The sequence below is a fragment of the Pimephales promelas genome, chromosome 10 (assembly GCF_988280905.1).
Source record: "Pimephales promelas chromosome 10, fPimPro1.hap1.1, whole genome shotgun sequence".
In the NCBI taxonomy this organism is placed as follows: domain Eukaryota; kingdom Metazoa; phylum Chordata; class Actinopteri; order Cypriniformes; family Leuciscidae; genus Pimephales; species Pimephales promelas.
Genome location: NC_142778.1, coordinates 2,714,372 through 3,002,729, shown reverse-complemented (window position 1 = coordinate 3,002,729; position 288,358 = coordinate 2,714,372). Strand labels below are relative to the sequence as shown.

Genomic DNA, 288,358 nt, shown 5'->3' with positions numbered 1-288,358 from the left:
ATTAAGCAATAGGCTATCACACGAGCTCGCGTTATGGAAAGGCCACGAAAGCTGTAGGAAAGACCACAGGCTGTGTACAATATCAGCACGATTGCGAGTGTACTATGTGATATTTCTTTTATACAACAGTTCAATGAAAAGTTAAAATTGTGCAACTTACATGTTGGCTTTTGGACGTTTGCTTTTCCGCGTCGATGACGAACCGAAAGAGCCGTTGCGTTTCTCTCAGCTAGACAGAATCATTAAGACTTGCCGCCATTTACTGGCGACTCGACAAATTAGCATTCAAAAACACATTTCAACTGAAAATAAAAAGGTAGGCCTAATCGTAACTTTTTATCTAAAAAAATCTGCCTTTTTTCCTCACGACCAGGTCCGTGTACTTTCCCTCATCCTCATATTTGCGAATTCTGAGTTGACACAATCCTGAGAAAAATTGGCAAAAATGCGCTATTGCGAAAAAATAATAATAAAAAAAAAGAAGAATTGCAAGACAAAAAGTCGCAATTATCATTTATTTTTGGTTTTTCAATTTTCGCCACATTTGAAAAAAATCATGCTTCTGAAAATCATAAATATTATGTTAATTCTTATGAAATGTAAAGTACAAAAAAGTAAAAAAAAAAAAAAAAAAAAAAAAGATATAGGCCTACAAAGTCGTAATTATCACACAAAAAGTTGAAATTATGATATTTAATGTTTGTTGAGATGAAAAAAAATGAGATTAAAAGTGGAATTATGTCTGTCATTAGTCGAAAATGTGACTTAATGACTTATGACGCCATAATTATGAGATGACAAGTTCTAATTATGACAAAAAGTAAACATTTCGACTTCATCCCATAATTTTGATTGTTTTTAAGATTTACTAAAGGTTATGTTTAGGATTATGGTTGGACTAAATGTTCTAAAATCAAAACCAAAAAGGTATCTGGCTGAATATTTCAAATGCTATGCTTGCGGATCAATTATATGATTTGCATTATAGAGTGAAATCAGTGTAGCTAATTGAAAAGACGAGCCTTTTAATGTTCTTTCTGAGCGTACTTCTCTCTTCAAGTATTTCCTAAGTAGCTCCTGCAAGACACATCTTGAACCTCTCAGCTCATTTAGCAGCGGTCAGATTCAGTTTCCAATATTCTAGTGCCGTCTGCCACATGCTAAGTGGGAACGCACTGCACGGCATACGTGTGGGACTTCACAATTGTCTTTGGGAAAGTCAGCCTTTAATGTCCCTCTAATTAAGGCATAAATCAAAGTCCCTCAATCAGCAGAGCCTAGGACCCGGCCTTCCCCTCAGCCTGGACAACAGCTGTCATGTAATTTGCCCCGCTCTCACCCCAAGAAATCGCTTCAGACGCCATCCATCTGAATACCATTAAGGCCTGTATGCAGACCGCTGCCGTGCGCTCAGTCTTTGACTTAATTACTTTGACCGCAGTAGTTTCAGTCAGAGCCGCGAGCCCATCATCTTGTCATTGATCCAAACACTTATTCTCCACCAGGGACTACTCGGACAAGCTTTGGCCCGCTAAGATGGAGGGGTTTGGGTATCAAGGAGAGCAGGACAATGGCAACAACTGCATGTCTAAATTAGCCCTTGTTTACCGTCAGGCTGTAACAGGAGCCGCGGGGACAATGTCAGCGAGCACAATGGGACGATGGTCAGGGAGCTATTGTTTTTCAGTCTAATTGGGCATCTGAGGTGCGGTCTGGGAAGCACAGGACTGCTAAAAGAGGAGTCCGATACTGTGAAAGAAAACCCTACAAGTCCATGGCATTCAGGAGCCATCCCATCGGACTTCTGACCGCAAGCGAGAGGCGAGAGCGTGGAGCCGGCCGGCAGTTGTTTGTGCTGTCAGAGAGCTTTCAGAGATGGTCCAACTAATCTTTATTGTTATTGCCAGTTTAGCTTGCCCAGCGTATGACATGGACAGGCTGGACGAACAGAGCCTTGGCCTTTCACAAAGGCATTTAGCCTGCATAAACAGGGGCTTTTAACTGTTGTATTTTTGAACAAAAGATTTTCACTAATGATAACATCATGTCCAATTCAGAGTCATCATCAAAAACTATTGAGGTTAATTGGTAACACTTTATTTTGATGGTCCCTTTTGAACATTCCAGTTACTTTGCAACTGCATGTCAACTAACAGTTTTAGTAGACTGTCTGGGCATTAATTACTGCGTAATTAAAGCGATTTTACAGCGTAAACTTCGATAATTATAGTAACGTACTTGCAAGTATAAGGGAACAATATTTTAAGTTTGGGGAATAAATGTGTAACAACCAGGAGAGTTAAAATATAATTTATACTGTAAGTATTATAGAACTGTGGGTACTTATTCTACTATTATGATATTTGGGAGTAATTTAGCGATAACATACCTTTTTGTAATAATGGTGAACCAGTACATACTGTATAGGCTTTTAAAAAATGATCTATGCATTTATAAAGTAATCTTTTTAACAAAAGTGTACTGAAAATGAAAACAACTTTTGCTTAAATATTGGGGAAAGATACTCTTGTTCCATGTAGTTACAGGGTAAGTACAATAAAACTGCATACACGATCTTATATCACCGACTCAGAAAACCTTTATTTAATAGCCTATACAAGCACCACTTACCCTGTAACCACATGAAACAAGATATATTTCCCAGTATATTTAAAAAAAATGCATTAGTCTTAGCCCAAACATAAACATCTGCACTTTTGCTATAAAATGTGCTGATAATTTACTCACCCCCATGTCATTCTTTCTTCAGTCGAAAAGAAATTAAGGTTTTTGATGAAAACATTCCAGGATTTTTCTCCATATAATGGACTTCAATGGGAACCAAACGGTTCAAGGTCCAAGTTGACTCGGGAAAAGATTTGTTCATTTTGATGAACCCTAACAGAGTACGGCGAGCATTTGAGCTTATAAAACTTAAACTTTGTTATTATTATTATTATTTTTTTTTTTTTAATAAGTGATCGTTTCGCTTGATAAGACTCTTATTCATCGTCTGGAACCATTTAAAGCCCTTTGAACAGTTTGCACTGAAACTGTCCTTTGGACCTTGAACCGTTTGGTTCCCATTGAAGTCCATTAAATGGAGAAAATCCTGGAATGTTTTAATCAAAAACCTTAATTTCTTTTCAACTGAAGAAAGAATGACATGAACATCTTGGATGACATGGGGGCGAGCAAAATTATTTTTTAAAAGTGAACTACTCCTTTAAGTGAAACTACTAAAATCATATATTGCAATTAAACATTAAAAAGACAGGACATCAATCAATCACTTTCTGGTAATACGTGGAGCTTCCAGGCTGTTGATTGATATTTTCAACACATGTAACAGCCCTGTGTGGCAGAGAAAGCAAAAGTTACATTCAAGTCGTTATGGAAACAAGCTCTAAGCTCTTGGCATTAACTCTTGAACTCTGACAGGTGGGGTGGCTGTCTCTCGAGTGCGAGGGTCTCTCTGCTCTGGGGGAAATATTATGGTTTGTGGAGGGAGAGTTTTGGAGGGGATTGATGCGGCAGCCTGTGGGGTCAGTGCAACATGTGCCAGGGTGTGAAGGCCGTGCGTCTCCTTTCTTCAACCTCCCAGACAGAGAGACGATCCACCGGGACAAATAACTAAGCAGCTGTCATTCTCTTACAGCAGTGACAAGCTTATACAAAAATCACAATTCAGTTTTAAAATATCTGAAAAAAATTAAAAGTCTAGCAGGAGGAACCACAGAAAAACAATGCAAATATATCAAAATATTTGATGACACAGAGGAACAGAGGACCGAAACATGAGGATCATGTTAATTTTGATAATTTACTCACCTTCATGTCATCCAAGATGTCCATGTCTTTCTTTCTACAGTCGAAAAGAAATTAAGGTTTTTGATGAAAACATTCCAGGATTTTCTCCATAATGGACTTCAATGGCAACCAAACTGTTCAAAGGGCTTTAAACGATTCCAGACGATGAATAAGGGTTTTATCAAGCGAAACGATCGCTCATTTAATAAATAAATAAGAAAGTTTAAGTTTTATAAGCTGAAATGGTCGCCTCGTTCTGTTCTGTGACGAATCTTTTTCGTCAATTTGAACGTCAAATGAACGTCATTTCGTTCATGAACGTGCGTCACAGAACAGAGCAAGGCGACCATTTGAGCTTATAAAACTTTTTTTTTTTTTTTTTTTTTTAATGAGCGATCGTTTCGCTTGATACGACCTTTATTCATCGTCTGGAATCCATTATATGGAGAAAAATGCTGGAATTTTTCATCCAAAACCATAAAGAACTTAATAATACCTTAACCTTCTTTTCGACTGAAGAAAGAAAGACATGGACATCTTGGATGACATGGGGGTGAGTAAATTATCAGCAAAGTTTTTTTTTTTTTTTAAAAAGTGAACTACTACTTTCTTTAAGGGATAATATGCTACTATCTCAGCATAAAGCTACAAATACTTTCACTGGGGTGCAGCAAAAAAATGCAGCATTCCCATTAAATTATGAAAATGTTACTTCAAAATATCAGTTTTGTTTGTTTTTTTTTGTTGGTTATTCGACCATTAAGGAAACATTCCAAGGGTGCGTACACATGAGTATCTAAACTGTACTTTTAAAACAGCTTTTGTACCTTGTTATGAGCGTGTATGGGTACTGGCCCATATCCGGGTATAATCTCAAAGTCTAATATGTCTGTAATCTAATTTATTTGTATTTTTGTTTGTGAACGTTAACACACACTGGCCACTGACATTTTCAAACAGGCCGAATACGGCTGGCGGATTGAATAGGTCTGTATTGTTCGCATGCCAAAAAGATAAACGCACAAGCCGCATATATGACATTTCAGATGTTATTTTGATCATGTAAATCTACGGTGAGACTGTACGCAAATGGCCCCGCGGGACCCCCCAACCCCTGACGTGGATCTGATGGTGAGGAGGTCAAACCCAGTTCTTGGGTTCTCAATCACAGCATCCCCCGTGCGAGCTGCTATCCCCAGAATGCGACTGTGTGGCGTCTGCAGGGTTCCTCTCTCTCATCTGATCTCAGCACAGAAGCTATAAAGTGGGAGGAGACCGAAGTGAAGTGACCAAATGCTGCTCGCTTACTTGGCAGTGGTCCATCTCTCTACAAATGGGGGAACAGACGAGTTCAAAAGGGCAATTTCGGCTTGTGAACCTTGCGAACATGAACAGAGATGTCATGGCTCTCCGCTTATCCTGTGAATGGTTTAGAGTCAGACATCAGGTTTGTGACTTGAGCTTTTCAAGGCTCAAGCAAGAGCACATCATCAATTAATTGAATTGGCATGATGTACATTCCACTGAAATTGTTTATATGTTTTAAAAATACAGTTACTATTAATCAGAATCATGAGCAAGAGTGATGTTCATTTGTGTGATTACTTATGGCCGATTCACAGACCATCAATATGGACAAGAAATGAAAATTAAAGGGATAGTTCACATACAAATGGAAATTTTTGTCATTTCTCATGTTGTTCAATCACGGTAATGTGTACCGGCGTTGGGTTACCAACACTCTTTAAAAATATCTTTTGTGTTCAACAGAAGAAAGAAAATCATACCGGTTTTGAACAACTTAGGTTAATGATGATGACAACATTTTTTATTTTGGGTAAACTATTCCTTTAAGTAAGTTATATTTAAGTACAAAAATGCCAATTGGTGAAAGTTACAGTAATGTACAGACAGTACCTCCCTTACTGTATGTTCAGTATACAAATATTAATAAAAAAAATGCAGTAATTCCCCATAAGTATTTTTCCTGTTTCAAAGGGTGTAGTGCTTTCCTAGTGACCTGAATGACTTGAATTGAAATTTTGACAACACCCCCCATACCGTACATGCAATTATCAAATGTTTATTTTAAAAATTACTGTAATTTCCCTAAATCATTCTTTTCATGTTTCAAAGGCTGTAGTACTTTTCTAGTGACCAGACTGAGAATTTCGGAGAGGGCACACAAATGTAAAATTACACCTTGAAAAAACATCAAAGCTCCGCCCACGCAACTTGATTGACATTTCTTATTTGCATTTGAATTATCATTTGCCATTTGATTTGCCATTTGCGTTGTTGGTTTGAGCATTTGATTTATACTTTGTCCATTTCATTTATGATTTGAGTATTGACTTAGTAGATTTAAATATGATAGATTTATAGTGAGTTGATAGTGAAAATTAAAACTTGATTTTTGATGCAGTTCATGCTTCCACGAATGAGGAAATAAAATTGCATTTGAGCATTTGATTTATCATTTGTGCAGCCATTTTAAGAGTTTGACTTATTATTTAATAATTTGACCATTTGATTTATCATTTGAGCAGTTGTTTTGAGACTTTGATTTATTATTTGATTTTTTAAGCATTTTTAAATTTCATCTGAATTAAGTTAGGAAAAAAATGTCCATAATTTGCTATTGTCTATATTATTTGACGAAAATAGTTCCAAACAAATCCACAGCAGAATTAAAGGTCACGCATCTCCAAGCAACACAGGTGTCTCGTTCCTGAGGAAATTTGATGTACTTGAACGGTTGAGTCAGTAATTCAATGACTCACTTAAAAAGCCATAGCCTGGCTAACATGAGAGATTGAACATGTGGGAGATTGAACGTGTGAGATTTTTGAACGTGTGAGAAACCACGCCTCTCATATTTGAGGCGTGGTTTACGAATGCCCAGAGCCTTATTATTGGGTGCTACGAATGTCTATCAAATGCGCCTATGCTCCCTCCCCGTTCTGTGATTGGTTCCCTAAATCAGGGGAAAATTTGGGTCACGGTGTCCAGACTGCCTAGCGTGAATAAAATCGCGCTGCGACAAGGCAGAATGGGGAAACCCAGGCTAAAAAAGGCAGTGGCTGCGTCTTAATTAAAATCAAGTATGAATGTGTGTAGTATGGATTTAATTTGAAGGTACTACGAATGGAATACAGACAATACATACGATATACGACATACGAAGCTTCACTGCCATTCACAGATGATAGTAGAGATGAATCTCGCTGTAAGTAGGAGGTCATCCGGGTACTTCTTTTGTCACAGTTTTTACATACTTTAGTACACACATTAAGGCAAGTATACCATTTCGGATGCAGCCACACTCTTGTTTCGTTCCTAGGTGAATCGTTTGAAATTCGTTGATAAAATGTTTTTTTGAATCAGCCTAATAACATTTACGTGTCGCCACCTACTGGGGTAATTGTGTAACCTGCGGAAAGAGTTACAATCCCACAACCAATACACTCTGACTGACTGATAATCTGAGTGATACAAACAATTAGTCCTATAGTGCTAGTGCACTGTATATCAGCACTCTTGGAAGCTTTGTGAAAAAGAAGCATACGTATGTATGTAAAAGTAGTAGCCTACTTATACCTGCTGTCAGGTATGGAGCTAGATATTTTTGATAGTAAATTATTTAGGGGATGAACATTTACTTATGCTGCATTGAAACTGCTAAAAGCGAACGAAATTTCGTTCTGTATACACTTGTTGTATTATGAATGACAATAAAGTCTGTCAAGTCAAGAAGTCAATAATGGAAAATAAAGTAAAGAGTATTTAGTATGGAAATAACACTTAAAAATATATACTTAACAGTAAGTGCAAACTGCAAACAGAATGTAATATTTTCAGACACTTAATTGCATGTCATTTGGAATTAAATGAAAACAGTTTAAGTTTATATGAAATGCAATTAATTGTTTTTTGTTGTTTTATCTTTAATTTCATAATTACTTATTGAAAATGGTTAAAGTATACTGCCAAATGTACAAACAGTTAATTTTAAATAGGCTATGCTTTAATGTCATTTCTATTGAAACTAGTATTTAATATAATGATTAAGTAGCAATTTAGAAATTAATTTCCTGAAAAAATGTGTGTAATATTAACTTGCAATTTCTGTATGTAATAAAGTTACATTATACTCGAGTGCTTTACATGTGCTTCGGTCAACACATCTCAATACGTGTCATTCTTTAATGAATTGAAACTTTTTTGTCATTATTACAAAGTGCACTTTTTTTAAAAAAGTGTTCAAGTGTGTTAAGATACTTTCATGAAATTGTAGGCTCTCTGTGTACGCTTTCATATTTTAAGTAGGCCTACACTAAGGTCATATTCAATACATAAGCACTTTTCGTTTTCACTAGGCTACGCAGCTCTGCAAATTACGTTTTATAATACGCATATTACTCTTTGAACCACATAATTCTTTGGAAATTCTAAATGAAATCATTAGACTTGAGATGAATGTGAGTAATTTTGAGTTCTGAGTGAACTATTTCTTTATTTCATACAGTAAAACAAAATGCTTTACAACGTACTGTTAACTTTCTCGAGACCTTCACAATACATTCCCTCTGCTATTCTATAGCAAACGGTCCCATGATGCCATCTACTGGACGCATGTCCTCATAACACACACATGCTCATCCACAGCACGGACACTGGAGTGGTTTTGGAGAGAAGGCCTCCTGAAACTTGCTCACTAGAAACCGATACCTCAAGCTGTTTTTAATAGGATTAAAGTCTGCGCCGATGGACCCATTTGTCATCGCGACACACAGGCTGTGCCATTTGGCCTCTCTCTTTCATTCACGTCTGGCCTGTTCACTGGAGTGTGTCCTCTGTTATGGAAAAAGACTAATTGGCCTACTTATGGCCCACAGAGTAAGTCTGTCATTCAGTGGCCATTGGGAAGGAGAGTCTCACTCGCCATCTTCAGCTGCTCAGAGAGAGAGAGAGGGGGAGAGAGAGGGAGGACAGACTCTTGGGCTTTCTTCAGGACGGCAGAGAAGATCAGCTTCTTCTTTCTTTTCTTTTTGTGTGTGTGTGTCTAAATCAAATCTGCGTAGTTCTCTGTTCACTGTACACAGAAATTGAATCATTAACTAAATAATGAATTAATTAAATAAATTAATATAATACATACATAACATTTGGGCCTATATACACTACCAGTCAGAATGTTGGAAAATTTAAGATTTATTATAATGTTTTTTTTTAAGGTTTTGATCATAAATTATGATGGGCAATGAAAAAGTATGGCAAATGTGTATGAATTCCAGTACCATTAATTACCGTAAAGTGACATCTCAAACATTTGGTAGAGGGCCATATTTAAAAAATTATTGGACGCGTTGAAAAAAACATTGAGTGTGGTTTCTGAAGAAATGCAAAAAAATAAAAATAAATAAATAAATAAATAAAAATTCCATCACTTTTTTCTTGGTGCAGACTTCAAAAGTTATGAAGTATATTATGCGCATTTTTTTGTGAAATAAAGTAAAAAGAGTATTATTGTGAAATATTACTATTTGAAATGACTATATATATATATATATATATATATATATATATATATATATATATATATATATATATATATATTATATATATTTGTTTTAGATTTGACTCATGTGATCAAAGCTGAATTTTCGGCATCAATTGTTCCAGTCCTCAGTCACATGATCTTCTGAATCATTCTAATATGATGATTTGTAACTCAACTAATTATTAATTATGGTTCTTATTATTTTCGTGCGTTTTTGTTGCTTAAAGGCCCACTGAAATGCCTTGGAACGTGCAGCGTTGTATGTTGTGGGCGTAATTTCCCAATAATGTCTTCTCCCCCTTTTTCAAATAGCCAATAGCGTTTAGTTTACCTCACAGACTGGAAGTCATACTTAGAAATAAATTCTAGACATTTAATTCTTAACCAACGTACAGTTGTAAAACAGAATAAAACTCAAGCGTTTGAGCAACCGAACACACGTCTCCCAAGACCCCAACCCATACGTGAACGGTCGCTTTGGCCAGGTGGTTTTTATAGTATAGGAGGCGGAGCTTTAGATTCCAGCGAGCATTTGATTGGACAGACGATGTCACGAGGTGGTGATGTCATAAAAATCAGTGATCCATTTTAGCGGAAATGAGCGACTGTAGTTTTGAACACTTATATCTCAAATGCAGATTTTGTCATTGTTTTGGAACACACCAGCTTATTCATAACCTTAAAGCTAACACATTCATAATAAAAGCTAAAAAAACTTAAGATTTCAGGTAGGGCTGCACAATTAATCGCAATGAAGCCGCATCTGAACTGCATCTGGAGGAACACAGACACACCAAATATGACCAGCGGAAGTACAGTAACACTGTAAAATAATAAACTTGATAACGAAAAAAATAAACTTGAAACGCTTTGATTGATTAAACATGACTAATAAACACACGACTGCTTTATTTTGTATGAGAAGCCACATCAACTCACAGAGGGATGAGCTCAACTGTCGTTATGAAGTGAGTTTGGAGTAAAAGTATGTTATTAGTAAATGTTGTCTTTTGTTGGATAAGAGGTTCATAAATGCAAACGTACGCCAAGTCGTAAGTGCGATGGCTATTGTGATTTCATCCAAATTTATGAAAGTCCAAAACAGCGTTTAATGGAAATAAGAATAATTTGTATTATATTAAATGTCTTTACTGTTACTTTTGATCAATTTAATGCATCATTGCTGAGTAAAGATATTAATTATTAGTAGTATTTAGTTGTAACAAATATCAGTAGCAGCACATCAGTTTTCAACATTGATAATAATAAGAAATGATTTTCTAAAATCTAAAACCACCCCTGCCATCCCACCTCCCGTCTTCCATTGTTTGACAAACAGTCCTGTCTAACCTCACGCCACTGGCTGAACGAAAGTTTCAGTGTTTACAATCTCTGAAAAATCAATATGTCTCCTTACAGTTGTCTCTGCTTTACACTGGAGTCACAGACAGTATTTTAACAAGGGAGCAATTCATAATATATTTCTTACAGAAGGAAAAAACCTTAAACAAAACCACAAATATATTGAAAGCAATATTTAAGTACATATACTATTCTATTTTTCTTGCTTCAACCCCTGTGAATTGTTTTGAGAGTAGAGCATCCACCGAAAAGCATAAACAAGGTTTCTTTGAGGAATAAAGCTCGCGTGGAGCAAATGAATTTGGTCATGAAGACGTGTTCATTAGTGTATCATATAATACGGCTGTAATCTCATCTGTGCACTCTTCAGTGAACACATATAATTACTATCAACAGATGTGCTGCATTTGCACCTGAGTAGCTTAATTAGAAATGTACACCGCCTGCACTGGCAAATACACTATTATGGTTTAATATATTTATATTTCCTTGCTCCAATGCATTCATTTAAACCCCAGAGCATAAATGCAATTACGGTATTGTAGGAACTTTGTAAACAAAATGTTAACTTTTATCCATGTATAATAAGAACAAATACACTTTTTAGAACAACCTCACTCTTAAAAAAGGTTCCATATAGAACCTTTTTTTTAAGAGTGAAACAGTGTTATTTCTGTTGTCACTGCCAAAATTACTTTTTCGCCTAAAATGAGTGCATCTTTTATTATTGTTATTATTGCACTTATGTTGTTAATATGATATTTACATCAAAATATTGTCATAATTTGGAAATAAAAGGCATTTTACCTACCCTGATTTGAACAATGCTTGAAGGGTCGTGTCAGTGCATATGAAATAAGTAACACGTGGAACCCTCTCGAATACGTTTTTACTTTTCGAGATGAACGAATCATGAAAAGTGTTGATTATCGCATTATATATAGATCTATCCCCCTCACATGAAAGGTTGCAGTAAGGAACGCTGAGCAGATGACAGACTGTTAATCGCGTGAATGCAGTGATCTCATCATGCACTCTCACTAATATAATTTAATCACAATTTTAAAAAACAGATTATTTTCCTGCTACTAAAGAGAAACAATGTGAATTTGATCGTGGCTTGATTTACTGATACATAAACAGTATTAAATGATTTTGAGACAAATAAACTCTGTCTGAACTTGAATAATTAAACATCAGAAATGACTGATCACAGATCAGGAATTAGAATAAACATGGTTACTTACATGTTTGTGGCGTTGCTGATGAAGCCACATCTTAAAAGTCTGTTCTGCAAAGCCTGCACCAAAATTGTCACCGAATTACCAAATAGTCCACAGTGAAATGCACCGAATACAAACAAATAATGCACTGCTGAGACTATCAAATAATTGAAAAAAGGTCATGTTATTGATTCTGTTGTCAATCTTTTCTCGTTATCATGTCACATAAATGTCATGAGAAACATAAATCACGTGAGTCAGCTCACCCTACGCTCACGACCAATTCGTACGAATTTATAGGAATGATAAAAAAGTGGCTAATTCGTACTGATACATACAGTACAACCTCACTTTTACGAATTCGTACGATTTGTCTAAACCCACGTGATGGGTAGGTTTAGGGGCGGGGTCAGGGGTAGGCCATTCGAACGAATTCATACGAATTGGCCAATTCGTAAAAAATGTATGATTTAGCAAAAATCGTACTAATTCGTACGAGTGAGGTCATACGAATTGTTACGAATTAGCCACCTCGTAAAATTTGGTCAAATTGTCTAAACCCACGTGATGGGTAGGTTTAGGGGCCCGGTTCAGGGGTAGGTCATTTGAACGAATTCATACAAATTGGCCAACTCGTAAAATATGTATGATATATTAAAAATCGTATGAATGAGGTCGTACGAATTGTTATGAATTAGCCACCTCGTAAAATTCATACAAAATGTCTAAACCCACGTCCCACGTGATGGGTAGATTTAGGGGCGGGGTCAGGGGTAGGTCATTCATACGAATTTGTTAACTCGCAAAATATGTACGAATTAGCAAAAAACGTACAAATTTGTACAAGTGAGGCCTATGAATTTGTACGAATTAGCCACCTCGTAAAATTTGTATGAATCGCTGTGAGATCGGGTTGGCTCACCACACATAATGACATCCGATGATTAAGAAAAAGACAACTTTTTAATTATACAGTATTTCAACTTAAACATACAGTAGCTACAGCTAGACAGGTAATGAACAATCTAGCCAACATTTATAGTAATGAATTTACTGCTGAAATGTTGCACACATGTAAGCATGTATCATAATATACCTTAAACAACACAAAGACAAATTAATGTCAGAAAAAAATATAAGTACTCCTGCCTAGTAGTGACGTTGTACAACGAGAAGGTTGTCATGTCACCATCAGTGTGTGATGAGTCAGAACTGTCCAGCTGATTAAGACGAACTCATATTTCTACCTTATCATAACTAAAACATGCAGGGAAACTTCTGTAGAATCTAATGGTGCTTCATGATGCAACACAAGAGTAACTTCTTGCCCATTATATTCAACTTAACGCTCAAAAAAAAAAAAAAAAAATCCTGGTACAATAAGACAAAATTGTCAAAATTAAATTGGGGTTGCAGATATTTTTCAGAGATTTCTACTTGTGAAATATAGCTTTATGTCATTTATTACACTGATTCTTCCTAACAAATTCCAAATCCTTTGTGTCTTGATATATGAGGAGATGAAAAACATTTTGTCTCGACTTTTACTGTATTTCTTGTTTGTATTTATTTTGTTTTGTTTTAATAAAATAGTCTCTGCATTTGGATTCTCTCTGTCATTTCTGAAATGCCTCTTAACAGCAGGTTTGTTTAACAGGGCTCTTTTGGAGAATCGTGGCAGATTTTTCTTCAGCACAGACACTAAAGCAGTAGCAGTGTTGTTGGGTTCAGTAAGACTTCACAAGGGTGAAGAACTGCAGAACTGCAGCGAGCACAAAATGAGTTTCTTTCCACTTCTGTGTTTTTTTTTTTTTGGAGTTGTTCTTTTTTTGTGGTTATGAGGAATACAAAGCACTGCCAGTAATAACCATCCCTCACTTTACAGATTTCTTCTCAAATTTCCCAGGAAGATGTTGTCTATTTTAAACCAGCAGGCCTTGAAGTGAATCTTGGAATAGTTTACCCCCCCCAAAAAAACTCATTTTTAAGAACTAAGAACTATTATTAGAATTTCTGCTTAATATCTGCCAACTCTTTATTGTGATGCTCAAAACAAATATTATACTGACTAAGTAACTTTGCAACTACACTCACGTAAAGGATTAAGAACACCATACTAATTCTGTGTTTGACCCCCTTTCGCCTTCAGAACTGCCTTAATTCTACGTGGCATTGATTCAACAAGGTGCTGAAAGCATTCTTTAGAAATGTTGGCCCATATTGATAGGATAGCATCTTGCAGTTGATGGAGATTTGTGGGATGCACATCCAGGGCACGAAGCTCCCGTTCCACCACATCCCAAAGATGCTCTATTGGGTTGAGATCTGGTGACTGTGGGGGCCATTTTAGTACAGTCAACTCATTGTCATGTTCAAGAAACCAATTTGAAGTGATTCAAGCTTTGTGACATGGTGCATTATCCTGCTGGAAGTAGCCATCAGAGGATGGGGACATGGTGGCCATAAAGGGATGGATATGGTCAGAAACAATGCTCAGGTAGGCCGTGGCATTTAAACGATGCCCAATTGGCACTAAGGGGCCTAAAGTGTGCCAAGAAAACATCCCCCACACCATTACACCACCACCACCAGCCTGCACAGTGGTAACAAGGCATGATGGATCCATGTTCTCATTCTGTTTACGCCAAATTCTGAAATCGAGACTCATCAGACCAGGCAACATTTTTCCAGTCTTCAACTGTCCAATTTTGGTGAGCTCTTGCAAATTGTCGCCTGTAGTGGAGATGAGTGGTACCCGGTGGGGTCTTCTGCTGTTGTAGCCCATCCGCCTCAAGGTTGTGTGTGTTGTGGCTTCACAAATGCTTTGCTGCATACCTCGGTTGTAACGAGTGGTTATTTCAGTCAAAGTTGCTCTTCTATCAGCTTGAATCAGTCGGCCCATTCTCCTCTGACCTCGGCCATCAACGAGGCATTATCGCCCACAGGACTGCCGCGTACTGGATGTTTTTTTCCTTTTCACGCCATTCTTTGTAAACCCTAGAAATGGTTGTGTGTGAAAATCCCAGTAATCAACAACCATGCCACGCTCAAAATTGCTTAAATCACCTTTCTTTCCCATTCTGACATTCAGTTTGGAGTTCAGGAGATTGTCTTGGCCAGGACCACACCCCTAAATGCATTGAAGCAACTGCCATGTGATTGGTTGATTAGATAATTGGAGTAATGAGAATTTGAACAGGTGTTCCTAATAATCTTTTAGGTGAGCGTACATGTCAACTTATTCTAACCCTACGCTTTCCAGTCTAATACTATGAGAGTAAAAACATTGGAATGGATGAAAACTATGTCCACTTATACAGATGTTGGCCACAATTGTTAAAAATAAATAATTGAAAGGGATACAGTTTTAGCGACAGACAAGATAAAGTGTTAAACTAATGTGAAACATGTTAAAATGACACATGTCATAGCTACTAATATTGATGGCTTTTGTTCATTAACGAGATGAGTGAGTGTTTATACCGTGTTAGCATAATCTTGCTTTATTAACTTGTCTCAATGAACAAATGGCTGCTATTTACCGGTTTGCTCAGTTTAGGCATTCCATTAATTGCTTCAGATTTATTTAAATTAAAAAGAATAGCAAACATCAAATGCAGGAACACAGCTGTTCCCTACGAGGCAGTGTAATTACAAACCGCATCACATATCCCAAGGTCCCAGAAGACAACAGTGTAGTTAAAAAAATAGAAATAAAGAGACCAGCGCAGTTATTTCCGTCGCCAGCAGATGACACTAGAAGAACATGAGCGCGCCTGGGTTTCATTAGGTCCATATTCAGTCTTCTGACAGGAGCTTACTGGTTCACCGCGGACAAGAATCAGGTACAGAATGAGATGACGGAGGAAGAGAGACATGTAAAACTAACGAGATGTATCAGTCATCTGCGAGGTTATTTACTCAAAGATTCGTCAATTTTCTTGTCACACTCTTGAATGGTTCATCAATGCTGAGCACTTAGCAAACAAATATCTCATTTTCACATGAAATTACGTCTTTCTCATAAATCACTGCGGAGATTAATTTGCATAAGACTCTAAAGTGCTGCGTGTACATTGGCATTGTTGGATTTATAAGCGATTAAAGCGGCGGCAAAGATGAATTTGTTTGTCTTGGTCTTAAGATGAAGGAAGTGCTTTGTTTGTAGAAAGTTGTTTATTCAATCCAAGAGCCTCTTTCACGGTAAAAGACAGAATAGGAGAGAGTGAAAAGGGATAGGAAACAGGCAGGAGGAGGAAAGGAATGCTTAAATCATTTCTGAGTAGATCCGTGTTTAACGCGACAGGCCTTGGTAGTTATTTGCCGGGAAACAAGGCATGTTTTGTTTAGTGGTTCCTGCGTGTCTTATTGGATGTGTGCCGTGGATGTACAATGAGCTGCAGCCTTCACATTCAGATTGAAAGGAATTCTTTTCTGCACTTTTCAATTACTGTGCTTGCAGCGCTGAGGCAGAGCCGAACGCCACCGTCGTCCTCCCTCCTCTCGCCCGCCTGCCGAGTCTCGCGTCGCAGAACGGAATAAAGGAATCCGTCCTACAGAGGCTGAATGAGACATGTCACGCTAAATATTCTCCCAGACATCACGCTAATGAGGACAAGGGATTGATATGTTGGGTCCGTACTGTGTAGGTGTTTTTCAAATGGAGCCTTTGTTGTACAGCTCTCTGGAATACTTGCTTCTGATTGGTCAATATACATTCGTATATTGTCCATGAATATGTGTAGCCTATAATGGTAGATCTATTCTAACAAGCCTGAATATGAATATGCATACTTTCCTACTAGATAGTACAGGATAAGCTGTGTAAACTTAGCATCTACTGGGAATGTTCTCAGAATTTTGTCTAACGTTGTGGCAGTTATGGAAGCTTGTTTCTGCCACTGAATAATAAAAAATATATAATAATTGATACTTTCTATCTCACAATTGCGAGACATGAAGTCAGAATTCTGAGAAATAAAGTCAGAATTGAGAGATATAAGGTCGCAATTACGAGATATAAAGTTGTAATTGCGATGTATAAAGTCAGAATTGCGAGATATAAAGTCAAAATTGCGATATATAAAGTCAGAATTGCGAGATATAAAGTCAGAATTGCGTGATATATAGTCAGAATTGCGTGATATAAAGTCAGAATTGCGAGATATAAAGTCAAAATTGCGATATATAAAGTCAGAATTGCGAGATATAAAGTCAGAATTGCGTGATATAAAGTCAGAATTGCGAGATATAAAGTCAGAATTGCGAGATATAAAGTCAGAATTGCGTGATATAAAGTCAGAATTGCGAGATAAAAATCAAAATTGCGATATATAAAGTCAGAATTACAAGATATAAAGTCAGAATTGTGTGATATAAAGTCAGAATTGCAAGATATAAAGTCAGAATTGGGAGATATAAAGTCAGAATTGCGAGATATAAAGTCAGAATTGCGAGATGTAAAGTCAGAATTGCGAGATAAAAATCAAAATTGCGATATATAAAGTCAGAATTGCGATATACAAAGTCAGAATTGCGATATATATAAAGCCAGAATTGCGAGATATAAAGTCAGAATTGCAAGAAAGTCAGAATTGCGTGATATAAAGTCGCAATTCTGAGAAAAAAGACAATTCTGACTTTTTTTCTGACAATTGCGAATTTACATCTCGCAATTCTGACTTTATAACACATAATTGCGAGTGTATGTGTCAAAATTCTAACATCTTTTCTCAGAATTCAGAATCTTTTCTCTAAATCTCGCAATTCTTACTTTATATCTCGTAATTCTGACTTTATAACACTCAATTGCGACTTTATATCACGTAATTCTGACTTTATATCACGCAATTGTGACTATATCACACAATTCTGACTTATATCTCGCATTTCTGAGAAATAAAGTCAGAATTGCAAGATAAAAAGTCGCAATTACCTTTTTTTTATTTTTCATTCTGTGGCGGAAACAAGCTTCCATAGTTATAGGTTCTGTCAAAGTTATGAACAAACATTTACATTTATCTGACGCTTTATCCAAAGCGGCTTACAATTGCTATATGTCAGAGGTCGCATGCCTCTGGAGCATCTAGGGGTGTCTTGCTCATTTGCTCATTGGTGTCTGACAGTGGATTCGAACCTGGGTCTCTCACACCAAAGGCATGTGTCTTATCCACTACGCCATCACCACCCCATACTAAAGTCCAAATCACACCGCACCAACAAACGTGGATAATCACCAGATGACAGTTCATCACTTCTAAGACATTCCATGACCAAACAAGTGAAGATTCAGTGAAATCAAGCTCAGACAGACACCGACAGGGGAAACACACTGATCTGTCAAAACCCGACAAAGTGTCTCTCAGTGCACTGTCATTTGGCTTTAATAAGATGTTTGTTTAGAGCTATCTGGTCTTTTATGAAATGTTTCAGTTGAGGCCATTGAAGATGAGTTGTGAATGCCAGTTACAAAACTGACGCTGGTAGGCTGATTGTTTTGTATGGACTGTTTTTTAGCATTAAGCATTTTTTTGGTACATCTATGAGCTTTATTTGGTATAGCTGTGAAATACGTTGGGTAATAGGGTCAATGTTTGCTACAATGTAACCTTATGTAACTTGATAAGGTGAAATTGATATTGATGAGAATGTTCTCGCTGAGATGGTGTTCATTCTCCTGCTCCAGTCGCAATTGTTTGATAGAGGAACAGGCGGACCCCAGAAGAAAAAATGGGCTTCTCCCTGTACAATAACACAGTCGAGGCTTAGCTGATTGGTCAATAGTTGTACGAATAAAAGTGATTTCAAACCCCAGATGGAAGCCCCTCACGTAAATGCGTCTCTATAGCACGCATTGTGTATTATCGTGCAATTTATATGCAAAAATGAGTTTTTACGTGCATATGATATGCAGTTTTCGTGTGCATTTGATACGCAGTGTAATACACACGCACTAATTCTACCCAAACGTATAATACACATGCAGCCCACACCACTACTAAACCTACCCTAACCAACCCATGCGTATACACATATAAATTGCATGGTAAACACACTGCATGCCATAGAGACGCATTTAGTGTGATCGGGTTGCCTCACCAGTATCACTAACGGCAAACTGCCATTTCCCACAGATTGTGTGTGATTATGCATGTGTCTTGCTGTCTCTACTTCATGGCAGCTCCTCACGAATGGCAACACTTCCATCTACAGGGAATGAGTTTTCAGCTTTAACCTGTTCCAGTAAGTTTCTCCGACGTTTGGACCCCAATATTAATTTGAGAAATGAATAAATAAATTATAAATTTAATACATCAACCAAGAAATTGGATAGAAATAGATAGACTATATTAATTCACAATCTGACGATCAAAAACAATCAGTTAATAGGGCAGTTAAATAAGCAAATTGGATTTGGAGCAGTAGACAAATTAAAAAATGCATCTGTACTTTTTTTTTTTTGTACCAATGTTTCCATTAATTTTCCAAAAGATTTGAAGCCACAGACCTTGTATACTTTGTTCATCCTACAAAGTGCTGACTGAAAACAGTCCTTAATTCTGGAATCAGTTCAACACTTTCTCATCCCAAGACGTCATATAACTAACACTTTGGACGATACGCCAACATCCAACTTTTTAGGGTACCCTTTAACGTCAGTTAGATGACAATCCTAGGGCACTTTACCTTCAGCGGCAGTTAGATGACGCAGGTAGGTTTAGGTCTGGGGTAGGGTTAGGATTAGATAGCGTTAAAGGGTACCCTAAAACGTCGGATGTTGACGTATGGTCAGTTATATGACGTCTTGGGATGAGAACGGTCTGCCAGATCAAGAAAGTGCTGTACGCAATATTTACGCGTCCTCTGAACCTGACATTTGAGGCAGGGAGAAAAAAGTAGAAGAGAAAAACTCAGAAAGCGTGAAGTTCCTCAAAGGAAATAAAAATTATGCTGCTAATAAACTCCCAAAAGCACTGCTGTGACTTTTGGTCCTGACATGGCTTAACTTTGCTTTTTAGCTTTCTCTCCTGCGATATTGCACCAGTTCTTCAAGATGCCTTTAGCGACAGAGGATGTTCTGCTGGTGCGCTTCCTTTTATAGTCCTCTCTCTCCAAGACCATAATACTGTAATTTAATGCTCTCCAGTGAAGTGGTACACATCGCTCTGGATTTCAGCCATTTGGATGGAGGATTGTACGTGAGCCTCTAAATGCACACATTTATAGATTTCAATTTATGCTACAGTCCTTCAAGAGTCAAAGGTGCATCCATAAGCCTTTAAATCAGGGATGGGCGAAGAAGATGGGAGCAGCTGTAGACGTCTAATGCTGCTCGGAGGGGACGTTCGGTGACAGACTCCAGACTGCTCTCACTCCGCTGAGCTTCGGACTCCGAGATATAATTATGACAATCTGCCATCTGCTTTGAGCCAGGCTGAAGCCTGCCTGAGACAGCACAGTATGACACAGAGGAATAGGGTCTCCGAGTGAAGGACCGTTTAGCACTCCATCAAAGGAAGGTGTCAGTGGTTTAACTGAGAGATCAGGCAACATGGGTGAACAAACAGTGGAAGTCTCACTATAGAGGCCAGAGCACTGTGTTGAAGATGATGAGGAAGTCTGTTGTTGAAAGGTTTGTGTCAGCTGTGGCTTCTCAAATAACTGGCAAAGTTTGATACGACAAGAAACATTCAGTGAGAATGGATACATGTATTGGACGAGAGTTGATTTTATCCATCCTGGGTGGTTGATTGGATGGGAGGGGAAAATGAATGAAATGTAAAAGCAGCTGCAAGTTATTCCATTGTTATAAAAAAGATTACGAAGAGAAATTTGGAATAATGTGCACCAATTAATATTTCACAATAAGACCAGCAATGTGCATTAGAAAAATCTCGAGTCGTGGACTTTAAATTTAGCACTGTACAGAGCTTCTGTCCAAATGGAAGAAGTGAATTTAAACTTGATTCAATAAAAGTTGGAAAGAGTTTTCCCAACATGGAAATACAATGTGGATTCAACTCAGTCCTAATAAAAGTGTCAAAGTGTTACATTTGAGCAAGGACGAAGAGAGGCAAAAATCCACTCGAAGCAAAGTTTATTAAAAACAAAAGTCAAATTTCAGTCTTTAATTAAAACACCAGGGAACACCTCAAAGTGTGCAAAAGCCAGGAGAGAGTGCTGGCAAAAGTAGAAGGCAAATTAAATGTGTCGTTTGTGGTGGCCATGTTAGATGTTTTAATTATTTATTATTTTATTTTTATTTTCATAATTACTTTGTTCATTGTAATGTCAGAGTCACCACACTGTTATGAACATGGTGAAAGTACAAAAATATTCTACTTAATGGTAATTTTTACTCTGCCTTATAGGCCTACTAGTCTCTTTTAAAAAAGGCACTGTTAAATAAATGATCGTCTGTTTATAAAAGCAACCAGGAAAAAGTCAAACAAACAAACAAACAAAAAAAAACAATTTACAATATTGGTTCTTAAATGGCTTGCAAATTGCAAAAAAAAACCCCCAAAAACTAAGAGCGCCAGGTAAACTTTGCGAATGGCACGACAGAAAGCTTATCAAGTTCTTCACATCTCCAATAGCATAAAGGAAGCCACTCGCAAAGAATTTTAGGGCAATGCAAACATTTTGTGCTGTTGTTGAAGCCCGACATCGAATCGAACATTAATGTGTATTTCAAACAAAATAACAACGTATAAACGACACACTCACGACGGTCGTTTCACGAGAAAAAAATAAATGAATCTCAGAAATTAGGCTAGGCTACACTATCGCGCTGCGCTACAGGACTTCCCGTATCTGCCACAATCTAATCATGCTAACATGAAATAAGCCTGCTCGCGAGCAGTTTCAAGCTGACGGACCTGTTGCTATGACAGCAAGTCCAGGATAAGCATCGAAGAACCAAACAATCCAAGATCACGGCAAATCGCCAACAATCAAATCCAGCTAACTGAGTTAGCGACGTACGAAGAACGGGCCCCTGAACCAGGAGCATGAACATGAAAACGAACATGAAACATGATTCAAAAATCAGGAACATTACAGCTTTACAAATACACAAAGACAACATCCAACAAACCAAGACTGAAACACAGGGGTAAATATACACAGGATAACAAGAGGCTAATGAGGAACACCTGAGACTGGTTAATCACTAAGGAAACAATCAAGGTATCTACAGAAGCAAAGGCAAACAGGAAAGGGGAAGCATTACAACAAAGTGAACATATACTGTATACATACGCCCTATTCACGGCAGCGCCATCTTTGAATTTTGAATGAGAATGAAAGCGAGGCTGTGAGGGACAGACTTGCATGTGTTTTCAGATTGTTCTGCTCATGAAACACTGGGAAAATATCTTTCTAAGAAATGTCAGTTGACAAAAAACTCCCGACAATGTAAGCTGTGGAAAATTGTAAGTAATCTAGCCGCTTTATTCAGCTTTTTACAGCGGATGCCATTGGAAACACGGTAAGTCTATCCCTCACAGCCTCACTTTCATACCTGTCATGGCGCTGCTCTGAATAAGGTCTATAGCCTAAATATATAGACAACACATTCTCATCCTGGGGTGTCACCTAATTGACGCTTTTGACAATGCGTCTAAATCCGTCCCTTTAGCGTCAATATAACACGCTTCGGTTATGGGTAGGTTTAGGTGTGGGGTAGTGTTAGGGTTAGACCACTAGGAGGCCCATATATATCTGCGTCTCTAAAGGGTGCCATGTGTGTCGAATGTATATGCATTGTCAAAAGCGTCACTATATGACGCCTTGGGATGAGAACGGGCTGATATCAGAATACCAGAAAACTTGATTATCTGGTTCAGACACCAGTTACAGGAATACACTATTTCTCTTTGCAGCCTGCGCCTCCTTCCCCTTTTCACTCTCCTTCAAAACTCCTGCTTTGTTGTTTTTCTTCTTCATCATCTTCAAATGCTGTAGGGTAATGAGGTATGCAGGGTAATTAGTAGCAACAGCAGTCACAACTGCTATACTCTTGTGTTCTTCTTTCACATATTTATTATTCATGCGGTCCAAGAGAGGGCACTGGTGACCCACACAGAAACCATCAACCCTCCACAAAGCACAAGATGAGCTTAGCCAACGCACACAGAGATGACGGGAGGTGGGGGGTAGATGGGTTCTGATGCTGATTGACTGACATGTAGAGGGAGATGAGGGGGTGCTATTGTTGTGCACTAGATAAAACATGTTAGTAGAGATGGAAAATACCAGTTGATAAGAACATGATGAAATCTGCCGTAATCTGGGCTATGGAAAAAAAGGGGTTGACTCCCCTCATTGACACATAAAAAACAGAGATTTTTTCTTAACCCTGCGAGTAAATGCCAAATATTAAAACCTGTAAACCAATCAAACATGCTTGTAATGGCCCATATTCCAAGAAACATATCGCCTGCAAAAATATTAGATTTTCAATTTTCTATCATGTGGGTTCAGATGTCTTTCCAGGGAAGTGTGTCGGAATGGATGTCAGAGAACTCAAGAGTGTTGTGTCTGTCCCTCAATCCTCTCAGCCTTGTGCAACCGAGAAAGTCTCTACTTAAATTGGCTAACCACACAGAAGGGGGATTTGCCTTTTACACCTGCATCCGTGCTGCCGATCCGTTCTGTGGAGTCCGCTTCAGATCGACTTCATTTCTGTAAACTGGTTCTATGAAAAGTTTGTTGGGCCAGTTAAAAAAAAAATAAAAAAAAAATAAAAAAATTCAGTGGATTTGTGTACACTCAATATTGTAATTTGTGGGAATTATTATATATTTTTGTATTAATATACACTCTAAAAAATGCTGGGTTGTTTTAACCCAATTTTGGGTAAAATGTGGACAAACCCAGCCATTGGGTAAAAAATTTAATTTAAAAATGTAACCCAATGGCTGGGTTTGTCCATATTTTACCCAAAATTGGGTTAAAACAACCCAGCATTTTTTAGAGTGTAATTATATGTATTACTGTTTATTGTAATTTTGTGGATCAATGACAAATTAGAATTTCTATTGTATTCAATCCTTATGAGATTTAAAGAGTGTGTATATTTAATTATCTTTAATCTGTCATGTTAGTAAGTGACAGAACTTTGTTCAGTGCACTCTAAAAATGCTGGGTTGTTTTAACCCAATTTTTTGGGTCAAATATGGACTCAAACATTGGATTAAAATGTAACCCAATGGCTGGGTTTTTCCATATTTGACCCAAAATTGGGTTAAAACAACACAGCATTTTTTAGAGTGTGAGTTGCTAATTTGACAACCGATAATCTTAATCTGATTCATGAATAAATCCAGTTAAAATGATTCATTGAAAATGAATTCCACAAACATTAATGATAATACAAATATCTATACACTCTAAAAAATGCTGGGTTGTTTCAACCCAAATTTGCGTCAAATATGGACAAACCCACATGTTGGGTTAAAATTTGAAATTACATTTTTAATCCAGCATTTGGGTTTGTCCATATTTTACCCAAATGTGGGTTCAAACAACCCAGTGTTGTTTAGAGTGTAATAGAGAACCTTAGTGATCCGTGATCAAATCAAACATCACTTCTTTAGTACGCTACCATTGAAAAGTGTGGATTAATTATGAATTATTATTTAAAAAAAAGACTTTACCAATGCATTTATTTCATCAGCATATTAGAATGATTTCTGAAGGATCATGTGACTCTGAAGACTAAAGTAATGGTGTTGAAAATTCAGCTTTGATAAGTTTAACATTTAGAGTTCTTTAAAAATGTAGTAATATTTTATAATATTACTCTCTATACTGAAGTTTTGATCAAATATATGCAGTCTTGATGAGCAGAAGAGGCTTTTCCACGAATCTAATTCTTGTGCTTTGATTTAGTGCTTGAAGAGCAACTTTTCTTAAACCCAATCCTGACAGGCTCAACCCAACCACTTTTTACTTTGCTAGTCACCGAGTAAATGACCTATATGGAATTGTGTGAACACGAACAGCAAAGCTTGTATTTACACCCAACCAGACACTTTCAAATCCTGTCTGATATCCCAGCAGACACCGACTCGTTCTGCCGCCTCATAAAGGCCAGCGAGTGGATCATCTCCGTGGGCCGGTGACTGACCACTTTAAATCTTCATGCTCATTGGCAGATGAGTCTTCATCTCTCTGTAACAGACCTTTGCATTGTAGCACCTTACTCTGTCGTAGGGCTTAAATCACGCTTTGCTGTTTCTCACGCAGATTTTTCAGATGCCACATGTCACTCTGTCAGCATATCCCATGATTCATTACTCACAGGAAATGAGGCCTGTTCTTTCTATGGTGTGATCAGCATGATGATGCGTTTGGAGTGTGGGGTTGTCACACAATCAAATCCACTTCAAGTCAGTCGTGGCATTGAGGTCGTGCTGAGTTTGAAGCGCAAAGCATTGAACCTTTTCATAACGCCACAGAATAAAGTCACCTTATGTGTACTTTCTGAAAATGGAGATAGACTGTAGGAAAAATCCATTTTGTGGATGCAGATGGAAAATGTCTATAAGCTCTGTTCCAGAAACTAGTGAGCTTCCCATGTAGGGGGCGTTTTTTGTCATCATGATGCTCTAAAAGGGACTGCCTTCAAAGATACCTTGTTTTGCTGAGTTTTTTAAGACAGCATTGCATTTATCATCTGTGATCAAAGCAATTCCTGAATGCATTCTGACATTTTTCATCCAAGATGGCAGATTATTGCCTTCTTTCAAAGTGTATTTATATTTCATTCAACCAATATAGAATGAATCATTCAGTATTTGTTTGAATTAAATATAAATATAATTTTAAATGTACTTTTTTATGTGTGCTGCTTTTTAGAGTGTTATAGAATACATGCAGATTTTTAAATAAATTAAAATAAATTGAGTCAAGTTTCCATGTGAGCTTCTCCAAATAAATACCTCTACCCTGTAAAGAAAGATATGTAAAATAATGGTCAGAAAAATCTTAAAATTTAATAAAAAAAGAAGTAAACTGAGTGAACACGAAGACAGACGATCAGGATCAGGAGTCTGACATAAGCAGTGTATACTGCAACCATAGATTTCCATATTAAAGGTTATGTCTCGTCCACGCTGTCGACGCCTGCACCTGGCGGCCATCTTGTGACAGGCTCGCTCACTCGTAACATTGTGTTTTAATGGTGCATGTACTTTTTAAATAACCATAACTTGCAGTTGGTTTGCTATAAACGTCAGAGATGTAGTTACTGTGTGAATAATAAGGGTAAAAATAAATAATCATCCAAATTTATAGCCACGTTAATAACGTTTGTATTGCGCATATAATATAAATGCATTCTCATCCTAGGGCATCATATACGTGACACTTTTGACATTGCGTCTAAATCTGATGCACATGGCATCCTTTAGTGTCAATATAACACACTTCGGTTTTGGGTAGGTTTAGGTCTGGGGTAGGGTTAGGGTTAGACCACTAGGAGGCGCCTTCTGCCCCATATATATCTGCGTCTCATATTGACGCTAAAGGGTGTCGGATGTAGACGCAAAAGCAAAATAATTAGAAGAATAATTAGGGGTTTATCAAACCCCATTTATATGACCAAAAAGTAAGATAAAATTCCGATATATTTTAAATCAATGAAATCTTAGCAGACTACTTATACAAAATGCATGAGTTGTCAAATAACTACCAAACATACGTCTTAGTAAGATGATATTTAAATGCTTATTTTCATGATCAAAGATCTGTAGTTTTTTTAGTGCGGCCGGGTGAAAAACAAAGCAATGCAAATGCAAAGCAATACATTGATGATTAAGAGATAAATTAAGAAGGCTGATGGATCATGTTTGAAACTTACATTTTAACATGATTTTTTGCTGCATGCATAATCAACTAAACGTAAGTATCTTAATGTGAAAGTTATTTTCATGTTTACTTTATACAAATCAGTAAAGATATCACAGCAAAAGACACATGAGCCACAACCAACCCGATCTCACGGGAATTCGTATGAATTTTACGAGGTGGCTAATTCGTAACCTCACTCGTACGAATTAGTGCGATTTTGCTAAATCGTACATATTTTACGATTTAGCCAATTCGTATGAATTCGTACGAGTGACCCCGCCCCTAAACGTAACCGTCACGTGGGTTTAGACAAATCGTACGAATTCGTACGAGTGAGGTCGTATGAATTAGTACGAATTAGCCACTTTTGAATCACTCGTACGAATTCGTATGAATTGGTCGTGAGATAGCGTAGCTAAGTGTAGAATTTTTTTTACAATTATACTAAACGCCGCAAATCAAAGGCATGTAGACAATAAGTTTTTCAGAGAAGTTGAAACTCAAATACAGTTGTTTACAGCACATGTGTAAAGTTAGGAATTATTTATGAAGCCAGCAGAGTCGAAAGAGAAAGAAGTGAGGAATATGATTTCAACATCAGAAGCTGTAGCCTCCTGTAGGTCTGAACTGATAACTAACACTCTTTCATTCTGACAGAGCTTAGATGATCGCTGACAGTTTCAAGTGTTTCATGCGCTGAACAGGGCTAATGGAGCTTTTTAATATTTATTATTCATGAGTGGCAGTTTCATCATTGACTATTTCTTTTTTATGAAGTGTCTAAATAAGAGAGAAGTAGTTTCATTACAACAAAAACACTTCAAGGAGTTTTATGACTGATAACATGTACATATCTCACAAACATTAAATGTAAGAATAAAGCATTCTCTTCTGTCCAGACACACATATGTACAATATATTAGGTATTCCATTTCTGAAACAAACAAAACGCCAAACATAAGGTCCTTTATCATTTTGATGTTATTGCTCATATATTTATCTTAAACAGTAATGACAGTGAAAAACAGAAAGCACCTCAGGAGAGGTCTAAAGAGATGCACTCTCATTTTCTCTCTCTCGCAAATAATGATCTTGTCCTCCCTACTTGTGACCATAGATCTCTGGCTGTTTCTATTTATGATGGCCAGCACTCATCTTAAGAACACACACTCCTACAGAAATGTCAGAGGGCCATTGAGCATCTAAATAAAGTGTGATCCAAAGAGAATAAGCATTAATTATTCCCTTCTCAGCAAGAACTTAGCTAGATCTCCATCTCCTTAAAACAAAGTGTATTAAATACAAAGTCTATTTCTTTTTTGCTGTTGCAATTTGATTACCAGACAATGCACGAATTAACTGATAAATGCAATGTAAATCACAAGTGTCTGCTGAATATGCAGGTGTAATGTCTGGAAAACACTACTTGTATGTTTTGATATTTTTTTTTCATGTAACCTGGTTCGAAGGGGGCCTCTACCAGCCTTTCGAGAACCACTGCCAAGTCCCATGTGGGAACTCCAGGTCTCATCCTCCAAACCTCACGGAGGAAACGTGTGACCAGCAGGGCCGGATTAACATAAGGGCAGGGCTGTGATTGGCTGGAGAAAATGAGATTTGTGTATAATAAAATAACAAGAAGTTATTGGAAAATGTGCCTGACTGACATAATTCACCGCCCGATCAAAATAACTCTACAATTTGCGCCAGAAAGGGATGCAAAATCTGAGTAACGATGAATAGTAAACATCTTGAACTTGAATTAGTGCAACCCCCCATCATGCTTGGTAATTATGAAATAGCGGCTGTAGAACTTTAGTATAAAGTACCATTAAAACATCCTGCAAGTTTCATAGCTTAAAACATCCTCCTCATTATATAAAAAAAGCCATTTATTTAAACAAGCGTGAAAAACAGCTTGTTTGGCTATGGAGGGATTTGTGACATCACATAGGCAAATACATATGCACACTGTAAAAAGTGAACAGTTGGATCAACTTAAAAAAATTACTTCAATTGGTAACACCTAAAAAAATTAAGTTCTCTCAACTTAAATTATCACATTTTCTCAACTTAATTTTACTAGGTCAATCACACTTAAATTATTTGAGTTCACTCAATCCTATTATTTACATTAGTCTGACTTAATTTCACTGCATTCCAACTTAAATTTATTAATTTTTCCTACAGTTGGATCAACTTAAAAAAATTACTTCAATTGGTAACACCTAAAAAAAATAAGTTCTCTCAACTTAAATTATTTTATTTTCTCAACTTAATTTCAGGTCAATCACAGAAGACTCAAATTGCTGGAGAAATATTTATTAACATTAATTCATTTTATACACCATCGGTATTTTTCATATTACAAACTTTGAGAATTTTTTTTACAAACATTTGTTGTGCCAATGAAATTCCATTTACTGACACACTTGTTCCATTAACAGTTTTTTTGCAAAGTTGCCTTTGCACTGAATTATGCTCAAAACTGCATAAGCCAACATATGTATAAAAATAAATATAAAAACATAGTGGTTATGCCCTTAAAGGGTTAGTTCACCCAAAAATGAAGTCATTAATTACTCACCCCCATGCTGTACCAACCCCGTAAGACCTTTGTTCATCTTCGGAGCACAAATGAAGATATTTTTGATTAAATTTGAGAGCTGTATCACTACCACATAGACTGCCGGGACTGGCTCTTGACGGCCCAGAAAGTCAATGAAGAAAATTTTTAAATATTCCATGTGACTACAGTGGCTCAACTATAAGTTTATCAAGCGACGAGAATACTTTTTGTGTGAAAAAACAAACAAAAATAACGACTTTATTCTACTATTCCTTTTCTTCCTTGTTGGCCAGAAATGACACTTCAATGCGATTTCCACGACGCATGCGCGTGAACTGAACTGAAGTAGTTGAAGGAGATCGCAATTCTCGCGCATGCGTCGTGGAAATCGTATTGATTGGTAGTTATACAGCTCTCAAATTTAATCAAAAATATCTTCATTTGTGTTCCGAAGACGAACGAAGGTCTTACAGGGTTGGTACAGCATGGGGGTGAGTAATTAATGACTTAATTTTCATTTTTGGGTGAACTAACCCTTTAAATGAGCTACCTAAAAACAATTAAATGGATAGTTCACCCAAAAATGGTTCAAGTTGCTCCAAACCTGCATGAGTTAGTTTCTTCTGCTGGACACAAAAGAAGATGTTTTGAAGAATGTTGGTAACCAGACAGTTGACTTCTGAATTGTTTGACTGTTGACTTCCAAAGATACAGGAAGTCAATGGGTGCCTTCAATTGCCAGGTCACCAACATTCTTCAACAAATCTTCTTTTGTGTCCAGCAGAAGAAACTAACTCATGCAGGTTTGGAACAACTTGAACCATTTTTGGGTGAACTTTCCCTTTAATCTTTCAAATAGAACCATACTGTATGAGAAGAGCTTTACAGGTAATGCCCTAAATTTAAAGTGAATCAATCAGATTCAAACAAACAACTACACATTCATACTAGACGTATGAATGAACAAATGGATAGTCTACAAACATAAGAAAACAAATTAAACATCCAACATTCTTTCAAACACAGACTAGACATATGCACATTCAAACATTACTGCAAGTTCACTGTTGTCTACTGAAAAGACTTTGAACTTTTAGTGACATCTTTTGCTGTTCAAGCTGCAAGAGAACTTTCTGGAATACCTCGAAAGTAAAACGAAGCGGTTTTGGGTAAGCCAGATTGATGATGTATATCATCCCGAGAAGCAAGGCACAAGCTGATGTGAACGAAGGCAGTTCATTCAAAACTTTAACACCCTCGATGACGACACCTATGTCAGCCGGTGGTTCGTGATGTTCTCCCCCCTCCTTCCGAATAACATACACCGCCATGGTGAACTGCTCCAGCTCACCCTCCCAATCATCTCGCTGCTTATCCTAAAGAAATGTACATAAAAAAAAAAAATAAATAAACATTTTGCAGTCATAACTACAAAACACAAATTTAAACTTTCTGAAAAATCTAAATAGAACATGCAGAATTTCAACTCACAAGGTACTCCTTGATAAGGTCTTGAGGATTTTCGTTAACACTTTAAAATAATGGTCCGTAGTTAACAAGTAGCTATGCAGGAAGTAATAAGTAGTACTGCATTAAAGGGTTAGTTCACCCAAAAATGAAAATTCTGTCAGTATTTACTCAACCTCATGTTGTTCCAACCCCGCAAGACCTTCGTTCATCTTCGGAACACAAATTAAGATATTTAAGATATTAAAATCGCTCCTGCATACAGTCCATAGGCTTCTTGAGGGACTGGCTCTTGCTGTCCCCGAAAAGTCATTAAAGACATCGTAAAAATAGTCCAAGTGACTACAGGGGCTCAATCTTAAGTTTATCAAACGACGAGAACACTTTTGTGCGCAAAAAAACAACAAAAATAACGACTTTATTTCAACTATTCACTTCCTTCTCCATGAGCCTGTAAGTCAGTTAGCGTAGTGTGATTGCGTAGAGCTACGTCACACGTAGGCTCACTATTGGCCGACGCTGGTCATGTGTGTGTGATGCGTGTGACGTACAATGACAGAAACTTACGCTATTAAACTAGTAACCTGACTCGCGCAGAGGGAGAAATAAACGAATAGTTGAAATAAAGTCGTTATTTTTGTTGTTTTTTTGCGCACAAAAGTGTTCTCGTCGTTTGATAAACTTAAGATTGAGCCCCTGTAGTCACTTGGACTATTTTAACGATGTCTTTAATGACTTCGAGGACAGCAAGAGCCAGTCCCTCAAGAAGCCTACGGACTGTATGCAGGAGCGATCTTAATATCTTAAATATCTTAATTTGTGTTCCGATGATGAACGAAGGTCTTACGGGGTTGGAACAACATAAGGGAGAGTAAATACTGACAGAATTTTCATTTTTGGGTGAACTAACCCTTTAACACCGAAGTTAATACTATTAACTAATATGGAAGCAATATTAACTAAGCAGTAAGTAATAGGTAATTTAGTACAAAGGTAGTTCCTTGGTAGGTATTTGATCGTTACTAAAGAAATATATCCTCATTGAGAACTACTTGCGAACTAAGAATTAATAATCAATTAATTACTAAATCACAAAAGTAACATATCTAAAAAGTGAACAATTGTGGGGGTTTTATACTCTTAACATGATCATAACATTTCAGAAGCATGTGCCTCAAATGGGTTCTTTGTGGAAACCAGTTTATGAAGTTTATATATCCCCCCAAATACATTAGCTAGGTTGAGATTGTGACTACTACTCTTGCCAGGATGGACGCATGTTCTCTGTTTATTTAAAACTTAAACATAAAATAATACTAATAAAGACAGTTTTAAAAAAAATAAACCTTAAATAACTAGGAAGTGATGCTGACACTCTCATGATTGGATCAGTCCACTATTATAACTATGTTACAGTAGCTGCCTAAGGAGGACTTCTTTTTAGGACATGAATATAAACATTGATGTTCACTTGTCAAAAACAATTTGTATCTTTAATGAAGAAATTGGCTGCATTTATGTTACAATAAGCGCAAAACCACATCTTCCAGATTACAGTGTTTGTTTGATTATTAGTGCCTCACAGAACCTGTACAGTATGTGTCAAATATAAAATTAAATAACTTGTGTAAACATTGTGGGATGACAAGGTAACGCTTGTAGTTAGTTAGGAGTTAACATGTTTTTCACAAATGATACAAGTTATTTAATTTTATATTTGACACATACTGTACAGGTTCTGTGAGGCACTAATATTCTAACAAACACTGTAATCTGGAAGATGTGGTTTCGCGCTTATCGTAACATAAATGCAGCCAATTTCTTCATTAAAGATGCAAATTGTTTTTGACAAGTGAACATCATGTTTATATTCATGTCCTAAAGAGAAGTCCTCCTCAGGCAGCTACTGTAACATAAAGTTATAGGTCTTTGGAGTCTGAGATATATGTGACTGACATTCAATAGAGCTCATAATAGTGAACTAATCCAATCATGAGAGTGTCAGCATCACTTCCTAATTATTTAAGGTTTATTTTTAAAAACTGTCTTTATTAGTATTATTTTATGTTTAAGTTTTAAATAAACAGAGAACATGCGTCCATCCTGGCAAGAGTAGTAGTTCTCAATGAGGATATATTTCTTTAGTAATAATCAAATACCTACCAAGGAACTACCTTTGTACTAAATTACCTATTACTTAATGCTTAGTTAATATTGCTTCCAAATTAGTTAATAGTATTAAGTTCGGTGTTAATGCAGTGCTACCTATTACTTCCTGCATAGCTACTTGTTAACTACGGACCATTATTTTAAAGTGTTACCGGATTTTCCCCCAGGAAAACGATGAGGGCCTTCAGGACACTCTTCTTTCCGTGTGAATGTTTTCAGTCTGTGAAAAAGCATTTGTGATTATTTTTCTTATTTTTAAAATTCGGAGTAATCTGTAATGGAGAATCAGATTTCCCCAAGGATAGCAAAGGACAAGAAAATATAAACAAAACTTAATTTACAAAACTATAAAAGGTTGTATTAATGACTGGACAAAGTATATACATCACAGAAGTATAAAAAAAAATCATTATTCAGATATAAACACTGATGTCTACGTTACCGTTCAAAACAGAATTTTTTTTTAGGTTCACCTCAAAGAACATACACAGAGAAGTCAAAAATTAAAGATGATTGAATGACTCATAAATGTAAGTACACATTGATGGCCTAAGAAACGAAACAAGCGGTTTGTGTGAGAAAACGAACAGTATTTATATCGTTTTTACCTCGTGTAACACAGCCATGACAAAATGAACTGACGGCATGGGCGCTTCGGTCTGCGCACGCGCCGGAAGTGATCGCTTGCAAGTCAACGTCACTCATTGTTTACACAGAGATTTCAGAAGTTTTACCTTTCACTAAACATATTTAGATATATCGAAATAATCTTCCATTGCATTGCATGCTCTTTGAGGTGGTGACCATAGACCTGCATTATATGACTGATAGACAACGGTTTGACCGAAAAATATCAAAATTGAAAATACTGTGGAAACAAAGACATCTTGGATGCCCTGCCTTGAGGTAAGCTAAAACACACCAAAAATTAATTTCAAAGTGAACTATTCCCTTTAAATCAGCCAGTACTTGTGCACCTTTTACATGCACAATACATGTCACATCATAATCATTTTGAGCTTCAAAATTGGTTTACACTGTATAAACTAAAAAAAGATATTTCTGAGAATCAAAAAAGGGACATGCATTCGGGATGTCATAAGGGTGAGTTGATGCCGATTTTAGTTCTTAATTCTTTTAGTTTTAGTTCAAAATTCTTATTTAGGATAAATTGCAAGTCAATAGCATTAGACAACATTAGATGGAATTTACTCAAACATGTCCAACATTAGTAATTCATATTATCTATTATCAATAGAAGAAATTAGAAATTACTTAAATTAATAGAAAATACTTACCATGTAATGTTATAGCAAAGTGTCGTCCTCAATCGTCAAACTTGAAAAAGCTTTCGGTCATAAGGAGAGAAAAATGTTGTATCATTAGTATTTAACTTAAGTGGTAAAAAATAGTTTGCTACAGGTCAAGTAATTAATTAGTTGTGAAATACTACTATTTTCTACAAAAAAAATCATAATTTTAAAGAAAACCCCGATTTGTTTTCCTGCATGAAACACCTCGAGCTAGGCAAATTAAGCTAGCGTTAAGCACAGGCCACAGATCAGGGAATCAGGTAACGTTAACGTTAATAATGGGCTGACTCCCTGATCAGTGCCCTGGTTAACTTAATGAACTGATTGAGATGCACCCAATGGCGTTTATCACAGACTTTCAGCATCATTTTGGGCGAAAAAAGTCGATGAATAAGTCAGAGCTAACGTTTCAAAGACAAATAAAAGAACAGACAAAAAATAAAACTCAAATATTGTACTGCAGGAATTCAAATTCGAGCATTTTGTCCCGCTCCCCGACCACTTCCCGCCCAAAGCATTTCCAATTTCTCACGCGGCACAGACGGTTATCCTTTTTTAAACTATTTAATAACTGTTACACAAGTCCCAAGATCCAAACTGAACACATTTTTATAAAACAAACGAGTTAAGTTAAAGATAACATCATGTTTAACGTTAACTTGCATAGAACTATAATTCAGTAATGCTAGTTTGCAAACGTACGTTTAAAAATGTGGTTAATTGCGATTTTGTTAGTATTCATGTTCACAAACAACATTCATTAACTCATAAACAACTAAAACAAACGTCCAAAAGTTGCATATTTGAGTATATTAATTAAAAAACAAAACTTCCAACCTACCTTATTCATCCGAGTGCGAAAAAGAAAATGGCGGTCGAGCAGAAAGTTCCAGACAGGCTCGTGCGTCATGACGTCAGCAAAAAAACGTCTGACGCGAGGGTCCTTAAAGGGAAATTACACTTTGGGTGAAAGCGAGATATCTGAGTGTCTGTGAATTTCTATGCGTTCAAGTTGAATGAGTGTACAATAATCAATTACGATTAGGAAAGCAGAAATACGAAGTAAATAGACTCAAATAGTTCTAGTAATCCAACTTACACCCATATTCACTTTTTACAGTGCATGTGACTAAATCCAGAGCAAGACATTGACGTATACACTGTAAAAAATATTTTCAAGATTTGTTATCACAACATATTTTCTTTTGTCAAATCAACTTAATAATTTATTTGGTTGAGATAACTTATTATTTTGAGTTTCTGATGGTTAAATTAATCTCCTTCATTGTATTAACTCACTCGATCAACTTAAAATTTTAATGCAACCCAGGTTACTTACTTTTTTTAAGTTAATCCCTTAAGTGTCACCCCCCCTTTTTTGAATATAGATGAAAATGCACATTTCGAACTTAAATGGTTGTAATTCAAGAATGCTCTGGAATATAGACGTAAAAATGGTCTCGTTTTAAAGAAGACATTTGGCAGATTTTTGTAGAAGTGAAATGAATTAAGAATGTGAAACAGAAGAAAAGTTATAGAAGTTTGAGTTTATGAAAATGTACAATATAAAAAATTTAATTATTCATATTTTATATAAAATATATATTTTCAAAACCTGGCAACTCTAAAACTGCTAAAAAAATCAAAGCCAAAAATCTGAATAAGTTGTGTTTCAAATTTTAGGTTGATATCTCAAAAAATGAGCTTTCAGTGAGATTTTGTTTGGGCGCAGTACCAAACTTTTTCACTAGGGCACAACCAGACTCCATTATGAAATAATGGATAATACACAACATTTTTTTTTTGTCAAATCAACTTAAATAATTTATTTAGTTCAGATAACATATAATTTTGGAGTTTCTGATGGTTAAATTAATCTCCTTCATTGTATTAACTCACTTTTTCCTGTTCAATCAACTTAAAATTTTAAGGCAACCCAGGTTACTTACTTTTTTAAGTTAAACCATCAATAATTTTTTACAGTGTAGTTACACATACGCATCACTGGCCCCGCCTACTGCCATTCAGTTGCTTGAAGCTTCATTCACAATGACATGACCCCATTCATTTCAACAGAGAGCTGTCTCAGGCCTCGGGTAAGCATGTTTTGCCAAGAAATGTACTCACACAATGAGGTACCAGACTTGTGTCATGTCCTGCCAAACACATTGCAAAATCAGAAGAAATTTCACTGACTGACTGACTTCAGAGACCACTATGCTGCCCTAAAGTGCATTGCGAATTGACAGGGCTCAATGCATTTAACATAGGCTTGTGTGATGTTTTGGGTCACTGGATATCATGGGATATGTGGTCAATCAATCTTACAGAGCAGGACAAGCTCACATGGTGATGTAGAGTGAGGGAGTTTCAAGCGCTACAGGCGAGATCCGTTTGACAGACTGCTTACAAGACATGTCAGTGGCCAGGGAAAGTGTTTGGCCAACATTCATATTTCATCTCCAGCTCACATCGATGTCAAATGTTGATTGCATTCTGCTTCTAATTCAGTTTAAAATCTATAACAATGTTTCCTAACCAGCCGCGATAAGATTCCAGCGACAAAGATTCCACACTAGACACGACGCAACTGCAAGATGAGTAAAAATCAATGAAAACCCACAGCCAATCAGAACAGCCAGTGGATGGGCTCTCGCGGCAAATGCACGGCACCAGAGAACAATAAAGTAGGCTTACATAATCAAATTCACAAATATTACACCATTTAAACATTATTCAAATACATTGGCTACTGAGTTACTAAAACAATCTTTGTCTAATAATACACTTCTTGTTTCAATTTGTTTAATTTCAAGATCTGAGGTGAAATATCCATTGTTGCTTTTACCGCTACAACGCTGGGAGCACTAAATGATATTCAAAGTCACAAATACACGCATTTAACGTTAAATAAAGCTCATAAACCACCTGCGATTATCATTGCCACACTTTGTTGGTTGTTCCAGCGCAACGTTGCAGAAAATAATAAATCGTTTCAAAAATAGAATCATTGCATTTCTTGTGCAGCATGACACACTTTGAATTGATGTTAACTCTACAGGAAGTTGAGTTGGTCTGAATGTAAATGTCATTTTGGCTGTACAGGGGCTTTGTTAATGTGTGTGCCGGTGTACGAGTGTGTTTTGTGCAATCTTTCTTGGAGGGTACTTAACGGTAGTCTGCTCATCAACATACCAATTATTCTAATCACCCTCCTGGGGAACATAGTGTGGGGTTTAAGCCTGATTTTCCACAGCAGGTCAAAGTGCCACTTCATAGTCATGGATACAGAAATAGTAAACTTTTACACATTACCACAGCTGTACAGTTGTGGTCAGAATTAAATCTGAGGCACGTTCAAGTTCAAAACGGTGCGCAACAATTTGCTAGGGTTTGCGACTTGAAAGTCATGTTTCCTGGAAACGGCATGCACTGGTGTGTGTGTGTCAGAACTGCAGTCCAATCAGCAGCAACATGTATATAAAGCACACGGTATTAACCCTCTGATGGTCTTCCTTTATGAGTCACGTCCTGGGCCTTCCCGGTCAGAAGTGACCAGAGGCCTAAAAATGAAACTTCTTCCATCCCAGTAAAACCAATGCAATTTATTTTTGTTCTATAATATTTATTCTTTTTAATTTTAGTATTTTGATACAATTTGATTGAATTTATTAATATTTATGCAATATTTATGGTCTATATTGTCAATGGAAATGTATGTATATATATATATACTGTATATATAACACGTATAACACGTATGTGCAGTCTTTTGGGTCACAAAAAAATAAGGATCTCGGGTGAGAAGCTAATATGTTTCGTTTCAAGTCTTCTATTGCATTTTTTCCCTTTTTTTTGAGACTTTATTTTTGTCTGAAATTGAAAAAAAAAAGGTGAACTAGGTCAACCCGGTCTCATCCCAAATCGTCATATAACTGACGTTTTGGGACGTCTTTTGACCATACGTCAATATTCGCCTTTTTAGGGCCCCCTTAAACGTCGGTAGATGAGGTTATGGGATCCTAACTCTACCCCATACCTAAACTTAACCCTAAACCTAACCCGTCACCTAACTGACGTTAAAGGTAAAGCGTCACTTGTATGACGGCCCGGGATCGCCATCTACCGACGTTTAAGGGGGCCCTAAAAAGGCGGATATTGACGTATGGTCAAAATACGTCCCAAAACGTCAGTTATATGACGATTTGGGATGAGACTGTGTTAACTAGGTCACAAAGGACTGAAAAGATGTGCTGTGCTATGGAGGGAGAAGTGCAAGCTTCAGGTTGAGGCGCGGGCAAATTCACTTTGTCTCGCATAGAATGAGAAAGGGGCATTTTTTCCACATAAGACGAAAAGTATTTTTGCTCTCTTGTTTTCTCTTAATGCACAGGGCAAATAAGGGGAAAACAATAATCAAAACACTAGAAGAGGGAATAGGTGTGTTTGTCTTCATGCAACGCTGTGCTGACCGAATGACATGATGGGATATATACTCGTGCATTTTTACATCTTTTATATATAATCAAAATTAATAAATACACAGTGCCAACATATTTACCATAGCAATGTATTACTACTAACGGTTTCTCAGTTAATATTAGTAGTAGAAGTCATCAGAGTCGGATATACATATTGATTGTGTGAGGTACAGAAGTGAAACTCTCATTTTTTGGCTAACAGCTGCATCACTCATTAACCACACGTGGTGATATATGAGGCCGAGTTATTAACTTTGTAATTAGTCATAATTTTCCTTTTATTTTCAAGTTGCACACCGCATGGACTGAAGAATTTTCCTCTGTGGTCGAGGAAGGTGTTAAAATTCAAATGTCTTTTTTTAATATTTCTCTGAAATCATTTTAATTTTGCATGCACATTTCATTTTTCATGGAACAGGGTGCTTAAAAGTATGTTAAAATGAAGAACGTTCAACCTAAGCCTATTTAGGCTAACAACCTTGTGAAAAAGAAGTGCACTTGATAGTATTCAGTTGCACACTTGTATTGTACTTCAAATAAGTGTAGTCTTTTAAAGTATATTGTTTATGAAATAAGTACCGGTACTCTTTTTTAAAGCTGTGATAAAGTGTATTTCTTTTTCACAAGGGAATTTACAGTGTAAATGTTTCAGGCATGTTGGTATCTTCACCCCAAAAATGGTTTTCAAGCCATTCTTTTTCTGTGTCAGTAAATGTCAGCTTTGTATGCACAAGGAGTCTGACAACAGCCCATATGATCCACACAGATCTGCTGATCTCACCATTGAGTCTGTCTGGGATAACATGAAGAAACAGAAAATACTGAGACAAAATGGTAATGGAAAAAGGAATCTTGTGAGATATCGTGCCAACGTGCGTCAACATGCCTTCAGCCGTGACTTATTAACAATACAGCACAGCCTCTCGTACCTTATTGCTTTTATAAAACGGTAACCACACAATACATATATTAAAGCCAAAAAATATGTTTCAATGCAACTTAAGCTTTCCTTCCATTGGGAAAAATAGACCCTGACCGTGAACAGCAACAGAAGTTACAGTACTTCGCATTTAGATTGCAGCAAAGACTGTCTTATGAGTCAGTCAGTCAGTAGAGTAAAGACTTTTATATTGAAAGGCTGAAACTTGTTGTGAACACGGAGAAGCACAACACAACTGACTATTGACTAACTTGTCAGGACACGGATAACCCCTTAATTGTTAAAAGGACAAGATGCAGTGGACATTCAAGGAAAATGCTATATCTACTGTAAATGCTGGTACACACCTAATCTCTCACAATTCTCTACTCTATAAGATTCAATGAACAATATCAATAAGTGCAAACAGTTTACGCTGCTATCAGAGTCAAGGACTGGTCTGCAACTAACCGTTTTATAAACACTGTATAGGGTTAATTGGAAAAAAGTGGAAAAATCTTAATGGAAACAAAGTGTCCATGATGTATTTGTTCACGCTATCCCCTACACATTTAACCTGGAAGCTGTGTAAACATCAACAAAGACTGGAATATAAATGTTTTTAGTCTTAGAAACCAATGAATTTGCCTCCTCATTTCAGAAGCCCACACAAAACTGCTTGCAATGCATATATATATATATATATATATATATATATATATAAAACACTATATTTCAACTTTAAGCAACTGTTCGGTTTTTCATTACCAATTGGAGTTCAGAATGTGACATATTGCATTGATTTTACTCATTTTACTCATAAAAATATATTAAGCATACCACTGTATGGTTTCACATCCCAAAATATGCATGCACAAACATTCAAAGACAATTCCATGGTCATGACATTTCTCTTCTTATTATTGTTGCTGCACAAAGTAACAGCTCAAGGCAACTGTCAGGCATCCCACATAAATACAAAAATCACAGAATGATAAAACAAATGTTTCAGGTCACGGCATTTTTACTGGTACATTACTGTACCCTTCAGGAATCCAACGCTTTAAAAAAATACACCATTTACAAGTATTCCATGATATAAGAGTGGTAGCATAGTGATAGAAATTGTGAATATACACTGTAAAAAGTAAACCGTAAATTTTACGGTAAAAAAAACGGCAGCTGAGGTTGCCAGAACTTTACCGTTAAAAATACGTTAAGAACGTTAATGGTTTTACAGACTTAACTTAAAATTTACAGTAATAAACCGTATTTTATTTTCTGATAAAATGTTGATTTACCAACTTATCGATATCTGTTTTAGACCATTGTAATACACTGACAACCATCAATCATCACAGCAGTGATGAGAATTACTTGAACAAGCTCATCATAAGTGATTACTTATTTAAGTAATACATATATAAAGAAGCTGCACAGTGTCATTCACACAAACATTAAACACCATCATGGTAACACACATGAAATTAAAAAATGCAATAAACATTAATTTAACAACATTAAATGTAACATAAAACCCTAATGTACATAACTGATTAGAAAAAACAAAACAATAAAACTATGAGGAACAATAGTTATTTCAACAAAAATACATCAAATGTGAAGTGTAACACAGGGAATTGTGGGAATGTCAATTTACGGTTTTTCACTGTAAATTATACAACAATTTGTTCTTTTTCACTTTCAAAAACTGTAAATTTAACGGTATTTTACTGTAAAATTATATCACAGTTATTTACCGTATAAAGTACGGAAACTTTCTGTTAACCAATTAAGAGTTTTGCACTGTAGCATTTTTACAGTCTTTTACTGTTAAAATCACGGATATTTTTTACAGTGTACAGGTGTCACTTTAAACACTTTAGAGTTTCCCTGGTGCTTCTGTTGACTTTGAGATTGACAGCTAGTGTTGACTTATACACACTTCTGGGAAATTAAAATTGGCTAAGCCAAAAAGGGCAAAATATTTAGTGGTCTTAACCATATCTGACCAGATTTTCTGGAGTATCACCATGCAACTCGTGTTTCCACACCGCTCTGCTGAACCTCTGAATCAAACTTCCCATGTTCTGCCCCAAACTTAATTCTGTCTTTGATGTTTTTTTCTGAGACAGCAATGGATTTTTAACTAGTGAATTTGTTTAATTTTACCACTTTTATTCCACAGTAAATAACTTCTGGCTTGTGTGTCCTTGTGAGAGAGTGAGGCAGATCAACTCCTCTTCTCAGGTATCGATTACCCTCCTCTAACCTACAGTAAGACACACTGACCTTGCAAAGTAGATTCTACCGAGAGACAACATTTTTTTATTCATTGGGTGAAGTTGAGGAAAAGGGAGTGCGAGACTCAGATGACCTTAACACCTAAGATTATTGTAACTCCATAGGATATATAATATTGAAGTGCTTTTATAACAAACGCAGCAGTGAGCGCATAGCAAGTTCACATGGCAACCATATACATTGTACATTTGTACTGAAAAGGTAGCTAGAAGAAAGAAATTAATAGCTTAAATTGTACTAATGTTAGGGCATTATCAGATTTCAGCATCCGTTCTCGGCCATTAGCAGAGACATTACTTCCTGTACTAGCACATTTAATGGTCATTGCGATTGAAAGGAATACAGTATACAGTAACCACAAAGCCATGATTTTCTTGATACTTCTGATTAATGATTAGGGGTGGATTGGATCAGAATCAGCTTTGGTAAAAATGGTGGATGTTGAAAACAAGAAATAAATTGATAGGGAGAAGACGGTTGGATCAGGAAACAACATTAGCCACACTCAATTAAATACTATGCAATGGATCCAACAGCATCCCAGCAAGATAGATAGAGAAATAAGGAATGCAATGTGTGTGTGAAAAACATAAAGTGTCAGAAGAAGGACTTATCTTTCGAGGGAACTCACAATGCGTCAATGACGCTTTGGGAACGCCCCTGCATGATTGCGTATGAAGCACTTTTGTCAACTAGTCCAACGGCGAGGGTGATTGGTTGATTAGAAAATTGCATTAATGAGAAATTGAGCTGGTGCTCCTAATAATCCAGCTCGTTCTCATCCTTTAACGTCATATAGAACGCTATATGACAAAACGGCGCTATACTACGCACATGGCACCCGTTATCGTTAATATTCACGCGAACCCAAGACGTTATAAATCCTTTAGCGTGAATATGACACGCACACCCTACCCCACACCTAAACTTAGCCCTCACAGCGCGTGTTATATTAACGATAACGTGTGCCATGTGCGTAGTATAGCGCCGTTTTGTCATATAGCGTTCTATATGACGTTAAAGGATGAGAACGCGTTGAATAATCCTATGTATTTGATTTTTTCGAAGCTAGCGCGGTTCTAAACCGGATGTGCTTTTATCCTTTCCTGGTTATGATGTTACCCGGCCTAGTTGACCTAAGTGCTTCAGACGCAACCACGCAGAGGGGCATTCCCAAAGCGTCATCGACGCATCGTCTCGTTCCCTATTACAGTCGTAACCTAAGATGTTTTCTGCTGGCAAATGACTCATGCTTGATAGAATGGAGATATTTATCTCATGTTCTGTAAAAAGCCAAACAGCCAGTCTGATCTTTTTTAGAGAGAAACTCTCAAGTGGGCATGGAAACTTGAGGGAAATGTCAACAAATGATCACTCTTCAGCTGAAACAAGCTAACGGTCTCGGTCTGAGACGGCACACTTAGAGACACCCACGGTATGTTTACTGACCGTCTAATGCATATTGCAGGCAAAATTCAGCAGTTCCAGTATGACTAGCTGGCTTTATGCAATTCCAATTATCTCACGACCAATTCGTACGTATTTTACGATAGGGGTTGGTTTAGGTGCGGGTCATTCATTCAATATGAATTTACACGAATTGGGCAACTCATAAAATATATATGGTTTAGCAAATATACTTATGAATTGCCGTGAGATCGGATTGGCAATTCTTGAGAATTATTATTATTTTTTATTTTTTTGCCATAGGGATTCTTAAAAAGACTTTGTTAAAGTGCCATGAACCAAGCCAACCAGCTATGAGGTGAATCACACCATTACAAACTTTATAGAAGCAAAAAAGAAAGAAAAACACCACACAGCAGTCATTGCATAATGCCTGATTGAGGCACAATGTCAGCCTCGACAAAGTGCAGGCACACACATAGTCTGAACCCTATTTCAGAACCTCTCCCTCTTTTACTCGATCTCGTTTGCTTTCTCCTCATTCACTTTCTCTCAGGAGATCAGAGAGTCCTTTTGCTGTATTGAATTTTTGGAGCTCTCTCCTCACCTTTCAGCATTGGCTTCAGTTCATTCTGGACTGAATGAGTCACAAGGTTAGACTTTGATGGTGTCTCTTGTGGGATATTGGATTTTCTCCCAAGAAAACTACATTTTGTCATTGTACAAAAGTACAATAAAACCTGATCAACTTTAGATTTTGTGTGAGTTTGCTATTTGAGAGCAAGTAACTCTTGATAAGAAGCTGAATGGTAAGCTCTTTCAAAGGTATACTCAGAGTAATTTTTTGTGCAGGTTGCGCTAGCTGATATGGCCGCCATTTCCCACACTTAAAAAAAATGGTGCAGTATTTACTCTTGAAACGATTATCACTTAGAAAATGCTTGTAAATAACAAATAACACATTTAATTAAAATGCTTTAGATAATTTGCAGTCTGCCATCAGTAATTTCCTCATGGGTTACTGAGATTTTAAATCCACATGACTGTATTCAGTCAAAATGTACTTGTTTGTATACAATTCAATTTACAGGCTGAATATCAAGAGATGGATATTACTGAGTATTGACTGAACTCCAGTATAAATTTCACCATTTTTACCTCTGTTCTCTGTAAACGGGGAAAAAAAATTGACGCTCAAGTAGAATGTGAGCAGCCCCCGCTTTAGTCGGTGCAGCGCTATTGATGAGATTTTAGGTCAGGCTGACAAATCCATTTCACCAAAGGTCAAAATGGCAAATATAGTTCAGACATGGGCAACATGGAAGGCGCACTTTTATTCCCTCACATCAATCTTGAGTCTGGTTTGGTTACTGCCTCAATGCAGCAAAATGAAATCATTTTAGAAAGTTTAAATGAAGATGCGAGATGTTAGAAACAATGGCTACGCTCACAGTAGCAGAATTCTGTTTTAGAGTGATAAATGTGTTTGTTTATACTGTTTGGTTAAATACAAGACTGAAAACCGCATTTTACAACCAAACTGACATGACATTTGCATGCTAGAGATAACAGAACAATCTGAGAGCCCCATTTGTTGGTGAATAGAGTTGCAAAAGACTGTAACGAACATTTTGTGGACATAGAAATGAGAAGTTGTCCTTTTCTTTAGACAAATGGAATGAGGTATTGGGTTTTTACACCCAGTGGTCAACCTTTCATTACTTTGTGAGTTCTGCCACATGCAATGGTGCGTATACTAATGAAATTCTCTCAAGCTTCAGTTTTTGGCGGATTAAAAAAAGGTTGTCTTGCAGCAAGCAATTTCCCTGTATTTTGTATTCTTCCAGGCTTCCTTTTATTTTAAGAATACTGTCGGTCCCTGCTGATGAAAAGAAGATCCTCAGCATGGTGCTTCAACGCTGCCCCAAACTTCCCTGCAGCAATACTTCATTAGGTATGATTTTAGATTGCTCACATATCACTTTGAAATTTTGTTTAAAAGCTCCATTCCGGTCTTAAATGACCACAAAAATCTTCTCCCGCAACTGACTTCCAAGCATTTTCGGAAACTCAGACATGTTTTTAATAGTTGTTTCTGAGTAATGGCCTCATTTGTGTCACCCTTCCATGTGACTTCACTCAAGTCTTCTTCTTAGTGTGCACAGAAGGTTTTGAGGGATGATCTTGACTAGTCGATCTGGGTGGTTTGATGTAGCTTACACTTCCTGGTAATTTGAACCAATATTGTGCAGAGGGATATCCAAAAGTTTGGTTTTCTTTTTCTTTTCCTTCATTAAAGGGCCCATTTTATGTTTATTTTTTTTTTTTTTTAATATTCTCTTTCATGCAGCTGTTTGTGAATGTAAATGTTCTACAAAGTTGTAAAGTCAAAAGTGCATGATAAAGAAAACGATTGTCTCCCAGAGAGAATGGACTATGAACCGACTTTACAAGTCATCTGTGTTTATAATCTCACTCTGTTATGGTTTTAGACCAATTTGCATAATGTCCGCCTATGTTGTAGGTTGTCCACTAGACCCGCTCACAAACACGTGGGATTCGCAAAACACTTGCTCTAGAAAGTTGGGTAAGAACCCAGTTTATTTGGACCAGCTTGCTTCTCAGAATCACAACCTGTAAGTATGAATAATTATTGATGTATATTGATTAGGCATGCGCATATAACCGCCATCTTTGGCTTTACGAGTTTGCCCTGTATAGTTGTATTGAGGATTTAGGAAGTGTCATGTCTCTATATAAATTGTCTCTGGTTCAATTCACTGACTTTGTGTGCTGGCAGTGGATCTCGAGTCAAATGTTTACATGAAGGCGAAAATTATCAGTGAATAATGATTACAATTTCAGTCTATTCCTAACACTTTCTGGTGCTTTTTGGTGTGTTTGTGTGTTTTTTCCTCATGTCTTCATACTATGGTGTGTCAAATGCATGGAGATGGTATTCCTTTTAAGAAATAGCATATTTTATTTGCATCTTATTTAATTTTTTTTTTTTTTTGTGAACTGTGCCTTTAAACATGCATCCTATTGATTATGGATGCATGTTTTCCAAGTTTATATCATGCAATTCTGAGAAAATAAAACTGTGAGAAGAAAAGTAAGAGATGCAATTCCAGTTTTTTTTTTATTCTGTGGTGGAAACAAGCTTGCCATAGTTCACTAAAAATGTAAATAATAATAAAAAAAGCTTATATCTCCTTAAAGTATCTGAAGTCTCCATAAATTAGTTTATATCATAACAGTACTGGCCACAGGAGGGCAATGATGACCCATAATAAGCTTTTACCTCAAGGCCAAGAACAACATCAAGTATATATATATATATATATATATATATATATATATATATATATATATATATATATATATATATATATATTATACGTTTGTGTGATATGGTATTAAGAGTGTCTGTCTCTGTGTGTCACTGGCCTCTCAAGCAAGAGTTTTAGCACTGCTGTGAAAGGCTGCTCCACACATCAGTCACATTTAGGGCTCCTACAGTCACTGAACCTTGAAAGCAGCAGGACTAAAACACACTGCAGAGAGAGAGAGACGCTGATATTTCAAGAGCCACAGAGGTGGTGAGCAGCATCCACTGTTAAGTAATGACAATTCTCAACTGTGCACCAGCTTCAGGCCTGTTGTTGATGAACTGAACAAAGAGTTGTTTACAATCCATTTGAATTGAGATGAAATGTTTGGACTTCTTTTCACACTTCATTTGAACTATTCATGACCTATCAATGCATATAATCCTAAATGTGGACCATATGTTGTCACACTATTTGGGTGAGTGTTGTAGTTGAAATCAGTTCATTCGAGTCTAGGCTCTTGACTAGAATTTAAGTTTCAACTTGGACTTTACAGTTACATTAAATCATTTTGCAGACGCTTTAATCCAAATCCACTTACAAATGAAGAGAGCAAAAGAAGCAATCAATTTTAGGGTTGAGTTAGGCAGGTCATTCCACCAGCTTGGAACAGTCAAGATAAAGGTATGGCATGTTGGTCTGAAGAATAAAGATATAAGAGTCAAGATTTAGGGATGTAAAGCCAGTGGTTGTTCTGTAAGCAAACATCAGTGCCTTGAATTTGATGCGAGCGGCATTTGACAACCAGCGCAATTTTTTGATGTGAGGTGTGATGTACACTCTTTTCAGTTCATTAAAGACCACTCTTGCTGCAGCATCTGGATCAGTTGCAAAGGTTTGACAGTTGATGCTGGCAGGCCTGCCAAGGGAGCATTACAATCGTCCAGTCTGGATAGAACAAACGCTTGAACAAGGAGTTGTGTAGCATACTCCAGTAGAGGGGTGTGCTATCTGTAGGTCTGTGAAGTCTGTAAAGTGAAGTCCTAGATTCCTGGCTGTCCTGAATGGAGTTATGGTTGATGAACCCAGCTGAATGGAGAAGTTGTGATGAAGTGCTGGGCTGGTCGAGACCACAATCAGCTCTGGCTATTTAAGGTTGAGTTGAAGGTGGTGGTCCTTCATCCAGCAATAAATGTCTATCAAGCAAGCCAAGATGTGAGTATCTACCGTTAAATCGTCTGGATGGAATGAGAGGTCGAGTTGTATGTCATCAGCAGCAATGATAGAAAAAAAAAAAACACGTTTCTGAATGACAGATTCTAGTGATGATGTGTGGATGGAGAAGAGAAGAGGCCCAAGCACCGAGCCTTGAGGCACCCCCATAGTTAGACGTAGACACCTCAACCCTCCATAATACCCTGAATGACCGATCTGGGAGGTAAGACTTGAACCATTGGAGTGCTGTTCTTGAGATGCCTTTTATCTTGAGGGTTGACAGGAGGATCTGGTGGTTAACTGTGTCAAAAGAAGCAGACTTATCCTGCAAGATGAGTACTGAGGATTTATAATATATGTACAATATGGTCTGGTCTTGAATACAACAACTCTGCTATGGGGTAAATTGTCACATTGGGAATGTTTTCAGTGAAATTTAAATTACAACTTTAGGGCAACTTTAGGTCTATGTGAATTGGGGGGGAAAACATGTGATTCAGGTTTTTTTTTTTGTGCAAAAACATTTTGATTTACTTAAAATCACATTTTAAAATCCGATCTGAAAAAAAAAAAAAATCAGTGTGCCATGCCTATTTGTAGGTAAACTTATATATCAAAATGACTATAAAATTACAATACTAATAATAAGCCATATTGCAATTTCAGGTTTATTTTTCGATTTAGCATGTATTTTCACAAAAGTCACAAAACTATTCATGACAAAAATAGAGGTACTTAATTGTGCTTCCTCATTTATTTTTTACAGTACATTTAGATTACCTTTGACCTCACCCAAAACTCACTTATTCTTTAGAAACAGTAATTAATAATTTAATTAAACACCATTAAATGTAATCTTAAGCAAATCACAAAATCTGAATTTTTCAGATATTTTTCACACCATAAATAAAAATGCCTTAATTCACTTGTAGTATTTCAAGCAACTGAGTTATGTTTTTATGATTTTATTTATTGTTTTATTTTATTTTATTTATTTAGACACAAAAGTATGGTATCGCACCACTGATTGTTTGTCCATTATCACCATAATTTGTATCCCCAACCTTTGCCTAGAAACATAGTTAACCTCTATCATTATATTTCTGAGTCCGAATTGTGGTTTGTTTGCATCATCAATGTGAGTACCACTTTAAGCACTAACTATGCGAAAGTAAATGAGTTTTCACCACTAAGTACACAAAACCAACAAAATGAATGAAATGCCTGTCCTCAGCTGCTGTAGAAAACCTCCCAGTCCCTCTGGGAGCAGCTGTTCATGTCCCACAGTATTAGCGTTTGATGCTGTGGTGTTGATATCTTTTGAGCATCTACACATGCTGATGTTGAGCAGGTTCGCCGTTAAAGGTTATTCTGTTTGTCAGCTTTGACTCATGCATTCTGGACTCATGCTGTCCTGTCCACTGACTCAGCCACACCTCTCCAGCCTCAGCGTCGATAAGTCGATAGCATCGTTCCGGGGCACAATTAAGACATTATTAAACTGTTCATCGGCACCTTGTGAACTCCAGACTCACCCCGCGGCCTCACAGCGGTCTTCCCTTCCTCCATCTTCAGTGAAATCCCCGTCTGTCTGTGAAACCTCGGCTGTGCTCCGTGCATCTGTGACCTTCTGTGACCCTGCACGTCTCCTGTCGTCAGGCTGTGCCCGTCGGGTGTGGAAGTGCCAGGATGAGACAGCTGTAGTTGAGAAGTCATGTGGGCAGGCAGACCTCATCTGCCACCACTGTGGGGTGAAAACGTGGCATAGTGTGTGTTTGTGTGTGTGTGTGCAGAAACCCTTGAGAGTATCTATAAAGAGCACTCAATCGAACACCTTTGGCTTCATGCCTGAACTCATATTATTTTTTAGTAATGATGATGATTTTAATGATCGGAAATGTTCACTGCACTGGCCTCTGTGAGAGGAGATGGACATTAGGCATGTGATGTCATAATCTGTCTTGTTTGGACTGATGCTGATTTCACTAAACTATACTATACTATATACTATACTATACTATACTATACTCACCTAAAGGATTATTTGGAACACCATACTAATACTGTGTTTGGCCCCCTTTCGCCTTCAGAACTGCCTTAATTTATGTGGCATTGATTCAACAAGGTATTGGCCCATATTGATAGGATAGCATCTTGCAGTTGATGGAGATTTGTGGGATGCATATCCAGGGCACGAAGCTCCCGTTCCACCACATCCCAAAGATGCTCTATTGGGTTGAGATCTGGTGACTGTGGGGGCCATTTTAGTACAGTGAACTCGTTGTCATGTTCAAGAAACCAATTTGACATGATTCGAGCTTTGTGACATGGTGCATTATCCTGCTGGAAGTAGCCATCAGAGGATGGGGACATGGTGGCCATAAAGGGATGGACATGGTCTGACCAATGCTCAGGTAGGCCGTGGCATTTAAACAATGCCCAATTGGCACTAAGAGGCCTAAAGTTTGCCAAGAAAACATCCCCCACACCATTACACCACCACCACCAGCCTGCACAGTGGTAACAAGGCATGATGGATCCATGTTCTCATTCTGTTTACGCCAAATTCTGACTCTACCATCTGAATGTCTCAACAGAAATCGAGACTCATCAGACCAGGAAACATTTTTCCAGTCTTCAACTGTCCAATTTTGGTGAGCTCTTGCAAATTGTCGCCTGTAGTGGAGATGAGTGGTACCCGGTGGGGTTGTGTGGGGTTACTCAAGGTTGTGTGTGTTGTGTCTTCTTCACAAATGCTTTGCTGAATACCTCGGTTGTAACGAGTGGTTATTTCAGTCAAAGTTGCTCTTCTATCAGCTTGAATCAGTCGGCCCATTCTCCTCTGACCTCGAGCATCAACAAGGCATTGTCGCCCACAGGACTGCCGCATACTGTACGTTTTTCCCTTTTCACACCATTCTTTGTAAACCCTAGAAATGGTTGTTTGTGAAAATCCCAGTAACTGAGCAGATTGTGAAATACTCAGACCTGCCCGCCTGGCACCAACAACCATGCCACGCTCAAAATTGCTCAAATCACCTTTGCTTCCCATTCGAACATTCAGTTTGGAGTTCAGGAGATTTTCTTGAGCAGGACCACACCCCTAAATGCATTGAAGCAACTGCCATGTGATTGGTTGATTAGATAATTGCATTAATGAGAAATTGAACAGGTGTTCCTAATAATTCTTTAGGTCAGTGTATCCTATCCTATCTTATCCTGTAAGGTTTTACAGTATGTATTAATGTTACTCAATATTAAAATCATCATTTACTCATGCATTATTAAAATCAAATGTTGTATTTGTTAGCATTAGTTAATGCACTGTGAATATGAAACAATGAACAGCTGTATTTGTATTAACTAACATTAACAAAGAGTAATAAAAACTGCAACAAATTTGCCCATTGTTAGTTCATGTTAGTTAATACATTAACGAATGTTAACTAATGAACCTTATTGTGAAGTGTTATCTACTATCTATCAGTTTCAGCTTTAGTTATATATAATTACCCTGCTCTAAACGCCTCGAAACTATACGTGGCAATACAAGTATTAAGGACTGGATTGGTGTAAATCAATCCTTTTTCTTTCTTACTCCGAAAATAAATAAATATTAAAGAGACACTGATACAAACATGCAGTGTTTTCACCTCATTTGAGCTCATTGCATTCTCACAGGTCACGCCTGAATAGAAATGAACAATTCTGCGACTGTGCAATTTTTATAGATCGATTATAGTCCCGACTTAGTGTAAGTTGTGTAACCGTGAAACCGTGCAAACATCAAATGAAACTGCAAAATGAGTTTACATTGGACTAAGCAGAAAGCATGGCACTGTTGTCTCTGCATCTGTACATATCCTTACTTATTTACTCATACACTCACACAAAAACTCTTCCAGCAACCAATATAAACTTCAATCAAGGCGTCATGGAGCTGTTGTGTGAATGTCACGCTGTGATAAGCACATATACGCTACAATAACTTTTTATTTGTTTTCTTGCAGCATCTCAGACAAGAGACTTTCAATCATAGGGGTGTTCAGAGAAGGTGATTATGAGAAAGGGAGGTACGATTTCTTCCACATCACAAAGGTGCTAAAAGGAGGGGTAATTTAGTCTTTGTCTCAGATTTGATGTGTTCAGAAAACATGAGAAGACCTTCCAGCTCAGATCCAAGACTATGTTGTTATTTATTTCACAAAGAACTTGTTGAATCGCACTTCAGTGTTGCAGTTGAGAGAATCAAAAGGCCTGTTTTGATCACCTCTGCTTCTATCCTGCTGATCCATTCATCACCATTCTCTTTGTGGTGATCATTGAGTTTAAGCGTTCCTGAACCGCATCACTTCTGGACCCGCTCAAAGGATCTTCTCTTCTTCAGAAATTTCATTTCACTCTTCAAATGAAAAAGCAATTTAGAGAAGCCAACATTCTGAAAGAAGCTTTCTTAGTTGAATTGCAAACGCAACCTTAATTAGCAAATGATAATTGTATGCGGCACACTTTACTTTGCAATCTGGAACTCTTCCTCGTGGAAATTGCAAACGTCCTCCCCAATTCACTCGCCACCGACATTTAGGAAATGTCAATACATTCACAAATGCTAAATTACAAGCAAATCCAGTTGAAGAGCTGTTTGTTACGTCAATAGTTGCAGTTCATTACAATATTTCTGCTTCCGTGAGACCGCAGGGTAAAACTTTTAAAAGAGATATTTTAACTTGGTTTCACAGATTGTTTCTCAACACACTTTCTGTATTATTTTCCCGGTTGTTCTGTATGACTCTAACTCCGTTACTTTTACATTAGCATTGCAATGTTGTTAATTTAGTTGACTCTTGATTCATTCCTCGTAAGTTTTCCTCGTTTTAAGTCGGTTGTAAATGTAAGCAATATAAAAGCCATATTAATATTACATATTTTTATTTTTATTTTTCAGTTCAGCAACGTCTTAAAGTCTGATTTGAGTTTTATAGGTTTAGTCATTTGTTATTTTTATTAGTTTTTGGGGGTAACTGTATGAATATGTTCTCAACTTCATCACAAATAATATAAAAATACAACGTTTTTTAAGAAAATAGATACATAGAAAAGTTAGCAACAATAGAAAAACAAAGTCTTCTGCATACAGTGGTTAAAATAAGTGATTATATTAAAAAATATATATTTTGTAAACACTGAAATAGCTGAAAATCAGTTAAAAAACCAACAGTATCTCACGACCAATTCGTATGAATTCAACGAATGATTAAAAAGTGGCTAATTCGTTCGACCTCACTCGTACGAATTTGTACGATTTGTCTAAACCCACGTGATGGTTAGGTTTAGGGGCGGGGTAAGGGGTAGGTGATTCGTATGAATTCATACGAGTTGGCCAATTCGTAAAATATTTACGATTTAGCAAAATCGTACTAATTCGTACGAGTGATAATCATTCGTCGAATTCGTACGACTTGCTCTCTCAAAATTTTATTTGGCCTTAATAAATATAAAAGTAATAATAATAAATTATTTCAAAATAGTTCATGTGTAAGTACATTATTTTTTTCTGATAGTGTTTTTTTTTTTTTTTTTTTTTTACAAATAATGGACAACGTTTAAGGGTAAGAATTAAAAAAATTATTTAAACCAAATAATTGTATTGTATCTTGTCAAGTCACTTTTTTTCTGGTCTGAAAATGTCAACAACAACAACAAAAAAATAGAAAAACAATTCGACTTTATTTCACATTCTAATTTCAGTTGTCAAAGACAATATTTTAATATTCTTGAAAATGTGTCAATGTGTCTCGTGAATCAATTTGGAAGTAAATCACCAACAGAATTGGATCAGTTCAAAACGGTCCCCTTCAAAACTCAACAAAACAACTACAATCATAATGTTTCATAAGTTAAATGGAGGATTATTGCAGAAGGAATTTAAGGTTCATGAGAGTTCACATCTCTCCTTTCCTGCATCACCTCTCTAAATTAGACAAACACGAGTATTTTATTAACAGTCTAATATTGGAAGCTCATGTTTGATCAATCACACTGTCTATAGTGTGAGTTTAGTCAACATTACCGAAGCAAACAAGAGAAAACCTTAAACTAAAGAAAGGTCATCAGATCAATAATCCATTTAAGATGCTCTGTTGGATTCTGACGGCCGACTGCCAGCAATCAAGAGGGAGGGATTTATCTGTGCCCAACGTTTAATCCTCAGTCCTGAGGACGCTAGTGACCAAGACATTCGATTTTCAGTACACCCTTTAAAACCCAAGACCCATTGTAGGAAAACGTGATTTAGAAATCATGTTCGGTTTCACAATGTGTAAAAGATGGAAAACAAGTTGAATTTCTAAATGGGGGAAAAAAAACCCTGCTGATTATTTTGCAAGCAGTTAAAAATGGAGACACTAAATGATCTCTTTTGTGTGCAGTTTTCCTGGGAGGAGCTCTAATGTAAAATTCATATATTACCAAGACGTTTATCACCCTCACACTGTAAAAAAAATTGGAGTAGGATTTACTTGAAAAAACCTCGCTAAAAGATCTCACTCAGAAAATGCTAGTAAATTTACAAAGATTTGCCAAGTAAAAACCTAAACATATGTATCAGTAGCTTTAATTAGAAATCTTTAAGTTAAATTTACTTGGAATGTGGAATTAAGTAAACTTTACAGAAAATACGTAATTTTAACTCGGCTTGTAAAAGGTTTATTAATACCGATTTCCTTTGCCTTTGTATTACACTTCACTAAAACAATTATCTTGAATTTTATTAGTCATTTATAGTGTGTTCTTTACTTAGATCATCTAAGAAATTTATATATACATCATGTCAGACTTTAAGCCTTGTGTGAATGCAAACACATCAATACGTAGACAATACACAATGGTGGTAACATTTGATGGATCGTTTTTGTGTTTGAATGTGTCGTTTTAAGCAAAAAAATTACTCGAAATGTCACAAAATGGCTATTTACTAATACTGACAACAAAAATCAATGATAAAACAGTGTAAATACAGCTGGAAACCAGTGAAAAATGAACCTCATTAATTATTCAAGGTCCAGTGCATGATGGGAACCCCAGTATCAGAAAAGTTGAGTAATATTGCACTTTCATTTATACTCGCTTGAAATAAGTACTGATATGGAATTTACTTAGTTTTTTAAATTCTTGTCTGAACTAACTTTTTCAAGTAAATTACATTGGGTTTTTTCACTAGTATTTACTTAACCAAAAAATCATTTTTTTACAGTGCACGCTTTTGTTGAAACAGCTGTGTTTGAATAAATGACATCGAATGGGAGGGTTTTATGGCTGTTTGCTTCAGTACCATGCTCTTAGTGAGATCTTAGTGAGATCTTATTTCTCTTTCAGCATAATGTGAATCATCCCAAGGGGTCATATAGGTGATGCTTTTAAAATTGTGTATACATCCGACACACATGGCACCCTTTAGCGTCAATATGAGACTCAGATATATATGGGCCAGAAGGCGCCTCCTAGTTGTCTAACGCTAACCCTACCCCAGACATAAACCTACCCATAACTGAACCATGTTATATTGATGCTAAATGTGTGCCATGTGCATTGGATCTATACCCATTGTCAAAAGCGTCATTAGATGACACCCTAGGGTGAGAATGTGTTGCGTGAACAGATAACTGCATCTTTAATAGGTTGATTTTGTCGAAGTAGAAACACTTTGGTGCCGTAGCGCTATTAAAATGTTACGCAACATCGGCTCAACTAATGGTTGACTCTCTGTCCGGGAGACTTTTTCGAAAACAGTCAATACATTTGCAGTTATGGCACTAGTGCGCTGACACACACACACACTTTAAAGGGTCATGAAACCCACTGTTTTAGCACCAATCAGTTCTCACCACAGTTTTGAAAGAAAGAAAAAAAAAGAAATGCTACAAAAGTGCACATGTAACGTGCAGTTCGATGTTGTTTCAGTGTCATTGTGTTTTGGTAAACGCATTCTCACATTTTCTCTTTATAGGTGACGCTTTTGACATTTCGTCTAAATCCGACGCACATGGCACTCTTTTGCGTCAATATAACACGCTTCGGTTATGGGTAGGTTTAGGTCGGGGGTAGTGTTAGGGTTAGACCACTAGGAGGCGCCTTCTGGCCCATATATATCTGCGTCTCATATTGACGCTAAAGGGTGCCATGTGCGTTGGATGCAGACGCAATGTCAAAAGCGTCAGTATATGATGCCTTGTGGATGAGACCGGGCTGGTTTTGGTTCTGTCTTCCCTGTTCTGGTTTGCCTGTGTTCTCTGTGTTCATTAGTTCCTAATTTACGCACCTGCTCTTTTTTCTGTTGATTACTAATGTGTATTTAAGCCTTAAGTTCATTCAGTTATTTGTTCATTCAGGTCTTGCTAACGTTTATGTGTTTTTGTTAGATCGTCTATACGTTTGCCATGTAGTTTCCTGGGTATTTGTGATTAAATAGTGTTCTTTGAATTCTCCATCATCATGCTCTTATTGCAGCCCACACAGCGCTGTGACAGCGAGGTAAGCCTGACGGGAGACTGACAACACAACAACGGCTATTGATTCAGAGTTTTATTTCGTTCTCATTGAGATAAAAGCATCAAAAGATTCCCACAAATGCACACTGCAATTTACCTTTACCCAACATACACATGGTTTTGTAAGCTCACTTTATATTACACAAATGCAAACCTGTGACAGCTATAATTTAATACACACACACAGACAAATCATTCATACTGTGCATGCAGTCCTTTGGCTGAAACACAAAATAGATAATCCTAAGATAACTTATTGTTAGCAAATGAAAAGTGATTAAAATGATGCAGCAACACAAACAATCAACGTTTGATTTGGAAATCATATTTTTCTAATGGTATGTCATAGTTCTACAGTCTCAGACTTCTGTCACATTTCAAATTTGGTTAAATTTGAAATCCAATTATCAGACAAAGTCATTTAAAGGGTGGGTGAAAGATACTTGCATTTCCTCATTTAGATACTGAAAGTTTTCACATAACTAAAACTGAGCTGAACTGAAGATGCGTGGTCCTAAAAGTGAGCTCAGATCTCATTTTGAACTATTTTAGTTGTAAATGTCACAGCATATTCATTTCACACTATTGATTTTTGGAATCTGGATTACTACAATACTTTATGTATTTATTATATATTTATTCTGTGTTTGTTTGTTATGGATATACTGTTATGAATAGAAATTATGTAAAATGTTTATATGCTTATTTTAAATTCATTCATATATGCATGTGTAAATATTTGTTTTATGCAACTTATAAAACATTTATACTATATATATATATATATATATATAATTTTATTTGGATTTTTATTTTAATGCCCGGGCAACTTCTGAATGTTTTTAGTGATCCAATTCCAAAGCCTCTTGAGTGCAGTTTGGATTGTAATATACTGTGGTCTGATCCAGAGTAATGGGATCCCCTATGAGTTTAGGTATTGTTTTTTTTTTTTCCCCCCAAATGAAAGAACAGAAAATAAACACAATGTAGTCTACATTACAAACCATTTTACCTGAGATTACATCTCCTGGGGTTTCCAAAAATGACTTCTTTAGTGATTGGCACAATTTGCATTTTCTCCATATTGCAAGAAAGTGGTGATGTCATTCAGGTTTATTAAAAGTCTCATGCAATTTCAGATGTTGCAGAAGAGGTGGGTGCACTTCACTTCAAATAAATAAATCTATCTCCATCTGGTCTTGCCATACCAAGTAATCGTTTTCTCAAAACAAATTAATAATGTTTCATAAAAAAAAAAACAGGTTAATTTGTCCATATGTCCAACTACTAACAAGGCTACACAACTGAATCGCCAAAATGCTAACATTGACGATGATGCAGAGATAACTCTAAAAAAAAAAACGATTCGTTGGCTGAACAACCAAAATTAAGTATTCATAACTTTTCAACCATTGAATGTACTAGAGTAGTGCAGTAAGCAGACCAATAGCTGAAGTAAACAAATTTAGATATATCGAAATCGTCTTCCATTGCGATTCCCCGTATATCTACATATGTTAAGTGAAAGGTAAAACGCCCGAAATCTCCGTGTAAACAATGCGTGACGTAGACGCGCGAGAGATCACTTCCGGCGTAACTTTGGAGACGGTTCAGTTCGGTTCAGTTGAACATCTGATTCAGATCAGTTCACATAGCTGTTAACAAGAAGTTAAAACTATATAAATACTGTTCGTTTTCTCACACAAACCGCTCGTTTCGTATCTTAGGCCATCAGTGTGTACTTACATTTACGAGCATTAAATCATGTTTAATTTGGACTTCTCTGTGCATGCTCTTTGAGGTGGTGACCATAGACCTGCATTATATGACTGACAGACAAGAACGGTTTGACCTAAAAACATCAAAATTGAAAATACTGTGGAAATAAAGACACCTACATCGTGGATGCCTTTGAGGTAAGCTAAAACATATCAAAAAATAATTTCAAAGTGAACTATCCCTTTAATATCCAAACAAAATAAATGTGTGCAGCACTGAAATGCACTTTCATTAAAATGGGATGGGAAGTTTCACTTGTTAAATATAGATTTGAGATAATCCATTTGATTTTGATTTAGACTTTCTTTGATTTATATAGACTTTGATCAACGCCCCCCCCCCCCCCCCACCACCACCACACACACACACAGACAAAAACACACATAGACGTTTCAATAAAGACATCAAGCACAAATCTTTTTGAAAGGATTTTCAATTTTCTTTCAGAAATATACAGAGCCAAAGCATCATAAGATCACAGACCATTACAGGTAAAGTACATCTTTTTAATGCTTTTACTGATAGAGAGAGTCACTGCAAGAAAATAGTGGTTAACCTTCTTTTATAACTCCAGTACATTACAGTATAATAACTTCAGAACTGCTGGATTGATTTGCTCGACCTCTGAGTACACACCATCTTTGTTACGGCAGTAGCATGTCACTTAAAGACTAACTAGATATTGTCTTGTGGAAATACAATTTGAAATAAAAAAAATCAGATGTAGAAAGTGCTTAAGACATGTACAAAAAAAAAAGAAAACACAGCTGACACAAACCATTCAGAGAGAGCTGCCCGTCACCGAACACAATCCGCTCTCTTACGTGCTGTACATTTTACAAATCATCGTTGCAATGCCTCCGCAGTGCTTTCACAATAATATGCCTAGGCAACGTATACTGTGAGCATCCTCAAACAAACCGCTCTGGGATCGTCATAATAGAGAGGCCTATATAAAACAGTATTGGGGAATTCATAACATTCCATCAGCCAGTAGCCCGCCTGGCTGTGCTGAAATGTCAGGGGAGAAATGTAAAACCCATAAATGTGGTCTGCTCTCTGAAACTGGCAATGACCCTGTCCTATCATTCAGAGCGATATTTGTTCATCTGTTTGGTTCGGTTGTAAGTGCATGACCATCCGGTGCCTGAATCAGGCAAGACTTGCGGTCCAGTGGGAGAGGGGATTGAAACTCACCAGGGCTGGGTGATAAGAAAAGTACACAGGCTACAAAAGAGTACTGAGAGCTACTCAAACAGAACAACAGCCATAATCCAATATTTGCTCACAGGCGCCATGTTCATTTTAGCACGTGCTAGCAGCTTCTTTACATGAATGGAGTCCTGGACCTGTTTTTGTGGCTCTTTTCCCATTGTTTTAAGACTGAATCAACTAGTCCATGTGGTATAAATTGTTAACACAAATGCTAATGTCAAATAATTAATACCCATATGGCTCATTGTAAAGTGGAAGTTAATGCAGTGGCAAAAGGGATGCTACCCATGATTCAAAGTATGTCTTGGATAAGGGATGGCAATTTTTCGTCATTATTTAGCATTAATTAAATGCATTAATATTAAGTTGTAGTTTCTTTGCATGCAGAGTTGCTAAACAGAATTGCAAAATGATGGTTTACTAACAGGTTTCTTCTCTCTCTCATCTGTACTGGTAGTCACACCCCAAACTAATGCCATGGTTAGAGAAAGTAATTTTACATGGACAAATTACACACTTCATCTCCTTTTAAAGTCTGTATTTAATAGTATGAAATGAGAATCATAATATGTGTTTGGAGTTTTTCATATTTTCCGGGTTCCCACAAATGCTGAACCTATTATTGTTTTGCTCAGCTTTAAAGTATTTCATTTCACTCACAAAGTGCAGTTTCTGGCCAATGTCCAAAAAAAAAAAAAGATTTCTCCAAAACGGTCAATAGGTGTAAAAACCCTGGATTTAAATTCAGTGCACGTTGCAAGTTTGATTCTTGTGTGTTGGAAGATTTCTATAGGTCTGTATTATTATTTTTTTTTTCATTTCTCCTTGTGGGAAATTTGTGCCGAGTTATCAAAAGAGAAAGATAGGCCAAGTAAAGTAACATAGATATTATGCTGTGGGTATAGCACTGGCGTCACCATCAGCTGAGAGGAAATTTCAAAATGAAAGATTGATTGTTTGTACAGTATCAATTGACTGAAGAACAAAGCAAAATAACTGCAAATGTACATACAGAGAGCATGAAGGTTTTATATACAGTGTAGGGAAGACTGAGCTGTACTATCAGCACTGAAACAGGCCTTTTCCAGTTTAAGCCCCACAATGGGCACCAATCCATTTGTAAAATTAGACTCATCCAACAGCACTCATGTATGAAACCCATTGAAATGCCACAAACATAATAATACGTAAAGTGCTTACAGCACCGACTGACTCAGCGGCGTCACGCCTTGCAGTGTTTCTTCAATTCGGGTTGTCAGGTTGGTGCAAATCAAAATGGTTCCTTTGGGTCAAAATCAGGATCTTTGTATTTTCAAGAGCGAGAACCACAGTTCCACCTCCTCGTTTATATGAGAAATCGCCTCTGGCCATATATATCTTTATGAGCGAGGGGGGAATGGGAGATAACTTGACGAGGAGATAAAAGAGTGGAGTGTCAGAAGCTTTGATAAGCAAAACACACTGATATCTGTTATGCCCGATCTGTTTGTGCAGTCATAGGGCTTGGAAAGGTTATTCAACTAAATGTAGATTCAGAGTGCCACAACCCAGGAAAACTTTGGCAGGAAGAGAGTTGTTGGTATCAGTGGATGTAAGCACAGTTGGCGCCCAAACTGGGATGAGCCTCAACCTTGTTAAAAGGGGTCAGTGGCAATTTCATACAATTATGCCACTTGATGTAACACCACATAGATAATGGCTGTGCTCTTGTCTAGTACTAGAAAAACATGCTGCCATCATTTTGATGTTTTAATTTTTTTGGTAGTCTGGATATTTCTCCCCAGTATAGCAATAACCAAAATGCTGAATGAATTGAGAAATAGAGCAGATAATGAAAGCAATTATATCCATTTCTAATGAATTGTGGTAGAATACTTATGTGAAGAGCACTGGGCCAGAAATATGTCTGTTTGGAGATTCTTGCCTGTGGTTTAGTCACTATACAGTAATTGGGCAAATGCCTCTAGTTTTCAGCTTGCCATATACCACAGCATTGGCTTCTGTTTGCGTCTCTCTGCTATGTAGCATGCGATCCTAGCCCAATTGCTGTATTTCAGTACCTTGATTCGGGGCTAAAGGTGATATTACCTTGAGTGAAGTGCTTGAGTTATCAGTAGTGCCATAGGTTGCAAATTCAGTTCTGTAGACAAAAAACAACAACAGCAACAACACATATTTACATTAAGTATGAAATCCCACATTCCATTAAAAAAAAAAAAAAAAACATGAACACAAATTGCTCACTTATAACAGTGAGAGTACTCAATGCTGTACAGTCCAATGGCAGAGCAGACAGAAGATTCAACCTGGAGCAACATGTAAAGGACTTGGATCTTGATTTGTAAACTAAATTTGTGGTGTGCAAGAAACAAGCAATTTGAAAATATATCTAGCACATGTGTAACAAGCTCAGGCGGGTTTTTTTTTAAGAATCAAAGGAAAATTTTTAAGCGTTATAATTTGACTTCACAACAGGACACAGGACATAGTGCATCTTTTAAAAATCCAAACACCCAACCAGATCAACCCTTTTCAGAAAGAATAGTATTTTTGAAAAAACGAAAACAGTTTAGGTTCAAATGGTCCTTAAATAGTCCTACTGAATGCTCCCAAGTAGGTGAGATTACACAATCCACTTAGTTCCCAGTGCAAGTCCAATGAAATTTGAAATCAAGTTGTTAAAACACTGAAATTAAAGAATGTTCAGAAAGAAAGAACAACTAAGTACACAAACATCTTATCTCTGAATGGTAAACCGACAGCTCATGGCCATTTTCGATCTGAGGTTTTCACATTTTTATGCCAGGTAAACTTTTGTCACAAGGGCCAGAATCCAAAGATACTGACTGACAATAGTTGTTTTAATTCAGTTCATACATTTTTTTTGTCCTTTTATATTTTTTCTTTTGTTTAGCTAGCTGTGGTAGAGGCGTTGAGAAATCTTACATACAACTTTGACAGTTGTGCTTGAATGTACAGGAGTAACAAAGCATTGTTCTCTGATGGTGCCGAGGAGTGGTAGCCTTCATCCTCATCTCATCTCAACAATGTTGTTACGCATTCTCCGAGGAGGTCATTCACTCAGAGCTGTTTCAAAGTTACTGGAACTACAGCAAGGACACTGGTTTTGTTTCGTGTGTCTTTCTGTGTTGGCAAGTGACGTCACTGTGGCACACGGTTGTTTGGGGAAAGTTTTGGCCCATACTGTACATTAGGGGCTTAGTCCATGAGCTCACGACAAGGATCTGAAAACGGTAAGGCTTTTCAGAGCTGTAAATAAGATTTGGACAAATGTGGAATATCATCAAAGAATGTTCAAAGCAAAACAAGTGAAGGATAAAATGAAACCGGCGTGCTAGATGTGCTTGAAATGCTTCCTGGTTTTCGTCTGGGGGGGGTCGGGGGTCAATCCCCTTTGGCCAAACCCATCACTGGATTCCTCTGTCTTCTGTCCATCTCCTGCAGTCAGACATGGGTCTGCATGCGTTTCTGCAGGGGCCGCGTGAGGTCTGAGTTCTGGGACGATGATTGAGAGTAATGGGACGAGGAGGAGGCCGAGGCCTTGCTGTCCTTGTCGAACTGCACGTAGCCGTCCTGCTTGCTGTAACTGCTGACGCTGCTGTCGCACTGTGTGTCCAGGAAAGAGCTGGAGTCGCTCATCGATCCTCGCTGGAATTCTCTCTCGCAAAGCTCGATGGAACTGCTGCCCATGCCCAGCACAAACCGCTGGCTGTAGTCGTACAGGCGGTTGGGTCCAGCGCCCAAGGTGGAGTAGATGTTGGTGAAAGACATTCCTGTGGGAACCCGCTGTTTGCCGGTGGTGGCTGTGGCAGGGTCTCGCCGGAGCTCTGTGGTCTGGTTTCCCGCCAGCGTGGTTGGGGTGCCATGATGCTCCTTAAAGGTGTTCACACTGTAGTATCCATTGGTGGGATCCTTTGAGGAACAATGCATTGACAAACATGTCATTGGATGAAAGGAGTTAAACGAAACGACTCTAAAATCATGACTAGGCAACAGTAAAAAAATAGTTGTAAAGAGCTTTTGCACTAGCAGCGAAACCATTCATTTTCAAGAGTTGCCATTATCTGAACAATTGACACTGAGCTCAACTTAATGCTGATCAAAGCAATACTGTCTTGTATTTGGATGGTCCGTTTAACGCATTCAGTTGACTATAAGGTCTATTAACTATCACTAGAGAGTTAGTAGGGTATTAGTAGACTGGTAGGGTTAGGGATAGAATAAGTTGACGCAATTGCAAAGTTACTTATAGTCAGTAGAATGTCCTTTGCAGGAGCATCACAATAAAGAGTTGGCAGATATTAAGCAGACAGTCTACTAATACCCTAATGAGAGTTAGTTGACATGTAGTTACTTTGAATGTTCACAAGAGACCATCAAAATAAAGTGCTACTGGAATGACTACTAGAAACCAAATGCACTTAGAGTTGGTAATCTCAGGCAATTCAATCACTGTCAGTGTGAACGCCCCTTAAGTATGTCAAAAAAATGATCTTATACTCAAACATTTTGCACAATATCAGAAATTTTTGAAGACCTATACTTGCACCATAGTCAAACTTTCGAAAAATCAAGAGTAGCGCTCGTTCTGGGAGGTCACGTCAGTCAAGCTCACATCAGCTGACACATCTAGGAATACGACGCCTATCACAGAATTCCTTTATAAAGGTCCAATCAGCTTTATTGTGTTGCTCAGGAGCTAGTTACCCTCCAACATCCCCACCTCATCCTCTCGTCCAGTCAGAAAGGAACTGCTAATCATCTTCATTCAAGTCTAAATACTATTATACCGTGTAAATATACTGTAGCCATATTCAGTTAAGGCCAATTTATACTTCTATGTAGGGTGTGCGCAGTAGGTACAGCGTAGCATACGCACAGATACGTACCATACCGCGTACTCTTCGCCGTAGCCTGACGAGCACCTCCTCAAAAATGTAACTACATGTTGCGGCGACGCGGACCGCAAGATCTGCGATTGGTCGGCTTGGTAGCATCGCATTTCCACACGTACCATCTCAGGCATTTCCGCACATACCATCTCCTCCGACGTCTTCTCTTGTTTATGCCTTTTAGTTTTAGTAATTTCACTAAAATTAACTGTTTTCCACCTCAATAAGGTCCAACTCCAACATGATCCGCTCTCTTTCAGTCGCCATTGCTTGTAGTAACCTCGCCGCGAGGAATCTAAACACAGTGGAACATTAAAACCCTCCGCCGCCAACTAGCTTTTCGGAGCAGTACTGCAGAGCAACTAAGACCTGCTGAAGAAGTATAAATGCTAACGACGGCGTCGCCTACACTACAGCGTAGTATAAATTGGCCTTTAACCGTGAGGAGGTTAGCTTAATTTGTGTTTCAAATATGAATTTTGAGTTACACTTTATTTTGATAATCCAATTTAAATATTCGTAACTTTACAACTAAATGTCAACATTGACATGTAGTTTGCAATTGAATGGGAGTTAGTTGACGTAGACTTGCAAAGTTACTTATAGTCAGTTGGGGAGCATCAAAATAAAGAGTTAGCAGATATTAAACAGACAGTCTACTAATACTCTATAATTATTGCTATTTGACGTAGTTGCAAACTTATAGTTAGTAGAATGTCTAAAGTGGACCATCAAAATTAAGAGTTACTGTATTTTGTGATTTTATCTCATTCAAATTGGACACGTCTGTGTTTTTTCTCATGCAACCTTGGCAACCATATTGCAGTACATTATCTATTATTTTTATACTAACTCTTCTTTGACTAATTTAATCCTGTCAAAATAGGAATGCGTTTGATCGCAGGGTAATGTTTGTTACTACTGTAAATGCTTCTCCTTTATTTTGACCATCATCTAGCACTGTAAGTCAAAGCTACATTTCTTGACAATTTCTTGTGTGATGCACATATTCTCTTTCTTTCTTTAGTGCCCTTCTGTTTCAGAGCATTTAAAAAGGCTAGAAATACATCAAACATCAAACAGTGGTAATAAATCACTTGGATCAGTCACCCGAGTAAAGCGACCATCTTAAGCAGTAACCTATAAATATCATTACAGGCTAATTAGACAAAACCTTGATACACAAACTGGTTGTTAGTCTGTACTTTTCAGCTTTAATTGGACTTCAGAATCAGGACTTTTAAATCTGTAATGGAAATCAAAGCGAATGAACTTGATACCATGGCTGCTGTCGTTGTCGTGGTGCTATATCAGCACGGTTGCTAAGAAGCAAAACAGATGACAAAAGTGGACGTGGATGCCATTTTGAGCGGGAGCGCAGGGGAGAGACGATTATCACCTGTAGGTGACTTCTCTATGACAACACGAGAAAGGCGTCGTCAGGCACGGTTTTATCAGGCAACAGGGATTGTGTGCGCTCCATATCTGCTCATTTTACACACTCATCTACATGTAGGGAGGGAATCCCACTGGGAGCAGGTAGAGCGGGTCATGAAACGGTTTAGGAACTTGAAAATAAGTACAAACGAGAGAACAAAAGCTATGCTACTTTTGTCAGGAACTGCTGTCTGCTTAACGGTGGGATCATATGTTAACCGAACTGTAATTACAATAGTTGTTCGTTGTGCTCACACTAAATTTAGCTAAATTAGTATCTTACTTAACATACTCGATGATCAGTGCAAATGCTTAAAGGGCAAGTATAATTGCGTATAAGACTTTAATTTGTTTTTCTCCTTAAATATTGGTTTTGGCTGAACACAATTTTAAATATCAATCTTCTAAGCAATTTCCTGGCGTAAATGACGAACACTCATTATGAACGCAGTTGTCGCATTACTTTAGTTTCACATTAAAACTGCTTATTTTGTTACTTCTTAAGTGTGCTCCCACACAACAGACCCCTAGCAGAGCTCTTGTTTGAGAAAATGATGGAGGAAGACCTTGGCTGATTTATTTATAAATCAAATGAAGATAACTGTGTAGAGAAAAGTAATTACATTTGCAGCTCAACAAGTATGGAATATTGTTTATGAGTAAGAACCATTATTTGAAAATGAATATGTACCCTATCTGGTAAAACTTTATGGCACGCTATTAATCATTTGTTGAGCATAGTTAGTTCGTCATTTATAAAGCATTAATAAGCAGTTATAAATAGGCTATAAATGCTTTTTTTCTTGATTTATAAGCATATCAATAATGCGTTTAATAATTCTATCAATCTTCTAAACATTAAAATGTAACACACACAACACAGTGATACAGAACATAGAAATATTTAACAGCCTTTAAATCTCCTTTATAAATGCTTTACAAAGCATGAACAGTCCTCACTTTAGATGTGCTCACAAACATAGTCAACTGACCACTACTAAATGCTTTATAACTACCCAAATTAACCCTGAATTACAGCATAACTACATGTTAATAAAGCATTTATTAACACACTAAGCAACATCACTATATGTCTGAATAATATGTAAGAATGTACATTGAAATAGTTTATAAATTATTTACTAAGTAAAGTCTGGTTTATAAAAAATGCAATTCTTCATTTAAAAGGATAAAAAAAATTAAACAAATTAAATTAAACAAAGAAAGCTTTTATAGCTGTTTTTATAAAACGCTTATCAATGTCTATTAATGCTTTATGAATGATGAATAAACTGTTTACTCATGTTTAACTAATGATTATTAGCACATAGTTATTAAAGTGTTACCGATTATCTTTTTTATTTATTTCTATTTATGCAAATACATATATTTGAATATATTTTTTTTATTTTTTTAAGAGTATAGTACTGTAACTGCAGCACTTATACGCTCATATTATTTTCTGTAAAAAAATACGGCATACTGCATGAATCGCTATTAAATATTTGAACAGACTGCGAGCCCTACAACATGTGCATTGAGGATATTTGAGAGGGGTGGCATATATCAAACAATTCCTCTCTTTCTTATATCACTTCCTTCAAATCCCATGGAGACATACCTTGATGTGCTGATACTCTTTCTCCTCTTCCTGAAGAACCTCAAGTTGCTTCAGAACGGACTCCTGCTGAAACTCTCCCCGTTCAATCTGCAGCAAACAACAGACCCATCCCCACGTTAATATCTAGGTTGCTCTCTCCCTTCAAATCGCTGAGCAGCTTTGGTACTCCAAAACACTTCCAAACTCCAAAAGGAAAGCTACTTCAACTGGGGCAATTTCCTGTGAATATTTTGTATGTCATTAGCCAACACAATCTTTGGGGGGTGTCCAAATTCCTCGTCTTGCTTTGTCAAAAGTTTTGCATACTTAACTCAAATCTAGCTCTGATTCTAGGCCTTTGAGGCGTGTTGTGGCAATGAGTGAAATTTCCAAAGAAGGGGGCGGCATGTTTTTTTTTTTTTTTTTTGACAAACACTTGATCACTGGCATCTCTATGGTTACATCTATACCCATGTCTTCCCAGGAAATGCAGGCTAGGGGCTAAATATAGGCATCCAGGCCAGCAGGGTTCTCCCACTTATGCTGCATTATTCATGGGTTTGACGTTAGCCGTGGCGAGGGAGATAGGCGCTATTAGTGTTGGGGTGGGGATGATTAGCATTCATTAGCTAAGGACGTGACAGGGACTAGTATAATGAGCTAGCTTGTTGATTTGGGGGTGCTGATGGGGTAATGGCAAGCGGGATGTTTACTTCAGAAAGTGACTCACCATGAGTTGCTTCATGGCGGCGTGTTCCTCGTTTTCTCGGGCGGCGTTGTGATCTTTGTGCACAATTTCCACTCGGATGTCGTTCTTGGCTGACACGACACCTTTGAGGTCTGAGAGGAAAGTTACATATGTTACTCCGGTCGTGCCATTTTGTGTAATGTACTGATGTGAAATATGATCTATCTCCATGCCACTTCACATTTGCCTTCATAAGAATCCCTAAAACGCATGTTGCCTTCAAGTCATGTTTACGAACTAAGATGAATCCCAACTTTCTGACATGGGGCATGTAATGATATTTAAGAATTTATAGTTTTGAGAATTAGCCTATATTATATTTTAATAAATGTGGGGTTTTTTTAATGTAATAATTGATTAATATCATAATTCATGGTTTAGGGTCCAATTCTCACTATTAACTAGTTGCTTATTAGCATGCACATTACTAAGATATTGGCTGTATATTATTACTTATAAAGCACATATCTTCTGCATGACCATATTCTTATTATATTAACCATATTAAGCAGAGTTTATTGAGGGCAAAAGTTGTAGTTAATACTCACTATTACACTGTAAAAAATATTTTTTGGTGAAGTAAATACTACTGAAAAAAAAGTTAGTTCAGACAAGAATTAAAAAAAGTAAATTCCATATCAGTACTTAATTCAAGCAAGTAGAAATGAAAGTGTAAATATCAACTCAATAAAATTAAGTAAAAATTACTCAGTTTTTCTGATACTGGGGTTCCCATCATGCACTGGACCTTGAATAATTAATGGGGTTAATTTTTTACTGGTTTCCAGCTGTATTTACACTTTTATCATTGATTTTTTTTGTCAATATAGTAGTAACTTGCCATTTTGTGACATTTCGAGTAATTTTTTTGCTCAAAATGACACATTCAAATACAAAAACGACCCACTAAATGTTACTGCCATTGTGTATTGTCTACCAAGTATTGAGGTGTTTGCATTCACATGAGTTTCACATCTGACATGAGGTAATACAAATTACTTAGATGATCTAAGTAAAGCACAAACTATATATGACAAATAAAATTCAATATTATTGTTTTAGTGAAATGCAATGCAAAGGCAAGGGAAATTTCAACTAAATCGACTTACTAGCCAAGTTGAAATTACGTATTTTTTGTAAAGTTTACTTAATTCCATATTCAAAGTAAATTAAACTTAAAGATTTCTAATTAAAGCTACTGATAAATATGTTTAGGTTTTTACTTGGCAAATCTTTGTAAATTTACTAACATTTTCTGAGTGAAAAAAGTTACCTAGCTTTTTTCAAGTAAATCCTACTCCAGTTTTTTCATATATATATATATATGTCCATGAAATAAAACGAACAAATACAATTTTTGATTTAATAATGTATTCGTAAATATTAAAAAAATAACATTAACAAAAATACTTTATAATATGTTTCCATTCTTAGTTCATGTTACCTAATGCAGTTAACCAATGCAACCCTGTGTAACTGAAATATTAAATTGCCCATTTTTTTTTTTCATGTTTACAACATCCTCAATCTTCAGTAGGAAGGACTTGAAGGCAACATAACACTACAGAACTAAGATAAGAGGAACCCTAGAGGAACCATTATACATCACATTAGAATCACACAGCTCATCTTGACGCATTGAAGAACAATGTTTATAGATAATTGGTGACGGTCAGGTAACAGGTCTTACTTTCTGTCTTAATTTTGCTTGCAAGTTCTCTCTGCTGAGCACAGATGGAGGTGGGCAGTGTAGGCATAACCAGGTGAGCGTCTTCTGTGGCATACAACAACAACATGCTCAACTCTAGAAATGCCACCAACAATGGTAAACTGCAAGCTCATTTTCGGCTGTCTGACGCTAACCTGTACATGGATGAGCTGTTTTCTCTTTTGATCATGAGAGAGAATGGATGCGGTAAAAGGAAAACAAATAAGAAACAGAGCTAAGGGTGGGCGGTATGACAAAAGCCTCTAAGAGATTTCTAAGAAAAAAAGCCTTTTACTGCCACATAAAAAAGAAAATATGAATGTAAGATTTGGAGAATCATGATTCACATAGTGACATTTTATTACAAGAGTAGTTATAGCATTACGAATAACATTTTTCAGTATATATTACACCATTTAATCTCTGAATTTTACAATGTCAAAATCATGCACTAAAATGCACACGTAAATAACAAAAAACTCAGTAATACATAATACGTATCAGCCTCGCATGTGTTGGTATAACACCCATTCAGTTAAATTTTTAACTTAATGTAAATCAAGTTGCAATGTTTCTAGATCCCTGTAAGTAACCAACAATTAAACCTTACAAATGACACCAAAAACACATGGCGTACCAACAGTGGAAAAATACTACTTTTCGGCAACACTTTACTTGAAGGGTTGTTCATAAGACTGACATGACACCTTCATAACCATGACATGACATATGTCTTGAATATGAAGTAGGATTTATACATGTTTATGACAACTGTCATTAAGTGTCTTTTGCTCAATAATGACATTTTGAATGCAAATATGGCATTGCAACACTATCTCACGACCAATTCGTACGAATTCGACGCATGATTAAAAAGTGTCTAATTCGTACGACCTCACACGTACTAATTCGTACGATTTGTCTAAACCCACGTGATGGTTAGGTTTAGGGGCGGGGTAAGGGGTAGGTCGTTCGTACGAATTCATACGAATTGGCCAATTCGTAAAATATGTACGATTTAGCAAAATCGTATTAATTCGTACGAGTGAGGTCGTATGAATTGTTACGAATTAGCCACTTTTTAATCATTCGTCGAATTCGTACGACTTGGTCGTGAGATTGGGTTGGACATTGTTTAAGATGTCTTTGTTATGACATATTGACATACAATTAAGTTTAACTGTTATGTGGTTGGCTTTGACATTGGCTGTCATGAGGCATTATAACTGTGTCATGAATATTTTTCTACAGTGGTTAAAAAGTTATAATGTCTTCATGACAGCCAATGTCGAAACCAACCACCTGACAGTTTAATTTATTGTTAACCATGTCATAACCATGTTGCTATGTCATGTTTATAACAGGTTGTGTTGTCTTAGTAATGTCAAGTTGTCATGACAAAGACACTGACAGGTTATGATGTATTGGTTTATGTCAAGGTGTCATAACATTCTGTTTTTAACCACGGTTTTATGAGCATTACATAATTTTTACCGGCTGATGCATTTCTGGTCTATACCGTCATACCACCCAACCCTACACAAACACTCAACTAAAAGGAATATAGAAATAAAGGCTTGGTTTCTGTGAAGTGACATGAACACCTTAACAGCCTGCTCTTTGTCTGACTGAGGAGCACTTGTTCTGGTGATGGACATGCAGGAAGCCAATTGGTTGAGAGGTACATACTTCTCTGAGAGCGCGTACAGCAGAACGCTCCGATGGTTCCCATGAGGACGATGAATGCAACGAAAGCGCCAACTGCCACACCGATGATCACAGCAACAGGGAGAGATTCTGTCGGGAAACAAAACAGAGCCTTCTACAATAACACAGCATGGCCAAGACTGGTGGATCCAGCAACCTCTCACTCCTGAACATATTTCAAGACCCGCACCGGCACGGAACAAATGAGAATCAAATGTTGTGTTAAAGAGACATTTGCACCTTCAAGGCATTTATTCAAAGGCAATTAACAGTGCCATCACCTTCTGGAGAAAGCAAAGGTATGCTCAGTTGACATGAAAACCAGGCGTAACAATTTGCAGAGATGCCAATTATCGCATATGTTTAGCACACGACACGCACTTAACATGTCTTGAACGCGAACTCCGCGTCGGATTTTATCATTCACCTTGGATCATTTACATACTGTGATTGTACGTGGGTGTAATGTGAATTCCAACAGTCCCATGAGTGTTTAATAAGCTGTGCTTTGGCTAATTAAAGCCAAATCAACTGTTTTATTTGTACTTTTGTTGGTATATTTATACCGAATGATGACCAGATTTTATGGCCAAATGATAATGAGAGTCAGACAATAAGCTGTACGATGCCAATTACTGTCTTCTGGTAAATTAAGCATTATGACTCCTGCGTACAAACATATTTGCATATTTAATGTCTGCATTACTGCATGCATTTTCACTCTCAGGAAAAAAAAAGGTACAAAAGCTGTCACTGGGGCTGTACCTTTTCAAAAGGTACACTTTTGTCCATTTTAGGTGCTAATATGTACATTTCTAACACAGTCTCATCCCAAGACGTCATATAACTGACGTTTTGGGACGTCTTTTGACCATACGTCAATATTCGCCTTTTTAGGGCCCCCTTAAACGTCGGTAGATGGCGATCCCGGGCCGTCATACATCTGACGCTTTACCTTTAACGTCAGTTAGGTGACGGGTTAGGTTTAGGGTTAGGTTTAGGTCTGGGGTAGAGTTAGGATCCCATAACCTCATCTACCGACGTTTAAGGGGGCCCTAAAAAGGCGAATATTGACGTATGGTCAAAAGACGTCCCAAAACGTCAGTTATATGACGTCTTGGGATGAGACCGGGTTGACATTTCAGGTGCTAATATGGACATTTTATGTGCTAATATGTACATTTTAGGTGCTAATATGTACATTTCAGATGCTAAAATGTACATTTTATGTGCTAATATGTACATTTTAGGTGTTAATATGTACATTTTAGGTGCTAATAAGTACATTTTAGGTGTTAATATGTACATTTTAGGTGTTAATATGTACATTTAGGTGTTAATATGTGTATTTTAGGTGCTAATATGTAAATTTTTTGTGTTAATATGTACATTTTTGTACCTTTTTTTCTGAGAGTGTTTCATACAAAAGGAATAGTTTACCCAAAAATGGTTGTTACACAAAGATAGCTATTGTATGCCTTTAGAAGACTTTGGAAGAGTTGTATACCATTATTTTTTATGTTTGTAACCATTAATTGTAATTTCAAGGAAAAGAGCAACCAGCACATTTCGTAAAATGTCTTCTACATACAAAATTCATAAGGGTTTGAAATGAGTAAACGATGGCCAAATTCTCATTTTGTGGTGGAAACTAGTTTATTAAAATTTAAATTATGTTATTTTAAAGGTTTCTTATTTACTTTCTATAGTCTACTACAATAGGTTTGCATGCCGACTTTAGTTTTCCCATAATAAACATTGCACATCACCTCATTTCTCAATGAGCCTGAAAATGGTTCATACGAAGATTCAATCTCTTCTTTCTGAGAGCCTTCTCTGCTCTGATTGGTCGGATGGCTCAGTCTGTTGTGATTGATCAACGTGTTGGAAACTAAACACTCATTACCATATCTGAATTTCAGCTCCGGAGGTTTCCTTAGCTCTGATAGTGGTATGAACACTAACAATCGTGACAATTTCTGCATTAATTAAAACGCAAGTCTCATTCTTCTGAAGTGCATGGAAAGTGGATATCGTGTGCATGTCGACAACTCACGCTACAACTAAATGTTTGAGAGAGGGGAAAAGCAGACTTTGTTCACGGACAGCCAATAAAGAGCGTAGGAGCATTATGCAAATTAGTTTCATTGTTACGATTACTGATGACTCGCTTCGGTGGAATCGATTCTTCCATTTAGGACACAATAACTTTATTGTGCACTTTGATATTTAAAACTTTGCAGACCTTTTTACATTCACAAACAGCTATAGTACACACTGCATGAAAAAAAAAAGATCAAGTAAGACAAACTATGTCTAAAATGTATTACATGTAAATAAATCCAAACCATGAAATCGCAATTGTAAGAAATGCACAAGAGAGAAATAATTAACTGTAGCAAGGCTGCAAATTAAATAGTGCTAAGTGTTGTTAATAGATTTACAAGATTTATTAAAGTTGCAGTTAAAAGCAATTACTTTTGCTGTTGCAATGAAATACTCATTTGCCGATTGCCAAATGAAAAGTAATCTAAAACTGGTAAATTAAGAAAAAAGAGATTAATATGATGTTGATGTGACTTGCAAATCTCATATAAAGTGATACATAATGTATAAAGTGATAAATGTTTTTTGTCTATTCCAGTGTTTTCAGAAAACATGGTTATGAAACACTGCATCACTATTCTACCGCAGACATGTTTTAAAGAAAAGAAGGTGGAACCTGTCGGACCTTGGATCCCACCTTGTTCCTTGAGGCGAATGATCTCTGTATCCGAGCCGAAGCTGTTCCAGGCGGTGCAGTTGTAGATGGTCTGAAAGTCGGCAGGTACGATGTTACTCATGGTGAGTGTGGACAGCACTCCGTCCTCTGTGCTTACGGTCTCCACCGTGTAGCGACCGGACGTCCCCGACTCCAGGACAGTTTCCTTCCAGGACCAGGCCTGATGAAGAACAAAAGAAACCATATTGAAAAGACCAACATACGCATGTTGTTCTTGATGCTGGTCTTGATGCAAAGGCATACAACTAATATATTTTATTGAGGTTTCTGCTTAACTCTTTCCCACCATTTACATATTGTTGTGGCAATCCATGTTATTACTGTTATATGGTATAGGGGGCGCTATTACACATCTTTAGATTAAAGAATCTCAAACGCATTCTCATCATGGGGCGTCATATAGTGATGGTTTTGACAATACGGATACATCCAACGCACATGGCACTCTTTAGCGTCAATATAACACGCTTCGGTTGGGTAGGTTTAGGTCTGGGGTAGTGTTAGGGTTAGACCTCTAGGAGGCGCCTTCTGGCCCATATATGTCTGCGTCTCATATTGACGCTAAAGGGTGCCATGTGTGTCGAATGTCGACGCATTGTCAAAAGTGTCAGTATGTGACGCCGTGGGATGAGAATGGGCTGGAATCTCTGAATCAAACAAGCAATATAAGCATTGCTTACTCAACATTATATAAATCAAAAACGAAAATTGTTACAGAATGAAATGTCGACCCAGGATGAATAACAGGTTTTGGAATCATTGTCATCATGGTCATTGATGGTCTCAATATACTCCATGTTTGTTTTGGTCATCGTTCTGAATCTAATCCAGCTGTAGTTTTTGAAATGAAAAATTTAGCTTTTTTTTAACGAAACACATTCACGCATTGATAAAAAAAAAAAGAGTGCATGAAGCTTAAATAAAAGAATAAAATGTTTTTTTCTCTCTCTCTTTCTGTAAAAACAAGTCAATGTTTAATGTAGCACTTATTATCTATTAACTATGCATTTTTTGCGGCATTTATCAACCTTCATTAATGTTAAAATTATTTTAAAAATGCCCATGCTTATTTTAGTTCACAGCGCATTAACAGATGCAACATTAACTAAGATTAATAAATGCTGTAGAAATATTGATCATTGCTAGTTAATATTAATGTTAATCTTGTTGCAAAGTGGTACAATTTGAAAGATGCAAGACCATTTTTCTTTCTTCGGGTAAATAGCATGACTCTACCAGTTATACCAGCACTAAGCAACATTAACCAGCCTGAATCAGCCTACTGGTGCAAGCTGGTCTTTTCAGTTTGCAAACAGAGACTTGCCTTAGCTTTCATCTGCTTTATGGGCGTTATTACACTTCTAAAGTTATTACTGGTTGTTCCAGACCACAGGAGCAGTATTTCCCATTCAACTGACATTTAGAAATAGCATGGCAATAAAAGCAAAGCCACACAGAGAGTAAACATCGTACAGAGATTACCTATGCACTTCCATGCACACGGCCACAAACACACACACTCCACAGAGTGAGTAATGAATCAAAAATTGGCCCGGAGAGGAGACAGTTCATCTAAGAGTGGTAAATCCTAATTGGATCTGTGGTAACAGGGCATAAGCATGCATTAAATGAGAAATTAAGGCTGTAAGACTGCCATGTCTAATACCCGTTCACTCATATAGAGGAAACAAATGATTTGAGATGCAATTTCATTTATTAAACAGATCGTAACTCATGAGTGCGTCATGTATTATTGGACTGTGTTTGCTGAGTCTAATGGAGTCACACAAGCCATGTGACAACAGCAAGCGCCCACTCAACAGCTGTAGTCCTGTCTGAGCCGAGTCACGGGAAGGAGAGCAACTCACAATGCGGTCTGGGGGTGGCGTGCTGCGGATGAAACACTTGATCTGTCCCTTTTCCCCGTGTGGAGCCTGATGTGTCTGAGTGCTGGAGATGGTCGGAGGTCCTGAGGAGAGAAAAGACGCTCACAGTCACTCGTCACATATGCGAGAGAGTCCTTGGAGTCCTTTCAAGACTGGAAGACACTACAACATAGAAGCTTGTTTCCGCCACTGAATAAAAATAATAACAATAGTAATTGCGACTTTTTATCTCACAATTGCGAGATATGTAGTCAGAATTGTGAGAAATAAAGTCGCAATTGCCAGATATGTAGTCAGAATTGTGTGATATAAAGTCGCAATTGCGTCTTATAAAGTCAGAATTGCGATTCTGAGAAAAAAAAAACAGAATTGCGAATTTTTATCTCACAATTTTCACTTTTTTCTCACAATTGCGAGTTTACATCACAGTTCTGACTTTGTAACACATAATTGCGAGTTTATATCTTGACATTCTGACATCTTTTTTTCAGAATTGTGAGATATAAACTCGCAATTGCGAGTTATTAGGCCAATTCTTCCCCCCTCAGAATAGTTTTTATTTCACAATTCTGACTTTATATCATGCATTTCTGACTTTATAACACAATTGCGACATCATATCTCGCAATTCTGACTTTATATCTCACAATTCTGACTTAATATCTCGCAATTCTGACTTTATATCACACAATTCTGACTTTATACCTCGCAATTCTGACTTTATATCTCGCAATTCTGACTTTATATCTCACAATTCTGACTTTATATCACACAATTCTGACTTTATACCTCGCAATTCTGACTTTATATCTCGCAATTTTGACTCTATCTCCCAATTGCGAATTTATAACACACAATTACAACTTTATATCTAGCAATTGCGACTATATATCTCGCAATTCTGACTTTAACACGCAATTCTGACTTTATATCTCGCAATTGCGACTTTATATCTCGCAATTCTGACGTTATAACACGCAATTGCGACTTAATTTCTCGCAATTCTGACTTTATATCTCGCAATTCTGACTTTATATCTCGCAATTCTGACTTCATATCTCGAAATTCAGAGAAATAAAGTCATAATTGTGAGATGTAAACTTTTTTATTTTTCATTCTGTGGCAGAAACAAGCTTCCATACTACAGAGAAGACACAAGTGTGTCTAAGTTAAAAAAGATGCATAGCTTTTAACAATTTGCTAATAATTTATGGCAACAATCTATTCTATTTATCAATTTATATGTATTTTATTGCATATATTTTATGTATAACCTGTTCCTAAAGTACAAGATTAAAGCATAATATATCTACCCCTACAGTTATAGATATTATAAATACCATATGCATCATATACTGGCGCTTTTGACAATGCGTCTACATCTGACGCACATGGCACCCTTTAGCGTCAATATGAGACGCAGATATATATGGGCAAGAAGGCGCCTCCTAGTGGTCTAACCCTAACCCTACCCCAGACCTAAACCTAAAATAACTGAAATGTTATATTGACGCTAAAGGGTGCCATGTGCTTTGGATGTATATGTCAGTATTTGACGCCTTAGGATGAGAATGCGTTGAAATACCCGTAGGTTACTTGGAAGTGGAAGATGCATCAGAAAACATCCATTTGGCATGTTTTACTGCGACTCAAGTATTACTACAGACACTTGAACTGGCTCTTTAAAATGCTAAAAGTGCACTTGAATACACTCTGAGTCTGGATGTTTGCCAAGTTCTAACATTCTTCATTCACTAGAAAATGTACACAGACCTCACTTTTAAATTAAATTCTGTTTACCACCCACTTTTTGTGCGCAGCAATCGCACATCTTCACTTGCTTCGGTCAAGCAGTCTTGACATTTGTGAATCTGGTGCATTGTATAATGACCCTCATTTGTGCAGTTGGACTGCAGCTGGGATGTGAAAAAGACACAGAAACTGTTGAATTTTCCCCTGGAGATTTACAGAAGCACGCACCAAGGCTGACATACACATTACCAGTTCCACGATCGACAAATTCTGCTGGCCCACGCTTCGAGAGAGGTGTGAAACTTTAACCCAGGAGGCTGAAGATCTCATCTGTAGGATCTGCCAATCAAGTGTGCAATACAGAGGCCTTGCGGTGGCCCGCTATAAATTTGCCATTAAAAGGAAAGAGCAGCATTGTATTGGGTTTGAATGGGCAGAATCTTAAAGGAGTCTCCTGTGGCCTGGTCTATTTAAGAGTTGTGTTAAGGGGTGAGGCAGTGAGTGTCTGGTCTTCATTTTCAATCTTGAAAAGAACTGATTTATGGCAGGCCTCATGTCTCCCGAGGAGATAAGACTCGGCGTGCCAACTGCTAGTCTATTTCTATAGGCGGCAATCGAAAGAGTGCCAATGGTGGGAAAATGCTATTTCGAAGAGATAACGGCCCCCAGAGCGTCTCTTCGTGTTCAGTTTTAACCCTGGGGCCTCGAACTTTGAACTCTGGCTTATGCTACAGCTCACCGTCTTTTCCCAAAATTGCACAAAACAAGCAAGCTACTGATGTAAAGGGTAAACTATGTTTCTCTAGGATAGATTTGGAGTAACTTCCCTGCTTAATGGATTACCGACCCTGCCAAAAACTGCACTTGCGTATACACAGGCACACCAATCCACCAATCAAGCATCTGCCAATCATCCGCGGCGGTGTCTCTCGACTGATTCGTAATTGCAGTTTATTAACTGGCTCTTATTAGAATAAATTAGCATCTAGATGAGCATGAGGCAGATGGAGTGCTGTAGTGAGGGGAATATCAGGCTGCTGGAGAGGAATGTTACACTTCACACCCCTTCATTAGACACCAGTCCTGCAGCGGCACCTTCCCGCTTGTAATGGACGCATCCGACTACAAAATCATAACCCACCCGATAGGATGCGTTAAAGTGTATTTGTAGTTGCAGGCGTAAGGTAAATCCATTCAGATCGTTCCCTGCTGACAGAGGTAAGGCCAACGCTCGGTGGCTCAGAAGAATCAGCCCATGGATCAGGCTGTAAATGAGGAATATAATTAGATAGCTTATCACTTATCCTCAGAATGCTGGCTTTAAGGAACTCTGTGGGGAGTGGGAAAGCTGGAGGCTGGGCGAGAGAGACGGAGAGAGAGAGAGAGGATTGGATTGCAGGGAATATGCTTGTGACAGTAGGAGGCAGGGCCTGAAGTTAATTTTTTCGGCCACCGGCCACTGTGGCAGGTGGATTTAAAAATTCACCCGCCACAGAGACTTTTTACCAGCCTTTTTTTTTTTTTTTTTTGCCTCATAAACGTAAAAAAAATAAAATAAAAAACAAACCCGGGAATTTCACAATATTGTTCTTTAACTTGTAAGAACACACATTTTAGTGCTGTCAAGTAATAATAACTCTAATAACATACATTTAAAAAAAATTCTTTTTATTCATTGATTTTGACAGACACACACACAACATAGTATATACTCAACAGATAGACCTACCGCAGCTCGTAAACAAATCACACGCGGCTGTGTTGATGGCGGATTTAGTCACGTACAGGTCTTACTCTTAACAGCTTTTAGTTACAGCGTTCAGGAACGGTTAAATATGAACTAAATTAATAATGTTATTACTGATAAAATTACCGGGTACCGGACATTTTCTCACCGGTTCCCAACTCCCAACATGCACAGTTGCACACGCACACACATCTGTGCAACTGTCATTGTACTTTAACCTACAACAGCGACGCGTTACATTATCTCATCCCATCTCATCAACAGTTTCATACTCGCACACGTAGTCAGAAAAAGAGCCTCATCTTCTTTCTGATCGCATGAACGTTACGAAACAACAGTCGCTGTCATAAATCAGCCGCTCACGAACCTTGCCATTGCCGCCGATTGTTCACTTTGTATTAAAATGTCTTCTTTACTTTTCTTTTTCTCATCCTCATCTTTTTGTTGGCTGTTTGTTTTGTTTCAGCTGGCCTCTTTACCCCAGTAATGTGCCGCCACATTTTAGCTAAAGTCCACCGCAATAGCGGACTTCGTTGAAATGTAAAAATCCTAATGAATCACTCAATTCTCATTGGCTACCCGCCAATGTGGCAGGTAGATTGACAGTGTTACCCGCCAATAGCAAAATTCACCCGCATTTGGCAGGTGGTCGGGTGTTAATTTCAGGCCCTGGTAGGAGGCGTTCAAGGGTCATAATGTACGCATCATCATGGGGTGGTGTTGTGTAAAGTGGCGTCACCCCGCAGAATCCAATCCCAAAACTATTCAAAAACAGGTTTGTGGGAGTAGTTTATTCAATACATAATGATAAATATAAAAACAGTTTGGATTTTGTATACAGAGCCGTCGCAAGGGCTGTGCGAACTTTGCAACCGCGCAGGGCCTCGCGCCACTAGGGGGCCTCGCACTCCAGCCGGGTTCCAATTCTGATTGGTCGATTTTTTTTGACGTTTTAAAATCATCAGACGGAAAGCACTAATTGCTAATGGGGGTGTTTTCAGAGCACAAATCCTGCATTTGATGAACTCGTTCATCAAAATGAACAAATCTTTTTTCAGAGTCAATTGGTTAATTCGAATTGACTCGGAAAAAGATTCGTTCATTTTGATGAACGAGTTCGAACAGGAGAGTCACGAACGTGCATTGGCAAGACGAGCATTTGAGCTTATAAAACTTAAACTTTGTTATTTGTTTTTTTAAATGAGCGATCGTTTCGCTTGATAAGACCCTTATTCAATTGCAGTGAAACGGTCTTTTGGACCTTGAACTGTTTGGTTCCCATTGAAGATTATATGGAGAAAAATCCTGGAATGTTTTCATCAAAAACCTTAATTTCTTTTCGACTGAAGAAATAATGTCATGGATATCTTGGATGACATGGGGGTGAGTAAATTATCAGCAAATTTTTTTTTTGTTTTTTTTGTTGTTGTTTTTTAAAGTGAACTACTCCTTTTTAGCTTAAGACAACTCTTTCAGTCTTTATTTTAAAATCAAATCTCCCATTTTGACACTTATTAGAAAGCCGTTTTTTTTTTTAGACAACTTTTGGCTATTTTAACTAAAAATCATTATCCTGGGGTATGAATAAAACAAATGGAAAGGACATCATTTCAGCTTTCTTCATTGTTTTTTTTTTCTTTTACTGTATGTGTGCAAACACACTTGTGCACACACATACACTTAGACAAGTATATATATTTCCCTGTGTTTTTTTTTTTTTTGGTCCTCAAATGTGCACCAGTGCACTCATGCACACAAACCAGAAGTAGCAACCTTCCACAGAGACGCATATGTCCCATTTCTAAGCCGAGTTAATGTATTTTTTCCCGGAGACATAATGTACTCTTCCTGACATACATACATGAACGCTTTCATGCACAAATATGTTCCATTAACCCAATAATGAGTTTGCATGCCATCGAAAACACACATAAACAATGTGATTAAAAAAAAAAAACATCATTCCATCAATTATTATACTTTCAGATTGCAGCTAACTGCAAGTGCTTGCTGAAAGAGTGCATGAACCTGTGTGCTGTAAGAGGTGATTCGCAGATTGTAGCCTGTGAAAGGGTTGGACCTGGTTTGTTTCGCCTCATTTCCACTGCCATATATTTTCATTACGGTACTCCAAGAGGGCTGAACCCAGCTCCATGAATAGTGCACGCTCCGTGGGTCCTCTTGCCCGCAGATCCAGCGAATAAACGCAGGACCTGGACTCCTCTTGACCTTGGGCACACAACGCCCTATTTTTAAATGTCTTCCCTGAACTCACAGAAGTGCCTAGAAACTACTTCCCCCTTATTCCTTTCAACCTCATTTTTGTAAATGTTCCCTAAAGCACTTCACCTCCACTCCATTGTGCCTTCACCCCATGGCAAAGCACATCATTTTCAACCATCCATCTATTAAAGAGTCTTCACACTTTCACAGACTCCACAGTTGGTGCCATTATCTGAGCGAGTCAGTGGAGCTTGTGTGATCTGTCTCTGGAGTGTGGTCATGCCTAAAATAGGAAAGGTTAATGATCTCACTGTATAGGATTTGTATCTGTTCACATACAAAGATACAATTACGTATAGACAACTGTGTCAGAAATTGTCGCATCGATACTGGTTTGTATATTACAAACATTTTCCCCTGCATGTTGTTAACATTCATAGTCTGTTCTCATCCCAAGGCGTCATCGAATTGGTCACGCTTTTGACATTGCGTCTACATCCACCCTTTAGCGTCAACATGAGACGCAGATGGGCCAGAAGGCGCCTCCTAGTGGTCTAACCCTAACCCTACCCCAGACCTACACCTACCCATAACCGAAGCGTGTTATATTGACGCTAAAGTGTGTCATGTGCATCGGATGCTGACGCATGGTCAAAACATCAGTCAGATGACGCCCTAGAATGAGAATGTGTTGACATTCAGCAGCAAGAAAACAGATGCCTTGTAAAAATAAAACAATTTCTAATTTCTACTTGCAATATGTCAAGTACACTACACTACTGACTGAGCACAACAGTTTATAAGCCTAAGCCAAGGGTACATTTATTTATTAAAAAATAAAATAAATAAATGAATAAAATAAAACTTTGACAAGTGTTTCTAGAGCATTAAACCAGCATAATACAATAATTTCTGAAGGATCATGTGACACTGCATACTGGAGAAATGATGCAGGAAAAATATCTATATTTTAAAAAATAATATTATCTTTTTGTTTGTAATATTTCACAATATACTGTTTTTTTTAACTTTTTTTTTAAATGCAGCCTTGATGAGCAGAAAAAAAAATCATTTATTTGAACAGTAATGTACATATAACAAAACAAACAAATTGAATCCGCAAGCCATATCCACAAGCAACATCACAAATAAATGAACATAAGGACACATTCAGATATTAAATCCCATTAAGGCTCAACATACACATGGAGAAATGAGATCTGAGGATCTAGGCAACAAAAATCAGAAAGCAATGTGCGACCATTAGCGTGTTTTCTGCAAACGGTGTCCCCTGCTAGCTATTTGATTATAATTAAATCACATTGGCCCTGAGAGAACGCTGGAACTCTCTTGTCTATATTCCGAGTCTCAGTATGAGCTCTGGTTTCCAGTGACGGCAACTGGGAGGAAACATTTATTGACAAATTCCAAACAAGTGCATTTTTGTTAGCATAAATTAGTTTTTATGTGACTCAGTGAGCATCAAGCTAGCATAGGTCAATTATTTCTTATTCGGGCTCTAGTTCCCCTCTTCATAATTCTCACTTGCGTTCTCCCTTTCATTTTTATTTTTTGAAAGACAAAGCTCTGGTCATCAATCATTCTTCACGTCAATGCTTTTGAATTTCACTCAGGAGCACGTGTTGACGAGGAAGATGTGAAATGATCGGCTTCATCTCCCAAATGCACCGTAACTTGAAACAATCAGCTCCATGCAACAAGAGAGTCTGCGCCACATGTTGCCACATCAAAGCTGCGCTATAGGTGCTCGAATCTAACATCCAACTCTCGTGTTCACTTCCAGAAATGAGTCTGAACACAGCTTGCAGTCCTCTTGAGGCTTTTAGAGCAAAAGGGCTCGCTTATTGAAAAGAATAATAAAAAAAAAAAAATCTTGCTGTTTGAAATCTAAAAGACAGATCCATGATCCAGATCCACGTAAAATGAGGCAATAATGATAATAAACAAGGTAAATGGGTAATTAGTGAAATAGCAATCCAGAGGAGGTAATCTTAGATACTCCATATGCACGGTATCAACAAACAAATTAATGTATTTTTTTTTTCTGCAGATGCTTCTTAAGAATTATTGCATAATTATTAACACATTCTCGTAGAATATGAAACCACATTTGCTTTACTTCACTTTCAGTAAGCGGATCAGAATTTGATTTTAACTATTGAGAATTGGCCGGATTGTAAAAAGTGATATACTAATTTAATATCAGACCATTGGTGTGAATCTTCAGGTCGAGTGTGATTCGATTTACTCAATTCTATTTTGATTCAAAAGTGATGTCTGAAAATTCAACTGAATTCAATGCACAATTCTATGGACAGTCATTTGATTAAGTATTCTTATTTTATTTAAAGGTTAAACAAAGTATATTGCCACAGCCTGTTCTCACGTAAATGCGTCTCTATAACACGCATTGTGTATTTTTGATTGATTGATTGATTGATTGATTGATTGATTGATTGATTGGCCTTTATTGTCTCCTAATGGAGAAATTCATCTTAGGCATTTGAGATAGCAGATGCAACACAACATACATAACACATAACATAATTACCTACACATAAAAAAAACTAACCCACACACCCTATTTGCTGTTATTCAATATTTTTATAGAGAATGTTACAAATGAATATTTAAACATATTCAGTCTACAGTTTGGTAACCTGTACCTTTTACCTGAGGGCATCATCTCATACTCACTGTAGAGAACATGATTCGGATCGTTAGTAGTTATTGTCGTGCAATTTCAATGCAAAAATGAGTTTTCGCGTGCATTTGATACGCAGTTCATTTGCGCACCCCACACCACTACTAAACCTACCCTAACCAACCCATGCGTCTCCCATTTACGTAAAAACCTACCCTATCTCACGACCAATTCGTACGAATTCGTACGAGTGATTAAAAAGTGGCTAATTCGCACGAACTCACTCGTACGAATTCATACGATTTGTCTAAACCCACGTGATGGTTAGGTTTAGGGGCGGGGTCAGGTCATTCTTACGAATTATACGAATTGGCCAATTCGTAAATATGTACGATTTAGCAAAATCGTACTAATTTGTACGAGTGAGGTCGTATTAATTGTTACGAATTAGCCACCTCGTAAAATTCGTACGAATTCCCGTGAGATTGGGTTGGTAAAAACTTCTATTAGAGTATAAATACAATACGATAAACACACTGCGTGCTATAAAGGCTCTTGCTAAGGTTCCTTACTTCTATACCTGTTGTTTTAGACGCTATAAATCAACCCCAAAAAATATTCACAGATGGCAAAAGAGTAGCAGAGCCTTCGGCAACTTTAGTTGCCTGTGGGCTTAAAGGTGTTAATGCTGAGAAACATGATGGGAAAGTGTTTGATCTTTTCATAAACCTCAAGATATTTTTTCTACAACCAGAAAAAGCAAAAACCATAACCACATTTATGAAGGACCCAGGCAATCCTGAACTCTCCAGGAGTCAAGAGCGAATGCAAAGCAGAGGTACTCTTCACTGTCCCCTTAAAGAACAGAATGCACTTGATGAAAGTGGATGTCATCTGTAATTTCTATAATTCCCGTGTTCTCTATAGGGCTAGAATGAATGTCTGACTTTGCATATTAACACTATCAGTCATAACAGTTCTTTATTGATTTTCTTTCATTTCACAGCACCAAACTGCATTAGTGATTCGAAACTTGCAGAGGAATCATTCAGCGCAAACACAATTGTCACTTTGGCTGAACTTCTCTTATTTTCCACTCACGTCAAAGCCGTAGCCCATGGCAAATAGCTTCGGAGAGAAAGGAGCTTTTAAAAGACGTGTTGGATTTTGCGAATGAAAGCTGTTGCGCGGCTAATGCATGCCGCCTGAATTTCAAGCGGCCGTAATGAAGTCATTTATCTGAGAGTAGCCAGTCTCCCGCTATTCTCCTGTGTTCATTAGCCTGTCACAGCCTAAGAAACAGCTCCTCATGCAATTCTTACTGAATATAATCAGCATTAGCCCAGAGAAACAGCAGACCGAAGAGTAAACATCAAACTTCTGTCAGAGTCAACGTGAATGCCAAAATAGGTCTAAATCATAGCTGTCGCCTGGATCGCTCGCACCTTATTTACTTACACGTGCTCCAAACGGGGATGTTTGCAACCGTCAAACGTAAAGTGACACACCTCAAACTCATTAGCCGTACACCTTTTAGAAGAGTGTCAAACTCACCGTTTACGGTGAGGGAGACTTCCTTCTCAGCCGCTCCGACGCGAGGCACCACCGCACGGCACACGTACTTCCCGGCATCCTCTTGCCGGACCGATTTCAGTGTCAGGATGTTCTCATTGCTCAGCACCTGTGGTCAAAAGTCAAAGAAGTTAAAAAGGAGTGCAAAAGGAGCTGGCCAGAGTTAAAACGAATCAGGACGGATGGGCAGCTAAGCTTGGGAAAAGGGCCTTCTTCTCAATTATTAAAATCCAATTTGGGTCAGATGAGGAGGACCGTGTGAACATGGGAGATGGTAGGTGACAGTCAACCGGGACAGAAATAAGACTGGTCGGTTTCCCCCAATGTCTGTGCCAGCGTACTGTACGGACGTGCCCCAAACAGAGGCACTATCCGTCTGCGAGGAATAGGATTGCAGGGAATCTTAAAAATCCTAATGTTTGCCATTGAAGTACAGCTCTGACCGTACCATCATGTCCAAAATAAAAGTCTGTGTTTACATTATATATTTGTGTGTGCTGTATATAATTATTTTGTATATATATAAATACACACACATGCATGTATATATTTAAGAAAATGTGTTATTCATATATAAAATATTTATATTTATATAATATAGATTATGTATTTATATATATATATATATATATATATATACAGAATTTAAGCGCAAATAATTTTTAAATATATACATGCATGCATAGGTATTTATATATACAAAATAATTATATACAGCACACACAAATATATTATGTAAACAGAGACTTTTATTTTGGATGCGATTAATCGCAATTAACTTTTGCACAGCCCTAAAAAAATACAATTTTTTTTTTTCTATTCGGTTCCTGAGCTGTTCAGGAATAAAAGGCATTAAGGTATTAATAGATCAAAGGTTTTATATGTAGAATATCATATTGAATATTGTAAATGAATGGAAAATCCAATAACAAGATAACCAATAACTCTTCTTCTTTACAAAAATGAGATGTTTGTACATTAATGCACTATTATTGTAGCTAAAATTAAAAAAAAAAAAAAAGTGATGGTTGCTGTAAGAGAACTGTATGTTTACTTAAAGGGCAATGTCCAACAACAATTTCTAGCAACTTACCACCCCAGAGCCCCTTTTCATCCATACAATCGTTAAAGAGGGATTTCCTGTCCAGGCACAATTAAACACAGCATCTGATGCTAGGTCAACCTGTAAAGACTGGGGCTCTGCAGCCATCCGAGGTCCAACTGGAGAAAAACAGACCAGGTTAGAAGTTCTACTCAGAGAGCTGGTCACATTTGTAAGCTTGATTTAATATGAGATTGAAGGAAGCTGAGAATTATGTCTCTCTTAATAATGCTCCTGATATTTGTGGAGATACACTCTAAAAAATCCTGGGTTGTTCCAATGTTTTCCAAAAAATCCAACGTTTGGGTTTGTCCATATTTGACCCAAAGTTGGGTTAAAACAACCCAGCATTTTTAGGGAGTACCTTCAAAAACTATGAACCAGAGGTGTCCAAGCCTGCTCACAGTGGGTCTAAATCCTGCAGAGTTTTGATCTAACGCTAATTTAACACACCTGGACCTGCTAATCAATGTGTTTAGGGTCATATATATATATATATATATATATATATATATATATATATATATATATATATATACACACACACACTAGATCACTAGATGTCGCCTTGGCAGTTCTTTGGAACGAATGGGTCAATAGAGCCACCATTATGGATCAGGGGAGCCCCTCCTCTTTAATGCATATACTCAAAAAAATGCTGGGTTGTTTAACCCAATTTTGGCTCAAATATGGACAAACCCAAATGTTGGGTTAAAACTGTTTTAAAATTTTAACCCAACCCAAAAACTGTAAATTTAACCCAACGGCTGGGTTTGTCCATGTTTGACCCAAAGTTGGGTTAAAACAACCCAGCATTTTTAGAGTGTATGTGTCAATGTAGGCAAAGGTCTAACGGAAATATAATCATCATAAATCGTCATGAATGTGGTTTTCTAGTTTTTTTGGTTTGTTCCAGTGGTCAGACATGTATTTATCATTGATTCCAGAGAAAAAAAAAACATTCTAGTTCAGATTTCATTTATGTGACCATCCATTTTAAGCACAAAAGTCAGAAAATCCATGAATTCGAAGTACAGGCGGAGATAGCAGCGTTACCTATAGCTAATTCCTATGACAAGATGCCTGTTCCAAGATGGTGGCGGTTTTGACGCATGCTTAGAACCCCAAGGCGACTTCTAGGGTCTATGGTTTAGGATTACCAGAAGTGTGCATGTATGTTGGAGAAAGTGATAGCTCTGCAAGAACGTGGTCCTCCAGGATGGTTTGGACACCTCTGTTATGAACAAACAGAAAGAACTCACAGTAGACATCCACGTTCCGACTAATGTTGGTGCTCCCGAGGGGGTTCGTGACCTCACAGGAAACTGGCTCAGTGAAGAACGAGTGGTCCACTACGACTTCATAAGTGTCTCCTGAAACCTCCTTTATCACGCTTCCTCCTTTTGCCCACCTACAAGCAGTGGAAAGTGATTATTACAAATATTAGTACTAAAAGTTAATGATGAAGCACATTTAAAAGCCAGCGTACTTGATGGTTTTCATATATTTCATTTAGCATCGAAAGACAAAATGTTGCAGGATTTCATTGATCTGTACACTCAAAAAAGTGAAAAAATGTTATTAGGGGTACAACAGCTTGTCACTCAATCACTTATCTGGAAACACTTCAGAAGTTTCAAAGCGCATTCTGATTGGTTGAATTCTACATAGTGTCTGGGATTAATTTTAATTTAAATTTCATTGTTGCTATTTTATTATAATAAATAAGATATCAACCACACACTTTATATTTATTTTGTCACATGCTAGCGTTCTGTTTAGGATTTTAGATACCTTTTTTTTAACACAATGTGTCTAGCCACGGATAGCACATCATGTGCTAATGATACACATCTAATGTTATAATATAATGTTTTACACATCTTTAGGTCCCACTTTATATTAAGTGGCTTTAAGTACTATGTACTTACATCGAAAAATAAGTACAATGTACTTATTTTGTTCAGATTGTATTGTAAAACACTTTTGTTGCTATTGAGGTGTGATACGGGTAAGGTTAGGGTTAGGTGTGGTTGTATAGGTCGGTTTAAGGGTGGGTTAAGGTGTAAGGGAAGGGTCAACTGTGTAATAACAAATGTAATTACATTTATTAATTACAGCTGTAATTACATGCAGGTATTTTCAAAATATAAGTACAATGTAAAAACATGTATGTACACAATAAGTCCATTGTATCAAAGTATTAATTTCAATGTAAGTACATAGTACTTAAAGCCACTTAATATAAAGTGGGACCCATCTTTATTGCATTTCGAGTGTTAAAATCATTAAAACAGGAACTCACCCATGAATGTGTAAAAATGTCATTAAAATGTTAATGTAAATAATTCAATGGTTGTGTAAGGCGATTTTTTTAAGGCGATCTTTGAATATGTCGTGATTTGGTTAAACCATTTTAACGGATTTGAGTCATTACATCAAACTTCAGTCTTATACATTTAACCCACATTTTATAAATTCTTGCTATCTACGATGATTTAATATAACTCAATTGTAAAAGTAGTATTTGATTTGTAACCCCATTTAAGCCTAACTTTTTCTTTTAATGGAACAGAAAGCCTATCATTACAAGTCCCTGGCAGATGTCACAGGAAAAGAGAAACCCGATGCAGAGGTTACCATGGCAATAACAGGAAAACCTGGTGTCTAATATATTTGCTTCAATCATAGTCATCAATGAGACATGATAGCTGTCTGTCTGTAGTTGAGACCGAGAGAAAGAAAAACAACCACCTTGTGTTGGAGCCGATGTATCCTAGTTGTGTTTGAGGAAATTACAATACTGTTATATGACAAATCATAAAAAGTGAGATTTCTCTTGCCTCGGCATGTTTTTTGTATGGATACCATGTTAACAACACTGAATGGAGCCAGACTGGCAAAAACAAATCCTGATCCTCTCTCCACACAAACCCCATATACTGTGCCAATTGGCACTTTTCCACTGCTGGTACGGCTCGACACGGCACAGCTCGGTTCGCTTTAGCTCAATTACTTTTCCACTGCAGTTAGTACCGCTTTAAAGTGGGTGGGATTAGTTTAAAAGCAGTCGCCACAGCGGTGGCTGTTACTGGCTATTTAAATCTAGCGGGTTTGGTTTCTTGCGTCGCAAATACAGGTTACACTTTATTTCGATAATCACTTTAGACATTCTACTAACTATAAGTAACTTTTCAACTACATGTCAACTAAGTGTCATTAAAGTATTAGTAGACTGTCAGTAGACTGTTAGGTTAGGTGTTAGAGTTCAGGTTAGGAGAACAAGTTGACTTGTAGTTGCTAAGTTACTTACAGTCAGTTGAATGTCTGTTGAGGGGCCAACAAAATAAAGTGTTAGCAGATATTAAGCTGACAGTCTACTAATACTCTAATGATAGTTAGTTGACATGTAGCGGCAAAGTTACTTATAGTTAGTTGAATGTCTAAAGTGGACTATCAAAATAAAGTGTTACCCAAATACAATGTATTTGACGATTAGTGACGATTCTGTCTGACCAATCAGTGATCTACAGTGTTATACATCACATTTTAGTACCGGTACGGTACGATTGGAATCTCAACAGACCAGGTACCATTTAAAGTGAGCTGTACCGTACTGTACCATGCAGTGGAAAAGCACTATTTGAACGCATTATCATCCTAGGGCATCATATAGTGACACTTTTGAAATTTCGTCTAAATCCAACGCACATGGCACCCTTTAGCGTCAATATAACACGCTTCAGTTATGGGTAGGTTTAGGTCTGGGGTAGGGTTAGGGTTAGACCACTAGGAGGCTGTTATGTCTTCATGACAAGAAGCACAAGCTAGTAGAATTCTCTCAATAAACTTTTTAATAACTGATGTACAAGCAGAATAACATGCAAGCACATGTAAGCACAAGCACAGTGTTCACTCTCCTTCTTCACTCTTTTACTACAGCACATATCTCTCAGCTAAGGCGCTTGAGTGCCACCTAGTGGATTATTAACGTAAGGATATCACATTTTCCCTTCTTAGTTAAATGAATTCTTCCTGTAGCCAACAATTGACATGAAATATAAACAAAGAAAATCCAACCCGTAATGTATCAACAATTTCACAAGTATAAGAATACACTAAGCAACACATTACATGAATACAAAGGTGCATTTAAACAATGTGAACAAAACTACTCAACTGCAATTCAGTCCTTGATTATTTATGCGTGTGTAATGTGTGCAAAAGTCCATGTCAATTTCTGAGACTAATAAACATAGTCCTTTAGCCAACCTGGCTCACGTCTTTGACGTGTCCCACGTGAACAAGCATCAGAAGACACTGAGTTTCCAGACAGTGGAACTTGAGAAGGAATCAGGTTTCCTGCATTTGTGGTCAGTCTATTATCTGTTGCATTAGTCGGCACAGATGCAAGACACGATGCATGCCACTTCTTTCCATCATCCAAGAGGTAGGTGTAAGGACCAACTTTTTCTCTAACCTCAACTGGAGGAGTGAATCGTGGGTGTCCTTTTGGTACATGCACTGACTTTTTTATACGCACTTTATCCCCTTTTCGGAAAGAAGAATGATGCACTCGATGCTTGTTATCGAAACGAGATTTCATGACATCCTGACGTGCTGAAACACGTTTCTGCAGCTCTTTAGATTCACGGCCAGAAGGTGAGGGTTTCAGAACATTGAGGCGAGTACGCATTTTCCTCCCATGAAGCAATTCAAAGGGGGAAACACCTGTCACAGCATGAGGTGTAGCACGATAGATTTGCAGGAAGTCAGTTACTGTTTCTTTCCATGGTGCTGATTGTAGGATTGCTGATTGAATTGTACTTTTCAGAACTCTGTGGAAGCGTTCAATAGCTCCATTCGCAGCCGGATGATACACTGATGTGCGAATGTGCTTAATATCTCTGTTTTTCAGAAAAGCAGCGAACTCTGGCGAAGTAAACTGAGGCCCATTATCACTCACCAGAGTGGTCGGGTTCCCATGTCTGCTGAAGACGGAGGTAAGAAAAGCAGTCACCTGTTTTGTTGCAATAGATGCAGTAAAGGCTACCTCAGGCCATTTACTATAGTAGTCAGTGAGTGTCAGAGCGTATCGACAGTCCCAGACAGCAGTCTCGAAAGGACCCACAATGTCTATTCCCAGCTTTTCCCAAGGTGCAGATGGTAACGGAACAGGCTGGAGGGGCACAGCAGAGGTTTTCGCAGTTTTGTCCAGGGAAAGACATAACTGACAAGCGGTAATCTTTTGTTCCACAAGTGTGTCCATTCTGGGCCACCAATACATGTCACGCAGGCGTTGCTTTGTTCTTACAATCCCCTGGTGGCCTTCATGTGCAATGCGAATCAGTGACTCACGAAGTTCTCCAGGTACCACCAGTCTAGACCCTCTAAACACAAAATCAGCTTGCACACTGAACTCATGTCTCAGTTTGTAATATGGGCGTAGAACAGGATCCAGAGCAGCAGAAGATGGAGGCCATCCACGGGTAATTTGTGTGCGAAGTGCAGAGAGTTCCGAACAACTAGCAGAGGCAGCAGCAAATTCATCCTGAGATATGGCAGTCGGACCAGTGGACAGGAAAGCAACAAATTCGGGCTCTGTATCTGGCTCAGCATCCGAAGTCAGAGGCAGGGGCAGGCGGGACAAACAGTCTGCAGTGTAATTTTGAGATCCAGCACGATACTCAACAGTGTAATTAAAACAGAGCAACCGAGCAGCCCACCGAGCTATGCGCATGCCAGCTCTATCAGTCCCTTTTGTGGTCAGTAACGTCGTCAAGGCTTGATGGTCAGTCCGCAGAGTAAATTTGCGACCCCACAGGTATGTCCGCCACTTCTCCACTGCCCAAACGCATGCCAGAGCCTCCTTTTCGACAGTGGAGTATTTTTGTTCAGCTGGGGTGAGTGTTCTGGATGCAAAAGCGACAGTACGTTCTTGACCATCAGTGCTTATTTGTGCAAAGACACCACCTAGTCCGTAGGCAGACGCATCAGTAGAAATGACCACTGGCAGCCCCGGGTCAAACAGTGAAAGAGCAGGACTGTTTACAAGTAGCTTTTTTACTTCAGCTAAGCTTTGTTGAGCTTCATCGGACCAATGAAATCCACTCTCATCTCTCAGGCAAGCACGCAGAGGCATCACTACGGAAGCGAAATTAGGAATGAACTTGTTGTACCATGAGAGAAGACCCAGCAGGGAACGTAACTGAACAGCATCTGATGGCGCAGGTGCATTGATTATTGCAGAGAGATGTTCCTGATCCAGCTGAATACCCTGTGATGTCACCATATGTCCTAAAAACTTCAAGCTCTTTTTTCTGAATTGACATTTAGACTCATTCAACACCAACCCAGCATCTTTGAGACGTTGCAGCACATTCTCTAGTGCTTGATCATGCTCCTGTAGTGAGCGTCCCCACACGATGATGTCATCTAGATAGTTCGCAACGTTCTGGAGTCCTTTTAGAATGACAACCATCATCTTTTGGAATGCAGATGGAGCGGATGCCAAACCATAAGGTACCCTGCGGAACCTGAAGAGGCCCTCGTGCGTAATGAATGCGGTTAGGTCCCGGCTGTCGTCATGAAGAGGTACCTGATGATATGCACTTTCTAAGTCGATAGTTGAAAATACAGTTGCACCTTGCAGTAATGTCATCATCTCCTCCATGTGTGGCAATGGGTAGCTGTCTACTATAACTGCCTTGTTGGGCCCTCGCAGATCCACACACATGCGGATGCCCCCTGTTTTCTTTTGGACCACAACAATTGGTGAAACCCATGGAGAGGAGTCAATTCTTTCAATTACACCAGCATGCAAGAGTCGTTCCAGTTCGGCGGAAACAGCATCTCTGACAGAAAAAGGTAAGCGACGCAATTTGTGTCTGACAGGAGGAACAGAGTCAGAAATGTTTACCTTGTGTGTAAAGTTTTTTACACAGCCCAATGCAGTACGCTGTGACGGAGGAGTGGAGAGGGCACAAACTGAAGCGGATTGTGGTGGCGGCAGCACAGTGTTTCCGTCAAATCGAAGCTGGAGTCCCTTAATCAGGTCCATGCCTAACAAGGCTGTGCCATTGTCAACAATGAAGAAATGTGCAGGGCAGGTAATGCCATATTTAGACACTGTTGCAGGTAAACATCCAAGCACTGAAATTGGTTCTTGCAAGTAAGTGACTAAACGGGCAGATGGTGCTTGTAATGGCACAGTGCGAAAGTGCTGCTCATACAATTGTTTCGGCAGAATGGACACTGATGAACCAGAGTCGACTGTGAGTTGAAGAGACACAGGTGTAACAGCACACATAGCATTTATAGTTACATCACACATCAAGCGATCAGATGTTCCAGGTAGATGGAGAACACAAACCTCTGGTAATTCAACTGAATGCACTGAACGAGTAGGAGCAGAACGGCAGACACGTGCAAAATGTCCAGTCTTATTACAATTTTTACATTTAGCAGATGCAGCAGGGCAGTTCTGTGCGTTTGCAAGATGTCCAGTGGACCCACAGCGAAAGCATGTCCGAGCTGAAGAAGCAGTATGAGGTTTTGATGAGGTACGTGTTTTGAATTTGGCCTTTGAATGCTGTCGTTCCGACACAGAGGTTGCATGTATGGCTTGTACTGGAGCAGAAGTATTTGTAGTCATCGATTTTGCCTGTGCATCAGCGGCCTCTAGCTGCGTGGAAATTGTAATTGCAGTCTCTAGTGTCAATTTAGATTCCATTAATAATCTTTCCCGAATGCGAGGGTTAGCAATATTCTCTACCAGCTGGTCACGCAGCATATCATCAAGACTGTCATCAAATTCACATGTAGTTGCCAAATCTCTCAATGCAGCAATATATTGCAGTACCGTTTCATCTGTCCTCTGCACTCGTTTCCTGAAGGCATGTCTTTCCACGACCACATTTCGTTTTGGAATGAAATGCTCCTTCAAAGCTTTAACAGCAGATGCAAGATTGTCACCGGTATCAGGCAATGTATAAAATAGTCTCTGACCTTCAGTTCCGAGGCAATGAAGAAGTAAAGCCCGTTTTCTGGCTTCTGGCCAGGAGTCTCCAGTAGCATTGATGACTAGCATGTAATTCTCAAACATCCTCAGCCATGTTACAAGTGGTATAGCAGGCTCACCGGGACAAGGCAAAAATGGACTGGGAAACGGTGCACTAACTGATGCCATCCTCAGGAAATCTTGTGAGAATAAATCGTCCTCGTCGCCAATTTTGTTATGTCTTCATGACAAGAAGCACAAGCTAGTAGAATTCTCTCAATAAACTTTTTAATAACTGATGTACAAGCAGAATAACATGCAAGCACATGTAAGCACAAGCACAGTGTTCACTCTCCTTCTTCACTCTTTTACTACAGCACATATCTCTCAGCTAAGGCGCTTGAGTGCCACCTAGTGGATTATTAACGTAAGGATATCACAGAGGCGTCCTCTGGCCCATATATATCTGCGTCTCATATTGGGTGCCATGAGCGTTGGATGTAGACGAAATGTCAACAAACTGAGCCGTACCGTACCATACCATGCAGTGGAAAAGCGCCAAAGCATGCCGTACCGAACCGTACCGTACCATGCAGTGGAAATGCGCCATAAGTGAGCCGAGCCGAACCGATCCGTACCAAGCAGTGGAAAAGCACCAAAGCATGCTGTACTGAACCAAAGTGGAAAAGCGCCAAATGATACTAGATGTTATGAAACTGTAGGCGCTCTGCATGAGGAAATGTTCGTTTACCGGTATGTTAGATGAATGCAACTTCCGGCAGGACTTAGTTTCTCCTTAGTTCACTTGCTTAGTGTAGTTTGTCATTCCCTGTTGGTGACTAAGATGGGAATCATCTATACAAGCCAAAGCCAATTGAGAATGGGTGTCACCCCCTGACACTAGGGTACATATTTCAATAAACGAATATATTTAATGCCAGTTAACTCCTCGCTGTTGAGAAGTATCGCTTTACAAAGCCAGTTTGTCAGTACACTGAAAGCAGCCGGCACTGGTTGAACAGTGCCAAAACTTCACTATTCACCTGCACTGTGGGAGTGAGAGCACAATTCATTACCTCTGCAACTAACTCATGCCATCTGTGGGCCCGATAGAGTGTCGTTTAAATCATAACAGTCTCCCTCTTGACTAAATTAAAGTAAGGAGGGAGAGCAGTTGTAATTGGCCTAACTAGTGTGCTTGAGAAGCAGTGTGCCATGTTGTTAACATAAGCTTAGGACACAGTCTGCTAAATCTGCACAGGCACACCTGTGCCTCCAAAAATATTCAAATCAGTGCAGACGGCTGTGCATATCGTCTCCGTCCTCGACAGAAGTGTATATGCATCACTCTGAAACTTCATATTCATGGGCAATTACAGAAGCAGTCACCTGCTATACGTCTACCAGAGATTTTTTTCTTTCTTGCAGTAACATATAAATTACACAGAGCTTTTGAAGCTGCTACTTTGTAATTAGATGAGATGATTGACTATGCCATAATTTAATTCAGCTTTAAATAGCCTGTTTATTACAAGAGCCTAAGAGGATTATTATCATCTTTTTAAGTAACTAGCTTATATGTGTGCATTAGCTGCGTGCGTCTTTCATTATTCACTTGTATCAATACAATTATTTTTCTGTTTATTCAGTCTTGGCTGTGGTCCCTTATGACAACTGCACATCTTTCCTATTCATTTAACTATCAGTCAGTAAAATGGGATAGCAACTATTGTGACAGACAATATTTATGAAGCGCTGCTCATACAAGCCTCAAGTTACCAGAACTTTGTTTACATGTGCACTTCTTCTAAAAATATCTACAGACCCAGCAATAACTTCTAAATTCACTTTTTTTTTTGTAATGTCTATTTAATGATTTCTCCATCTTTCACAAAGTATTTGAATCATTGGGAAAACCAAATGCATATTGCACATTTTTTTTCATTGACAGCTCAACCAATAATTCAAACTAGTATTCTGAAAGCACAAAACTATGGCAAGGGTTGCATGTTGGTTTTAAGCCTATGGGATGGCAGACTGGGAGGTTTGGCCGGTGGAGAAGGCAAATGGTGGGCTAGTTTTGCCAGCGCCGAAGGATTCAGCGCCGCACACTGAAAGAGCCAAAACATCCGTGAGCACAGCGGCTCCACTGGGCTTCAGCCAGGGTCTTCAAAACAGAACAAACATGACCCAACTGAGTGCCTGTGTAAACTTTTGTAAACCTGAAGACTCCTTTTATTATTCTGCAGTGGAAGGGTACGGTATCAGGGGGGATCGAATGTTTGGCATTCCTATAAGTCACTGCTCTAAGTGAATCTTTGCTGTAGGTTCAGACATCACTTTCAAAAAAATAAATAAAACTAACAGCAACAAAAATACAACTTTTTTTATTGGTAGGAGAGGCATACCTTTGGGGAAAAAAGTACAAGAAAAAAGTACTTATTATGGAAATACTGACACTTTTGACAATGCGTATACATCCAACACATGGCACCCTTTAGCATCAATATGAGACACAGATATATATGGGGCAGAAGGCGCCTCCTAGTGGTCTAACCCTAACCCTACCCCAGACCTAAACCTACCCATAAGCGAAGCTTTAGACGCAATGTCAAAAGCGTCACCTATATGATGCCCTAGGATGAGAATGCGTTGGTTTTTTACATGTACATTCAGTACAGCACACTTTTTGTCTAAAGGATAGAATAATTGTGTGGTAAACAGCAACACAGATTGGATTTGATAGATATAATGTTTCATTTTTCGTACTGGGGAAAATTAGGTTTCAATATTCATCTGCATGCTGACAGGTGCCGGAGATGATGAGGCTGTCTTCTCCATCCTTCTCCCCCAGTCTGGGATAACGCCACACACACTTTCTAGGTTGCAGTTCACTCCATTATGATACCATCACGACATGGACTCATATTGGCCAATCTAGCAGCCAGCAGGACAGATGCCCGGTGTTTAATTTTCTGTTTTGAGATATCGGCTGCATCTGTTGCTGTTGGTTAGTTTTCCATGTGCTGTTCCCTGGTTGATGAATCATGTCTGGCTGCTTCTGAGAGTCGCTGGGGAGCGCGGCCATGGAAAACAAACAACGGAACCGCCCGTATCTGTGTGCGCACATCAAACGCTGGATAAGCAGAGCAAGCAGCTCACCATGAAAACCTCTTCATCAGCTATATCAAAGACATCACTGCAGAGACGCACAACATGGCTTAACTATCCCCGAAACAGACAACTAACAAGCGCAACGCGCAAAACATAATAGCTATTGTGATAATTGGGGAGTAAATCTGTTTGTTTGTTTGTTACGTCAATCAAAGGGCATGTTTACTCTTTTCCTTTTTTTTGTCAACCATATTGCAAGGGATAGTAAATCTATGGCAGATAGAAGAAACTAAAAACGTATATATCACAACATGGTTTCAATACAAAGCACCCTTTTACAAGTAGAAATTCGATAAGAATATATATTTTATAGAGCATATGATTGTTCTTGCATTGTTTGTGCATAGTAAACAAATTACATGGTGAACGTTTGAAGAAATCAGACCAATCATAAAGGCAATCACAATCATTTATACCTGGCTACATAAAAAATAAAGTAACTTTCTTTTCGGGAGCTTCCTCTTTTTCTTTGACTGAAAATATCTGTAGCCTACTGGGAGTCGAGAGAGTGGTAAAGTTACTTATTTACAGGACATATTTATAGAAAGAAGTCCTGTAACTAAGTTAACAAATAAACAGAAGCAGACGCGACTGAAGAAGTGTGTTCTTGTGTGAAACCTAACAGTAATTTATTTCTGTGTGACTAATGTGACGAATAAAGAAGGCATAAATACTAATTACTAGTGCAGTCAAACGATTAAAATATTTAATCACGATTAATCGCATTAATGTCATAGTTGACTCACGATTAATCGCACATTTTAATCTGTTCTAAATGTCTTTCTTTTTGTCCCATTATTTTTTCCTCAATTTAATGCTCTAATCAACATGGAAAAGTGGATCGGCTTGTTTTGTGCAAATGTTGCGCATATACTGTGTTCAATTTCACACTAACATTCTCACTTGGAGCAAATAATCTCTCACAAAATGTAACACTGTCCATCAATAAAAGGGTGAAAGAAATACTTACGAGGTCCTGATATTGACGAGGGGGCGGAGAAGTTACAGTACATCAGCTGTGCGTGTGTCTGTGTGTGTGTTTCAGACTGGACGTGATCACTTTGGTCTTGTCAATGGAATCTGGCAACTATTAAAAGTAAAATTTCCATTCAGAATCTTATTGGCATCCATTTCTGGATCTCGCGCTCGTCATCCACTCAAAACGTAACGTTAACCTATTATTTGGCTGTCTCGCAAGCCTAAACAAGTGTGTGCGGCGTGTCTGTTGTTTTGTTTACGGTCTAGCTACTGTAGATCCGCTTGCGCTTTGGTCGACGAAGCAACAAAACGTCGACGCAAGCCATTGAAATGAATAGGTTTCATAGCGCTGCGCCACGCATGCCGCGTCCTGTTGCAAAAGCATATGAAAAACCCCACAAAGTTTGCTAGGACAAAAACACCGTTAATCGCGCAATAAAAAAAAAAATTGACGCCGTTAAAATGGGATTGCGTTAACGCCGGTAATAACGCGTTTAACTGACTGCCCTACTAATTACAATAGTTCATGTTTTTCACTGTGTCAAGTTGCAGTTTGTTTGAAATTACAAACCTGTTCAACTGAAGGAAAACTCGACAAAGCTTTTTGGTACATAACGGCCACCGTAAATACAACATGCATTTGAAAAAGCGAGGCGCTGGAAAGCACAATTTGTTTGAATGCAAAATACAAGTTCAAAAATCTCACACAGACACTTCTGGGGCAAATGAAGTCCACACTTTTCCTGACTCCCATATCATAAAATGAACCAGAGTGGTAATGATCCATCTCAGTGCACATGACTCTTACCGCACCATTATGTCGACACCACAATAATAGCATTTCTAGTTCTTTAGTCCCTTAATCAATGGCCGACAAAATTACCCCACGTTAATGTCAGGGACATTTCAATGCAGCATGGCACATGAATCCTTCTTGGAAGGCTATCATTAATTCTAACACTCTCTGGCTCTGATATTTTTATTGCTCTCCCACAGTGAAAGTCATCAAAGCGAGCGTCAATCAAGGCATTTATTAAATTCACAACTGAGATGCCACTAAATTCCCTCAGATCAATGTCAGCACTTGGTGCGGGGCGCGTAGACACGGACATGAGAAAGAGGAACTCGGTGCACCGTCCTGAGACGGATAGCGTCATATAATTAGAAAGAACATTTCACAAATTCTGATACGATTCTCAATAATACGACGTGGTGAATTCATGGGCCGTTAACATGTGATGCTAATGATGCTTTCAGAAACCCAGGAATGAAAGAAAACACTGTCGCTCCGACTCCTTGCTTAAGGCAAAATCATTCCTCGCTCCGCACAGCTCACAGACTCGAAATATTTGCAAATATTGCAATAATGAAGAATATTTGCATGTACTGTCAGTGCTGTTTCACCACCCGATTCTCCAAATTAACTGTGCAAATTCTGTGAAATCTATTTATCTGTAAAAAAATATGTTGTAAATGCAATTTGCACAATGCAGCTATGAAAGATGCAGCGGACTACAGCAAACTGGCTTGGTGTATTGAGACTGTACAGCGTTACTCCACGACGGCAACCCAGACACATGAAACAAAGATTTTTTGGAGTATTTTTTCCATGAAAATATTTTACCAGTCTTTCTGCTTAACAATTTCATGTTTAATTCAATGTGTTACTTGCCATTTTTTTAATCATATGTCAAATTTTATTGTAAAACTATTTTTTTTTTTTTTTTACAAAATATTTGTAAGGAAACATCCTAACAATGTTTACTGAAAGTCAACTGTGTGAAAATATGTATTGCAAAACTCACATAAAACCTGATGCTATTATAACCTACTGAAGAAAAATAAATAAATAAAATGGCTAAATAAAATATGTGCTCTGCCTGGTGGTTTTGTGTTGTACAGCTGTGCAGTCCCTTTCCATCTCTCTTCCCTCTCCTTTACTCTGTCCCTCATCCACTAGCTATCTTTTGTTTCCTCGAGCTGAATTGAGAGTGAATATTACTCCTACAGATATTGTACGTCAACACCCAATGTCACGGACCTCACAGGAATAAAGGAACAAAGAAATCTATCAGATAAAGAAAAATACAAAATGTCCATGGACAACTGCATGACTAGAAATAGTTACACACCGGCTAAAGCTAGAGTTTAAAGGTTCTGGAAAAACATTTTCAGTACTTGAAAGATATGTAAAGAGCAATAAAACCTATACTAAATGAAGTACACTTCATCACAGCCCGTTTTCATCCCAAGGCCTCACATACTGACGCTTTTGCCAATGCGTAGACATCCGACACACATGGCACCCTTTAGCGTCAATATGAGAAGGCGCCTCCTAGTGGTCTAACCCTAACACTACCCCAGGCCTAAACCTACCCAATAAAGGGTGCCATGTGCGTCGGATGTTGACGCATGGTCAAAAGCGTCAGTTAGATGACGCCCTAGGATGAGAATGTGTTGATATTATCAGTCCTGTTTTTAGCAGCAATATGTGCTAATGCTTATCCACGAAGAGACGCACGTACAACAGCGTAGGTGGATATACGAAGGTACAATGGCAAGGTAACTTGACGTGCTGAAGTCAATACAGACTTTAAATATTTGTGGCTTGAATTGTTACCCTCCGCCGTACAATTATGACCTTGTGGCGAGCAGGACGAGGCCGAGAGTTGAGGTGCCGCTCATCATTAACCTAGCGTCGTTTTCACACAGCCTAGACATTCTTTCAGAGTTAATCGGTAAGTTATGACATTTCTAATCATCTCACAGATGCTCAGGTGTGAAAAACAAAACGGCCAAAGTGTGTTCATTCTGCCAAGGCTCTCCTCTGGCCTGATGGGTAATCAAACGCAGGCATGTCTGATTCCGGCATCTGTCATTTCAAAAAAGAAACAACTCGGTTTGCCCACCCACAACTGTATCACACATCCGCTCTATTCCTCAGCACATCTAGATTCACCGCTGTGCAATTCCCTTCACTATTGATTTTACTGCTCTTATTTTTCACCCAGTTTTAAAACCCACACATAAACACATGTTCTAACTAATCGTCTCGCTACTGGCCCTACGCAAGGCCGAGGCTACATCTCCCGGAAATAAATAACTTGTATTTCAAGCTCTTTCTCATCTGTTTGGAGAGGACAGGAAACATTATTCTTTGATATTGGATCAGTGTGTGAGATAGACGCATCCCTGCTTTGATTTGAATGCTTGATGTGGCGCCCCGATCCTCGTCTTGGCTTAGACACACCGAACCGATGCCAGCCGGGAGAGTGGATTTCGGTCTTGAGACGGCTCTAAAAATATTTGCAACTAAATGCCAGAGCGTTGTTGCAACACAGTGCCAGTCAGAAGATAAATGTGAATTATAGTTAGTTCTATTTGATCCTCATCAAGGGGTGTATTATTATGAAGGACCCACAGTACTGAATGATTTGGCTGTTGTGTTTGGCGTCTTACTTGTATTGGGTGACTGGCGGATTAGCTTTCGCTGAGCAGTGAAACTTCACCAGGTTTCCCTCCAGGACTGGTTGAGGCTCCACAGAGAGATTCACCAACGGCAAGTCTGCAAGAAGACATAAAAGAAACTAATAAGAAAACATGACTTTTTCCACACAAATTTTCAGCAATTTTAAAACAATAGGTGAAGATTTGCTTTAGCTTTTATCTGGTCACGTAGGAGCGTCGGAAATAATTGTGAGAGTATTAACTGCGCAGCATCAAAAGATGTAAAAATCAGGGAACAAAGCACTAACGCACTAATGAGAGGTATGCCTTCTAATCTCTGCAAATGAGAACTAAGTGGAAAAACAGTTTAATCACAAATCATTCAATCATGAAAGCTAAAACAAAACAAAAAAATAACAGCGTAATGGCATTTAAACTGGGATATTAATAACAAACACAGATTATGCACGCAATAGCATAATACCTTTTCCATTTTCATTAACACTTTGTAAACTTTAAATGTTCTCTTTTTTTAGCATACGTACTATTAAAGGGGTAGTTCACTTTAAAAATAAATAAATAAACTTTTGCTGATAATTTACTCACCCCCATGCCATCCAAGATGAAAAGAAATCGTCTTCAGTCGAAAAGAAATTACGTTTTTGGGGATTTTTCTCCATATAATGGACCTCAATAGGAGCCAAACGGTTCAAGGTCCAAATGAGAGTTTCAGTACAGCTTCAAAGGGCTTTAAACGACACCAGACGATGAATAAGGGTCTTATCAAGCGAAACGATCGCTCATTTCGAAAATAAATAACAAAGTTTAAGTTTTATAAGCTCAAATGCTCGCCTTCCTCTGTTCTGTGATGAGCGTTCGTGACTCTCTTATTCGAACTCGTTCATCAAAATGAACAAATCTTTTTTGAGTCATTTGGTTTAGTCAACGATTTGGTTTAGTCAAAAGATTTGTTCATTTTGAAGAATGAGTTCAAACAGGTTTTTTATTTATTCGCTAGATAAGACCCTTAATCATCGTCTGGTGTCGTTTAAAGCCCTTTGCACAGTTTGCACTGAAACACTCATTTGGACCTTGAACCGTTTGGACCCCATTGAAGTCCATTATATGGAGAAAATCCTGAAATGTTTTCATCAAAAACATTAATTTATTTTTCGACTGAAGGAAGAAAGACATGGACATCTTGGATGACATGGGGGTGAGTAAATTATCAGCAAAGTTTTTTTTTAATTTAATTTTTTTTTTAAGTGAACTACTCCTTTAATTCACAAAAGTGAAATAGTTCAACTGAACTTTTTGAGGCGTCAAAGTGGCGTCAAAGACAAAAATATTTTTCATTTTAGTTTTAAAAATGAATGCAAGTTCGGAAACACATGGGGGCGAGTAAATGATGATAGAATTTTCATTTTAGTGTGAACTATCCCAATCTTTGTTTAGCATATTTAGATTCAAAATATTACCAGTATATGCTGTAGATGTCCCTCGTATGCCTCTAAGCTATATTTTGCACTGCACAACAAAAACGGATTTATGGATCTCCAGGGATGCCAAAAAAAAAAAGGAAAAGAGACCTAATTGTTGTGCTTTTACCAAGACCGGACAGTGGCAAGCGCAGAAGCTAAGCAGCACAAATCAGCAATTCAGCATCCGCAGGGAGCACAATCGGGAGAGATAAAGATAGATGAGTAGAGAGAGAAAGAGAAACCGGATCGTCATGCACTATTCTACATACATGTTACACTAATTTAGTCTGCGCTGGCACGGCTGTATTACAACAGCACAGATCAGTGGACCGAAAGAGAACAGGACTGCCTCAGATGGAGTGTAGTGTGAAGTGTGTGTGTGACTCCTGAAGTACAGTGTGTGGCCCACAGGAGCACAGCTGGGCAGAGTGGCATCCCGGTGGTTGGCGCAGGTGCTGCCCTTTTTCCCCATCTGCCTTTTTTCGACCACACACACCTGTGCCAGGTTGTTCACTAACCGCCATCCGTGAGCCCGCGGGACACACACCGGCGCGAGCAGGACAAACTGATTAGTGCTGTGTGCGGCCCGGGTACCAGCAGGATACGTGTAAAGCGTTTACTCTGGCTAATTGGGCATGCAGGTATAGGTGGATATCAGAGGCAGGGGTGTTCAGGCTTGTTTCCAGGTTGATACATACTATAAAACGGATAGTTGTCCCTCTAAATATTGACTGCAGATTGCATATTAATTCACCAAGTTGACATAAATGGGCAATAAAGAGCATTAGCCCAAATGTTAACCATAAGCCTACTGTATTATGTTTGATTGCAAATTTCTATGGCCTCTAAATGTGCTGCATGCCTTCTGCCGTCTGATTGATACTTTATGCTGTTTTAGCAAATAAGAGGCATTCAGATCATGGCACACATCTTTTTTGTTGTGAAATCTGTCTATTAACATCTAATATTTTAAGATGAACACTCACTGGACTGAAGCAACTTAGGTTTACCTGATTTTTATACAAATCATCGGTATGTATCATCACATGTAATGTCAAATATTATACATCAGGCTTTTGAGGAATGTTTCTCATTGTATTACATTGCATCACATGTGCAATCCAAACAATTAAAACGACAAAGATTTGATAATAAAACTAAGCTTTTAAAATATCATCTTACTAAGATATATTTTTTACAGATATATATCAGTGACAACTGATATTTATATGCATTTTATAAAGTAGTCTCCTATCTTACTTTTTGGTCATATAAATATCAGCTTTACATATCGTTTTGCCTAGTTTGGGCTTCTGAATAAAATTGAGGTCAATAATGAGCTATATTCTCCCATCATAAGTAAAAAAAAAAAAACATACATTTTTATGTTTTTTTTTGTTTAAAAAACTATTATTATGCATTAAGTTCAGGTCTTGTAAAAGCTTTCAAAAGTGCATAGTAAGTGTATAAAACATAAATGCAACAAGTCACCAGATTCCGTGCATTACAGTGACTTTACCATAATTTGGTAACCATTTACCAAATATATTTGCCAAATAAGTTTCGCTTGATAAGACGCTTATTCATCGTCTGGAATCGTTTAAAGCCCTTTGAACTGTTTGCAGTTTGCACTGAAAGTGTCTTTTGGACCTTGAACCGTTTGGTTCCCACTTAAGTCCATTATATGGAGAAAAATCCTGGAATGTTTTCATCAAAAACCTTAATTTCTTTTCGACTGAAGAAAGAATGACATGTACATCTTGGATGACATGGGGGTGAGTAAATTATCAGCAAAAGTTTTTTTTTTTTTTTTTAAAGTGAACTACTCCTTTAAGCTGGTTTCAGGCTACTCAACCGAATAGCTTTCAGTGGCGTATTGATTTATTTTCAATATTTTTGATATTGACATTCATTTTGCTACTTAACTTTTTTGAAGCATATCATGATTGCCTTTTATGTCAGTTCAAGTCTTTTGAGAGTAACTCTTGAGGGAGATGAAAGCCATCAAAAGTGTCCTCTCAACTTACGACAAAACTGAAGTGTGACATTAACTCTCTGTCTTAAATAATGAAACGCGCTTCCTTAGACGGACGTTTATCCTTGGAGGAACGACTAGCTCCTCTCAAAGGCCCCGACTGGCAGAGGCTCACAAAGATCCTCGCGACCCGCAAATCTATCGACAGACAGTCTCTTAATAAAGTAGTCTGTTTGTCACTTTGATGTATAAATGCATGAGTCTCTCTGGCCTGAGACACACGCGGCAGGCCATCAATATGCAGCTCCGATAATTCCTCCGCTTCATCAACAGGGAGAGCACGAAGGCGACAATGACAGCCCGCAAAACAATGGGATTGGAGGAGAGGGGTGATCTAAAAAAAAATAATTATATAAAATAAAATGTGGTGAGATGACAGCTTTTGATCGGAAGTTCAAAGCGAAGAGCAGATGGTGGTTTTGAACAATCGGCCAACTTCCCCAGAGTTGGGAGGAAGGTGCCAAAGAAAATGGCTTCTGTCTTTCTTAAAGCTTGATTTCCATTCTCCCTGGGTCACCGTGGCCAGCTGTTCTCGGAGAGGGCCGATAGCCTCGTATCAGCAGGAGGAGGGAGATTTAATCTCTTTATAACTCAACTGAATCTGTGCCACGGTGTGGGTTTCACTGACACTGAGATCTCACAGCAACTTTTGTTCTCTCTCCAAACACAGTTCACGCGTCTATATTGGAGACTGAGGCGAGGCTCTTTGCGGTGAGTCACTGTTGTGTATAAAGCATTTTAGCAGCAAAAGCATGCAGTGCGCTAGCTTACCTTGCTTCTCGCTTAAAGGGTTAGTTCACCCAAAAATGAAAATTAAGTCATTAATTACTCACCCCCATGCTGTACCAACCCCGTAAGACCTTCGTTCGTCTTCGGAACACAAATGAAGATATTTTTGATTAAATTTGAGAGCTGTATAACTACCACATTGGCTCCTAAGGGACTGCCTCTTGACGGCCCAGAAAGTCAATGAAGAAAATGTTTAAATATCCCAAGTGACTACCGTGGCTCAACTATATGTTTATCAAGCGACGCGAATACTTTTTGTGCGAAAAAACAAACAAAAATAACGAGTTTATTCGACTATTTCTTTTCTTCCTTGTAGGCCAGAACGAGACTTCCTTATAGATTTCCACGACGCATGCGCGAGATTTGCGATCTGAAGTAGTGTAAGCGGTGTAAGCAGATTGCAAATCTCGCGCATGCGTCGTGGAAATCTAAGGAAGTCTCGTTCTGGCCTACAAGGAAGAAAAGAAATAGTCGAATAAACTCGTTATTTTTGTTTGTTTTTTCGCACAAAAAGTATTCGCGTCGCTTGATAAACATATAGTTGAGCCACGGTAGTCACTTGGGATATTTAAACATTTTCTTCATTGACTTTCTGGGCCGTCAAGAGGCAGTCCCTTAGGAGCCAATGTGGTAGTTATACAGCTCTCAAATTTAATCAAAAATATCTTCATTTGTGTTCCGAAGACGAACGAAGGTCTTACGGGGTTGGTACAGCATGGGGGTGAGTAATTAATGACTTAATTTTTATTTTTGGGTGAACTAACCCTTTAAGACGACACCGATGTACTGTAATGCTCTTGATCGAGAGTTTTGTGCAATGAATGTAAATATTGTGCAGTTTTTGCCCTGTGGATTTATCTGTCAAGCTCTCTGCGTGAATAATGTATTGCGAAAGCATATTAGAGCACAGAAAACGTGTAATTTTTTTTTGTGCTATTCTAATTATAGACCATCTTTTAAGGCATGATGGTAAAATCATAATCTTAAAAATATGCCGTGAAGAGGTTATGTTGTGCATCAAAACTGTACTATGTTTTGTACCATTTTTTTTTTTCCATTTAGGCTTCTTCGCATTTCAAATGAGACATATGGATTTGTGTTGCGGGATCTGAAATGATGTGACCCTCTAAGGCCAATGCCATATGAAGTTTGAGTTTTCCTTCAGCGGCACTTGAAGAGATTTCATATTTAGATGCTAATTCGCTTAACCTCGGGTCAAATTATCCTAGCAGGGCTTATGTTTAGCATCATTTCTGAGTTAAATCTAATTCCTGCATTTAAATGATTAACGGAAAATAAAGTCAGGGAAATGCATTGAACTGGACAGGTTTAAGTGGCAAAGTAATGCAGTGGATAATGTTTGGACTCGTCTCATTTTGACTGAAAGCGAGCGGCTGTCTCTGATCAGAATGAGAATTATCTGAGCAGAGGAAAAATCCAGAAAGCCTTTAATTACTTTTGTTGCTGATGACATTATCACATCGGACCAAGTGGCCAATAAGTGGACTCTGAATGAGGGCTGACAAAAGCTGGAGTGGCCATATTAGAGGATGGACGTGATGAAACGCACACACATCCTTCATGGGTTTGATTTTTTTCTGAGTTGTCAGTCTTAAGGCCGTGACACACACGAGCTGACATCAGAGATCTAGCGGTGACAAAAGCTGATGTCTCCTCACGTCTGAGCCGAAAAGCTGCGCTTGGACGCCACAAAGACTACAGATGTACCAGCAGTGCATATGTTACAAGTTAGCCTAGTTTTGACGTAAATGGGCACTACTGTAGCTTTCAAATTAGGTATAGGTATAGTCAGGTATAGTCTATGTTCATCATTTATCAAAAAGGGAGACCAAAACTAGGACTGCATACAGTATATACAAAGCATAAAATAAAGCAGCACTTCCCATTTTGAATATCAATCATGTTGACCAACTTATTTATTCCAGGCACCTCATGTTGTCATGAAATATTTGCACATTGGAAAAATTGCAAAAGAGCAGCCTTGACTTCTTTATACACCTTCATGACTTGCGCATTTCGCATCTAGTTTGCTCGCAGAACTAAACACGAATCACGATGTAACTTGGTGTAAGCTATAATAGCACGATACATAAGTAAACTAGTCATGACTGTTTCCTGAAACCATATTGTGGTAAATTGGCTGTTCAACCACATTGGTTAAGTAGGTGGTGGAGTAATAACTTCTTTTAATGATTCCATTTGAGATTGATGCTATATTATTTTGCTATAAAGTAATTTTTCATTTTTTTTACTTTTTTTTCCTGATTGAATCATAGACTTGTTCTTATTTACTAGAGCACATACACACTATTTAAAAACTGTGCTTTAAAGGGGACATATCATGCAAAATCCACTTTTTTAGCCCTTAAATGCATTTTGTTGTATATTTGGAGTGTTTATAAGTACAGAAAATATGAAATTATTCTCTTCAGGTGCTTCGTTTATATCTTTATATTCTGTTTTGGTCATATTTTTCAACCTGTTCAGATTTTTCTGTTGTCTATGACGTTTTTTGAGCAAGTGCGTCACCGTATTTGACTACCGGTCCAAAACTTCGAGCAATCCGCCATTATTATTTCTCGCTCCGATTTTGTAGTCCGAGCTACGTAGGGCAAGTCAAAATGTTCGATTGTTGGATCACCTGAAGCACTTCAAGGATTCCCACTTCAACAACCTCCGCCAGTATACAGAAGGGTTTGCCGATTGACTTCGTCTGAATGAGAGGTAAATTCCTTCTATCTTTGGAGACGACGAACAAAGAATTTCGATAAGCTGTAAATATCGTTAATAATTAATAAAGTACTTTACTTTCTTAAAACACATGGTCATGGTTTAGCAGTACCTTTGTCTTTCTTTGTTTTGGTTTTGAAGTAACGTTACACGTCTGCAGTATTATTGTTCTTGAGTTTCATCAATGGTCATTTAGCTGCGTTGTTTTCTGATGCTTTTCTAAACGTATCATATTGTCAGTACAGATTTTTTTTTTTTTTTTTGTGGTAAGATTAGACCGTAGTCATTTATCTTGTCAGTGTGCTTGTTTTAACAAGAGAAATAGTCGACTTTCACTAATAACACAAAACAGTTAACTCACATTGTTCTGCAGGTTCGTCGTCGTCTTTATCAACTCGCTCGCTCTGGCTCGAATATGTAAGGCTTGAAGGACAAGTCTTCTGTTGTTGACATTTTATTAAAGTGTGAATAAAAATGTTCTTTGAAGGTATCGTATATAATCGTATATCTCTAATCAAACTACAACAATAATGGCCGAACGCGGGGAGTTGAACCGACCGTGAACTCATCGACCTGGAGAGCGGGCGGGGTATGACGCATCTCCTTTTTATTTAAAGGGGCCGCTTTGAAACGGGTCGCTCAAATACGCACATCAGAAAATGGGTAGAAAAGGGGCCTGTGGAGCTATAATAATGAGGAATTCAGACCCAAGCATTGCAGTTATGTTTTATATAGACCACAACGGTATGATTTATATATAAAAATGAATGATTTAAAAGCATGATATGTACCCTTTACATCTTTTGACAAACTAAAATATGTAAATTAAATGTTCGACATAAAAGATATCGATTGCAATGTATCTATATCTATAGATGCAGTTTTACCTTAACGAATGGAGTGAAAAGCCACAGACAACTAGCTGACAGACGCTCACCAACACTATCAGCTTGGTGAGTCACGACACTTAATGTCTTAGTAAGTGTCTTTCATTTGGGTGAAGTAATTTATCAAAGTCTTTGTCCAATAATCTAATCTTTTCATTCTTCCCTCCTTCCTTCAAGGTTCTCATCTTAACCTTTTGTCACTCCCTTTAAACAGGCAGACGGGAAGAATATCTGTCGTTCACCTGGGGTCACCCATCGATTCTCTGTCTCTCTGGCTGTGTAGGGTACATGGCAACATGCTCACTGCACTGCACTCACAACATCGATCCAGATGCACACATACACAAAGACGAAAAAGTAAAATAAAGCATATTGATTTTTCTTTTTCATTCTCATTACTCTTGCTAAAGCTGAGTCTGGGCACTGCGTTGCTGTCCTCGCCTACACTTTGCTTATTGTGATTTTCAGGGACTAAGGCAAATATGTTCTTTATCTATAATTGTTTATTTTCTTAGAAAAGACATGCGTGCTAGTAGAGGGGATCCGATGCATACCATTGACTCAAATAATTTGATTCAGTTCACCGAAAAGATTCATTAACTGATTTACTTGATGGCTCTTTCTGTTGGCGGTGAGTGGCGACGGGTGTCTTTTTGAGCATTAAGTGATTCTTTCAATCCCTGCGTCCAAATATGCGTACTATAAAGTGGGTGAAAAACAGTATGTGAAAGGTGTGGTAAATCAGAATTCATAGTATTCATAGTACACAGAGCAGTCAAAATATCAAGAGAGGAGCTGTGAAGCGATGCAACTGCTGTTGGTCATGTGACAATGACATCATGATGAACGCAGTATATCCAGATTTCATTTATACTACCTTTTGTTCTTGATGATAAACTTTAAAATAATATTCTTAACTGACTTTAATGTTTGTAGACACTTAAGTATGTTGCTTGCAATTGAATGAAATGCATTATAGTTTAAATGTACTGTATGCATAATGTAATCTCAAATGTAAGAGGTTTTTTGACCATGTAATTTCATAATTCTATATGGTTTAGTTGAATTTATGGTAAACTAAAATATACTTTAATTTCTATTGAACATTGTATGTCATGCAATTAAATATATGTATTATTTAACATGTACCGTAATAAGGAATTCACAACTTCAGAACATTGAAAATAGACTTAATTGAGTGACACAGTTCAAATTATAATCAAGTACACGTGTTTTAAAACGTTAGTCAAAATAAGTGTAATTTTAAGATAATCAAAAGATGATTAACACAAAATGCAAATTAAAGTACCATTTGACATTATAAAATGCACTTTTAAAGTTTGTAAACAAATTCCTTTCATTAAATTAACATTATCTGCAAGGTCGTTTTATTTCAAATATACTTTTAAGATTTAAAACTTGTTTTAGTAAAAAAAAAAAAAAATACCAGTTTTGTAATCGAACATCTGAGGGAATGCTTGTGAGAACACACTTTTCCACATAGTTACCCATTGGCTTCATTCATTCATATTAAACGCTTACGTAATTTCCACTGGAATGATCTCGTTTGGGCATGTTGCAGTAGTGTGCGAGGTGCTCAGTTCTGAATCGTTTGTGCTGTGCATCAGCAGACAGCTGTCCTTCATCAATATTAACTGATTTGCATGGCTACACAGCCCCCCCTGTGGCCTGGAGGATGCCCCTGTGGAAACACTCGTAGCCTTCTGCATCCTTAGCGTTGTCCCACCTGCTGATACCATCATAACTTATTCATTAAACACCTGCTAGTGTTTGATCCTCAGAGGGGGAGCTTGCCGTCATTGCTTACTATTCACCGTCTTTATTTGTTCCCTTCTTCCGACTTTGCAGAGCTCCAGCTCAGGAGGGTGATGTAAATGTATCCCACTCAGACGGATATTCATTTAGTCATTCAAAAGCGGACTGGGCTTCTGACTGCATGTAATTCTGAAAACCTCATTATCCTCTTTGCACGACTCCCGTTCCTCATTCACCTGCCTCTCTCCCAGGGATGTTCCTTTCAACCGCGTAGAATTTCGCAACAAGGCGGCTCGCCTCTGTGATACATTTGAAATATTTCCATCTTTCCAAGGAGAGGTGGTGAGAGTGGTGTAATGAAATTAGAGAGTGCAGAGACTTGACAAATTTGTCAGCGTTGTGGCGGATTTCAATTACAGTAGGTTTGATTTCTCGCGTGGTTTAATTAAAGCACAGATGGTGGGATGGGGAGCAGATCCGGAGAGATATCTGCAGGTCGGAGAAATGGGAAAAGGCCGTGCTGAAAGGATTCTCGTTGGTGAAAGGAGCTTCTTGTTGGCCAATCATCGTTAACCATACGTCCAATGTTTTGCATAAACACATCCAAGCTGATGCAACACAAATGCTGATCAACTTTAATGCCTTCTTTGCTCCACAGCGCCTGAGCTCACTTTTGTGCTGCGAAGTACTTCTTATGTCACGCATGAAGTTGCACAATGGAGCTGTCACCGGCAATGAGTCTCTAAATAGCATGTTCTGCTTTATTAGTCACAGTTAACATTAGTGATGAGGGTTTGCGCTATGCATGTAGAACCGTATTGTTCTCTGAAACTTCCAGAGAAGAGTCTTTAATGGCCACCGATCGAGTGGGTGAGATTTGAACTATTTAAAGTCACAGTTAATTTGTTCTTTTCCGAAAGAAACAGGATGTTCAAAGGGAGAAAATACACGATTTTATCCATTAGTAATGAATTGGATGGAGATTAAATTTCAACGTGGTTTGTGTTGTGAATTTTTGTGCTTTCTAAATTTAGATTGTCAGAAACATGGACGATTGACAAATTGGTGTCATTTTTACAACGCAAATGATGCCTCGTTTTGATGTCACTCTCAGAACGAGCGAATCTAAATTCATTTTGAGAATCCAGCAGCCAGCCCTCCCATTAATAGTGAAAATTTAAGTGTCTTTAGATTAGTATCACAATGCATTTAGAGGTTTTAAAACTGAATTCTTGCAGGTATCACTTACGTTGAATGTCAATAGTGACACTGGTCTCTTTCCCGTTGGGCACGGCCTTGTTGGACGCCCGACAGATGATCTTCTGTCCAGATTCGATGTTTGAGGCTGAGATGTAGAGGGTGCTTACAGTGCTCTCCCTTCGCCCATCTCGAACAAAAGCCTACATGAAGAGAATGAAGTCGTTAAATTGGATAGGAACGATCCACACTTTTATATACAACCTTCCGTAATGGGATCATCATTTTATGGATTTCTCTTTAATTACTTTTTTAAATTCATATATTATTTATAGAACAGCTCATAAACATACTTTTTAAAAAAAAATGAAATAACCTATAAAATATTAAAAAGTATAAGGAATCATTGAATACATTTCTCATTTTTAACATGGAGGGTTCTTACAAATTTAGTCAAGAACGCCAGGATTACAAACACAACCACATTGAAGATTTGTGCAGAACAGCATTTCAGTGCCTTTATTTATTTATTAAATAATTCGACATGTATTTCTTTAATTTGTATATTAATTCTAAAACATAAAATAATTAAAAATAAATTATTTAAATAAATGAATTATACACCCTGCATATGGATTAGGGGTGTGCAAAGCATTTGTATTTGTATTTGTTGAAAGTATTTGTATTTGAGTCAGGCCACGCCCCCTTGTCGGGTTCTGACGTGTAATGACATAGGGCTAGCTCATTGGTCGGACACATTTGAAGCTGCACAGCGTCTGGCTCACTCATAGGCTGTGCTGCGGCAAGTGCACATCCAATGGCGCGGGTGCCTCTGACAAGCGAACATGGGATAATCTAACAGATCAAGCTTCCCGAAAGTTATAAACTGCCTCCGGAACCCATTTAAGGAACAAAAATCTATTCAACAAAAATGGTGATGCAGTTTTTTCACCCAGCCGAGCCCTCTCTGTTGATGTGTGGCCGCCATCTTGGGAACGCCTCCGGGCAGCTATTTCGGACTAACAAGACCAGGCTCCTATCTAAATGAATGGGCAGAGACTCAGAACTGCATTTTCACTGGTCACCGGGACATAAAAATTGCATGTATAGAAACAGCAGTACATTATGACAAAAATCGGTGAATAAGTTTGATGACTTTGCCCCAAATTAAGGTTTAAAAGTAGTTTCCCCACAGGCTATACTTTTACTACGCATGCGGTGGAACCAGATGATAGGCTTTAAAAGCAGGAGGGGCGGACTTTCCAGCGAGAGGGGCGGGACATGTGCATACAACCACCATCTTTGGCGTTACGGGTTTTCCCTATATAGTTGTATTAAGGATTTAGGAAGTGGCATGTCTCTATATAAATTGTCTCTGACGTCACTCACGCGCTTTGGTCTTGTGAGGAAACGCAGCTTTTTGATATAAAGTTTTTCTTGTTCCCGAATACAAATATTTTTTTTTAAAGTATTTGTTCAAAATAAGTATTTGTAAAAAAACACGTTATTTGTGCCTTTCCAAATACCGTATTCGGGTTCGGCTCCACCCCCAATATGGATGTTAGGGAAATTAAAGGAAAAGCTAAACTGGTGATTTTTTCAGTGTGTAAAAGACGGCACAAAACAACATCATTCAAAATAAAACCCAAGGCTGGGATAAAAAAAAAAAAAAAAAAAAAACTCAAGCTGTCCACAGGAGCAGTGGTGTCTGCACATGGACTGATTGTTTTTTTGGGAGAAAACAGCATGTTTGTGGGCTCCTTTGTGCAGCTTGAGAGTGAAGCTTTGGTGCGTGGCATGTTGTACACCACAGAAGAAATCAATCTTCTTTTCCAGTGGTCATAGTCTCTGCTAGGCCTTGCCTGCCCAGCGTAGAGCTCCATCTGGAAGCGCTCGGCAGAATCCACACTCTCTGTCACATAGCAATGACTCACAGAGAGGAAGAGAGATGGTAACCAGCATGGCCAACACAACCGTCACCCACCAGAATAAATTGGCCAATGCAGCAGGCATTCCTGGCTTGTGTTGCAGACATGAGAGATACACCATTATATTCACTATTTCTTCATCTCTTACTCTTATCAATTCTCCTTTTCATTGATTCTCAAAGCTGCTGGTTCCAAGGTCATGGTTTGGCTGGTCAAGCAACACCATAAGGCAAAACAAATTCTTTAAAGGGGATCTATGATGTCCCTTTTTACAAGATTTAACACAAAATTGTAAATGCCAATTTTTGAGTGGAAGGAAAAACATGCTGTGCATGTCTTTAAATACAAATGAGTAGAGGGCGGATCCTTTACAGCTGGTGCCTCAGAGACTCTACCAACAACTAAAACAGCCGGGATGCGTTTCCAAGTCTAAGTTGATCGTAGAGACCATTGGTGGCAATTGTTCTACGATCAACTTACGATGCTTTTGGGAAAAGTATCCCAATTTGGTTTTGATTATAATCTCTATGGTGGTCATGCTCACAGAAGAAAATCAACGCCTACTTCAACACGGCCGTTAGCCCCGCCCACCGATTCGCACATTACACGTATAGCAAAATAACAAAATAAAAATCTCTTCCCATGCTTATTCCAAAACATAATTTTAGAGGCATGTAGCTTTTAAGTTGCTAAATTACTTTGCAGATAAAATCGTCAGATCAGTGCTGACAACATGTTTCACGTGTGTATAAATACACACACATACACCCCCAAAATCTAGCATTGCACATTGTTTCATGAAAGTGCAATTGCCAGCATGTGAGTGTTCCAGTAAAATGTCTCTTCAGCCAAACCCCCACAGAAGCTTGTGGCCTTTTAATGCCAAAAGCACTCAGTTGCGTGGGTGGCCAGTCAAGACCCAATCTGTGTCTCTATAAGACCATGTATTAATGTCATCAGCTCTCCAAAGGAATCTAGAAGAATAATGTACTTTTGAACCATAATAGTCACTCACTAATAATTAGTCACGCCATTGCAGAGGCCAGTGATAGCTAATCGTAGTAATTACCAAATCATTTTTTGCAACGATTTGAAATATAGCAATGAAACCTCACAATCCCACCAACAGAGAGGAAAAAGTGAAAGTGTGTAGAGAGGAGAAGAGGATAGAAGAAAGGGAGGCATAAGGACACACTAAAATGTGTTATTGCAGGTGCCACAAAGGCCTTGATGAAGAATCTTTGAGTAAAACCATACATTTCTCAGCTTTCTCACAACTGAAAAAGCCTTTTTCGGTAGTCAAATAATCTTTATTAAAATGCATAAAACCGTATGCCTACTAAGAATTTAAACAAAATCCAATTCACCTTGAAATATTTCAAGATTATGCACTGCATCTACTAGCTATATCTCTCCACCCTCCATTTCACACGGCAGCCATTTTGAATTTGAAGTTGAGACTCGGGTAAACCTCAGATTAAAGTAATCAGCAATGTTCATGCGGCAGCCATTTTGAAATTGAAAGTGAGTTTCGGGAAACCTTGATTGAACAAAATGGAGCTTCTACCATGATTTGCTGTGTTTTGTGTAACAAAATCATCACACAGCACTGCTCTTCAAAAGATACAGCAATTTTACATGAGATTACATTGTTGAAATGCATTTATTCAAGCTATAGAGCGAGTGTGAATGTGTGAGTGTATTTGTAACCTGCAGGACTGTTTTAACATTTCGATTTTTTGTTGGCTCATTAGATATTTTTTAGTGTTTCACCTTTATTGATCACAATTGTTAGTTGTGCCCATTGAGTATTTGTTTATCGTGGGGTTCACAAAAAGTAGGTGTGCTTGCTATTTCATTTGTCAAGCTGCTGTTTGTTATGAGTTTATTATGATGCCGGATGATACTGTTGGCACTTTTCTCAATGAAAGTGCTTCTCTGGGTTTTGTTATTGCTCTTTTGAGACCATTTGAACCTATGTTGTCTGCTTGGTCTGACTCTTTTGGCCTTTAATATATGTTCCTGTGGTGAAATTTATATCACATTTCTTGCAGATTTTGTGACATTTTCAAAGTAATATGTCCAGTGATTGGCACTATGCATTCAGTTCGATCAGAAACAGATGAACATGAATATGGCAATGTTTTACTAATCTGGTTATTGTACATATCATGACAGTTCTAAAATTAAATGTCTGGTAAGTGGCACTAAAATGCTACCACCTACACTAAACCTGAGGCTTGAGCTCTTTTATTGTGACTCATGTTTCATGGCTCTCAAACTTGAGTGCTTTGTTTCACATGCAACGCTGTAGTAGCAGGTGAGCTACCAAGCAAGTTTACTACATTAGAAAAGCTATACATAACAGAGTTCGAATCTCATAAGTTGACAAAATATTAAAAAAAATGTAAAAAGCCAGTTCATGACCGCTTTAAATTTCAGCTGATAACTGCAGTGAATTTGAGTTTGTTGGTCGAGCCACATTTGCATCATACCAGTGAACCCACCCAACCAAACACAACCTATGTTCAAACTACCTACAGTACATTAATCCCCCCAACCCACCCCCCCATCCGCATATGTTTTCCATACTGTGTTTGTCAGAGAGTCGAACAGCGAGCATGACGACTGTAGCTCCAGCAGAATAGGTGCTCACCTCTCTATCTGAAAGACACAAGCTGTCAGCCACAGGATGTGTCAATGTAATATCCTGCCTGACACAGTCCGGATTGTTTCTCTCATTGCTCAGGGCCTGTCTGAAGTCATTAATCTTGAATGGGGCCTGAAACAGCCAAGAACTCAACACTTAACCAGGACTGGGCCAAAAATAGCTCCAAATTACAAATAGATAATTTCTGGTGGTGCAGCCTGGAGCGTGTCAGTTCTTCCTACAGGAAGTGAAGGGTGGAAATCAGAAGTGGAGAATACAGCTTAAGAATGAGACCTGAGACAGAATTAGAAATGTCAAAACTAGATGTGTTTTTAAGGCACAATGCCTCAGCTGTATATGCATGTCAAATGGGCCTGTCCCTTGTCAAATATCAAAATCTGAAAAAGTGTCTGTGTTGGCCTCATTTCGCCGTTCACTCTGTTTAAAGGTTAACAAATGTCAGTAAACATCCTTTTGAAGTGCGCAGAGAAAGATTGTGTGAAATTAAGGTTGACGTCTGGAAAGAAAAAAACAGCAACGATTTGCTGATTAGACCGCGAGGCGCACTAATACTACAATTTAGGCAACATTAGCATGTCATCGCAAAGTACCTTAACGCGTTTTCAGGCGAGAACCGTCGCTGGAAGGTGTGTCGAATCAGCCACAATAATTGAAGAGCAGCGCGGCCACAGATTTCGCCGCCTATTACCACATATTCATTTCACTTTAAGAGAGATAAGTGTTCTGAGGCTTTGTTTTTCCATCTCCCTCAAAAAGAGTGTATAATTCTCTCTCTGTTCCTGGGGTTAAAAGCCATTCTTTGATTAACTAATTTAATCTTGCACCTCCAGTTCTGATTAATTTCCACCATTTTACGGTGCAATTAATTAGATGCCTTTTTACTTCTCTCCTCTCCCACTTTTAATTTCAGTGGCAAAACCGCAAGAAGGTTAATTAAGAGGAGGGTGCGGTGGGGAGAGAAGAGAGTCGTGGGGTGGAGGCAGAGACGGATGCTTCGAGCATTAACAGAAGAGGCGTGAAGGCAGCGGTCGGGCTTGTGTTTCTTTGGAGCTGCGCTGTGTGCAACCGGCTTCAGCTGCGTGAAGCATTTTGCCACTTTCGGTTTGATACTAAAGTTAATTAGAACTCTATCTGAAATTTTGAAATATTCTCTCATGGTGAACATTGCTATTTAAAAGCCTTCACTAATTATACAGAAATCTAAGCAGGGATGAAGTCTTATGGGGAAAATTAAATTTAGGGGAAAGTGGAGATTTTGAGCAGGAGAAAGAAATAGTATATATATATACTATCCTTCGGATGAGACGTTAAACTGAGGTCCTGACTCTCTGTGGTCATTAAAAATCCCAGGATGTCCTTCGAAAAAGAGTAGGGGTGTAACCCCGGCATCCTGACCAAATTTGCCCCTATATCCCTATATATATATTAATTGGTAATGATGGGGACGAGAACACCTATGCTTTGTCCGAGTCAAGACCGAGTCTTTGAAGGTTCGAGTCCAAGTCGAGGCTGAGTCTATTGGTTTTCAAATACAGTCGTGTCCGAGCCAAGACCGAGTCTTTGAAGGGTCGAGTCCGAGTCAAGGCCGAGTTCTTTGGTTTTCAAATACAGTCGAGTCCGAGTCAAGACCGAGTCTTTGAAGGGTCAAGTCTGAGTCGAGACCGAGTCCATTGGTTTTCAAATGCAGTCGAGTCCGAGTCAAGACCGAGTCTTTGAAGGGTCAAGTCTGAGTCGAGACCGAGTCCGTTGGATTTCAAATACTGTCGAGTCCGAGTCAAGACCGAGTCTTTGAAGGGTCAAGTCTGAGTCGAGACCGAATCCGTTGGTTTTCAAATACTGTCAAGTCCGAGTCAAGACCGAGTCTTTGAAGGGTTGAGTCCGAGTCGAGATCGAGTCTGTTGGTTTTCAAATACAGTCGAGTCCGAGTCAAGACCGAGTCTTTGAAGGGTAGAGTCCGAGTCGAGACCGAGTCCGTTGGATTTCAAATACTGTCGAGTCCGAGTCAAGACCGAGTCTTTGAAGGGTCAAGTCCGAGTCGAGACCGAGTCCGTTGGATTTCAAATACTGTCGAGTCCAAGTCAAGACCGAGTCTTTGAATGGTCGAGTCCGAGTCGAGACCGAGTCCGTTGGATTTCAAATACTGTCGAGTCCGAGTCAAGACCGAGTCTTTGAAGGGTCAAGTCCGAGTCGAGACCGAGGCCGTTGGATTTCAAATACAGTCGAGTCCGAGTCAAGACCGAGTCTTTGAAGGGTCGAGTCCGAGTCGAGACCGAGTCCATTGGATTTCAAATACTGTCGAGTACGAGTCAAGACCGAGTCTTTGAAGGGTCGGTTCTGAGTCGAGACAGAGTCCGTTGGTTTTCAAATACAGTCAAGTCCGAGTCAAGACCGAGTCTTTGAAGGGTCAAGTCTGAGTCGAGACCGAGTCCGTTGGTTTTCAAATACAGTCGAGTCCGAGTCAAGACCGAGTTTTTGAAGGGTCAAGTCTGAGTGGAGACTGAGTCCGTTGGTTTTCAAATACAGTCGAGTCCGAGTCAAGACCGAGTCTTTGAAGGGTTGAGTCCGAGTCGAGACCGAGTCCGTTGGTTTTCAAATACAGTCGAGTCCGAGTCAAGACCGAGTCTTTGAAGGGTCGAGTCTGAGTCGAGATCGAGTCCGTTGGTTCTCAAATACAGTCGAGTCCGAGTCAAGACCGAGTCTTTGAAGGGTCGAGTCTGAGTCGAGACCGAGTGCGTTGGTTTTCAAATACAGTCGAGTCCGAGTCAAGACCGAGTCTTTGAAGGGTCGAGTCCGAGTCAAGGCCGAGTCCGTTGGTTTTCAAATACAGTCGAGTCCGAGTCAAGACCGAGTCTATGAAGGGTCGAGTCCGAGTCAAGGCCGAGTTCTTTGGTTTTCAAATACAGTCGAGTCCGAGTCAAGACCGAGTCTTTGAAGGGTCAAGTCTGAGTCGAGACCGAGTCTGTTGGTTTTCAAATACAGTCAAGTCCGAGTCAAGACCGAGTCTTTGAAGGGTCGAGTTCGAGTCGAGATCGAGTCCGTTGGTTTTCAAATACAGTCGAGTCCGAGTCAAGACCGAGTCTTTGAAGGGTCGGTTCTGAGTCGAGACCGAGTCCGTTGGTTTTCAAATACAGTCAAGTCCGAGTCAAGACTGAGTCTTTGAAGGGTTGAGTCAGAGTCGAGATCGAGTCCGTTGGTTTTCAAATACAGTCGAGTCCGAGTCAAGACCGAGTCTTTGAAGGGTCGAGTACGAGTCAAGGCCGAGTTCTTTGGTTTTCAAATACAGTCAAGTCCGAGTCAAGACCGAGTCTTTGAAGGGTCGAGTTCGAGTCGAGACCGAGTCCGTTGGTTTTCAAATACAGTCGAGTCCGAGTCAAGACCGAGTCTTTGAAGGGTTGAGTCAGAGTCGAGACCGAGTCCGTTGGTTTTCAAATACAGTCGAGTCCTAGTCAAGACCGAGTGTTTGAAGGGTCGAGTTCGAGTCGAGACCGAGTCCGTTGGTTTTCAAATACAGTCGAGTCCGAGTCAAGACCGAGTCTTTGAGGAAGCAAGTCCAAGTCGATATTTTTTTCCCGACATATCGGGACTATATATATACTATATATCAAGTGAACTGCAGTCGGCAACTTATTGCTCGTGCACACAAATGCACACTTAACATATAAGAGACTACCTGTGATTTAATTCCCCAATATACTCAAGGCAAAGTATGTTCTCGTTATTTGATTAGAAATAGAAATAATTTGGAAATTCCTTTGCAGCAATATACTGTTAATGAACAACCTGTCGCTGTCTACACTGCTGAGACCGACGTTTAGATATGTAAATATGTGCTGCACATTTTCCTTTCAGTAACAAAATAAACACAACATAAATGACAGCGGTGACACTGGCATCATGGCGACAGATATGGTAATTAAATTACACTGTTATGACAGTTTGATTATAAAGTATATCTGAGAATATAGACTGTATATATAGACTGTAGTTTCTCTCTGCATGACACATTGACATTGAACAGAATGGCTCTTCTGCATTTTTGGCTCTTCTGATCTTTCTATAAGAATTAATTTCATGTGTCACGCAGAAGAGAGAGCGCGTAAACGTCACATTTTTTTTTTTCCCGGCAAAATCTGAGTCCTTCACATACAAATCAGTCAATCAGGCTTTCATAGATAACCTAGGAAGTTGGGCAAGGTCTCATTTTATAATTTTCATTGCAAGCTGTTCTCACATTGGCAATAAAAAAGCAATACATGAATGGTCTTCCATATAGCCCCTTTAAATATTGCACACTAGGCAAACTTCTCAAATCGCTGACCCGATTTCGATTTCCTCTATCCCATCCGTGTGCCTTTGTTGTGCCTTATCGCCTTATCTACAACACCTCTATCTGTGTTTTACTGCAGCTCATCAAGTAATGACATTCAGAGGCCATTATAAAACTAGTAATGGAAAAATGACACACAGTCATTTGAATTATTGAGTCTCTCCGATAGCAGAAATGCCAGTCCTATAGAAAGACATATTCGCTGCATACTTCATACAGACATTGGCCTTCATTTGTCTCGATTATGAGCCAGATGAAGGGGGAGTATGGGAATGTTTCCGCTCGTCACATTCTCCATTATTCAGACCGAGTGATTGTGTCTTAATTGACTGCATTTCTTTTTAATGGCATGAATAGAGATATTAAAGAGCTCAACTGCCTACATCCTTCACAATGTCCTGTCCCTCACACCCGTCATAACACCAACGAGCACTCGTCCTTCGATTAGCGATGCCTCCCTTAGCGAGTGTGCTGATGGGCAATATGACATTCACTTACACCAGCTAAATCAATGGTGTTTATCTGCTCTTTAGAAACAGCCAATAATCAGATGAGGTGGAAAGAGGGGGTAGCGTTAGCATTAGCATTAGCATTAGCCAAGAGGATCTTGCAAACACTCTTTATTTTTGCGGCTGTGCTGATTTCTCGGATGCCTCAGACTGACAGAAGAGCTGTCAGCAAAAGAGCTGAAATATTATTATTTTTGATTATTTTTGGATTATTAACAGGATTATGACACAAGGATTGGGGCTTGATCACATATCCCATTCAAACATCAGAATAATAGGAAATAGGGACCTTTTTTATGAGAGGACCGTTCAAAGAAATAATGATTCGGGGGAAAACAATATGGCTTTGCCTTATCTTGCCATCTGTTTGTTTGTGTTGACACATTTCACAGGGTAAGGAGGACAAACATGTCTCTGTCATTTCAGTTAGAGGCTGGATTTCAAGGGATTTTCTTCCAATCAAACGGAGCTAAAGGCTAAAGCGAAGGAGTGCAGATGGTGCAAGCAATCAGGACCACAGATGGCTCTCACTACAAGTGGTCATTTCATATGAAATGGAGAAAGCTGCCTGTATATATTGCCTCTAGAGAAATATAACAAAACTAAATGTAAAACATATTGATAGTTGCCTGAACTTGCTGTATAGGAATTATACCTTTATTTTGGGGAAGGCCAAAATAAACTGTCATGTACAATTCATCCATGTATGAGTTTAATTTAAAAAGAGAGAAAGAAAATGGCCTTGTAAGTTTTATTCGAAATGTCATAACTATATACTTTTGCCTTTACATTTGAGTACCTTGAAAGTAACCCCTCCACCCGGGTCCTACTCGACCCGCTGTCCATTCATAACCAAGACAAGTCCATTCATAACCAACACAACTCCATTCATAACCAAGAAAAGTCCATTCATAACCAAGACAAGTCCAGTCATAACCAAAACAAATCCATTCATAACCAACACAAGTAGGGCTGCAGCTATCGATTCTTTTTGTAATCGATTAATCTAGCACTTAATCGATCGATTAATCGAGTAATCGGATAATTTGTTTATGTGTGTATATTCTAACACACACATAAATAATCTAATAATCTGAGCGGGCCTTGAACCTGGGTTTCCGGCGTGAGAGTAAAGACTACAGAGTCTAGCGTATGTCGCTAGAACGCCTATTGAGATCAGAGGAGTGAGGTTTACTTGCACAGCAACTACTGAGCTGGCCTCCGTTACACTCACCCCCCTAAACCTCACTCTCATCCGGGTCACGGCACCAATGTAACCCGGGTCCTACTCGACCCGCTCCGAGCGGGCCTCGAACCTGGGCCTATTGAGATCAGATGAGTGAGGTTTACTTGCACAGCAACTACTAGCTGGCCTCCGTTACACTCACTCCCCTAAACCTCACTCACATCCGGGTCACGGCACCAATGTCACCCCTCCACTCGGGTCCTACTCGACCCGCTCCGAGCGGGCCTCAAACAAGGGTCTCCGGCATGAGAGTCGGGCACTCTGACAAGGAGGCTAAAGACTGCAGCCTCTAGTATATCTGTTACATATATCAAAATACAGCAGACATTATCTGACGCTATTCTGGTTATCATAACCAGAAGCAGAAGGGGACATGCTTGTTTCACTTAGTTTTGTCGAGGCCACAAGATTTTAATTTGTGGAAATTTAATATTAACCTGTGGGAACGTGATACTATGTCATGGTCTTGAAATCACATTCTTATGTTGCGGTCATGAGATTGAAGTTGTGGCCTCGAGATACATATTCAATGTGAAAAGTTATACAAAGTGACCAAAATCTGACCAATTTTATTGCTGTGGTAGACTATGCATTTCTTAGCTACCTTTGATGTGGCAAATCATATACGTTTCACTGCATCATGATTAGGACACATCCCTCAATCCTTACCTTATTGTACATGGCTCCATTCAGCACCTCCCCATTTCGGATCCAGATGATTGAGGCGGCGGGTTTGGCATTGTCTGCGTGACATGTCAGATTGAGGGGGTCGCCCGCTCTCAGGCTCACCACAGGCCCTCCGGTGATGACTGGGTCTTCAGGTGGAACTACACGAGAAGGAAAAGGAAAATAATGTTGGGAAATCTGCCAAGATACCAGGTACGCACTCAACATTTTGAGATTTCGACATGAACTACAACGTGAACCCCTGAGCTGTAAGATTATCTTCTGGGAAACACTAAACTTACACAACATATAAAGGTTAGTAAGTCACTTCCAGTGCCTGCAAATTAATTGCAACCTATAGGCTCATTGAAAAACATGCCTCTACCTGAAGGTAGTGTCTACCTGAAATAAACACAAGAAGCAGTTTATTGCTTTTCACAAAAAATTATGATTACGGTGCTGATTATCAATTAACGAAGACTCATTGTGTGCATTATGACCTCAACACACATTTGCCATTGTGTATAATTTGTAAACTACATTTTGACGTTTGCGCCACATAATATGTGCATAGCTATCAGCTAATTGAAATCTGTTTGGCTTGCCTGACATTGTTGCTTTTGTTAACTATCAGTTATAGGTTTAGTGTCAATAGTCTATTTTCTTTGAACGCCACTCACCAGTTTCATTTTCAAACTGCAGTCACAGTAACGTTTATCTATTTTTAAGAAATTTGAACATGCTTTATAGTGCCACCCACTTAAGTTTTGACTGTCGCTAAACATGTACTGTAACAATTTACTGTAATATCATTTTTGCAGTTTTTTTTAATAACCCTGGGTTGTTTAATTTAGATCATTTCACATCAAGTACACATGGAGAGAAAAGCTGCAACTGAAAAACACCTTACTAACATCTTACAGGATTCTGAACAACGTTGTGGGCCACGCATCAAGGAACAAGGTTTAATTTAATCTGCATTTAAAGAGAGCAGGTGTGATTTGTATGCACTGTGTGTGGAAGCCATCATAGCAGTGTGTGTGTGGAGCGTACGTAATAGCAGCATGGAAGCGAAAAAGCGAGTGAGGACTGAGGGGGCGTAGAGGCAATCTAAGAGCAGCCAGGAGACATTGTGTGAGGGCTGTTAAGACCAGCAGAAAACAACTTCATGAATGGCACTGATTACTCTCTCTGTTTAACACACACCCAAACCTGATCATCCTGGGTTTTATTCAAACGCCAGTGAATTATTGATTGCCCTGCATGCTCATTACTGAACAGATCTGGGGCAAGAGAAAATCAAAGTTAGTAAGCAGCTGGCGGAGTGAGTGAGAGAAAGAAAGAAAGAAAGAGGACACAATGAGAGGAGGTCACTGCAAAGAGAAAGATAATTACAGTCAAGAAGAGGTTGTTCAGAATTGTACGGCGCTGGGGTCTTTAATTGGACTGAAAAAAGACAGCTATTCAATCTTTGCTTACACTATTAAAAGTATTCAATGAGTTTGTTCAGCTGCGCACACAAACAATATCAATTATTCCCACAGATGAGAGTTTAAAGATCTGGATCTGTAGGAAAAAATCTGGGATGATGAAGAAGCCACGTGCAGTTTTTTTTTTAATGTGAACGTTGATGGTATACGATGTTGACCCTATGTGTGATCCTAAGGTAAAACTGAAACATTGGACTGATGGTGTTGACCGGGCATTTCAATCTACAGCTGGTTTCTAAGCGAGCCTCAGTTCTCTGATATACGTAGTTGATGGATGATGTGTTGTAGGTTAGGGTATGCTAGATCTGGCACCACTGAGACACAGTAAGTTGCTATCCACATTACGAGTGCAATTTAATTAAAAATGGAAATATCACCACAAAACCGTTTCCATTCCATTTGCTAAAAAACAAGACAAAATGGCCCCTTATGGGGAAATTGGTGCAAGTCGTAGCAACAGTGGCTCTTTATTAAATGCTATAAATTACTTGACGTTTTGTAACAATCTCTGCATTTCAGAATGACGAGAGCAATATGTTTCAGCAAATGATTCAGTCATTTGACTTTTTGGAAGCGTATTTACACAGATTTTCCACTGTATGGGCATGTTTTAAATCAAGTTAAATCACATTTAAACTGGAATGCTATACTGACATATACCTGTACATTCAAATGTTTATGGGCCACTCTACAGAATTGGTGCAAACTGCTGTCCGACAACCAAAAAAAAAAAATTAATACATTTAAAAAAGCATTTAAGTATTACAATTTTTGATGTTTACAAAGATCCGTCTATTATCTATTGAATCCCACAATACTATTTAAAATATGTTATTGGTTACTTTCAATTGGGAGGCGGCTTTCCCGAACCCTAACCCCTAAATTTCAACTTGTGAAATGATATTGAAATATTAAAAAAAATAAAATAATAAAATAAATAATAAATTAATTGTTGTTTAAAATATATATATATATTTTTTTTCAAAATATATTTTTAAAATATAATTTTGTCATTTTCATGTCACTGTGTTTTACAGTATTTGTTTTAGTCCATTGGCTTAGACTGATTTTGACCACACCCCAACATTTTTGAACAGGAAATATTATTGTGTCCCTCTCTCTCATAGCCTCTCTTTCATTATAGATAGGTACCATCATTTTGAGGGAAATGTGTTCAAATCTCTTAAAATCTGTGTGTAACTTTAAGGGACGTCACTACCAAGCACTTTTTTTGGGTGTAATTCCATAAAATGTTGTTTTATGTGTGTACAGCTGTTTAGATCTGTGCTACCAGTAACCATGTGCTGGTTATCATCTTTAGGCTCAAAAGTATCTACAATTATCACTACCGAAACAGTCATGACCGAAACATGCCATCATTGTTTCGGTAGTGACAAAAGGGAACACATTTTAACTAAATTTTTGTACAGTTATGCAATCATTAGTATATTAGTATAGTTAGTAGTGTTTTATTATACAAGTTAAAATTATACAATGTGATGTGGTCGCTTCCTAAACATTACTGTCACAGAAAATATGCCGTCATCGCCGAAACATGGATGTTCTGTCTAAAATAAAGTATACTGAATTATAAACTTTATGCCAAATCTTATAAACCTGTGATTTTTATTTTTTATTTTTTTTTCAAATAGCCAAACATATATTTACAAGTTAGATGGAAACAAAATATTAGTTGTTCAATATTAAATTATTTAGTATTGTGTTTCGGTAGTGACAAATTTGTGAAGAGGAAAAATATTTCAAAATACGATATGATAATAATCTGCACAATTACTAGAAATGTGCCTTGCATATTATACCATTTTCATACCAACACAGTCTCATGAAGATGCGTATCTATACCACGAGTGTCATTTCTCGTGGCATTTATACGCCAAAAGTGTTTTTTTCGTGTATATGGTACGCACTAAAAAACCCTGGGTTAGGTTTAGGGGGGAGGGGGGTGGGGAGTTCGTGCGTATTATACGCAAAAAAGTGCGTATCATATGTACGCGAAAATCGCGTGCCAAATACACGCAAAAACTGTTTTTGGCGTATAAATGCCACGAGAAATGACATTCGTGCCATAGACACGAACTTTCATGAGATCGGGCTGTTTCATACATACAAAAATTTGTGGAAGACGTTTCCAACTATTTAACCTATTATGTAGAATGACCCTTAAACCATCTTCATCCTCCTTACTTCCTCCCCCAAATCTAAAAAGAAAAATAATAGAATGAGGACTGACAACAGAGATTGTCTTTTCTTTAAACTTTACTTCATTTTCGATGAAAGTAGTATTTGGCAGCTTTTCGATAATCCCAAGGTGAGAATCTGGTCATAATGAAAATCAAATGAAATTTTGCAAACTTCAGATCTACAGACATCTTTATTTTAATGAAAATCTTTTTCTTGTTTGCCAGTTGGAGGTCTCATTTTTCCAAGTATCGATAAAAAGGCACATGATTGCTCCACTACAGGCTTTTTACAGGCAGTCTTGACTGTATCTCAACCTGCGAGAGATGGTTATTGTGGATCCATGCGGATCCATTTTATATGTGCCTGAAAAAAAAATATAGAAAATTATATTTCTGAGTTAGATGTCCTTGCTAGAAATATGTAATTTAATGTGTTTAAGGGTATTTAGATTAAGTGATTTTTTTATTAGTAACTTTCTGAGTGTGACTGATCATAGCAGAGCAGGTCAAAGATGGAGAAACACTTTTCATATCATATCAGCGAAATCTCAGCTCCACTTGACTGCTTTTAGCAGAAAAAAGTGATAAAGAACATCTTAGTACTATTTTTCTGGTAGATTTGGCCATGAATATAATCTTGCACAATTACTAAAAGAAAGGTTTTCATCTCACTCCTCATATGGAGACAAAAAAAAAATCATTTCCTAAAAGACATCTTTGGGAATCAAGAAAAGACAATTTTGCCGAATTAAAGGAGAACTCCGGCGCAAAATAATCCTGTGGTCTAATAACACATTGGTCCTTAGTCAACCGTTCTCGAAAAACGATTTTTTTTCATGATAATCGAATGTACAGAGTTTTATCTCTGAAAACTGTTTAGATTATAACACTAGTATATGGGGGCATATAATAAGTAAAAAGAAATTGTTACAAGTCTCAAAATAACCCCACACTAACACAGTAACATAATGAGGGTCCCTACGTGCAAAACGAAGCATTGAGAACTGTGTAAGTGTACAGACCGATTAATAAGAAGATACTTTATAAAGACAGTCCACTTTGTGTATACAGGCAGCAGCCATCTATGAAAAACAGTCTCGACAAGTCGAACCACGAACGACGTGCCAAGTCAGGTTCGACTTGTCGAGACTGTTTTCCAAGATGGCTTCTGCCTGTATACACAAAGTGGACTGTCTTTATACAATTTCTCTAATTATCTTCCGACTGAAAACTGTGCTAATTAGCAAATACTGAGAAGGACTTTTACTTTCTGAACATGGACTTTAAAACTCTGGTCCTGGACTTTAAAACTCTGGATAATTAGAGAAATAAAATTTCTCTAATTATCTTCCGGCTGAAAACTGTGCTAATTAGCAAATACTGAGAGGGACTTTTACTTTCTGAACCTGGACTTTAAACCTCTGGTCCTAACCGTAAGTAAGTAACCTACCCATACTGTAAGTAATCCCTAATATCAGATAGAAAGGATGGGTGAATAACTGATGTAGAAGCACCTGGTTTTAAGCCTAAATTTGATATAAACTCTAAATATGTTCCTTAAATTTGATTGATTGGTTGGAATGTTCTTCCAGGGTCAACAAAGATGTTGATTCAGGAACATGTAGCTCTTGCTGAAATCAGGTTCTGCATTTCTCTTTTGCAGACCTCAGCATCCCAGAGCCCTTCACTGTTGCTCTGCCATAGGCCTGTCTCTACTGACGGCACTGGTCATTAAATGAAGGAGCTGTTATTTCGAGCTGTGACGCCGGGGTTTTTTGTCAGACATTCCCTTTCTAATTTCAACTCTCCCAGACACTCTTAGTCTGACAGCTGTACAAAGGGCAACCCTGTAGCCATGCAAGCCATCATCATTACTGGCCTGTTTGCAAACTCTGCATCCTCTAATGGCTTCAAATTAGCGCTTTACCGAAGTCACTCAATAGATTTCTCATGAGTCGGTCAGCAGCGCGGATTGATCGCTGCTTTTTAATTACTGGCCAGTGGGCTGCAATTCTTCAACCCTCCACTTGGCTGGGCTTGGCTTAATCCATAATTCTGTCTTTCTGTCCCGCATGTCCTGATATATTGCCTGTTAGTGATCTCTCAGTTGCTTTTACAGTTAAATTCAGTCATTTAATCACCATCATTTCTTTCCTTGAAGCACAAATAATCTTAGATTTTCCTAGGCGACTGAAGTCAAAAAAGCAGCATAGAACTAAATTTATAATAGTATATACGACAAATGTTCTAGAAGCCATATGGTGGCTTTATATGAGAAACGAACACATATGCATTGTGTTACATCGGAAGAGATTTTCAAGCAAACAATGACCAAAATGTTGGTCTTTCCATCACACAAAGCTATCATATGGCTTGAGAAATCTTCTAGAAATCACAATGTTTTATTTTGCTTTTTGACATTTTTGAAGCTAGCAGTGTTTGTGCCTTGATTTACTGTCATTGTGCGCTGCACGGAAGAAAGATAATTTTGGGACATGGCAAACTATCCCTTTAATGTGCACTGATTTATCGGTTGAATTTTTCAACTTAAAGAGACCAGCATATTTCCAAAAAAAACATTATTAAACAATAAATGATCTGTAGCCAGAGACAAGACCTGGTTCAAGGTGACTCTTAACTTGTAGCATGTGTCTGAGGAAAACAATAAATAACATGCAGGCAAATGGATTTGCAATTAACCAAATGGACTGAAACATTGGCTCAATCAACTGGGGACCTTGGATGTCAGCGACAAGCTTTTTAAATCAACTGGATGGGTGATGTTTCAGTTCCAGGAGCTAAAAGGAAGGACATGTGAGAGAGCAAGAGAGCGATCTCTTTTATTCTCCAGAGTGGGTTTGATGCAATAGTAATTGCAGGGGAGGAAATTTCACTTCATTTACAGTGGGCCTCTATAGGAGCAGTGGCTTCGCAGGTTGAGTTATTGACATCAAAAACAAGATTGTGGAAGAGTGAGGTGATATGGCCTGTAATCCAGCTTCCAGGACGGGGGAAAGCAATCTGTTGGGAACCGAATGGGTTAGGTGGTGTTTTGCCTCCACTGACGTGTCTGGCACAACAATGAGGCCCGTCTGTTTCAGCAACGGCTCCAGTCACCTGCTCACATGGCTGCTGCGGGCTGTGATAGATCGGCAACGAAACAAGGAAGAAGTGGAAGTGTAATCGAAAACATGCCAGGAATGGAGACAAGTGACATACGTGGCTCACTGGCCCAAATCAAAGCTCCCTTCACGCCGCTGTCACTAATGTGTTGCTTTGCGGGAGGCAGGATTCAATGGCAAACATTCGCTGATCCATATTCTTTAGCTCTCCCCATTTCTTTTACTCCTCTCCATTTGGCAGAGTCTTTACGGGTACGGTTTCAACGGCTCGATGCATGAGTGATGCCCGGCCAGATTGCCGGTGTTATTGCAGAGTGGAGTCAGAGGTTGGGAAACCAAAGGTGATGGAAAGAAAATAAGATATACCTTCGAATAAGCATCAAAGTGTGCAGGAAATAGAGGTGCTGGGTGAGCGTGGGCTGGGTTTTGGCGTGACCACTACAAGCAGACTCATTTTGTTTTCTGAGAGCATTGTCATGGCCTCTGACTATGCAGTAGGTTGGAAAAGAGAAGAAGTTTTGAGATACGGTTGGGTACCTGGTACATGGAGGGGTCAGATTTTGAATCGGGGGCGGTTGGAAGCTAGTGATGTGTTTAGGAAGGATGGAGATGACAATGAAGCAGGAAAAAGACTCTGGCTAAAAAAAAAAATACCATCATATGGTGCACTTAGGATTCGGCTATTGGGGTTCCTACAACGCTAGTGACTACTTGTTCGGTCTACCAGCAACACTAGAAAGTGAACAATGCGACATCCGACGCACATGGCACCCTTTAGCGTTAATATGAGACGCAGATATATATGGGCCAGAAGTCGCCTCCTAGTGGTCTAACCCTAACCCTACCCCAGACCTAAACCTACCCATAACCGAAGCGTGTGTAAAGAGTGCCATGTGCGTTGGATTTAGATGATGCGCTAGGATGAGAATGTGTTGATTATGTATAATAAAAAACTTTTACTGTTTGTGTTCATGGTTCCATTTTGTTGAAAAACATTTTCTGTCACAGAATTATGTGTACAGTAAATTGCAATTTGCATGCAGCTTAATATATCTAGGGTAAACAAGCCTAGATGCTGCTCACAGCTCAAAACATTTCAAAGTGAATAACACCACAGAAGTTTGTAAGTAACGGAACATCTGTACAGTCTCGTCTGTCATTCAGGTTACAGGAGCGTGTTTGCAGATGTGTCTTAGGTCAAAGCCCAGCAGGGGGGAATTGCCAGCAAAGCTAATAGTCTGTTTAAATAACATCTGCTTCAATGTTGTGCACACTTACAAGTGCAATAGTTGAAACACAATGGTACATAAACCAGCTATTTAATTAATTTTCTCTCTAATATTTGATTTAGTAAGAATCATCTTTTAGTAAACACAGACTGGGTTTATGGGATTTGGAAAGCTCTGAATGTTTGCCAGCAACTGACGGGACTTTATTGTTGTTGATTTCTTTCTTATTTTATTTCACTTCCGATTCAGGTTTAAAAATTTCCAACTCAAAGGTTATAAGAATTGTGTGTGGCTCTAAGGGGTGAGCAATTGTACATCTAGGTTTGGCATGTTTGTTTACATTTGATTCATATTAAGTCAATTAAAAGTGAAAAAAAAAGAGATTAAATGAAGTTTGGTGGTGTTCAGGGCATTGCACTTGTGGAAATGAAATCTGGATTGGAATTGATGACATTTGTTTATCTCATAAGACTATAAGCAGGACGTTTTGAAAACATCTTGCATCTTGTAATTTGCAATTAAAAGTTAATAATCTCCACGCCTTGAAGCTGTTTATCAAATGATAGGCTAAGACTTTGAGACTTCCAAATGCGAAGGAATACACATTCCAAGTGCCTTCACCTATTTATTTCTCCCGCAAGGACACTTGATCTTCCAGTAGTTGTGAACTCATAATTATTATTATTATTTTTTTGTTTTTGCAAAAGGGAAGGATAAATGAGGGGGGTAGATTTAGCCCTTGCATCTTCCAAGTATTTAATCTGTTGAAAAGCAAATATTTTCTAATGGGCAACTTGTGAGATAACTTATGCTATCACTTTACATACTAGTGCAATGAGAACCATTAGAAAGAGGAAAATTGAGATTCAAAATCTTCAAGAGTATGGTGGCGGTGAGTAACCTTTTGATAGTTGCTGATCTCTGTCCCTCCATTTTCTCATGGCCTGAGATTAATAGTGAGTGGACACGTAAGAAGAAAATGATGGTGATATTTTAGAGAGTATATAATTAGCCCACTGGGCAAGGTAGAAAAGTGACCTCTTGAGGTTAACTCACTAAATCCCAGAGTTCTGCAAAGGTAATGTTCAAAATTCAGGAGTCTGGCTATAGTGAGCAGATTTGACCACCTCGCGTCATGGCGGATGTGATGATACATGTTTTTCTTTGATGAAGGAATTTTTTTGTTTTTTTTTTCCCTTAAGCTTTTCCCAAGTTTTTCAAGCAAGCAACCGTAAGTGGTTCAGAAATTTTGTATTCAGGATAATTCACAGTTGGGATTCAGTTTTCTCCACTTTCAAACGCTTGATCAGATATCAAAGCCTCCAGCGGGATTGGCTGATCCAGGCTATGTAGAAGTCTGCCGAGAGTACACCTGCCCTAAACTCAGCCTTCAGTCGGGAAGGCTGAGTCATGAAGCGAGGGGTTGAGGGACCACTTCAGCTGTCAGGTAAGAAATACTGGGAAGAGCGGGAGTCACACTCCCATTCCTGTCATCACTACGGCTCAGACCAGGCTTCTTGACATGGTAAAGACAGCTAAGAGATCACTCTGCTACAGAGCTTGCATATATTACAAGCACAGGTTAGAAGATCTGGTCACCTTGTTTTTTTTTCCTCTGTGTGCAGAGCTACTGGTTAGTTAGTCAAGTTTTTTTTAATTTTCTTATTATTTTCAGCCTCTCATAATTAACATTTGAGTCCGTCAGGAGGATATGCAAAGTCTCAGGTGCTACACACAGAGACAGAGACTAAGCAACATTATAGGCATTACCGTCTACATTTTGTTCAAATATATTCTTTTGACTGACATATAAAGTCTTGGAAGTAAATAATTAGTTTTTTCCAGCCTAGTTTGTTTGGTCCTTTTTATTGGGGAGGATAATTTGTGTTCCAGAGGTTAAAGTATGTTTTCATACTAGCACTTTAATTTATAGCCCTTTTTCGCATGAACATATTATGTACTTATTGTAGTAATGACCGGTACTAACGGATAACCCCTAAACCCCTTAACCCATGTAGATACCTTACACTTCTCAGTACGTTTGTGGGTAGGTACATTGTAAGTACAATGCAAGTGCAATGTACTGTACAAATAAAGTGCAACCCTACAATGATTCAGTGCTTTTCTAGGACCAGGAAATTAAGCGTTGAATAGCCACAATTATCACAAAGCCACTATCCCCCTAGTGACCAACTTGACAGGAAATTAAACTAGACTGAGATGAACTTGAGGTTCTTGGTTTTTTTGAGTTCGTGTGGGATAATTAGCCTTATCAGTGCCCGTTGAGGCCGTTCTAAAGCAGCACTAATTAAGTCCCAATTAATAATGACCACAGCAGGAGGGAATCATGATAAACATAACAGCCTGTACATCATCACTTTCAAAGCATTTCCTCCAGTCAATTCACCAATCAAACATATTTGCAAGTTGACAATGGTAAATGATGTTCCGGTCATAAGGCGGTTGTGATACTCGTAGTAGTGGGATTTAGGTGACTATTTTGTCTATGGTAAGTGCAGATAAATCATTTATAGAGGGGAGCAGCAGAGAGAAACCACAGACCACATAATTTGTCTTCTTTCTTCCTCTAATTTCCCTCACTACATCCTCCCATGCAGGTCATTATTTTAACTTTTCATTAGTGGAGATCAATAAAGCAAATCGCATTCCGGCACCACTTCACCAATCTTGACCACACTCAGTGCTTTCTCAGTAACCCACAGTTTTGCCCTCTGGTGCGGGAGCAAGAGCTATAACTTGGTGGGTGTAGGTGGTCTTTTTTTTTTTTAGAGCAGACAAACCTACCAGGTGGTTGATTACCTCAGCACAGATAGCACTGTTGCTGCCCAATATCGCAGAAACAGCAACTCTGAATAATAACCCAATAAAACTTAATTAAGATTCAATGACCTCTCTGGTTTAATAATGAAGACGGTGGGATTTACAGGAGGAAATTAAAAGTGAGAACTTATGGTTCTGCAGGGGAGTTTGGTCAGTGAAAAATCTATTTTTAATACTGTACATTATTTTTCGCTGATCTCATAATAGTTTGAGATCACTGTAATCAGTCTATGTGCATGTTTTGATTTAATTTGAGGATAATTAGAAACAAAGTAAATTAGAAAATGTAATTGAATGTTAAAAAGGGACATTTGAGGTTGCAAATAAGCTTTTGATAAAAATACACTCAAAAGGTACACTCTGGGTTGTGGACAAACCCAGCCATTGGGTTATATTTTTTAATGACATTTTTAACCCAACCTTTGGGTTTGTCCATATTTGACCCAAATTTGGGTTAAAACAACCCAGTATTTGTAGAGTGTACAATTGCAGTACCAATATGCACCCTTTAGGTAAAAAAAAGTGTACCTTTTGAAAAGGTACAGCCCCAGTGTCACTACCTTTTTTTATTTTTTCCTGAGAGTGCATGCAAATAGTTTTACCCTCAGTTGTGACTAACCTAGGACAGTAAGTCGAGCAGGACGGGACCTCATGGCGGCCTGGATGGCCTGGCACTCAAACACAGCATCATCCATCAGCTCCACCCTCTGGATTCGCAGGTGGTGCTCTCCAGTTCCATGATCCCCAACCACAGCATAGCGAGGATAACCTGGAAAACAGGGAAGTTGACTGGTTAATACCCCCAAGTCCAGCAGTGACTGCTTTAAAAATAAATTGTGGATTTTTTATTATTATTATTATTATTATTATTATTATTTTATTTATTTATTTATTTATTTATTTATTTATTTAATTTAATTTAATTTTATTTATTTATTTTTTTTATTTATTTTTTTTTTGGGGGGGGGGGGGCATATTTTTTAGGTTTAGTTATGACGGGGATGGGAATGGGTGGGTAGAAATTTTAAAAAAAGCAAAACCTGTAATAGTGTTATGTCACTGAATACTGTCAATGTACCTTGTTCTGATAAAAATAATAATAAAAAAATAAATAAAAAAATAAGTAAATTGTGTGTGCTTTTAAACATTTCTAGGTAGATCAAACCAGGGAAATTGTAGCTTGTCAGTTTCAGAGTCGCACTAACCGAGCGCCTAAATTAAAGAGTTTTTCGTGACAGTGTAAGGTAATCCTCGAATGCCACAGGGAGTAAGTGTTAAAGGCTGATGCAAGAGTGGCTGTTTGTTAGCAACCACTGCGATATCAAAGGACATCAGTTGAATTTATTGTATATTATTTACAGATACGGGAGATTTCGTCTGTACATGTGAAAAACAATGAAATTTCTCGTAGCTTATTTCTTACGTTCAAGTGCAAAGTGAAAATAATGATGACTTGTTTCCCTCAGGACAATAAAAACACCCAATGTGAGACAAGTATCAGCACATCTGTGACCTTTCTAAAATAAAGGAAAGATGAGCAGATGTGTGAGTCTCTCTAATGGTTGGGGTGAGACTTTCTGAAGGTAGGGGTGTGATTTTGTGCCGGTCGGAGTGAGACTTTGTGCTGGTTGAAGTGATGACTGAGGTGAGATGATGGTTGATTGAGGTGAGGCAATCTGCTGGTTTTGCTATAATATGTTCAGCTGCTGCTGTAGGTGTAGTACTTAGCAAGCAGCACACAGAGCCAAGAAGATTGAGATGTGTTCAACTGATGCAGAGGAACGGTGATTTGCGGTTTAATAATACATTCAGCAGGATGTATTTCAAGGAAAACTGACTGTTTTACAACAGCGAGCAGATCCGAGGGCCTTTAAAACCCATCAGCAGACTATTTCCTGGGAATTTGCATGAGGAGCGAACGCAAAAGCTTGCTTTGTCACTATAGGAAATGTAAATTGGGGAGGAGACGTTTGATTGTGTCATACTTTACGGTACATTTCACAAGCTCTCCGTGAGAATGTCTTTAATGTCTCTCGGGAGGCAAATACTTCTAATTATGAGAGATCTGCAATTTCCAATGAGACTCCTAAAAAGTGCTGTCATTGCTGTCTCTTTCTAAGTCGGGACAGTAATTGATGGCTGATGGGTGATACGGATTTAATAGCATCAGAAGCTGATCTCAGCGTATTTCTCCACAGAGCCGAGCGCTGTGCATTTTCCCCTCAATTTAATTCAATATTGCTTTTTATGTGGCTAAATTTACACCTTCAGAAGTGATCTCGCTTTAAGTTCCTGCTTCCAGTCTCCACAGAGCAGCCATTTGAATCTTTGCCAGTGAATGACCTGTGGCAGAATATTGATTTTTACAGCATCCATCGATATGATTCATGTTCGCTCCAGAGAATTTTCTGTGACATAATCGTCATGCACCCTCATGCTCTCGGGGCACTCAACGGCAAAAAAAAAAGCATATGTTGGCTCTGAAAAGCATACGTTTCAAACTGAAAGGATTAAAAACAGCATGTGTTTTTTTGTGGTTGATAGGGTTTATATAACTGACTCCACTTGTATCACCCATTGTCAATTCGAAAGGGCATCCCGATATCACCTATATCTTCTCGAGTGCTGTGTGGTACGAAGCCCAACCTATTCCTAAACTCTACCATGGGGCTATTACTGCAGCAACCACTGTAATCTACAGCAATGAGGCTTGAAAGAGGGATGTGCTTTAACATATTGCTGCAGAAAGGAGTGAAAAATGAACTGGACTGGACTGGACTAATGGCTTTTAAGTCCTTGAGCCTGCCTGTTGAAATCACTGTGCCAGAAAATGCCAATTATTGCCTGTTGCCTCATTGGATCCCATTCACTTTTAATAGACCATGAAGTGTCTCTCATTTCCCCTATTGAGGAGAGAGCAGCAGACGATTATGGTGCAATGTGTTTTATCTGCCCACATACAGCTTTTAATTTCTCTAAGAGAGTGGGAGACACAAAATGGGCAGGATGACCCAAAAAACAAACATTTAATAAGCCATCAAATACAGACTGTGCCCACATTAGCTGGTGGGACTACATTGGAAGGTCTTATCAAAAAGATGGCGAAATTTGTCAGGTAAAAGGAACAGCCTATGTTGACACTATGTGATAAAAGTGGCCAGTTATTTACCTATTTTTGACCTAATTTGTTTTCTGTTTGAGATTGCAGAATGCGTGTTCGCTTATCCGTTCTGCACAGCTTGAGAGTAAATAACTTGGAAATAGATATCTCAAATTATATCTTTGATATCTCTGTTGTTTATTGTAGATGCCACAGAGATTAAATGAAGATTCTCATGCTCTTTGTCTACTCCAGAAGACCCTACTGTAATGCCAAAAGTCTGCAATCAGAAATAATAGTTATCCTATCCACGTTAATTGTACTCTTACTGTATCTTACAATTGTCAGTGGCAGTCTGAGAAATCTTTCAGACTCGTACTGAAAACTCCATTAAGTCAACCTTTGGCAACTGTCAGGTTACAATTTAAGGCATGTAATGTGAACGTAGCCAAATCAAGCACTGTTTATGGTGGCCGCCAGTCAAAGCAAATGAAGCTCACGGAGTCATTTTAATGGCCATTGACTTGGTTCGATACTGTGTTTATTCCTGATGAGAGATTGATGGGTTTGTTGCAGGCAACATCTATTGCCACTTAATGCCTAGCTGCAAATCTTGAGGTCTTATTTCTAAGATGGATGCCGACCATACTGTATGCATGACATGTCTGTGTGTCGTATTTCACATATAATACAATATAGTGTGCTATTTATTTGTTTGTTTGTTTGCTGAGTGGGGCATACTTAAAAGTCACATACAAACAAACCCTCAATAAAGCAAGTAGGCTTTGAATGTGCGAGTTTGAAATCAGCAGGGATTTACTTCCTACAGTGATCCCGTAATAAAGTGAAGGAGCCATCCTAGCTCGTCTTTATGCAAGCTGACGCCAGTCAAACAACAAACAATGATTAACTGTGATCTAGAGATTAAATCCACCCACCTGTATCATTATCTGAGCTTGGCCCATACAAATGCAGTTGTTTATGAACCCAAATTTGTGCATTCTATCAAAGACACATTTCATCTCTCATCTGGACACCTCTTAGATTAATATATCATCATGCACGATTCACCCAAGAAATGCACAACAGAGCATGAGAGAAGAATGAAATAATTCTGTCATTGATCACAATGAATCCCTAAGACAACCCACGTCAACCAAAGAAAACAATATAAAATAGCCCCATTAGAGTTAATGAATCCATCAGGAAAGGAAAGGATTAGTCTTTATGTCGGATCGATGGAAGGGGGAAAGGGCGGTGAATGGAGACGTGACGCACTGATTAATGGTTCGAGGGAACACGTGAGTGTATCTGTCTGTCGGCTCAAACAGAGCACATGATTGAGAGAGAATGTGATAATTACATACATGACTGTTCTTTTCTTCCATTAGGTTTGATTCTGGGAGCCAAAATATGGTTATATTTTATTGAAAGCAGGAATGGTACTTGAGTTTTTAGATTCTAGATTTGAAAAGGGTAACATTTTATTTTGATAGTCTTCTAACTAGCATATTCATTGGAGTATAAGTAGACTATCTGCTATCTGCAATCACGTTATTTGGATGCTCCCCAACAGAGAACATGTCAACCCCGAATTCTAACCTAAAAATCTACTAATACTGTTTACATGTACTTGGAAATGAATGAGAGTTAGTTGACATAAAGTTGTGGACTGTTGACATAAACCAATAACTACATTTAATGAGACCACCCCTTTTACGTTTCAACAGTACTGACTTGGTGATCTCTGGCAGTCAATTCGCTGCTTTCAAACCTTTACATGTGTATTTATATGTATGGTTAGATTATCATGTAGTGGAGACCATTTTATTTGATTTAAGTACTTTAATTTTAATTCTATGTGTTTATTTATTTTGTTGAGATTTATTTACGAATAGTTTAATGATCAGAAACTGACGCTTTTGCGAATCCGTAGACATCCAACACACATGGCACCCTTTGGCGTCAACATAACACGCTTCGGTTATGGGTAGGTTTAGGTCTGGGGTAGGGTTAGGGTTAGACCACTAGGAGGCGCCTTCTGCCCCATATATATCTGCGTCTCATATTGACGCTAAAGGGTGCCATGTGCGTCGGTTGTCTACGCATTGGCAAAAGCCTCAGTATATGACGCCTTGGGATGAAAACGGGCTGTGTATGACATGGCATCAAAACTGGATTAGTATCAGCTACTGAAATGTTTATGTTGTAAAAATCTTAGCAGAAAAGGACATTTGACTTTGCTCTTTGAGTGTTGCCTTCAATGGATTTTTCTTTTTTGCTCTCTCACAAAACATGTTCTTTGAAGTGAGCAGCACAAATCCGGAAGCTACTGTTTGGATTACTGATGTGTCAAGAGTGTAAATAAAACAATGCCTCAAAATCGGAATTGGGCTGTGCTCTTTATGTCCAAGCATGCCTGTGCGGTCTCCCTGTCTGGTTATGGATATTCACGTTTACACCAGCAGTCCACACAATGCATATTCATGACTTTTATTTGTTTGTTTGTGGCAGTATTGAACTGATGTCTTTAATTAGAAGCAGGAGAAAAAGAACCTCCACGAAGAATGTAGGGGCCGATACGAATCAGCCTCTTTTGTCTGCTGATTTATTAAACATATTGTTTGCGATTTCTCATTTTAATCAATGTTCTCCCAAACTGAAACAGCACTGAATGAGAGAAGCCTCTTCCATGAATAGCTGAGTAGGCTGATATTGAAATGTGGAGCTTTGAGCTGTTGTAGTCGCCTCTTTTTTTTATGTGTGCAGCTGCTAGCTTGGAGTACGTAGTCGTAGATGTGTCAATTTTCTTTATTGGACGCAGTGTTACTTGTTGACGCAGGCAAGACTGATAAAAGGAGCAGCTGTGCAGTTTTATCCTGTAAAGTGTCATTCATGTCAAAGCAATGCACCTCCGCCCTTGTACCCGAAGCTTGCTTTTAAAGTGCTCTTTTGTCTAAAGCACGGGCTCTCGGCAACTCGAAAAAAAATTACATGCCATAAAAAAAGAGAGACGGAGAGAGCGCAGGACTTCATTGAAATTCTTCATGGCCCTCTGAGCGCTGGCCCTCCATTGATCCGCATAAAGAGCTAGATGGGGCCGGCTCGCCTCGGATTGGGTCGGCCCTCGGCTCCCGGCCGTGACTGTTAAACTGCAGCTGATGTGCCGTTAAGTGCCGCTCTCTGTCTCTCTTCTCATAATCGCGAGTCCCGCAAGCGCAGAACCTCTTCTCACCTCCCAACCCCCACCCCGGCTTCAATTCACCCTCTCTTCCTCTTTGACCACTTTTAAAGCTCTTCTCCCAGTGTTTACACTGCCAGGACCCATCTCCCAGGAGCCTGATAATGACAAACTCGGTAGCGGAATGAATTTATCAGGGCTCAGTTGCCTATTGGGGTCTAATTAAAGGCCACTATCAGTGCCAAAAAGGCACCGAGCAGCAGCCACCAAAGGTCAGAGGCAAAAAGACCTGCGATCTCCAGCGGAATACATATTTAATTGTAAGGATCAGCCAAGCAACTGTTTTTAAAGAGGCCAACTGGGCTTTACGTCATGCTTTGCACTGGAAATTTCCCAGGACGCTTGGCAGAGCTGTGATAGAAAAAAAAATGGAGTAAAACGTTGAATTCCCCTTTATGCGACGCATCGAATTTAGGGAATCAAGTCTCTAGGCCTTTGTTAATCTACACTTTTCAAAGTGATGCTTACACCTGCTCTTTCCACACAAGGACTGTAATCCAGGAAATCCAATGTAAATGTCATAAAGAGGGACCAACTGTTTCTGATCAACCTGAATAAGTCCATGATGTTCAAAGTCTGTAGGTGGAAGGAATGAGAATCCAATGGTTGTTAGCTTAAGCAATTAACCAAACAAGCAGCACTTTGCTAGTCGAGAAGAGCCTCACACTTCACACGCTATTAACAGTTAAAAGTACTTAAGAGGTTATATTTTAGTTGCTCTTGTCCTTCTGCGCCTGACACCAATTGGATAGTTTTTAAAAAGCAATCACACCCTCTAGCTTAAACTTGTGTACCAAAGTCAACTTTAATTACAAAAGCCTTGTTTAAAACCAATTTGGTTATTTGAGAGGCAGATGAAGACCGGCTGCTAGTTGAAGTGTAAAATTAAAATAAAATTAGCTGGAGCTGTGGACACGTTTGCCTCTCGCTCTGGCACTAGGGTAAATTGTTTGCATTTTAAAACAAGCTTATTTGACCATAAAAAGGCTGTTATGAATGTCCATACTAATGCAGGTTAGTGTCAGTGGCAGATGACGCTTAGTAGGTTTGGATGGTCGACTGGAATGATCTATCCTGTAATGATGGTTAAGCAAGCAGAACCTGATTTTACCAAGTGGATCAATATTCCAATCAACCAGTCATATTTGAAGGGTAAATGTACAGTTTTTGTCAGGTTTAGGCTTAAAACTATGATTAGGTGCTTCTACATCAGTATAATTCACCTATAATGTCCGTCTGATTTTAGGAATCATTTCGGGATATGGTTATGGTTAAATTTTCAAACATAGTTTGTTGTTCCAGGATCAATCAGAACATGAATCTTGGGGGGACGGTGAAGCTTGTCAACTGGCATTGTTTCATGTAAACCTGGGAAGTTAGTAAAGTTACTTGATTTGCACAGGCTTTCCTGTAAAGTGGTTATCAAAGTGGTGTTCAGGCCCATTCTCAGGTTATGTGTCACCTAAACAAAATGAGGTCTTTTCTGTTAAGCTACCAGTGTGGTCTTTCTGGTGAGGCTAGCTAAGTTGTATATATACCTGGTTAAGCTTTTTTTGTTAGGCTCGACTAGGCCAGGGCAGTCTTTCTTGTAAAGTTGTAAAGCTAGATGACCAGCATTGTCTTTTTTTGCGAAGATGTTTAAGTTCACAAGTTCACACTTACATGTAATTAGAGTAGATGAGATTAAATGCATATTTGCCGTGCTGTCCAAGGGGAAGGCTACAAGCTCGGAGTTTGGCCCGAACCCAGAGTACTCCCTATGTAAGTGTTTAGGTCTGAAAGTGTGGAGAAGGGGCGGTGGAGGGATGCTGCTAAACTATCGATGGAGTGAGGTGAGATTGCTGAATCTATATATACCTCTTATCATTGATTTCTGAGTGCACTCCACTCGTGTTAATTAACTGAACGTGCTCCTCCCGAACTTTGTTAATGAAACATCATTTAATCAACGAGGTCTTACAAGTGAAGATGAATGGTTAAGCAAATCTACCATGATGCTCTTTATTTTATATTGTATAATTTTAAAACTACTTAAGAAGCCGGATGGTTAGAATAGCATCGAAATCATAACATAAACTGGTAACTTTCATGATTCTGCCAACATGTACTTGATTTTCGTAGTCTTGTGGCAGGATCATGGCAGCACCATGTTTTGTGTGTTGTTTGGGCCATGTGCTTGTGTTGTCTCATTAGATACCTGCCGCCTTGTTATCCCTGTCTTGTCATTATTACCTAGTCTGTGTCACCTTTTTCCCCTCATTGGTTTCTCCCTATTTAATCCCCTGGTGTTTGCTGTCCTGTGTTGGTACATTGTCAACCTTTGCGTGTTACTCTTTGTCTGAGTCCTGTGTGTACTTTGTCTGAGTACCGTGAGTACTTTGTCTGAGTCCTGTGAGTACTTTGTCTGAGTCCTGTGAGTACTTTGTCTGAGTAATGTAAATACTTTGCCTGAGTCCTGTGAGTACTTTGCCTGAGTCCTGTGAGTACTTTGTCTGAGTCCTGTGAGTACTTTGTCTGAGTCCTGTGAGTACTTTGCCTGAGTCCTGTGAGTACTGTGCCTGAGTCCTGTGAGTACTTTGCCTGAGTCCTGTGAGTACTTTGCCTGAGTCCTGTGAGTACTTTGCCTGAGTCCTGTGAGTACTTTGCCTGAGTCCTGTGTGTACTTTGTCTGAGTCCTGTGAGTACTTTGTCTGAGTCCTGTGATTACTTTGTCTGAGTCCTGTGAGTACTTTGTCTGAGTCCTGTGAGTACTTTGTCTGAGTCCTGTGAGTACTTTGTCTGAGTCCTGTGATTACTTTGTCTGAGTCCTGTGAGTACTTTGCCTGAGTCCTGTGAGTACTTTGTCTGAGTCCTGTGTGTACTTTGTCTGAGTCCTGTGAGTACTTTGCCTGAGTCCTGTGAGTACTTTGTCTGAGTCCTGTGAGTACTTTGTCTGAGTCCTGTGAGTACTTTGTCTGAGTCCTGTGATTACTTTGCCTGAGTCCTGTGAGTACTTTGCCTGAGTCCAGTGAGTACTTTGTCTGAGTCCTGTGAGTACTTTGTCTGAGTCCTGTGAGTACTTTGTCTGAGTCCTGTGAGTACTTTATCTGAGTCCTGTGAGTACTTTGTCTGAGTCCTGTGAGTACTTTGTCTGAGTCCTGTGAGTACTTTGTCTGAGTCCTGTGAGTATTTGTCTGAGTCCTGTGAGTACTTTGTCTGAGTCCTGTGAATACTTTGCCTGAGTCCTGTGAGTACTTTGTCTGAATCTCGTATTAATAATTGTAAGTTTGTGCTCTTCATCTTGTCATTATCAGTCAGTATCTAGTCCTAGTTTATTTCCTGTCTTAGTCTAGGTGTACTGCCCTTCTGTTTTGTTTCGCCCCCTTTGTGTTTTTTTTTGTTTTACTGTTCTGTGCCTCAATAAATCCCAGTGTGTCTGCATATCGTCTGTGTTTAGGTTATCTCCTTCAACCTCATTAAAGGTAGCATTTTCAGTAGAGTTTGTTAAATAAGTCTAAACTGTTTGTGACTTTATTACCTGCAAGATCTCTTCCAATGCCCAAAGCGAGGCCATCTTTGATCCACAGCACGACACCATGGTATCCCGGGATGGAGCAGGGTAGCGTCACAGGCTGACCAGCCACAACTACCAAGTCCTGAGGCTGCTGTGAGAACACGGCATTCGCTCCTGAAACAAACCAAACAGAAAGAGTGAGTTTAACATTAATGTTTTAACTGCAGCCTTCTACTTGTGCAGCTCTTTTTTCATATGGAGGTGGCTTAAACACATCAGATCCATTATGAAGTGGTTAATGTTACATGACCTCATTTGAAAATGTATGCAATGAATAACTCTCAAGTACTCAAGTGTGATTAACACGCAATGTTGAAGTGTACTAAAGGAATCTTTTCAGCCTGTCAACATTGGATCTTTCACACACAGAAAAGTACATGAAGCAAATGAACTCCATTAGAGATGAGTGGCCTGAGAAGGCTGTCAGCAATAACACTGTGAGATGCAAGACGCCTCTTAAAGGTGATCACGGATACAAGAACAAGCATTCTAGATGCAGTAAGAGAAGGAAAATAGCTGCCGTATTCGTGTATTTTTCCACCGGTGGGTACAAAGATACCAGCACCTGTCACTCGGGTGGTCCAGGTTTCACTGGTTAGCATTGGCAGTTGGCCCCAAAGATTTTTCTGTCTCCAAAGGGAATCTAGTTAGAAGACAAATGTCTTGTATTTCAAACTCCAGTGGTACATATTGCATGTGCAGTCACAAACACGCACTTTCAAAAATACAATGGTTGACATCAGCTATCAATATTGCAATGAGTTGTCTCAGTGGAGAGATGACGAGTTTCTTGCTGGCAGTACTGATAATAATGGGAGTCGCACTGGCAGTCATGCTGAACTCTGCAGTTGTCCCTGATGTGTGCCTATCTACAATTGAAGAAGATGGCTCATATTTCTCATTCCACTTTACATCTCAGTGCACTTCTTAATCAATACTCATTTCTGTGGAACACATACCACCCTCTGTTTCTTGATGTATTGTATGTGTGTGTGTTTCTAACTTAAGTTACATTTTACTAAAAAGAAATAAGCAAAATATATGAAAAAACAAACTTTGGAGGATGTTGATCCCTCACAAAAAAAGTACTGGTCGGAACCATCTGATGGTAACTATGTTACAATTTTCACAAAAAATATTATTATAATTGCCAAAAACAAACAATCCAATACATTTAAAAAACAAGCTTCGCTGCCATCCAAAATGTATTTGAATAGCACCTTTCACAATACACATCGTTTCAAAGCAGCTTTACAGAAAATGCACGAGTCCACAGAGTGATCTGTTATCTGTTATAATAAGAGTCAATGTTAGAGTTTTGCAATGGATATTTTTATTTTATTCTCTAATTTTTTGCTTTACCTTTGCATGTCAAATAAAAAAGTTCATCTTTTAAAATAATTGAGAACGTTTTCTTTTCCGCTCTGTCGAGCAGTTAATGAACACAAGAACCTGCCGTGTGTGCGCACACTTCTGATCGGAGTGTAGTGGACATGCAGCTAATTATACACGGTTGAGACTGACTGATTCAGACGAATATGAAAATATGTCATTTTGCAGATTGCTATTGGAGTTAGGGTCAGTCCGTACTCTGTTGTAACAAATTACCTTTATTTGAAAACAGTTGGAGTCTATATGCAAATTAGGGACACATCTGTGTGCGAGTATGTAAGAAATGTGCTAATACCTATAAAACATGACATTTTCTAGATGAATGTTAAATTAAACACACAGGGAGGAAATAATTAATTGCCAGAATCCAGCAGGATGTCTTTAACGCTGTGAATTCCATGGATTAGTAAACAAATCAGTCATACCTATGTCCTGCCTCCAGTAAAATGTGATGAATGGCTTGTTAAAAGCTAAACACGAGTCCACAGATTGATTTATACAAATTCTCCCTGGCGAAATCCAACGTCTGCTGCTCCAACAAGCCATTATTAAATCAACAACTGCAAAGATGCGCTATGAATTCTTGTAAATATATTGGGCTGTTCATCTTTGAAGGCCAGCAAGCTTGTCTGGACACTTCAGCGTTTCTCATTCTGTACTGTAAGCTGGTTTATTTGTATGTGTGTGTGTTTGCTGTGAAGGTCCTCTGTTGATTACTCAGGTACGCTTTGCAGAGACTATAGGAACTGTGAATCGCAGCAGATCCGCTTCCAGGCTGCTGAGAGACATCACGTTTCCGCTTGTCTTGTCACATTAAAGAAATACTGAGTATAGATGAATGCTTCATTGCTCTTCTTTCTTTTTTGCTGTCTCTTCCACTGCGAGATTCGTATTATTATTGTATTATCGTATCGTCCATTCTGTGCAGTAGCCGATTGACCCCTCTGCGGTTATTGCGCTCAGTGGACTTGTTAACTTCCCTCAAATACCCACCGCACAATTTAGCTTGATTAGGAAACGATTGACCCTCTCTGGACTTGGATTCCAACACATTTCAAATTATTATGATGAACGCTAATTATTTTTACAATAACAATAACAAAATAAAAATGTAGAGATTGCTTTTATGAATCCCTTGACCTCCATCTTTAAGACACAATCACATGCGAGTAAAAATTTTAGAAAGAAAGGTTGCCAGAGAGGTGGAAAATAATGATTTGCTACTGGTGAAACAGAGACAAGGGGTTTCCACACCCAAAGTATTTATAGCGGAGAGTTCATTATGGGGTTAGATGGATAAAAATAGGAAAATGCATAGTTAATTGTTAGCGAACAATGCCAACAATGCTTGTTTGCAAGGAGCAGATTTGGTTTTTAATAGCTTAAATGTGTGAACTGCATTAATGGTCATATTTGGTGGTATTCAAAGTGGATGGCAATATGGTAGAGTGCCAATTAATGCCTTTGATATTGTGATCACAATTTTTAATGTTGATTAATAGCATTTAGTCTTTGCAAAACCCCAAAAAGAATATCCATTTTTCATCCTGTACATTATAATGTCACAATAGCTAAATTGACATTGTATCCGTAATTTTCAATAAAGGCCATTGCACACTGAGTCCGCAATTCGCGTCCGAAATTTCCGCACGTTAAAAAATAAATACGACCTTACGTTATGTCAATCACGCTTGCACACTGTCTCCGAAACTTTCGTCCGTCATAAAAAAAACTGAATCAGGTTCGATTTTCTGCGTTTTTCGCATCTCTAGCAAGCAGTTGGAATGGAGTTTGAATGGTGTTTTGACAATTCAGAGCCACCGAATCACGAATACGAAAAAAAAAAAAAAAAACGCATACGAAAATTTCGGACTCAGTGTGCAATGGCCTTAACGTGGAAATGACTTGTCGGTCACAATTATTATAATGGTGCATCCTTAATCATAATGTATTTCCCCCCCTGTTGAACAGTCCTACTATACTGTACTCCCTCAGTTTATAAACCTTACTCACAGATTCATACATTTTTCCCTCAGTTTTACAAAACCCGCACAGATTAATTAACCATACCCCAAATTTCCAATCTGTGCCCTCAGTTTTGTAAACCGTAATACTTATGAACTGATAATAACAGACATTTGTATTTTTATTAAGCAAATGTTAACAAATATCAAAATGCACTTCTGTTTAATTTCAGAAAAACTGCATCTCAAGGAATACAAAAAAGGTGTCTGCTACCATAACTATCAGTGTGGTCACTAATGGGAGTGAAAAGTCTGGTCAGGGAGGTTAACACATCCTTCCGAGTGATCTGTTTGAGGCACTGGTTCATCCACTCGGACAGCAAAACACCGGCCTGTTTGATTTCCTCCAAACCACCTCAAGCGGCAGGACAACATATGTAGGTCAGTGAAGAGGAGGATGTAGAAAAATGGGTGATGAATAGGGTGGGTTGAACCAGGGGGCTTAAGTTCACCCACTCTGGTGGAGGAATTCACGGGCGTTTGGAGCTCAGCGACGCATCGGTCGCATCTGGCAGTATTCCGCTTCGGTGCTCATGTCGCCGTCCTCAGAGCAGACCCTTCCTCTTCTCCCTCATCTTCACGTCGTTCGAGGCTTCCAGCTGCACAGTCATCCGTGCGTGGAGGAGAGTGACGTGGAGGAAACAGATTATACTGCTTTATAACACCCTATGAGTCCTCTGAAGCAAACCTGGGCAAGAGAAAGACAATCGAACAAAAAACATTCTTGCTGATCATGAATGATTAATGCTAATAATCGAAGTACCGGAGTGGGCGGGAGTTAATCCACTTTATAAATGCTTTATTAGGAGAATAATCCCGATAAGATGCAGACTTTTGAGGTGAAGTGAGGTGTAGCATGTGTGTGTGTTGATATTCCGGGCATGAATCCTGGCGGATCTGTCAGTGGGGTCTGTTACGACTGCAGGCAGTGCCTTGAGGGGCTCTCCTCCCTCCAGCTGCGTACACACACACTTCAAATTGACCATAGCGTGTTAGACCTGGATCCCTTTTCATTTTAACTACACCAATCAGGTTAACAAATTCTGAGTGATGCAATTTGTTAAAAAAACAAAATAGGTCGCTCTTATCCAGACACTCCATTCAGATTTCATCCTCGCCCTTCCAGGCGACATCTGAGTTGTACCATGCGTGGTCTTGTCTTCAAGTGATAAATGGAGGTCATGTTGCTTCCAATGGTAGAAGTTTCTCCAGCCAGACTTTTTTTTTTCTTTTTTTTTGTGAAATGTGTCAGACGCTCGCTCAGTGAACGGGTGATAAATTATAAATGATAGTTTTTGCATGTACATGTATGTCTTCTCAAATAAGGGCGACACACTGTGATTTCAGCACATATAGCTAATTAACCCTTTGGTCAGTAAAACATTTGGGATATATAATGTTATATTAACCTGTTAAAAACAGACCTCCCTGGTACCGGGGCAACGGGGCTTAGGCAATTTTTTATGAAAATATGGTGATGAAACTATTTAATGTTGAAATAGTGTGTGAATATCATTATTTTCTTAAACGTAAAGTAAGTGCTAGAAAATGACGCAATAGCTTGAAAAGACTATTTAGTGGGGGGTTTCAGTCTAAATTTGTCAGAAATCTATCTAAAAAAAGTTATTTTGTCCTTGTAGAGTGTATTTTGCTTTTCACTGATTACATTTTTAGGACATGTTCAACATTTGTTGAGGAAAAATATTAGGTAGTGATTCATTTAGATTTATCAAACCTGACAGTTGGATTTTGACAAACTTGGAAAGTGTATAACAGTGGCATTTAACCAGGCACTGTTTTTAATACCACACTTTAACAGTCTGAATGGATTGCCACCCATTTACATCATAAGGCCATTAAGAGTGCTATCCCTTTAAGAAAATAGCAGTGAGGTCGATTGTTATTCCCCAGCAGGGAGTTAATTTGCATCTATGCCTCATGTCATATTTGTGAGATGCCGTTAAAAGTGTAAAAATACAATCCAATCCAACTGTCATATCCCCTTAACCACCAAAACAACATTATCTGAGTGTCAATGCATCAAGATTGAGTTGATTTACTGTTGGCTGTTATAATGATGTGGAACAGATGGCATGATGCCACAGCAGGGGTGTTATTATTACCTTGCAGGTTAGTTGGCTATCAAATATGCTGGTTGAAAAACTATTTATGCAATTAAATATCTGTTGTAATTGGATAATTATGAAGATAATTGCTGCTTGTGTATACATATGTAAGCAGTTGAGAGTAACAAATCCATCCATCCATCCTGATGAGTGTCACCATTAAGATTTTCTAGAAGTAGGAATTCGACATTTGATCGTTTTATTACGATACATGTAGTCCATCCATACTTGTGGTCAGTCGATCCTTACTTGTAGTCAATCCGTCCGTCCATCCATCCGTTCATTCGTCCGTCCGTTCATCCGTCCATCCATCCCTCCGTCCATCTTTCTGTTCATCCATCCATCTGTCTGTTCATCCATCCATTCATCATCCATCTGTTCATCCGTCCATCCATCCATCTGTTCATCCATCCGTCCGTTCATCTATCATCCGTCTGCTCACCCGTCCGTCCATCCATCCGTCCATTCATCCGTCCATCCTTCTGTCCGTCCGCCCGTTCATTTGTCCGTCCGTCTGTCCGTCCGTCCGTTCATCCATCCATCATCTGTCTGTTCATTGGTCCATCCATACATCCATCTGTTCATCCATCCGTCCATCCATCCATCCGTCCGTCCGTCAATTAATCCATCCATCCGTCCGTTCATCTGTCTGTCCGTCCATCCGTCCGTCCATCCGTCCGTTTATCCATCCGTCTGTCCATCCATCTGTCCATCCATCCATCCGTCCGTTCATCCATCCATCCGTTCATCTGTCAGTTCATCCATCATCCTTCTTTCCATCCATCCATTCATCAATCCTTCTGCCGACCATCCGTCCGTTCATCCGTCCATCCATCCGTCCATCTTTCTGTTCATCCATCTATCCATCCGTCTGTTCATCCATCCTTCCATCATCCATCTGTTTATCCGTCCATCCATCCATCCATCCACCATCTGTCTGTTCATTGGTTCGTTCATCCGTCCATCCATCCATCCATCCATCTGTTCATCCCTCCGTCCATCCATCCATCCGTCTGTCCGTTCATCCATCCATCCGTCCATTCATCCGTCTGTTTATCCATGTGTATCTCCATCCGTCCGTTTATCCATCCGTCTGTCCATCCGTCCGTTTATCCATCCATCCTTCTGCCCATCCATCTCTTCATCCGTTCATCCATCCATCTGTCCGTTCATCTGTCTGTTCATCCATCCATCCTTCTTTCCATCCATCCATCCATCCATTCGTCCGTCCATCCATTCATCCATCAATTCTTCTTTTCATTTGTCCATCCATCCGTCCATCCATCCATCTTTTTATAGAACGTACTCCAATAATCTTTGTTTTAAATCATTTTTACAGTGAGACGGAGTATTCACATTTACAAAATGATATTCCAAACATCTGCCCAGATGGATCAATACAAAACCCTCAGGTGACCTTTGTCATCCTATGCATGTTTTCCCAGACTATAAAGTAAATCTGTTTAGCCAAACCCATCAGCATCCTCCCTCATTCTCACTCTCCTTCTTCTGTTTGCACTTGTTCTTCACACCTTGACAAGGTTCAGCAGTCCCTTTAGACAGATTGGATTATGGGTACGCTTGTTTAAGTGTGGGGAATAGACAGACTCAAACTGATGAGCCAGGGATCATTATGGTCTCTGTAATGTTTTCATTTCACTCTGTGGTAATTTGTTTACCCTCCAACAGCACTGGCAGTCCACAAACCCCTGCTCTATTTCATCTGGCAATATCAGAGATGTGACGGCCCGACGCTCTCAAAACTCACCCTCTGTGAATCATGACAAAAATTACTCTCAGGGCAGTATGGCATAGCCACTCGAAGAGACTAATCAGTGGCTCTACGGCACCTTGGATGGGAACACACACACACACACACACACACACACACAAACGCACACTCCTAATCAGAGAATATTACCTCTCTCCATCCATTTCCCATATTCCCATTTCCTTCAAGCGAGGAAGTGTGTGTGTGTGTGTGTGTGTGTGTGTGTGTGCATTTAGAGGATGCACCAGTGGATTATTGCATCTGTGAGAGTCTTTGGCTAATGTTTCAGCCACAGATGTTTGTCTCCATTAAGATGCTCTATAATTAGGAGTAGGATTTCAACGACTCCAGCTCTCAAACTGTTTTGTTTACAATTCTTTTAGTACTTTTAAGCAGTGAATATCTGGCAATAAATAAATGCAATTCCATTGAGACAAATATGAGTTCAATTAAAACAATTCTTGCTAAATGTGTGATTACACAGACTTTTGATACGGCATAAATGTGGTAACTTTAGATTAAACAACAATACTAAACAAACAAACAGTGTATTATTTCATTGATTAATATAAAATCAATTTGATTCACTAAAACAAACCGGCTTATAAGATTCGTTTAATCAGGAATTGGTTGGACAACACTGCTAGCATGCATGTTTTTGATTCAGTAAAAATAACTGGATCATAAGAGTGATTTTATCAGGAAACAGCGGTGGATGGTTGGACAGCACTGCCTTTGTTGTACATTTCAGATTCACTAACTCAAACAGGCGTATACGAATCATTTGTTCACGAATCGGTTTGCAGTGGTTGGACTGTATGTTTGTGATTTACTAAAAAGAAATGTTTCATAAAACTCTTTGCAACTACATGTCAACTAACTCTCATTGGAGTATTAGTAGACTGTCTGCCTGATATCTGCCAATTCTTTATTGTGATGTTCCTTCAACAGATACAGACTATAAGTAACTTTGCAACTACATGTCAACTTATTCTATCCCTAACCCTACCAGTCTACTAATACCCAGCCCGTTCTCATCCCAAGGCGTCATATACTGACGCTTTTGCCAATGCGTAGACATCCGACACACATGGCACCCTTTAGCGTCAATATGAGACGCAGATATATATGGGCCAGAAGGCGCCTCCTAGTGGTCTAACCCTATGCCTACCCCAGACCTAAACCTACCCATATCCGAAGCATGTTATATTGACGCTAAAGGGTGCCATGTACGCCGGATGTCTACGAATTGTCACTATATCACTCTAGTGAGAGTTAGTAGAGATGTAGCTGCAACATTACTTATAGTCAACTGAATGTGTTAAAGGGACCATCCAAATAAAGTGAAACCCAAAAGTGAACCTGCTCATACGAGTCATGTGTTCAGGACTTGGATTTTAGTGGTTGCACTGTATGTTTGTGATTGACAAAAAAATAACCAATGCATAAAAGTCACTAATTGAAGAATTCTATTAGAGTGGTTGCACTGAATATTTTATGATTGACTAAAAATCAGTACAAGTGATTTCACGGCTCATTAATCGGAATTAGACTACTCTGGTTGTGCTGTATGTTTTATATTCACTATAAAGAACTGAAAACAGCCTTGCGCCTGCATAAATCTGCTGTAGTCACGGCCTCCACCGACAGGGACTGACGTCCCACCCCTGCCCCAGCTCACATGGATGCACAGCATGGTAAAGCTCCCACCTCCATCCATCAGCGCCCACGGGCATGTGTTGCACTGGAAGCCTTCATTTAGCCAGTGGCACGAGAAAAAACACTTCCTAATCCTGGCTGTTTACTACCGGGACAGTATGCCGTATTGCCCCTAGACTAATTAGAGAAGGATAGAAATGAATAAATCTCCCCATTATTGTGTTTTCTCTCTGTGCTGTCACACTGAACCTGGCTGAAATTAGAAAATCGCCATACACACTGCATTTGTAGGCTCTGTGTCATTTGGCTCAAAGATGAAAAGCCCATCATGGAAGACAGATAGACAAATTAGACCAGCGGCAGACACGATTTCAGTATGTACCTGCTGGCTCAGACTCACTGTTATTTGAAGGCATAATAACATGGACAGCCCTGCTGGAGCTCAGCTAATCCAGACCTGGGGACCCACGCGAATGCAAACACAAATGGTGTCTGGGCCAAATGATGCTTAATTGAATTCTGCCTATTGGGCCGGAGTTGATGGCCAGATCAATCAACGCCCCGTGTCTCCGTAGCTTTAGCCGCCGAATCCTGTGTTTATTCCGGCATCGTCCGGCCTGCATTGCTGAAACCAATCACATTAAGCTTAAGTAGAATTGTGGATGAGCTAATGGTTTTGATCTGTGAAACCACTTCCGTTTGACCAGTGCCTCAGTTTCTAAATGTAAATGAACCTCTCACGTCAGGGATTACAGGGTGGATCCAACGACTCAAAACGGGGGTTGGAGGTAACGGAACAACAACAACAAAAATGCTACTTAGCTGACGCTGTGTGTATGGGCAATAATATTTACATTTACATGTTTTCATTTAGCTGACGCTTTTATCCAAAGCGACTTACAATTGCTATATATGTCAGAGGTCGCACACCTCTGGAGGAACTAGGGGTAAAGTGTCTTGCTTAGGGACACTTCAGTGGATTCAAACCTGGGTCTCTCACACCAAAGGCATGTGTCTTATCCACTGCGCCATCACCACCCACATGCACTACATGGGTGCAAAATGTCAAAAATAAAGCACGTGGGGAAGTCAGACCGTATTTACATTAAATATCTGGTCTGTGTACATAGAGTGCGCTGCGCTTCTTCCCGTCTGCGGCCCACTTTACCCTGACAATTCACCTCAAAAACGCATCGAAACTGCAAACAAAAGATTTTTTACGAACTTCAATGGGGAATATACAGTAGACTAACAAGACGGATAACAACATTGAACACTACACAAACAGTAATTATTAATTTCCATTAGTGACACAGGAGGTGCTGGATCCTATAAAAAAGGTTCTGGGTCCAACGTCGGAGGTGCCAGAACATGTTCCGGCGTGTCTAAAACCCAAGATATTTAAAAAGATACAATGGTATAACCAAAATAACCTAAATGTTGATTAAATATATTTTAGGTTAAAATTAGCAAATTTATATAAAATAATAACACCATAAGTAATGTTTGTTTGAATTTTGTTTAACATGATTAACACAACTATTTATGTTTTAAGATTTATGCTTTAAAAAGGGAATTCAAGTCTTTTGTTATTTTTAATTGGAAAATAAGACTATTTACTTGAATTTTTTAAAGTGTGTTTATGGCTAGAATAAGGCTATACACATCACACACATGAATGAAAACATATCATCAATCTAAACATCATATACGTGGCTTATAGACTTAACCCCTCAGATCCAGAGCCTCCTTACTTTTCATTAATCTCAAACCATATGCACATTATCCTGTCATGCGTATTTATTTACTGCCACCCAGCGCTTCTTTATTCATCTCTCTTAAATCACTCTCCCAACCTTGACCTGGATGTGTTTGCGAGGAAGAGCTTTATGTGATTGACAGGTTAGATTTATGCCTGCGTCCTTCCCCGCGGTGCTTCTGGCCTTAGACGGTACCCGCCAATCACTCGTGGCTCTCGCTAATCTGCACACGGCATTCAGATCCAAGGTGCAGGGCCTGAGTGACGCTCTTAATTATCTGCTGTGCAATCACTAATTGAACAATGCAAAAGAAGACTGTGGAGAGGATCAACAATTAATCAGCTGAACTGTGCTTTGAAAGCTTGAGCTAGTATTGCCCACAGTTCGGATATGTTTATTTTTCCAAGAAAACAAAGATTGGCAGGTTTGAGCTATTTGAGGTTGATTTTAACTGCTGGTGATGGTCATGTGAGACTATTGTCTGATAAATTGTCTGATCTATTCCTGAGCTGAATGGAATAAAGGCCCATTCACACAATGGCCGATACCTGTGAAGATCCCTATAAAGATATGATTTTAAAATAATCTTAAATATATAATAGTAGCAACTGTTGGAAAAAACTTTCAGATTTATTATTTTTTCCCCTAGCTGATAAAGGATAAAAAACATTGACAGCCACTCAGAATCCATCCTGCTTTAAAGAGCTTGACCATTTAAATGAGTTGAACAAGTGAAGTTTTGAACAAATGGATTAATCCATTTAGTGAAAAAAACTGATTCAAAATAATTATTTATTTCATGATACAGTATGCGATTTTTGGCCACCAGGGGTCACTCATTTAAAATAATAACAAAAGACGTACTTTGATGACGTCGGGAAAGAGCGTGGGCTCACGGGAGTTGTTTTCGCTGTCAATGACAGAGCGCTCGTGAGCGGGCATGTGATTTACACACATAAAAATACGTACTACTTTTTTTCTTTGTCATTTTCTTTGCTTTATTGGCGGTAGTCCAGTGTTCCCCTTTGTGTTTGGCGGTTTCGCCTGGTTCCGCAAGGAAGTTAGAGAAAATAGAAGAGTCAGAGGTTATGACGCCATAGACGGGTGACGAAACGGAAATAAAGAAACGTCCCGTGTCTTCGAATTAAACTATAAATTTCTCCGTATTTGAAAGTTGGTGGAAACTGTAGGGATAATGTAAGTACACATCTAATAGAAATATTAACATAGATTGATGGATGCATAATTCATATTGAATTTGGGGTCAGTGGTAAATTAATTGGTCTATAAGAGCTCATTCATTTCAGAGAAGGTGAGGGTTTATTGCTGGGTCACTGCCACCACTACAGATCCGATTCCATTAAGATGCTCATTCCATGATAAGAAGATCATTTTGACTCAGGACTTATGTATTAAGATGTCATTTCAAGACGGAAACACATTCCTGCCATTTTAACGAGGTCAAAAACACATGGAATTGCATTGAATGCATCTAAAACGTAAAAACTGCAGCTGTAAATAGCTGTTCTGCTTTAATAAAAGATAGTGCCTTTACTTTTGTTTTGTGAATTAGGAATCAGAGGAGATTAAAAATAGAAACTCGTTTGGCGAATGAAACGAAGGCCTATTGCACTCGCACCTGAACGTGATGGAAGTGAGCCGCTCAGAAATCCAAATGGCGCTGATGGTGAAAAGCAGATGGCAATTGCTTTCATCTCCATACGTCCGCCGACGTTTCTGGAACGTGTAAATTACATTTGATAGCTCAGAAGTGTTTTGAAAAGGATGCCCATTAGGGTCCTTTACATGATGGTAAAAACCAGGAGAAATCACGACCACATTTGCTAAGCGTGGAACAACCTGCTTGAAAGCATGGCCTTCAGAGTCCGACCACACAGGCTGTGAATGTCGTGCAGATTTGGTCCCTTTGAATTACAGAGAGGTGGGTGTAGTTTATGAGAGGGCTTAAAAGACCTCGATGAGCCCCTTGTCCTCCTGCGTATCATTAGATGAATGGTAGAGATGAAATTTCAAGTTCTGGACGCATAAGTCTCCCTCATAACAACTAGGCACGCTTTATCAGCATGTACACGCAAGATCCTTCAGGCTCAGCTGGCTACCGCAGATTAATAGTCAAATAAACATTGTACACCGAGAGTGGATAATGTAAGACGAGGCTTCGGTGTGTGTGTGTGCTTCTTTGTATCTGTTTGTGTCAGTGGGGATTGTGCTCATCTTTCCCCCAATCTGAATGTACAAACTCATTTCCTGTCATGCATTCTCGAGTAAAAACAAATAAGCCGACACATGATGGGGCCGGCCTGGCTGCAGAGCGATGGCTCACGTTCTAATGAAGATTTGTCTCCTCTCCCGCAAACACATAGAGCAGAAGGAATAAACATCAGCAATGAAGCCAGCATATTTATACCCCAGTTGCACAAGGCATTAGACACATCAGGACAGCTGCGGTGTGAAATCAAGATGGATCGCCTGTGATGATGGGCTCTAAAAATTATAAATGGCAGTTAGAAGAGGCCTGGGGGTGTTGTGCTTTTCCCATGAGCCATTCTGAAAGAGACACGGGGGCATTCGCGGTGGCATCAACTATCATGAGCCTTTATTGAATCTTTTTTCTTTCTTTCTTTTTGGTTTTTCTTAGCTCCTGATCTCATCAAACCTCTCCAAAGACTGCTTCTAGGCTTCATAACCAGAGAATGGCATAGTGTCAAATGGCATCCACACTTTTATTAATCCTGCTTTTTCCTCTCTTGATCGTAAAGCTGAATTTGGTGTTTCTAGTAGCAAAGCAGCCGACCTTTATTTTTGCTTTCTGGTGGGTCAGTTTCATTTCATTGCAATACGTATGAAGAAAAATATGATGTGACCTTTTATAAAATAAAGCGCTTGTTGTTTCCGAGATAGCTCATACAGTTGCACAAGTAAAAGATTTGTATATTCAGATGCACTAGGCAAAGCAGATATAATTAAACTTAGTGGAATGATGTTAACATAAAAAAAACTAATTTGCTGTAAAATATGGTTTTATATTGCAATGTGGAAAAGAAGAGAGTTCAAAAAGCAAATTTGACCTGCTCCGAAATGAATGACACTTTCTTCACTCCCAGTTAACAAGATAAAAGAGCACGTTTGATGTTCACAGAACTGAACTTTCAACAATGTATTCCCATTGCTTTGACAAAGATTAAATATAAAGATGGATCAAAGCTGTGTGAAATAAAAGCCCTAAAGGGTAGTTGCTGTGGTTGTGGAAGTGAACACATGAATGACAATATATTTTTTAATATCTATTACAATGTAACCAGATGCTTTATTCAAATAAATTGGCAGTTGGATTTGTTTTAACATTTGTACGATCCTAAGAGATTTACTCTGTGTAACAGACACATTTGGCAAAAAAAGTTGGCAACTTTATGTAACTGGTTCTACTCAATCCGGTCCGAGCGGGCCTTTAACCGGCGAGTGATGTGGGCATGTTAACAAGGACGCTAAATAACGTAGCCTCTATAAACACTTTGAGATCAGGGAAGTGAGGTTTACACGCTCAGCTGTTACTGGCCTACATTACACTCACCTACATTACGTCGCAAGTAGGCATGCACCGAAATGAAAATTCTTGGCCGAAACCGAAAACCGAAAAAGAGGAAACCAAGGCCGAAAACCGAAACACTGAAAGAAATTATGCCAATTATTAGTATCATTGTATTTATGGCTATGACTGTGTACAAACTTTACTAAAATCAAGGCATTGCAATTGCATAAATTAATATCAATTTTTTTTTTTTTTACAAATTATGCAAATATTTATTGAGCACAATGCACAGTATAAAATGAAATTCAAACTAAACTGCTCCAAATGGTCGAGGCGTTTATATTTGATCCGCTCGCATACGGAATCGTCGTCATGGCGGCGCGCATTGTTTAGAGCAGATATAGGTGGATAAACAAGGCTTCCGTCTCCTCGCGGGTTCAGATACACTGAAATACGTCCACACCGCAGACATGTTACTTCAGACAAGCACGTGCAGGTCGCGGTTTCTGTTTGCGTCATCACAACATTTCGGCCGTATTGTTTCGGTGATAAAAGTTTTTCGGCCGAAAACCGAAAATGCACTTTTGGGCCATTTTCGACCGAAAATTTTCGGTGGCTGTACATTCGGTGCATCCCTAGTCGCAAGCATGCCTCTTGAGGCTAGGAGAGTGAGGTTTACGTTACATTTAACAATAAGACGCTGAATTTGGCAACATTTCATTCCACTGATTTCCTTACATGTGCATACAAATTTGGGAGACTGGAAACGTAAACTCATGAAGAAGTTTCGAATTTTACTATTAGGTGAACTTAGAATTTTGTAGACCATATTTTTTTTGCAAGTAGTTACAAGTTTCAACTTGTCTCGTTGGGGATGTTTGGTGTGAACTCAACTTAAAGGGATAGTTCACTTTGAAATACATTTTTGGATATGTTTTAGCTTACCTCAAGGGCATCCAAGATGTAGTTGTCTTTGTTTCCACAGTATTTTCAATTTTGTTGATGTTTTTAGGTCAAACCGTTGTTGTTTGTCAGTCATGTAATGCCTGTCTATGGAGCCCACCTCAAAAAGCATGCACAGAGAAGTCCAAATTAAACATGATTTAATGACTCGTAAATGTAAGTACACATTGATGGCCTAAGACACGAAACGAGCGATTTGTGTGAGAAAACGAATAGTATTTATATCGTTTTTACCTCTTGTAACCACAGCCATGTCCAACCGATCTGAATCAGTTGTCCAATGTCCATGCACTCAGCGTGCTCTCGCTCCGTAAAGTCTTGTTTATAGAATGTTAAGAGTGTGTTACTCATTTGTTCATGTGTAGTTATTCATTAATGAAGGAAGAGTACTCTAAAAGTGTTACCCAATAATTATAACTACTTGCAAATAAGATGCAAATAACTGACAAATGATGACTAGCTAGACATATTTTCACAAGGCGTGTTGTTTCAGTGAGGTGTGAATCGTCAAAAAGAAGAGTGTTTCAGTATTCCCTTCATCATTACTAAGGGAAATTAAGATGTGGTGTGTAAACCGGGCTTCACTGATCCCCAGCCACTCTGAGCAGAGAAGTGTAATCTTTTTTTGCCCTCATTTAATTGTTACAGTAGAGAAGAAGAGCTGCATGGGGAAATCGACGAGATGAATAGTGTCAGCAATTAAGTGTAAGTGTTGATGATGGCTCTTAAGTTGCCTCTCAACAAAGCCGTGCTAATGCAGTCCGTCATGGCGGCTTTTTTTTATATTTGAAATGAATCAGTTTAAAACATTGTTATTAGAAAGTGTCTGTGGTAAAGCACACAGATATTCAAACTCCCAAAACATCTGCTGAGGAAAGAAGGCACGGCCCACAGGTGTGTTGTTTGATTTATAACTGAGCAGCGTGGCATGAATGAATGGGGGTCTGCTTACGTTGCTCATATATTGCGAGTGCCGAAAGATGACAATCCATCTCCCAGCAGGGAAGAGGAAAGAAAAAGTGGAAGAATAATAAGGAGATATTCTCACAAAAACAATTTGCAGCGTCGACAAACAGTGAGACCATAATGGTAACTTTGGTGTCTTGACTCAGAATATTGTTTATCGCTGTTTAATCGCTCTCAGGATATAGTTATATGAACAAGGAGCCGTTACCATTACCTTTCCTGTTTAACAAGTTTTATAAGATAATGACTAATACTAAGTGTTTTTTTTTTCTTTTTAGAGGATCTAGAAGGGACATGGCATGGGAATTGAAAAATGTATTTAGTGAATCTGCTGCTGAAAAAAAATGCAGCTGATTCATAATGCACAAAGCAGACAAACTTGCGCCGTTTACTTTTGCTACACTTCCAGCATTTGAGTTATTTGAGTACAGCTGTGAGGACAACTCTTTAGCAGGAAAAAACTGAAGGTGAGACCGAGGCTTTGCCACTTCGATATCAGAGCGATTCTCTCAGAGAGAACTAAAAAGACACTAAAAAGAGCCCAAGGCAGACATCCAAAAAAAGAAGCGGAAAAGAGGGGGAGAGAGGAGAAGACAGCAAGAAAGTGCTAAAGATGGCCCTTGAAAAAGTCTGTGAAACATTCCAAATCAAAATAAATTTCACTCTTTGTGAAACCTCTTCATAGGAACAAAGCTTACCGGAGAAGACCCGAGTCAATCCATCTGTACGGTGGTACGGAGTGCCTCAGGACCGCGTCCATTAGGATCCATGTGCGGAATGGTAATAAGCTCTTGTGTGGCCGGCTCTACGCCGTCTGACTCCTGTGACTGATTGGCTGAGATTGAAAGCGTGCGAACGCTCTGCTTCTAATGTCGGCCTAGTGAAATAAAACGACTAATGCAGGCAGCAGTGAAAGTAATAGGATTCCAATCCCAGCATCTTCATTTGAACAAACGACAGTAAGACGGAGTAATTGACAGCTCGTTCAAGAAAGAGAAGATGGGAAATGGAAAGAAAGCTCCCGATCTGATGGCGCACACAAATTCCTCATTAGAGAAAACACACTTGGTGCCTACAAAGTGATGACTTTTGTATTGTTAATGACTTTGTAGACATTGCATTAAATGCAAATGATATGTACTTGTCTATTTTTTTCTTTTACATTTCCTGTGCAGATTTTCAAGGAAAGTGTAGTATGTTTTAAAACATACCGCTAAGACTGTGTTAAAACTGCAACTGAAAGCTTATCAAATATGTATCATTTTACACAACTAAATGAATAATAAAATGTATGACACTCAAATTGAAGACTCCATCATATCAGTAGCATAACAAAAGCTTTTTTTATTGAAAAGATAAATTTGCAGATGTTCAACCTGCTTTGTATTTTTACAATGGTGGTAGTATCAACGCATTCTCATCCCAAGGCGTCATATACCGACGCTTTTGCCAATGCGTAGACATCCCTTTAGCGTTAATATAACACGCTTCAGTTATGGGTAGGTTTAGGTCTGTGGTAGGGTTAGGGTTTGACCACTAGGAGGCCCCTTCTGCCCCATATATATCTGCGTCTCATATTGACGCCATGTGTGTTGGATGGGTTGAGAACGGCCTAGTAGTATATGTACTCTTTCTCCGATACACCAGTTTTTATTGACACTCACGAACTTGAAGCCAAAACCAAAAGTACATTTGTTGAAGTTTTTGGCAAAAGGAACGCCACATCCCTTTTCTCTGTTTTCTCTAGTCATGTAGCACATTTAAAAACAAAATAAAAATAAATAAAATTGTGTTTCGAGAGCATAGACACTCAAGTTTTATTAAGCCCAGTGGTGAATTACTGTTAATAATTCGGTCACCTGATCTGAAATCACACGGCCTATCCACAAGTTTCCGAGGGGCGCTCCTGTAAAAATAAAGTGGGTGAAACTTCCGGTGACGCGGCGGAAGTAGCATTCCAATGGTATTTTGTGTGTTAGTTAGCGAAGAGGCTAGCTGTTTTTCGGAGAATTATTTTACTATTTAAAGACGCAAATCTTTATGAGAGATGTCGTTACAGAGCTCAGGGACAACATGTGCTGTTCGCGGTTGTATGTATAACCGGTCTAAACTAATTAAGTGGCTTAAACATGATTGTTTTGAACATAAGCTGAAAACGAAATCAGAGTGATCCTGCCGACGACTGTAGTTTCCATCACCTCCCAAAAGACGACGAATCTAACCTGTTTACATTTGTTTAAATTCTTAATATTCTATAAACTCTATCAGCATGTGATTGGCTGTTCGCTACTGATGTTACACCTAAACTCAGGATCAAAGCCTGTGTTGACAGAATACCAAATGTGCCAGTTAATGTTATTCAAGTAGCACATTCATTTATAATTCTGAATAAACTCCAAAGCACAATGACTAAGTGTGTATTTTTTATTTTAAATGTTTGTCAGCTCGCACAACTGTCTGTCACCATGCCTTGATGAGTATTGATTATTAATAATGTTATTATAATACTCCCAATCAACTACTGCGGAGGGTAAAGGTACTGTTATTTCACCCTTTTGAATTTCGTTGAGGTTGTGTTCCCACATCGTTAGCTAGTTTGGATCGCTATAACTTGAATGACTGTCAACTGTTGAATGAACGAGTGTCAAGCATGTCAAATCGCGCTTTGCGTACGTCGAACCGGAAGTCGCGCCCACTTTTGACGCAAGGCCTCATGGGGCGTAGGAAACTTGTGGATAGTCAAAGATAAACGTCTTCCAGCAACACACTTACATAAACGGTAATAAATGCATCTTTAATAAACAGTATTTGTTTTATTTTATAATTATAGGCGTTCCAATTTTGTTGTTCAGTGTGCTTCTACTTCGGTCTAAAAAGCTTGCATTGTTCATACTTGTATTTTTTTTAAGTTTCTTTGTGTTCTGTACTGCACTAAAAAAAAACTGTAAGTGAGCAGAGATGCGTTCATTACAACAATCTTTCAACTTTTCGCAGCTCTAGACGAGACCTCTTCAAATCACTCAGACACGCATCTGTCTGCTCCTCCCACTGTTGGCTGTTTCTGCCATCATGGGAACGTCTCATTTTAAACTGCCAGTCTGGTGACATTGAGAGGGACCTCTAATCAAAACATTTGTCTCTCTTCCAGAAGCATTTAGATCAGTGAATGGGAGCTGACACCGAAGGGAGAAAAGGATTTGTCCCAATCAGTCCTCACCGACGTGACGGGAAGAATGCGCGTGTGGTCCCGGTCGGTCTCTGATGAATCCTCCACTTAGCCTTGATTTCTGAGGAGCGTGCGCGTCAACCAGAGCACCAGGTTAAATCACAGCTCCGGCTACCGAAAATGCAGAGGCATTAATACAATCAGGGCAGGCATAGTGCATAGATGGCCCATCTACACAGGTTGCTGATGTCACTGATGGCCGATTTCCAAATCATTGCACCAAAAAATCGGTTTAATTCAGGGGAGGTCTTGTGATGTGTGTGGCCCTGAAAGCAATGCCACCACACAATTATACTCCTTATTTATTTCTTCACAGCCTTGTAAATACAAATTTCATTTTGTCCAATTATTTCTTCCTCTCCCTTTGAGCTTTGAAACAATAAATGCTCTTGGATGGCCTCTTTCAGCGGGTCTCATTGTTGTCGGAGGGATAACGCTCCCTAGCATGGCATTAAGATAAGAACCGTGTTTAGACGGCAAGCTCTCTTGGTGCATCGGACAAAGAGGCGCATTACAAGGTGTCACCGTGTTACCGACGTCTGCAGCCACACAGAGAGGCTGAGAAATGCAAATGATATCCAGAGGCTCCTTACAAGATTCACCCCTTAAAGCCGAGTCGATCTTGAATAATGGGCAAGACTTTCATGCAATCATAGGGATCCAATGGACGGAGTCAGAGTTCAGTGCCGCCTCTTTCATGTTGCTCTAATGGGTCTGGCAGAGATGGCCATTAGCAAACGGTGATAAAGAGTCCCACTTCCAACATGTGCTGATGCAGTATCTGAGTTTAATGAAGCGCTGCCCCTAACATGCACCCTTCTACACAACACCTCCTAAAAAAAGCTTCCAGCTCCGAGGACAAGTCGCGAGAGCGGAGCCGTCAGTGGCACCCTGCCACAGAGCATGATGTTATTACTGAGCCACAGAACAGAAGAGTCTCTGTCAGAGAGCTGTGGGTGATCGAGAACATGAAATTGCTGTACTAAAGGGAGAAAGGTGTTACGGCACACTTTCAGGGTAAGGTGTCTGTAAAGACAGATGTGAAGTGAATCCTTCTTACGTGACTGAGGAGGTCATTACTTTTACTCTGCAGTATCCAGGATCCGCTTTCTAAGCTCGTATGACGAGAAGATGGGTCACACTATTGAATAGTGAATTCAAATACACTCACCTAAAGGATTATTAGGAACACCTGTTCATCTTCTCATTAATGCAATTATCTAATCAACCAATCACATGGCAGTTGCTTCAATGCATTTAGTCAAGACAATCTCCTGAACTCCAAACTGAATGTCAGAATGGGAAAGAAAGGTGATTTAAGCAATTTTGAGCGTGGCATGGCCGGTCTGAGTATGTCACAATCTGCTCAGTTACTGGGATTTTCACGCACAACCATTTCTAGGGTTTACAAAGAATGGTGTGAAAAGTGAAATCCAGTATGCGGCAGTCCTGTGGGTGAAAATGCCTTGTTGATGCTAGAGGTCAGAAGAGAATGGGCCGACTGATTCAAGCTGATGGAAGAGCAACTTTGACTGAAATAACCACTCGTTACAACCGAGGTATGCAGCAAAGCATTTGTGATGCCACAAAACGCACAGCCTTTAGGCGGATGGGCTACAACAGCAGAAGACCCCACTCATCTCCACTACAAATAGGAAAAAGAGGCTACAATTTGCAAGAGCTCACCAAAATTGGACAGTTGAAGTCTGGAAAAATGTTGCCTGGTCTGATGAGTCTCGATTTCGGTTGAGACATTCAGATGGTAAAGTTAGAATTTAGAACATGGATCCATCATGCCTTGTTACCGCTGTTGGGCTGGTGGTGGTGGTGTAATGGTGTGGGGGATGTTTTCTTGGCACACTTTAGACCCCTTAGTGCCAATTGGGCATCGTTTAAATGCCATGGCCTACCTGAGCATTGTTTCTGACCATGTCCATCCCTTAATGGCCACCATGTACCTATCCTCTGATGGCTACTTCCAGCAGGATAATGCACCATGTCACAAAGATTGAATCTTTTCAAATTGGTTTCTTGAACATGACAACGAGTTCACTGTACTAAAATGGCCCCCACAGTCACCAGATCTCAACCCAATAGAGCATCTTTGGGATGTGGTGGAACGGGACGGGAGCAATTTAGACAGGAACAAAACAATTTAGTTTTTTTTAATGCCCAGAGTTTGATCCGGTATGCAATTTCCTTCTTGTTTAGCAAGTGAGCTGCTCAAAAGAAGTGCAAGTGAAATTATTAGTTCTCTAAAAAAAAATCCAGGATCGATTGTCTGAAATAATTACCAGCAACCCATTGTAGAAACCAAGCAGGCTCACAGTAAAATTGCCTTGATTCAAACTGCCACAATCGCCAAGTTACAAGCAACATATCATTACACAAGTTTCCCAAATGCCACTTGATCAAACGCACATTTGCATTTCAAAGTGCCACATTTTTTGTGCCTCGTAAAAGAACATAAAATCACATCTGCCTTCAGATAAATAAACGCCAGTATAAAAGCACAGCAGAAACGAGATAGAAGAGAGACGGCGAGAGAACGAGAAGGCTGAAAATGCAGCTATTCATATTTTATATCCTTTACAGTGCATTCCCAAACACTTTAAACAGCGCACAGCTGTGCAGTATTGTAAACACTGCAGTTTTAAAGTTTAAACTTTAACTACAGAGAGTGTGTAAAAGCTTCATACAGCACACTGCAGAATGCAGGAAATTTCAGGTCTACCAATTTAGAAAAAAAAAAGGCAATTTTACTGTGTGGCAAAATTTAGGAGATTTCTGAAATAAAAACATCTCTTGTTCAGCGGTCAGTATCATTAATAAGACAGTCGACCAATTTTTTGTCTTAATACTACAGTTAGTTGATATGTAGGCGCTACTTATAGTTACCAAAATGTCTAAAAGGGACCATCAAAACAAAAAGTTGCCAAATACTGATTTAAACATAAACAATTTGGAAAACTTGCCTGCTTTCTCACTCCTGTTCTTAGCACTCTTGGCCTTACCATTGTTTTGTAAGCTTCATCTGATTAAAATTTTATTTTAAAAAATACCCAGTGAAGAAGTGTGAAAGTGAATAAATCAGCCTGATTATTTCACAGTAGGAATCAGGAAAGTTGTTACATTTTGTACAGGTGAAGGCATTTCACTCCTCTCGAACACAGCGTGAAAACCATACATGAGGGACTTTATAAATAAAACGATGTGAATGGATGTAACAGCCGATATAACACATGTAGTAATACAGAAAAAAATTAAACATTGGGAGTGCCTCCCTCTATCTTCATACTCTGCTCTGCTAGACGGGGACCAGCATTGCTCTGTGGGTGTAGTCTTCAGAAAACCCATCCCTTTTGGATTATTTTTCCCAACCCCTTTTCTTTCAGGCTCTTGAACTTTTGTTGCCTTGAGCCACACTCGAGGCGATAGCTCCGCATCAAAAACTAGTCATGCTTTGAACGCATCCACTGTCTTTGCCTCGTGGCGCTCTGCTGTGCAATTATCCGCCGTTGTCCGCAGAAACCCTGTTAGTAACTCTAACTAGCCGATCTTCTGCAAATCGGCAGCAGCTTGTTCTAAAAGTACTCGTTTGGTTTCTGAGTGACTATTGTGTGGTAGTAAATGCATTCTGGGTTGTGAGGAGATGGGTTTCTACCTCGCTCAGACGGAGGCCTTTCCACATTCCCCCCGCGGGCCACAGGGGTGTAGCAGCCGTCTCCCTCAGCCCCAACTAGCGATAATTAAAGTCTGAACAACAGTGAGAAACCTGCGCAACAAAGAACGGCTGCGCTGCTCCAATCTCATTACCACCAGTCCCTGCCCGTGACCCCCACGGCATCGACGCTGATTTGAAGAGTGCGGGGGAAGCGTGGGGAGCTGCCATTAGAGTGGGAAGCCATGTTTGCAGAATGGCAGGGCTTTAATAAGAGCGTGTTGGGAATATCGGGATGCCAAGAAGCGAAATTAGGTGAGTTGCTTGGTGGAAAACAAATGAAACAATACGCCATCTGATTTCCTCTCCGGAGGACTCCCGTACTTCATTATAACAGCGAAGGCTCGGGTTCAAACCACATTACATGAGTATTGAAAACCCTTCCAAGAGCTTGGCTTGCCTACTTTTGTGTACAGAGGTTGTGGGAATCTCCATTATCATTGAGTTTAATCCACACACCCCTAACATGGGGAACTAAAAATAGTTCTTCTATGGCACTTTATTTTGATGGTCCCTTTTAAACATCCTGTTGATTTTAAGTAACTTTGCAACTTCATGTCAACTAACTCCCATTAGAGTATTAGTAGACTGTCTGCTTAATATCTGCTAACCTTTTATTGTGATGTTCCTCCAACAGACACTCTACTGACTATAAGTAACTACATGTCAACTTATTCTATCCCTAACCCTACCAGTCTACTAATCCTATACTAACACTCTAGTGAGAGTTAATAGAGATGTTGGTGCAACATTACTTATAGTCAACTGAATGTGTTAAAGGGACAATCCAAATAAAGTGAAACCAAACCAAAGAGTGCATCAAAATAAACTGTTATATCAAGTAGACTATGAATAACGTGTTGCCTGATCTTATAATGAGAATTTGAAAACATAATATAATCTAATTTCAAAAACTTCATGTTTAATCAGTTATCAGTTACTACCCAGCTCTGACTCTTTTTGGTGCGACAAGGCGTATCTCGTCCCTGTGAGAGTAGACTGAGGTTCACTCTTGTATTAATGTTCTGCATTCAGGCTAACGTTATTTTATAAAGGTCAACGGGAGTCGCATTAGGACACGGGGGACGCTCTGACGGCGTGACCTTTTTACCGGCACATCCCTGCAGCCGTGCTCCCACCATCTCAGCCCCTTCTCTCCACAGCTCACCTGACACTTGACCACACTGAGCCAGGCCTGGGTGTGAATGTGAGCTAGCCTGAGGACGGAAGGACTATACCTTGACCACACTGTCGCAATGATTCTGGTTACTTCTATGAGTTACAGACCTCCAGATTATCCTGCAGGGTTTGTTCATCTTTCGTCTTGGACAGCCCACAATCGCACAATGTGTAACAGGCATTTTTTTTTTCTTTCTTTGAGGTCATTTGTTTTGGTATTGGGATGTTTGCCTCTTGTATTGGATGGATATTTTATAGTGCAACGGAAAAAGAATTGGGACAATGAGAGAGGTTGCGGGCAAGACTCAAACTAGCGTCATCCACATGCGCACCACATTTCATCACACGTTTCAGAAGCACATGTCAGTCCCTCCAGGATTTCACGATTTTTTTGTGTGATTTTTGCGATCAAAATGACTGATTTTGTGGTGGTAATTTCCAAAAATGTGTGAAAAAATTTGCAATTTATATATAACATTTACCATTATAGTATTCAGTCCTTTCAGAAAAACGCGGAGTTTTTTTGTGATTGTTGCGGGCAAAAAATTGATTGATTATGCGGCCCGTTTTCTTTAAAAATGCGGTGGAATATGTGGGATATTTATGCAATGAAATTGCAGGAATTTGCAAAAAGTGAGGGAACTTGCAAAAATTGCAGTTTGATGAAAAAGACAAAAAAAGTGATTCCCCCAACATCCTGTTCTCACTAGGCTAATGTAAGAGTCATTTCTTATTACTTCCTTTGACAAGCAAGCATACTACATCATAGAAAGTGCTGGGAATATTTAATTTCTCATCTTGTTTTATTTCAGACTATAACGAGTGTAAATAAGGTGTGGCCCCTTTAAGAGCTGCGCGCTCCCTGTTGAACTCTCTGCAGTGTTATATGTGCGCCTCGAACACCCCATGTGTGCGGGTAATTTCTGTTTGATGCTACTTCTTTTATCTTATGTTGTTTATTAAGAAACGATGTGACGGTAGAACGTGTGACAGACAGTTATACGAGTTCGATTTGTGAGATGTCAACCGCCTCCGTGAGTCTGTCTGGCGTCGCGTAATTGCGTCACTTCATAACGTTCCCATGGAAACAGGGGGAAATGGCTGCTCTTGTGTGAAGCAAACGCAACATTTTTCAACTTTTTGCTAAGATACGTGTGACTTTTTTTTGCAACGAAAATGCAAGGATTATGAAATTATGCAAACCCCGCATATTTTGTACGGAAATCAGCAATTTATGCGGCGAAAGAGCGGCGTATTTGAAAAAATTCGGCCCCCGCATAAATATGCGGACTTTGGCTGATTTTGCATGGAATTCAGCGATCGCATAATCGCGTTTTTCTGGAGGGACTGACATGTGTTATCCTCTATAGGGCACTGACCAGTCTGAAATGGTTCTCTTATTTCACAGTTTACTGAATTCGAGAATGATTAAAAACTTTTCACCGTTTGAACTCACTCTGATATGTCAGCATGACCTTTGGGTTGGCATTACAGAGCTGTATCAAAATGCATTTATGGGCTGTAAATACAACTCTGATTTTTTTTTTTTTCGTGCCTTTTGAATGTAATTTTACGTGTGATGTTTGAAAAGACTGGGGAAAAAAAACTTCAGCATTGTACTCCTACTCGATTCTCTCTTTCACACCTGACACCACTGGACTAGCCTTTCTCTGGTAATTAAAATGTCACAACTTCAGCTGACCTGTCCCCACCTTTGCTAGTGACCCAACCAGCCCTTGCCAGTCTGACAGGAGGTGCCATAACCACACCGCTCAGCCTCCAATTAACACAGCTTACCCTGAGCCAACAAGAGCCAGTCGCACAGGGACAGAAGTGTAAAATTAAGCTGTCTACCCGCTGCAACTCATTGTAAAAGCCACTTTGGCCTTGAGAAGGGTATGTGTTTTTATGTCTTTTAGAGAGGAAAGGGAGAGAAAGAGACAGCCAGTTGAGTCAGAGAAATAAAAATAAAAAGGTAGTCAGCGTGAGTATGTGAGACTCTCTTTTATTCTGTTCTCACACTCTATTTTCATGCCACTGCCAGAGCTGGGGTTTTAATTACCGCGAAAATGGAAAACAAAATATTATAGGTCTCGGTGTCAATTTGAAACTACAGGTGTTGGGCATTTTCCAGCTTGATCTTAATGGGAGATAAGCTTAAACCAGGCAAGAACTGCAAGCCTGATTAGGCGGGGAAGGTTGTTTTGACACATTTGTCATGATCGTTAGCATACCATACACTCCTAACAACAATAGATCTGAATCAATTAGCATCAAAACCTCAAAATGAGTAAGAAAAGCATTCATACTGTGTTTGCATATGGACAAAAAATGTATTGGCTGTTCCCTGGCTGAGGTCTGTCAGCCTAAAAGGGATGCCGTGTGAAGAAAACAGGCCTCTATTATCGACGCTAACTGGTTGGTGATAAGACAGCAAAGTTCTTGCAGTGGCCAGATCTTCTAGAGATTTTAATTACAGATGAGGCTTGATTAATTGGAGTGAAATAGTGCGTTCATTTCTAAACCGCTGCTCTGATGTGCCTTTTTGATTCCTGTGGGTTTTTTTTCCCCATCCAGTTTAGCGCTGCCCTTCTTTCTCTTTATAGCTCGTTAGTATATTTCAGCTGAAACAGATAACAGAATTTCGCAAACAAGTGCTGTTACCATTTCTGACTAGCTGTCAGACCCCAGATAGCAAACTGACATTGAATCAACGTGGAAATATTACATCGAAACAACGTTGATCTGACATAGTTTTGCTCATCGAATTAACGTTGAACCAACGTCAGACGCGTCATTCTTTCAAAACTAACGGAAAATCAACTTGAAATCAACGCGTCGTTTCAACGTTACGAAAGCAAACCAATTTTCGATTTTTATTTAGCTTTGAAGAATGCCGCGTCTGACGTTGGTTCAACGTTAATTCGATGAGCAAAATCAACGTTGTTTCAATGTCATGAGAGACGCCGTTTCCACGTTGATTCAATGTCAGTTTGCTGTCTGGGACATCACTGACATAGGCGACCTGAGAATGAGAGGCGTGCAGCTTTTAAGCCGATTAGAAAACTATGAAATCAGTCATTTGCGTTTGTTGATATCAAGACAGCAACATAGTGTCATAGCAACACAGCAACACATGTACCAGATGTGGCCCGGATCTGGGCCGACACTATGTTGCTGTTGCTGGGTGGGGTTTAGTAAGAAGACAGATGGCAAAACAGCTGAGATCACTCACAACACCTTTAACTGTACGTTCACACCAGACATGAATAGTGCGTCAAATTTGAGTCTACCGCGTCTTGATTGATGCTTGACCATTTTGTGTTAATTCGTGCGCTTCGAAGCAAAATTTACGGGCGTCACGCGCGTTGGAATCGAAACCCGTTGGCGTCCATCTTTTTTATGTTAATCGAGCATTCATCGAGAGATTCACCGCTCTGTATTTTCTCTGTCGCCGTATTTGTGTCCACCGGACTCTTCAGAGGCGAACCGTTTCACCATTTGCTCGCTCCAGGAGCTATGGCTGGATGACGGCCGCTGTCAGCGGTACTTCCGCCTGACCCAGTTTGATGACCTGTTGTCCCGCATCGGAGCGAGGATCACCCTCGCCCTCTTCCACCTAATCTGTCATTTAATTTTGTTTTGATGATAAATAGAGCCAGCCTCCAAAAGTTATTAACCTATCCTGTGATTTTTTTTGAACTTATGCACATTTATGTTGGTTTTCTTTATATTATAATAATATTTCATATAATCTAGATATGGAATAAATAACATTCAATACAAAATGAACATGTCTCGTATATTGAAATAAAGTTTTAAGTCATAAAATAATTGCTTTGTTGTGCATTAGAACACCAAGCATTTAGTCATATTACAAAATAATTTATTGAAGCATACAGACACTTCACCACATGAGCAAGCAGCTAGGCTCCTGATTGGTTAACGCGACACGAATTGACGCCAAAGTTCAGATTTTTCAACTCGAGCGGGAGACGCGAATTCATGTCAAATGCGTGAATGCACAAATAGCACTAACTAAATCATTCGAGCTTAACGCGCCAGATGCTCAATTCACGGTATTCGCGCGAACGAGGCGTATACCCCTCATTCGCGCCGCAGGATTTTTTTCACACATCTTTGCATTGACTTAACATTGAAATCACTGGCGCCTGACGCGCTATTCGCGTCCGGTGTGAACGCACCATAGTTAACCAAGTTAACCAAAACTCGAGTTGCATGACAATTTGTCAATTAATTCCAGATTTAGATGCTTAGAACTGAACATTTACTCACCTATTGTGTTCAGAAGATGACCAAATGGTTTAGCATGAAAGAAAGAAAAAAGAGAAGAGAAACTGAAGTTAGTTTAAATTCGCATTTAAAGTTGGCAGATCACATTTACGTCCAACATGCAAACTTAAAAAATGATCTTGCCACAGACGCTAAACAATCTCATTCGCACATTACACACAAACCCATTTATATTTCCAAAAACGCAAACATCTCGATCCCAGCAGTGCCTCGAAGAAACAGCAGTGATTTAAACCTCTCTCTTTTCCAGGCTATTGAGTTGGAGGCTACAGCCCGCTGTGTAAAGAGTGTAGAAATGAGGATCTCACATCCTGTTCCCTGTGCATCAGGCCTTGTTTGTTTGTGCAGAACCACAGAGCATTGAATCCTCACAGAGGGAGAAAGGAAGAAAAAGTGAGATCTTGCGGGGAAGCCGCTATGGTGAGTGGGAGCACGCCAACAGCTGGAAACAGCGTGGGCCTCGATAGAATCACATTAACATGGTCAGACCAGATTGGGATTTAGAGGAAGCGCCCTGTGGTTGTTCAGAGCCGTGGCAGAATGCCGCACTCCTAAATCAATCAGTCATACATCGAGTACGTGTAGCGCCGATGCGTCGGCCCGTGGGTGGGATGTTGTGCCGTCCCCTGTCAGCGTGCACAGACGTGGGCCCGCAGAGGCTGATGGGAAGGCGAGTGTGTGGTAGATTAATTTGACTGAAGGTTAATGGAGTGACGCACGCTATTGCTGATGGCTGTTTGACACTGGGCGCAAAGGGCATCACATCCCAGCATGAGGAACACACACACACAGCTGTACCCAATACAAACGAGGCTCCGCGGGGCATTAATCTTGAATCGCCCCCAAACATTGGATGGAGGTGTCAAATGCAGTGGCAATGCAATGCAACTGCTCATTTTATACAGTGAACGTCGCATGTTCTTCTAGCCTATTCACCTTTTCTAACTGAAATGTAATTTAACACACTTCCATTTTTCCCATTAGACCTTCACGGCCGATGCATCAACGCGTTACGAGACGTCAATAAGAAATCCATTATACGGAGATAACTCGCAAGCCAGTTATCACACTCGGTATTTCAAAGGAAAGCTGAAGGTTGTTGAAATGCCAATTAAAAGACAGGACACAGACGTTTCTGCTGCACACATTGTCACTCTTTAAAGGATTTACAATCACTGGGGAGAAAATCTTCTTGTACACGTTTAGACATTCCAAAATATGAGCTAATCGGGTGAGAAATCTACAGTCTTCACATGCTGGGCTTGGTGTCATTCCTGGTAAAAATGTCACCCCTGGTTAAAAAAAAAAAAAAATAAAAATATTCAAGCACAATTTATTCATATGAGCTTTAGTATAAACGCTAAATGTATGTGTGACAAACTATAAATTGGTATACTTGTACTAAATGTACTAAATGCATTTTAGTTACTTTCAACGAGTAACTAAAGTTGTATTAAATATACTTGTTTGTGACAAAGTGGAACTATTCCAAGTACCGTGGATAGGAATTATCAAACATGACAATCACTTTTAACAAGTCTCACACATGTTGTAGATGCAATGAAACTCTAAAAAAAAAAAAACGCTGGGTTGTTTTAACCTATTTTTGGGTCAAATACAGACAAACCCAAATTTTAATTACATTTTTAACCAAACATTTGGGTTTGTCCATATTTTACCCAAATTTGGGTTGAAACAACCCAGCATTTAAGGTGAAATTTGGATGCACTTTCTAGTTGTGTTGATTTCAGACATACATAACCTTTGAAGAATCTTTAAAAAAGCGAGTTTTAAAGAGGCTTCAATTCAGGTTGGATTTATTATTAAAAGGAAGACGATTTTGTAGCATTTTTTTCATCACAAATAAAACATCATGTATTGCACTCTAAAAAAAAAAAATTCTGGGCTGTTTTAACCCAAATTTGGGTCAAATACGGACAAACCCAAATGTTGGGTTAAAAATGTAATTAAAAAAAAAAAATGTAACGTATAATGTCCATATTTGACCAAAAATTGACGTGAAACAACCCAGAGTGTGTGACTAAGTAAAACATAAGAACATATTTAAGTACACACATATGATTCATTATTTTCACAAACTGCCCAGCTGCAGGGGTTCTTTCTGTTATTAATTTATTTATGTATTTATGCATGCACCATGTTATGTTTTTGGCGGAAAGCAGTGAAACAGTTGTTTGTTTATTACCTAATTAACATGTATAAAATATAATACAAAAATGGAATCCAGAAGAAAGAAAGTCATTAAGATTTGTAACAACATTAGTGTGAGTAAATAGGTGTTTTGGGCTTTAATCTTCATTTCGAATACTCTACAAAATCCATTTCCTCATGCCTGCCACGCATCGCATTAAGGCCATCATAAGCGATATCCCTGTTGAGCGCACGCACACACTCATGCATAAACATAGAGAAAGTCAGTAGGCATTTCCTAATTACGGCGAGACAACTGTATCCGAGACTCGTCAGACTCGCTAGAGGGCCAGTGTAGGGGAAGACTGTGTCTGTGTGTACGTATCCTGATGCATCTCTGCGCGCTGGGTGAAGGTTAACCAGACTTGACATTAATGGTAGCCATAATGAAAAGCTCAGGCTCTAATTAAACCCCTCACTGAATGAAGACCGGCACGAGGCACTCGCGTTCCCCGGGAGCACTCTGTTCCCTCCTCTCCATCTCTCTTCCTCTTCTATCTCAGACACATGGTCTGACGAACGCAAGTCTTCCTCTTAATGACTAAAGTGAGTGTGGAGTTTTCTGTGCTAACACACGCTCCAGAAACAAGCCTTTGATAATGTAAACTTGACTGTCAGCTCATTCTCCTCAGGCATCAAACCGGCGCTGAACCCTCCCTTTGCCAGTTCCTTTCTTTGTTCTGCAAAGACCAGCCTGTCGGTTCTTTAATGGACTCCAAAGAGAAATCTGTGTTCTTTAAGATGTCATTAGGCGGCAAATGAGATCTGAGTGGCATTAACAGCATTAGTGAGGTAAGAGTTTCAGAAGAGAGACTGACAATCACTCGCGGGATGAAGCGCCTCTGGACTCTATTTCCAGAAGGCACATTAGGGGCTGATTAAAAAGGGTGTTGTGCTGTCCCTTTAAATAAGGAGATATAATCTTTACACACAAGCATTGGTCATACACTGCCAAATTGTTTTTAATAAATTTAAAGAAAACCTTACACTATATTTTACTTGCATGTAAAAAGATAAACATATTTTGAATTAAGCTTCTTTTTCCCGTCCTTACAATATGTTTTTTTTAATAAATATTTTTTAACACATTGACCTTGCAAAAAAACAATGTTAAAAGTGTATACTTAAATTAATGAGGAAAAAAGAAAGCTTGCTTGCTAATAGGCTAAGAAAATAAACTTATTTTTATATACAGCGAGACCTTTAGTTTTAATAAACACATTTAAAGCAGAACTCAATTCTGTGATCCTAGATCATCACTAAGATTTATAATACAGCCATGTTCTAATTAGATATTTGGCATAATTGTGACTGAATCATTATCTTAAAACATAAAAATAAAAAAAATGCTTCAAAGGTCTATGATAGCTGTATTAGAGCATTCTGTACACCTTTTTCTATAGCACAGTGATTATATCCTCCAAAAGCTAAACAAAACAATAACAATTCATGCAGATGTCCCTTGTGAAAGATATACTGAATTGTATTTAAAATACTTTTATTTCATGATATGTATACTAAAAAAAAAGATTGAGAGAAAGATAGAAAGAACTGGAAATACACAGTAAATGTCAGCAAACAAATTTAGGTTCTGGGAACGTTAGTTTTTGGTTCCCAGAACGTTCCTAGAACGTTCCCTTAAGGTTAAGGGAACGTTCCCGGAACATTCTCCCTACGTTATAAAAATGGAACCTAAAAATAACCTACATGGAACGTTCCTATAACGTTCTTTTTTGGTTCCCAAAAAAATAACCTCATGGGACCATTCGGGAACATTAGGGGAACGTTCTGTGTTTGCTGGTTATGCTTTCATCAAGCACATTAACTTAGTGCACAACAAATTAATTTGTAAAGTCGTATACCTTTTACAATTGCAATTGGGAAAGGATGAAATATACATTCATATTTAAGAAAGTACACTGGGTTCTTACACTCTAAAAAATGCTGGGTTGTTTCAACCCAAATTTGGCTAAAATATGGACAAACCCAAACGTTGGGTAAAAAATGTAATTAAACGAATGTACAGTTGAAAGTGAAAGCTGAAGTTGGTTTAAAAATGTTTAATCCAACATTTGGGTTTGTTTTACCATATTACCCAAATTTGTGTTAAAACAACCCAGCATTGTTTAGAAAGCCATGTGGGTTTGGAACAACATGAGGGTGAGCAAATGATGAGAGAAACTATTTTTCTTCTCCCTAGAAGACTCCTACCATGTGTTCTAAAGTTGGAAAGTACTATTTATCTTCTCAGAAGTTTCACCAAGCAACACAAATTCAATAACGCACACTCACTCCTTGCGTCTGGCTAATTGCATTGTATTGAACTGAACCACATTTGCGTCTGTGTTTATCAACGGGCAGAAATCTCAGCCACGACCCGGGATGCGCTTAATAGGAAATTTGAATTTATACCCACAATCTCAAGCTCTCAGCAAACTGCTGCAATTTGACAAAATTCATTTGTTCATTTATGTGTCATTTGCAATCAATGGTCTCAATTTGTTAAGTTTACGTCGATGCATTATTTCCCAACGTAATTCTCAGAGATTTGCAAAAGACACAACGTTTAGACTCTTGCCTGCCAGAATGTGTTATGTTATTTCCAAGTAAATGGCTCCTAAAAGGTTTCGTGCAGCAGTGCTGGTGGAGCGTTTGAGTGACATGAGACGGGAGACAGAGCAACACAGACGCGTCAGCGCTTCTAAAGTGACAATTTGCTCGGGCATCATGCCAGCAATGAAAAGTCTCCATAAATAAAGCATGCTGGGGAAAAAAAAGAAGAAGATAACAACAGGCTAAGAGACCAAAGCAGACAGAGAGAGATGCATGAGAAAGAGGGACTAAAAGAACTTCTGAAATCAAAAATGAAAATCACGGACTGACTTTCCAAACCTACAGTATATGACTGTATTTCAACTGTTACTGTACATGTGAAAAAAAAAGAAGAAGAAAAAAGTTATTGTGATGTTTGGGAGAAATCAAATGTCAAAAGCATTGAATTGAATTATTACACTCTAAACTATCCTGGGTTGTTTCAACCCAAATTTTGGTCAAATATGGACAAACCCAAAATTTTGGGTTAAAAATGTAATAAAAAAAATGACAGTTGAAAGTGAAAGTTGAAGTTCGTTTTGAAATTTTTAATTGTATTTTAACCTAACATTTGGGTTTGTCCATATTTGACCCAAATTTGGGTTAAACAACCCAGGATTGTTTTGAGTGTATAGTGAAATATTATACTCATAAATGACCCCAAAAAACCAGCCCGATCTCACGGGAATTCGTACAAATTTTACGAGGTGGATAATTCGTAACAATTCATATGACCTCACTCGTACAAATTAGTACGAATTTGCTAAATCGTACATATTTTACGAATTGCCCAATTCGTATGAATTCGTACGAATGACCTACCCCTGACCCCGCCCCTAAACCTAACCATCACGTGGGTTTAGACAAATCGTACTCGAGTGAGGTCGTACGAATTAGTCACTTTTTAATCACTCGTGAGATTGGTCGTGAGATATGGTAGAAAAAAAAAACAACATTATTATTATGTGAAATAAAGGAGCCAAACAACTTTGTAGTATTGTTTTTCTCCAGCAAAATTTTCTTGCACCACAAACTTTAATTTAGCTTTAAATTAAATTATGTTTTTGTGTGTTTGTTTCTAATGCATATGACCCTTGTTATGACTGGCTACATTAGCATAGTTTACTTTGTCGTTCATGAGTGTGGGTCACTAACATTATCATGAAATAATTGATCAACTTTCAAAGTCTCATACTATTTTGATGCACACTATACAATTGCACAATATAGTGAAGCCTGGGGCACATTTCCACATAACTATAGCCTGCATAGATCCTCAGAAGCCATTAGTGGCTGAGTAAATCAGTAATTAGAAACACAAATGATGAAATGTCAGCCATGACCCAGGGCATTAAAGGCGGCCAGGCCTCATCAAGTCAAATCTCCATTTGCTTAACTCCTCAGACTAACACATACCTGACAACTATCTGAAATGAGCCAGAAGTCTAGGGTAAAGTCCAACTGTAGACCTACACAGATATTGGAGTCACTAATACATGCACCTCTTTGACCGTTGCTTCAAAAGAGAATACATTTGGTTTTTATGAATCCTAAAATTGGATGCTTTTTTTTTTTTTTGTTCTCCATTGGGGTGATTATGCAGGCAACCAAACACACTATGGATCCTAACAGAAAACAGCATGGCAGCCTTTACACACTCCTCGTGCCAAGCAGTGGAGCAAAAAACACTTTCTTTTGTCTATCTGTCTCATCGACACACACACAAAGGGCAGCTAGTAAACTAGATAGCGCTGATGCAAGTCTGTAACCTTCTGGGATCGCTGGAGCGAGTGGATTGAAGAAAGGATGGCTACGGAAAGCATTTCAACCCTGTTAGGGTAGTGCTGACTCCAACACAAGTGCACAGGGTCCCGCCTCGCAGTGTCATGCCACTATAGCGGCAAAGCAGAGTGAGAATGAAGAGAATCGCGCCTAACCGTGACACACCATTTAACACACAGCGCACAGCCCAGGAGGAGATCTGCCCGTACGGAGCTGAAGCACATCAATCTGTGTTAAACTACACCTACAGATCATCCCTTATGCAGATCACTTGAATAGCTGAAAACATAGATAGATGGGATGGACTAGCAGGGAACAAATAACAACTCTACGGAAGTACACGAGCGCTGCTATTATGTGTGGTTGCCCGCACAAAAGTGGCTAACCTGACCTGTCTTGACCAATTACTGGGAAGACAATTAGAGTCTGGCCTTCTAAGCCGCAGGTGAGAGAGCACAGATGTGTATGAGACGGGCTCTCTTTCCCTCAGGAGAGGGACACTTTATTAGGTCAGATTGCTGATTTACGGCGAGGCTGATTTTGCATGCAGCGGACTGAGAGTCACAAAGAGCTAATGAAGCCTGACTTATGGGAAACAAATTAAATTTCCTTCCACAGGCCTCTCATTGACACTTCAGATTTGGCTTTGCCAGTTTAACCTCTTGATGCAGTCGCAGCTTTTGAGGATGTGTATGAATAAGGTAGTAATGTGCGATGTGTACATTATTTTGCACATCGACTGAACTGGTTTATCAAATCGTAACACATTCTTAAATTGGACTTTATCGTCCAGGCCCTATTTTAACGATCTGAAATGCAAGTATCAAGCGCGAAGCGCAAGTAACTTTTTGGCCGGGTCTTGGGCGCTGTTGCAAGTTTAAAAGGGGTTGGAAGTAGCTTCATTACTCATAGGTGTGGTTTGGGCGTAACGTGAAACAAACCAATCAGAGCGTCATCCAACACACCCTTTAAGAGCAGGATCGCATGTTGTATGGCGCGCGCCTGAAGCGGTTCACAGCCGAGGAGACCGACGTTCCAGTCAGGGAAGTGAAAGACAGAGAAGTGATGTTGTATGGGGATGAGAGAAACCCACCAAAATCAGCGTCGGTTAAACATTGTATACACGCCACCATTGGGCAAACAGGTCCGATCTGTCATTACTGCAAAGTAGCCTGAAAAAAAATGGGTAAATATGTAAGCTAGAATAAGGCATTTTTTTTTCATCTTCATGAAAGATGTGGTCTTCATTTTTACTTGTTATAATGTATGATTTGCCAAAATAAAAACTGCTTTATCTGTGTTGATGAAAGAATCAAAGTGCATGCGCGCTGTGCACCCGTTATGGCCAATTATGCACGGTTAAAATAGCATTATGAACAACCAACGCATTATCATCGCAAGGCGTCATAAACTGATGCGTATACATCTGAAGCACATGGCACGTCAATATAACACCCTTCGATTATGGGTAGGTTTAGGGCTGGGGTAGTGTTAGGGTTAAACCACTAGGAGGCGTCCAGGTTAAAATATTGTTAATTTGTAATTCAAGATGCATAACTCATTAGCCAATGTTGGCAAATTTATTGTAAAATGTTTCTAATATATTTAGATTTTAAATGACATTGTTTTTAGTTATTCATTAATTTATTCTGATTCATTGAAAAACACACTAAAAAGAACTGATTAGCAAAAATGCAACGACAGGAGAGCTTTTTTTAAACAGAAACTTTCTTTCCCACTATTTCTTCTTCTCATCGTCTAAGATTGAGTTATGTTTACTTGCTTTACCTTGATATTTTTTTTATAAAGTAGCTAATTTTTCATATTTCCACCTTTGGATTTTTGTAGTGCATCCACCCCCACCCCCCTCTCTCTCTTCTTCCTCATTGATATGTATACTTGGCTATGAATCAGTCAATGTGTGTAGAAAGGATCTGTGTCACACATACAAAAAAAAAACACACACTCAAAGCTTCCCGTAGTGGCATCATCTGCTCGCCTCACAGGTAGCACCGACATATCCCCCGCTGCTGGACTCTCCTTCATCACCTTTCTCTCTAAAACTCTCTCATATACACACACACACCCACATAATGTATGCACGGAAACCCTGGCCAGCACAGATCCACAATGTTTGGCATGCTAATGAAATGCCCGAGATAAGCTTGAAAAAGACTATGGCTTCAAATGAGGTAGTCCGATGGATTCAAGAATAAAAATAATGGCTTAATGTTCCGTAGTGTGTTTTCATAACCCAGTTATAGCTTAGGGGGCCGCGAGACAGAGCTCCATTCATAGTTATTGATGTCTCTTTTATGATAGCATGCCCAGAAACTGACAAGGATGCTAATGTCTGCCCCTCGGCATCCTGGGAGGAGGCATACAAGCAAATGTTCTTCTATTTGCATAAGAGACCCAAAGTGAGCATAGTTGAAAATTGCATACTTTAATAACAGCAAAATCAGTGAATGTCAGGAAAACAAATGGCACCAGGTAAACATTTTACAAATGGCTTCTGTATTCTGTGTGCTGGTTTCACACATTTACGTTTATAGAACTTAAGGGTATGAATCTGGGTACCTGAAGTAATTTCCTCATCGAACTATGCCCTGCCCTGATTATGGTCTGGGGAAGCGAATGCCTGTGCCAGAATGTTATGGCGCAAATGCTCCAATGAGTGCAGACCGTTTGCTGCCCCTCTGACATCCTTTTACCTCCATATGCTGGAAACAGCAGGTCCGTGGGCCATTCCTCTGAGAGGTGTTAAAATAATCCCTGGGCCTTGAGAGGAAAGCTGTTTGCTCATCCATTTCCACGCTCGGAAGTTCCCAAATTCTCTGCAAGGTACATTCAGGCTCTTTTTCTATGTAGATTCCACCTTAAACTCCTTCCCCAACTGGACCATTGAGACGAGCCTTTTCTGTGCTACTTTCAAACATGCACACATAAAATAACACAGCAGTCAGACAGTGTTTACATTGCGTAGGCAGGCGACGCTTAACACCCATCCAAAAAGACCAAGAAGTCTCCCGCAAAGTTCAGCTTTTATGTTCCCACCCTTTGCCACTTTGTGTGAGTAATACGCATTTGTAAAGCTCTCCAGCTTCTTTTAGCTGACTGTGGTGGGTGGGCCTGTACGTCTCTCCCTCTGTTATTTCACGGAGGCTGAAGTCGAAAAGCGGCACAACTGTGACAGATTGCTCCACCGATGGGTCAAAAAGCCCTAATTGGCAGCGGGGAGAAGCAGTGGAAGCGTAATGCATCCACTCGCCTGTTTTACAACCGACAGCCAGTAATGAGGTTACTGAGGTGAGCGTGCTGCCATTGTAAAACAATATAGCCATACACTCTTGTTGTCGCGGTGCCTGGTGGATTCTTAATATTCATTGTCACAGATTGTAACAGACGGCTGGAACAGATCATTTACCAGCCCATTGTCCTTAATCTGTCCATCTCTGGAAGACGTCAGACGGACAAGGGTAGACAGGGGGCAGCTGTAACTTAATGACAGACTGTGCTTCCCGTCCATGTCCTATGTACCTACGTCTGGAGTCACGAAACGGCTGTGTACGCTTCGAGGATAAGGGATTTGCTGTAATTAATCGGAGAGGACATGATGACTCTTGAAGTACAGGGCAGTCTAATTGTATCTGAGGCAAAGTGTCACAGGGACGTGTAGAGCTGGAAGGACAACCGCCCGAAACGTCCCTGACTAAGTGAAAGTGACCCCGGCGTCTGAGCCTGACAGACGCGAGGTGAGCGTGATGAAGACGAGACGTCTTGTGTCCTTCATGGCGCCTCGCAGACCTTGGGTGAGTCATTGAATGTTATCACAACCTCGAACGGACACCATCCATCCACTCAAACCGCTCGAGCTTAGAGAAAATTACAATTACGATCTCGCTGAGAGACAGAGACAGAGAAAGAGACTCCCCCCGAGCCTTTCCCTGTTGAGAGCTCTTTTCAAAAAATGCTTACCGAGCACGCCCAATAATTTGCAGGTATACCTAATTTGACACCTGTCTCATCATTTACAATTAGGCATTATGAGGTCTAATTGGCCATCTGCTGGTGCCATCTTATGCTCTTGGAGTGCGGCCACATTGCTGTCCAGCTGTTCTGAGAGGCCACACGCAACAATTGGACACACCAGGCATACCTGGCATATAATAACCATCAACATCCTTCGTAAAACAAGAAATATTGAAGACTTTTGCATATGGCTTGTGAACTGAAAATATTTCTTATTCAGAACTGTATTTGAACAAATGCGCTTAAAGTTGCACAAATAATTCTCGGTCACCGTTAAATCTAAAGTGTGATTACCAGACCGATCCAAGAACAAATGACACTTATGATGCGGTTATTTTTAGTGAATCAAATATTGACTGCTCTACAGATACTAAAAAATAAATAAATCAATAAAAAATACTTGTCTTCATAAAATCTTCATAACTCCGCCCACTGACATCTGGAGTAAGGCGCATTTTCTTTCTTCTGAATCTGCCTTTTCCCGAAAACGCTCTACCCCCTTTTCCCATCACATATCAGATCGGAAAGGAAATATTTTAAAATATTTGAAAAGTGGAAATAAACTGTTTAAAACTAAAGTGTTATGGTATGTGTAGGTTTGGGGAGTTGGCTTTCATTTCTGAATTTGAATAAATATAATCATTTACACTATATGTTATTATTGCATTACCGTTTAATATACAACAACACTGAGGTGCAAATAGTAAGCCTATCTGCCACTATTTAAAATTATGTAGTATTCTGTTAAATGCCATTTACACAGTGCAAATAGCCACTGCCTTAATTTGATCATGTTCAATTTGAAATGAACTAAACTGTTAATGTGTTATGCTTCATTGTACTTCAGAGAATTAAATCAATGTGTTACCATGGTTAAACATGCACACAGTTCTGTTGCAATCAATGTTATTATACCATGCATTAAATTACACCATGTTTTCTTCCCCCCCAATAGTTAGACAAATTTAAACTATTTCACTAAAAAGTAAAGTCATTTTAAGATCTACGTACATCTTTTGCACACATTGTATTCACTTTTTTCTGATTTCTGTTTTGCTGATTTAAAAAAAAACTGCACCATTTGACTATAGACTGTAGTCATTTTTCAAATTTGATATTGTTAAAGTATTTGTAGAATTGGATCATAAAGTGGAAGCGGAAACCGAAATCATTAAACGCCTTGCAATTCCCATCCCCATGAGATAACCCAAAAGACCTGTCACAGGTGTTTCAGACTGCCACAGACTGCCTCGAATACCGTGTAATCACAGGGCAAATAAACTCCGCCTACTTCAGGAGCCAACAAAGGGAAGAACTGTTCTTGACAAGGATTAAAGCTGAAGCTGAGGTGATTGAGATTTGGGAAGAAAAAGAGACAAACAAACCAATAACGTTGCGTTTACTACCTCCATCCTGTCGCCGTAATTGTCATTCCTCAACAGGTAATTGTTCTCTACGCTCTGTCAATCAACCCTCAACTTGTCAACGCTAAAGCTGCATTTGCTGTTAGCAGAGATTCCCCTGAGAGAGGGTCACCACGCTCTTAATGAAAGAAGATGAGTCCTCCGCTGAACTCCTCTTTCTCTATCTCTATATTTATGAATACAGATTCTGACCTACAGAGAGCAGAGAAAAGAGAAGACCCTCATACATAAGTTCATGTATTTATGCATAGCTACAACCTTATTTCCCTTCCTTTCTTAGACTTTGAGGTAAATCAAGCCTGAGGTGAAAATAAAATCCTTTGTGTGCTTTGTTTTTACAGAAACGAGAAGCACCGGGGTTGGTGCCATTAAAAGTTTTAAGCTAAAGCTGGTCGCATGTTTATCTCGACAATTAAAAACTCCCCACTGACGACTTGGCTCAAACCCGAAACAATGCTCTGGGAAATGCTGTGTAGAGGAACCGTTGAACGCTTAGTCCACCCCTGCCCAGTGTGCTAGGCCTATCTCCCATGGGACGGCAACATTTACCCCTTAGCATGAGTCACTATTGATCTATTGTTGTGTTTTTCTCATATGTATGTTCTCCCCTCAGGTTCTAAGCTGTTTTTTTTGTGTGTGTGTAGAAAAACAGTTTGCTTTTGTTTTCCTTTTCAGGCCATTTTTATTTCATTATAAAGACTTTCCTTTACAGCCACTTGTTATTAAAGTGGCCGAAACAAACATAACACAGCAATACGATGTACTGTCCTTCAGTACACTGTGATTCCACACAAAAATTAATGTGATTTGGAGTCTGATAAAATGTTATACCAAGACTCAGCACAAACAAAACCATTGCATGCTACAGTACAAAATGGCCACCATTGTTATTATAGAGGTTCTTCTCATTTCTCTAGTAGTGTAGTGTACATTTCTTATGATTTATTCCATAAAGTAGTCTTTAGACAAATGGTCAGGTGTGTATTTCTGGGAGGCTCTGAGAACTAAGTCTAACTAAGCCTAACATTCTTACAATGCATTGGAGATTAAATACAGTGAGGAAGATTTTATGTCTTTTTTCACTCTAGATTACTGTTCACTGGGAAAATACAAGCCCCAACATAAAGTTATGCTTAAATCTTTGATGTCCAAAGTTGCATTGCATGTGTAAACAGAACGCTAGAGCAACACAAATGTATACACATATCAGGTCCAAATGGGTTGGGGAAGCGCACACGCATTGACTTCTACTTTTTCTTCATATCTGTGATGTTTTTTTTCCATGGTTGTTTACAGAGCATACTCACGGTTTAATTCGTCTAAGAAATTCTGTTCAGAGATGCGAATGACATTAGTGCATTGGCTATTTGATTTCAACCAGAACAAACTAAAGCATAAATAAACACTTTCGGGTTTTCTTTATTGGGGCTTCAGGCTGCAATGGATTCAGGTTCGATGCATCTTGTGATTTTGGCCAAGTTGTTTGTGCAGGAATCATTTTTATTCAAGGGAAAATTGATCAGGTAGTATTGATCATACAAAACAAATATACTTCACAGAAGGTGAATTGCTTTTACAATGGTAGATATTTATGAGCTCTTGAATTGTAACCAACAGCAAAATGGATCTTATTTGCAGATGGCTTTATGTGTGTGTGTGTGTGTGGCCTTCTTTGAAGAACAGGAAAAGGATGCTGCCAGGTTGTGGTGTCAGGATGATGGGATGTGATGGATGTGTTTGGACAGAGGAGTGCCAACTCTGCCCTGTTGCATTACCATCATCCAGTCAGCCTGTTACACTCACAAACACACACTGGGGTATTCCCATTAACACATTACACAATCGAAACCAATCATGGATGAACCACTGCTTTAATTACCTTCCTTTCTGTGTTACACTATTCCTTGTCTTCAGTCCTTTCTTACTCTACACTGTCTGCAAAATTTGATTTACTACACAAATTCTCACTGGGAAAAGCCTTCCAAAATGTGTACCATTTAGGTAATGTTACTGTATCTACACTTTAGGTACAACGATACACACCTTAGAATTTAGATCAAATTCTAGATTAAAGGAGTAGTTCACTTAAAAAATAAATAAATAAATAAATAAAAAACTTTTGCGGATAATTTACTCACCCCCATGTCATCCAAGATTAAGGTTTTTGATGAAAACATTACAGCATTTTCTCCATATAATGGACTTCAATGTGAACCAAACGGTTCAAGGTCCAATTGATAGTTTCAGTGCAGCTTCAAGGCGCTTTTACGACACCAGACGATGAATAAGGGTCTTATCTAGTGAAACGATCGGTCATTTAAAAAATAAATAAATAAATACGTTTTATAAGCACAAATGCCTTGCTCTGTTCTGTTATGAGTGTCTGTGACTCTCCTGTTCGAACTCGTTCATCAAAATGAACAAATCGTTTTTCGAGTCTTGACTCGAAGAGTCCTAGATAAGACCCTTATTCATCATCTGGTGTTCTTTGAAGCTGCACTGAAACTCTCATTTGGACCTTGAACCGTTTGGTTCCCAATGAAGTCCATTATATGGAGAAAATCCTGGATCGTTTTCATCAAAAAACCTTAATTTCTTTTCAACTGAAGAAAGAAATGGGGGTGAGTAAATTGCCCGCAATAGTTTTTTTTTTTAAAGTGAGTACAATGGTGTACCTCTGGTATAACCAATTGGAAAGACAAAATATTTTATTGCATTGCATTTGTGTACTTAATAGATTAACGTGACCCTAAATGGCACCTACAAATGTATTAATTGAAGCGTTCCACATTAAATATTCAATATTTAATCACACGAATGAATGATAACCAAGTACATACTTTATACTACTATATTGGCACACGTACATACAGTATATAAAAAAGAGTAGGCAACATCACACACAGCTGAACCTCTGAAACATATGCAAATGTTCCATTGATAATGACATAATGTTAATTAACTATGTGTTTAATTAGACCGAGAGCATGTCATTACTTTAAATGCCATTGTTCTTTAATTGCTCTACGGCTTGTTATTTATCGTTAATGCTCTGAATCCACCGTGCTGATTGTCAGATCAGTTGAGGGATGTGAGTTTAACTGACTGCTGTGCGTTTGGCAGTCAGGCTCCATTTGCCAGTATTTCCTGCCTTCCCGTTTCCTCCTGTTCAACTCGATGCGAGGAAAATGAATCCGCATTAGAGGCCAAATTACATTTCAATCCATTCGGCAGAATCTCACAGATTTTCCTCCGAAAATCAGTGCGGAAAATCTGGAAAGAGTCCATGGATTCTGTCTGGACCTGCTGATTGTCCATGTCCAAATACATAGGCACTGCAGGGGATGAATTATGAAGGTGTGAAGAAGTGTTTTGGAATCTCTCATTGGACACACAGAGAACACAGTCTTCTGTCCCCATTACCGGATCAGCTACCGGTCCCCCGAGCCCAACGTGTGCGCCGCAGCCGCAGCAATTAGTCGAGTAACTGCCTCAACAGCAAAAACCATAAGCAGATGAGAGGCGGATAGAAAAAGAACGAGGAATACAGGCTAGGAGAATTGCTGCAGCTAAGACAGGGCATGGATATAACCTTGGGAAAATGGGCTCCTGATTATCATAGAATTAATGTGCACATTTATTACATAATATTCTCATAGATGTTTATTGGAGCTAGGGGAAACCTTTGCACTTTGCTGAGAGGAATATGATTATGTGTGACTTAATTATCATATATGAATTAATATTGCTACCGTGGTACCTGCTACCTTTTAATATGCACAGTAAAATCCAAAAAATCTTCTTGGATTGGAATATGGAAGCTTAGAGGTTTGCTTTGGTCATCCATTTAATGTGTGTTTTTGTGTGTCCTGTATCAGATATAGAGTCAGATCCATTCATCCATCAGTATCCAATCTATTTCGCGCATGAGACTGTTTGATCAGCTGGGCTGTAAATGTGACTAATGACTCCAAAGCAGCAGGGAAATGACATCATTCCAATACAGAACGAACACAGTCCCAAACCCTTAAGCACAGACTGTCTTTGTCCTCTCCAGTGACGTCAACGGCAGAAATATAGAAATAGCATGACAGCAACCGAATGACATGGTCCCTAAATTCTCAGTCTGTCTCTCTAAATGCCTCTGACCAGGTCCATGTGGAGAGAAGCAATATTATCTGTTTGACTGAGAGGCTCGGATGTCCACCTATCTCAATAAACACAGACGCCAGACACGAGTGGACAAATAAGCCTGTTAAAATTGGCACATGTTCCCTGCTCTACCTTTCTATCTCTATTTGCTAAGGTGAGAAGTGCTGAGTACAATAAGGAGAGTGTGTTTACCCGTTAAACACAGCTCTCCAACTGCTGAGACTCAACATTAGAGTAATGCAGCACATTACCCACTTCTGTCCTGGGGCCAGTTGCAAAAACGTGGCTGTCGTGTTAAGACTGATTCTTAAATACTAGTGTGACCAACTAGCCAACCCGATCGCATGTGTACTGTCGTGTAATTTATACGCTAAACTGAGTTTTTACGTGCGGATATGCATGGGTTGGTTAGGGTAGGTTTAGTAGTGGTGTAGGGTATCAAATTGAACTGCGTATCAAATGCATGTGAAAACTGCGTCTCATTTGCACGTAAAAACTAATTTGCGCGCATAAATTACACGACAATACATAATGCGTGTTATAGAGATGCATTTACGTGAAAACAGGCTGAACAGGGTGATCAGTCTTTCTGGTATCAAATTAGACAGCCTGTTCTCATCCCAAGGCGTTATATACTGACGCTTTGGACATTTCGTCTACGTCCGTCGCACATGTCGTCAATATGAAACGCAGATATATATGGGCTAAAAGGCGCCTCCTAGTGGTCTAACCCTAACACTACCCCACCTAAACTAACTATAACCGAACAAAGCTCGGTGAGTGTTATATTGACGCCAAAGGGTGCCATGTGCGTTGGATTTAGACGAAAGTGTCACTATATGACGCCCTAGGATGAGAACGCGTTGAATTAGACCAGTTTTATGTAACTGACTTATGAAAAAAAAAAATGTGATGAATAATTTATTAATTTGTTAGACTAGTCTCAGGAGTTTATGCAAAGAAAACGCATATGCTTGTACTAATATACACCACATGGCCTTTTTTATTTTTGGTGAAAGATTATAAAAACAAGCATTTTCTAAGAATAAAATGCATTTATGAATGCAGTGACATTAAGCAAGCAAATTTCATGTTGTCTTTAAAGGTTTGTAAATAACGTGAGTCATGTTTTTATGCGATTGTCTTCCTAATATGACTGCGATTCTCCATGGATGTTAGTGTCAAGTAGTGTGAACAGTCCTGTATTATTAAAATGATAATAGCAGTAATAATTTGGTGAATTTCATTGTTTTTTTATTGAAAGACGCTTCAAGGGGAGATAAAGCCTACAGCTGTAGACATCCTCCCTCTGGCTTTCCTCAGCTGCGCTGGAATCTCGCCCAGAGTGGCGGAATGAAAAAGCAGCCACGTCGATTTCCATTATTAGGCATCAGGTGCTGCGGCCGGACTGGACCCATGCTCCATTGCTCCCACCCTCCTGCACTGCGCCTTTTAACCCTAATTGACAGTCTTACGTCCTCCCTCTGCCTGCTGCCCAGAGCATTCGCCAGGCAGAGATAGAGAGGGCACTATGCACATATGCTTGCTGTCTGTGCTGGCGCGTGTGTGCCTGCTGCGTTTGATATCTCTGAAGGCTCCATTGGATGCAAGTTAGAAAGAGTCAGCACCTCTGCAGCTGTGCCAGCTCTTCTTCTCTAATAGATAGAAAAATACGCTTTTGAGAGTGCTCACGTTAATGATACACGGCACTTAAAAAAAAACAGCAGGAGTGCAGAGTTTCAGCTTCATGTGACCAATGAGACGCACTCAGCAAACCCAGACGGACATATACAGAAGGATTTTTTTAATATCATGCATAAAATTCCCTAATATCTGACAGGTATCACTGAAATCGGTGTCCTGAGAAATTATACCTGATTGGGACAACCCACAACTCAAAAACAGGAATAGGAGCCAGGGGAGTCATCAGAAATGATTCAATAAGAAACACTAGCTGCTATCCTGATCTGTGATGTCAAAGGTAGCAGACAAAGAAAAATGTATTCGTCAGCGTTTTTCAACGCACACCCGAGCGATTTTTGCTGACGATGAGCCGAGTCAACATGCAAATTCATTCCCTGACATTAGTTGCCGCCAATTTGCTCTGCAATAGCACTCCATATCAGTTTCTTTTATCAAGATGTGTGTAGTCGCAGTCGCGTTTGTCATAGTTCTTTATGTTCTAGCACCAATGAGAACAGCAGCTCTTGCCTTGCATCTTCCTCGTCTTATTTCTTCCTGACTGTGTAGACGGCGACGCTACTTGGCAAGACCGTTTTGTGTTTGAGCGCCTCCAAGTTGTGTTTTACTGTAAATTCAAAAGCTCCAAAAACGTGAGCAAAAGCACCAATCTCATTGGTCAGATAGTTTTTGACGCGGCGCGTAAAACTAAAAAAACAACCGAAGTGTTTTTTTTTTTTTTTAAATACGTGTGCCGTTTTACGCGTCGGTGTGCATTGGCGCCCTTTTAGTCATAAGGTGTTAAACGTAGACGAATAACGCACGCAAAATTCGTCCCGGTGTGAACAGGCCTTAAGTCGGTTTCATGCTTTTAAAGGCACATCAAAAATGTTGTCATTGGTAAAACTAGAAGACATATTTATTATTTCAACCCGATCACACTAAATGCGTCTTTATAGCACGCAGTGTGTTTATCGAGCAATTTATACGCTAAAGTGAGTTTTTACGTGCATAGGATACGCATTGGTTGGTTAGGGTAGGTTTAGTAGTGGTGTGGGGTGCGTGTGTATTATACGTTTGGGTAGAATTAGTGGTGTGGGCTGCGTGTGTATTGTGCAAATAAACTGCGTATCAAACTGTGTATCATATGCACGTAAAAACTCATTTTCGCGTCTAAATTGCACGACAATACACAATGCGTGTTATAGAGATGCATTTACAGTACATGAGAACAGGCTGATTATTTAGATGTTGCTTCCAAAACAAAGAGTACTAAGCAACTTTTTTTTTTTTTTTTTATTGAATATGTATCAAATAACAAGCAAGTACAGAGCACAAAAACACATAGAATTCCGACATGTTATATCAAGTATATAAAACTTCACACATGGAAAGAAAACAATAAAAAAAAATTAAAAAAAATAAATAAAAAAAAAAAAAAAAAAATAATAATAAAATAAAAAAAAATAATAAAAGACATACACAGAGGAAACCTTATGCATCAGTGAACATATCATCATAATATTTCAAGAATCTGTCACTTTTCTTGTTTTTAATCAATCTTAGAGACTTCAGAAATGTATCAATTTCAATTAAGAAATGTGGAAAAGTAGGCTGCGATTTAGAGAATTTTTGCTTGTGAATAAAATTTTTCCCAAACAAAATAAAAAAATTAACAATGTAACTAATTGAAGTACTAGCTTTATCTTCTTTATAGTAACAAATTATATCTTTTAATTGAAAGGATTTGGAAGAATCAAGGTGCTTGCCTATGTGAAGATATAACCTATTCCAGAAGTTTTGGGTTTTTTCACATTGGAAAAATAAATGGATCAGCGTTTCATCTTCATTCCCACAAAATGAGCAAGAACTGTCAACATCCATATATTTTGCAACAGTGTCATTCACTGGGTATATTTTATGCAAAATCTTGAAATGAACTTCCTTAATCTTATTTGAAATACAATACTTATGGGGTAACAACCAGGCTTCCTTCCAGTCTATACATTCAATACTTCAGTACTAAGCAACTGTTTGTCAATAGAGCGCTGCAGTGATGGCGTCTTTTTGGTTCTCTTGACAAAAACCCAATGGGATTTTTCAATTGGCTTTTTGATTATTGCAGAAAATAAATGACTTGGCAGCCACATCTTTCAATTGAAGTAAAAGTGCATTTTATGTTCAAGACAAAAAAATGTGAAAGTGTCTTGAGTTTGTGTTCACCACAGATTTTTTCCAAAAACCCATTCAAAACACCCACTGACCTCAATAGGATGGAACCGGAAGTGCAAAAAACGCTAACTCAAAATTAAATCATCCCTTAAACATTCTTTTTGTTTCCAGATGGTGTTGATGCAACATATAACAGCAGGGGTTAACTAGGCCATGATTACTAGCCAAACCCTTTAGCAAAACAGCTACCGCACCATTCAAGGTAAGCTTTATTCCTGGAGTCAAAAGCTTCATAATCAGAGAAGGAACATTTTTTAGACAGAAGTCAAACCGAGATGCTATGTTAATGTGTGAGCACAGCTGAGTAAAAGCCTCACTTATCCAGACTGGAATTAAGGGGGAGAACACATTAAGAAGATTCAACTCATTAGCGGAGCTTTAAAGTGACGCCCCTCCCTGACTAATCCTTGTGCTGTGGCACCCTGGGTAATAATGCTACAGCCGCGAGCACGCTACCGTCTGCTTTTCTTACAAGCTGCCATTGCTGAAACACGTTCTTCTGTACGACACCACAACATGGATGCACACATACAAAACATTCCTCATCTATTTTGAAACAGACAAAATGAGCAGACATGAAATAACCTCTGTTTAGGCAGTCTGCCGGTACAAAGTCTTGATTCACCGGCCTCTGTTCATGGATTTTTCACTGACGAAAGAAAATCCAACATCTTTGAAGAACATTCTTTTTGTCTCACATGCCTTCTTTAGTGCTTCCAGGTACACTCAAGGACCCTTCATCTCTGGGACAAATGTAGTCCTCTCTGTCTCATTCTCTGTTTTAGATGAGGCAAAAACACAATTCAAAAGCTGTGTTTCATCGAATCTCTCGAGCAGATGTGACACTCTCAATGACTCGAAGCGCGCTTTATGCCTCTCTGAATATTTATTAAGATGCAGCTTATGATTGTATGACCAAAGAACATATTAGACCCAGGATTTGTTAGGCTGTGACACTATATGACTAGTAAACAGTACACCGAAATTATGGTGTACGTTTAAAGCATACAACGTAATTTCGGTGTACTTACGCAGTTGTTTGCGGGTCGTAAAATAAAGTGTTACCAAAACTTTATATGTGTTTTGCCCATACACGACAATGGCGTAACAACAAAAACGTGAACGGTGTCGTCATACGCATGCATATTACTTGTTCAGTCAGAGTGTAATGTTTCTTCAAAGTGACATCGCCATCTACTGGCCAGGCAGTGATTTTTCGTAGTTATTTTTCCTCATGAACAGGGACCGTTTTGACAACATTGTCGTCTGTGTGCGAAAAAAGCAAAGGGTAAAACTTTTACGTTTTTAGTACATCACTGTTGTGTAAACATACATGCATCAACTAATAGTGGCAGAACCAATTGGTTCTTGGTTCAGCAACCTAATTTCAAGATTACTGATTTATCACAGTCTCAGATCTGCGTTTATTGATTGAGTCGATCTTCGATTGTCCCAGTTCCACAATGCCCTGAGGTGTTGTGGAGAACATTCTGAAGGCTTTATGATTTACTCGGTTTGGGCATTTCTCTTGCAGGTTCCATTCCAGTGTCATGACCTCAATATACACAAGTGAAGTTGCGCTGCACAGACCCTTTTCTTCGCCTCTGGATAAATGAAAGTGACTCACAAAGAATGGGTCCATTTCCTGATACCATTTTCAATTACCATAGGAACAACTAGGGCAGCACCACTCCATAAAACATGGATACTTACGCAATCTGCTCTTCACACAACATCACTCTTATCAGAAAATCCCTCAGTGTGTTGAAAGCGATCAGTCCGGGGACACTGAAGTCCTGTGGGCCCCAGTTAATGGCTCTCATCAACTATATTTATAAAATGCCCCTTGGCTCTAACAGAAAAAAAAGCTATGTCATGAGGGGAATGTGGCCAAGCTCTTGAAACTCCTTCTTTTTCAGTCTGATTTGTCATTATGCTGTGTACTAATCTAGCGTTTGTCATTTTGATGGATAAGTGGGTGACGAGAGAGGGCGGGTGATCTACGGTCTATACTTTTAAAACCCTTCATGCACTTACAGATGTAAGCAACCCACTCTGCAGTTTTAATCAGAGCGATCCTTCCTCAACAGCCAGTTGGGGTTTGTTTATTTCCTGCCACAATTTGTCTTTATAAGCTCGCTTCACAAGTGGAAATGTAGGCAGCCATCATCACACCGGCAGTTATTAACCCCTCAGGCTGCTGTGGAGGCGGAGTCACTTCAGGAACGGTGCGTGTCGGGGTCTGCGGGGGTTGTCAGAGCAGGGTTATTGTAGCTTTTGCTTTGTATTTTTGATTTTTAATATCACCTTATGCATCAGTTAGTTTCCAATGGTGCATAAATAACTGTTTCGTCACTAAATTTCGCAAAGTTTATAACATTTGATTTTGATTTAAGGCTGTTTTAAGGCCATTTCAATATTTTACATGCTTGTATTTGATGGAATTACTTTATGTTTTTAGGTTTACCTGCATTGTTCTATAGAAAAAATAGCCAGAAATCATACTTAGGATCAAGCATTTATTAAAAATATGAGGTAAAGTCAAATTTACCGCAAGTTTTTTTTTCATTTTTAAATTGTAGTTTAAGTTTAGTTCATGTTCTTTCACAAACTTGCATATACAGTAAACATTATATTGGTTCGTCTTAGTCATAGGTTTCACTACCAATAATTCCATGGCTTGCAGTGCAGAACATTTACATTTCAGCTCAGTGTGGCCCAGTGTCGTAGTACTCGAGACTCGTCTCGGACTCGGTCTCGAGACCATATTTTAATGGTCTTGGTCTTGTCATGGACTCGTGTCCATTTGGACTAGGAATTGACTCGTACTCGAACATTTTTTCTTTTAGGACTCGGAATTATTCCCGAGTCCACTCGAGTTCAATTAAAAATATTTTTCATGATTATTAATGTATGTTAATAAAATATTTCTTTAAATTGATTGACACGCCCAGTGATTGGTGATTTTCTAGTGCGCAACTGCGCATGACAAATTGTAATAAAATTACTTTTAACACCATCTACTATGTGGCCTTTTTACCCTAAACTGATCATATTTTTTAAACTCTAAGTAAATTCAGTAAAAAAAAAAAGAAAAAAAAAAAGGATTTCTCTAAGTAAATAAAAGTAAATTAGGTAATCAACCCTCACTGGTCTCGGTCTCGACTCGGACTCGACCGTCTCTCGTCTCGGACTCGACTCGGACTCGACTCTCTATGGACTCGCCCAGATAGCAGACTGACATTGAATCAACGTGGAAATATGACATCGAAACAACGTTGATCTGACATTGTTTTGCTCATCGAATTAACGCTGAACCAACGTCAGATGCGTCATTCTTTCAAAACTAACGGAAAATCAACTTGAAATCAACGCGTTGTTTCAACGTTATGAAAGCAAACCAATTTTCGATTTCATTTAGCTTTGAAGAATGCCGCATCTGACGTTGGTTCAACGTTAATTCGATGAGCAAATCAACGTTGTTTCAATGTCATGAGAGACGTCGTTTCCACGTTGATTCAATGTCAGTTTGCTATCTGGGCGGTCTTGACTCGGACTCGACTCTCTCTGGTCTCGGTGTCGACTCGGACTCGAGTGAGGTGGTCTCGACTACAACACTGGTGTGGCCGCAGGTAAGCACAACATCCTGCCAGAAACGCCACCTAAAAAATGATGATTGGTGACTCAGTGCTGATCTGTATGATGAGGAATATTTCCCTATAGTCGAAGGCACATTTTGCTCCCTGTGTCACCCAGCTTCATTCAGTCAATACAACTTATATAAAAAAGCAAAGCAAAAGAAAGAGAGAAAATACAGACTTGGTAACAAAAGAGATGAATGGGGATGCGGTTGTGAATATTTTCTGAAGACACAGCGCTGACAGTGCTGCACAATTGGAACGCACCACACCTGTTTTCAGGCCACTAATTGGAAATCTCAGCTGAATAAAAACATAAAACAGGCTTTGTTCATGGTTGTAGTTTCTTTGTTTGGTGTCTATTTTATTAATTTCATGTTCGGGTAAAATAATGGGCAAAAATAAGACTCAAATTATGCATGCACATACACATGCATTGTCAGGTTCTGACATCTATGTAGTCATAGAGGGCTCTGTGCTGAGCAAACTGTTTGTACAAAAGGGCACCCACTTACAAATCAACCTCTTATATCTGTCACTCCAGTACCTGAATGGAGTCATTCTACCCACCAAGCATTAAGTAGACTATGGAGGTTAACAGAGTTTCCGTGTGTGTATGGTAAATTAGTCTAGGTCTGTTATGTTCCCCACCTATTTTTTATCTTTGTAGAAACCTCTTTGCAAAAAAAAAAAAAAATGTTTTTTTTTTCCGCCTCAGAACCTATTCTCCTGATACCCTTGGGAGCCTTCAGTTTAACAGCAATGTTCAGTGGAGGTTTGCCGACTATGTCTTACATTCACAATGCAACCTCATGCACATTTATTCAGTGTAGCATTTCAACAAAAAAAAAAAAGAAAAAGAAAAAAGCAAGTATGCAATGTTGTAAGGAGTTGAAATCATAAGTACTAATTTGTGACATACCTCAAACCTACGCTTGTTCTGAGCAAAACTATTTAATAAGTGTGGTGGGCATTATTATATACAGAATAATGACATAGAAGTAGGTGCATGCCTAGATCTAGGGACTATCTAATAATTGCAAGCCAGTGAACACCTTAGCAACCACATGATATTGCAAATCAAGCAGTCGAGATATCTTGGAAACCACGCAGCACCCTGGTAACTACCCAACTTCCCTGGTCTTCATGGTTAAGTGATATGATATGCATGAACAAACACACGTTAGCTTCCGAAAATATAAAGAAATCTTAGTGTTCTACCTCTATATCTTTGTATTTTATCTTTTTATTTTGCAACACACATGCACTCACAACTCCTGCCATGGAAAGGTCAATGTTGTGGGCAGTGATAAGAAGCTGGTTATCTTTTGCATGCTTTCTGTTTGAGATGCACTAATGAGCCAAAGGTATTTGGGGACTGCAACATCTGTCACACAGACTGCCTGATGCAGTCACCGCAAGCATAAATTACCAGTTGTGCTGGCTTCAAAGTGCACGCCATCACCTTTCTTTCTTTTTTCTTATATCAAACTCTGCTTCTCGCTCATTTAATTGCCATGAACAAACAATTATATTTTGAAAATTGAACAATACGAGACTCTGGCAAAAATACTAAACGACAGCAAGAACATTAACCCCAGCTATAAATGATAAATGCACACCCGTGACTATGCATTTTACATTAATGCGCTAAGTTGCTACATAGCTTAGCAGCCATAAGTTAAACTATGTATTGGACATTGGTGTCTCACCATACCACCCCCGTCTTTTCCATTGGTGTGTGTTTGTGTCAGAAGGCATGCGGCTTTCATAGAATGCAAAGCTACAAGAGGTCAATGATTTTACCACAGTGTTTATCATGGTAACACTCTACGGAAGAAGAGTGCTTGCCAACATACACACAGATACACATTCAACTGTCCTGTGTTCACACATCTATCAAAATGAAAGGCTGCCAGGTTTCATTTGCAAGCACGCTTTCTTGACAAATGAGCTGGCTGAGAGAGAGAGAGAGAAAGGGAGGAATGTGCACGCAAGCAAATAGCAACAGATTGGACAGTCCCTCATTTTAAGGACAGAACACCCATGTGCTATGATAGGGCGCCGTCTCTAACCTATCAAAAGCCGACGGCTTGTTGTGACCACCTGTGCTTGTTGCTCAGGTCTAAAAGTGTGACGGGCCTTTCAGCTTCAGTTAGGCTCACTTCACAGCCAGGGTTGTGGGAAGACTAATGGTTTCTCCCTTCACGTTTGAAGGGCCTGCCGCTGTGTAGCTAAGGTCCGGTTCTTTTCACCTTGTCTGGTGCTTGTCTGCGAAACTCTTTGCCCGCAGGGCCCCTAATGAGCAGGCCGCACGGAGCAGCGGGCTAAAATGGAACCTGTCTGCTATTCCTAGCCTTTTGTGTTTTTCCTTCTCTAATGGGCTTTCAAGCCGTCTGCCTTTGTGTGTTCTCTTTCTCATTCACACTTTCTTTCACGTCCTCTATGGCTATCTCTATTTCACGTTGCTTAAAAAAAAGACCCCCCTAGCGCCGTTCTGCAGCGAGCAGCTGAATATATTGTCTTTAATATGTCTCTGGACACAGTGTGCCTGTACATATGTTTGTGTTTGAGCGTATTCACTAACGTAGGCGTGAGCGTTAGCATTAATGTTGAGGTGCGCATGTGAGAAAGCTGTTGATGGCGTCGGATGTGCAAGCCTGTTTGTGCAGTCCCATAGTGGATTGTTATCGCTTTTCATCAATATTGCTTCTTCATCATTACTGAGAGACTGTAGGATGAGAAATAGAGACACCAAGTAGGATAAAACAAATTGCTGTTATTGTAGATTTACTGTTTCTAACAGCGCCTGGACCAGGGTTGAGAACCACTGCCGAAGGTGAATATATCAGATGCATTAGATCTGCTGAAGGTGGCACGGTTGCTCGGGTGTAGATCACATCACTGTAGGAAGGTCCCCGGTTTGAGTCACGGCAGTGTGGAGTTTGCATGTTCTCCCTGTTTTGGTGTGGGTTTCTTCTGGTTTCTCTCACAATCCAAAGAATGGAGCATATGGCTGACCAAGACCAGGGTTTCTCAAACTGGAGGGCCGTGGTCCTGCAGTGTTCCTGATCAAACACACCTGAGCAAGCTAATCAAGGTCTTCAGGATCACTAGAAACTCACAGGTAATGTGTTTGATCAGGGTTGGAGCTAAACTCTGCGGGACAGCGGCCCTCCAGAACCCTGCTGTAGACCATAGTAAATTGACCATTGGAATGTGTATTTCTGTGTTTGCAACCGTCCAGGTTGTTCCGACGCCTTCAGCCCAGGATGCTACACCACTGAGAAGGATAGGAAGGGTAACAGATTGTATCATGGACCTATTTTTTTCTTCTTCAGAATTTCTTGCAAATTGCATGCAGGTGTGTAAGAACAGGTTTGGAACTAAACTATGGAGGACGGTAGCTGAATAGCTTTTCAGTCTTTCCTCTGCTCCTTGCACAAAATGGCCAAGGGAATTGGTGTGTAGAGGTAAAAATGTGAAGAAGTGTATAGAACGAATTTGCTATCCCCATTTTCTGACCCTCATTCCTGAGAGCCCTGGGCAGAAGCATTGTGCCAAGTGACAATATTGAACCGCTCATCAAGTCAGTCTGAGGACTCAAGAGGCTGATTGGAAGACAGGAAAGTCGATCACACCTCTCATTTTGGTCTGATCTCAGCTCTATATTGTGAGACTGGGGTGTAGGTGATGTAAGTCTGGTCTCAAGGGGCATTCGAAGCTCAGACAGGAAGAATATGTAGTATGATGAGGGCTTTGGAAGATGCACGCTAATCTATTGACGTGTGTCAGGGAGAAATTATTTCAAGGATATATCTGCCACATGAATCCCTAAGAGGGCGTAGTGTACAAACCCTCAGATTCATTATTCAGTTTAATGGAGCTACACAAACGAACCTTCTTTTATTGCATTAATATTGTACAGTTCTGAAGCTCAGTGAGCTGTGGCAAAACAGCAACCCACAGATCAGATTAATGCACTGCTTTCCCCACAGTGTCCACCTACTGTAAAAGGTGTTCTTGATCACCTTTTTTTCTAGTGTCAGAAAGGCTTTGGAAAAGCAATTTTGCGCTCAATATTAGATACTGATCTTAAAGAGAAAACTGCTAGAAAAGGCATGATTCTTCCGTATGGCTGTCTCAAGTGCACACCATTGCAAGATGACACATGTCTCCAAACTCCCATAATTTACAATCCACTCTTAGGTCTGTATGTTTGTGAGCTGAGATCACATCCAGAGTTCATTTACAGATCTGTAAGGGTATGATGAATGAAGCTTGTATGAACGAAACATAAAAATCATATATTACACCTGACACCTGAGCTGAGAGGGTTGCCTTTACTATGAGGCACTAATAATGAATCTATGCTTATCTCCTGTCATGGATGCTAGTCACCGGAGCACCACGTTTCCCGTTTGTTCTCTTGGAAGCAACTCGAACTTCCTCCTGCGGTTTGACCTATCTTCCCCTCTCTCTCTCTCTCTGTTTTCGAGTTTCAGGAAGAGCTTACAAAAAGTCAACTAATCAGCTACATCTGGCATCTTTATCAAAAGCACCATATTCAGCCACACATGAACACACACACAAACACCCACACCTGTCAGATTCTCAGCCGTCAGGACAGATCAACAAGATTAGGTCTCCTTTCTTCACAGCGTAACTCACACTATAGTGTGTGTAGTCAGTGAAAGTATGTGCGGCTGAAAGTGGTCCAAACCACAAAACCAGAGACTCTTTCTCCTTTCCAGTCACTTTTCACAGTGATTACTGTGTTCGATAGTGGGGTAACGTGAAATTACTTATTGACTAGAGGTGAGAAAGTTATTTACGAGGTCGATGGCTAATTCCCTCTTGGCTACTTCACAGGGCTGAGGTGTTTATGCACTGCAGGAGCAGGGACAACACAATAAAACACATCATATGACACCCAGGCTTCTGCTGCCTATCCTGCTGATTTCAACGGTTGTGTATTTGCAAGAGAATAGGGAAATCTTGAGTGCTTTCAAAAACAGAATGTACTAGTATCACTCGCAGTGAAAGCTTAATGTTCTCATGATATGGCATCTTTGAAGGTCGTGGGCAACATACTGCACACCATTCTTCGCATCCATGATCCTTTAATAACAAGTCCATTATATATACAACGAGCTACCACTTAAATTTCAAATTTACCATTTGAAAGTATTAAATGATACCTAAGCCATGCATTTCCTGATCAAAGTCTTAATGCCTAGGCCTTAGTGGCAATAGCATTCACACACACACACACTCACACACACACACTGCAAGACATATGTCTTCAGCAAGAGACCTTTGCACCTGCCATAGCAACATTAGCATAACACATACCTCATTAATCCGATCCAGGGCACAGCCCGTTATAGATTAGCTCTCAAGTCCTCAGCCAAGACAAACGAGGCAAATGATCTGAACAGAAAACGATACGCTATGTGAAGATGGCTAGAAAATAAGGCATGGGTAAACAGTCGGACCAATTACAGGGGTGCACTGTACGAATCAAACCAGTGTTTTTAAGAATTAAGTCGACTTGTTTGGTTGTGCCTTAGATACGATCTCACATGGCACTAGGTAGACTGTAAGCACAGGGACCATCTAAAGGAGATCTGCTCTTGACTTGGATAAGCTGTTGAGCTTACATGAGTATCTCCTTGTGACAGCTCCTTGCTTACCACCAACGAGGTTGTCTTTTACTATTCAGCAACATTTTCCAGACAAATAATAGTCAAGTAAAATGTTTTTGCAGAAGCAGATTTAGAGAAAATCATACTGGTGTATGAAAGGCATATGTAATGCCTTTTAAATGTAGAGCTTTTTAGTGCTGGGTGATCTTGTCACAAAACGTTCATACGTCCCTCATAATATTTTCTGTCTGAATGTCTGAACATGCAATATGCCAAAAGAACAAAGCCTCAACTTATATATTTTTTAATTAGTTTCAATCATTTTTTTAAGCGATAGCAAGAAATTAAGAACTCTAATTTGGTGATAGCAGAAAAAGAAACCTTAGAAAAAATGTGATTTTAATAGGTACTTCTACTCCAGCCACCAGCACACAAGTTTACAAATTCTTGACTTTTTTCACTCAGATACATTTTGCTTTTGGGGTGGCTTGTGACCTGAACATATTTTTGTAAATATATGACTCATCCTTGTAATCTTAAGTTGCTTAACATTGATAATGTTGCTTGTAGCGATGCTAATGCAAGACGTGCTTGCTGGAGAGACACAGCATCTCCTAGTCAGAGGGGAGCATTTGAGGGCAGTTGCCATAGTGTAACCTCCACAACACAAGCTCTTGAATTACCACAGTGCTCTGTCCTAACTGCTCTGGCAGGGCCAGGCCACTTTTACACAGCTGGGTATCAGCCTGAGAGCAGCTGCTGAGCGCCTGAAGCGAGCATCATTTTAGTCAGTCTGCTACCCGCTCTCTCTCTCGTCCCAGTTTCTGTTCCTGCTGCTCCCCCGGTGACTCACATCGCACCCCTCTCACTCCGTACACACGAAGGCTCTTCATTTTCAGTCAGCCTGAACTCTGCCACCAACAATGAACCTAGCACTTACTTCAGCTTCTGGGTTCATGAATGGCTGCAATTACAACCATTAGCATGCTTAATTAACAGATTCACTGGCAGCCAACACAGAGCATGACACCTTCTCTGAATGCGCATCCAAGCACCGGCCCCCAGCACTGCACACTCCCACGTCAGCTCAGCAAGGTGTGTAATTTGAAAGAAAGTGAAACAATTGCTACTGTTCACTAACATTTTCTTTCTACTTCATGTGTCTTTTGATTCATCCACTTTCTTGCACCTCTCCTTTCTCACTCTTTCTTCGCTCTCTCCAAGACTCAGCATGACGATGACCTGGGATGATGTTAATGACAATATTTTCATACACCATTCTGTGGTTTTGACAGCATTGCCAAAAAAAAAGCTAGTAAACAAACATAATCAGAAAGAAGCACAATGAGTTTTCCTCACAGGGCCACTGAGGAACGATTGGCAGAAGCAGGCACTGGCACCAGCCCCAGTGCCAACAATTGGCACTGCCCCCTTTTTCTTCACCCTGTTCTGGAATGCTACGTCACGCAACCCGAAATATTTCTTTGTTCGTCTGTCTCTCTTCACTGGATTCATTACAGGTAAACACTATTGTCGGGGTTGTGGTGACCCCGACGTGCCTCCGTGGAGGTTTCCCCCCGTCAGACTCAAGGCTAATCACTTTTTAATGAACTGCAGATTAGTACTTCATATGAAAACCATTAGTGCAAGAGCAATGTGAAGTGTTTTGTGTAAACTAGATATTTTCAATTGCATAGCCTTCTATCAGTAAGGCTGATCCTTGATGCTGTGTACAGTAGTTTCCCTCTCATCTACCTTTCTCTCTACTTCGGATGTGTTTTTGAATTCTCCAGTTTATCAATCCAATTTAACAGCTCCTTTTCTCCACATTTGATTGAATATTTTTCATGGGTTGGATCACCATTGAGGCAGAATGCATTTGCCTCTTCAGAATGTGAATTTTCTCACTAGAAGGTAAATGATAATAGGCTTTCTGTGGGTTTTGGCGTATGTGAAATAACCTTACCTTACCGACCCTCTTGTAAGAGGTTCAAGGAGTCTTTTAAGAGGAGAAGGTAATTAGACGTAGATTAATTTATTGCGTGTTTTAGAGTATATAGCTCTGACTGACCTACCTCTACTTGAGTATGTAGTTATGTTCTACACCGACGGCCTCATTAAGACGCGTGCATAGTAGGAGGGTATTTTTTTTCAGTAAAATGGCCTGATAACTTATTCTCCCTCACTCTCTTTGACTGTTTTTTCCCACTTGCTTTCCTTCTCTCTGCGTGCTTATGCTGTCGCTCTTTAGCTGTCGATGGCTCTTTAGTGTCTGTCAGGAGCTGCGCTGAGCGCATCCCAAACATATTGTGCTTTTTCACATAATTAGGCAGGAGGGATTTCATTAACAACTCTAGAGTGCAGGCTTCCATTCTTACAAGAGTGAGTTTGCGCCGTCCCAAAAGGTTTTTAGCTCTCTCTTTCTCTTTTGCTCTCAAACGATTTTCAAACACTCAAAGACAATATAGAGCCAAAGGTCTCCATTCAACGAGAGGCATATATATAGCACTGGAAAATATCTTTTGTCTGGATTCTAGTGGAAATAAATCCATAAAACAAAGATTCTTAATGTTTTTAAGCATTGCTCATTATTCAGTGAAACCAAAAACATGCTTATGCATTAATATTAACACAATGTACAATTATAAATACACCCGTTTAATTCTAGGGCTGTAGAGATCTGTGGGTCAAGATATGGACCCGTTCACAAGACCATCTTATAACACAATGTTTGTTTAGAAGAATTCAATAGTGGGGCAGTGTGTTCAGTGATGCAAATTAATTATTGTGGGTTGATATATAGGTTTTCAGCATGCACAACCGCACACCCCTGCTCTGTGGGCCAAGTGACAGCTGTGTTTGGTGCAAGTGGAAGAGCAGCTAATGAACCAAACACAAGGCTTGACAATTCACATCTGCTGCTACTCTCCTGCCTCTGCCAGACCCAGCAACACCCACCCAGTCTCACAGGGCTGCAACAGCAGCCGGCGTCTCACCTGGGACGCACAAGCTCCTGTGAAAACTTAAACACATACCACACACACCAACATTCACATAGACACGAACACATGGTCGCACTCAAGTTGTCCACAGTAAGGCAGACGCATTTGTGTCTACTCCAATGACGTGCACAGATGCTCGGCATGCATGCAAAAATAAACAAAACTCACACCTGGCCATCAATGGTGTTGTTAGCTGGTGTAACAGCTAGCAACCATTGCTTACATCTCGTCTGAAAATTAAACCTTGTCTTTCACAGTTTTAGGGTTGTCAATATAGCACTGCTTTTTTTTCTTTGCTTCTTAAGGGGCTTAGGGGAGAAACATGCGGAGCAGTTGGCCGACTCCTTGCTGTGCTTTCCTGTATCTCTCACCTTTAAAGTTTTCTCCATTGTTACAGTCTGGCTATCCTTTGTAACATCACAGCGGGGTAAGACTGAGAGAGAATGGAAAGTTCTAGAGAGTTTTAGAGATGGTCATAAGTCTACGGCTGGCTAAGCACCAGTCCTTCCTTCCTACTCAGCCATCTGCTAATGCAGGGACGACTGGTCCATGTGTTTATGATATCTGCTCAAAACTTGGACTTACATGACTTTTGTATTTGTCAACTATTCGTCCAGAAATAGTCAGCGAGGTACTATTTAGCACATGCAAATGACTGTTCACACAGCATTCGCATCAGCGGTCCGACAACCATTTCCACAAAAGCAGACATGACTTGGGTATGAAACAATGCTTACTTAGCTTGTGTTGTCAAAAACATTCATAATTTTAGATTTATATCTTAATTCTCACTTGCTGTTGCTATATAGAGCTTTGTTCGTTGGCTTGTGGGTCGGATTGTTTCTCACCACACGCTAAGCACTAAGTACGAGTACATTTTCAACCGGGCCGAGGCCACCTCATTTATTGCACTGATTATTTTGGTGTGGATCTGAGCATGCTATGATTGCTGCTGAAAATCACCAAATTAAGGGAGAAAACGCACCAGATTTCCGAAACAAATGGAAATACTTCATATAGGCTACCTGAGATAACATAATGTACACGCTAAGCTCTCCACAGGTGTGTATGCACACATTCACACATACTATTTTCAGAGCTTGCCTGGGGTTCTTTGTCTCAGAAAAACCTGCCTGTCTTCCTCTAATTGCGTTTGATAACAATTTTGTCAAGCCTCCTCTGGCAGCGTCCACACCACGCTCCCATCAGCAGCTGCTGCTAATTAGCTGCTATCGCTAGCTCTTCTGGCACACTCCCTGCTGATCCCTCTGCCCCCCTAGATCCGAAGTATAAATCATCAGGTTGCCATGAAAAAACAAGAAACAGAGGTGTGGATGACATAATACTAAATAGGAATATTAAAGTCAATGGTCAACGTCATTTGCAACTCTTGGATTTAATGCACTTGGAATTCTGAAAAGTGGGTTTTGCTTACCAGGATTTTGTTTACCTGCGATTGCCTTTAAAACAAACTCAACTTTACAGAAGTTATGTGTTATGCGAGTACCCCCCACCCCACTCAAAGTTCTATATCTGGTTGCCTCATGTTTTTGAGCTTTCTTTTACAGTTTACAACTCCTGATGCAAGAGTTTCCCATTTCTTTTACTGACCATTTTTTGCTGCTGGAAAATAAGACTGAGAAAAGTGGCCGTTACATATCAGAATGGAGAGAGGTGGTTGAAGGCAACTGAAACCCATTCAGTCAAACACTATAAGGCCCGGCATGCGCGATAAAAAAGTCCATTGTGGTTCCATTGTGGTTTTCAAATGAATTTCAGTGATTCACTATTCTGTTCCATCTCAGCTAATGTGAAGTTAAACTTTTATAGCTTTTTTCCCCCCCTGACTTTGGCCTAAGGCATACTCTGTACAAAATCAGGGCACCCCATTCACCCCCACTGGTAATGATGAAGTTATGGTTTCTCTAATGGTGTACAGAAGATTCGAGAGAAAAGTCAAACATGTACCCGAGTGTCCCTCTCTCTCTCTGTGTGTGATAGAAGGGGCAGGAGAGAGAGATGCGCGGAGCATTGGAGGGAGGACAGGTGGTGAATTACCTGGATGAAAAATTGCACCAGATTAGAAACATGGAGAGGGAAGAAAAAGAAAGGAAGTGTAAGCGAGAACAAGAGAGCAAGCCCTTTTTCAAGGACAACGTGTGTGATCTCTCCTGATTAATAAGTGTTATTTTGATCAGCGCTTCTGTGTCACAGTGCGGCCCCGTGCTAATGGAACACTCAGCTAGGTCTCGCCGCAAAGCCTCATGGGAGTATCGAGAGGAGCATGTAAACAACCTGACCCGTCCAACCCACGGAGCCATTCTCACCTATCTCATCTCTCAGTCTGTTCCACAACAGTTATACACACTCTCATCCCAGAGCAATCACTATTTTTAACATTAAACATTTCGGAGGCTTTTGGTACTGAGAGGAAATGCCATTATCACACACTGTTGTCAGTTACCGTCCCCAATGCTGGAGGTGTTGGCACTGGCTGTGAAACGGCTCCGGTAATGGCTTAACAGGGCATGCGCCAGGCTGACACAGAACACATGTTTCTGGACAAATAGTTCCAGACAGGTTTGGAGCCCAGCCTCAAGGGAACGTCACATTTGCCTGGGAAGCACTCGGCTGCCTCCTGTTAATTAAATAGCTGCCTGTGAGTAAATACCAAGTCAGCGAGGGGTAAAAGGAAACCGTATCAAGCCAAATTCGCCTTTCAAATGAAATGGCATCAGGTTTCATTCTGAGATGCCTGTTAGTTGAGATTCATGCAGCCAGTTTTTTTGTTTTTTTTTAACAACTCTAATTGAGGCGTAAAAAGGCAAGGAATTTCTCAGCTCTCACATACCCAAACCATATTTGACGTAGGGCAAGATAGGGATGTCAGAGTGAGTTAAAAATACGATTTTAGTGGTCAGCCTTCTCTCACAACTCAATTCAGAAGGTTTAGTCTGACTCACTCTAAACTGGCCCTCTAGTGGATGTTGGTGATTTTTCAAACAGGAATGCCTAGTACAGATGTGTTGAAATCCACTCTGGTTCACTCGTATTCACTAAAGGTCAGTTTACAATTGAACATGGTGTTAAAATCCTTCGTAACAAAGGAAATAATCAACAGAAAACTACAAATACTGTAGATGTGTGATTTGTAACAGACTGATTGTCATGCTAAATACACTGATTTGTCTGAGACTGAAATATCATTTACATTTATTCATTTAGCTGACGCTTTTATCCAAAGCGACTTACAATTCAGAAGTCGCACGCCTCTGGAGCAACTAGGGGTTAAGTGTCTTGCTCAGGGACACATTGGTGTCTCACAGTGGATTCGAACCCGGGTCTCTCACACCAAAGGCATGTGTCTTATCCACTGCACCATCACCATATTGCTATAAGGTGACTATAAGCTTATATGCATCGTGTTCAGGTGAATGTCAGGTGCGTGAGCTATATATTCTGCATTAATACTTTCCAGATCAGTGAGGCAGCACAGCATCTCACTTGGACCTGATCCATCCGAAACGGCAGTAAATCTGACAGGATAAAACCGCAAGAGCAAACAGGTGCGTTACTATGCTGTGAAAGGCTTCCAGCTCAGAGAAGGATTCCTGATGAGGGTGTCGGAGGTTCGCGGAGAAGTGAGAGAGATGGCAATAAAATAAAAAAATAAAAAAAACAAGATGGATGATTTGAATGCGTGAGGCTGTAGCATCTGTTGGCACCTCTTCCAGACACCCACGCTTACACCCTTCTGTGCTGCCAGCCAGTGTGTGTGTGTGTGTGTGCGCGCTGGTTCACCTGGGGCTTGACAGGAGGAGAAATGCATAAAAATTGGACGCATCACTCACTGCACTTCCTGAGAACATTTGCATTCGCATTGAGTTTGCATTTGAGTTTGGAGATTTAAATATACTTGCTGAAGCCCCCAGCACACAGAAACAGAGGAACTGGCTAGGACTGGTTGGTGCCTCGAATCATCTTGCCAGAATTAGTATCACTTCATTTGCTAATTCATGTAGACATCGGAGTTGTTAATTGGCACATGCTTTCGTTCAACTTTAAATGCAAAAAAAGTAGCATGAGCTAATAAATAAAATAGATTATGATAGGTGTCATGTATGATTAGCAAGAAATAGTCACAGTTGTGAGATTTTGTTGTTGACTATGTCTCACTTTGCAACTATTTTTACATTTTCTCATTTCACATTTACGTCACAATTACGTTTTGTTTGAAGCTGAAATGTGCATATAATTTACACCAATTATTATAATTTTTTTAATGAATGTACTGTAGAATGTGGCGTCGCGGATTGAATATACACTCTAAAAAATGCTGGGTTGTTTTAACCCAATTTTGGGTCAAATATGGACAAACCCGAAATGTTGGGTTAAAAATGTAATGTAAAAATTTAACCCAACGGCTGGGTTAGTCCATATTTGACCCAAAGTTGGGTTAAAACAACCCAGCATTTTTTAGAGTGTAGTAACACAAACACACTGAGCAAAATATTTCACACACACACACACAAAAAAAGTTTGTTAGGTTTCAAATTATTTAAAAATGTAAATAAACTTGTAAAATCTTGTAAACATTTACATTTGGCTGACGCTTTTATCCTAAGTGACTCACAATTGCTATACGAGTCAGAGGTCGCACGCCTCTGGCAACTAAGGGTGTATTCACACCAGGAAAGTCCGATAGTTCACTTGCTTTGGTCCGGACCAAATAAATTATTATTATTATTTTTTTTGGTACGGTTCGCTTTCACACTGCTCTTTTTGCAAGTGAACCAAAATTTGTAAACCAAACCACACGTGTGCTAAGGTCGTCCATTCATTGGACAAGGATTCTCAAGGGAAATCAGGGAGTGCAAAAAAGGCTCAGCATGGAGATATTTCCATATATTTCATACTGCAATATTTGTTCTTTTACTAATTTTGTGTTAATTCTGTACAAACACAATATGAAGAAACTAATGAGTATCATATGATACAATGTCATCTATACGAAGTTGTAATTCGGATTTTGAGAAGACGACGAGTGTAACGTTTGAGTGGCTTTATAAACGCGGGGAAATACGACAACTCTCGTCTCCTGTGCATCTTTTCATTCGACCACCTTCTGATTTTTTTTAATCTCTGGGCAACATCTCAACTTTGCGTTACAAGTGGCACTGCACAGAAGACGGAGAAGGTATAAAGTTTTCATTCATAGAGAGGGGCTATATTCACTCATTCAAATAATGAGATTCTTATTGTGTACTAACAAGTGCTGTCAATGTTAACGCTTTCGATTAAGTTTGTCCAGTTTAACGTAAATTAACGCATCATCATCCTTGTATTGTAACTATCCTTACGTTAATAATAATAATTCATTACATTTATATAGAATTTTTCTCGGCACTCGCTTTAAGGGGGAAACTCGTCAACCACCACCAAAAGGTGGTGAACTGCAAATGCTTTATGAACTGCAAATGATATTTTTTTGCGTCTTTGCGCGATTAGACATTCACACACGACGCGCAGAAAGACGTGCAGAAAGACGCGCAATATTCTCTTTCGACGCAGTGCTTTCTTGCAATTGGGTCGGTTCATGTTCACACCGTAAACGAACCGTACCAGAGTTCGTTTGGAACCGTACCGAGACCACCTCTTCAGCTGGGTCTCGGTTCGGTTGTTTGGTCCGCACCCGAGTTCGATTGCTGTATTCACACCTGCCCAAAAGGTCCGCACCAAGGGGACAAACGAACTAGAGTTCGATTCAATCGAACCAAACAAGGCAGTAGTGAATACACCCTAAGTGTCTTGCTCATTGGTGTCTCCCAGTGGATTCAAACTCGGGTCTCTCACACCAAAGGCATGTGTCTTATCCACTGCGCCACAGAGAGCACAGAGGAGACTTGCATTGATGTGTTGTCTAATGCAGTGGCATTCAGGCCTTTTGGGGCTACATTATATAAAAATGCCTGTAGCATGAAAATGTAATTGCATTGTATAAATGCATTTGATTTCTCTTGATGTGCAACATTTGTGAACATGGTAGCCACTGCGAAGGCAGATGGCCTCAGGACAGAAGCTGTCACTGTGACGAGATGTTCTGGTGCCGAGCGGTGAGGGTCAAGTCAGAGCCAATCTCACCAGCTCTGCTCACGGCACTGAGTTCATAAAGCTTCTAGATGGATGGTGGGTGACAGCTGACCGGATCATTCTCCTCTACCTGGATTTGCATTGAGAAGATGTTGGAAGAACCAAATGTAGTGCTTTCAAATGATAGACTGTGATGGGAGAGACAGTAATGTGGATCTCCCAATGCATGCTTATTTTCCATCTTTCTTAATTTCCCTTCGTCGCTCAACATTCTGTCCATCCGTCCTACTTCTAGCGTGGATCCGGGTGTTTGTGATCGTCGGGTTCCTGTGAATGCCAAACTACCCCATCTGTGATGCTTTCTATAAATCACCTAAACAATGACACTTCTCCCCAACTGACGGACAGGTAATGGATTGTCAGCTCAACGGGGGAAAACAAAATGACGCACCCCATTAGCTCACAGGTTGGCTTATTCAAATCGATAAGACTCTCTCCAGTGAAACGCCCTTTTTTTTCCACATTTCTGTCTCTTTAAAACTCTCTCTCAATCTTTCTGGACCAGGCATAGGAGCATAAATAACGCCTGCCACATTTTAATAGTTTGATGTTGCCACTCAACCCTGCCCAAGCACCTAAAACAACTCGGATGTGATGAGATTTACTGAGCCCATAAATCACAGGCAGTCTCGCTCACTTCTGAGACACAAGTTTCACATAAAGAATGAATGGTTTTAGTCAATATGCAGCGGCACAAACATTGCTGACCAGCTAGTATGGACAGGTCATGCGGATCTTTCTAAAAAAAAAAAAAGATTCACAAATTTGATTCAGTTTATGTGTAAAGTAATGTTTCTCAACCCATGTTTTCCCCATGTGATAATGAGATGAGTTGAATCAGGTGTGTTTGATTAGGGAGACAAAGAACATGTGCAGTGTTGGGGGCAGTGTTGTAGTACTCGAGACTCGGACTTGTCTCGGACTCGGTCTCGAGACCATATTTTAGTGGTCTTGGTCTTGTCATGGACTCGTGTCCATTTGGACTCGGAATTGACTCGTACTCGAACATTTTTTTTTTTTAGGACTCGGAATTATTCCCGAGTCCACTCGAGTTCAATTAAAAATAATTTTCATGATTATTAATGTATGTTAATAAAATATTTCTTTAAATTGATTGAAACGCCCAGTGATTGGTGATTTTCTAGTGCTTTTATTACTTTTAACACCAGATACTATGTGGCCTTTTTACCCTAAACTGATCATATTTTTTAAACTCTAAGTAAATTCAGTAAAAAAAAAAAAAAAAATATTTCTCTAAATAAATAAAAGTAAATTAGGTAATCAACCCTCACTGGTCTCGGACTCGACTCGGACTCGACTCTCTCTGGTCTCGGTGTCGACTCGGACTCGAGTGAGGTGGTCTCGACTACAACACTGGTTGGGGGGCCTTCAGGAGTAGGGTTAAGACGGTGTTTACACGGAAACGATCTGGAAACGGAAACAAAAGTTGTATCCCTGGATTATATCACTTTAACTGTTAAAAACACGCGAAATTATGTCAAAACTCTGGTCTTGGTGAGCAACCTTGTAAAGACAGTCGGTAATGTCTTAAATTAGCATGAAACACGTCTGACAGACAGACAGTAGGCTACTATAATGACTCAGTAATGGATCCGTGCACTACCGGTAGTTCTTAAAGTAAACGCAACCATATGTGTCTGTCATTAATTCTGTTGTCATAACAACATAATATAGCATTAATTGTAAGCAATCAGAATTAATAGCCTATGTATTTAATTCAGTCTGGACTAAAAAGACTACCCAGTGTTATTTTACATTGGATTTACTTTATTTAGTTTGTATTTCTGACATACCCAAAAAAACTACCCAAAATGTCTCTTTATTTGTGTCTTTATTCTATTGTATTTATTTTTCAATTTAATTCAAAGATTGAAATCAAGCTTCCAAGTGTTGCATAAACTCTTAACAAAAAAATTACCCCATTGTAAAAACAAACATTTAGGTAAGATCAATGTAATTAAAAAATGTCTAAATATTTATTTATCCATATCTATCTTAAACATAAAATAACATGATCCTGTTTGGTCAAGCTGTGGGACTGTTCTGACTTGTCCAATTTCCAGCATCAATTTTGCATCTTGCATCAAAATCCTGTCTATTCATTGTATGCATTTAAAAGAGTTTTATATACAGGTTTGTGGCTCTTAATTTCTTTGTATCAATTAACCACTAGTAAATTTATGTCCTGCTCCTTTTTTTTTAATAAATATAGGATTTGTATTACATCCATATTCATTATAGTTTAATCAAGAATCAAATCAGGAATCGAGAATCGAAATCGAAAATCGAATCGAACTGAGAGCTTGCGAATCAAAATCGAATCGAATTGAACATGTGAATCGATACCCAGCCCTATTGAAATGCTGATGTTGTTTATATATATATATATATATATATATATTAGTATTTCAATTATAATCTAGGCGCAATAACTGATGATGAATGGCATATTTGCATTCATGCTGAGAAACGAATGAGTATTTCATCAGAGAAAATAAACTAGTTTGCCATCATGGTCTTTAAATACACACAAACTCCAACATAAGATCGACTAGAGAAAAGAACACCACGAAGGAAAGGTTCCTGTCCAAGAGGCAGGTCATACAGTAGCTGGACAATAAGTCAGTGTGCTGTGCTAACATCTCTGTATCCTGTCGTCTCCCATGCAGAGGAAGGCATCCCTAATCCTGCGTGACAGAGGAAGACGAGGGGTAGCAGGGAAGGTCTGAGCCTCGGGCGAGCCACACTGCTGCTGCCTCAGTGGGGCAAACCTTTCCTGAAATCTGCCGCTGTGTCAAACTTCATCAGCCTCACATCCGTAACGCCGACGCCTGCCATCCCAACTATGCAACATCAGCTAACACGTCTCAAACCGCCCGGTTAAACGTCCTCCTCTCTCAGCCTCACTGTTATTAGCTCTGTGCTATTATTCGCGTGACTTGGCAGAGCGACGGCATACGAGTGAGGGCTTTGACAATTCACATGACCCAAGTGTGTGTGAGATGGAACTACACCAAGTTTACGTCTTTCAGTTGCATGACAACAGAACAGTGTAGTCTTTTTGACATTTGTGTAATACAAATTATGCCATTCATATAGAGGGAATGCATTGACGTCCCTTTCCCGCCGGAACAACCCCCCGCAGCCTGACTGAGTGGCAAAAGATCTGCTGCGTGACTGGATTTAAGAGGGGAAACTGCGAAATTATGATTAAAACGAGCAATTTTATCAATTTAAACTAAATGTTGGACTCAATATAGTGTTCCTTACAACTTACTACAGATCCAGTGATCCATGAATATTGACATGCAGCCAGGAATCGTGTTGCCTGACATTTATGTTTGCCTGATTTCGAATATAGACCTAAACATAAAGCAAATTTGCCTGTGAACTTTATATAAATGAACTTTATATAAATATATATATTCATATCGTCCAGCCATAAAATGTTATACAATGATAAATATTGAATTGATGAGTTGTTAATATATATAACAATACAAAATATATGGGTATGGTTTTACAGCTAAATTCAGCATATTGACACAAAATGATAACTGCAAATCCACCTTTCGCTGACTGGAGTCCAGAAATATATCTCTGTTTTTTTTGTCAAATCTACTTGTACAGTCAATCGCAAAGCTCTTTCCCACTTTATATGTGTTGTGTTTGTTTTTCTCGGCATTCACTCTGAAAAAGTCTTTTTGCCACTCACTGTGAGTAACCGCAGGCACTCCAGCCGACGGTGACGTCACGTGCATACCCTCTATTATTATACTGTTCACTTATCTGTTCAAGTCACCCTAAACGAGCTGTAGTATTCACCCTGAATATGACATTAGTCTCTCAGGATTAGCGATGAGTGATGTTGGATATGTTGGGATGTCTGTTGGGTCCTGTCCTTCCTGTGGGATGTGCTGAATAAAAGAGTCATCTCTCTGTCTGAAGTGTCTCTTCTTCTTTTCTGAACACTTTTCAAACCTTTAGTTTGTTTTTTTTCCCTACCATTGCACATATTTCCATCAATGTGGATCTTGTTTCTTTTGAGGCTGTGTCTCATTGTACTCCATAGTTCCCTATGTTAAGATTGCCCGCTGTTTAGTGTACTTCAAATCGTAAAAGTATATTTAAAACAAAATTGTATTTGCAGATATAAAAATCCACTTCAAGAGAGTACACTTCACTATATTTCATATTATTACACAGTTTTAAAAGGGCACTTTGTCATTACAAAAAAAAAAATAGCTTTTTAAAATTATATTAAATGCAATTAGCTGTACTAGTCATTTTCTTTTAATTGCAGTGTACATGCAATCACGATTCTGAAACAATCAATTTGCTTTTTAAAGTGGTCCCATTACGCTTTTCCACTTTTTCCACTTTGGTTAGCGTGTAATGTTGCTGTTCGAGCATAAAAAAAAAAAAGAAGATTTGCAAGGTTACCAAGCTCAAAGTCTACTCCAAGGGGAGATTTTTATATGTTCAAGAACTACAACAAATGGCTCGTTTAAACAAAATGCGATTTTTAGGTATCTTATGAAGTCATACAGTTACAATATTCACCCATGGAATACGAAAAAAAAAAAAAAAGGGGGGGGGGGGGGTGCGAGGCTGAGCTGTATTAGAGAAGACAATTGTGGTTATGTCCAACAGACACCGTTTGTTTCCACGTTTACAAAACTCATTTGTTTCACCTTCCAAAGACTGTCGAAATTATTTTAATCACTGTTCCTGAACATCATAACCCCAACGTTTATCTGTGAGCTTGTTTTCTGTTGCATTTGTAAGACGGTTCGCCGTTCCTTAGGAAAATTAACCATGGCTTTGTAACCGATTAATGTTTGAATTACCTCAGTTTTCCGTCAAATATCACAATTAAATGGTGGATAACATTGTATCTATAATGTATAAGAACAAAATATACCACTCTGAAACGTTCTGTGCAATCCGTGCTTGAAAAGTCTGTGCATGAAATCCATTCTGAATCATGCTCGAATTGGTTTGAAATAACATTAATATTTACACTCGACAAGAACTTTTAGTAATGGGGGGGGCGGACATTTTCAGAACACGCATTATTAAAGCACAGCCAATCACAGCACATTTCATATTTTAGAAGGAGGGGCTTCATCGAAATTGGTGTGTTTGAGCCAGAATGGGGAGACAGGAGCTGCAATAATGAAAAATATGTGGAACATATGGTACATTATTTCATTATAAGTACTTTTTTATGCTAAAGTGTTCTTTTTCACAAGGGAATCATCAACAAAAATGTTGACGTTGCAATGGCCTTGATCCACCAAACACTAGGACACTGATGCCATAAAACGTAGCTGTATTGATCAGCAAGGCCCGTTCGCAACCAGGACATTAACTATAACGATAACCATATAGTTCTGAAAATTATTATGAATAGAAAAGAATAGAGTCCAAACCACAACTATAATGATAATGGTACAGAGAAACAACATCATTGGAATCACTTTCGGATGACCTGATGAACAATACAAAATCTGAATGCATCAGGCGCTAAAGAAACAGACAACACTGCAGCACGCTTATAATAAACAGAACAATATTGTGCACTGATGTGGACGCTTTTATCGTTACAGTTATATTTAGTCCATGCAATTTGTGTTAAAGGTTCATTTTTATGTTATTTTTTTGTGAATTGTGATTATCGGTGTACTTGTTAAAAAATAAAGTGCCATTTTGAAATATAAGCGGCAGACCAGAAATGAAAAAAAAAAGTGAGCAATGCTCATTTTGGGGAATTCTAGGGGGTGAACGTTTGTGCACCGACTCCCAGGCCAATGCATTACTGTTAGGTTACTTGGAAGCAGTATACGACACACCATTACCAATATCATTCGGTTCATTTCTGAGTGTCATACAACACATTTTAGCCACCTCTAGGTATTTAGCACCAAAAAGCTAATTCTGCTGTTTTATTTCAGTAAAACAGGCAATGCACTGGGTTACTTGTGATAGAGTTGGTATTGAAAAAGACAGATGCTTCTCGACGGCTTGACGTCCCATAGTCAGCCAACATAACCAACATATTTGGGAGAATAATGGAGAAGAGAGGATGAAACTAGGAAGATGCATGGACAGCAGAGAGTAAAGAATAGGCCAGAGAGCCAAAGATCTTTTATCAAGCGCCACCCAACGGGGGCGGCGTGATAGAATAATGAATTAATTAAAAAAAAAGAGAATAGATAGGGATTAGAGAGGTGCACCTTGCTCTCCATGTCCAGGGAAAAAAGCCAATCACTGCGCAGTGAGGTGTGAGTACCATCCATTATGTGGCGACTGACAAGTTAGCAGCAGTCAGAGAAAGAGCTGCACTTAATAAATCAAATCTGACACCTCCTCCCCAGAACCCAGTTCTTGCTTCTTCTTCATCCTCTTCTTCACGTCTGTCATGCCTCCATCCTCCCATCCAGGAGGCTTCGGGATGTGTTCACACTTCAAACCTCCTCTTTACACACACCTCGAGTCAAATGTTTTAACAAGCCCTTGGTGAGAAAAAGCCTCCTGCAAATGTGCCGTTGTTCGTGGATGTAGCTGTTCAGAAATAGCACTAATGCCATTAATCAGTATGTCGTAATCTATGGGCCAATTTCTTGCATTCTGCAGCTTAATGGGAAAAGATTTCCTTGATACCTCTGGTTTAATTAAAAGAAGGTTTGCACATCTAACGGCGAAGCATTTTTTATAAAGTACAGGTTCCACCATTTGCACAATTAGCACCTATTAGAGGCAAACATACACACAAGTAACATATAAATATAACTCTGGAGTATTTAGAGTTCTTTTCACACACTTAGCACATTAAATAAAGCACTCCATAAAGCTGTGTCTCACAGTTTTAATCAATTACTTTATTCTTTGCTAGGCTATGTTGCTTAAACCTCAGGTAACACGGGTCATAATTGTAGTGAAATTATTTATATATAGAGAGAGAGTAAAGACATACTCTTATTTCAAAAGTCAAAGGCAACATAATGCATATCTGTTACCAACTGTCTTAATATACTATATACGGGACTTTATTGTTAATATACGGTACTTGGTTGCATCAATTTAAATGTAATGATTGATTAACACATTATCTGTAAGCAACAAAAATATACACCATGTATGTGTAAATGTGTAAGATAGCACGTATAATTGGTATATACAGATGCACACAAACTTAAACAATTAAACAATTAACCCTTAAAACAAACATTGAGTCTTTAGTGACCAGGGACGTCATTCACTACCTTCCTCCTCATTCATTTTTTTTAATTATATATATATATATATATATATATTTATTTATTTTTTATTTTTTTTTATTATATATAAATATAAATATTTTATGTATAAATAATATTTTTTTCTTAAATATACATCCATATATATATATATATATATATATATATATATATAAATAATTATACATGGTGCACCTGATTAATCGTGATTAATCATTTGACAGCCCTAATATATATATATATATATATATATATATATATAGTATTGTCTGATACACTATGATGAAGTGATGTTTCACTCATAGTTATCCAACACAGTCTCATGAAGATGCGTATCTATACCACGAGTGTCATTTCTCGTGGCATTTATACGCCAAAAGTGTTTTTTTCGTGTATATGGTACGCACTAAAAAACCCTGGGTTAGGTTTAGGGGGGAGGGGGGTGGGGAGTTCGTGCGTATTATACGCAAAAAAGTGCGTATCATATGTACGCGAAAATCTGTGCCAAATACACGCAAAAACTGTTTTTGGCGTATAAATGCCACGAGAAATGACATTCGTGCCATAGATACGAACTTTCATGAGATCGGGCTGAGTTATCGCACGCAGAAAACAAAAGAATAGGAAGTATCATCAGCAAAACCTGTAGAAGAGCAAGTACTGAACGCAGTCAAATTTAGTGCATTATCACTTGATGGTGGATCCATTGAAGAAGCTGTCAGAGATCAATATATTGATTTTAAAGATGTTGGAAATGATATGTTATGAGAATATGTTTGAGATGACAAATATGAGCCAGATGCTGAATGTATTGGGAAATGAGCTCTGACGAGGACAGTGATGATGGTACAAAACATCTGCTCAAATTGAACCCTTCCACGCTCCAAATAAGAACAACATATACTTAATTTTATTCTTCAGTAATTGTTACTCAAATATCAGGAGAGTTTTTATATTATCGCGACAAGTAGAAATCTATCCGTGTTAGATATAGATCCGGGTCGCTAAAGACCTGAAAATTTAATTATGATTGGCGAAACAGGAAACATTAACAAACATTTGAGCTCTTAACATCACCACCACCAACAACAACAACATTAAGATAGCAAACAGTACATCATAAGTCTTATATAAGCTACTGCGTATTTTATTCATGCTGCAGTGTATGCGGGGAGATGTCAGCAAATTTGTGTAATATGAAATAGTTGGTTAGGCTTTTATTGGTTGAATGCATTTTTATGTATATTCAAGCTAATTTACATTTCTTCTGTGACTCAAAAAACCCTGTATTTTGGGTGAAATATAATTAGTTTCTGTGCTGTGAGTGTGTGTGTGAAAAGGGGACAATTCTGCTGGCCTACCGCTAAACAAATCTGCCTTGAAATGTGATCAGAAACATAATCAGCTCCTTCGTTTGATGTCCTGATTAAAAATGGATATCAAGGCGATGGTCAAAATAAGCGGAGGAATCTTTGAACTTCTAAAGGTCGAGGAATAGCCAATTTTCCCATCTTCCATCACAAGCAGCTCACAACCCGGAGACCCTGTGAAACGGATTTGATTCCGTGCACCCCATTCCTAGAGAATGATAGAGGGCGACTTTCGAAAGGACACACACACGCGTACAGTACACACGAACACACACCGCAACGCACAAAATCCTGTTTTTCAGCCTCACGGCTCCAAATTCACATGAGATCTTCTCCCTCTAATCATAATGTATCCCCTACGGCATTCACACTCCAAGCCATCTTATATTTCATCTGCCAAAGCTATTTCGAGAAGTATATGACAGAGAAAACTCCCTTCATATCTCAAGCCACCGTGAGCCGCCTCCCACTGTACCATTGACACGTTTCTGCGATGTCACCTTTAAAAAACGTAAGCAAACATATAAACGGATATTAATAAATAAACCTCTCCGGAGCCTCGCATCATTTCAACCTTCGCTCGCTAGGTTTTTTTTTGAGTTAGGTAATTGGGTTGCGTGTCCCAGGGTCTGGGGAAGTTGGATGCAGCATGGTAATGGCGTAGTGCCAGCAGGTAGGCCTCTCCCGGAGCTGACTTGATGAGGTCCCGTGAGCTCTCTGCATCTGTTTGCCCTGATAAGCCGACCCGAGGCTCGTGCCAGCGAGGAAAGCATTCCCTCGTTCCACAAGTCCCCCTCCTCTGAGTCGTTGAGGAATGGAAAGAAAGTTCTCCCGGACTAATACATGGAAATCTAGCGGCGGTTCTGCCCTAACCCTACCCAATCCCTAGCTGCACTGCACCAACCAGGAGAAGTGTGGTTAAGGCTAGAGGAAAGAAATGAGTGCGGACGCCTTAATCCCACTCTCTCTTTCCTCTTCACAGAGTTTCAGGGATTTCCTTCCTCAGCGCGGAGAGCTGTGCGTTCAGGCCTGGCTCAGGCGGAGACCATGAAAATCGAAATCAGGAAAAAAAGAAAAAGAATTGCGCAAGTACGAACCGATATGAATACAAGTTTAAATCCCCTTAGAGAGCGGGGAAGTTTTAAGGCGGGGGATCTGTGTGCCTATATCTCAAATAAATCTTTCATGTCTTGGTGTTTTTTTTTGGGTATCATATGGTAAATGAATGACAACGAGATGTAATTGTGCAATAGACGCCTCAAGATGCATCCATTTTCCTCAGCCCTTTTTACCTTTAATTAACTAACTTAAAGGAGTAGTTCACTTTAAAAAAAGTTTTGCTGATAATTTACTCACCCCCACGTCATCCAAGATGTCCATGACTTTCTTTCTTCAGTCGAAAGGAAATTAAGGTTTTTGATGAAAACATTCCAGGATTTTCTCCATATAATGGACTTCATTGGGAACCAAACGGTTCAAGGTCCAAACGACAGTTTTCTTGCAGCTGACACCAGACAATGAATAAGGGTCTTACGAGTCATGACTCGAAAAAAAGATTTGTTCATTTTGATGAACGAGTTCGAACAGGAGAGTCACGAACACACATCACAGAACAGAGAAAGGCGAGCATTTGTGCTTATAAAACTTCAACTTTTTAATTAATTTTTCAAATGAGCGACCGTTTCGCTAGATAAGACCCTTATTCATCGTCTGGTGTCATTTAAAGCCCTTTGAAGCTGCACTGAAACTCTCATTTGGACCATTAAACCATTTGGTGCCCAATGAAGTCCATTATATGGAGAAAATCCTGGAATGCTTTCATCAAAAAAACTTCTTAATTTCTTTTCGACTGAAGAAAGAAAGACATGGACACACATGGATACTTAGATATATAGATACAAGACATACTTTGTCATTCACCCATCCATTACTAGCTTCTAAATACACCAATATGTGGACACCCATACACAAATGTGCTTTTTAGACATGTATGTTTAAACCCATGTGGATTAATCCTGCCCTTTGCTTCCTAACAGGATATTTTCTTCTGGGGAAGGTTTTCCACTAGATGAAGAATCCTGAAGGTGCAGATGCGTAAGTAATGGTGTCTTGCTTACAATCAGCATTGCTATTCCTCCCAAATTTGTTGGGGTCTGGGCTTTGTATTAAACAGAAAATGATCAAATAATTCTCAAAAATGTCCTTGCATGGAGTAATATTACCATTTCTCATTGGAATCATCGGAATAGCCAAACCTGTTATTTGGACAAGGGTGTCCACATACTTATGATCTCTTTCACAGTACACACACGTTCACACTCGCTCACTTACAGCCAATATCTCAAAGCATGGAAAGCCAAGAGATTACTGCATTTAATATCTTCAGCATACATATCAAGTCAAACAGCTCCTTCAGTTTTCTGTCTTTCGCCCTTTCTCTCCTTTGAGGCACCATCTCCTTTTTAGCCTCAGGGTTAACATAATACGGATTATTTTCTTCTCGTCTGGACATCGAAGGGGGTATGATCAGCGGACATTAAAGAAGAGAATAACATGATGGGGCCTTTAGCATCATGTTAATGGAAAACTCTGTAGAGGCAACACTAATGATAGCTACGGTCTGACGTGAGGTCTTCCTCATATTAACCTCGCATGCACTCGCAAGGATGTACACCAGAATATGAAGCTTACTTGCCTGAAGGATCTGACAAAAGCCCACACACTTGAAATATCTCCATAGACTTTAGAACCCTGTTGAAAACACAAGCTTATTCGCCTACTAGCTGGTTTGGAAACCTGGTCTGTAAAGTTAAAAAGCCCAAGACGAATCCTGCGCACCACTTTCATCTATGTTTGCAAACTTTTGAAACTTTATATTTTTGGCATTTGAAGTTAAGTGGTGAGATGAATTAAACTTGTTTAACGCCGTGGATAATTTGACCACCACCAACGCGTCTGTCTGATTGATACTAATGTAGCCTAATTTATGTCATACAATTTCAAGTATTTTAATATGCTCAGCATTTGTGGTGAAGATGTTTGAAGTAAATGTATGATATAAATTACATCCAATGTGCGGCGTTTTATTAATAGGGCATAGAGTTGCACGATTCTGAAGAAATTGACAATCACAATTCGGAATAATTAATTAAGGTAATCTCGCTGGTTAAGTCTGGTGGAAACACCTTTAACAGAAAACACAGTTGCTTTTCCAACACATTCCTATCCTAGGACATCATATAGTGACGCTTTTGCCAATGCGTATACATCCAATGCACATGGCATCCTTTAGCGTCAATATAACACCCCAGACAGCAAACTGACATTGAATCAACGTGGAAACGACGTCTCTTTAATGACATCGAAACAACGTTGATTTTGCTCATCGAATTAACGTTGAACCAACGTCAGACGCGACATTCTTCAAAGCTAAATGAAAATCGAAAATTGGTTTGCTTTCATAACGTTGAAACAACGTTGATTTCAAGTTGATTTTCCGTTAGTTTTGAAAGAATGACGCGTCTGACGTTGGTTCAGCGTTAATTCGATGAGCAAAACAATGTCAGATCAACGTTGTTTCGATGTCATGTTTCCACGTTGATTCAATGTCAGTTTGCTATCTGGGACGCTTCAGTTATGGTTAGACCACTAGGAGGCGCCTTCTGGCCCATATATATCTGCGTCTCATATTGACGCTAAAGGGTTCCATGTGCGTCGGATGTATACGCATTGTCAAAAGCGTCAGTATATGACGCCTTGGGATGAGAAGGGGCTGGGTTGTCAGTCATTTTTGACACATAAACATTTTACGGGGTAAAATTAGCTATTCATTCTGAAGGGTAAACTGTTTGCTGTGAGATACCAAACATATTGTTGAGGTCTAGTAAGAGCACCTGCTCTATTGTAAATGTGGAATGATAGAGTATTCACTTGTGCAAATGAATTCAGTTATCACTCCCAAAACATTGCAGTTTGCACATGGCCTTAGTAGACCAATTGTTGTGTTTTATGGATCTTGTGCAGCCGCTTTATTATGCTTGGATTAACTTTACTCATAAACAGGCCATCGCAGACTATAAAGTAGGCTGGCTTGTCACTTTTAATTGGACTCATTCTTTTAAAGTAATATTGAGGATTTTAAAGCCATGGTTTGTATCTTGGGCTGCAGTCATAACAGCACAATTCATTTGGTCATGCAGGAAGATGGGGTTGCGGGTGTGAAAAGAAATAAACCTTCATTATCAGACCAGATGCCACCTTCTTAATAATAAAGCTGCATTCGAAACCATTCTTTCCAAATGGAGTGACAATGTGCTGCATTTGAGATATGGTGCAAACCGAGAAAAAAAAAAAAAATAGAGAGAAAGGGAGGGAGGGAATGACTTTCACCATAGATCCAGAGACTTTATTTCACCTTTTGGACTTTGAGAGACTGCAGGCGTACACACAAACTCGGTCTTTTAGCCTCCTTGGCGGTGCGAGTATGGATCTGTACATCACGGTTGTGGTTGAAAGTGGTCGAAGAGAGACAATCATTACACCCAAGGTCAACCACTACAAGAGCAGTACATCAGACTTCTGTAATCGACAACAAATTCGTTTCTCAGCCCCAACGCAACAAAAGCTGAAATCTTGTTTTCACAGAGTGGATTACTTCAGGTTGTTGGCTAATTGAAAGCATGAGCAAAGTTGCCTTTTAGCTGAACTCTGCAGTATGAGTTATTAAAACATTTTGCTTCCCAATCACGAGCTATGACCTGTTGACATTTATCTCAGTAAAAACATGTCAAATGAAGACGTCTAGACATCATTTTAAGCATTAATTTGATAGTCTGAGGAAAGTTAGTCATTGATCAATGACGTGGTTTTGTGGTTTTGGAGGAAAAAAAAATCAAAAATGCAATGCATGAAAACATTTTCTTTCAAGGCCACTTTAAAGACAAACAACAATAAAATGCTTTGACTCTGTAACTATTTGCATTTTCACAACCCTGGTTTCAATTAATGAGTATGCATACTTGTATTTGGTACAATATCCGAACCCTCTGTTCCTGACCCCTCCGTCACAGAAATGTCAAGGCTTTGAGTGACGGCAGCAGTGGATCCTCTAACCTGCTTTAATCAACCTGTCAGACCACATCACCCTAAAAAACACAAACAGCCCGCCGCAGGAAATCTATCTGCATGCGCCTGTGAAGGTGGACGTGGTCTCCTTGAGAATCCAGGCAGATTCATCACTGTGATGGAGTGAGAACGAGCACACACTTAAGAAAGAAGAAAAAAAAACGGAAAGAGGGGGATGCTAACTATAGACACGAGGAGAAAAACAAGCCCCACTAAACTTCTGTCACCTCTCTGAAACTGCCGTTAGTAAAGATACAAGCTTCTCGTAATTTATACTTAACTACAGTTAAGGTTAACTTTGTTCAAATCAAAGTGATGAACGGCACATTTCGCTAATAATTATGTATATGTTATGTGCTGTATATCTGTATTCTGAGTTTGTCTAATTATAAAGCTTAAAAAAAAAGGTCTTTTCACGTTACGTTTAACCCCGGGTTATCATCATTCCAAACCCGGTAAAAGTTATCATCATATTTCTGGCTAAATATGTTCTTGTGCAATTCACAGTGTAATTTTGACATCTGTGGGTTGGAAAATTAAACGTATATATTATCAGCAAAAGTTTTTTTGAAAAGTGAACTACTATATATATATATATATATATATATATATATAGTAGTTCACTTTTCAAAAAAACCGTGCTTACGTACAGCCAATTAAACGTATATATATATATATATATATATATATATATATACGTTTAATTGGCTGTACGTAAGCACGGTATGATAAAAAAAAAAAAGTATTCATTGGCTTTTATTACTTAATTACTTATAGGAGTAGTTCACTTTTCAAAAAACTTTTTCTGATAATTTACGCGTCCCCATGTCATCCAAGATGTCCATGTCATTCTTTCTTCAGTTGAAAAGAAATTAAGTTCCAAAAGACAGTTTAAGTGCAAACTGCAAACTGTTCAAAGGGCTTTAAACGATTCCAGACAATGAATAAGTTTACCTTTCACTAAATATATTTAGATATATCGAAATCATCTTCCATTGCGATTTCCTGTATATCTAAATATGTTTAGTGAAAGGTAAAACTTCCGAAATCTCCGTGTAAACAATGCGTGAGCACTTCCGGCGTAACGTCTGGAGACGGTTCAGTCCGGTTCAGTTGGACATTTGATTCAGATCAGTTCGACGGCTGTTAACAAGAGGTAAAAACGATATAAATACTGTTAGTTTTCACACACAAACCGCTTGTTTTGTATCTTAGGACATCAATGTGTACTTACATTCATGAGTCATTAAATCATGTTTAATTTGGACTTCTCTGTGCATGCTCTTTGAGGTGGACCCCCTAAACCTGCATTATATGACTGACAGACAAGAACGGTTTGACCGAAAAATGTCAAAATTGAAAATGCTGCGAAAACAAACACACCTACATCTTGGATGCCCTTGAGGTAAGCTAAAACATATCAAAAATTAATTTCAAAGTGAACTATCCCTTTAAATTGTGAAAGCATAGCTATTTCTATATTAAAAAAAAAGAATGTAGCTTGACTATAAATTCGAAATGTAAGTTATAAGTTCGAAAATATTTTTTATGACAAAAGCTACATTTTAAAATAAAAATGAAAAAGGTTAACTTTGTTAAAGGCAAAGTGATGAACGGCACATTTTGCTATTAATTGTGTATATATTATGTGCTGTATATAATTATACAACACAAAATTCTGCATCGACTACAATCTGTGTAGCCTACTGTAACTTTGAAGTTTCAAAGTAAGAGAGATACTATTCTGAGTTTGTCTAATTATAAAGCTAAAAAAAAAAAACGTTCTTTTCACGTTACATTTAACCCCGGGTTATCATCATTCCAAACCCGGTAAAAGTTATCATATTTCTGGCTAAATATGTTCTTGTGCAATTCACAGGGTAAGTTTTACATCTGTGGGTTGGAAAATTAAACATATATATATATATATATATATATATGAAGAGTTCAGATGCAAAAGCCTCTAAATGCCATTTGAAATTTTCTTCGTTAATGATGATTTTTATCAAACTTGTATATTTAAGTTCAGTAATTTCACTTAAATGGCAATGATAATTACATATTAATTGTTATTGAAGTGAAATTAAATCATCATTAAAGAAGAAAATTTCAAATGGCATTTAGAGGCTTTTGCATCTGAACTCTTCATATATATATATATATATATATATATATATATATATATATATAATTGGCTGTATGTAAGCACAGTATGATAAAAAAAAAAAGAAAACTTTGATTACTTCAAGGAGTAGTTCACTTTTGAAAAAAAACTTTTGCTTATAAAACTTAAACTTTGTTATTTATTTATTAAATGAGCGATCGTTTCGCTTGATAAGACCCTTATTCAACGTCTGGAAGCGTTTAAAGCCCTTTGAACAGTTTGCAGTTTGCACTGAAAGTGTCTTTTGGACCTTGAACCGTTTTGTTCCCATTGAAGTCCATTATATGGAGAAGAATGCTGGAATGTTTTCATCAAAAACCTTAATTACTTTTCGACTGAAGAAAGAATGACGTGGACATCTTGGATGACATGGGGGTGAGTAAATTATCAGCAAATGTTTTTTTTTTTTTTTCAAAAGTGAACTACTCCTTTAATGTAAAGTCAACCCACAGATGTCAAGATTACCCTGTAAAATTGCACAAGAATATATTTTACCAGAAACGTGATGATAACTTTTATATACAACAGACGTATAATTTTTGCCAGGAATATATAAACAGAATAGGTACCCGTTAGTTTTAAAATAATTACATTATAAATAATGTGCTTGTATAACTGCTTGTTACCACTTTATTACACAAAACTTAACATGTTGTTTCCTTATACCTACACAGAGGTACATTAGAATTACAGAAACATACACCGCAATTTCAGTTTACTTACGCAGTTGTTTGTGGGTCGTAAAATAAAGTGTTACCCTAAACCCTGCTTTTAACCCTGGGTAAGCACCATTTTATACCAGGGGTTATGAAACCGTGCTGCTGTGTTCATTGCTGTGCCAAACTTGCACAATGTGAAATGTTGCATTGTTAGAATGTTATGATTAGATGCTTGGGAACCGACAACCAATGTAGTGCCTCATATTCATTTGCTTTCGACAGGCACGGAAACACGGCGGATTGAATATACAGCAGTTTCAGTGTTTGAGGAGGGAAATGTCAAACGGCGAGAGAAAACACAATAACTGGAGGGAAGAAGATGCCATTTTTTCTTACCTTTATAGTCAGGATAAACATGACAGTACAGTCACCAATTCGAGCCCGTATGTGCAATAAGCATATGGCCTGCATCATCCAATCAGTGACACTGACACCACACATATGCAAATAAGTACCCTAACCCTGAGTTGTGCAGTGTGAAACAGAAGCATACCCAGGATTAATAAGCAAAATTATGAGCAATGTGAAACGTGAATCAAGATAACCGGAATTCCATTAACCCTGGTTTAGAATGACCCAGGGTTAACTGGTGAGACAGTGGTGTTGCACTTTGCCTTTTTACATCGGGACTTGTTGGAAAAAAAAGCTAGCATTAGTAACACTGCAGTAGATCGGTCACCTTGCAAAACGAATATATATATTTTTTAGTACATGTGAGTGTTTGAGTGTAAAACCTTTACTCTCTGAGGCCTGTGTTTAAGGAGAGACTAGTCAATAGTGTGGTGAAGAAATGTGTGCGTGGACGATAGAAACTGAATCTCTGTGCTCTGCTCGGCAAGGCTGTTATCAATGTATCGATGAGTTCTTTGGCTTCATCATCCCAAAGCATAGTGTGCTATCAGCAAAATCAATAATGGACAAATGCTCTATCATGTATACATCAGTTAACTAGCAGAAATATCGAAAATCTTGCTTACCAGAGTTGCATGGAGACCAATAATGCAAGGAACAACGGGATAATCAACCTTCAGAGAATATTTTAATGAAGTTTAAACATTGATTGCACTTGTATGAATGTGTTTATTAAACCATGTGGGGAGAGAGGTAACCCTTATATACAAACATTAATATGCTTAAGGCCCTGCTATTTATGAATAGGTACTTTATATTAAATATTAATAAATAAATATTAATAATATTTTTATATTATATATAATGACATTATTTATTAATATTTACACTATATTTGCACCATACATCATATTTTCCATATATATATATATATATATTTTTTTTTTTCCACTTAAGTGAAAATATAGTGGATATGTGAATTATATGTTATTATAAAATGATATGTTATAATATGAAAAAAAATATATATAATATATATTATATTACATATTATAACTTTTTTTATTGAAACCTTTTAATAACCAAATATTTTTTGCAAATATATTTTAGCATGATTGAAGCGTTGTATTGACCAATCAACATCCAGGACTGGATGTATCCAGCTCACAGATGTGATGGAGCAAAGTTCTAGGTGTTCTAGTCATTGTCTGTACCTGCTACAGTGTGTGGCTGTAAAGACGTCGAGCTTTATCCTGTTTGTGTGTGTGTGTGTGTCTGCCTGTGTGAAGCAGAGGATTCGTAATGTCGACTGCTGCTCTTTCGATTCCTGCCCTGTGTTCTAGAAAAATAAGAATAGAAACTGAAGATGGCTTTTCTGCCAAAACATGCATCTGAATGAGTCATTCTGACAACACAAACACACACACACACACATGCACCTCCCTAATGAAAGTGATTTGCAGCAATTAGAGTGAAATCTGTCCCTCACTGCATTAGAATGGCTCAGGGTCGGAAGACGGTGTCTCGCTTAAAAGGTTTGGGCTCAGAAAAGAGCACGATGTCTTTCATCTGAGGTCAGTTTTTCATCACAACAACATGGAAAGCCATGTCTTTTCCTCATCCCTCACTTGCTGCCTCGCTTTCTACCACTTAAGCTCATCAAGAGGGACTTGACATTAAGTAAAAATCATTTTGTCTCGCATGCTCAATAGCTTTTTCAAACCCTCTGCCTTTTATTAAAAATAAAATAGACCTTTTCTAAATTGGCAGAATGAATTAGGCTTGTATTGTGAGTTTGCTTACAGTCTAGAAATTATGAGATGAGATCTTACAGACTGAAAAGGAGAAAATGAAATGTTACAGCCAATGCAAAACAGCAGCGTAGACACTACCAGTTATCTTCAAGCCAAGTGAATCTATAATACCTGTTTCCATTCGCATTCCTCTCGATGTTACTTTCGCTGCTGGTACAAGACCCCCTGAGAAGCATGTGGTTCGAAATCTGCCATCAGCGCATTTTTCATGCATTTTTCAGCAGGCAGTGAAAATGTTCATTTCACACACTGGGCCCTATCTTGCACCCGGCGCAAATTACTTTGTACACTGACGCATGTATCGTTCCTATTTTGCACCTGCACAGAGTGGACTTTTCCCTCCAAAGACACACGTCGATAAACTAGGAAATTAACTTGAACAATTGCGCCACTGACCAGAAAAAAACAATGCATTCCCATTCTAGGGCGTCATATAGTGACGCCTTTGAAATTTCATCTAAATCCAACGCACATGGCACCCTTTAGCATCAATATATCACGTACAGAGCTTTGTTCGGTTATGGGTAGGTTTAGGTCTGGGGTAGGGTTAGGGTTAGACCACTAGGAGGCGCCTTCTGTCCCATATATATCTGCGTCTCATATTGACGCTAAAGGGTGCCATGTGCGTTGGATTTAGGCGAAATGTCAAAAGCGTCAGTATATGACGTCTTGGGATGAGAATGAACTGGTATATAGTGACATCCGATAAATTAGTTTGTCCGTCAAGAACCAGTAAAAAAAAAAAAAAAAATCTCCCACCTCCCATACAACATCACTTCTCTGTCTTTCACTGCCCTGACTGTAACGTCGGTCTCCTCGGCTGTGAACCGCTCCTGGCGTGCGCCTGGTAAACCCGCCATTATAACAATCCGCCATGCAACATGTATGTTTTATTTCACGTTTCACGTAAAGCTATTTCAGACCAACCCCTTTTAAACTTGTGGCTGAAATATCCACCGGTAAAATAGCATCAGCGCCACAAAGTTACTTGCGCTTCACGCTTGATACTTGCGTTTCAGATTTTTAAAATATAAAAATCATATAAAATGATCCACTGGCAAACCATCAACTATATGGACAACTTTTATGTTTGTTTTATTTATTTATTTATTTTTTGTCATGTTGGGAGCAAGACCGCGTTCACTTTTGTTTTATATAGAAGAGCAGCTTGGATATTCTGCTAAAAAATGTTCTGTTGTGCTCCACATATGGGGTTCGGAAGATAATGATGAGAACATTTTAATTTCTAAATGAGTTAATCCTTTAAAATTCAAGGACACACTCTCCTCATAGTTCCCGAGTATCATAGTCGTCCTCTTTCGCCTTGGTGAGGATATCCGAGTGGGAGCTAATCATTAAAGTGGAAACATTTGCAGGACCTCTGGCTCGCAAGCATTCACCTTTCGCTCTGATAATCTGGCTGGGCACTAATTGATTACCTGCTGCGGCTAAAAGGCCCAGAAAGGTCAGAATTCGACACCTCCGAAAGGACACGCGGGGTGGACGCCTCGGAAAGGTCACCAGCCGACCTGTGAGAAAATGGGCGATGAAGAGTGGGCCCGGGGGAGGCCCGTCGTGGGCAATTTTGGGGCAGACGGACAAAGGAGCGAGCTATATATAAGCACACAGACAGCCTTTTGGCAGACAGAGTCGGTCTATCTCTCTGCCAGCCCAATAATCCAGGTCAGAGTCAAGAACCCAGCCAGGTTTGGCTCAAGGAAACCTCACACCCCTTTGCCAACGATCTTGAATCTATATTTCCAGAATCTTTAGCCGTGTAGATTAGAAATGCTTCCCTTATAAACAACATTCTGCTTGGATAAAGTACGACAAACAAATAAAAGATTGTAGATAGAAGTGCTCCAAGCTTTTAATTGCCCTCAGGGGCTTTATCTTCACATCTAAACAGGCACATGCACTCTTTGAATCCGATTCAAAATGATGATTATCTCATGACACCGATGCTCCTCCTAGAGGTGCTTGTACTCGTGGGACCTGCACGATTCAAAGGCTACGAATCAATTACTAACTGTTAAACACCGAAAATGCATTACTAAGGGATTCAGCCCCATTTGGGGACAGTTCCTACTGATTAATTACCTTTGGCTTGGTTTTAGCTTCTGCCAGCATGTATCCCATCCGCCTCACTCTCCTGCTCTTTTTAAGCTCCATCTCTTTCTTTCTCTAGCTCTCTCTCTTTCTCACTCTCTCTAATTAAATCAGCTTGAGCTTCATTTTGTCAATTACCAGTCCCTCCAAACACCATCATCGTCTCCCACAGCACTCATCAACAAACAGCGGACAATCTCTCTTCTTTCCTCCCTCACTCTGCGTTTACTGCCCTGAGAGCGAGGCTGTGAAGAAAGCACACACACAGGGAACATCAACGACGGCTTTTAGCTGACACACACCGAGCTCTCGGGGTCTGAATCCAGTCCAAATCTCAAAAGCAAAAGCAGGGGTGACAGCTCGGCTTGTGTTTTGAGTATTTAAAGAGACATGGCCATTTCAGAAGGCGGGCAAAAGGAACAAGACTAACGTGTGTCTGAAGGCCGTGGTAAGATTAAATAATTGAACACTCGTTGCGAAAGAAAGGTGCTAAAAGTGACCGGTCTTCCTTGGTAAGCAGCCGAGGCGTCATCCATTAAATGTGACAGCCCTTTTTGTTACAATAGCCTGCGTTCTGACGAACTTCTAGAGTAGATGGTGTCGTCCGCCTTTGATGACGACTGAATGGTTGCCATTGTGGAGAGCGGTTCACCGTGAGCGATCCCTCAGGACAGCGTACCGCCTGTCAGGCTGATGAAGGAGCTGGAGGTAAAGAATGGAATACCCCTGGAAAGGTGGACGGATGAAGAAAGAGATTTCGGAGGACCGTAGGGATATAAGCGAGAAGGAGGAGAGCTGACTCTCAGCAGAAATGACAAACACACTGAAACACAAACAGTGCCGGTCAGTCACCTCTCCTCAGAGGTTTAATATTGTTCCATTTCACTGCATTGTACTCTTTTCCAATTTTTTAACTACAAGCTGACTCCTCTTGCTTTGCTTGCAACTTTTTCTCCTTTCTTTTTGTTAGCTTCATTCTCTCACCAGGGCCATAAGATACAGGTAGTCTTGCTGACGGAAGGATATTTGCCACATCATTGATGCTAATAGAGAGCGATACGGAGCTGTTGTCTTGCGCCTGCTCTTGCATGCAGATGCTCAAACCGCTATCGCAAGATGCTGAGCGTGTTTTATTTACGCAGCCATTTGAGTCAGTCACCTTTCTGATGGATGGTAGGTCATTCGTTGATTTGGAAGAACAAACTCATAAAAATGAGAGTTGAGAATGAGGATACTTTTCAAATTGGAAACTGTCGTTCATGTCCTTTCAAACCTGGGGGACACCAAAGTCTTTTTAGGCAAGTCGTGCCACTCGGCCGCCATCTTGGCAACGCCTCATCTTTGGTGTTACAGGTTTTTCCTATATAGTTGTATTAAGGACTGAGGAAGGGGCATATCTCTATATAAATAGTCTCTGGAGACACTGTTATCGTCTGTGGAACTCAAAAGACGATATTTGACGAATGGCAAGTTACCAAATATGGGCAGATAATTACCAAGCAAACCAATTCTTCAAAGTATCTTCCTTAATGTTCCAGAAAGTATGGAACAACATGAAGGTGAGCAAATGATGACAGCATTTTCATTAGGGCTGGGTATTGAGACAAATTTCACAATTCGATTAGATTTCGTTTCACAAGCTTGCAATTCGATTCGATTCAATATCGATTATTTTGGATATCAGTTACAATACATGGCCATTTTTCTCAAGGGAATCAAATCTCTTAACTAAAGCTGTAAACTTTGGGAGACTAGTTGTAGCCAATAGGCTTCATTAGCCTAATATGAAGGTAATAATGAACTGTTTTGTAGCCATACAAACACTTAAATTACACTTTTGTTTATTTTTATAATAAGAAGATTATATTAAATATAAACATTTAAATGGTGGCTGTCATAAAAACTTGCCAGATTTATTCAAATATGCATTAAATATTGAAAAACATTAAGATTATAATGCATATGTAATATGGTGTATATATTTAGCAAAATGCTCCTCTCTAGAGTTATTTTTTCTAGCTGACTAACGAGTTTATGTGGGTTTTCTGAGGTAAATATGACGATACATGACATTGATTACAAGCTGTTTAACTGACGTCTTTCCACGGTTGAAACGCTGATTGAGCGAATCAATGTGACGTGATACGGATTTCGATAAGTTGTACTCTATCTTTTAACACACTTTCAGATGCACATTCATGTTTATTTGGCGCTGTGACTGGTATTATTTAGCCGGAAGAGAGATCAGCGCTGCTGCTTCTCTTGAGCGATCTCACGCCACAGCGACAAAACACTATTCATGTTTTTGAATTTCTAAAGAAAATGGACGTAATTTGAAAATTGAGACTTTGTTTCATATCAATAGTAACAAAGGACAAAGATTATTGCGATTTTTTGGATGCGCGCAGCCACGATACAATATCCCATTCATTCAAATGAAACAGAATTACTAATCGATTCTTGAGATTCAAAAATCGATATCGGTTCATAAAAATGAGAATCGATTAATATCGAGAAATCAATATTACCCAGCCCTGATTTTCATACTAAAAATGAAAAATCTATAGGTAAACTATCATTTTAAGAGGTATTTTTGTCCAAACAGATTTGTTTTCATGAGCATTACTTCAGCGCTTAATTCACTGTTTTCATTTATCAAGACAAACAGCTGACCTTAAGAAAGCTTCTGGACTGGAAAGATGCAGAGCAGGTGATTCTCATAGTCTCCAAACTTCATTAACTTATTCAGCCCATTCTCACCAATGGTAAATGATATCAGTGCCAGGATTATAAATTGAATTTTAGCTGTACGGGCTTCAGTGACTCCTTTAAACTCCATTCTGTGCGCATTGAGATTACCTTTATGAAGCCTCTGAGAATCCATTTACCCAAGGACCCAGCACATTGGTTCATTCTCACTATCTCGGTGGTATTTCCTGGTTTTGAATACGCTTTTATTTCCTTCTCCTCTGCGCATCGCTACGTTTTATATCTCCGGCTCTGTGCGTTTTCAAAACCTCTCTTTCTCTTTGAAAAGCAAAACAGTGGGCTGGGTTTATGATCTCCGCTGAGATAGAACCGCATTCAGCAAGCCTGGGAAAGGGTGCTCACTTTATTAAAGTTATCAGTCATACTAAGGCAGCATTACAGTCCTTTAAATTATGTACAAATTGATCTCATAGAGTTATTATCAGCTGCTTTTGTACAAATGCGATCACACTTGCAGATATGCTTAACCGCATAAATCCATATGGAAGGAAAAAAAGTGCAAATGCTCAGCCTCTTGGCTAACCAAGAATCGCGGGGCTGCAATAAAACGCCAACAAAAAAGTACTTCCACGCATAGAAATCCACCCCAAACACAGACGTCCGTGCATATTCTTACCGCTCTGAGACAGAAGAATGATGGTGTGTAATTATTTTTTCAATGGTGGACCATGTGTTTATCAGAATGTTAATGTTCACATAATAACAGGCTCCGCCGCACGCCTGAGAATGTCAAGCCTGTCCGGCTGTCAATCATTGCTCAAAATAGCAGGGCAAATAAGCATGCGCTGCTGTCACAGTAACTGACAGACAGAATCCGCTGCAGCCTTTCAGCTGACAAATATCACGGCCGTGCACGGGAGGAATTATTCTATCAAGGAAAGAACAGGAAAAAAAGGGTGGCCATTCCATTCTTAGCGAGAGAAAGAAAGAGACCGCAGGGCCTTCCGATACAACTCGCGAGCTGGACAAGATGGTGAAAGACTGTGAGAGGGAGAGAAAAGAGAGTGTGATCGCATGATAAAAAAAGAGAGTGAGACTGTAAGATAGCTCACGATGAAGTTTTACGTAACACACGTCTGATTGGTCTTCCCTTCGCCATAAATAACGAGCGAAAGTTGCCTGGGAGGAAACTGAGTAGAGCTGTCTCACTGAAGCTGGCGTGGAGATGGGAGAGTCATCGTGTGAGATTTGCTTGGAGATGGGTTTCGTGATATATTTGTATGCAACTTGACGGAGATTATTGACTAAATCGGCACTGTAAAAATAATCCTGTAAAACAAAACGGTAAACTACTGGCAGCTGTGTTTGACAGCATCCTACCGTAAAAATATAGTATGTTACTGTTTTTGAAATTAACAGCTAAATTAACAGCATATAGCTATTTAATTTAACAGCTATATACTCTAACTCAAAAACAGTAACCAACCGTATAGTTACAGTATGATTTTTGTACAGTGAGGACTTTAAACAGCCTACCGTAGTTTGCTAGTCTTAGCTGGTTTAATCTAGTCTAACAGCAACTGTTAGACTAGATAGACTAGTTAGAAGTCAACTAAAACCTAAACTAAACTGTGCACAACATTGTCATATCAGGTTACCAGACAGATACCCTTCATGAAATATGGAGTTACGATTCCTGACCAAGAGTACAATGGTGATGGTTTGAGGTTTACTCTTTTTAGAAATGGTTACAATATTCTGAAATCTTTCCACACTAGAGGTTATCACCTTGGGTTGGCATTGTCAAGAGTAGAAAGAAATGTGAAGGTCTAATCCTGTTTGCCAGCACCTCAGAGTATACACTCCACAATAAACCTCACACCCCATAGCGACACCCCACCCCACATGTCAGCCACCTCTTGTCTGTAATCAGATGTAACCCCTCTGTCTTTTTTTTTTTTTAATAAAGGCCGTAAGCTGATTATCAGCACCCCCAAATGGTGGCTTTGCTGAGCTGTTTTGGCTTATAACCTATTCTGAACTCTTCCAGGATCTGTACTTCAGCCTTTATTCCCCAAGACTCCTTGCTGAGGCTGATTCAAGGACCTTGAAACACACACACACACACGTGCACAGGCTTTATTTCCTTTACATGCTGTTCATTAAAGCACTTCTTTTCCAAAGAGGGATGAAATTCCTTTTCAAGAGGCTTGTCCACACCGAACCTCCCTGAAACCCATTCCATTCTCTCTTCTTTCTTTATTCGTTACAGCTTTCCCCCTCTTTCCTCAGGGTCACTTCAAAGACTCCACTTATTGCAAAGTATATTGGCTTCGTGCCACACAATGTTGTGTCTGAAGCCTGAGCAATTGCTTTGAAGTTGGAAATAGCTTGACGTGTTAAGAGCATGCGCTGCCCTGCTACATTAGAAATGGGAAAACTGGCAGATGCAGGTTGAGGTATCGCATACACCACTTACATCCTGAACCAAGATGAGTCTGTAACTCTTATTTGATTGTGACATACTTAAAGCTTGCATGCTGTTACCGCCTTCAGTAGATTACCGCGACGCCTAAGATGGGCTTTTCATACAGCTTTTCCACACTTTGTTAACACTGATTAGGGGAACAGCATCCGGATTAAGTAACCTGCTAACTGTGAGACTGTAGTGTGTACTGGTATTCGTCTGAACTCTAACTGGAGGGATTTATTGTAAAGAGGTTACTCTTTCATATCACAAGAGACTAAATGGAAGACTTCTCAGTTGTGTTTAACCTAAGTATCATGTTTCTTTGAAAAATCCTGAGAGATATAAAAATAGAAACATATGAGGCAGGGAACACACAAAGTCGTAAAACATGGATTCCTCAAATGCACTGTACGGAGGCATTCAAAAAACTTTTTTCAATCAAAAAAAGAAATTAATAGTTTGTGATAAAAAGTCACTAAAAATTGAGATGTGTCCCAGCCGTAAAATACATACACTTTTGCTTAAGTTTCATTGGATAAAAACTATTTACATTTTGACAGTCTGTATATGCAGCCAATAACCCGGTATTAACAATAACCCGGTTGCGAACGGCCATGCAAACACCGGCAAAAACCCGAATATGCTCATATGCTCATACCTTTTCTAAACCGAATTTTTGGTCATGTAAATGCGTATTGGCATATCGCCATAGTGATTTGTGTTCTGCGCATGTTCTATTCGCAAGAACTTTTGGTCTTTTGAGTAGAGAAACTTCTCGGCGCATACAAAAATCCGCGGAAGTAAACATGGCGAGACCAGGCGAGACTCAGCACAGCATACATTTAGATCGCTATATGCCCCGAACTATTCATTATCCGCGTGCTGCTGCTGTTGTTGCCTCTGGATACAGGAAGAAGAATCAGAAATGACGCATATTGCGTCTTAAGGTTGTCCGTACATCTAGACGCTAACCGCGCATCGCCGTTTACATCGGGATATTGCAATTCCATGTATACATGAGAAACATTCTCTGCTCATGCATGTAAACGGGTTATTCCTAATGTTTCAGAAACCCAAATAGTGACCTTAACCCGACCATAACCCGAAAATTAACTGCATGTAAACATAGTCAATTGAGCTAAACAATTTGTTTGGGCATCTCAGATTTGTCTAATCAAATACACCTATCTGTAATAATGAAGTAATCCTAAAGACCTTGATTTGGTTCTGATGCTTTTGACTGAATCAGAAATCGCCCCCTATACCCTCAATTAAAGCAAATTCAGACAGCCGTTAAACATACATAAGCTGTACAATCATTATTGCAGTGCAATGTGGAATAGAATAAGTGTACTCGACAATGTCCACTATGGTTTCGGACACCACTACTCATGTCTGCTCCCTCAAATAATGCTCTAAATAAGGGTATAGGCCAGGGGCGATTTATGATTTAGCCTTTGATTAGGGTTGAATCTCATTTCTCCGGGTTGTGGTCCGCAAGGGAATCGAATAGCCCTTTTCTAGGACAACGGTATCTAATTCAATGCCAATTATTTAGCTTCGGAAGGACCACCCTCCTGGAGAACTTAGCTCCGGCCCAAATAAACATACCTGAACCTCTCATGTTGGACCAGACCAAAGTTAAACTCTACTATCGCTCCAGGAGAAACAATAGACTTTAAAGAGATCTCTTCTGATGATCCAGTCAGGGTCATTGGAGATTCTCCTGTCGTCGTCTTTCATTTATCTTTCGGAGCTCATAGTCACTTATGTGAAGAGAGAGAACAGACACCCTTAAAGTTGATTTAAAAAGGAGAACAGTTTCACCTATGTCAGTTCTTGAGCTCACAAAGTCTTTGGGGTCTCCGCTACAATCACGGTAAATCTTTAAACAGAGGTGTCACCTGCACGGATTTAAAGGGATTAATGGGTAACCTGGGGCGCAATGTTTGCGCCCTTAAAGAATTACACACACACAGTGTTGAAGGAGGTTAACCAAGCACATAGGACTTGCAATAATCGATTCCTAATTTCATGCTGAGTGCCTCTATTTAATCTTTGCAGAGAGAGAGGGAGAGAGAGAGAGAGAGAGAGAGACCTCTTTCATCAGTTGTCTGGCAGATTGGTAGAGAGCTCTGTATGAGAAAAGAGAGGAAAACTGTGAATCTATTCCTCCAAGTATTGTATGCCGAATAACATAGGCATGGCTCTTATGATATTCTTTTTGAATGTTTAGCAGGTGAAGCAGAACAATATCCCATTAGGCAGCACAAGACTGTTCATTACAGTCCAATTACTGTTCACCTGCCAAACCATCAGAATACCAAACTCAGGGCTGAGGCGGTGAGACTGTTCATACATTTTGTAGACTCCAGGTTCAACAATGTTTCCTGTCTGGGAGAGAGAGAGGTTAGATGGAGCACATCATGTGAAGAAAAAAATTGTGGGAACGGATCCATTTGTCCATCCTCTGGTACTATCTTTGATATACACTCTGCTTTTAGGAAAATACTATGTGCATTTCAGTCAGCTGCCAGTTGCCCTTTTCCTAGAAGTGGTGCTGCTCTTTCGTGCCGAAACTCAACTGGATCTTGGATCTAAAAAGTGCAGACTTGTGATGGTGCACATGTAACTGACTTTGTGGCTACAAAACCTGGTCCTAAATAAATATGGCAAATCATGATCTTAGTCTTACAAATTTGAATTGACATTTTTGAGGAATCTTGAACTAGCTTCATAGCAATCAATTCACACATACAATCTTATGTACTAGTTTTCCCTATTTACCTCTGACGTAATCCTCCCTGATTCGAGATCAGTCTGAAGCCAATATTTTCTGGCCAGAACTGCATCTTAATGTTTTCAGATTGAGCTCCAGCTCTCAGAGCCGGCAATCTGTTGTGGGAAAAGGGGCTAGAGTGAACCTCATGATTTGTCTGCAATTTTAGGGTGACTTGAAAGCTACTTATAAGAGCCAAGGTACTGACCCAGATAAATAATGTCTGCAAAAATACACTGTGATAGCGGTGTGTGTTTGTACGCTTAGTGGAGGTACTGGATAAGATTACAAAAGAAACACATTAGAGACTCCTTTAACTTGACCTCCATTAGCTTCCAGTTTCAAACCAGTTTCCACTCCCACACACACACACACACCCTTCTTTTCATTCACCGATAGGCTGACTAATCATGCGTCTAAATCCAGTGAAAACAATCGGTGTCTTAATTGAGAGCGGCAGTTACACGGGAGAACAGGGGAGAGTATCCCCTGAAAGCCAATCTGCTGGATGTCTTTGTTATTTACCAAGTCATTTCTCTCATCATTAGGATTTTGTAAACAGATATGCAGCGAATGTAATGTCCTGCACTGTTCAGTCTTCAATGGCGAGCAAACGTAGACTAGTGAGGAACAGACAACCTAACTAGAACTGCTAAATTAACTACATTGATAGTTAAGCTACGTGATAGTATTTTTAAAATAATTTAGCTTTTTCAAAAACAAGCTTCTTTTACTAACAGGACAGAATGGAGCATTGCAATCATTGTATAAACTATCACATATCGCAGTTTATTAAACCCACAGCTGTACAGTAGAGTGAGTTTAGGCAAGAAACATACATGCTATTTCCGCTCTCTCATATGTAGTCTTGGGACATTTGGTAAATTGTAGTAAACTGGTTCATTCAGTTCATGTAAATGAATTATTAGGAAAAAATCAATTCACCGATCAAATACATTTAAATAATTAAATGTTTATCCCATGCATTTTATAAAGTAAAATATAGCTGTTTTTCTTTTTTTGAAATGCGATTTATGTTTTTGTTTTGATTTTTATTCGTTTTTTATTGTAAAATTAAGTTTATTTATTTAAAAAAAATGAAGTTTATTTACTCATATCCAACAGAATTACCAAAAACAATAGGTTTGTCCGTTTTGATGTGGCGCTGCACAGACCGATCTGTGTATGCAGCCCGTTCTCATCCCAAGGCGTCATATACTGACACATTTGCCGATGCGTATACATCCAACGCACAACGTCAATATGAGACGCAGATATATATGGGCCAGAAGGATATATAAGCGCCTCCAAGTGGTCTAACCATAACACTACACCAGACCTAAACCTACCCATAACCGAAGAGTGTTATATTGACGCTAAAGGCTGCCATTGGCGTGGGATGTATACGCATTGTCAAAAGCGTCAGTATATGCAACACATTCTCATCCCAAGGTGTCACATACAACGTCGAACAACCTATTGTTTTTGGTAATTCTGTTCGACAGTTGTTTTAAAACCAAAAAATCTAATAAAGCCAGTGATGTCTTACCTCGTTCAAACAAACATCGCAATTCCATTTGGTCCCACTAATGAAGAAGACATTTTGCACTTTTTTTTTGAACTACTTGTATTTGTGAGTAGCTTGCCAAACTACACTTTTCAAAGTAACATGGCATGTCAGACAACTCGACTACTCTAATGAAGACACGGGTATGAGATGTCTTTGCTGCATTGTAGTTGCTCCAACAGCCTGAAGCACACAGATCTGCCGAGCACGTTTCCTGTTTTGGCTCTGACGAACACCTTAAAACACAATTCCCTGAGAGGCTGATGAACAGGTTATCAAGCCTGTTGACCTTGTTTAATTGAATGATAATTAACTGTAATATGTAATCAAAGGGTCCACCCACTCACTAATGAGGCACATGCAATGTGCAAGGAGGCTAGATTATACATCTCGCCAACGCACTCCTCTCTGATGAGGCTGACGCTGCCTCTAATGGCGGTCCCAGACCCCCAGAAAGAGACAAAAGAGGGAGCAGAATGAGCCTAATGCAAATTGCATCTGAAATGACAGGCCACAAAACAGTAACAAAGTGTCTTGAGAAGATGAAACAACAATGCTAAAGGGATAGATCACTAAAAAGGTGTGTTCATACCATAGACTATATAAGATGTCATGCAGAGGTAAATGATTTGTAACTTAATTTACATTCGGTTCCTCCAAGATTTGGAAAATAGTATGGGGACATTCACTGGTCGCCTTTCACTTTCATTCTATGGCAAAGAACAGCGTGAACATTGTTCAAAACATCTCCTTTTGTGTTCCATGGTAGTAACACTGGCACATAATTATAAATATTTTTGATTAATTTCTTAAAATGTTAATTCAGATTCGGAAAGATGTGTCAACCAAACTTGTTAGCCACTAGACCGTGGCTCCAACAACAATGGTTTTAATAGCCAGATTTTCCACGTATAACACCCTTTATCCACCAAAGAATTTTATACAAAGAATGGATGATCTTTTTACCCTGCTCTAAAAACCTCAGCAAAGCTCTTAAAACTGATAAAATCTGCCTCTGCGTGTTAGAGATAATAAAACGAAGGGAAATTGTAGATTAGCGGCGGACATTTGGAGTTTATCAGCCGGCCTGAGAAACCAGAGTTAGCCGATAGCTCTTAGGTCTCAAACGGCCATTAGCATTGAGAGTAGTGTAGGGTCAGATGTTTCGTTACATAAAACTACAGTGCTATTCCAATCACATACCGGGAACACACAACAAACACTCCAAATCTGCACTCAAATCTTTGAAAATGACTCCTTTTCTCATAATACTGAGATAAGTATGCTGTCTCGCTCCAGTATCTGTCAAGTGTTATTACTATCACCGCAATCCCATTTCCTACTGTGAATTCATTCGTTCTCTTCACTCAGTGATGACAGTCACTTAAACAGATGCCACTTCTTCCCTCCTACATCACACGGACACATCCGTTGAGCGACGCGGCCTGCCCTGTCATTTCAGGACGTTACCTTGGGGGTATTTACGGTGTAATCTCATCCGCGATGTTCCTTTGATGGTCTTTTCAGGGATGTAGCACAGTATCGGAGTATTCATTTCTGCATAATCTCTGATTTACGATTACAGACAAGCCCCCCAGAAAATGACTGGGAATTATTTTTCAAAGATTGTTTGAAATGGCATCTTTTTCAAAAGCTTCTCGGTCAGCATCTAAATTGAATATTTTAAGATCTTTGGATCAAAGCAGGGAAAATGTCCAACAAAAGTAGACGGAAAACGTGTTTTAGCTAATTGCAGAGTATGAGATGATTCGCACAAGAGCATTCTGGGTCTACTGACGCATGCCATCACTTTTAGTGTCCATTAAGCCGCTCTCTGAAGAAAGAGCCGTAAACCTTCTCACTCCCTCGCTTGTGTACATTTATTGGCAGAATTAGAGTTTGCCACCGTCAGCTTGCTTCTAAAGTGCTGCATCAGTCATTTTTCCTTTGATACGCATAAGGTCTCTCACATAAAACTGGTCTGAAATCTCACTACTCAAGGATTCATGCAGATTTAGCCTTCTTTACCCCTGCCATCAAGACGATGTTGTCTCCTCTCTGAAGATGCATGTCTGCCATCTGATTAGTGAGCGACTGAAAGTCAGCGGTTCCAAACCCGCTCTCCATTCACACTCAAAGCCTCTCGTTCTCTCCAGCAGGGCTTACTAAAAAGCATTATAGCCTCTGCATTAGCCAGAGGCAGTAGAAAATAAAATAATACATTTATCAGAGGGACGTTAGCACTTACGTTCATCCTCTCTTCCCATTTGTGGAGCCCAAGCTGCTTATCATAAAAAAAAAGCCACACATAATCATGCGGCTGGCTATAACTACACCAGTAAATCCAGGCCAAAAATGCAGGCTGGGGCTCTGCCATCTTTTACATATAGCAGTTAAGTGGGTCTGATCCTTTCATCCAGCTCAGATCGGTGGATTGGTTTAAGAGGTGCACAGCATCTGGCCACATCAAACCCTGGAAGGGAGATGTCAAATAACAACTCGCTGTTGTTGATCTGTTTTTCAGATCGGTGTCAAAGAGCCGCGCTGTTTATAGTCATTCGGACATTTAGTTGATTAGCGCAGTGTCTGTTTAATCTCGTATTGTTATATTAAGGTCGTTTGGGTGTCATTTGTTGTTTATCTCCCCTCAGCTTTTCATTTCACAGCTCCGCTGCAGTCAGTGTTATTAGCATTAGCGTAAATGAAAAGGAAAACAAAACTGACAAAAATGAATGAAATAAATTACAAATATTGAACATTTAGCAGTGTGTTATTAGTTTTAAGACATACTTTGGCAGCCCTAAAATGCCTGTAGTAAGCAAAAACAGTTTTGGGAAGAAAAACATAATTACATGATTAAAAAAGTAGTTCAATTTTTTTTTTTTTTTTTTTTTGCTGATAATTTCCTCACCCCATGTCATTCAAGATGTTCAAGTCTTTCTTTCTTCAGTCGAAAAGAAATTAAGTTTTTTTCTCCATATAATGGACTTCAATGGGGTCCAAACGGTTCAAGGTCCAAATGAGAGTTTCAGTGCAGCTTCAAAGGGCTTTAAATGACACCAGATGATGAATAAGGGTCTTATCTAGCGAAACGATCGGTTATTTCAAAAATAAATTAAAAATTTTAAGTTTTATAAGCACAAATGCTCGCCTTGCTCTGTTCTGTGATGCGCGTTTGTGACTCTCCTGTTCAACCTCGTTCATCAAAATGAACAAATCTTTTTTCAAGTCATTTGGTACATTCAACGAACGAAATGACTCGAAAAAGTTGCGTTCATTTTGGGTAAGACCCTTATTCATCGTCTGTTGTCGTTTAAAGCCATTTGAAGCTGCACTGAAACTCTCATTTGGACCATAAAGTCCATTATATGGAGAAAATCCTGGAATGTTTTCATCAAAAACCTTAATTTTTTTTTCGACTGAAGAAAGAAAGACATGGACATCTTGGATGACATGGGGGTGAGTAAATTATCAGCAATAGTTTTTTTTTTTTGTTGTTGTTGTTGAAGTTTTGCTAAGTGTATATGTGGATTCGACTCTTGAAACTTCAGCATGAAGGTATGCAACGTGAGGAATTAAGTGTTGTGTCAAAACATAAATAAATGTCATTATGAGCTTCGTCTAAGAGCATTAATGCTTTCTTCTCTCTCCAAGACAAACACTCTAAGCATACAATAGGAGAATCGGGACATCCGTAAACAAATATGGCTCATTCCCTTAATCCCACTTAAGTTCAAACCTCCTGGGCTACTTCTGTTAAAAACATAGGCTCCAGTCTCTTTCACTTCTCCGTCATACATGAGGTCGATGAAAAGAATGGTTTCTCTCTCGCTGCTTTGTCAGGAAAGGACGAGTTCTTTACAAGAGCTTAAAGGACATCATCTTCAATTTTGTTTTGCCCTGAATGAGGAGGAGGCATTGTAATTCTTTTTTTTTTTTTTTCTCACAGCTTTTAAACCCTCTGAGAACAATTACCCAGAATACATAGATTTATTCCGTCCAACAGTCCATACTGAAAAAGACAAGAAGAAATGATGAACAGCATTCCTCTAGTATATTACGAGTCAAGGACAGGATCAAGATCACTTTAGTGAAAGAATCCTTTCTTCGGAAAAAGTTTTGCAATCGTTCCTTTAAACTTACTTCCAACTAACACAATTAATGAGCATTAGCGTTCTTGATAAGAATACATCAAACTATTATATGTCAACCGTCAAACCGACATCATGAATAATATATGTCGTATGAATCACTGATGACATTAAACAAACATTCAAAGTAAACTAGGACACTCATGATGTAACAAGCTTCAGAAAAAGAAAAAAAAAATCAATACTTTTACATCAGTTAGGTGTTAAAAGCTTGAACAATCAAGCTCCCTTAGACCCAGCATGGTGACTGGGTAAAAGAAGCAAGCATTAAACTAAGGCCCTGATTTACTACGCTCACAAATAAAGGGTACTAATTTGCTTGTGCAAGGGTTTATCATGCGTGATTTACTAAGAACTATTGCACATGCAAATAGGTTGGACACACACATATTTAAAGGAGATTTTATAAGGTAATTGTACTATGTGTCTTTGCACATTTTTAAACACACAAGCCTTTAATAAATCAGGGTCTAATAATGGCCATTCTAGTGAGCTGTTCTAGATTGAATGGGTCGCAGGGAAGAATGGCTATATTTTGCAATAAACTGTCAAAACCAATCCGACTGCTTCAGTGAACAAATTAACTATGTAAACAAAGCATTCCCTAAGAGCCTCTCACACATGCAAAACTCCAGAGCCCTGGCCTCGAGCTGCCCGCCAGGCCATCAAACTGCCTCCAGGTCCCAGGAGAAACAACAAAGAGATCTAACTGTGAAGAGATGGCATGAGAGTGTTCACTTAAAACATGCCATTTTGAAAGGGAAGGGTCTGACACTATTCATCCGGTGCCGAGTGCGAAAAGTCTTGTATTGTATGGCTGAGACATCAAAAAGACAAACAAACAAGAACCAAACAACAGTGAATTCAGATGCTAAGATTCCAAAGGACCAAAGGCAAAGGTGAAGGCAAAATTGTTTTGTTGTCCTTGAAATCATTCTCCAGGCTTCTGCCTCAAACCTCTCTGCTAGAGTAGAGCCAAAGAAAATTGCTTTTTCTTTCTCTCTCTCTTCCATTTTCTCAGGTTTTAGTGGTTTATTTTGTAAGCTGGGAGTAGTCGAGGAGATCGGTCATTGACCTTACCCTCGGTCACAACATCCCACAGTAGGCTCTGGTTAATAATAAGTTGGGGGTCTTGTTCGCTGATTGGATTCATCAGACTGGTGTCTTGGAGCATTTCTCTTATTCTGATCTCCCATCCAATCCAAAGCAACAGCACTAGCAGAAAGGATCCCTGAGAGAAACCCTATGCGACTAAATTAGATATTGCGTGTCGCAATTTGAAACGACTGACTTCCACATGCATTTAGGAATTATGACTTTAGGGAATCAAACTAAACTGAGTTATTGACGTGCCATTTGAAGTCGAACGAATTTGGACACTGGAGCTGCGAGGCACTTTGAGCCTGAATTGATCACGATGATAATTACCAATGCATTCTCATCCCAAGACATCATATACTGACGCTTTTGCCAATCCGTAGACATCCAACATGGCACCCTTTAGCGTTAATATAACGCGCTTCGGTTATGGGTAGGTTTAGGTCTGGGGTAGGGATAGGGTTAAACCACTAGGAGGCGCCTTCTGCCCCATACATATCTGCGTCTCATATTGACACGCATTGGCAAAAGCGTCAGTATATGACGCCTTGGGATGAGAACGGGCTGGAATTACTCAGTGCGTGACTCACTGAATCGAACATTTGGTCATATTTTTACTATAAATAAGTTGAAAACCTGCACGAGCCTACTCCAAGGACACTGGTGGTATTTCAGCCCGTTCTCATCCCAAGGTGTCATATACTGAACTTTACAATAGATTACAGATAATTAACTAACAACATGCCTGAATTGGGTTTCTGATCCCACATCCAATCTAATCAACATGGGACGATATGCCTTTCAGATACACCCTGCGAGGGGTGTCAAAAGTAATGGGATAACAGTCTTTGAGGTTCTGGAGGGCTGGATAAAGGGGGATTTGGGTTAAGTGCTTGATAGGTGGTGGTAGTGTTGGGGGGTGCTCTTCAGTAATGGTTGGTGTATGGATTATGACGGCCTGCCACAGATTGTAGGGATTATGGGATTGACGGTTGTCTTGCGCATGGATGGCACGGGAGATTGAGAGCAGATGGCTGTGATTTGAGCGTGATTATCCTGCTGCATTGTCACTGATCTTCGTCATCCTGTTTCATTTCCCCGGGATGGCGTGTTCATTTTGGACACTGAATCAAACTCCAATCCGCCCTGCAACCCAGCCAGCAACCATTGCGTTCGGCCATCTTGTTATCTCTCTCTCTTTCCCTCTATTTTATCACCTTTCCAGCCTCTGCAAATTCATCACCTAGTTATGTCCGGCTTTTTATTCTTTATCTAGACTTACATTAAGTCATTGTCACATTAGCCAAAGGTCATGTCCTTTTATACTTGTAATACTCTCTCTACCCATATAATAGTACAATTTAGGAAAAAATACAGGACACCTAGACGTTGGTCTGGTCTTGTCAAGAGCTAATGAATGAGTCTGTCACAAACAATATTGGACTCCAAAACAAGGTCAAACAATGCCACCAAACTGATCCTAGACCAGCAGTTATAGGCTGCTCTATCGCCTGGATTGAATGAAATACTTCCACTGTGAATTCCCCAGCACATCTAACCACCAAGTACAATGTGTTCCTGGATCAACACCTTGAACAAAATTCCAATCAATGCTTATTTCTTTTCAGAAGGTTGAAGGGCTTTAATGTAAGGCAGAATATCTTGACAGCAGTGTAACATTATCTTGCTGAATCAGTTATGACCTTTAATATTGCATCCTGGTTTAATTTTCTTTCTGCTGAAAACAAGAAAAAAAAATACCCAGAGTAATCAAACAGACATCTAAAATGGCATCTAAAAGGCCTAGTAGATTCAACTTGTAGAATTTTGTAATAAAGAGGAAAGCAGTTTCTCTCATCCTCAGTACCCCTCTCATCCTCAGTACCCCTCCTTTCAGTTACCGCCATCTTTACAGCTCCTGTGGCCAAAACAAAGCTTACACTAACACTTTAGGATGTACAAGAATGCACAAATAGAGTTCAGAAATAAAAACGCTGACTCTTTAGGTAATGTTTTCTCAGTAAAATCAAATGATTTCCTATTAATTCTATAGAATTTGAGGGAATACCAATGGTTTGATTTTTATATAGATAAGTAATCTCCCCTCATTTTGTCGGGATTGCATTTTTTATTTTTTTATTTTTTGATAATTTACTCACCCTCATGTCATCCAATATGTCCATGTCCTTCTTTCTTCAGTCGAAAAGAAATAATAAAAAAAAAAATGAATAAATAAAAAGGTTTTTAATGAAAACATTCCAGGATTTTTCCCCATATAATGGACTTATAAAGGTCCAAAAGAAAGTTTCAGTGTAAAAAGGGCTTTAAACGATTCCAGAGGAGGAATAAGGGTCTTTTCAATCAAAACGATCGCTCATTTAAAAAAATAAAAAATAATATAAGTTTATAAGCTCAAATGGTTGCCTTGCTCTGTTGCACGTTTGTGACTCAAAATGACATTAAAATGAACAAATGTTTTTTTTCCGAGTCAATTCGTTCATTTCGTTCGTTGAATGAACCAAATTAATCGAAATATGATTCGTCCATTGAAGTCCATTATATGGAGAAAAATTCTGGAATGTTTTAATCAAAAACCTTAATTTCTTTTCGACTGAAGAAAGAAAGAAATGGACATCTTGGATGACATGGGGGTGAGAAAATTATCAGTATTTTTTTTTTTTTTTTAAGCGAACTACTCCTTTAAGATCACAATATTATCAGCCTTGGTGAGCATTCCTTTAAAAACATAAACAAATATTCTAAACGAATTGACCGGTAGTGTACTATACTGAAATGCTGGTGATGTTAATGTGCACTGAATCCTCCCACAGGATGCTGTTAAAACAAGGCTAATCTGCTCTCTGTCCTTTCTATATATGGGTTGTGTTAATCTCTTTTTAAAAGCTGTGTGAGGTTAATTTTAAAGCTATACGGTAGACACCTTTGAAAATAACGTGTTGAAATTGGTAATAATTTCTTCCTGTTTCTATCTAACTTCCAGACACACAGCAGATGGCTAATGGACAAGTACAGGTCAGACGGTGCCATCAACAGAATCTCGAAACTCATCAGTGAATGCTGTTTACTTAATGATCGCCAGAAATGATCCCTAAAGATCACTAGAAAGAAGTGGCAAAGGTTGCCTGTGAACACTATCACCAAATGTGACTGGAAATGTTAATCACATCTTATACACATATCGTATAAGATGATACTCGTGCTTATTTAAACTGGTTAATTAACGCAAAATATGAGCGAGTCAATATTTTATCCCTGCTGACAGGAAACATCGATTTTGTGTAGTGAGTGATGAATACCACATAAACACATTCTGACATGTTGGACACATTGTTTACCGACACGCTGTACAGTCCCTCAGTTTGAAAACCATGACAGGTGGAAAGTAAATAGATTTTTCCACTGTCTGACACAGAATGACAGACCACAAACAAGCTCTAACTTAGCTCCATACTCAGGCCCGGCTATGCTTGGCTCCTCTGATCTCGAGATTCAAGCGCTGGACAGTTGCAGTGACACTTGTTTGATTGATGTGTGGACCGTCGTCTTGACAGGTATCTCCTTACAGGAGCCGCAACTTTCACAGTAGTGTGTGCTTGTACGAGTTTGTCTGTGTGCTTGTGATAAAATGGGATTATAACCTGTCCCTGGCAGGGATGGGCTTTTGTGATAAATCTATAAAGCTGAAATATTCAACATAGCGGGACAGAAAGATTGGATGTTACGTTGTGATTGGGGAACAGAATAATGAAGAACGGCAGGCATTTTGCTTCTGGAAATGATGAGAGTTGACAACATATGTTTTGTAATAATTAATGAAATTATTCCTTAAGTTAACCATTTAAAATGAGTAAAGTTTACGCCAAAAAGACATCAAATAACTCTTTATTTTAAATTGCTAACATTGAAGATACCTGATGTTAACAAGCAGAATCACTGAAGGAGAAAACCTTCCTTTTTAAAACAAATCGAAAACAAACACTGATCACCATAATGGTGACTTAAATGTACGTTTTGTTTGTTTGTTTTGGGGGGATAAACTCATTAAATATCGAGAATAAAGTCGTGTTTCGAGAAAAAAATCAAAGTCGAAATACAATCTTGAGAAATTTAAAAAAAAAGAATGAGTTTATTCTCACGATTTTTTCGAACTTTATTCTCGAAAATTGATTAGTTTATTCTCAAGATTGTATTTCAAGTTTTATTTTTCTCGAAACACAACGACTTTATTCTCGAAAATTAATGAGTTTATTCTCAAGATTGTATTTTAACCTTTTTCTCGAAATTTTAAGATTTTTTTTTTTCGAAAAACAACAACTTTATTCTCGATATTTAATGAGTTTATTCTCAATATTGTATTTCGACTTCCTTTCTCGAAATTTAACAAGATTCATTTCACATTATAATGTCTTAATTATTGCTTGGCCCTAATCCTCTCCGTAGGAACCTTTGTGGCATTATAGCGCTCTGTATTTAATATAACATTTAATTGTAAATTGCATGCTATTGGACATGTTACATTCAGTTCATACTTGAAATTTTCTGGCATAATTATTATTTCTGTAATAAGCATACTTTTTGTACTTAAGAATGCTAAAGTGTACTTTTTATCATATGGGTTGATTTAATTAGATTATTAATGTTTTTCACTTTAGTAACTCTATTTGTCCACTGGTATGACAAGGCTATATACCTTTTTTATAGCATATGTACTGTTCCTTAACGAAGGCTACAGTGTTTTCGTACTTCTTTCACCTCATACCAGGGGAGACAAATGGGGAATTTTTATCAAGTGAATGCATTAAAAATGTTTCGAATTCCTCAGAAGAAGAAGAAAAAAGATGTTCTTTCAACTAAAGCCTGAAGTTTCCAGTCAAGCATCTGAGTAATGCGCCTGATAACTATCCAAGGGCAGTAATAAACAAAGATGAGCCTTAGTCATCAAACATATGGCACGTAAAATGAATCATTGTCAGTAGACACGGTTGCATGATTTTTACATTTACTCCGGCATTCTGAACAATTGAAAAAAATACCCCTTGTTTCAATAATATTTAGCCAGTTATCACAGTACGATACATCCGACTAAAACAATTCAGGAACGGTCTTTTAAAGCAGTCGAATCCTTATAATTGGTCCCTTGTTGGTTAGTTTACAGCACTAGAGTATGTTGTTTATTCACAAGGCGACCTGTTATAAGCTAGACTATCACAGAGGTGGCCATCTCCTTGTGTCCTCCGGTGACCCTCTTGTTGACTGCTGGATCCCTCTTCAACACGGACAACACAAACAAACACATTTAGATGTCACCGACCTTGTTTCAACTACCAAGCGCCATCTCTGGTCACTGTGAAACAGATATCCAGCCTCGAGGTATTTTCTCTGACCCTGACTTTGGCATTAGGCTTGATGCTCACTGCTAGTTACAAGCCATCAGAAGCATTTTGTTCGAGGGTTATGATGAGGAGGTTGTCATGGAAGGCCTTAAGAAAGAATACAGAAAGTGGTGATTTCTCTGGCCCTGAAGACTATATCTGACTGAAGGAAGGAGTTTAACAGTCATTTCTTGGTTTGTAGAGTGTGTGTGTGCATATACGTTTAAATTCCATATTGATTTTATAGCTCCCACTCATTCTCTCTGCCAGTAGATTTGTCCAGTGGGTCATTACTTATCATAAGTACACCAGGACTCTGAACCGACGTGAAAGCATTATTTTCACCCAAAGCGAATCTCAAGTTTTGCTCTTCCATAGCTCAGAATATTTGTCCATTGTAGAGCTATTTTTGTGCAAATAAACACAAATGGCTTCATATTTGTTAACATGCAATATGGGAGGTCACAGCTGAGGCCTCATTTGAAACATATGAGAGACTTTTCCCTCAGGAGAAAAATCTGCAGACAACTTCAATAAAAGATAGAGCATAAATGTCTCTCTTTGGTGTCTATAAAAACCTGAGCACAGTTTGAGACATTGACGAGGGTTTCTCTGAAACTCTTTAAAAGACGAATGAGATTTCTGAGATAATGAAAAATCTCAGAAGTTGAAAAGTTCAGCAAACATCTCATTTGGTTTCCATATAAATAATAAATAATAATAAACATTATTCTCTTAAAAATACATACATGTTGCTCACATATTATGGTAGCCCCATCTGTGCTATATAGAGTGAATTTACACTTTTGCTATTAACAAGTTTATAAATAACTGAAAAAAGTCAGTGCATGTCAAAACATCCCAAGGACCCCAAATACACTTTGGTCCCCAGAGGGTTAATCTCGTTGCTAATTTGCTAATTAGGAGAAACAACTGAGACATTTAAAGAAAGGGGAAAAAAAAGTGAGATGTTTCCGTTTTGTTCAATGAAGAGGCAAAAAATACATGTATCTCTCTTTGGTGTGTGAAAAAAAAGAGAAACTGTAAGAACTTTCTCTGAAACTCTTGAGAGAGACGAGCATAAGATGTTTTTTTTTTTTTTTTTTTTCGTGAGAGAAATCTGAAAAGCAGGAGCATCTTTTAACTCTCCATGTAATCTCATCGCTGTCTGTGAGAAACAATCGAGACATTAAATAGATCTGATTTGAGAGGTTTCTTTCCTGTGGGAAGCTTCTTCATCCCATATCTTCTTGTCCAATAAAGAGACAAGAACAACGTTTGTCCCTACAGAGGAGAACAACGGGTTATTTATTATATTTTTCAGTTTGTTTGCGTGTGCAGCTCTTTTATTAAATATTTATCCATTACTGCCTCTTGTCTCACACAAAGAATACGGCATAAAGACAAAAGACGTGTCTGTTCTGATCTAAATGTATCGTGTTAACGTCAGAAGCCGGAGGAAATATTCACCATCAAAGTCGCACGAGTTCAACTTAAAACAGCTCAATTTGAATGCTCGCTGTGTGTGTCTGCCTCAAAGAATTTTTCAAAGTGTTACTGTTCTTCAGAAAGGATCAATGTTCTACAACAACCGTCCCTATGTAATCTGCGACATTACCTGAAGCGATCACAAAGCATTGCAGCTCGGATCCGCGAGTCCAAGATTTGAAAGAGTTTTTGATCTTTGCTTGAGGCCATTAGCACCCTCACAAGCCCTGTCAAGACTACTTGACTAGAGCTGGGATTTTGGGTCCATGCATATATTATGGCTTGAGTTTGAACTAAAGATGTTAATATTAACTTATTACACATTTTAAACACAAAACGTTGTAAGACAAAGACACATGATTAGCAACCCACCCCACACATGATTTATATATCAATATTTATAACAGTCTGCTTAATTTTGAGTCTTGAATTGGAAACTTTCAAGGGTTGGCTTTATAAATATACTGTATGTGTTTTATGTGTCTATTCAAAATGACTTATGAGCAGAAACCTTTTTTTATTTTGGGTATGTCATGAATGCATCACATGCCAAAATTGGGGCTGACTAGAACGGGGTACTCTAATATGTAACAATGCACTGTTAACTTAATACAAAGTCAATTTACAAAGTAAAGTAAACGCTAACTCACAACCAATTCGTACGGATTCGTACGAGTGATTAAAAAGAGGCTAATTCGTACTAATTCATACGACCTCACTCGTACGAATTCGTACGATTTGTCTAAACCCACGTGATGGTTAGGTTTAGGGGCGGGGTCAGGGGTACATCATTCGTACAAATTCATACGAATTGGCCAACTCGTAAAATATGTACGATTTAACAAAAATCGTAAGAATTTGTACGAGTGATTAAAAAGTGGCAAATTCGTACAAATTCATACGACCTCACTCGTACAAATTCATATTATTTGTCTAAACCCACGTGATGGGTAGGTTTAGGTGCGGGGTCAGGGGTACGTCATTTATACAAATTCATACGAATTGACCAACTCGTAAAATATGTAAGATTTAACAAAAATCGTACTAATTCGTACGAGTGAGGTCGTACGAATTGTCACAAATTAGCCACCTCGTAAAATTCGTACGAATTGCCGCGAGATCGGTTTGGAATATTTTCATCATTCGGTTTGATGTGAATGTGGTAGCAAATTTTGGAAACATTTCGTTTTCTCACACAGCAGATATTGGCTTTTATGCCAGGAAAAAATTAAATCTGTAAAATGTACATTTCAGATTTACATCAGTCTGAATTGAGTAATTTACATCCCTTAAGATATATACTTTGTATCATATATACATTTAGTTACTTCATGTTGCAACCAGAAATGTGCAAGGAGATCCAGTAGAGCTTTATCCACCATTTAATTTCTAGGAAGTGGCACGCGGATGATTTTCTCAGTCTTTAAGTTTTGAAAGTTGTCAGACAGGCGGTTGACAGCTGAAGGTGAAAGTCAGGGTATAGGGCAAAACAACGGCAATCTACAGAGACCTCGGCAAGAACTCCTGTCTATACAGTATCTGTGTACTGACTCTGTGGTGTTGGTTTCATCCTTTTATCTCCCTTTCCGCGGTTGTTTTTTCCATGTTTCGCCACATGCGTTCTGCGGTGTTGCACTGATTTGATTTCCCAGCTCTCCTTTTCTGCTCTGCGTGACTTAATCAGAATGACAGTGTCTCAGAGCCCCGGGAAAATCTCTCTCTCTTTCTCTCCCTCTCCCTCTTTTCTTTTCTCCCTCACTCCGCAAGTTTACGCTGTCCGTGACAAACTCACAGTGGCACCTTTCCTCGTGTTGTGTTTCCGCAGAAAGCCTTGTCATACACACTTCAACGTGTACAATCCCTGTTTCTGCTTCTGCTCCTTCACTCTTTCTTTTCTCACCCCTTCCTCTACGACCCTCTCAATTTTTCATAGTGTTAATGCAAATATACGAATTTTTTCTTTAAGTAGAGATTTATTGGGAATATATTTAATCGTCCCACCATCATTTCTCACATAAATGTCTTTTAAAAGCACCTTGAGGTTCTTTGCTGTGGAGAACAGAGAGTTGGTTGTTATACAGCCTGGATTATTTCAAGTAATTGAAATTCAAAAGGAGCGTCCAAAGACAGAAAAGTTTCGTAAACCCACCCAGCGAGTCCTGTTTTTCTCTCTGTGATGCATCAAAGCACTCGCCTAAAGCTCAAATACGTGCTTTCGCCCGTTTACTGTGTACACTTCTTGTTTTCATGCTACCAAATGATGCTATCTAAACTTTTACTGTTGAGGTCAAAACACTCGTGATGCTTGTTTTTTAGCGCACAACCCTGACGCAAGTCATGTGAAAGGCTTAACACAGCAGCCTACAACTAAAGTACAATCACATGACACATTATTGCCCTTTTTTTCTGTCGTGACTCTAGTAAAATCACAAATAATCACTTGTTTTTCGCAGACAAAAGACTCCTGAGGAAAAAAAAGGGATAAAGAAGTCAGTAATCTTACATGCAATTCAGAGTTTCAGAGGACGTCTCAAACTGTGCTTGGATTTGCCAAGATACGGTCTGCAGTCAAAAGTCAGTGATCTCGACATTTTTCATCAAACTCTTCAACGATAAAAATATTGAACTGTACTAGCTGGAACCGTTTTGCATATGTCTGCATATTTTCTGATTTTGTTTATGCTATAACATTTGATCATACATTATATTTAGCCGGAAGAGGACCTTTATTTTGGAAAATGTGATAATGGGTGTCATACAGGTATATAAATCCGACGCACATGACACCCATTAGCGTCGATATAACACGCTTCGGTTATGGTAGGTTTAGGTTTGGTGTGGTGTTAGGGTTAGACCACTAGGAGGCGCCTTCTGGCCCATATCTGCATCTCATATTGACGCTAAAGGGTGCCATGTGCGTTGTATATTGTCAAAAGCGTCAGTATATGACGCCTTGGGGATGAGACTTACTGTATGCCAACAACTCTATCATTAGTGTCTACTTTTATTTTTTACAAAGGAATTGCAGGAGAAACAACAAGAGCTACAGACAATAACGTTTTCTGTCAAGTGAGCTGATATTGTTCTCGAAAACGTGAATATGTCCTTAAAATATCCTTTTCATTGTGCCTTGAATCCATTGTGCCTTCATTTCGTCCCGCTGGATCCACGATCTGTCGTTCCAGTGGAACACAATGGGTTCAATTACACACAGCTGTGCTGCAGTAAATGTAAGGTCATTAAATATTAAAACAGACCCCTGGAGACCCTTTAGTCATTGCGTTTAGGTGAACAATTATTTGCGCCTAATTGTCCGCCGTTCACAGCTAAAGTGCTTGACCCTTCGACACTGGCAGGGAGCGACAGGTGTATCTCTGACCCGTAGCCCGTCTCTCATTCAATTAGAGACAACAATACTCACACCTGTCAGTGGCCAACCTCTTTCCCTGTCCTCCCCAGTTCTATCCGTCTTTCTCTCTCATCTTGGGATAAGCTTGTGTTGCACATGTGGGGGTCCCTCTCCTCTTCTGACCTGTAAATACTGCAGGAGGTCTGGAGACTGATTCTGTCTGACAGCCCCTCACCGACGTAACGTCTTCTGCCCTCCCTTTCACTGCCATCTCCCCTGCTCTCTTCCACTTGTCTAAGCATTTTAATGACATATGCTCGCAGGCTTTCTTCAGCCGCAGTCATACTAGTGGAGCGTGCCTTCCTCTGAGCGAGGGATGTTTGCAGAGGAAAGCAGGGGATGAGATATGTGGACTGATTTTTCCGCCATTTTCATTATAAGCATTGTCGGGGACAAAAATGCATTTTCCTTGCACAAAGTGGCTAATTTGCAGACTCTCCAACACCCCATCTTTTTGTCGCTCACTTCCCCAATGCTACCCCCCCTCCCTGACTTTTTCATCTTGTTCACTTCTTTCCCCCAATCATTTCAGCTTTGTCTTCCCAGAGTCTGTGTCTCACTGCGGTCTATTGTACTAATTTATGAGAACTTTTTTTAGAGTAATGGAATATGCTGCCTCTGTTGCGAGGTGAGCTGTCTACCTAGACTGCATGTTGCACTAGGTGCATATCTTATGTGGAATAAAAAGTTGGCAGAATAATTATATTCCTTCTTTCAGCTCACTTGCATGTTTCAATCCCAAACTGCATTCTTCTCAGTTATAATAGTAATACTAATAAAAATATGGTGGCTGGAACCAAAGACTGTATAATTCCTAAGTTGGTTCACTCGTGTTGCTATGAATGGTGGCTCTAGTATTTGAAAAATCTCATTATATGTTCTTGTACTAGCTGACGGTTAGGCTTTAGGGATTGAGCTTTCATTCTTACTTTTTATCATATGTTTCCACACAAATCACATTGTATGAACTCATATAGAAACTCCACCTTGTAAGATAGTTCTCATGAGAGTGGATTGGAAGTTATTAGCTTTATTTACGGGTCCTACTCGACCTGCTCCGAGATGGGCCTCGAACCTGGGTCTGTCAAGACCTCTAAGCCTCTAACGTCTGTCACGAGAGCGCCTATTTAGATCAGAGGAGTGAGGTTTACTTGCACAGCAACTACTAGCTGGCCTCCGTTACACTCACCCCCGTAAACCTCACTCTCATCCGGGTCACGGCACCAATGTAACCCCTCCACCCGGGTCCTACTCGAACCCCGGTCTCCGGCATGTGAGTCTAACAAGGAAGCTAAAGACTCCAGCCTCTAGCGTCTGTCCATAGAGCGCTTACTGAGATCAGAGGAGTGAGGTTTACTTGCACAGCAACTACTAGCTGGACTCTGGTACACTAAAGCAAAACTAATTGTGAGATGACTCTCAATCACTTATGAGGTTTGACTCTTAGAAGGGAGCTGTCTTGTTAGCACAACACATTCTCATCCTAGGGCGTCGAAATCCGACGCACATGGCACCCTTTAGCGTCAATATAACATGCTTCAGTTATGGGTCTGGGGTAGACCACTAGGAGGCGCCATCTGGCCCATATATATCTGCATCTCATATTGTGTCGGCTGTAGACGCAATGTCAAAAGTGTCACCTATATGACGCATTGGGATGAGGCTGGGCTGGTTACCAGCTAAGCAACTCGCTAGGTTTTGGAACAGATTATTGACCCAATATTTGCGTACAGCAAACAGTTGGTGAGTCCCATTGACACCCATAGTATGAAAAAATTGGGGTTCCATAAACTGTTCAATTAAAAACATTGTTCAAAATATCTTTGTTTGTGTTCAGCAGAAGAAAGAAACACATAAAGGTTTGGAGCAACTCTAGGGTAGGTAAATGTTGACAGAATTTAAATGTTTTGGTGAACTATTCCTTTAAGGTTCTAATCCAGTCAGGATGCTGCCTATAACGACTAGGCTTTGGAACGGAGTCACCTTTAGCTAAGATAAATGCCAGCTACCCAAACACACACACTCTCTGTTCTGTCCCCATCCATGTCCTACATAATTTTGGAGCAGGGGAGCACCAGAGCAAGCGCGGTGATGAAAAGGGTCCCGGCGGCCCCGCTCAGGGCTAGTTTATGACGCCGTGGCCCATTCCTCTGTCGTGCTGAGTGGCTTCCACCTCTAGGGAGCTCAGGTTGAAATCTGGTTCAGGTCTCCACAGGGCCTGGCTCTTCTGTTGCCACATCATTAATTCAACTCGGAGAATTCCACCAGCCATAGATACCAGTCCATCTCTCGTTCTCTCTCTGTTTTCCTCTTGCCTACTTGCATCTCTTTGTTGCCTCATCCCTCCGCAAAAACCTACGTCTTTCAAAAGCTAAATCCAAAACTGTTGTTCTTCCTTTCCTCTGGTTTAAGGATGTTCACTTGATTATAACCAAAAGGATTATCAATTCAGGATTTCAGATGATTGGTCTGTTGAAACTGAAGCATTTCTACTTGATGTAACAAAATCGAATCCGATATGAACATACTTGATGTTTAATATCCAGTTCAATGGAGCATGATTTTTCATCAATGGGCGAGGCATTGAAAACCAAGTGAAATTGTTGCGTGTCCCAAAAAAGACATCACATCAGATAAAAACACCCTTTTCTCACTTTTTATTGACTGGTACAGCAGAGGGAGGACAGGAAATGATGCAATCATCACTCAAACTCATGCCGCCCGCATTGCAATAACAGCTAGGCCAAGACATCAAATCACAAGGAATACATTTTTCAAACTCTGAGTGCTTTACTTTCTCAGTATAGAGAATTGAGGCTCGGTTTGCTCATATTTTCTATTCATCATCACCTCTCATTAGAGCTGAGGAGCATCAGGGTGCCGCCCATGCCCTGCGCATGGCCAGTTCTCTTGCCCCCTTAATTGCACCCGAGCCGTTTGATGGAGTCGGTTTTTCCATTTTCACCTCAGCGGAGGCAGAATGATGAGCGAGACAGAGGTGATGGAAAGGACTGTGAAGTAGATGCCATTTTTCACTGAGGACACCATAAAGGGCTCGGGCATGAAAAGACCCCATAATTTTGTCCGTCTCTCTCATTCGTTTTCCTTCTCTTTCCCCCTCTCATCCCACACGCAAGATGCTAGAAGTGTTCCCTGCCTTTGTTGGCCTTGTCTGCTGGTTTACAAGATGAAAGTCACTTGTTTGGCAACCTTCAAACGCAGAAGGCAAAAGGCCTGAAAGTCGCTTTTGTCTCTGACACTTCAATGTGCTCTCTAGCACTTCAAGAGTGTGTGTCTTCATCTGTGTATGTATAGTATATTCTGCCTGAGAGCCAAATTCGTTTAACACAACATAATAGAGAAGCACATGGTGGTTGGACATGTCTAAGGCGCTATGGTTTTTTTTATATGCCATTTATGCGTTTGGAACTTATAATTAAGTATCAATGTATATTCTATGTCAAGCACTTTATATAATAAAGCGATAAATAGGAGTGACCTTAGATTTAAAGATGGAATTTCGAAGAGGAAGGGTGAAATGCTTGACTAGGTGGACTAATGTGTTGCATCACAAAGCATTAACATTTGCTTCGTCCATTGATGAAACCCGAGATGTTATTGACCTTCTAATAAACTACAGGCAGACAGTCCATCAAAACATTAGAGATAGACTAGCCTTGTGTTATGAAAGTACTTCTTTCCTTAAATAAAGTCTATACAAATTCTCAATATCAGTGACCTGAAATGTCATTTTGTGAATTTGGGGTTGTATACTGTTTCACATGTGTTTTCTGTCTCAACCGTTGCCTTTCACTTAAAACAAAGTAGACTGTTTATGTGAATACTCGCCGGAATTTTGTGATTATCTTGTGTAAATTTTACTGTTTTACTAAATTTTACCAAACACAAGCCCTGTACCACCAACAATATTCATCCAGAGCAAATAAAACAAGTGAGTATAGGAAGGAAAATGAATGCGATTCAGATATTTCACTTAGTTTATTTAAGACACTATAGTTTTATTATTTAAGATGCTTTTAAAAGACTGCAGTTTACAAAATTTACATATTATATAGAATTCAAGTGGCTAATAGGAGTGACTGCGTTGCACACCACTCCTGAGATCCACCCACATGTTTGACGGGTGTTAATGTCAAGCCCTGTTTATACAGTCTCTCAGGCCTTTTTTTTTTTTGTATTAAGATTGAATATTACTATCACATATTTTCCACAGTATTCATACTCATGCAAGAAATGGCGAAATAAAAAGGTTTAATGGTGGTCATATGTCAGAAAAAATAAATATCAGTATATTAATTACCTCCAAAGTGTCATACACGTGAATAATACAAGTAGGAGCAATTAACGCATGGGAGAATGGGTAGTACAACAGTAAAAAAAAGATTGGTTTGTCAAGTACTTCCATGTCTTTAGATGTTCCTCTGAGTCCTAGTGTTCTGGTGAAGGATGAGAGTTTATTTTATCACCAAGGAACAAAAAGTGACCTTGTAAACACACTAGACATCATTCATTCACCGGCGGCAGGAGATGGGAGAGAGCACAAATCTGATTGGAAGAGATTGGAAGCGTAGGTGCTGAATGCCTTAAATTTGATGTTGGCAGTGTGACGTGGCTTCTCTTTCACTCTCGATCAAGGAAACGTGATTTAAACTGAAGTCTTAATCATTGATGGGGAGCTTCCTGTGACCCTACATCCTTTCTCTCTCTCAACATCCTCATAAAACCCAGTAGTCCTCCGGGCTTGGGTGCATAATGTGTGGACCGTACACACTTACAGGCTATCATCTCTCTCTCTGCCTCAGACCTATATCTTTTAAATGGCTGCAGTCCACTTTGCTGCTATTATACTGCTCTTCATGGTAACATTATCACTTAAGATAAGGGGTTCAATAAACTGCACTCTCTTTTAGGGGGCACTCTGCTCTTAATCCAATCTCTGAATGTAAGCACCTTTATCACCAGGCCAGTGATGTACGGTAGACCCTCACCTCACCTCCAGGCCCCATTTCCAATAAGAGACGCACCAAGTCAACCATCAGCCAACAGCAGGCCGTTGTAGAGCTCAGTTTTTTGCTGTCTGTCTGTTGTGTTCATGAGTGAATTATGTTGTGACTACTATTTTGAACTGCGTGTAGAGGAGATGGAGGAAGTCCGCTACTCTTGTCTCGTGTGTTTTATTGCTGCTGACTAACTCCTGACAGACACCATACCGTCTGTGTTTTTTTGGCTGATTGGGGATTTTGAATAGCCATTGGGCTGTCGGTGAGACAAATCACTCTGATTGGCCGGAGTCAGCGAATCAGTGCATGAGAAGAATAGTGAAATGGGGTGAAAGAGAACAAACGACGTTCTATTTTTACAAATTCATCTTACTTACATGAGCAAATATTTTCTTAATGACATGGCCATCTGGAATCAAGAAAGTGAGGACCAACTTATCCGAATGAGTAAGTGAGAGCTGTTTTGTTTATGGTTTGTAAATTCGCAGTCCTAATTTCGGTTTCCTTTTTTTAAATGACGGACTACTACCACTCGCTCATAGCCAGTTATGGAGCAGTCGTGACCTAATCATTAGAGAGTCAGACTGGAAATTCGAAGGTTAGATATGAAGAGTTTGGTTCCAAAACGCTATAAATCCATTTTGATGAATTTGAGTAAAACTGTGTTTTCTTTAGCAAGAAAATGGGAAGATGAAAACCACTATTTTCGGTTTCAAATTTTCACATAGCATTTGTAGGTTATAATAACAATAAAAAATGAAATCCAGGTTTTGATTTCCAAAGATTTATTATAAAAACAGATCGTTTTTTCCCCCGAGAATGCAATAAATCCAATAATTTATTTTTTTTTCAAAATGCAATTAATCAAAATAAAATTTTATACACATTGAATTTCTTGTGCATACTATAAATCCATTGCTTTAATTTAATATCATCAGGAACTAACAACGTTTTTTTTTTAACAGTTCAACGTTTTTCATTTATGACTTCATGGATGAACTAAACCTTAATTAAAACATTAACTAAGATGAGCACATCATCATGAATTATGATTTAATAAGCATGATCTAACGTTATGCATATCGCTGTTGTCAACCTTGGGACGTCGCCGGTGAACTTTTTTGACGGCGATCAGCTGTAAACTGGCTTGGTCCTGCTCGGTTTTCGTTGACTTTGAATAAAACAACTGAAAGTTTTTCAAAAGATCCTTGGGGTCAGTGTGTCAGCGTGACAGAAGTTTGATGCTGTCGTGTGAGAACAAGCAACAGCCGGCATTTCCTCCTCCCGAGTCCATCTTTTTCCTCACGTAAATGATTCGATTTCGATGTCACGTTTACCCGTGCAGGATGCCTTACCCTCCGCAGGTTCACCAATGCTGTCAAAATTATTCATGTTTTTGTTTGTTTGTTGATCGAAAGGACAAAATAGAGAAAACCCAGGAAGCCGGGTTAGTTAAAGCGCTGCCGTTACTGTTTACATTGCGTGGAATGGTGTGTTGTGATTGGTTTAGCGGATATGTGGCATTTTGCAGAAAAGGGAGACTGGCGTTTGTCGCGGTTTGGAAAGAAAGGGAGAAAACATTACATAATAACACGGCGGATATCCCATTTTACGTAAAATTAAACATTGTTTTGTATCTGGTCGGTATTGAAAAGTCAGATTTTTGCAGTAACTCATTTTTTTTTTAAAATGGCGTTTATCGCGTTTTGGAACCAAACTCTTCATATATAGATCCTTTTATTAGCGCCTGACTCTCATGCCGGAGACCCGGGTTTGAGGCCTTTCGGAACGGATCGAGTAGGACCTGGGTCCATAAGTTAAGTTCAAATACAAAAATCTAGCAAACAAATGGCAGTATGAAGGACTTCTTATACCGCTCCGACTTGCACATTGGTGTCATCAGTCTTTGACTGAAGGTGCTGCTTTTTATCACCTTCAGGTGGTGGATTGGCAGTGCAGGGTTGGTCAATATTGATCTTAGTTTATTCAATGTTCCACTTTCTTTAACCGTCTCTAGTTTAGCCCAGAACTAGGTTACGAAGGTTGCAGGTTTTATTCTCAATACAGGCACGAAATGACTGAGGTGCCCTTGAGCAAGGCACCTAACCGGGTGTGTGTGTCCAAGGTTTGTAATGTATTTATTCACTACTCATTACTCCTAATGTGTATGCACTAACTTGGATGGTAGAGCAATTAAAGCAGAGGACAAATTCTGAATTTACCATACTTGGCCTTCAGATTTTTTTTTTTAATTTCTTTAATTTAATCTCATAAAGTTGCATTGGCTGTCGTCCTTGCTGTTTCAAGCTCAACTTTTCACGCTGCTAGGCCACGGCCTTTAACCCCTTTCTGTTCAGCCAAGCTCCAAAAGAGCCATTGAGGAGTTGATTAAATCCATTCTAAGTGGTGATTCCTAAAATGGAGAGGTAGGTTTCTTTCCCGGGCGGGCAAGGGCAGGGCTGTGGGGAGCTGGGTCGTGGCCAAGTGGTGGCACAGCACGCTAGTGCCTCCTGGCCGACTCTCTGATTCGCACTAATGTCCTCAAGAGACCGAGCCGAGACCACTGTCAACTGGCCTGGGAGGCCAGCCAGATTGAAACCCCTGCCAGCATGTTTGAAAGGATAGCAAATCATTTAGCCACCCTGATGGCACATTAGCATTTTTTTCAGGCGACGCACTGGCATGGAATAACTGCACACTATTAAACTCCCTTTGAAGTCGACGCTCGCAGGATACCACTGTAAATACGTATAAATAAATAGGAGAGCCACCTGAAAGGAGCTCTACAGGAACCAAATCATAATGCACAAAAAAGGCCTTGGCTAATTACAGCGTGGCTAACATTGTTTGCACTCTCTCACAGGGAAGCGCTCTGAAACTCAATGCACAAAGCAGAATCTGAGGTGAAAATGTTTCAGCACAACAATACTGAGAACACAGAGGCTGAACGCTGTGGAATAAAAGAACGAAGGACACGTAGGTGTTTGGAGAGCCGACTCCCTTGTTCACTGAATTACATACTGTATAAAACTATTTTGCTCTATGGGAGCAATCAATAACCATATAGTTCAATAGATCAAGTATCGACCCATCCATGTTCTTTGCGAGTTAAAGTCAGCCAGTATTTGATAGGATATTGGAGGTGAATGCATGTTTTCACATTCAAGGCTGAATGTCTTTGGTGAGATGATGATGGCAGATTATTGATCACATTTATTGTAAACAGTCAATGAATAAATGTCATGACCTCAAGTCTAAGTGTCAGTTTCCAACTTTTTTTTACATTTTCTGTGATGATTCACAGACTGTGATGTCAAGTCAAAGCAGCTTCACAGTGATAACATGAAAATAATGCAATGCAGATCAATAATATTGTTGAATATTAAATGTCCCCAACTAAGCAAGCCAAAAGCAAGGCAACAGTGGTGTTTTTACAGTTGTTAGTATCTAATGTACATTTATAACACTATATTTTGTAACTAATTTGGTTAGCTAAATGTATGTCAACTGTGATCAACAATATGCAAATTCATTTGGTGTTGAACTGAGGTGTTTTAGCTAACTGTATTCACTCCACAGCTCCCTCTGTTGGTTGTAAGCATAATGCAGTCAGTACAACACTTATTTTAGGGATTCACATCACGCTCCACACGGAACGATTCCTCTGACACAAGCATCAAACATTCCTCCATTTCCATTGACCAACATTCTAATTTGCCTGCCAGAAATACGAAATAGCGCCCATATAGACAAACGCAAAGTGAGGAAATAGTCAAAAAGAAAGAGAGAGAGAACAAGAAAAAGAGGCATAGCTGCTGTCTCTTCTGCTGTCTGTGTTGTAATCCCTCCTTTAGCACGCTAATTAGCCGCATTAGCATGGCTGAGAGCTGAAAACTTGCTTGAGTTCTGCATGGAGGAACTAGACAAGACAGCAGCTATTAGTATTCCTGCAAACAGACCCAAAAAAGTGACGAAAGCTTTAAGAAACTTGCTCTTTTAAAGAAGCCTCTGCACATTTTTCACTTTTAATGTTGTTGCGAATATAACATTTGTCTGGAACAGATCAATGCAGACTGGGAGTGACAAAACTAAAAAGTACAATGTCCATCAATGATCTACACAGATAGCAAGCCAGAGCACTCATCTGCATGAAAGCTGCTTCTGATACTATTGTACTTGTGTTTGGTAATATGACAGTGCTGTTTGATAGGGAAAATATCAGGTACACACCTTGCATTCAATTCCCTTGTCTTTCTATGATTTCCAGAGTACACGTTTAAAGACTGATTAGCATTTATATAGCTAGGGCTCACTACTGTATCTGGTGTTGCACGGCAGCCCACCACCATACGCATTTACTCACATACACACAAAACGCTGGCATGTCACTCAACTGTCCGTGTAACACACTGAAGTGAAACCGGCGGACTGGCAGGGCTGGAGAGTGAGGGATCGAGACAAAGACTGAGTCCGTCAGATTTATTCGGGTGTAATATTGCGCCATCCCAGAAAGTTCCAACAAAGCGATTGCAAGCCATTGTGAGATTGGCAACCCAATTCCTCCAGTGCCTCGCATACTGCCACACTACATCCCTCTGTGAGCCTCTGCACTGACACAACACTCCTGTCAGCCTTTTACTCTTTTATTTACCACCAAGCCAGCACTGGATACACTATAGAAGATATGGAGAGGGGGAACCAGGGATTTATAGCCTAAGATATTCTTTTAAAAAACTATTTTTGACCAAAGAGGTCTATATTACAGATCCGTTAGCATTCCCATTCATCCCATTCAAAGGTAGTCATGCTAACCAGCCAAACTAGCCAGCCAGACAATCCGTTATGACAAAGTATTGCGCTTAATTAAATTGAATGTTCATTTGAAGTGTGCATGCACATGATTATCATGTTAACTATAACTCAGCAAACACAGAACGTTCCCGAGTGGTCCAAAACATGGGAAAAAACAAGAACGTTATAGGAACGTTCCATGTAGGTTATTTTTTAGGTTCCCTTTTTATAACGTAAGGAGAACGTTCCGGGAACGTTCCCCTAACCTTAAGGGAAAGTTCCAGGAACGTTCTGGGAACCAAAAACTAATGTTCCCAGAACCTACATTTGTTTGCTGGGAATGTTTTTTAAATGTAATATATTGCATTTTCATTATTGCAAATACTTGGCATAAACGGTTCAATAGAAATGACATTTCACCCAAAAATGAAAATTATGTCAGTATTTACTCACCCTCATGTTGTTCCAAACCTCTATGTGTTTATTTGTTCTGCCAACACTATCTCACGACCTATTCGTACGAATTCGACGCATGATTAAAAAGTGTCTAATTCGTGCTAATTCGTACGACCTCACTCGTACTAATTCGTACGATTTGTCTAAACCCACGTGATGGTTAAGTTTAGGAGCGGGGTAAGGGGTAGGTCATTCGTACGAATTCATACGAATTGGCCAATTCGTAAAATACGTACGATTTAGCAAAATCGTATTAATTCGTACGAGTGAGGTCGTATGAATTGTTACGAATTAGCCACTTTTTAATCATTCGTCGAATTCGTACGACTTGGTCGTGAGATCGGGTTGGTTCTGCTGAACACAAAGGAAGATATTTGGAATATTTTTTTTTCCCCAATGGGGAATGAGATCTGTTTGATTAAAACAGTCATTTTTGGGTGAACTAACCCTTTAAAGTATATTAAAGCTTACCAAATTTTGTCAGTGCATTTTAAACATATTTCAACGACAATAGAATACATTAAATTGCATGTAAATATGTACTTTTTAGGGTTGTACTGTTTAGGGTTGACCCACAAAGGTTGACACACTGACCTGGGTTTAGTTAACCTCTCAAAATAATGATAAATTTTTTTTTTCATTTCAATGCGAGTATAGTCTCAGTAGTTTAGCCAGTCAAACCAGGAACAAGATCTCTCCTGCTGTTGATTCCATGTACTGTATTAGGTCGCAATTTAGACTCCATTAATCTCTGCCATAATCTGTAGCAAAATCCTTGTGGTTTTCCTGGGAGACTGACCCTCCGTTCCCTTCTGAATCTCTCTCTGCCTAGCGTAGGTTCACGGAGAGATGCTTTTCCCGTCGCTTTCTGCCCCCTCCGGGTCTCTGCTCATCCGTACGGAATAAACAGAAAGAGCTGAGTGGAAGCCCCACAGGTGACCTCATGATCGCCGCAGCATCTGGTTAAATTACTCAACATCACGCTCGGCAGACGTGTAATCCCACATAATGCCCATTTCTCAAAAAGTGCACCAATTTGGATAAATCCAGCAATTCAGCTCTATGGCCCGGAGATTTCCACAGGGATGGTTTCATAAGCATGGAGGGCACAGGGTGGGCACAGGTCAGGGTGTGGGAGAGGATGATAGAGATCATTGGGGGTGGTGGGATTGGTTTCTGCTACTGTGGTTAAAAGCACAGATTTCATTGGTACAGCTTAATAGTCCAGTAAACACATCTTGTTTATGCACAGAGCTTGTCAGTAAAGCTGCTCTCACTGGATTTCAAGAATCAAGGCCAAATTAACGGGCATCTTCTCTTGACCTGAATCTGAGGACACACAAACAACCCAACTGAAGAAAGAAAAATACACACATCCTACAGAAGATCGTATATCTTACATTTTGGATTTTGAAGTCTCAGGTCTCCCACTCTTTTGGACCAATTCATTTTTGTTACTTTTCCATACCTTGTTCATGGTTATTACATCCAGACATTTAATGTTAACTGCTATGAAATTATAACTACCATAATTTAAATACAATTATAGCCACTTCAGACATTTCATTGATTTTTTTTAAGGTCTGCATGGAAATTACATTGATATTTACAGTTTTTTTTTTTCCAATATTAGTTAAAACCCTACAATCTAATACCCTTTCTGATCAATGAATCCTTAAATGAAAAAAGAATGTATGATATATATTGTATATATGTGTGAGAAAGTCAGTGTTCACTCGAGATTTCCAGGGAAGGTGTTACAGCCTTGTGGCCACATTAAAGAGGTCGGACGTCACAGACAAAATAACAGTAGGTGGTCACGGCTCAGCGACTCACACATGTATCCGTAGGCAGAGCCGGTGTCAGCTCTTTAGCTTTGGTTGTCGATAAAGAATGACAGCAAGAAGGACAGAAGAATACTGATACATGTTTGCTGGCCGTGATGACTACGCATTTATGTCGTTTATGTTTATGTTAACCATCGCTGGCATACAAAACAGCTTAATCCAAGGATAAAGAAAACGGTCCGGCCTAAGAAGAAACCGGAATGTCATGTAGAAATATGAAATTAATTAACCCTGAAATATTACTCAGATGTAAAAATCCATTACATTTGATCGGATTTGGTCCACATCCATGTTGAAAGGGATTTGTGATGATTTGCAAAGTCTGACCAGGGAAAAAAATTGTTCCACATTTTAAAATGAAACACATTGAGATTCCTTTTATGCTTGTGTAAGGCAGCCGAGATTTGGCCTGAAAACAGCCAAAAGTGACATTTTAATTATCAGCCTGGTGAGGTGCGGCTTAGTGTGTGTGTGTGTGAGAGAGAGAGAGAGAGGACACACTAAGACCTGCTTTCGAGGGTTAAGACACAGCTTATGCCCTTGGCTGTGTGGGGACTTAACACCAGACGCTCCTGAAGAGCATTTGCCTCATCTATCAGAACAAGACGGCAGCGGTTAGGAGAGGATGACGGGGGAGGGAGAGAGTGATGGAGGATGAGAGGAATATGGATAGACATAGACGGTCCTCAGATCTATGTCACACTGCCCCCAGTGGACTTGAGCACGACAGGGGAAGGGGAAAGCTGAATAATGTGTAATGAGACACTCTATAAAGTTGAGTCCTGCAACACAGTATTGGATGGGAGAGACGAGCGTATATTAAAAGACCTTTTTTATGATGTTTTGCTGAAATGCCATTAAAAAAAAAACACTGATTTCCCTTGTGACACAGGCAGTGACAGAATACAGTTATTGAGAAAAGCATCGGATGGAAGAGAAGTGGACAGATGTAAGATATAGCTTACTTGTTTTAAATAAATCTATCTAGAATTAAGTTTAGTTACTTTTATTAACCCATTGGAAACTAGTTCTTTTTAAACATAAATCTAATAACATTTCTGGAGGGTTATGATTAAAATGATGCAAATTTGCTGAGATTAACTTAGTTAAAAAAACATTTTGATCCAATAATTTATCTCCTACAAATATTTATTTATATTTAATGTCAAATAATGGAGATGAAAAGTGAATTTTCACAGAAATTACACAAAGAAACCCAGATTTCCCTTGTGACAAGGGCAGTGGAAACAGATATGATCATTTTCATCCAAGGAATGGATGGAACGAAAAGGGGCAGATGGAAGAAATTCCATATTTTCTGTCTTGTTTTCCAGTTAAATAATCAAAAAACCCTTTGAAATATTTGAATTGATGGATATAGCATTATTTCACAAGATAACAATTCATGGTTTCAGAAAACACATCTAGAATTAAGTTCAGATACGGCAATTTTCTTGTTTTAAACATAAATGTAATAACATATTTATGAGGTTTATGATTAAAACAAGAAATTAATGCCAGTGGGGTATATTATCCCCAAAACAAGTTTTATCATCTCAAGCAATTTTGATTTTCAAGCCATTTCATTTTGTTCTAATAATTTTTGCAGTTTTTGATGAAATGAGACACAAATCCTCATTAAGTAGAAGACTTTTTGTGATGAAACATGCTTTTCCACATGGAAAACCCTGATTTCCCTTCTGACACGGCCATTGAAGGTAAAAATATATCGCGAGAATCAACATTTCCATCTGAGGGACGTACTGTATTAGAAAAGAGAAAAGGTGGGCAGACAGAGAAACAAAAAAAAAAGTGCTGTATCTCAGAAAATGAACAAACTATGACTAAGAGAGGGAGAAAAAGGACAAAGAGAGAGAAGCTCTTGGACAGAAGGTTTGCCTGTGGTGCGACAGCTTTCTGTGCTGCACAAGGGTGCGCTTCTGCCCGACTGTGTGCCATCAGTTAGGGCTTGTCACCTGGTGTGTGTGCGTGTGGAAAGTGCCCTACATATACCCTCAACTCTTGACAAAAACTCAATACAGACTTTCTAAGCTCCAAGCGCAGCTATTGGACTTGTTAGTCAACTTCCTCATCTTTATTTTCTCCCCTAAATAAAAGACTTGTTTTTCTCCGGGACTATTTTCTAATATATGTATTTCTGCTGACACTGGTTAGCTCCGTAAACAGCAATAATGTGTAGAACACAATCTAGCTTTGGGGAACCTGCCATCCCCGGGGGCAGAGCCGGGCGACAAGAACGCCTGTTGTTATCTCGTGTTTACCTGCCTGTTTTGCTTTTATTTTCTACAACCTTAGCTCAACTGCACAGCAAAGCAAAACAAGCCGACTTTGCCTCGTGCGTGACGCTTTCTGTGCTGAGAGTCAGAAGGGAAGGAGATCAGACAGACTGTCTGACTGCATTTCTATTGGCGGCAACTGTGTATTGTTAGCATGATTGATGATTTCAAACAGTAATAAGCTTCTTTTCCGGAAATTCGTAAAGTCAGTTTGTTATGCAAACTCATAGCATGTAGGATGTTCAGTGTTTTCATGAAAGATGTCATTTTAAAAGCATCCACAATGGAAATAAAAGCCTATCCGCTGGACTCCGCTATAAAACTAGATCATAAAGCTGACAGCCTCCCGAGGCATGATCTACTAAACAAGAAACGGAGCGCCCCGTACTTCACTCCCACTGTCATCCTCAAAGCAGTTCCACACTCTCTCCGTTTTCATGTGTGAGGTTATATATTAACACTGTGGGTTATGTGAACATGCTGCTCTTGCCATCAAATCATGAGGGATGCGGTATTTGCAACAATTTAATGAGAATCGGAGTGAGGAAACAAGTTGAGTGATAAGCAGGTCATTAAGTTTGCTCCGCCGACTCGGCTCGGCTTTGATTTGCGTACGCTGTGCGATAACCGTGAAGAGACGGGAGAGCAAGAGAGACCTCGTTGTACTCAAAAATAACCGAAACTCTGCAGCCTGAGATGATTCCATTAAAGCACGAGGACTTTGTGTTTTGTAAGCCCAAACAAACTCTTAGCTGGTTGGAGCTTCAAATAAAGTCCTGGGGCTTTCGGATTTATTTGAACTTTCTTTTTCTGGGTCACCGGTCGCTGCAGAGGAAGACAATCAACTCAATCTAGTATCCAGCGCCGGCGAGTCACTGCCTCCCCTTTCAGCTGCTCGCGCACGAGAGAGCCGGCAAACGCTCTTAGGGGTCTCCGCGGCAGTCTCCGATTCAATCCAATTGTTTTTCAAAGACAACCACCTGGCGGCAAGCAGCGGAAACATCGACGCTAAGCCCGACTGTTTACAGACTCGAGGATAATCACACGAGTGACAAGTGTGATGTGTTTGCTCGTTGAACATCCTTTGACGTGGTCACGGTCAATAGCCTGACCTCAAGATGTTCAATGAAACTTGAATGACAGACAAACACTCTCTAAACTGTTACTCTCACAGAGCTCAAGACTCCAGTTCAACTCCCAGAGATTCCCATCTCGCACACTGACACAGGACACAACACAGCGGAGACGAGGAGACCAGGCGGCTTACCGTGACCCGTCAGACACAAGATCAGCAACACCTCCGGGATCATCTCGGCACTTCGCAGGGGTGGTGACCTCTTGGGAACCGAGGGGAAGTCGGGCTGGGAAAGTTCACGCACACGCACCGTGGCTGGCTGCTATTGTCAGTCCCCCGATGTGCGCTCTTAATGAAGAAAGGCTCTCTGTCAATCTCTTTCTTCTTGTGTTCCCTTGTTCGCTCTCGTTCTCAGTGGGATGTGATAACAATCTGCTGTGTTGTCCTACGGTAACTGAAGTGACTCTGTTCTGGTGATGCGTGTGCAGGCGCTCTCATAAACTCACAGCACTCATGCTCTCTCTCTCTCACACACACACACACTGCTCTTCCATTCTCCAGCTCACAGAGTCAGTCTGCCTCTCTCTCTCTCTCTCTCTCACTCCTCCCTCGCTCTTTCTCTCAGTGGAGGAGGGGGCCGGCTGCACACAAGGCCCGCCCACCTGATCAAGCGGAGCAGCGCTGTTCCAACAACAGGCTGGGAATCAGAGCTAACCATTGGGAACTGGGAAAAAAGAAAGAAAGAAAGAAAGAAAGAAAGAAAGAAAGAAAGAAAGAAAGAAAGACTTTGACTTTTAAAGCAATTTATTCCATCATCAAAAAAACCTTAAAATCTATAAAACATAATTTATCAAAACATTACCATTTAATAAAAAAGAGGTCTTCGTCTTCTATAAAAGTTAAACTCTTATTTACACACCATTTCCTCTCAAAAACTGGAAGATTACCATTCATTTTATTGAATTCATATTCCAATCTTATTCTGGATTCAACTAAGGCCCTAAATAAATTAACCATGTTTACTCCTTGTCCTTCTATTTCACTTCTATGAGCTTTCCAAATGGCTAATTTTGCTTGACCAAACAAAAAATTTGAAAACGTACCGATTTCCCACATATTGCGAGAATACTTACAACCAAAAATAGAACCAAAAAAGAAAGAAAGAAAGAAAGAAAGAAAGAAAGAAAGAAAGAAAAGGGACCATCCACATGTCTAATAATCAAATGAGCTGTGATTGGTTGCTTTGCATGTCAATCATCTGGTTCTGGATAAAAGGTCTCAGGTTGAACCAGTCTTGCAGAGTCAAGAGTCTACGAGAACACAGAGATGGACTCTTATTAGCTCCTCTTTTCTAAATGAGTAAAACAGAATTCAGACTCATCATTTATTGCCCACTAATGTAGACGTTGTTAATCTCACTAATGCATTACTTGCTAACAAGACTTTTTTACACACTAAATATTGCATGATGCATTTCCCTTCTACTTCCTCTCTTCGCTTCTATAGGAAATAAGGCCTGGTGCATTTCTTCAGTAAAACAACAGGAAAAGAACAAAATGGTCAACATATATAGCCTTGTGTGAATTATTTAGAGGTAATAATCTTAGTTTATGGCAGCCACATTGAAACTGAAAAAGTGGTTATATGTTCTATCCTCTAACTATATATATAAATCGTTCTTTTTGATACATTCATGAAATATTCAAGGCGATGAAAACCTGGCAGTTAAGTAAAAGATGTGCTGTTTCAGTCGTGTTGAAGGTTTATGGTTTAAGCTTTAGTCTTAAGATCTTGTTAGCTTCAACAATCAGTTATTTTATTTTGAGCCGGTTTTAAACCAATATGCCCCTGGGTTGCTCCATCTGACTGAAGCGCACAAGCCGAGGATCAATATTTCATGAGGATACCTTATCACCTGATTTCTTGTTGATAAATCCTCTATTTTGAAGTCTTTCAGTGGTATTTTAGAGTAAATAAACTAAAACAAGTAGAACGGTTCAATGTGTCTGACCTGTTTACACTGTAAAAACGAACTTTTTGGTGTAGTAATATATATTAAATGAATCATCATAATTTTTACTTAATAAAATTAAAATTCAATGTGAACTAGAATTTTCTAAGTAAAATTTTAAATATCTACGCGTTTAATTCATGTAATAAATTAACTGGTTGGAAAGAGTAAATCTTATTATATATTTTCTTGTAATATTTAAACGTTTTATAGTCCCTTCACATAAACATAGTAATTTTAAGTAAATTTTAATAGAAAAGCATAGCGCGTTTGAATCCGCACATGCGCGTTTGGACAAGTCTAACTGCGCACTTTGGATCTGAGACGAGACGAATTGGCGGGCTGCTGCGTGGCTGCTTTCTGTCGTGTTTGAGGTAAGTTTGTCTTTCTGTTTTACATTTAATAAAACATGAGTCTGTGTGGGTTTTGATTGATGATTCTTGTTTATTTGACTCAATAAACATTAATGCTCACCTTACAACATGGCCTCATATTAGTGCAACGCGTGTGGGTTATCCATAACAGTATACTGTATCGTTAACCCCCTTTTCACTTCCTAACGTTAACGTACATTATTTATATTGAATCGGAAGTTTTCAATAGTTTTATAGATTCACAAAGAACTGTTTTTCGTGTAAAAATGTCAAACTAAGTAGAAATTAGTAGACAATCTTTACCGTTTTAACTGCTAGCTAGCTAAAATTGGGCCTTAAAATTAACAATTTAATGTCAACCGCTCTTAACGTTATACTGTTGACTATGGAAAAGTTTGAATGCTCTTGCTGAATATTGTTCAGGATGGAACGTTTACACATAAAGCTGTTTTTTTTTTTCAATCGCACTAAATCGTGCATAAATGAGGTCTTAAAGTAAGCAGGGCTGCGTTTCTAAAATCATCCTGTTTCTAAAAGTTGATTGTAGAAAATAGAGATCGTGAGTGGCAATCATGGGCAATATTAATATTGACAACAGTAACTGATTTAGCACATGAAAAAATAAATAAACTTGAAATGTACTAAACTCAAAGTTAAAATTGAAATGCCAAATTAGTGTTTCTCTTTTGGATTTGCACATTACAAAAGAAAGTGCTGGATTGTTCACTCCACTGTTGATATCTACAGTCCTTGTATAATTAACCCTTGCTCCCTGCATCAGTCTATTTAACCAAATTTCTGCTGTTGTACTCTTGAATCATTTTGTCACATTAGATCAAGGAGGAATTCAGGAGAATCGATCATGGGGCAGAGATTCATGTTCAGACTTGACCAATGCACATCAAGACTTATTGCCCTGATGAAGGCCATGGGAGGTGTTGTGGGGACCAAACTGAGGCCATTTCTGGACAAACTGAGTCAGGTGTGTTTGATCAAAAGTGTGCTTGTTCACATTTTTTTAAATAAGATATACTTAATGTATTTTTCTCATACATGCATGTACATTTATTGTATAGCTTTTAATACAATATAGATTGCATTAAAGTAGCTTTACTGTATTAAACAGACAAAAGTCAAAAGTTCAGAAATTTCAGTAATTAGAATTTTAGTCATAAATTACAACTTAAATTTCAAATATTAAGAATCTGTACTGAAGATGATAGAGTTTCAGCGACAGTTCTGCTTTGGCCAAAATGCAAGGCAGACAGGAACAGGAAGTAGAGTCACTTTGCTCTAAGTACTCAAATCAGTGTTCCTTGCGCATGAATGCTTTTGTGTTCTCACTTGATTTCATTGAGTTCATTGTGTATGAATAAAAGGTTGTGTAATGGTACAATATAAATCTGTTCACAGACACAAAGCCTTGAGATGGGAATCAGTTATCCGCAGCCTCATTCTCTACTTTGACGATAAAGAAGATGATAAACTGTGTTTTGAAGATGAACAGAGTTCTGACGGGCTCGGGACGACATGAGGGTGAGTCATTAATGACATCATTTTCATTTTCACAATCACGAAACGTCGCCATGGAAATAATAAGGAGATATATTTTAAAATGAAAGTCACACACTGGGTGGTCAGCTAGAATATTTTAAAGTTGCGTGTGAAAGGTTAAACAGAGTCAAATTTATTTCACAGAAAACTGCACTCCAGTTTATAGCACCCTAAAAAGGATAGTTCACCCAAAAATAAAAATTGTCATTGTTTACATTGTGTAAACATTGTTTACACTCAAGTTGTTCCAAACCGTTGTGAGTTTATTTCTTCTGATGAACACAAACAAAGATATTTTAAAAGAATGTTGGTAATCAAATGACGGTAGCCATTGACTTCCATAGTAGATTTCTAATGGCTACAGTCAACTGTTTGATATCCCATTTTCTTCAAAATACAATGTATGTATGATACACCGTCCTTGTCCAGAAAAGGTAATACAGACATCATCAAAGTAGTCATGCAGTGACTGCAGTGGCTCAATTTTAAGTTTATAAAGCAGCAAGAATACTTTTTGTGCGCAAACATAATGACTTTATTCCACTATTCATTTCATGAATTCATATGCATAATGAAAGCATAGGTGCACTCGAACAATCATTCATTAAAACGCATAAAACTTTAGTTTACAAAGACGTGAAACTCACCGAGTGGTCTGGAGTGTTCACTGATATGCTCACACAAAAATCGCTGTAAAAGATGCTTTCCAACAGGTTTTATCGTAGTTTTTGTCCAAGTCCATTTTCTTCCTGTTTTCGGTCGAACTAGATAACTAAGGATCGCGCACGCAAACTCGAACTAGATAACTAAGGATCGCGCACGCAAACTCGAACTAGATAACTAAGGATCGCGCACGCAAACTCGAACTAGATAACTAAGGATCGCGCACGCAAACTCGAACTAGATAACTAAGGATCGCGCACGCAAACTCGACAATTGACTACTGTGTATTTCGACCAAAAACAGGAAGAAAATGGACTTGGACAAAAACTACGATAAAACCTGTTGGAAAGCATCTTTTACAGCGATTTTTGTGTGAGCATATCAGTGAACACCCCAGACCACTCGGTGAGTTTCACGTCTTTGTAAACTAAAGTTTTATGCGTTTTAATGAATGATTGTTCGAGTGCACCTATGCTTTTATTATAAAGGCGGGGGGGTGCTAACACAGAATCCAAAAATTCTCGTGACCGGAGCATCTGTCCAAAAAACAATCTTAACTATTCTATTTCATCAGGGACGATCTTAAAACAGGGCTTTAATTGTAAAATACTGAACTTGTCCTTTAATGCAAGTCAAATAAAATAATTTAAGCCATTATATTTTTGTTTCTCAAAAGAATTATATTTTTTCTTCTAAATTGTATGCAGGAGGACAGCGGCAGTGACATCACTCAGCACAGCATTAAAATACTGGTCGTTCGTGGTGCTGATGGAGGAGATCCAATCGATGTATCCATCCTTTTTGAAGGGAAGGAAATGCTGGAAGCAGCAATACCGTAAAGACAGTTTCACTGAATGCACCTGTGTCAAGAGATGACTGAATGTCCATTTTTGTATGAACATTTTTGATGACTGAAAAATAAACTGTTTAATTGAATTTTAGTTGTGTGATTTGTGAAAAATATTGAGAAAATGATTATTTATTTATGTTCATGATTATTTATAAAAAAGAAATTATCAATGTTTAAATGTTTAAATATGTAGTAAATGAAAATCTCAACAAAAAAACTTAAATAATATCTACTTATTTTACTTCATTAAATGGTAAGATTTACTTAAAAATTTCATAAAAGCAAGCTTCCTAATTTAAAAACAATAAATAAACTTTACTTAATTACTTTAAATAGATATAGCTTCTAAATGAAATGTAAATGGGTATTTTTTACTTAATTTCTTCATGAGAGTTTTGTTCAATACTAAGTAGATTTTACTTGATAATGGCACGCGAGTTGTACTTAATATTATAGCAGTAAAATTTACTTAAAATTTACTTGTGCAAATTGTTACGAGGATTTTATTAAGTAAATCTTACAAGTAGTTTTTTTCAGTGTAGCTGAAAACCGGGATTGCATGTGCACATGGAGCACGTGTACTCATTTATATACATTAAACCACTTGTTTTACAAGCTACCGTGTACAAATACATATGTATTTGGGGTATAACACTTACACTACATAAATATGACGGTTCGGTACTGCAGTGCGGATAAAACAAAAAACAGTTACATTATAAAATAATTAAAATGTTCTTAATGATTAAAAAAATCATTAATGATGTAAACTTTATGGGGAGCCCTTAATTACACATTTCTTTAATAGAATAAAGGTTACAATTAACAACAGAGCCCAAATTATTAAAGGGGTGGTTAAGTATGATTTTAGTTTTCTAACTTGAGTTAGTGTGTAATGTTGCTGTTTAAACATAAACAACATATGCAAAGTTGCAACACTCAAAGTTCAAAGCAAAGGAAGATATTTGCTTTTAAAGAAAAGGACTACAACACACGGCTGGTAGAACTACAGGAGCTTGACATCAGCAACCCCAAAATGTACATAAAGCCCGCCCCCGGGAACACAGTCCATGTTGAGAAGAAGAGTACATTTGGGAGTCAGCTCAAACTTTAGCATCCATCTTTTTTACATGCAATAGAAAGTTACTCTGTGTGCATCTCACAACAGTTCCTATATGAGCGATTTATAGATTATCCCAATTGATGATAGCTAACTCCACATCAGCAACATAAATGCATCAATTAACCATTCAGAGACGTCCTGTTGCATTCTACATGTTGTCACTTCTTCTTGAGTATCTCCATATTTGTCTGCCTCCGTTTTAACATTAAGGCAGAACAGTTTTTTGTCATTTTAGTGTGTCTGCATGAGGTAATCGCAGCTACTAACACAAACACACGAGCTCTTGAAACCACGCCCTCTGCAGCAGCTCATTTGCATTTAAAGGGCCAGGCACAAAAGGGTACATTTTTGCAAACCCTCAAAAAAGTGACAACTTTAACATCCTATAAACAAATATATATGGTGTATTTTGTGCTAAAACTTCACACACGCACTCTGGGGACATCAGAGATTTATTTAAGATCTTGTAAAAATGGCATTTTACCACTGCTTTAAATTTAGTTGTTTTATTCTTAGATATAACAATCAACACTCTGCAATAAAATAAATAAAAACATTTCTACATACATTTCACATAATGTAGGCTTTGTATTAACTTCAAAATGTAATTATATAGTTAATTTTCTAGTCCAATTTTGTGTGTGTGTGTTTTTTTCTTGATAAATGTATTTACACATACATGAAATAATCAATGCATTACTAACAGTTTAAGTAAATATAATGACTATGCTAATATAGTGCACATACGAAATGCTTCTCTGGAGTGCATTTCTTTAGTGAGCTTACCTGCTAGTCAACACTAAATTCAAATGAGGTAAATGTAAGGCAATGTGAGATATTATTCTCAAGCTGTTTTATTGATATCTTTCCACAGTTGAGAGATGTAAACATATTGAGTGTGCCCCCTTGTGGATAGGAGTGTTGAATCTGTGACTTAATGTATTGATTGTGCAACCGCATGCACCGAACGGTGACGAATACATACCAGTACACCCCTAATATGTATTTATACAGCAAGGCTGTGTGGCCTGAAGGTCAATGCTGATGCGTCCTCTATTGACCTCTGTTATTGATGCAATCTAACAGTACACTATATAATGGCATAGAGAAGCAAGCTTTTGAAAATTACTATATGAATAGAAAGTGTAACATGGACATCGTTTAATCTGATATTAACATCTGCCTCGGGGTGATGTTATTACAAGTGGACACTACTGAAGAGATATTTTATCCAATCACTCAAACTACACTCAAGGGTAGTCGGAAATGCATGTGACTGCATCACATTTGAAGTGTAAACGCTAACGCATTCTGATGTGTCCCGGGCAACATCCCAGGAATGCCTGCACACCTGTCAATCATCCATTTAGTGAAGAGGGGTTTAAACTTGCTGGATCGTTACACTCATTTTCAAAAAATAAAAATAAAAAATGCAGCGCATACATATGATGTACAACTTTGGTTTGACTGTGAAATTAACATGTAGTGCATGCAATATATCATGTAAAGTTGAGATATTACTTGAGCCTTGATTTGAATTGCATTGAATCTTGGATCTGTGGCCTGGTGTTTTCTCCAAAACCATTGAGCTATTGTGCTCATTTGGGAGATGAGGTTTCAATCTAGCCTGTGTCTTGCCACCCCCTCTCCTATTTATTCGTTTGTTATCAATGAAATGGCTAAAACCTTGAAATAATTGAAATAACAATAACAATCCTGAGATGCAAGTCTAAATTGCAAACATATTGAGTCAAAATTGATGGAAAATTCCAACAATGGCAGGGTAAATGTATTGTGAACAAACATTAATTAACAACAAACGATGGGATAGTTGTGCATCAACATTAAACTAGATTAAAAAGCTGCAAAAATGATTGTCCATACACTTTTTAGACACAAATGGAAATCACCACAACTGGCTTCTGCGGTACTTCTGGATATGTAGGCGCAAGCTACAGAAACAGACATGTCACTTTTTATTTAACTCAATGTGTGACTGGCCTGTCAGTCATATTTAAATCTTTCCTTCTGGTGTGGAAGGTTCCACAACAGGCTTCACTTCATTTAACATCTAATAGAAAGACAGCATTACCATTTGGACCATCGGGTACGGGAGCCACAAGCCAAGGCTCAGATGGCACTTCCCAACCTCTTTATTCAATCTATTTCATGTGTTCGTCATGGTTTTCTGGAATCCGTATTTATTAGTTAACGTCGCTCTGACGTTTGTTTCTCTGCAATAAACATGTTCAACATTTACATTATTTCTTTGAGACCATGTGATTGACATCTCCAGGTCAGCCACCTCATCTGCTCAGAATTACACTTCTGACTCGCACTTTCCTTTCCTCACTCGCTCTGGTCTTTCTTATAGATTGATGCTTACTTTGTTCCAGGTAATTTTTAAGGGTGTATGTTTCAAAAGGTCACTTTGCAGCTCTCAGTCATTAAGTCAGTGAGTGTAGAGAGAGGGAACAATGTAAGCGTTGAGATGAAGGCTTGAGAAAGTTCAGCATAAATGAGATTGATTGCCTTTCCTTCCCCATGTGAAAACACTTCAGCTAACATTGAGATCAATCTCTTGCGGCTTTGCGAAGAGCTTTTGGTTTAAGGAACTCCACATTTAGAGCTTGTATATTTCCTTTTGACACATTTATGTGGCTGTTGGAATTGGAAAAATTTCAGTTTTCAGCTGCAACAAAAGTAGTACCCCACCATTGATGGAAATTTGTGACAATTTGTTGCACATCTTCTGAAAGAGTACTGATTCTTCAGATCAAAACACAGGCGAAGAAGAAGCAGAAACATTAGCCGTTTCTCAATATGCGTTCTTGTCTGTACTTGTGTTCATGTGGACTTGAGAAACGTCATCAGTCGCTGCCCAAGTTCTGTTCCAATTCAAAGTTCACATCTAGCCAAGTCCACTTCAAATCCTCGGATGCGTTCTTGATCCGCCCCGTTTACCGAGGATGCATCGAGAGGTGACTTGTGCAGACAAACCCAGAATGCACCTCGCACCAACCAGCAAGCGTCAATGGGAGAGAAGAAAATCTACGAAATATCAAAATACTACTGTTATTGAGTCATGAAATGTAATTTTAAGAGTGTTTCAGGTGAGAATGTGGTTGTTTAAATCTCAAATCTGTGGTTTATTTATAAAGATTGCACCTATTTCAAAAATGTATCTGACGTTTTCGGAGCTCTGACATGCAAGCCTTCACCGGCGCTCTGCGCTCATCAACCCCGACTGGAACAGCTTTTCCTCGGCTAGTGCCTTTGACATTTGCCGCTGGCACAGATGTCTCGTCTAGTGGATAAACTTGACGTATAATTCGTCTTGTGTAAAAGTCTATCTTTGGTCTCGTCTCATTTAACTAGTTTGTTCCAAAAAAAATAAAAAAATGTTTTATTGTGTTATTATAAACAAATATTTATATTTAATTATTTCATTTTTTACATGATCTTCACTATATTTGAACAATAAAATAAAATGAACTCAGTCTTTGTTTGTTAAATGTCAATAACACACAGAAAACAAAAATATCACATTCCTTTTGTTATTAATATATGGAGTGAAGATAATCAATACGCCTGAACCACATGGTCAAATATGTTTAAGATTTTTTTTTTTCAATGAAAAGAGCCAAAGTGGTGTTCTATAACAAATTTTGTTTTATTTTTGACGAAAAGAGGCAGAGTTGTAGCATATTTCGTTTTATTGTTGCCTAAAATATTTATAAATAGATAACTGGAGTAGCCAGAGTGTGCTGAGTGACACGATCAAGTACGCTCAGTTCCATTTTCAGAAGAACCGGACTTGCGTCCTCTCGTCCTCGGGAGTTCGTTCTCCTGAGTCGTACTTGGCAAGTCTGAACTACCAAGGACGCAAGTCCGAACTTTGCGTACTTGGTATCGAGAAACGGCTATTGCTTATGCACAGGTAAAATACCCAGTAGATCAGTGGACCCAGTAGATAACTCCTTTTGTTTTGATCATCGTTCTGAATCTGATCTGGACGCAGTCTTTCACAAAAAAAATTGATTTTCTTTAGCTATTTATTTAGCTCTTTAGCAATTTAGCTTTTTTTTTTTTAATTGAACTTACACATCTTCAAGTGTTGCTAAAACGTTAGAGTCAGAATTGCTAGATGGTTAGAGTCAGAATTTGGCATAAACAGAAAGAGAACATGGATCCATCATGCCTTGTTCCCACTGTGCAGGCTGGTGGTTGTGGTGTAATGGTGTGGGGGATGTTTTCTTGGCACACTATAGGCCCCTTAGTGCCAATTGGCCATCGTTTAAATGCCACGGCCTACCTGAGCATTGTTTCTGACCATCTCCATCCCTTTATGGCCAGCATTTACCAAAGAGTGCATGGATTTTTATTTCTGCATTCTTGATTTACACTTATGATATATTGCATGTTCAGTTATTCATTCGACAAAATATTCTGGGAAATTTTCAAAGTCAGTATTACGCATATGTTTGCAATTCGGGCTATTTTCGACAACTATGGACGTAAACATCAGATAAGTTGACGTGATGTCTTAACTACACGTACAGGTGGCCTTTAAGTCCGTCAGGGTTTAGCTAAATTTGACTAACATTTCCATTCAACCATAGGGACAAATGAAGACAAAATAGGCCCTGAGCATGCAAAGGTTGTATAGATTTGCCTTTTCCCTGATCCACCTATTCGCAAACTAATGGCTCTGTCAGCAGAATGCAACTGGACAAAGCCTGACACAAAGGTCAGAGGGCTTTTATAGAAATATTTGTTATTCTGCCCCTTTGGACTAGGAACAGTCCTTCAGTGCTAGCTCAACTGCATTGCATATGTATAAAATCCCAGCGAAAGTGTCTTCATGATAAACTTTCCTTATATTAACTTCACCGCAGCACATGTATTCTTCTCAACAGGCACTCTTCCAGCAGAATTGAATCATTGGATTGTCTAGAACCTGCATGACTGACCAACTTGCACAAACTGCACACAGACCAAGTAGGAAGTAACTCCCCACAGGTAGATGGATATATTAAACGCATGCTTGGTTTCCAGTGAGCCAGATCCTGTTAGAGGTGCTGCTAATTTGATTTTTTGCAGTTAGATGTGATTACTCTGTCTTAAAGTTTCTCTGGTTAATGGTGTGCAAAAGATAAGATAATCTTGTTGAAGAGGGGAAATGAGAGATTTTTTTCTTTTTTTCTTTTTTTTTCTGTGGATATGACATACGTTATTTGGCAGGTGTAAATTAATGCTGCTTCTTCCCTGCAAAATCATAGAATGTATTTTCAAAATGAACTCGCTGAGTGGGAAGACTGCAAGTAGTGCTTATTGGTCTAATACAATTTAAAAAGCATTTGAAGAAAATAATCAACTATAAATGAACAAACCTTCTACATGTATATTTATTCATTTATCTGACGCTTTTATCCAAAGCAGCTTACAATTGCTATATATGTGAGTTTGTACGCCTTTGGAGCAACTAGGGGTTAAGTGTCTTGCTCAGGGACACATTGGTGGATTCGAACCTCGGTCTCTCACACAAAAGGCATGTGTCTTATCCACTGCACTATCACCACACCCACATAAATACATTTAGAATGAGGTTAAAGTGTTTGCAGCATAAAATAAATAAATAAATAAAAATATGATGTATGCATGTGTTATAGGTTATAGGCGGTGGGAATCCTAAAAAAAAATGCTGCTGTTTGCACAGTGTGCCATCAAAGCAAAACATAGTCAAATTCGATGATTCAGCTTGATATTAACATACATTAATATTCACTTCACAAGTATTTTGCCGTCGGTCCCAATTGAAAATGCAAAGAGAGCAGTCTGAACGCTGGATTTCTGAACCCCACTGCACCTTGAGCCCTGAATCCCACTCATGGTAAATATAGCTGTAAATACATGCACAAAGTGGTGTAGTGCCACATCCCATTAGTCAAAGTATTAACTAAAACATGCTTTAAAAAAAAAAAAAAAAGCTTAATAATGTTTAACGGTCGATTGAAATCATGTAATAAATGTTGACCTTAACATTAACTAAGATGTCAAAAGTTTCCAAATTATTTTTTCATTAATAGTTCATGTTAACAAATGTTAACAAATAAAACCGTATTATAAAGTGTTAGCACTGTTGTGAGCGTTTTAACTGAATGCTAGAAAAATTTAGGAGCACAGATGCACACTTTTAATATAAGGTACTGTAAATGCAGGCGTGTTCACGTATTGGTTTCATGGTGAATATCATCCCAATGTGAATAAATCTAGTTTGAAATTCAAAGAGACAAGATTATTCGATGCTTAACTGGACATTTTCTTATCCAAAACAAGACAATGTGAGCATTACGGAGCACCAAACTCTCTTATGCAATGTATGTTAAATTCTAATTCCCAGCTGGAGGGCGTTCAAAGCAGACTCATAGAAGTAATAACTTATGACGTTACAGGAATCCCATACTGCAAATGGACAAAGGCAGCTATTAAATAAAAGCAGACATGTTTTGACTGATGAAACGTGAAGACAATATATGGTTTATGTTTGATTTTCAAGGCATCTCAGGGTATTTCCATAATAATCAAACGTATGAATAAAGTATACCTTTTTTTTTTTTTACAATATAATATTATTTTTAGTTATTTTCCATTGTATAAAATCCATTATGACTTAGTGCACAAGTGTTTGTAGTACATAAACAAATTATAAAATTGTCATTAGGTTAACTTAGAGAAAAAAAATATTATAGAATACAAATTATTGGTTATTATTCAGCTGTGTATTGAATTCTTAGCCAATTGAAAGCAAGAGTTAAGACTTGGTATATCTGGCTACATTACTATTTTGAAGCTAAACAGTTAAGGAAGTTAGCAATACAAAAGTTGCTGCACGTTCCATAAGTCTAGCCATATATTTTCAGAAGAGATCAAATAATAAACCATGTTCCTGGATGGATAATGCGTACTGTGTGCTAAGTACATAACGCTCTAACGGATTTAATTGTGTCCCTTTTCACACTGGCATCAAAGCATTTACTTGAAACATACTTTTTAAAGCAATTTATCCCCCTCTCTTCATCTTGCTTGGC

The 288,358-nt window shown here is 39.0% G+C and overlaps 1 protein-coding gene and 2 long non-coding RNA genes across 8 annotated transcripts; 1 reads left to right on the top strand and 2 right to left on the bottom strand.

Annotated features, from left to right (window-relative positions):
- Positions 1-33,089: 33,089 nt before the first annotated feature.
- Positions 33,090-35,347, bottom strand: LOC148977282 (uncharacterized). The gene is made up of 3 exons (XR_016169822.1): positions 35,177-35,347; positions 34,321-34,370; positions 33,090-33,242 (listed from the first exon to the last, which is right to left on the bottom strand). It is a non-coding gene; the product is annotated as an uncharacterized LOC148977282 (long non-coding RNA).
- A 23,386-nt stretch (positions 35,348-58,733) lies between these two features.
- On the bottom strand, positions 58,734-275,267 carry kirrel3b (kirre like nephrin family adhesion molecule 3b). Of its 6 annotated transcripts, none has more exons than XM_039647441.2 (16): positions 274,885-275,267; positions 145,978-146,127; positions 136,739-136,888; positions 125,240-125,397; positions 113,942-114,092; positions 102,986-103,091; positions 88,638-88,786; positions 87,367-87,494; positions 86,256-86,382; positions 76,297-76,397; positions 74,378-74,588; positions 71,629-71,736; positions 69,922-70,002; positions 68,214-68,323; positions 67,505-67,591; positions 58,734-63,466 (listed from the first exon to the last, which is right to left on the bottom strand). In XM_039647441.2, exons 1-16 carry the CDS (start codon positions 274,925-274,927, stop codon positions 62,999-63,001), a joined length of 2,328 nt encoding a protein of 775 aa, XP_039503375.1. In that variant the 5' UTR covers positions 274,928-275,267; the 3' UTR covers positions 58,734-62,998. The 6 variants fall into 6 exon arrangements, with proteins under 6 accessions (XP_039503375.1, XP_088991403.1, XP_039503374.1 ...); XM_089135277.1 differs by having other exon boundaries at positions 74,390-74,588; XM_039647440.2 differs by having other exon boundaries at positions 69,922-70,005; positions 274,885-275,266.
- A 1,469-nt stretch (positions 275,268-276,736) lies between these two features.
- On the top strand, positions 276,737-280,230 carry LOC148977281 (uncharacterized). Its single transcript, XR_016169821.1, has 4 exons — positions 276,737-277,077; positions 277,912-278,059; positions 278,491-278,613; positions 280,002-280,230. It is a non-coding gene; the product is annotated as an uncharacterized LOC148977281 (long non-coding RNA).
- The last annotated feature ends 8,128 nt before the right edge of the window (positions 280,231-288,358 follow it).

Coding starts and splice junctions, on each gene's coding strand:
- kirrel3b (XM_039647440.2), bottom strand. CDS start 274,927: ATGATCCCGGAGGTGTTGCTGATCTTGTGTCTGACGGGTCACG. Junction 88,787..102,985: donor CCGCCAGTCACCCAATACAA/GTAAGACGCCAA, acceptor CACTGCTTGTAG/GTGGGCAAAAGGAGGAAGCG. Junction 76,398..86,255: donor AGTCTCCCTCACCGTAAACG/GTGAGTTTGACA, acceptor TTCTCTCCTCAG/GACCTCCGACCATCTCCAGC.